The 288,358-nt window shown below is 36.5% G+C and overlaps 1 protein-coding gene across 2 annotated transcripts; it reads left to right on the top strand.

Annotated features, from left to right (window-relative positions):
- Positions 1–73,709: 73,709 nt before the first annotated feature.
- LOC148649710 (glutamate receptor ionotropic, kainate 3) lies at positions 73,710–192,639 on the top strand. 2 transcript variants are annotated; one of them, XM_088602754.1, is made up of 16 exons: positions 73,710–74,079; positions 130,787–130,963; positions 132,178–132,435; positions 132,942–133,123; positions 135,745–135,798; positions 139,295–139,468; positions 141,321–141,464; positions 142,817–142,924; positions 146,885–146,998; positions 155,299–155,502; positions 161,313–161,536; positions 165,660–165,778; positions 177,294–177,511; positions 184,139–184,364; positions 185,086–185,336; positions 186,606–192,639. In XM_088602754.1, the coding sequence occupies exons 1-16, from the start codon at positions 73,965–73,967 to the stop codon at positions 186,798–186,800; spliced, it is 2,763 nt and encodes a 920-aa protein (XP_088458880.1). In that variant the 5' UTR covers positions 73,710–73,964; the 3' UTR covers positions 186,801–192,639. The 2 variants fall into 2 exon arrangements, with proteins under 2 accessions (XP_088458880.1, XP_088458881.1); XM_088602755.1 differs by having other exon boundaries at positions 185,086–185,347.
- Positions 192,640–288,358: the final 95,719 nt, after the last annotated feature.

Here is a 288,358-nt window from a genome sequence, read left to right as displayed (position 1 = left end):
TGTAAAACAACCACAAAAATAATAACTTCTGATTATGTCAGGAATTCATTGGATTGAAAGTTTCACTTATTCTGGTGCTCCAGCTTCTACATCAGGTGGGGCTCACGTTCATGATTGCTGTCTGTTTGACAGCCTTGTACCTACAGCACATATAATTCAAGAATAAAAGTAGAACCATATTTTGTGTCAGCCATACGTCATCCAAAGTTCTTTATTGAGAACTCTTCAAACTGATACTTTCCCCATTTTATTCCTCCTGTACATGATTACATTGTCTACTTGGTCTGCAACCTTTCACAGTGATTTAACAAGACATCAGAAGCCCAAATTATCCTAAATCTAGGTACACAGCTTCCTCCAGCTCTCAGGAATTGATTAATTTCTTTCTAAATCTCACCATCCTCACTTGAATCACCTAGAATTCATCCCTCAAATTTATAGATTTTTGGACACCATGCATTGTCACATTATCTTTCTTTTGCTTTCCTTACCCTAATATTCTCTCCATCTACCCCATTCCCTGACACACAAGAAGGCTCGACAGCCAAAACAAATTATTTTCAAATGTTGTTAACCTCTTTGTTCCTTTATAACCGCAATGACAACAAACCAAACTACAGTATAGGGTATAACTGCCTTTGATAATTTTAAACAGTATGTTGTAGACATACCCTGTACCGTATGTCTCTCACAGAAAAGTACCATAACCCGCACCATATCAGTGTCAGGCACTGTTATTGAAAGTCTGAATGGATACCATGAGGGGAATTAATCTTTGCCATATATTGTACAGTGTTTTTACACGTGTATTTATAGGAGAGTAGAAAAAAAAACATTGTTAGCAAAAGCTGCTTTGCTATGGTGATTCATTGTGCTACTGTTTACTGGCAAATCAAAAACCTGAAGTTATTTCTGCTTGTGATCTGCGTGATGAGATTGTTGTTAATGGGAATGCTAAACAGTTACAGTAGATACACCTAAAGTACATAGCTGGATGGATAAAAAATCTAGTCTGATTTTCTTCCACCTATTTTTTCATCATTCAGCTTAGCTCTGTAGTGCAGGAGAAGTAGGCAAAAAACAGACATGTTTTCTGCTTTGTATGAAACCCTTTATGAAGCATGAATTAATCTGGTAATCTAGAGCACAACATATCAATGTATTCTGACTTTTTAGTTGTATAATAAAGTGACAAATTTTCATGCTGCATATCAGAAAAATAAAAAGAGAAAAAGAATTAATGTTGCTATCTGCTGTTCAAAATGTAACTCTTATGTCAGCACATATTGCTAACTATTACAAACTAAACTGAAGGAGAAAATAAAAAAGAGATAAAGAAAAAGGGTTTTTATAAGCTTGCAAAGAACCCTAATTGGGGTTTTATTCCTAGCTTGTCAGAAGCTGTTAGTACTTACTCTTATGTAGAATCCTTAAACGCTGACATTGGAATAAGATAATCTGAGTTCACTTTGATATATGCTTGCAGGAGGTGTGGAGGAGGGAGGAGGAAGGGGCAGTACCAGGGTTAGCGAGTAAGAAATGACATGCCACCTACCATAGGCCCAGCCAAGTGTAAAAGGGAGGAACTCCTTCAGCAGTGTCAGGTTCTTTTAACTGTATTACAACCTCAATCTAGAGCTCTATGACAGTCACTGTTTAAGATGTTCTTACCTTATGTTGGAACTTGTAAAAAGCATCTGTTCTTTCTTGCTTTTCCTAAATTTGCTACCAGCTTTATAATTAAGTTTAATTAATTTGATATCTATTCCCATAACATCCTCTAAACAGCAACAACAATGATCGGACTGCCAGTTCTATAAGGTAGCTGGGGATTCATGTTCTTACTGAACAGAGGCTGTTCTTCTAAAATTTTAAACCCTAATTTAAGACTTTATTTTATCTTGATTGAAGAGATCAGCTCGGTATAAACATCTTGCCTTGTTGATGCATTGCAGTTTAACCTTTTTTTCCATTCTAACCCATATAGAATCTAAACTGCCTGTACCCTCATGGTTCAATTTTCATTATTCAGAATTCACCACTTCTATGCTGTCTTTCTTTCTGTGCACTACAGTATTGGATTTGATATTCATCAGCATGATGGACAAACAGTCAGGAATTTGATTTAATGTCTCAACCAAAAGATGATTAGGCCTACGACAAACTGTCCCCAGTCAGTATGCTGGGAACTGCTTTGGAAACTGTGAAGTCCAGAGAGACGTATGTCACTAATCCACCTGCACCACTTACAGTTGTGACCTGGTTATCACTGGCACACACCCATCACAGTACAGACAAAACACACTCTCACTTATCCTCTGCCATCTCACAAAGCCTGGCAACAGGGTGGAAGTGCTTACATATACTGCAGGTTATGAAAGAGATTACCATGTAGTACAAACACCCCATGCTCACATCTACCATATTGCAAAATCTATTTTCTAATCTAATCAGTGAATCATTCATTTTTAGACTTTTTAAATTAACCAGAGTTGCAGCATGCATGATGAATATGGAAACAGAACTGCTGAATTTACAGTATGTTATTACCTTTTGACACAAAACAATATTTGAATATTGCCTGAGTATATACTGTATAATGTATTTAATGAGCATATTTTGATCAAAACATGGCACAAAAATGAAGAAGAAATCTTATACTTGTCTTTCAATCACTCTTCTGGATGTAACTGAAAAAATATACTAGTACAGAGTTCTCTGACAAATAATTAACTGTGACCATCCAAAACAATGAAAAAAAAGGCAAGCTCCTTGAACAGGTGGATTAGAAGCTGTTCCTAGGCAACTTCATTGTTGGGTCATCATTCAGTTAAGCTTAATTTTTCAGGTGTCAATGAGGATTGCATGTCATTCAAATGACATTAGGGGGTTGTTTTTCTTGTATTCCTTTCAATAACCTATGAGTACAGTATGTGACCACTCTTAAATGTATGAGTCAGTGAAAACTGACTGTTTAAGACCTAAGAGAATCTGATATGCTGAATGCTAACAATGTTATACTGTAGGTTGTTAGGTTCTGTACTGTACACGCACATATTCATTTAAATTAAATCACATTTCTTTTCTTCTCAGCAAATTTGCTGGCCAATTGCCAGCATCCAGAGTGGCTTATATGGACAGTTGTGTGAAGAATTGCAGTCATTGTTCTCCATATTACAGGACATAGCCCCATTTAAAAACAGCTTGGTGGCATTATTCACTAAATGGCATCTCCAGCTATAAGTCTCCAGGTCTAGTTTTCATTAACCTTTATCAGTGTTTTATGATATCAGGACAGGAGAGGTGGTGATGGCTGTTACACACAATAAGCATTTCAGGGGAGAAAAGAAAAAATTGAATGAAATGGCTATCTAATTGCTATTACTTTTTTAAGATAAAAAATGCCAGGCAACACAAGACAAACTCCATACCTTAAATAGGTTTGAACAGGCATTTTTTTTTCAGTACCACTACTCAAAAGATTTACATCAGTAGTTTTTCTTAGTGAGAGGATCTAAAAATGACTTCTGTTAGTTACCCTACCTGATTCAATCAGCAGTGAAAAAGCTGTGTTTCACCCACATAAGTATTAGTGAAGGCAGAGTGGTGGCCTTGAAACTGAAGAAAATGTAAGGACACATCAGCCTGTAGGACATTAGTCCACAGCAGGGATATTGGTCTTAATCACTGAGTGGGCTCAAGCACATGAACATTTTTATAAGAGCCCTTTCTTTCTAGGTTACTCATCATAGGGTGCAAATATTCCTGCAGCCGATAGGTGATGTAATGTCACATATGATAAGAACCTTTGACTTGGACTGCCATGTTCTGATGCTTGTATCAATAGTCCAGACCCATTATAAATACCAACAATGCTGTTTTTTGTACCTTTAAGCACAAACTACAAGCACAGCCATTGGGCAAACACCATGGGAACTGCATTCATTAGAATCTGATATTTGATCTTAGTCAAACTGAATAACAATATACTCCATTCAAACACTGCGTGTTTAGCAGTAGTTGGTGTTGATCTGGCATAGTCCTACTCTTTCTGTCACAGGTATCCTGGAATTGGAAGGAATAAATATGTCAGCTCAATATGAGAACTTGCCATTTCCAATCTTTCCCTCCCTCTGCTCCAAAAGCACATTTTTATAAGGCTGCGGCACCTAATTTCCCTAATCAATCTCCTCTGGAGAATTGAAAGTTCCAATGACATAGCTTAGCAGAAGGCAATTTTCATCACAATAGGCATTTGTCTTAATTGATTTCTTCCGAAGTAGGTTTTGTGACTGAGAAGTTGGACAGCTTGTTTCCTAATGTGCCTCAAAATTCTCCTTTTACTCATTTTTTTCCTTCAATTTAACCTATTGCTTTGCGATTTGTTGTGGTGCAAAGCAGAGCTGAAGTTAAGAAGATAACTGGGTTCTACACAAAAAGGAACTTGTTTACCAATTTTAACTCAATTTGGAAAAAAGCAGAATGTGTGCATTTCTTATTAATAATTTAGATAAGGGCTAGAGGAGCAATTGTAATTTTTAGCATTATGAAATACAGTGAAAATACAGATACAGCTTGACTTTTTAAAAGCCCTCAGAATCCTATTGCAGAAAGAGTATTCACTGTTATTGATATCAATATTTAGGTTGGACCCACAAGAAAAAAGCAAGAAAATTGTTCTTACATGGTACAAAAAATTCAACTTTTGTATACAAAAATGCAAATTCAGTTGGTTGAGTTCTTCCCAGGCAAGAAAGTGTGAAGAGACTGATGTTTTCCAGATTATTATTTTTATCTGCATATCAGATGCCCTTATCCAATGCATCTTAAAAATACACAATGTTACATAAAGTGAATACAAATAAGTAAGTAAATATTTGTGCTTTGTGAAAAAACTCTGATAGAGGCAAAGTAGGCAGGAGAATTTAAAAGGAAAGCTTTAAGAGAAATTGGAAGACTGAGGAAGAGAATAATCTCTAGTGAAATTTACAGGAAATGGTGATGATGTAACTTTATTGGAGTTAGAGCCCAGGTTATCAGGGCAGGTGGTCTGGAAAGAGGAGCAAAGTATTTGTGAACATTGTGAGTAAAAGAGGAAAAGGGGCAGGTGTCTAAACTAGCTGGGTTCTGAAACTCGAGCCAAAGCCATGAGATTTGTTTTCTGGCCAGTAAACAGTTTAGCTGCTTGGCCTGTATTAGACAGAGCCTTCATGAAGACATTTAGGCTGAGGCTCCCAGAAGAGCTTAATGTATTTGCTTGTGGTGTTTTGAATTTGTTTTGAGTTCCCTGCAATGTAAATAAATTGCACCAGGGTGTTTAAATCTTACATCTGTGTGTTTGGGAGTTTGTTGGCCTGCTTCGTATATGCTTGTATCACAATCACAAGCAAAGGAACAAGGACATTGTCCAAATGTGTGGAGGAAATTTGGTATTTTGTGCTAAAAATACATGACAAGTTCATTTTCATGTCAAATACTGTACTTCTAAACAAGTCTTTTATCAGTCTATTTTAAAGATCCCATTATGACACATACACAGGCACAGGTATGTCACACAACTTAAAGAGACGGGGACAGGATTAGACAGCCAAGAAGGAGTTATCCATGTATCGAAAATTAGAGCTTCTTTAGCCCTCCTGAAATAAAGTGAGGTCTTAATACCTTCAGGTGAATCATTGTGCTCACAAAGTAACTTCAGGACAAGTCCCAGTTCCTGCAAACTCTGATTCTAGATCTGAGAACTCTAGACACTTCAATAACAATCTCTGGTTTTAGTGAGAGGTATACAGTTTGTAAAAGAAACTGCTTAGTATCCATGTCATGATCACAAGTAAAAAAAACAAGGACATTGTCCAAATGTGTGGAGTAAATTTGGTATTTTGTGCTAAAAATACTTGAAAAGTTCATTTTCATGTCAAATACTTCTAAACAAATCTTCTATCGGCAGTTTAAAAATCCCCCACTCTCTCTTTCCCTCACATGGGATCTTTGTTAAATTTGACAATATGCTAGCTTTGATGTTTAAAATCTTCTTCAGGACTTCTGTCTGATGGAGGTTGGTGACAGAAGCATTATCACATAAGCAGAATAAAGATAATGAGTCTGAGCAGGGTTTTTTTTTTATCTTTACATAACGAGAGTCTAATTTTACTTACAGTATATACAGTACAAAATTGGTGATACCAAAGAAGGGGTATACCAAGCAAAGACAAAACTACAAAATATGTTAATAATAACTGCAATGGATTTTCACACAGTGTACATCAACATGTATATGTAACACTTTATACTTTAGTGTTGATTTTCAAGTTTGAATTGAATAAAATACACATTATAGTTGATGGATTTTTTTCCCTCAAAACAGTTTTCTCTCAAGCTAGAAATATCTTTGTGATAATGAAAGAAAATGTAGATTTAATGTGCAAATGAACATTTTTACTTTTATAAGGGACACCAGAAACTGATATTTTCACAAATATTAACTCATTGGAAAAAATGTTTTGGAAATCTGTTTTTTGTGTGCCTGGACTGTGAAGAGTTAACAAATAACAGAAATCTTGTCAAACAACAAACCTGGGTGACATGGAAATATGATGTGGCATAATACAAAGGTGACAGGGAGTGAATAGCACACCTGCCTTCTCCACTTGTGGAAATGGAATACCAATTGTGAATATCTCTATCGGTTTTTAGTCTGTTTATTCAGAAGAAAAAGATACTGTATGGTACAAAGATGCTCTGAGAAACATGGTTGAAATTTATTGCTTTGTCGGAATTTGAAAATGACTACATAGTGCTGTGAGCATAGCACCTGTTTGCGATTTACAGTCAAACTCCGTCAAGCTCACAGAAATTCACCTAAAATTCAGGAGTAAGGGAAAATTGTTTAAGCCTGTTTAAGCAGATATTTTGGTCACTGTTTAAGTACTACTAATATAACAAAGAAGAATTTCCATTCATAAAATAATAATAAAAAGATACAAATTTAAAGCCTGTGTTTGTGTACAGGAGACATATCCTTTGGAAATTATTTTGTTGCAGTAGTGGTACCAAGCAAAGACTTGTTTGATAGATTTGCAAGAACTTTTTTTTTTTTTACAGACAAAAAATATTAATGATGTTAAGGTTTCACTATAAATGGAGGCTGTCACTATAAATGAAAAATCTGCGCGCATGGCTGTATTATGGTGAATGCATGAATAATGGTCGGTGCCACCCAGCTTGCAGTCAACTAAAGTGATTGTATTAATACTATCACTATATAAATCAATGGAGTTGATTCATCATTCAATATTTTTCTTTTTTCTGTTGTTATTGAGTTTTTATTTTGCTGTGCAAAGATTAAATTTGCACATGTATACCACCTGACAGCATTTAGTGTTGAAGTCCTGTCCCATCAACAGTTGGAAGTTACACTTCAATTAAGCAATGCTCAGAGTTGTTTCGGATAGTGTGAGAGTGGCTCTTCTGTCTGTTCCACTGCCTGTCGTTATGGCAACCTGCTCCGCTTGATCAGGCTTCCATTCATCAAGTGCTTCTTGAAGGGCCACTTCATGGTTCAGTGGAATATGGTCTTTTGAAAAATATTCAGATTCAGGACGAAAAAAGTTTCATTTTCTCTTATTTAGTCTCGATCATGTTCAATTGAAGAGAATCAATACAATTGAGATTTAAAATATTGATTGTACCTAAAAATTAAACGGTTATTTGCTTTCTGATGGAAGCAATTATTCTGCATTAACGGTGGTCGAAAGTTGTTTCTTTCCTTTGCATGCAAATGCGTTAGAAATGTGACTCAAAATTGCTTCAACAGCACTGCTCATGTTTTAGAGGCAGGGATGTGGGGGTCCAATTCACCGTAAACACATTAAGATAAATTAGTAGATCTAGCAGGCAAAAGTACAAAAGTATCATAGCCAATATGGGAATACTAGCTAGGGTTACAGTATATTTACGAAAAAATCAATTGAACTTAAAAAAATCAATAAATCTCCCTGAATCTCTTTCTGCAATTGTTTGAGTAAAGACGGCTTAACTTGGCGTTTCAAACAGAGTTGTATGCGTTTCTGATATTTATCATTTGTTTTTCCTGATTCAGAATCCAGTTAAGGCATGAATGGAAATGATAAAAATGCCCCTTCACTCAGAGACTTTTGACTGATTTGAGTGAGTTTGCGTTAACAGGTTTGTTTCTAATTCCTATCGTACACTGGGTGGGGGGGACTTTCAGAAGCTTTGTACTGTAAGTGCAGTAGGATGGTGTGCGTTGCTAAGATGGATACAACGGCCATTTTGTCAAACTCAGTTCAGGAGACGTGCACTGAAATTGATCACCAGGAATGAAAAACCTCATGAATTCATCATCAAAAACAGACACTGTAGCTTTAAAATAAAAAAAAATATATATTTATTTATATTTTTGGAGTGAAGCATGTGAACTTAGAATTGAGAACGGAGTCTTTATAATGCTGAGGCCTTTCATTTTCTTATTGGAGCAATCCCTGTCTTAGCTATTGTCTCTTTGCTTTGTTTTACAGAATGTAGTTGGTTTTAACTTCACCACTAACATTTTTCATAACTTGTGGATAGCCAAAGAACACAAATTACATGAAATTAGAAGTACTTGACCATTTGAGCATAATCACAGTAGGGCATATTTTTGCTCTGAAGAGCTGTTGTAGCATTCGATGAGTGACAAACAGCTGTATAAATACTACTTATTTTTTAAAACCCAATTTCAATATGAGCCAATGATTTGAAAAAGAAAAACAAAGGAACACAATGCTTCAAAGACAAATAAACATGCAGTGGTGTTCTCTTTTTTTGTCGTTCAGCTGATGGAATCATTATTCCCTTTGTACAGTGATAAAAATAGCTTACCTGTGACAATCTGCAAGAGCTCTTACCTTTTTGTCAGACTATGTCTAACACATCCTCTACTTCAAACTTCCAGTTGTGTAAGGAACATGAAAGAGACAGAGTGTCAGGGAGAAGAAACGGTATCATTGGAAAAATTTGAAAAGATCATGTAGTGAAAGGTATTTAGTATATTGTAAACAGACAGGCTTGGAAGTGGAAATAGATTGCCTAACCACCTGTGTGACACCTTGTGATGGATGTCGCAGATAATGTTTCAACTAGCATGACAGAACACCTTGAAAGGTACACGGAACTCTGTCACTACTTTTCAAAACTTAATTTGAAGTCGAGTAACAGACAGGAACACTGCTTTTATATTTTAATAATTTTCGGAAAAGCAGCAGATCTATCTCCATTGCAATTATAACTTAACCGCTTAAGTTAGGAATATTGCCAAAAAAACATTAAAAAGCAGTCATTAATGAACATCCATATCTAAAAATCTCTGCTGTTCATGAGAACCATGTTTTAATATGGCATGTATGGTATTGATTACCCAAGCAGTCAGAATATTTGTTAACCGTCTTTTAACTTTGATAACCTTGAGGAGGTATTTCCTATGACCTTTAATAAACAGGTTCAAATATTTAAAGAGGTTTAAAGGCACCTCCTACCATAATTTGTATTGTATGTGATTGTCTTGTATTTGTCTAGGGACAGTGATAACCAATCAGGAACACTGATTTGTATGCACTTGTCCTCAGTCCATACAGTAGCAATTAATGTTGTTAATGTAGTATCTAATTCAGATTGATGAAGTAAGTGACACTTGATGAAGTTCCTGCTTGCTGTGTGTCCATTCTAGTTCCTGCTGCACATTGTAAGCAGGTTGGGGTGGCTGAACGTACATCCAACTAATTGAACGCCTGGAAGCAATATCAGAAGGCTAAATGCCAACAATGCATTTCCATCATGATATTATTTCAAGAATATCTTTTGAAAAATTGTGATTTTGAAAACAATGATTCAACATCTTTTCTCTGCTTAGATGTAGCCACGTTATCTTAAATGTTCATAGATTAATGATGATACTTCAGCATTTGTAAACAGAAAGCTGATCTGTTTATTTAACCTAGATTTATTTTTTCTAAACGGGAACGGTCGTGTATGACCACACATTGAATGAATATCCAACTTAATCTTCTTACCCACTTATTTATTCTTTTGAGTGATTTTGGAAAACTATGATGAGCCACTTAAGTCTCCTTGTGCTGAAATGAATTGTCTAGTGCATCCATTCCTTCAATTTTCTAATCCACTTACTGTATCTAGTACAGGGGGAGCCAGAGCCTAACCTGGCCAGCAGTGGGCACAAGGAGAGATACACCCTGGATGAGATGCCAGTCCATCCCAGGGAACCCACACAGACACAAACATGCACACTCTCACGCCAGGGCCAGTTGTTTCAGAATCCAATTAACCTACTGTACCAGTCTTTAGACTATGGAAACTGGAGCACCTGGAGGAAACCCATGCTAACCCAGGGAGACCATTCCCACTCCATGCAGACAGCAGCCCAGAAATTGAACCGTTCTAACCAGTGCGCTAACTAGTGCTGCATGTATACACTGTATTCCCATTATTATATTTACATTAAGAAAGCCACCCTTTTCTCCGTCAGTTAAAATATTAAAAACAAAGTAAAAGCTTCGCTACTAACTGTAGAATTCAGTTGCTGTCAAATTTGTGCTTCATAACTGAAGACATCTGCCTAAAACATCCTGGTAAAGTTTAAGGAACCTTACTTGGGCCTCAAGAATGCATCACAGTTGCTAAATCAACCTTAAGATACAGTTCATCAAGTGCAGGAATTCATTTGTTTACTACAGTGTGTATAACCGCTTCAAACATGATTTCTGTTTCTTCAAGGCTACACTTCTGATCCTACAGAGGGGGATAGAATCTTTCATTTTCTGTGGTCACAAAGAGCAAAGCATACCCTTTAAAAGCAGCGTTTATACGCAAGTACATGCTTTTCTAGTTATTTAAATTTCCCAGGTGAATTGAATTGCTCCCACAGGCCAGGATTTATTTCAGTCTTTTTAAAAGTCACAAGCAAATGTTGTGAAATACACAGTTGCCTAGTGCGACATTTCAACTCGAAGCTTAATTTACAGTATTACTCGCATTTTTGAGTTTGATAAAACGGTACCACCTTGCCAAAGACTTATTTTCAGTAAAATTATTTAATTATTAGTTTTGTTTGATACAATTGCTTTTATGAAACATGTGGAGCACTTCCTCTTGTGACACAATAATACAAATAAGCACTCCCTAACCCACAACTGGATATTGCTGAAATAGTTTAAGCTTTTCGTAGTTTCCCAGCTAGAATAAATGTGTAAACTAAAAAGCAGGATATCATATAAGAATTAAACAGCTCTCTTGTTATGACCTGATTGAATTGTCAGTAGACACTGTGCATTAGAGATGATGTACTATACAGTATGCACAGTTAATATCGACACCAGTCACCAGTGTTTTATCATTCTAGAAATCTGTTGACTTAGATAATGAATTAAATACATTACTGCAATACAAACCTGAGGAACATGGGATGTTTTCACAGTGAATGGAACAGCTGCAGTAAAGCTCTTTCAGTTTATGGTCAGGCCACTTTAGCACATTAAACTCACTGAAATTTGAATGAAACAGTAATGCAGAGCTAGTGTGGTTGTTTAGTGAAAGCTAGACACTCAGGGCAAAAGGTTTCAATCACATTTTAGTTCCCCGTGATTGCAAAATGCTGCATTAGACTCACTCTGCTAAAATTAAGTCTTCACACTGCAGCTGAATTCTATGGAAAGGAATAATAGATTGCTTGAGAAAAATGGCCAAGATTAACTCTCATACAGTATGAATTTCTTTTGTGTTCCATCAATAGCATATCTTATGTTAATAGTTGATACTGTAATGATTTTTTTAATTTAATTTAATTGGCATGTCTGTAAGTTAATGACAGAAAAAATGTCATCTTACTGTGGAAAATTGATTTAATGGCTGTCTTGATTAACAGATTTGTATTAAACAAATCTAACCTATCACAAAATGTATTTCCTAATGAAGAGATATATTGACACCTTTCTTAGTGGGTAACTTTAAAAATATGTTACATCAGTAATCAATTCTTCAGTCAATCAGTCTGTTCTGGGAAAATTATTATAACTGTTTCTTTCTGGGTAAAGCTGTTGGAGAAAAAACTGCACAGAAAAACAAGTCTTTTAGTCTTTCTAATTCTGATTTCTTGTCTAAACTGTAAATTTGTCACAGATGCGACACGTGATTGTCAAGCTTTGATTGCTCATTGTTCAAAAATGTCGGAGGATCACTGAGCACATAAAGATTTCATAAAAATCATTTCACAATGCTATATTTATCAATGCTGCCTAACGAACTGAAGTACCTTGATAGACATGGATGTACTGCATGTGTGTCACTGTAAGCTTTTAAGAAACACAGCCAAAACACTTTAATGAATAGATGTTCAATTAAAGCCTTTTTACCAACAGTGCTTTATTTTAGTACATTATTTTGATAACCTATGCATTACTTTTAGAAAGAATTTAAGGATTTTGTTTTTGAAAATAAATGCATTTTTTGTTTTCAGGGCTGTGTGCAGAAAGAGACAATTCAGTCAAATGAAAGACCATGCTCAGAGTTCAGCACTTAAAAGCTGTAATTTTTGACAACAGGAAAAAAATCATCTTCATGAAAGCAATGCAACATGGCATTCCAGACACAAGCTGATAAAGTGATGTATTTTGAGGCTCAAGGTTTTTTATGTAAATTAATGGGACTTGGAAAATTGCCAGGTTATACAAGCATTGATGTGTGACCACATTCATATTTTTTATTCTCCAGAAAGAGTTGTCTTATCATGGGCCAACAAGTCCACAAAACATATTTTCTTGGAAACAGTACATGTATACATAGACACCATATAACATATTTGTTTTATACACGCAGATTATCCCTAGTAATTCTACAGTGGAAAGCAAATACTGTACATCTGAATTGGAGCAGTGACTTTAACTGTTCCTATTGTGGTATGCAATTTTAAATTCATACAGTATAGGATGGAATCTGGGCTTGTATTGTTGTTATTATTTTTATCATTTATCATTTTGGCGCAGGACAGCAACACAGACAGAGGTGTGCTCTTCACCAGGGAGAGTAAAGGAGTGAGAGGAGGAGAGAGGCTAAGGGTAGAGAGACTAGATGTCTTTTTAAACCATCCTCTTTTATCTACTTTTTGCTATTATTTATTCATCTGTTTTTATTCTGTTTTTAATCTGTATGAGTTGATTTAATGCATAGTACTTTTTGATGATTGTCATCTTTGAAATTAGTTATATAAAATTATGTTAGATTGATCGACTGTTAGATTGACAGCTTTTCTTGCTGTGTCTGAATGTACATCTGCAAGATTTTAACAGCACAGTGTTGTGTAATCTTATAGCATGCGAACTGGAGAACATCTGTCAATATCCTCAAGTTCCACCCCATGCCTTGTAGTTAGGATTGAAAGATCTCCACAAAGGTTTGTGGAATAGTGATGAAGTGAAATGCATATCATGGAGTTTTACTTCCACAGTCCAAAGCCCTGCTGGTTGGTTAATTGGCTTCAGCCCCCCAAAAAAATTGGCCCTGGTGTGAGTGCGTGTTTGTCTGTGTGTGCCCTGTGATGGGCTGACATCCCATCCAGCGTGTATCCTGCTTTGTGGGCAGTGCTTCCTGGGATAGGCTGTGGGCCAGAGTGAACCTGGATTGGTTAAAGAAAGTGATGGTGATGATCCATACTGGAATGCAGATATTGTGGGTTTAGGGAATCCAGCAGGGGATAAGGTGACAGAAATAATAACTGTTTACATGTTTAACACAGCCCTGTCATGCTGAGCTGAGCAGCCTTGACACAAAGCTACAGCCAGAGCAAGATGCAATGACAACAGAAAGGAGACAAACATGTCTGCAGGGCAGATATTGCATTCAACATACATGAATCATCAAACAGCATATTTTTGTAATAATCCTGAAATAATATACTTGGAAGTGACTCCTGTGTTAAATGATAAATCATGTACAATATAATATTTAAGGAAAAAATAAGATAACTTGTCGTGATCATTTATTGTTAGGAAGAACATGGTAAACCTCCAAGTGTTCCATTAAAGATACTACTTTGCCATAATGCATTGTAATATCTCTTCCTTGCTAAGTACTCACATGAACCCCTACTAAAAAATGTACCAAATAAATATATTACTTTTTAAAGGTATTTCCTGACAATTTGGTATTTCTATTAGTGAATGAAACTTTCTTTAAACTAGATATTATCATCATCATTAATAACAATACTGTACAGAACTTTTTAATCATATAAATACTACACATCACCTGCAATGGAAAAAATCCTCAGTAGTTAATATTTATCTCACAAACTCTACGTGACTACGCTACAGATTGTGTCGCTTAGTTTAAAAATAAATAACTCATCAGGACTGTTAGGAATAGGATCTATTTCAGCAAAATCACTTTCAACAGTTTGCAATTTAAAGTGATTTCCTCTGTGCCCATTAATACAGATCATTTATTTATGACAGATTAAGTAGGCTGTTTTTTTTAACAGCAACTTTATTTTTCCTTTTTCTCGAAATGGGCAAAAAAGGGATGTTGTTTCTGTAACTCATGCAACTGTACAGGCGTTTTTGAGTGGTTTTGAGAGAGTGGTCAAACATATAAAAGATCTACTGTATTGCAGCCATACTTCTTGAAGATTAACTAAGAAGTTTCAGTCTTAATGGTCTCTGGATTTCAGATCCATTGGAATGTTTCAGAGCTAAGAACATTAACACACATAACATGGGATAGGATCTGGTTTGATGAAATTGAGAAAAGTATGCCTCCTGACACAACAGAACTAGCAATTAGTTTGTTAATGATATGGATGGCCTGGTCTGCCTTACAATGTATTTAGCTATCAATAATGATAACAACTGCGGTCTTTAGCCTGGAGTTACATTTAAAGGGAATGACTGGTTTAATTTCTTTAACATACACTAACATTGATTACCAGTCTAAAAGTCGTTAATTAAGTCACAGGGCGTTTCCAGAGAAATACCATGTAAATGCAAAGATCATTACCAATCAATCAGATCATTAAATCTGTTTAGATTGGGACATTTAATAGACCTAAGAACAGTTCAGTATTCAACTTAAATTCAGGGGCTATCTGAAAGATCAACAAAATTTGTCAACTGCGATTTGAATCTATAAGATACAAGATGAGCTGTACTGTAGGTACAGTAAAAATAATGTAAAGCCTCATCATGTAATTCTTGTTTACTGTTCTTGGTTTATAATCTTAAATATTTCACTCTTTAACATGGAGCAGGTTTCTCAAAGAATCTATAAACATGACTGAGTGATCAGCTTTAAGCAGACTACATCTGAAACAATAAAAATCCAGGACTCGATCTATTTAAACCAAAAATATCTCTGCTTTATTGGTGTGCTACACGTCATAAAGAAAAGAGACTTCACTTTCTACATTGTAACACTGCAGGTCATATTGAAAGCCAACAGACAATTTTGTATTTGGGACATAATAATGTTAAAACTGAATAGTGTCCTTTCACTGTCCTTTAATATGATAAATTAGTCCATCATGATCATGAATAACAATTCTGTTTGAGATTGAAAAACTCTAATGAATCATGACAATCACAATGTTGATGATTCATTTTATCATCTGATTATTGGATTATAAATCCAGATTTTTATCAACCACAGGACTCTTTGTTCTGATGGGGTATTGTCAGTCACTGGATTTAAAATTTCTAATTAAGGGTGGGTTAAGGTTTTGAAAGCAAGCAAGGTTATTTGGCCCTGCACCTCCTTTGGTTTGTTGGCTGTTGTGATATAAGGACCTCGACAAGCAGTTTCAAAATTTGTCAAAGGGTGTCAAAGTTTATCTAATCCAGGTCTTAATATTTCACTAGATATAGTTTATTTGTATTAATAACATCCTATATGTTATGTGTAATAACGTAAAAAATAGACACATACTTATCAATGCACCACAGCTTTTACTTCTAGTAAAAACATTTTCTAGGAAGAAATACGTTTAATGCATGTGTTCCCGAAAGCACTTATATTTTTTCACAAAACTAAGAGTCATCTCTAGTCATCCAGACAAATTAAATCTCATCAACATTTGTGACTAGTGGATTTTCATTTAATCTGGGCCTTGATTTCCTTAGCGAAACGGATATTCTGATGTTAACTTTGTATTGTGGTCAAATTGTGCTAATGCAGTTTTGGTCACATTCAAGGTGCTTAGCATAGTTACCCATTTATGTTTCTCCTTTCAGGAATAAAGTACAAAGCATGCTCCCCCGTGACACTCAACAAGCAGTTTATCGGCAAAGGCACTGCAACACAACCTTTACTACTAAAGTTTATTGGAGGAAGCAAGAGCAAGATAATGAGGGCTTTGGTATTTGCTTCATGTCCTTGTACAGGTGTTAGGGAGATATACATGGCACAAGAATGTCCCCTAGAATTATGGCACAAACCCGCATGCACTTAACATCACCTGGCTGTTTAGATGATAAAAGGATTTAATTGCCGAAATGACAGGAGTGAAATGGTACTCGTCATTCATGATTGAAAATGATTGGGCCACATATTTTCCTAGGTGCTTCAAGCTGGGTTAGCAAGTCTTTTTTTTTTTGCCACTGCTGCGACTAATCCAAAGGTCTATGAAGCTCCAGTGGACAATAAAAGCTGGCCCTAATGAAAAGGAGGAAGTGCTACAGTGCATTAATCACCATCACAAGGGCAGCTTCTGAGAGCATAGCAAATGCGACTTTCACCTCTGGTTGAGTATACTTTCATTCCCTAATAAGGATGTTTTCCCTCCATCTTTTATCAGTGCCCTTTGGCTGACCTGGCCAGGCAATTGCTTTCTTATTAATGTGCTGTATTCATGGGGTGTACATTTTAGAATTTACAGGATGAAGTTTTTACGATATAGAGAGTCATAGAGAATTCAGACCCTTTGCCATCAGAGATTGTCTGACTGAAAACTTTTCAAAAAGCAGCATTCTGTGTTGGGATGTACAGAATGTATACTGTTCACCTGTGTGTTTATTTTAAATTTCTTTATGTTTCATGATCTCACACACACAGATACATATACAGGGAAGTTCAAATGTCAAGACTGTTGCAAATAGAGCATTTCATATGACCTATATCAGTCAAATACTGTACACTAGCACAAGAAAATATACTGCATTGTTACTGCTGACATTTGCTTCACAATCTTGATTTCTGGCTCCTCTTACCTTGATTCAAGTTTACATTACATTTATACTGAAATTTAACTGTAAATAAAATTTACACAAATCCCCTGAGCTACTTTCTAAAATCGATTTCTTACTCCTACATATTAGTCTATTTATATGGGATTTCTAACCCATCTACATTTTTTGCTAGTAATGTACTCTTATGACATTCATACCTACTGTATATTTTTTTTTCTATATGGCTCTCAGGAAGCATCTGTGAAATTTCTGAAATTTCAGAGTGAACAAATCTCCATGAGAAAATCATTTTATTTATTTTTTTTGTTGGTGTGAAATGTGTTTCACAGTTATTGCTCTTAGTCATACAGCATTCTGTTGCATGGTGTTCTTAACTGGAACAGAAGCATATGGTTTGAGGATAGGAAGTTACATTTCCATAATCACCATAGCTGAGTGGGACGAGACATTTTTCCCCTTTATCTTCTGAAATGCCATGAGAGCTGGGCTTGTTAGATCCATCACTATTTTCAGATGTTTGAAAAATAAAATAATCACTAATAATGATCATGCAGTCAAATCTGGTTGGCAGAATCGATAAAGAAAGTAAAAGGTTCCACATGCTTTTGTCCACATCTAGTCTTGCAGGGCACATTTGTCTTTATTCAATCACAATGTTACTCACTTTCAGTCATCAGGAAATCTGCTTCTGCTGGTTTATGCTTAAGCTCAACAGGTACGCCCTTGAGACTCCTCATTCAGTCAATAATAGTGTTAAAATGAACTCTTAGTTTCTTAGTTTGAACATTTTTAGTTCAAAACATGTTGGAGGTTTCTGGATGCTCGGTTAAAATAAAAAAAACACCAAGTATGGGGACCTAATAAATGAAAGCACTGTATTAGTTGCCCATCCTAAAAGAAAGTTTTTGTATAGTGGTGCGGAGCTTTTAAATCTGGTATGAATTTAAATGTAGATTGCATCTTATACTGTCCACTTACCAAATTGTTAGATTTTAATATTTCAATACATACAGTTTGTTTTGGCAACGCTAATCTGCTAGAATATAGCATACAGAATGCTAGAATGCTAGAATACAGAATATAATGGGCTTCAACTGGGTAAAAGCACCCTCTTTGTGACTGGCAGTTGGCTCAAAGTTTTAAGTTCTTTCAAAGGTTATTCTTTTGCCCTTCTGGCACAGATCTGTATTGCGAATTAGATGGGTTTGAAATTAAAACTCTTGCTAAAGGCCAGAGGAGCTCAATAAAATGACTTCTCACTCTCAGATCAATTGTGCTTTTAGTACGATACTGGTAAGCATTGGCAAATTGATGGATTCCCTTTTCTTCAGGCTTTTTAAGGGTCAGCAAGGGGTTTGTGCTTGATGTTAGATTTTTTGAAGGATTAGGAACACTAAAATCAAGCTATTCTTGTAAAAACAAGCTGGACACCATTTCTAAAAAAATGTAACTAAAAATAGAAGATAGACTTCTGTAGATATTCTGTAAAACGTAATGCTAGTTAACATTCATAAAATGCCTGTCTTGAAATGAAACAAAGCCAGCTACACTTGCTTGCATAAAGCCTATAAAAATACTGACCTTTCATGGTAGAGAAAGTAATTGTCCTTGGATGAGTTAGAACCTAGACTAGTGAAAAGACTACATGCTTCATGAACTTTTTATGTCTTTACAGAATCTACTGTAAGTCAATAGAGACCTTTTGAAAGGGTTTGGAGTGCTGGACATGTTCTACGTTGATAGGGATGCACTTAGAAATGGCACATTAAACACGATGGATAACTGCATTATCATGGCCATGTTTGCCAGCCTACATCAACATTAAAACACAGCACTATCTGGCTGAAACTTCATCCTTCTGGACCATGGTAACATGCTAGGTTAGGACTTGTATTATATAGGTGTTGGGTTGCTAATTTATCTGACAGGTCTGATAAATGTAAAAAGGATTACAGAAACAAAGGTGATTTCTAGATTTTAAGAGTTCCCAGTTTCGGGAGATCTAGTTTAAATCTGTAGGACGATCATGAACTCTGATGGAGAATGTCATTATGTTTATAGCATAGAACATATTACTGTATATTCTGTTTTTTTCTTATCATCAGTTGAATGATAGGTGAAACAGGTAAGAAAGCAATGTAAAACCAAATTTGCAAATTTGTAATTCACTTTTCGGTCAAAAATCTATTCCTTTGTATACTTAGAGGAAAGATACCATTAAGTCCCTTGTTTGTAGTTGAGAACAATACATCACCTTTTCTGTCTTCTTTTAATGAAATACTCTATTGTAAAAAATAATCCAAAGAAAACAAAGAAAGATAGAACTACCGTTTATTATATTTATAAAGCAAGATTCATTCTTTATCAGATATTGGATGGAAAATGATAATACCAGACAAAAAAAAAAACATCTTGGAAATCAAATATTTAAATTCCTTATTTAAATGCAAATTAAAAAGAAGCATTTAGAACAAATGTAGAAGTGGTTTATTTTAATTGAAATGGTAATCTCTCATATGAGCATGTAATCCTCTTTATTAACTAGCAGAATAAATATAATGAGGGACTTTAGCAACTAATTAACAATTTAATTTATCCCCAACTTTGTTTGTGGCTGTTTAATTCAAGCTGTCATTGTGCAATTGTCACACAACTGCACACAGAACGTGTCCATCTGCTCATTGTAGTCAGCCTCTGAAAGAAGGTACTTGTGTGCTATGGATTTTACTTCACAGGGCATGTCAAGTGTGGTCTGTGGTGTGCGTAGGTCATCTCCAGCTGTGATTTTCTTGTCTTGTCTTGTCTTCTCTCAAGCATGTCCCAGCTCCATAGATGCCTGCCCATAACAAACGTCACATCCACCGAGACAAAAGATTGGTCAGATGGCTCAGTTGTCTTGGAATAGCTTTGAAGTTCCAAGTTCCATAGGATTAGTTTGTGTCACTGTAACTGGTTCAATTACCAATTGTCCCAAATAACTCTTTTACTGCAAATTCTGCAACAAATTCAGCAACAAATAGGCATTAGTCTTAGTGATCAGAATCATGGCACCACTGTTCTGCCACAGCTCATTCTCATCTCAAATTCTATTTGCCATCTCGCCATACTGAAATGTATTATGAATCCGCAAGACTGAATTTGTTTTCAAACTCCAGAGTACTACGGTATGCACAAAAAAGAGGCTCATATAAAGAATGAGCCCTGTTCCATTTATTTGTCAGTTTCAATCTCTCGTTTCTCCTTTATTGACTAATCAGTAATTGTTCTATGGCCTAAGTTACAGCTAAGTGCCAGCTGGGAATTTTGTAAAATACAGTATATGTAAAAATGCTCCCATGGATGTAAATCTTGAAATCTTAGAAGATCTAAAGGCCATTGCTACCTAGACCTAGAGCGGTTTTCCTGGATTTACAGGGTGTAGAAGCAAATAATGTGTGACCTTTTATGTAAGGAATTAATTAATTTAAGTTTAAAATATACATTATTTTTTGTCTGATTCAGTTTTGAATATAACATTATATCCAGATGGCAATACAAGAAACTCAGATACAGCTACATCAAACCAATACAAGAAGATACAATCAAATACTCTATTTTTTCTAAATTTGACACATGTGATGCACTTTATAAGCACTTTGAAACATGCTCTGTAAGCATGAAAAATGCATTTGCACACTGATCGAATATTCCCCTGTTACAAATGCATTTTGTATGAAAGTCATGTCATTTTCTCATAGTTTTGACTTCCTTAAGCAAAATAATAAATTATTCTTCTTGAGGTTGCTGTATGCTGTGGAGCCTTGAAGAAGGAAGTTACAGTAAGTTGCACTTATGATTTTGGTTTCTAAAGTGTATGGTACTTATCCAAATACTCCTTGCACTTGTCTTCCAATGCACAGTACATGGAGCTCAACTTTTCATCTTGCATTGGCACTTTAAAATTCTTTAACACCGTTTGATATACTCCAAAACTTCCACTTCAATGCTTGCAACATACAATACTGAAGAAATAAGTAGAATCGATGATTCATTAATTCCACAGTTTCCGAGTTGAATGCCTGACAACGTAAGGTCAGGAATTATGTATCTTTTGCCTCTTCGAAATATGAGGTGTATTTGTGATCTACCAGACTGAAAATCTCTAGTGACTGTTTTGTTTGTTGTCCAAGTAAAGATGACTGATTGCATCATGCTAGCACAGGCTGTTAACTGTTGACTGAAACACATGCACTGAGTTTGTTGTACTGCTGTTAATACTACTGTTTGAAACAATGGGGATGGCAAGAATTAAATAATGAAAATGATATCACTGAAATGCTATACTGTATGTTCCTGTTCCAGCCATGAGTCTGCAGCTCCGGCACCTGCACATTTTAGGGGAAAAGATTTTGGAAGTCAGTAGAGTCTAACTAATCAGGCCAGCTTGGGGGAGCATTAAGACAGACATCTTGAGAGGAAATGTGACACCTGGAAATTACACCATGTAATGGAATCAGCCAAGTGGTAAATGTAGCTTTTAAATAGGTTTTGTGTTCTCCATTAACTCATCTGATGCTGATTAGTTCTGACAGTCTAAAAAGTGCCGGTCAGCATGTTCTCTTGTTTCGCACAAAGTTCTCTTTAGTTAGGCAGGGAAGGCCAAATGATAGTCCAGTCAATGTACTAGAAAAATGAAAATGATTTTTTGGATGCCTACCAGTGACTTACATGCGTTATTGAGTGTTTTGATGTTTCTGAAATTTATTATGTGTTGGTCAGCTCTAATATATGGAGATTGTTTTGAAACTCACATTCATTGAGTTATATTTTTTCTGAGAAGATACTGTACATAAAAGGGCTGCTGATTGTTATGGTTTTATTTATTTAAACCTCTTTCTCTTGAAATCTAATTCTCTATTAGTGAAGTAATTTCTCACTTCTCAACCTGATCTGTTGTGTAGAGTTGCCAGTGGAGTACAAGAAGTGTTTACATTTCAGTGGTGGATGAAATTGGTCCACTTTGATGTGTAAAGCACTTTGGAAATGAAAAGTGCTATTCAAAAGGACTTATTATTGGTACCTGTAATTTTTAATCAATGGTTATTAATTGCTAACTGACTGGCAAGACTACATCATTCCACAATCTTGGAGAATGTAAAGTATCATCTTCCAAGTTCAGAGTCTAGTTCTGGGAAATGACAGAAGACAAGGGCTCAAAGAGAGCAGGTGGCATGTTAATATAGAGGGAGATAACAGTTCACTAAAGTAGCCAGGAACCGAACTGTTTCAGCCCTTAAAGTTGAGCATGCATCTACAGCAGGTCGGTGAAAAATAAGCATCAGATGGTTTGAATCTGTACCGCTGTTGTAACAGAAGAAACAAGGTTCTTGATCCCGAGATGAAGTAAAACAGATGAGTTTATTGCATGCAAGGAACAATAAAGCCGAAGTCTTGTTTCTCGCAAGAAACAACAAAACCGAAGTATTGTTCGCCGTATTGTTACAAACTTTTGGGTTATATACAGTTTTCTTCTCCGTTTCTGACGTCACTCGGTCTGATGGTAAAGAGGGGGGTTCATGGTATTTGGCCAGTTTATGATGTTCTGGGCAAATGGTCAGTTTAACATTACACCCAGGGGGGTTCCTAGCTGGCATCTGCACTCCTTATCAGTTAACCCCCTTTCCTGCCATAAACCCCTGCTTGTGACTTGGAAGTCTAAACCCCCTACAGAAAAGATTAAATACAAACCCCCGTCTTCACATCTTTCTTCATTCCCCCCTTATAAAATATGGCATACGTCAGTGTAGCCTATTTTTATACATACAATGTCAGGGCAGATCTTTCCTTTCTTGGCGAACAGGTATGTATTGCCATGACATTGTTCGTTCCACGGTTATGGCAAGATGTGATACATGTTTTTGTGCACGTGATGATTACAATTACACATATAAACAATACTATTCCTACAAATAAACACTGTAAAAAAGTTCCGCCCCAGGCCCCAAACACAGACTTTACCCAAGATCCAATTCCCCAATTTTCAGTATAATAGTCCTGATATTTCTGTCCCTCATTGTAAATGTGTTGGGCCAGATCTGAGATGTGCTCAGAATTATCAGGGATATATGTGCAGCATTCAGTGCCAATTACTGCACAAGTTCCTCCTTGGGCCGCCAGTACATAATCTAAAGCTAGTCGGTTCTGCATGGCCACTGTTCTGAGGGCTACCATCTCATCATTAACAGCCTTCAGACTAGATGAGGTAGAATTTGCTAATTCTTCTAAAGTCGAAGCCATTTGAATTAACTCTCGACTCAGAAAGTTCATGCCGGCTTGTGGAAATATTATACCTAAATAATATTCCCAATCAGCCAATTTTCTTTGTGGTCTGTGGTTAGGTCCGAAGGGGGTGTGGGTTTGAACACGGATATGAGGAACCACATATCCTAAATAACATGAGCCAGACCACTGGGCTGGCAACCATGGGTAGGCTCGTTTTCCACAAATGAAATATGTTCCGTTTGGCGCTCCCCATGCCTCTGAAAATAAGAAACTTATACCGAATTGTGGGGTGTGCCGATCCCATCCTGGAATTTGGAAGGTAGAGGTGGATATATTTGCAGCGATGGTAAGGTTGCAACGACTCCATCCAACCAAGTGCAGACCATTAGTGTGCTGAAAGCATATGTTTCCCTCACGTTCCTTATTTAGAGTCAGGTATGGTGGTGTATGGCTTCTGTTATATTTAGGAGCGTAAGAGCCTGTGAAACTCGTGGGCTCTAAGCCTCGCTCCTGTAGATACTGTAATGTTGTGCAGGTTAAAGTCGTGTTATGGCAACCCCCATAGTTTGTCATATTAAAATCTCCTAAATTATCCCTCCAAATGATCATGCCTATGACTTCCTCGAGACGCCAAGGAATGGCCCCCATAGGAAGTCCTCCCTGTACATATTTGGGTAATGCGGCACACACCCAGCAGGCACTTTGGTTGGTTTTCTTAGCTGTCAGATAGGAGAGGCCTAAAAAGGAATTAATTCCATGTTCTCCTTTGTGGGAGAGATGATCATTAATCCCTGCGGAACATAGTTCTACAGCAACAATTATCATTATTGACAGAAATGTTTTCATTCTGGGTCCGGGGATGAGGCTCGTCGGCAGTGTGACGCGTGGATCCAGCGATCTTTTCCTTCCACTCGAACCGCAGACTCGGTTGTCAACAGGATCTGGTAGGGTCCGTCCCACCTGGGCTGGAGAACCTGTGAAGGAAATTTCCTGATCCACACCCACTCTCCTGGGATGAGGTCGTGCCCTCCTTCAGGTGGTGGTCCCCACGCCTCCAGGACCTGCTCACGGGCTCCTTGGGTGGCCTCTGTCAGCAACTTGCAATACTGTAACAGAGAATCAGTTAGTATACTCAAGCCTACTCTGTCATGTCCTGGAGAGTCACTCAGTCTCATGGGACGCCCCGTGATCACCTCAAACGGGCTCAGCCCCACTATTCGATTTGTCCCAGCCCGGATGCTGCACAGTACGGCGGGCAATGCATCCACCCAGGGGATCCCTCCCAAGTGGTACTTTGTCAATTTAGCTTTCAAAGTCCGGTTCACCCGTTCCACCATGCCGGAGGACTGCGGGTGATGAGGGCAATGCAAGTCCCATTTGATCCCTAGTAGGTCTGCCACCACCTGACACACTTTTCCAGTAAAATGTGTGCCCTGGTCTGAGTCTATGCGACACGGGAGTCCCCATCGGGGAATTACTTCTGTCACGAGATATTTGGCAGTTGTCTGCGCAGTCTCTCGTTTGACAGGGACAGCCTCCACCCATCTAGAAAACTGGTCCACCATCACTAGGAGGCCTGTTTTCCCTTTACAGGGTGGCAGTGAACAATAGTCTATTTGCCAGTGTCTAAAGGGCCCCTCGGGTGCAGGACGTCGAAGATTAGGAGCCCGAACCGGCGGTGCTCCAGAGGCTTTTTGGCACTCTCCACAGCGTTGTACCACATCAGCTGCGAAGGGTGTGAAGCCTGTGCCCACCCAGCTCTGAGCAAAGCGTCGAGTCATTTGGCTAACGCCTGGGTGCCCTGTGGAGTGTATTTGTTGTGCCAGGTAGGGCATTAGTTGCTTGGGACAGGCGGGTCTGCCCGTACGCTGGCACCTCCAGGTCCCATCCTTCTGCAGCCCCACATTGCGTTCCATCCAGGTCCATTTCTCAATCCTTGGAGCCTGGGCCTGGAGCTCGCTGAGCTGTTCCGTCCGGAGTGCCTGTATGTTCACTGTGCAAACTGAAATAATCTGAAGAGGTTTTTCTATAGCCCACTCCTCCCATTGCCCCAGGGCAGCTTGACGTGCTGTCCAGTCTGCTAGCTTATTGCCCCTGGCCTCGGGAGTGTCCTCTCTGCTGTGGCCCTTACATTTGACTACAGCTACCTGCTTTGGGAGTTGGAGAGCCGCAAGCAGCTCAGACACCAGATCTGCATTCTTTACCGGAGTGCCAGCAGAGGTTAAAAAATCCCTATTACTCCATAACCTTCCAAAATCATGGCATACTCCAAATGCGTATCGTGAGTCTGTGTATATTGTGGTGGTCTTGCCTTTTGCTAATTTACAGGCTTCCACCAAAGCTTTCAGTTCAGCTCGCTGTGCTGACGTGGGTACCTCAAATCTTCCCCCACATTGGATATCATGTTCTGTAGTCACAGCCCAACCCGCTTTCCTCTCCCCACTAGAATTTATGAATGAAGTTCCATCAGTGAAAAGGATGAGGTCTTCATTCCTTAGTGGTTGCTCGGCTATTTTGATGCCCTCATCTTCTCCCATTGCCCAAACATCACAGCTGTGTTCTAACATGTAGGCTTCTGATGGGTCAGGTAACAATGTGGCTGGATTAAGAGCTCCTTCACGTTCAATGGTAATATTTGGAGCCTCTAACAAGACCTGCCACTTGCTCCATCGTATCGCATTAACCTGACTGACCCGATTCAGGGACATGAGGGTGTGTACCGCATGTGGGCATCGAACAATCAGTTGTTGATCTAGCACTATGTTATTGACTGCCTGTACTGCTAGACAGACGGCCTGAACGGCTCGTAGACATGGTCCCCAGCCCCTGGCTACCTCGTCCAAGGATCCAGAGTAATACCCTACCGGGCGGTACCTACCCCCATGTTCCTGTGTTAGTACAGCTGTCCAAAATCCATTCTTTTCACTTACGTAGAGGTAGAATGGTTGGTCTGTCTGAGGAAACCCCAATGCAGGAGCCTGTAACAGAGCTTGTTTTAAATCATTAAAAGCATGTTCAGCTTCAGGACTCCAAGCAATAGGATCAAGGGACCTCCCTCCCCCCTTTAATAGGTCTGTAAGTGGTTTGGCCCTTTCAGAAAAAGCATCAACCCAATTTCTATTGAAATTGCACAGACCCAGAAATGATCGGAGCTCTCTCACCGTATTGGGACTAGGGTGTGTTCGGATTGCCTGGGCCCGATCTTCTGTCAATTCCCTTTTTCCCTGACTAATCTTTTGTCCCAAGTAAATTACGGTGTCTAGGCATAACTGTGCTTTGCTATAACTAGCCTTGTGTCCTTTTTTAACCAAATGGTCGAGAATAATTTGGAGGTCCTTCTTGTGGGTTTCCTCGTCAGGAGACGCGATTAAAATATCATCCACATATTGGATAACGACGGAGGACACTTGAGGCAGCTCCCGGAGATGCCTCCGAAGTGCCATGTGATACACGGTGGGGCTGTTATGAAACCCCTGTGGTAACCTGGTCCAAGTATATTGTTCTCCATCTACAACAAAGGCGAACCAACCTTGTACCTCTGGGTGTAGAGGAACAGACCAGAACCCATTAGCCATGTCAATTACTGAAAACACCTGGTGCTCAGGGGTCAGTAGTTGAAAAATAGCAGAGGGGTCTGCTACTAAGGGGGTGAGACGGTTGATGTGTTGATTAGCTTTTGAGTAATCAACTGTGAATCGCCATGCTCCGCTGGCTTTCTTTACGGGCCATATTGGACTGTTGCTTGTACTATGTGTTTTTCGTACAATGCCTTGAGTCAATAGTTTTTGTATTACTGGTCGAACCCCTTCCTCCGCCTCTTTGTTGATTTTATATGGCTTTGTGTATGGCGGGGATTTCCCAGTAAATGTGGCGGGTTCCATATCCAGAAGCCCGCATTCGTCCTTATCCATAGTCCAAATTGGATGCCCTTTTAGTTCGTCTTTTTGGAGGGACCAGATGTTTACCTCCACCCTCTCTTCATGTACGGTTAATGTAACCCCTTGTAGGTATTTCAGAGCATCCCATCCCAACAGATCTGGGGTAGATCCTACCCACATGACAGCATTAAATGTTACCTCCCCATCTCCTAGTCTAATCTTGAGTTCTTGAGTTTCTCTGAGTGTTATTCTATTACCCCCTACACCAGTGGCCTCCAGCTCCTTCCCTGTGAACATGACACCACACCGTTTGGCTGACTGTTCAGATAAACACGATAATTGAGCCCCAGTGTCCCATAAAAGTGACATTTGAATCCCATTAATCGTGCATTGTAATTTGAGCTCTTTTTCACTCAGTTCCTGAGATAGGCGTAGGGAGGCCACTAGGGGGAGTCCTAGTTTAAAAGCTCCCTGATAGCGCGTTTGTCTGCTTCGCTCAGATCCTGTAATTGTGACAACAGGTTTGTTTGCCCCTCTCGATTCGAGGGATTGAAAGGGGGATCTCGGTATCTTCCAAACCTGCCCTCACTGGCTAATCGCTTTTTGCAATTCTTTTGCCAATGTCCGAAATTTTTACAATAATGGCACCGAGTTGTAATTTCGCTTTTTGGATTTAGTCGGGTGTCAGGGCCAGCTCCACCCTTCAGTATGGGGGGTGTCCACCCTGTTTGTATTGCCCGCACCTTAGCATACATATTTCTCTCGATTTGCCGTGCCATTTTAACTATTTCCTCAAATTGTTTAGTCGTATCCTGCCCTATTTCGGGCTCTTTTAACTGAAGGGCTTTGGCTATATCAGGCTTAAGACCGCCCAAATAAATTTGTTTAATTACAGCAGAGGCGTCGCTATTCACATCCTCTTCGTCACTCAGTCCTGAGCATTCCAGCCAGAGTGTGACGAAGCGGTCAGTGAAGTCAGCCACATCCTCGCTTTCTTTTTGCTGACACACAGATATCTTTTTCCAATCTGTCTTTGGTGGATAATTTTGTTTAAGCCATCGCCAAACCCATTCCCATCGCCCTCCCCTGCCGTTATCCTCACACAATTGTTTAAGTTCTCCGACACGCTTTTCCCCTGTCCTTCTGAGGATCATAGCGGCAGTCAGGGGGGAGATACCATAAGTATCTTTTAATTCCTGAAGCGCACTCCAGGTTCGCTGCATCCCTAATTTTGGGTGCGGTACTTCTCTAGCCCACCGGTCAATATCCTCCGGTTTTGGATTTGATCGTATTGGGGGTTCAGGGAAGGTAGGTGCGAGAACTGACCCCCTCGGAGGGGTGCGAGACGGAGTTAGAGTGGCGCTGTCATCAACGGCACCAGCCCCTGCTACATCAAGTCCTTTCCCACTTCGAGTGAGAGTACAGACCTGCGGGCGCCCTCCCTCTAACAGGGGAGACCCTGATCCGTCTTTATCACACTCATACCAAGTGTTATCCCAATCAGACCCCCCTTCTCCATATGGCCACTGAGGGAATTGATCCCAATTATTTTCGTTTCCTGCCTGTTTGTTCCCCTGTGGGAGAGCAGGATATAACTTAGTCGCCGGCTGTAGCACATTAACCAGTGCAGCGTGACCAGGAGTTAATTCCTTTTTTAATTTCTCATTCTCCTGTACTGCCTCTTTTAGTTTTTTTTCTAGTACCTCTTTTGCCGCGAATAAATTATCTTTCCTCTCATTTAACGCTTTTATTTTTTCTGTGAACTCCTTCTCTTTTCTATCCCATTCTGATTTCTCCTTCATGCTAATCTGCCACCTCAGGTGTCGGCCGATCACCAGGGCTGCAGCTAAATCTTTGTTTTTGTTCCAATGTTCGTACGCTTTTTTACAGGCATCTTCGCCCCAAACTCCTTCTGACAGACTCAGCTTCTTCCTATATTTCTCTTCCCTTTCAGTCAATTTACACTTTTCTGATATGTAATCAGATACTTCCACCACTTTCTCAAACACCCAATTAGCACACATGTTTGGTTTCTTTAAGATTTACTTTTGTCGTGTGTGAGGTAACAGCTCATTCAGTAGGGGGATGTTTTCACTTGGAAAAACCTGTGCATTACTGCACTCATTCAGCTAAGGGCGTCTGTTACCTCCAGATCTAAATACCTCTCAGAGACTTTAGAGAGGATTTACACCGCACTGTTCACAGGTAAGAAACGAGACCTCGAAAACCCCCTTTCTTGATCAGTAATTCACCATCCCCAGAACGCCAGCATCGCTGCTTTTGCCCCGGGGTGGACTTACGCACTGAGCTCAATCAGGGCGATTCTCGGGTCTCAACGTCCTTTAAATCCTGCTACTTAATGCTTTGCTCTTTTATTATGAGGTGTGTTTATGTTAGTGTAGTGCGTGTGTATATGTATTTCACAAACAAGGAAAACACCAAAAACATACATACATATATCTCTTCTACTCCTGTTTCCTTTAAAACAAAAAAAAAACCACGCCACGCCAATCTGTGCACGATCAAGGCGTAGCTAATCTCAGGACCCCGGGCGTAATTAAAGCCCACACCAATCCTGGATTATACGTGCATTTAATGCACCACTCAGCTCCAGAACCCCGGGCGCAATTAAGGCCCACACCGATCCCGAGCCACAGAACTCCGGGTGCAATTAAGACCCACACCAGTCCTGACCTTCAGAACTCCGGGTGCAACTAAGACCCACACCAGTCCTGAACTACGTGCATTTAATGCACCACTTGCTCTAGAACCCCGGGCGCAATCAAGGCCCACACCGATTCAGAGCATCAGAACTCCGGGTGCAACTAAGACCCAAACCAGTTCTGACCCTCAGAACTCCGGGTGCAATTAAGACCCACACCAGTCCTGACTTCACGGTAAGGGTCCAAAACCCGTTCAAAACTCCACGCGCAATTAAGGCATACACCAGCTTCGAACGCCTGTACACAATACCGCGGAACCCCTGCCAGACCAAATTCTGGGCTTACAGCAAACAACCCATTACATACACCGGTGCCTTCCCCGGGCCAGAGGAATTCAGAAACTCACGTTTACTCCGTCATCTCGGGCGATTCTCGCAGGGAGCAGAGATTTCCCAATCGGTCAGAGAGAGTCGGGACTTTTAAATAAAAGAGGAGTCCTTACCTCTTAGTTATGTGCGCGCTGACCGTCTCTCCTGCCGATGGGAAGTTCTGCGCCTTCTGGAGCATCCGCCGACTACGCCAAATTTGTTGTAACAGAAGAAACAAGGTTCTTGATCCCGAGATGAAGTAAAACAGATGAGTTTATTGCATGCAAGGAACAATAAAGCCGAAGTCTTGTTTCTCGCAAGAAACAACAAAACCGAAGTATTGTTCGCCGTATTGTTACAAACTTTTGGGTTATATACAGTTTTCTTCTCCGTTTCTGACGTCACTCGGTCTGATGGTAAAGAGGGGGGTTCATGGTATTTGGCCAGTTTATGATGTTCTGGGCAAATGGTCAGTTTAACATTACACCCAGGGGGGTTCCTAGCTGGCATCTGCACTCCTTATCAGTTAACCCCCTTTCCTGCCATAAACCCCTGCTTGTGACTTGGAAGTCTAAACCCCCTACAGAAAAGATTAAATACAAACCCCCGTCTTCACATCTTTCTTCACCGCCAATCAGTATTATTATCAGGGATTGATAACATCCTCAAAGAATGTTTAACTACTGGAACAGCCTTGGGCAATCTCTGAATGGAAGCTCCAAGCTTCCTTTTCACTGATAGAACATCATGGCAGATGAATCCTTCTTTGGGACCTTCAATGTCTTGGGACAACAAGTCTTCTTCACATTACAGGTAATATTATTTGAAGATTATTCTGTTGGCATCTCCCAAGACACCGAAAGTTATTTCTTCTTTTAGCCTGTTCAAGAAGTCTTTTGGGTTGTGGAAGTAACTTTTGAAATTTTGATTATTAAAGACTATGCTTTGTAATTAGCAGAGTGTATTTTGTCAAAAACAAATCAGCAGTAAAATCAAATAATCCAAACATCGATTCTCTTCTTTATGATGTCCCATGTAAAAGAAAAAAATGATGAGAACAAAACATTCATTAATATCTAATCTGAAACAAGAGAATGCATTTCCTGACAGTGGAAACAACTAATTAGAATAGTGTACGTATTAAATAGGAATAGAAGTTAAAACTCAGGAAAGAGTCCTTAAAAATAAAAAAACAAGTAAAAATAAAAATAATACAATAGAGGTCCCAAATTTTGTTTTATAAAGTATGTAGATGCATATGCATGACTTTTCTCAACATGCAGCCATAAACCAATAAAATCTGCACCCTTAGATTTTTACCTTCACCAGATGTTCTGAATAAACACAGTTATTACAAAGATCTGTGTGGGATGTTTTTTTTTCCCTGCAGTTTCTATTCAGTGTGATAAAGAGTGATGTTGTCTTTAATCCAGGTATCAAGCTGTGTTCTCATGCGATACCTGGATCCATATTAATTTGTGAGTGGATTTCTCACAGCTTTTGGCTTTTCTGAAATGTACTGTAGCTAGGGAGCTGGACTGTGAAGCTAGTTTGTAACAATTAAACAACTGTGTTTCTTATAAATCCCATCTCTGCAGGTCTTTCACTGCAAATAAAGAGACAGCTTGTTTGGGTAATGCTGAGACAGCATCTTCTATTTCCTTTTTTGCATTTCAAATGAATAAATGATAAAAGCAAATTTCATCTTTTTTATTGCTTCTAGTGTTAAATGTTTTCAACTGATGCTGTCTGTCTGCTTGTTTATCGGTTTTTCTGCTTTTTTACACCAGTGAATTTTTATAATTTCACCAGGGTATTTAAGCTGTCAATTGGTAATGTTCTGGAAATTGTTAAAATTTGCTAAACTTCTTTAGTCAGGTAAGATATTTTTATGATATGGGTGTGGTTTTGATGTGCATAGTTTGGCATTCAATTCCAAACTGAAGCACCTCCTGTGTGGGATGTGCATGTTCTCTGTACAGTATGTGTTTGTCTCCAGTTTCCTCTCACCTCCAAATTAATTCTGATTAAATTGAGTAGTTGACCATTTAAGAAAGCCTAACTGTCTCTTTATTTATTAAACTATAATGGGCTTCTTCAAATTGCAAGTGAGAAACAAACCACACAACAGAATTTGAAACTCCAATCTCCAAAATAATTTGAGTTTGTGGGTGTCTGGAACAAACTACCCAGCTGTGTTGTCAAAGTGTATGCCATGGTGTCTTTCAAGAAGATGGGCTGGATGAAATTAAAAAAAGATAAGAAAGGATACAAATGAGAAGAAGCCTTTCTTTTATTTAGTTCTTTTGGAGCTATTGATCCATTTAATTAGATCAATTAGATGTTGGCAGCCAAAGATGCAAGATGAGTTGATAAGCTTCCTCTTGTTTGTCACCTTTCTCATGGTCTATTTTTCCCTGGTACTGAAATGGCCAGACATCCTGCCCAGAGCAAAGACAGTTCTATGCTCTCAATCCCAGCGTGCACCCTGTGCTGTCTGAGTTGCCTCAACTCCCAGCAGGCCAAGTGATATTTCTGATAATAACTGGATGATGTTAAACTGTAATTTAGGACAAATGGCACTTTTACATTGCGGTAAAAAATAAACCTAAATTGCAGGCCCTACCTGTTATTGCGTTCCTCATGCTCTGAAATGATCCTGCAGCTATCTTTTCTTAAGTGTTCTTCCAGACTTACTTTAAAGATTAACCAGGACTGCACAGTCTAAACATTTGTTCAGCCTATTTGTCACATCCAAACCACGCTACATGAGCATCACATCACGTCACCATGTGCATAATCATATCACAATAAGCTTACTAGATTTTATTTTTATTTATTTTTTAATTCTCAGATTCAGAGGCAGGAGTTCAAATGGAACCTTTTTACAGTTTGGAGAACACTAATGTACCTTTTCGACATCAGGGTTCAATCTCTGTCTGGTTCCCTTTGTGGAAAGCAGCTGTCTCTATATGCCCTGTGTCTGGAATTGGGTATGTGTTAAAACAGATGTTCATATATTTTTTAACAACTCACCTGTGGAATCAAGGTGAGTCAATTTTTAAAACAATTTTATAAATATAACATACGTCAATGACATTTGAGTCACAGCCTATTAGAGTATGTATGTGTCGTGGACTAGCTCTTGCAGCACTACTTCATTTTGAAGAGGTACATACAGTGAGATGACCTCTGTTGTCATTCCAGTTTATACTTGCTTTTTGCATAACACACTGCCTTTGTTCCCTGTGTTCTCTTTATGACAAACAATGTCAAAGAGTACTTATCATAACTAAGTGATACTTTAAAGCTGCAGAAGCCCACACAGACAGAACATGGCCTCACTGAGTGCACAACCCTACTGCAACCCAATGCTCTAACTGTGGCACATAAATTTCTACTGGGGGCAGACAAGCATTTAATGTCTTTTACTGTTATTGCTTGTTGCTCCGCACATCATGAGCATCCCTATTTTGCGTGAATACATTCTGAGCAATTTGTAAACATGACACAAAGAACATCTTTTATTATCTGTGAATCTTTTAATAATTAAAGTTAATATTCCATTAAAAATATGTGAGTTACATCGTAAGCTTCTGTACAGGTTTTTGTGCAAAAGATCTAGTGAAATACTAATTACTGTAACACCTGGGCCGTACATAATTCAAAGCAAGTGCAGCAAATCTCGGACTAAACACATTTCAACAATCTAAACTATGAAGTCTGATTAAGATACCCTGTTTCTTGTAAACATTTTTTAAAAAATAAGGTTTAACAGACAATTATAAAACAGTATAATACTGGTTCATTTATTAATAATACTGTAAAACATTTTGCTATTTTTTAATGTTTTGCAGTTTGTTTTCATAGTTGATTTCATTCTTATTCTAAAATGCTTCGAGATAGTGTTCAATTTAACAAGGTGCTCTATAAGATAAAACATGACAGACTGAGTTGTTTATAATACTGTAGGTAGGTACTATGATACCCATTGCATTTTTGTTCTAGGAAACTACTTGCTGAAGAATCCATCTGACCAGTTTTCTTATACTGTTATATTTTCTTCATATGCATATCTTGTCATTAAAAATCTGCAATTGTCATTTAATTTGTCTTTCTTTTTAAATATGCTCTATACCCATAATGCAGTTAGGTATCACAAAATTAGCCTTGGGCAATCATTGGATTGCAGCCCCATGCTTATTTTCACTGAAGACTTGACTCTCTTGCACAGACTTATTTACTGCTGGGACAGAATAAAATGGGAACAAATTCCTTTGACACATCTGACTGTAGAGCTCTTTGTCATTTCATTTTAAATTTCCTTGACATTGACGGCACAGTGGCGCAGTGGTTAATGTCGCTGCCTCGCAGCTCTGGAGCCCAGGGGCCCAACTGCTGGGGTGATATTTGCATGGAGTTTGTATGTTCTGCCTGTGGTTTCATGTGTGTTTCAGCCCGGTGCTCCAGTTTCCTCCCACAGTCCAAAGACAGATTAATTGGCTGGTAGTTTAATTGGCTGTTGTAAAAACTGGCCCTGGTGTGATTGTAGGGTGTTTATGTCTGCTTGTGTCCTGCACTGGACTGTATCCTGCTTTGCACCTGTTGCTTGCTAGGTTGGGATCTGGTTACCCTGCAACCCTGTATTGGATAAAGCCATTAAGAAAATGGATGGATGTCCTGTGTGTTTCTATGTGTTCATATCGTCAGTGTTCTTGATTTGGAGGAAGATTTTATTTGCCCATGTGTAATGTTGGTCTCAAATAACTTATCTAGTCACATTCTTTCATGTCGATTTTCCGGGACTAATTCAAGTATCCCTGGGGACTTCCTTTAAGTCAGCCCAATGGACTTCTTCAAGAGCAACACTAAGACACAAATGAAAGGAAGCTAAAGGAAAGTGCATTTAGAACTGAGAACAGAGGGAACTGCTTTCCACATAGAGGTTTGGGAGTCTGGACCAAACTGATACTTTGGTTTTACTCAAGAATGTGCTGGAAGAGGTCCTCAGTTAAAATAAGAGGCCAGCAACCAAACAACGACCTAACGTTATTTCATTGTTGGGAGATTTGAACATACCTGTAAAGTATTAATAAATTGAACTCAGTAAATTGCTGGCGTTCAGGATAAATAAGGTTCTGGTTCAGCAGAGAATTCTGATGTTTTTGAGAGTTCAGATGGAAACAAAAACCTGAAGACTCTGGCATCATGGGTGCTATTATTGGTACACCCTAGCTTGGGTCAAAACAGTTAATTAGAATATGCAGCATTGAACTGTTTGGCCCTGTGCCCAGTTATTACGCTAGTTTCTTAAACGACTAACAGTGGTCTGCGATGTTTGTATTCTTTAAGGAGGAGCATAAACATGAACACTGCATGACTCTGGGGTCATTTCAAGGGAACAGTATTTTTATTACATGCTGAGATACAGCCTTGATTTTATACCTGTATATTATAATCATTATTGCCTGTATTTCTCATTTTTCTTGCCCATTTTAAGAATCCCGAAGAAAATAATTAAAACGAAAAATCTTCTTCTACATCCACTCTCCTCTTTCAGCACTGATCATACTGTTTCTATTTGCTTGTTGACAGCACAGAGCTTCCAGACAGACAAAGACAGCAGCACCAGTTAGTGAAACAGTGTGCTCAGTGTGGGGATGGTCATGCTGCCTCTGAATAAGAGAGCGCTCTCTCACATCCAGCCATCTTGCTGAGAGGCACAATTGGGACCACGAGTCCAGCCGTTCGGTCAGCCAAAACTGGAGCCACTAGAGAAACGTTCCTGAAATAACTCCGAAGTTCATTAGGTGACCCAGCTGTGGATCCTCTTTTCAATAGAAAAGAGAGAATGAGATGGCAACAAACATTCACAGAGAAAATTGTGTGGAAGAGCAGTAACTGCTTTGCTGGACTGCAGCTCTTGCTGGAAACACAGTTTTTCAAGAGTGCCAGTTTGGTGAATGACAGGAGAAATAACAAAAAACAAAGTGTTCGAAGGCTAAACACAGCAGATCTGGAATCCACATCGACAGCTTGTTGGACTCTGCAGGGTATTTCTTGAAATGTGTGACAGATGGAAGAAGCTTTTGTCAAAAATATTTGAGAACCAAATCGAAGAGGCAGCACAGGAAGTTTACCTACAACATAAAAACAAATGTCCCATTTCCTTCAAATTTACTCTGGGTAATAACTCATTCAATCTATCATTGCAAATCAAAACATGTTTTCAAAGATTAAAGCACTGTATTGTAATAAAAAATAATCCTGCTCTGAAAAACAACTGATGCATTTTGACCAGTTAAAAGTCACACTGCAAATATTGTGTTCTGCAAAACTCCATCTTAGATATACTGCTCTCAAACTGTGGCTCTTGAGAGCAGATGGTCTCTTAGAAACCTTCATCCCACTTCTTTGATTTAAAGCAGTACCATTCAGTATTAGAAATTATTTTTTTTCACTTTATTTTGAGAGAAAGGTTTCTTAAAAATTCTGTTTGTAGTTTTTCAGTATTTCCCTCGCTCCAGCAGTCTGCTGCACATTGGATATTGTCCTAATGAGTTGTTTCAGTTAACTTTTTGCTCTAGATTGTTTTGGACTAAACATTGTAGGTTTGTGTGCCCATATCTTTCCCTTTCAAAGCATAGCTAGCAAAGCTTTTTTGTTAGCCATCTTCTTCTTCCAACATTTATTTTGCATGTGTCCTGGCTTAGCATGTCCAGATCTCAGAAGAATCAAGGTGCCTCTGGAAGCAAGCAGTGCACACTGTCTATAAATGATTGATCTTTGCCTATAGTTTTCTGTCTAAGTCCGTCTGTCTGACTGTTTTGCATAATATGTCACAGTGCACATGATTTAATATATTTTGCTACATACAAACCCTTAAGGGGAAAATAAAAGACGGCTGTGAAACTACTGTAGGTGAAATTCAAGTCACATCTCTTTTTTTAGATTTAATAAGAAAACACCCAGTAGCTAATTTGTTTCTCAGACCTAGATTCCATTGACTATTCTACATATTCACTTATGCATAAGCTCTCATAAATAAAATTGTATTACAGTTATCCTTATAAGTTGATTCATTTGTTATTTTTCTATTATTGCTGTTATTGTCCTATCTTATGAAATGCCAGTGCTTGCGAGAGATAATTTATTAATAATGAACTAACTACAGTACACTGCATTGCAGAACTGCAGTTTTTTATCATTTTTATTCATTGTCTTCTGTTTTTTTTATTGATATATGCAATTCATTATTCATTAATTATATGCAATTAAGAATAAAATATTCTTATATTAAATAATAAAGCATTATTGTATAGTGTTTGTATAAAAAAGGGAGGAGCAATACCGAGTTGTATGTAAAACTGTTGTCTGATGTATTAAGCAAAAATCTCAGGCAGCACCATTCCTTTCCCTGCTGTAACATCTATTAAGACATATCTCTGTATGCTGTGTGTATAGATGTTTTTTCTCAGTTTACATTTGTAGGAATTTTTTTGAGCTCCCTGAACCAAAACGGAATCATTAAACAGAAATTCCTGAACAGTATTAATGTGAAGTGGGTGAACAAATAACACAGCCCAGATCTACTTTTATTTTCTTCCTTATTCATGCATCAGATGTAACACTTTGCATTTAGACCCAAAACATTCCAGTTTCATTTACAGTAGTATCATTTACAGTAGTTATTTTGTGGAAAGTCCACAATTTAATTTGAGATTTTTTTCAGTTCCATTCAAATTCGCAATTGTGGAGTGACCAGCGTATTTTTAACAGATGGACATTTTCTCCTATATCTGTCATTGAACTCTTTAACTGTTTCCAAATCACCATTGTTTGTACATTTGCATTCCTAACTTGTTGCCTACTTCCTCAGCTGCTCTGCTGTATAACCAAGGCTCTTACGTTCAACATGTTTCAGTGCAATATTATTTTCCTTTGTATTATCTTAAATAATGGATCTTGTCTCAATCTGTTTTTATTAAATGAACATTCTTTAACCCCGCCCCCCAAGAAAAGACCCTGAATCCTTTAATTTTCTATGAATTGCTGCTAATTTAATATTATTGAGCATCTTTAATTTTTCCTGTCTCTGAGCCTCCTGAGGTGTATGTGTTGTCAGTGATTAGTAGTGTGATGGTGACCGCTGGGGTTTTCAGCTTTAATAACTGTTTAATTGTCAGCTGCTGGAGACCAGAAAAGCAGGTGGTCTCTACACAGACAAAAGCATCTCTGCAGCAACACCACTGCACTGGCAGTGCTACAAAAGACAAACAAGGTTGAGGCTAAAACACTTTTATTACTATTATTACTATAAAAGAAGCATTTCCATTGAAAAAGTGGATATACCAGCGTATACAGTTAGACTTGTAATGGGGTACCCAGCAAAAGTAATGACAATTAGCAAATAACATAGGAAGGAAAAGCTACACCGATAACGCAAAAATAGAAATAAAAGTGTTTCTCTTTAGCCTTTTCTTCATAAATATGAACTGGTTATTGTTTATAACTGTTGTTGTTTCAATTGTTGTTGTTGCATTGTGTCACAAGTGAGTTTTAGGTAAGGCAAGAGAGTGTGAGAGACTGTAGGGGAGGGCAACAGCATCATCCACATGTTTTAGCCTCATAGTGCAAAAAGCACCATGGGTTTTTTTTCCTCTAAATGGGCAATACATCCAAAAAATTGTTATTGTGACAAGATAATGCTTAATAATTTCAGATTATTTCCTTGCTGAAGCTATCTTATCATCACAAGTGAAGAAAGTGTTACACAATGTGTATTTTAATGACTCCTGTTTATCACAGTTCCTGTGTGCACTCATTATCCTGGCAATTCAATTCATTCTTTGGAGTGCAAGAAATGTTCTTATTAGCAAAGACTAACAACACTGTGAAACTTAAATTTTTGGTTAATGCATTGGTGTATTAGAGCTCTTTCTTGGGTGCCTGTGTGGTAGCTGAACTAGCTGACTTCCACAGGAGATATCTGCTATGCCTTTGGTTTTATCAAAGTCACAGACTGTCAGCAGCATGCTTTAGCTCAACGGGCTGTATCAGTTAATTTTTAATAACTTTAATGCTAGTTGCACAGAGGATTTGTTGACAGGTGACAGAAATAAGTCATCAGGGAACATCCATTCTAGAAAACTGACACAGTTTTTCTGCTGGAGTCAAATAAAACAGTTACCACTAACAACTGCACAGCTGATGTATCTGCTAAAGCCCTCATGTAATTAGCATTCAGAAAGAGGGAAATGCAGTTTGGGAATCCATCAAAAGCATATTTCTCATAAATTTTGTCATTACATATACCACTTGTCATTTATATGTCTAAGTGATGTTTTGCAAACAGCACACTGTGTAACATGCTCTGCTGAGGCTTGTTAGAAGTAACAACATACACTCTTCATAGTTACAGTAGCTCTTCATGTCTGTAAATACCTCTGAAAGCCTTTTGTAACTACTCACCGATGCAGAAGAAACTTTTCGAGTGATCTGATTGAGACAATTGTTTCAGAAAACACGTACGAGTTCCTTTTTTTTCATTGATTATCTTTGAATTGATATGCAGTAAGAGTCAATGAAGACATTTATTTTGATATATCCATACATCCATATATTTTGTGGCAGGTGCTAGAGTAAGACATTTAAAGTTTTAGCTGTAACTTCTGACAATGATATATATCTCACAGTATATGAATATTTAATATTTCTATGCATATTCAATTTAACATACTGTATAGATCTCACACTGTAAGCAGATATGTATGTGCCTCTAGTTGCCCTTGATTTTATTGTTATACTGTGATTTCAAAGAAATAATGTAAAGCTGTAAACAGAGAGTTTAAAATCTCAGAAATACAAATTCTGACCCCATGTTATTTTATGCTTCTGAAACATGGCGCATTGTTTAGTGGAAATGACATGGTGTACAATGTAAATGAAAAATTATACATGATATTACATCGTTGGAAAGCAGTCCAAATACTAACTATGGCTCTAAACGTTAAATCTAAACCATAATGGATATAAAAATGATAAGCATACCAAGTATCTAGCCCAAGGGTGTCAATTATCTAGTGCTTCACGCACAGTGCTTGCCTTCTCCGAAAAGAGAACAAATGACATATGCTATTGTTTTCTGCAGGATCTTAACTGGAAATGCAGAGGGAAAGCTTGCACATCTCCTAAAAGCTCTCCTGAAACTACAGCTACTGTACTTTAATGTGTTGCATGTGTAGTCACTTGCTATAATTACAAATGACAGAATTTGTATTTTGGGTATGCACAAGTGTTCCATATCTGTAATTGAAAACAGTAAAATTGCTGGCACCTGTTAAACAACTTAACAACCGTCTCTAAATAAAACATAAATTGATGCCCCTGGTAAAATAATAAGAGCAATGGTACATGTCAGTAGTTACTACTGAATCTTAAAATGCTTCTCTGCATCTAAAATAGAAGAAAATGTATATCCCTCCTCTCTTTTTTATTGTAATGATTATGCTAACAACAATATTTCGCTTCATTTTCTAATTCAAATGTCTTGTTCCTCTTGGTTTTACAAACGTTACTAGAGTGCCGTCTACTTCCACATTTATTTAGAAAGTTACAGGAAGAGCTACTGTATATACTGCATGGTAGGTTTGGAAGTGTAGAAACCACTTTTGCCATTCAACAATCTTTAATTCACATTAATAAATACCTTAGAAAACAAAATCTCAACAACTCGGGGTAAACTATGCATGAGCTCACGTGAAAAGCATTGTAGGGCCGTGCCCGAAATGCTGCCCTAAGCCCTCAGCTCTCTCTTCAAGTCGCACTTCTGCAACTGTGGACTTCTAGTGTGCAAGCATGCAGATAAGAGTTTTTCATTCTCTGCTTGCAGTTTATTGAAATTGAATGTCATTTCTTCCCTCTATCCCTGTACACAAGTAGTGACACATCGAGTTCATTCACGTTGAGCAGCCTTGACTCAAAACGGGTGGGGCAAGTTTAGGAAAACCTGTCCACCATTGGTTGGGAGAGCCGGCTTACCAGCGTGGTGACGTCATCGCCCTTCCCTGTGAATAGCAGGGACCGCAGCCGCCGGGCTGACGGGAGATTTCCCTTTAGCTCAAGTGGCTGGGTCCCTGTTGAGTGACGCCGGAGGCCCGGGTTCGAGTCCCCGACGGTGGGGGGCTGACCTTAGGCGGCAGCGGCGAGGGCGCATACCCACGTGAACCCCCCTAGTGTTACAATATTGTATATATAAAGTCCCAATTATTATTATTATTTGCACCGCACCCTAAGACCTTCCTCCAAGTTTGCACTTCTATGATGTAGGGCTTCAACTGAGGGTAATGGGACACCGTGACGTCACTCGCTGGTTACAGGTCTCAGGGTCAAAATGGCTAAGTGTGTGTTGGAAGATAATTTTTGAAATAATTTTTGCACAAAAGTAGTGACACGTCGTATTCATTCGTGTTGAGCAGGCTCGACTCGAAACGGGCGAAGTAAACTAAGGAAAACTTGTCAATATCACTCTGTTTATTCAGAGCTGTGCACTACTAAATGCACTTCATGTCGTCGGTCCTAGTACAAAAATGACAGTACGAGGATCATAATGCGTTCATTCACGTTCATTCAAAGTAAATGAGATAAGGTAAACTTGGCAATAACTCAAAGCTTTATACTATTAAATATTTTGTGCACAAATACTCCGTAAGTTAAGGAAATGAGATGACAAAATACAAGCATTATGTCAGTACTTCGTACGAAGAATACAGTACATACAGTCTGAATCTAAAGTAGCTTACTGCAGTTTTGTTATTACATAAAATATTATGAGTTTTAAAACTGTAACAAAAAAAAATTTAATTGTACTCATGCTCGAATATTTTATTCCCCATGGCATCTCCTCTCCACTTGGGTAAGTTAGAAAATGAAACGTCACCATTCCGCAAAGAATTGGACGTGATTCCCTTCACCGGAGTCGGTTCGGATGCGGATGTCAGAGAAGGGCGCATTGGGGGCGCTTGTGAGCACCCTTGTGAAACACAAATCTAGAAGTGGGACACCTAAGCCCTTGCAGACTTGAGCGGGATCGTGCATATGAAGTGTGCATATTGGATACGGCCTAGTAGATAATCCGTCACATTTGTCAGCCACGTCTAATTTGGTATTGGTCAAAAAGAATTTTGCTGTTATTGTGGGAAGACTAAAACACATACTCCAAAACAACATTCCAAAGAAATGGCTGATGTTGAAGATAAAACTGTCATCTAATACAGTAAGTAAACTGGGATATTGTGGTTGGCACAATCAAATTAAAAGGTGTGTCTGCAGTTTAAAATGAAAGTGTTGTATTCTGAGATATGTAAAATAGTAACATTCATATAAAGTGCCTCTGGAGAGCATAATAAAATAAAAAGCCAATTTTCTTTGATTTCATGGTCAAAATAAATGAAAGCTAGCAAAAGTTGCAACATTAGATCTGAGTGAAACCAAGTTGTTCTATGTTTTAACGTTTCCAAGAAAATTGTTTAACTTTGTTTCTCAGAATAACTTTGGAACTTATACAGTAATTATAGTCTTATCTTTCAGTATCTGGCAGGTTTCCTAAAAACATTATAAGGTAGTAAGGGTATTCCCTATCCTACCTTCAGAATTTGCTCTAGGCTAGGCCTCAGGAAGACATCTGTCAAGTGGTGCCATTTTTACATAAAATCCTGTCCACCGTGCTTCCTCCTGGAGCCTGTTAGGAAGGCTTCTATCACAGTTTCTAGGATTCTAGGATTGTTCTATGTGCCTTTCTTTTGTTCTTTTCTTGTTTTGCCACGTTGAGCACAGTCCTGTGGGTTTTTTGATACTCATTAGTTTAATTAGCAATAAACACCGATTATTTCAGGCTGGGAGCTGGAACCCACATTTGAGCAATTGTAATATCAATGTAACAAGAAAGAAATATATGATTTCTTTTCTCTCTGAATATTAGTATAAAGTCATAAGACAAAGCTGTCCTTTTGAAAATGCCTAATGTGATTGTATTAGTGATTTAGTTTCATATATGGTGGCTTTGGTCTTTAAATTTTATTATAGACTCAGCACTTTGTGTGCATCAGTAACAAAACAATTATTTTATTTTTGTGTGATAATGTCAGTAATGGTTAAATGTCAATAGATAAGGTTATGTATCTAATAAAAGCTTTTTGGAATGCTAATAAGAGGCAGTTGAAAATATATTTTAGCATAATGAAATTTTATTATTGCATGCTTATTTAGAAAGACAGCGCAATGTGTTTTTAGAATATCTATGTAAAATATTTCACTTCTTAAATTACAGAAATAATTCTTGTCAGTTTTTACTCTAAATCAACGCTCAGCTGCTGTTTATCTTCGCTCCCTAGCTGTGCCGACTGGCATTTTTTGCACTAACTGGAATTTAGAGGAAAGAAATGAATGGAAATGGAATGGTGGCTTTGTCCGGCAGCAGATGTCCATGACACTGTATCAGACTATCTCAGCCCTGCTGTTCAGGACAGTAGGTGCTTCAGTCAGCAAAAGGCTCATTAAGAGCTGAGCCTCACCCACGATAAGTGGGGAGCTCTCAGCATCCACTGACATTAACGTGTAAAAATGAGAGTAAGAATGCAAATTACAGTCAATGTTGTGAAAAGATTAGAATTCGCAGCTTTCCCTAATTAATTTGATGCCTTTGATATTGTATTTATGGCAAAGCAAGGCCCAGCTAAAAAACCAAGGGATACATGGTGTTAATAATTTGTATGTGGATTTTACTTTCTCGTTAATTTAGTTTTATCAACAGAGCGCTAACTGGGAAGGAATAAGGACCTGCACGCCTTCTGGACCCTCCTCGTGGAAGCAGTTAAACTAGTTTGCTGTTTCTTTTTGCTGTGAAAAGTGCATAGTTGCTCATAAGACATCATCTGAGGTGGCAGGCACCATTTATCCCACAAGAGGAGATAAGGGAGAAGCAAATTCACTTCCGAAAATGAACTGCTTTTGGACAACTTACAGACAGGCAGGGAAAAAAAACAGCGGGGAAGCAACTACATATCTCAGTCTCTGTCCCTCTGACAAAGGCACACAGCGACTCCATCGGTGAGATATCTTGGTGCCAGTTCTCTGACAGCATGGTAATTGATTTCGAGAATGTTAAAATGTTCTCTACAGGCAGGCCAGGGCCACAGAGATTAGGGCTAAGGCACAACTGAACCATAGTATTGGATTAGTTGGCTTTAGCACAAACCTTTATCTTTTCCTTTTAAACCAATGGGAAATACAGTATACTCTTTCTTTTCTAATTGGCATTTTATCATTTTAATGCATTATTTACTAACCTTTGCCCTTTATCCTTAGATTACTACAAAAACTCTCCTCCTCATCAACGTGTGAGGCAGTTTTACCTTTTGGTGTTCAGTGAACGGTCACTTGAGAGCTGAAGAAACCACTTAGCTAATGAAAGGAATAGCGTATAACAGGCAAAGGTTATTTATATAATTACAGTACTTTGTGCATTCTGAATGACCACTGAGGAGGACTTGTGTTTACAGACCTTTGATCTGCTATACAAATAGATCAGACCCCAATCCGATAGAGTGGATTAACTCAAAGGCGTAAATCTGTTAAACAAATACCTCAAAGATTACCTTTCAAATCCGGTATGGAACAGTTTAATGAAGAAAAGAATAGAATTTGGATAGCTGTAGAAAATACAGTACTTCAGCCTACCCGTTATTGACACAACAATGATCTATTCTCTCCCTTGTGTGTCCCTTTTCACTAGCATTTCATACTGAAATGTACTGTACAACACAAGGTATGCCAGCTATGCTATATGCAATGCAAATATTTTATATATAAGTGTGCATAAAGTATATTATTTACTGTAAATGAGTATGAACTAATTTATTTTTGTTTAGCAATTGCTGGATAAAGAGCAAGTATTGTAAGTGCACAAAAACTCAATGCTAAAAATAATGCAAAAGAATAAACAGAATTGTGTTATTATTTTCATTGATATAAAAAGAATGTTCTTTTGAAAAGTCTGACCTTTTGAAAAATTAACTTTGCTTTTCAAGCAGCCTACCAACTGTTGTAAAGCAGGAAAATGTGACACTATAATAATTACTTTTTTTTCATGTCTTGTATGGTAGTTACTGTAAACTGCATTTTCTTTGTACTGTATGTTGGAAAGTTCTGGTTCTTTTTTCCAGGTAAATAGAATTTTGGAAAACCTTCTTTTCTTATTCCCAGACAGTTTCACATGCTTCGTGAACAGGGCAAGGAGAATCAAATTTTATGTAGACAAAATTTATTCTGAGAGCTAAGCCTTAAATGTCACCACTTTTAATCATTACTCGTGAACTCCAATAGATACCAGCCAAACATCTAGATCTCAGCATATAATGCAAAGTAAATTTTCCCATTTTTTACAGTTCATTAAAATTAAATGACAGCTTTTTATTTCCACATTTTGAAAGTTCAACAAGAATTTCATTTAAAAATAATTTTCCGTAAAATTTTCTGTTATTTCATTAAACAATTCTAATAATGTACATCTGATTATGAGCCTATCCAACAAATATGACAAATGAGAGGAGGCCATCCAGTCAGTATACTGTAGGTCCATCCATTTCTTGAAAAAAAGTAGGGTATCAGCTTGTTTTCCCACAGCCCTGTAAAAACAGATTTTCTGTTTTTTTAAATACACTTTCTCTTAGGTGGAGAGTATTTATTAATTTTAGTTTTTGCTTCAGTGATGATTCTGAAGAAGGTCCTTGGACTGGATTGAGGATTTTGAATACATAAATGAGGTCCCCTTGTAGTCTTTCATTGTAAAAGACCAAAAAAGCCCCAGTTCTTTCAGCCTGTCAGAGTAGGACCTTCCTTTAAACTAGGAAACATACAGTATCTGGTTCTCCTATTTGAAATGATTCTCCTCTTGGTATGATTCCAGAGCAGCAATTATGGTATCCAATATTTTACACAATATTCTGTTTGATACAGATCTCTGTGTTGCTTCTCTAATGGCTCACCCCAGTTTAAACATTCTTATCTGTATTCACTTTTACATGAAACGTGTATTATTTTAAATGTCTACTGCCTCCAATTTATCAAAAGCCTAGTGTAATGCCAAATATACAATGTTACATGTGCTGTACTGTATGTATAGAGTGACTGTTGGAAGAGTTTTGTTAATGGTCTGTTAGTGGCCTTTTAAGCTTTTAATTTTAATAGCTTTATTTAGGGTAAAATGCAATATAATGTTCATACTATCCTCTACAGCATCTTCCACCTCAAAAAGATGTAGTTTTCATTTTGTATGAGTACTCTCACAAGTGTACCGTATTTGTGCATAAATCCCTGCGAGTGAATCTTAACATGAGTCATAACTTTTTTCAAATTAAATGATGTATCTATGATTTAACATAGATATATATGACTCATTGCTTTGGATTAGAGGATTTATAATTATCTTCCCATGGTTATAGAATGTACATTTATGGCTTCAAGTAAAAATGGAAAAGGATACATTTTATGTGGTCATAAGTAATGTACAGTACTTTCGTTGGTTCTTTTCTTTGCAATGCGACATAAAATTGTGTGCTGTCACCATTATCATTAAATATTATGAATGCCAGACTGACTCACTTAAGAGAGTTTCTGCATAGTTTACTGTATAGCATAAGGACTCTTCAGAGCTGACTAAACAATTGTGGAGAAAATACTGTTGTATTTTAAACTTTATAAGTCTATACAAAAGATAGCCAAATGGGAGCACTAAGGACTGTATGAACCTCCAATGTACAGTAAGTCTGTATTCTCATATATTTTTAGATTTAAAATGTACAGTAATTAGATCTTCATGAAATTTTAGCAGGAGAGCCAGTTCCGAGTAGTGTCACAAATGTGGTCTTGAATATTTTTGATTTGATCTGTCTGACAGTGGATGGCCCCCCTTCATTTTGCTAGGTAAATGTGGGGTTCACTTATTATTTCACATACACTGAGTTTTTTATTATGCATTATTTTGTCATTCATACACTGTTGCGTTTCAAAGAGCATTTAAATGGTAAATATAAATCCTCTTGTTTATTTAAGGAAAGGCTGTTTTTGATTAAGCAAATGTAACATGGTAAGAAATTGTAATTCTAACATTATAATTGGGATTCAAACATTTTTACTCTGCACTGTATTTGATGCAAAGATGCATAGATGCAGTAGTTCAGTTGGGTAGCTGCGTCAGCATGCGCAGGCTGCAAAGAAACAAGTAATAGGTTTATTCCATGCTGAAAAGAGAAAAAAGGAAACACAACGTTTCGGCTGTGGAGCCTTCTTCGGGTGTGAAACCTATTACTTGTTCCTTTGCAGCCTTCGCATGCTGACACAGCTACCCACCTGAACTACTTTTGACATATCATGTCCACTGCAGCTTATACATCCTTTCAGAAATAAACTTTAGGACAGCATGGTACTGTGGCCTTTAGCTCTGCTGCCTCACATCTCTTGCGTCCTGGGGTTGACGCAAGACTAGAGCAACAGAACATCTGTGTAGAAGTACCAGCTTAAGTCTGGGAACAACACAGGGCACAGCTGGCCCCATAGATCAATTTGCAGTAACATTTCACACTTTGGATAATCTATTCTTAAATACAGCTGCTTTTAACTAGGGGGTGGAAGTATATAATACATTAGTAAATATTATAGCAACCAGACAAAGCCATATTTTGTTTGTGACAATATTATAAGGAATCATTATACACCATGATCTGGAGACTTCACATTTTGTTGCATTTTGATATTTTTTAAAATGGGGGTAAAGATACAAAGATGAATTTGGGTGGATTGAAAAAAGTCTAGAATTTGCCTTATTTATTGACATATTTAAACAGTCAACTCCCAGCTGGCTGAACTAAAAGTTTGGTCAGTATGTGTGGGCAGTAGATTGTAATGAAGGAATAAATTGGTAATTAAAAGGACTCAAAAGAGTCTATGGGCACAATGAGTGACACTACTTCCTTCTGCAAGCCAAAACCAGCAGGTTGCATGCCTGGTTAAGCCACCTGTGGCAAAAAAACAGTTCGGCTTTAACTCCTGCTGCTGTGTCTCCGAATGCCAGACCAGTCTAAGTAAAGCAAATAATCCAAAGATACTTGTCTCTCAATGTTCCCAGCTTTGTATACATGGATTAAATGGTTCCAAAGGGAGAAATAGCATGGGGCTTGTCTGTAATAAAGGAAGGCTTTGTAGTTGTATATATTCTTAGGAGAATTACACAAGATGTTGAGTCTCTCTGAGGGGATCTTCCAATGATCATTGCTGTGTGTCTGAATAGGTAAAGCTCTGAGAGTTACAATCAGGCATTTTGTGTTAACTTTGAGTGAAGTTCTGAGGGTTAAGGCCAGACATTGTTGTTAAATGTACTGCCTTGTAGTACTGTCTTTTCTGTGTGGTTTCCTTTTCTTACGGACTTTGGCATAGCCAGCTGGATACCTAAAAGCCTATAAGAGAAGCTGGAGATTATCTCTTATATTATAAGAGCTAACTGCTTGCCCTATGATGAAGGTCCTGCCTGTGTTACTACTCTTTGGAATCCTAGAATACGATAATTTATTAGGTATTTCAGTGTTTTCCAATGGGAGAATGAATTGGGAAGCACAGATCGCCACATGGAGTTGGGAGAGTTTCGTCATATGGGGGTCTCCAGGGTTAATGCACAAATGCAAGTGTTAATGCGATTGTCCCTTAGAACGTGATGCCTCAATGGGAGTGAACTAGGAGGCTTCTGTGGTAAAAGCACGTTGCAGCCCAGAGACAGAGCTAGTTTGACAGCCCCTGTGACAAAGCTACCTCCATGCAGGGTGCACTGAGATCCATACTTTGCAGGATATGCCCAGGGCAAGCCAGGAGCTCAGACAAATCACAGAGTGATCTTAAAAAGAATCACAGAGTGAGCTTAGGGCCTTTTATATTGGATAAGCTTGCATTCAGGCAGGCACTTGTGTATCAGGTATATAAGAACCAGTGCATGGTTTGGGGTTAGAACAGCAAACCTCTGGAGACCTCTTGAAGTTTAATTCAAAGCTGTAAATTGTAAACGTATAGATACATATTTCCTAGAAGATTGCATAATATTACAAAATTATTAGAGAAAAGGTCATATGGCTATGATATAATTGAGAAAATATTAGATGATCTTTTCATTGGAAAATATGCTAATATATAATGGGATAAAAAAGTAAATTTAAAGTAAAGTTATTTGAAATGCAAAATCAAAAAACAGTGTGTTGATGGAGGCAGTGAGTGTTAAATTTTTCAACTGAGAGAATAGTGAGCATACTGTACATAAGTGAAAGAGATACGTATGGAATAGAAAAGCTACCACCCCTTAGAGCAGGAAGAAAACTCATTAATAAGAATAATTGAATATTCTTATATAATTGAATATGATACAATCAATGATACAATAAATATGTGTTAAAACTGATCACTAAATAAATATAGGCATAACCCAATACAGTAGTTGTGTGGTGTCTGTGATAGACACTGAAAGACTAGAGTCAGGTGAGACAAGGTGGATAGTGCTTTTTTTGTGGAAGTCATTAGGGGACAAAAGGAATACCCTTGACTTCACTGGTGATGACGTATCAGAACAGAAAAAAATAATAGCCAACAATTACAGTATGTGGTACCTGGAGGTAGATCACAAAACCTGCCAGAGTCTGGGCTTGATTTGATGCATGGAGGAACATTCAAGTTGATTTCATTGTCCAGGTGCACTGAGCCTGTTCATTGCAGATCACTTCTTGGAATGGGCAGAGGTACAGTATACCTCGCAAAGACCAGAACATGGGCACGCCACTGTGATGCGTTCTCCCTGCAAAACTGCAGGGATCAGTGTTGAACATATGACCTGTATCTCTCAGCAGGGCATGAGCAAACAGTTCTAGACAAAGTAATTGTGTGCCCTCCAAAAGAAGGTCAACTACTGTACATCTCCTATGAGCCCATCTCCTGAGGGTTCTTAGCCAGTGACCCCCTTAAAGAAAAAAACATTTAGCACTTATCTAAGATAAGTGGAATGACATTTCAAAGGTCTTAAATTAGTGCCAGAATTAGCTAACAGCAGACAGATCAGAGGAACAATGACACTTTTAACCAGAGTGAGTGTCTGGAATTGGTTGATGTGTCAGTACTGTATATTGTGTTTAACTTTAGTGTTTTTTGTGTGGTACTGTTAATTTACTATAAATGTGTATAATGAACAGGGTTTAAATGTGTGTTTCACAATTAGTTGTTAAGGCACAACAAATGGCTTATGATTTATGAAACAATGTGTGTACAGCTCATGGCATATCTCACTTTACATCCTCCCTGTCAGCTCTGCTGGTGGCTTATATTACACAATGCAAAACATGTCAATTTTACCTCTGCTGAAGCTGTTTAAATTGATTAAAGGATGATTTATGTTTTTGCATGTAATATTTCTGTAAAAAAGAGATGGAGGTATTCATTTCCACAATAAACACTTATTTGTAATAATACTAATTGAAAACATTATTATCGTTATTGTTAATGTTATTAACACTATTTTTGTAATTCAATCTGTGCTTCTGAAATAGAGAATAATTATGAATGCTATGATGTACAGTAGCATTTAATTTCAGATGGTGGAGTGTTTACGGTAATTTATTTTATTTATTTATTTAGCCCATACTGTAGCTTGCTTAGTTCTGCCTTTGTTGAAATGTATCCTGCTGTCTACTTACAGCACAATGTATTTTGATTTGTTGGTAGGAGGAATTCACATGACCTGAGAATGGTATAATACAGCATTTGCATCTGTTAACCCTAGTACTGTCAAACCCCATCAGCTTCATCATATTGCAAAGTAATTGGAGTGTGTGTGTGGATTAGAATGCCCAGACGGACTCAGGTCACGAAGAGGAGAGTAATTTCTAAGTTATCTAGGATGCACTGAAGGAGATGTTAAAGGTCTGGAGCTCTAGAATTTGTATTCATGTTATCATGTACCAAATGTACAAAATGTAAACTTGTTTGACAAATAACCCTGGCAGTGGATATTAAATAAAATGGACAAATATAAAGGATAACTCCAATTTAAATTACCTGCTCTTCTGATTTCTTGCATTTGTGTTTGCGTAGATAATGACCATGAGCAAGTATAGTATTACACTTTCTTAATGATAATGGTCATTCTGCTTTACTCAATAACCAATAGGGAGCATTCAGTCAAGAGAAAAATCAGTAGAGCTTGGGGAGTCATTGAGAAGTCAGGTGTATAGGAAGTACAAGAAACACCTTGGTGCATGATTTCCATGATGGATCACTAAGAGCTGGCACCCACACACATTCCTAGTGCAAACTGGAACAGCTCTTATCCTTTGGTTGCTGAATCACTGAAACAAAAGGAAAAGATAATGCAACATACTGTAGGTAGGTCCCTGCTGGGGCATTATGCTGAGAAATGTAGCCTGCATGCAACAGCAAGAGAGAAAGAAAAGCACCTGTATTACCCTTTATCTTTATTGTGCAATAATGGGTATAATGTACCATTACACTCAAATGCAGGATAAATCTTTGATTCCATTGTTAACTCCCAGATCCCCAAGGGCCCCTGTTTTTACTTTATCTCTTACCTAGCCCTGCCTGATTTTGATGGTGCTTATCTCAAGCAGGTGCAATGAATCAGCCCCAGGTCAGCACAGCGGGGACTCACAGAAAAGACGAGCAGATGCTGGCTGGCAGCAATCTGCATGTTAAGGCCGAAGGGTTTAGCTGGGTAAAGGAAGGTCTCATTAGGATGGATGCTGTCAGTAATCTCCCTTTCTTTATTAGGACCTTCCTACACTGAACGGTTCATTATAGGCAAGTGCCTTACCATGCATTGATGTATTTCCTCTAACTGATCTCGTCTCAAACATGTCGACTGGTGGCTCTTGAATTAACCCGAGAACTTCTAAGGTCTATGCTGGGTCACAGTATGGCCAGCTTTGATTAAACTCCTCTCTCAAAGGGGTAGTTTACAGATACCAAAAAATGACTAAGCTGCTCAAAAGCGGCAAAAGCTTTGCATAAAAGACTTACTTTACTTTTGCCTTATGCTCCTGCTCACTTTTTCACTGCAGCCATTGAAATTCTAGCAAAAAAAAAGTTGTTTTTACTGGGCAGCAGGCAGGAGGAGTGGTGAGCATTGCTGCCTCACCACCCTGGAGTCCAGGATTCAATTCCTGGGATGCTATCCGCATGGAATACGTTCTGTGCATGTTTGAGTGGGTTTCCTTCCACAGGCCAAACACATACTGGTAGGTTAATTGACTTCTGGGAAAACTGGCCCTGCGAAAAATTTTGTTCGGGCTGTTTCAAACAAAACAGTTGCATTGCGATGTAGAAAATTTGAATTTGAATCTAGCAAAAAAAAAATTTTTAATTTAAAGGTAATTTAATCTCTACAGAAAAGGACCATTTTGCCATTCATTTACTGTATGGTTAGAATTTCCTTGTAAGGCAAGTTTACAGCCCTGATCACTTTAATCTAAAAGTGCTTCTGCACATGCATCATTTATACTGCAAAATGCTGTAAACAGTGGAATATCTGAGGCCCAACTTTCTAGGACACTAATGCATGCACATTTCCTCATGAATCTCATTTTACAAGGCTCACAATCAATAATTAATTGGCATTACATGACAATGTGGTGGAGTCGGCAGAGTTCAGACACACAGCTGAACATGTGGTATCTGTGTCGTTACAAGTAATACAATGGCAACATTTTGTCTAGTGATCCTTACGGTACTGCAGTTACATTTCGTACATTTAACTCTGCCAAATTATCCATTGCTTTAATGTGGTGGGATGCTTGCCATTGAACTGATACTGCCTGCTTATGTTCAATGCTGCTGAAAGAAATGCGTTCATTCCGCTAATTTTTTTGTGCTCATTATTATTTTTTCATCAACTCTTGCTGAATGTTTTCTATCTATATACAGTACAGTATGAGCACACAGCAGAACCATTAGCATCTCACTGATGCCAATTATGATGTGGTAGAGCTGCATTTGACATCAGTATTAGGCATCTTGGCATACATGCCTCCCTTCAGAATTAATTGTCGCTCCATATTTCTGAATTAAGGATGCTCCATATTGTAAAGAGGTAACATATCAAAGCCCAGACCTATTAAGGTTTTGCATTTTACCGTATTAACAGTGCCTTCCAGCATGATGGTGCTTCCCACTGTTTTTCTCTTGGTGTGACAAGTCAGAGAGAAATAGGCCCAAAGTTTGATAGGAAAGTGCAGACTAGCCTGCCAATGTGAAAGGTAATTAGAGATAATCTCAGTTTTTTATAATTCCAATTCTAAGCTTTCTCAACAGCACACCAAGCCTCTCAGTCGAAAATAAAACATTGTGAGTTTGTGATGGACAAGCTTACTGATGTAAAAGAGTTATTCATCAGTAAAGGGTCATTCAATTTGTTTCAAAATAGGCCAATTATCTAGGTTAAATTTAAAAAGCATTATTTTAAATGGCCATGTTAATGCAAAGTCTATGATCTGATGCAGAGTGGAAACTTTGTACTTGTAGGATACAAGTGAGTTGGTGAGTTGGCTTCTTAGAGTTGCAGTCCTACCATTGTCAATGAAGTGAAGTGAAAGAACATCAATATATGCAGAATACTTACCCAGAAATCATAGATCTGTCAATATTTTTGCATTATGATGACTAAAACAGGGCTTGATCCAAGAACCATCTGCAGCTAGAATGAGAAATGAAAGAAAAAGTGAAAATTATTCTGAGGGCTATAACTGACATATCCAGGATTTTAAAGCTTTGAACTACAGCTTCATGAGGCTTGGTTCCAGCAGTAGAGATCAGAAAGGGGAATATTTAGACATAAAAATGAGAGGGAACTGCCAGACTTACATAGGAAAGTATTTTTTTAGATAATCTTATCTTCCAGGAAAGAAATGTCTAATAATTTCCATGCTTTTCACATCAATTGTTTTCAAAATGTGCAAAATGTGTGCTTAGAAAGTAATTTTAGGTGTTAGTGTGCTTTTGGATGCTGCACATACCTGTCAAAGATGAAATATTTATATTTGTTATGAAGAGCCCATGCAGCTGTCTGCCTTCAATACATGGGAAAATGAATTGGTCAGCAGGCATACGAGAGCAGCTCAAATAACAGTGGTTTCCCTTTTCTCCATCTCGCTAGCCAGGTAGGAGAAAGTGTACACAAGATAAAGGAAATTGTCTGGTCAGATTCTGCACTTCAAGTCGTCGGGCCAGTCTAAATAATGATTCCCCTCAGTTCTGAAAACCAAGCTCTTTGAAACCTTCCACATTGATCTGACAGTTTTCAATAGCTTACTATGGAGCTTGGAGAGAGAGCAATGTATGCTTCAGGGGCCTCATCCATTAATGTGAAATTGATATAAATGGCTCTTTTATCGCAGAACCTTTTATTTGTTCTTTTACTCCATATGGTTTATTTGCAGGGCAGCACAGTGGTATGGTAGTTAGCGGAGTTGCCTCATAGCTCGAGGGTCGTGAGTTCAAATCCACACTAGGACACCTTCTTGAGTTGAGTTCTCCCCCTGTTGGTATGGATCTTCTCAGGGTGCCCAGCTGTTCTCCCAGCTTCCTGAGGCAGAACTGCTGAGGTTAATTGCTATCTCTAAGATGTCCATATACTGTATGTTTGGGTCTGTGTGATGAATTGGCATCCTCTTCAGGGCATAATCCTGCCTTGCTCACTGTGCCTCTAGGATAGGTTTGGGTAGCTGCAGACTATACCAGGAATAAACGTGTGTCTGATAATTTAGTAGTGTTTTTTATTAAATTCCAATCAATTGTTTCAATTACAGGAACAGCTGAATAAGAACATCTTCCCTGTTGGCATGATAATGGATCTTTAACCGATACCTATTCTCTTATTTACTGTAAGTCCTTAGAGTGAATTTTAAAGGCCTGGATGCTGATATGCAGGGCTGTACAGAAAGCCTCACAGACAGCTTCAAGCCAGGATATTTAATAATAATACTTAGTGATACATATTTGTGCATGTTGACTGATTTTATACAGAATGACTAGAATGTAGCCTTTATTGTAACACAATTTGATTGATGAATAGAATGTGGAATGAAATAACCCTTACAATTATGGTTAGGCAGAGCCCTGAACTGCTCTACTGTAGTATTGTAATATAAAAATTAACTAATTTTACTTTATTACTGTTAAGGATTTGGTTAGTGTTTATTAGCTCCATTTTACTTTACACATACACCTTTCTTCTTTTGAAATTCGACTGTAGATACTTCATGTGTGAAAACCCCTGTACCACCGCCAAGTGCAATGAAAACTTAGATCACAAAGCTGTCGTTCAATGTTTTTCAATTCCTTTAGATGCACCTATTCTTTTTTTTTTGTCAAATTGCTTTCAGCTTTTGCATTGCCATCTGTAATTACAGTTCTCTCAAAGAGTACTGGATACAAAAGAGGGGAGTCAATAAAAGTGAATTAAATAGATATTTCAATTTTGCAGAAAATGCAGGTCCTTGTTTCAGTGAGACACTGAAAATAACAGCTCGAGCATGAATGAATGTGCAAGAATTCTTTCTGATAACTGGACTGCTGTTCAGACTGACACAGGACAGTAATTAGTGTAGTTTAACTGCTGCAGTTTGAAGGAGAATGATGAGAGTTTTTTAGCACAAGAAAAATGCAAAGCTTAATGATGACTGGAAACAAAAGTTCTCAAACTTTTGACAATGTGAGACTTAATTTAACAGATTCATGTTAATAGTGTTGCATTTTGCTCTGCTTTTGGTAATTAAGGCATACTCTTACACACAGCTTCAATCTAAAAATACTATGAAATGAATTGGATTTTTGAAACCCACTAAAACAGCACATTGAAGTACCATTTGCCCATTTTTACCTGGTGTGACCAGAAATATTACATGATCCCTAAAGAAATATTTGTTGTTACAGTTCTTTTGAAAAATCCTTCTAATAAGATTCTCCCTGATGCTGAGGACCAGCCAACTATAAAAACGTAAAACTGAGAAAATACTAAATTCTGAATCTTCTGGGTTAACAAATGTAACTGTGAGAAATCAAATCTGAAGACCATAAACAAAGTGTCAGAAGCATTTAAAACATTAATTTTGCAAAAAGGTTCTGATGTAAACTGGAACGGGTCTCAGCTGGGTTTAATGATCAGTAACAAATATGCAGGTTGAACAGAAAGGTTTAGTGAGCACAACATGTTCACTAGATTTGAAAGCTGGTGCTGGCTTATGACTGGATTTGAAATGCAGATCTGATTTTGACTCTGATATTCCCTCCCATTGTGCAGAAAACCATATGAGCTCAGGTTCAAAGAACGGTACAAGCTCACACTCCAAAAGATCTGTCTATATATAGAATATTTACGCATTGACTGAGATATTGACTAATGGAGGTAAACACCATTTCGATTCAACAATTGAGGTTCAATCAGTAAAGGCATTTGCTGTTTTTGGATTGATCTGTACAGTCCAGAAAATTCACATTTAAGCCTGGGCTGTGCCATGAACTGGCTGTGAGTGGAACTCCCTTAGTTGCTGAGTGTCACTGGGGTTCATGGGCTTGAGTCAGCTATCCCTGTCTATAGCATTATAATGTGAATTTGTTGCCTCAAGCTTGCAGTGTTTGGGATTAAGAGACGCATCACTCCTCCCAGCAATGTCAACTGTCTTGTAAGGCATAATAGATCTTACAGATGGTGACTAGCTGGGCAACATGCATTTTGGGGGAAAAAAATGCAATATCATTACCCCACTGCTGGTACAAATAACATACTTTACCATGGACAGAACTGATCAATATTGGGTAATTCCAATTTAACAGACTACTCACATTTTCAATTTCTTGTTATGAAGAATTCTGCATGCCATATTTAAGTTACTGTATATTGCACTTTGTGATCTTTATAGCGTTTAAAAACAAATTTTCTGTTATTTTGCATGTGAATGCAAATATGTTTTTATAATCTATATCAGGATTCTTATCTGTATTACACTTCTGATGCATCTAAATGACCATCCATCATCAAAGAAATCCACAGTTCAGGCTAACTATAAAACAAATAGTTAAAAGGCTGTTACCAATAGACTAAAAAGAACAAAAAGGAAAAACGCTTAACATTAAAAGTGCTTTTCTTGTATTTAACTTGCTCATGTAGACCATTTTAAAATTCCATTCTACTTTTGAGTTGCCATCTAAATTATAATTGCAGTATTTTTCACAACACAAGTACATGGAGAACAAACAGAAAAGTTGTCTATCAACAGTAGAACTGTAGAATTCCACATACTGTACAGGACACTTCATGTTTGCCGGGTGAAGAGCTGATGTTCTTTTCAGTGTGGTTGAGTAGATACACTGTATTTATCCTTCATCACCTTAGATTTTGAAATACTTATTAGCTCAATTCATTAACTGATCTTGAAACTCCAAAGCAAGGCCCCTCAAGCTTTGATATCAAGTTGATCGATCAGAAGAATTTCATTAGAAGCATACTGCTGCATTCTAAACCAATTTGAGTTCATATTGTAAAATGGCTTTTCTTTCATTTCTAAAACACATAGAATAATTTCAGCCAAGAACATTCCCATTGTACTGTATGTACAGCTCAGTTTAATGTTTGACACAAAAGCTGAATAACAGCTTCAACACTGTTGAACTTTCTACGTTCATTACTTGAGTGTCACGGATGTCAGAAAGGACGAATCGTGGAGAGGCAGGAGAGCGAACAGACCCTATGCGTAGCGGCGAGACGGGGGTTAGCCCGGGCTCAGCTGTTCAGGGAATGCCGTATAGAAACCTATGCCCTCAGGTAGCGGACGTGGGGCGACCTGGTGCTAGGCGGGTCTCAGGACATCCAAACGTCAATGCTGAGCGAAGGTAAATGAAAGACCCAGAAATATATAGCCCCAGAGAGAGAGAAACACCGGAAGGATAGCAAAGAACCGGAAATGAGAGACAGGACAGAGAAGGACGTGACATCGAGCCTTATTGTTTAGTGTTACATTCTCTGTATCTTTTCATTCATAATGTGCTCATTATTAGTCTTAGGAACAAGTAATAGGTTTATTCCATGCTGAAAAGAGAAGAAAGAAAATACAACGTTTCGACTGTGGAGTCTTCTTTGGGTGCTTCTTCTTCTTCACCCAAAGAAAGCTCCACAGCCGAAACATTGTGGTTTCTTTCTTCTCTTTTCAGCATGGAATAAACCTATTACTTGTTTCTTTGCAGCCTGTGCATGCTGACGCAGCTACCCACCTAAACAATTATTATTCTTATGCTCCACTTTTACAGTTCTCTGTAAATTGTCTTTTTATCTGAATGTTCAACCATCCATCATCTGTTTCTAAACAACCAAAAGCATTTATCACATAAAATTACTGATTTAATATATTCAGTAGTTCAGTTTTATCGTAATGAATGTGATAGAGGGACAAATTAATTAGGTAGTCTCTTCCAAGAGAAAAGGAAAGTCCAGAAGATGAGATACTGTATATACTGTATATATTTGTTTAGAAGAGTATAAGTAGGCAAGATTAGGATCTAAACTAAAAGGATACTTTATGTATTGTATGGAACGATGATAACCTTTCTTAATATATAATGATAAGGATAATATATTGTTTTTATTAGTCATGGTTTGATTCTTTCATGAAGCCTCAAATGGCAAGAGACACTATTGGGTACCTACAGGGAAAGTATTCTTCTGCAACGTTTTTTTCTTTCCATGGGTATTATCAGCGTACCATATTTTGTTGTTGAAGACAGCTGTGAAAACTGCCTGAAGGTACAGAACACTTTACAGAAAAGAAAAACACAAGTAGATTTCAAGATGTTTTTGTTTCAGTGAGCTCAGTGTGGAATTCTGGTCTTCCTTTTTTAACCCTGTGTGGGCAGGTTTCTTTTTATACAATCACAGATTCACCTTATACCTCATGACTTATTAATAATGCATCTTCACTTTTTATTAAGATCAGGCAGTGCTTATTAACTCTGGCACCCCTGGTACCCTTTCACCTGCTTCTGCACCAAGAAAAGGGTTTCCTGAAGTGGAAACCAACATTGTCATGTGAACTACAGTAGTTGATGTTTTTTACCCATTAGTTTGTCTATTGAGAATTATAACATTTCCATTCCTGGTAAAAAATCCCACAACATTTCATGAATGAAATGTCTCATGTCATTCTCATAGAATGTCCCTCTACTTAGATGTATTTTCTTTCTCAACCAATCTATAAAATCTACCTCCTTCAGATCAGATTGGTTGAAATTGCCCTTTCATTTGATTTAATCTAATGTTATTGCTGTGACTTTAATAAGTGAATGGTATATTTCTCCTTTTAATTATCACGCTGGTCAAGTTAATTCATTAACTTTACATGTCTGATAATTTTATATTCTTTGTGAAATTCTTGTTTAATGATGCAGCTCCCTTTCCGTTCTAAAAAGAAAAAGCTTTTGCGAAGAATAGCTTCTTGTGTATTGATATTGCTTTTACATAACTCCTCTTAAGCTGAGCACCTGTGTCAAAAGTTTCAAGTCAACAGGAAAGAATATAATATAATGTTTCTTTTCTCATATAATCTATTTAAGGGTAAACAATTTCATACATGACATATAAAATGGTCTTAGACTACAGTATAATCTTATATCTCATTAATTATAATAAGGAATATACAGTATGTAGATCTAGGGGATTCTGTAGATCTATAGAAAAGGGATCAATTTGACAGGTTGAAAAAGATAAGATAAGATCACTTTATTGGCCATATACAATTTCTTGTATTAGGAATTTGTCTTTTCACAGACCCCAACTTGCTCTCCATGAGACACACAGACAGGGAGAGAAGCTTGGGGTCAGAGCGCACAGTCAGCCATTTATAGGGTGCCTTTGGAGCAGTTGGGGTTAAGGGCCTTGCTCTGGGGCCCAACGGAGTAGGATTTCTCTGCTGGCCACGGGATACGAACCAACAACCTTCCAGCCACAGGCACAGATCCTTGGCCGCAGAGCCACCACGCCGCCCGCAGTGCAAAAAGCAATTTGGCTCCACAATCCATTGGCACACCAGCTCGTAGCTCTCACACAAATATTGTACATATTTGTTCTGACCCAAAAAGGACAACATGCATTAGAAATCCAGATGATCACCTTCAGACCAAATATTTAAAATTACATGTGGCATTTCTCAGAAAGACAGGAGGTCCTTGCTGTTATAGCTAGATGTCATAAACTCTGCAGAAGCCGTAGTGGAATATGTACAGTGATTTTACAACAGGTCTCAAATGTAGCTTTAACACTGCTAATTAAGGCTAAATGCAAAACACTGAAAAGTATTAGATATAGTATTATATTATCTAGTATAAGAGCAAGATTGAACATTGAGATTGCTAGCTAAAACATCCCATAGATGCATTTTCAAGAATCTTTAAATATCACTAATATAATTGTATCTCTGATATAATCAGCTACCTGAATAGACTTCATCTTGTACTTCACTTGTACACATTTTCATGCTCTGAAGGTCAGTTTCCAGTCATTTCTGAAAATGAAAATACATGTCCCTGCAAGAACATTGCTAAACTGCTGGCAGCATAAACTGCATGCTAATATGCAAGTGATTGAAGATGGGCACTACCAGATGTCTAGCCAAAGAGTCCAAAAAGTGCCTTTTTGTGGCTGATATAGAAATAGTATACTGGCTTATATGTCATTTTGTTAATAAATCCATGAATTTCTTGATCATGTGCATTGGAACCAGTTCATCTAAAATATATAAATCTAAGCAAAATAAACCAAAGATCTACAAGTCTAAACATTTGACTTCCCTTATCCATGCTTTGCTTCTGGCATTAAACACAGGAATAATTTATTAGTATACAGTAGTTCAGAATGACTATTAGGTTCAAGTGTATAACAGGTGAATTTGAGGCATTTATATAATTTTTGTCATTATAGTTGATCTCAGTTCTTCCCTTATGCTTTTTTGCCTGAGCTTTGCTGTGCAGCCACGGTAGTTTTGATTGTGCAAGTTCAGTAATCAGCTAAATGTCCCGATGCAGAATGAGTCTGATTGCTGGTCTCATTAATGTGATTGACCAAAAAAATAAAAGGGGGGAAATCAAAGACTTATGAAGCACAACTAAAAGAGAGAAAATAAAGCAACAGAATTCAATCTTATAATGAAGTGGTAATTTAGTAAATGAGACCAGACACCAGGAATGGGATTTTTAGCACATCCGAGGTGTTTTGTCTTGGTTATTCACACGTAAAGCTCAGAAAACTTACTGCTTGCTTGAAAGTTTAAATGTGTGCTGCTCCCAGGATAGCCAGGCATCAGGTGGCAGATGCATCGCTTCTTCTGAAAACAACTGTTATGAGGTATTTCATACATTTCTGCAGCTGGGTTGCAGCAAGATATTTTGAGTAGTGTGAGTTTTCAGAGCCATCAGCATAATCAAAATAATGCGCCTCTTAATGAAGATGAAGAAAAAAAACGCATTTGATACAGGAAACCTCTTTTCACTTTGTAATATTGTCAGACGTGCCAAACCAGGCAGTACAAAGAACTAAGCTCAATCCAAACAGCTGGCTTCTCTCTCTCCCATCAGAACCTGAAAGTATTTATCGATACGCTACAGGGCTTACTAAATCCCTACCCGATGTGTGAGCTGTCTGTCCTGCTCTGTGAAGTCTCATCCATTGTGAACGTGATTTAATACTTTATGTACCTGTGTTTTTTGTTTCAATAATTGCCCACAACATACAGTATCTAACCAGGAAGCCTGTCATAGTCTGAAAATGTTTTGAATAGTTTTTGTGCTATACATCCTGTATTGTTTATTTAATTAAACATAAGCATGCATTTGAGCATTTGTGACCTCCGTTGTACTCATTCTGAATCGTTAATGCAGGAGGGGGCGTACTTTATTCTGACTTTACTGTATATACCACATTTGGTGTTTGCCTCCTTTTCTGTAGCATTCCCACTTGACATTTGTAACAGTGGTACTTCGACTTGCCAGTGTGCTTTTTCCTAAATAGGAATTCCCTTTAGGGAGTCTGCTTATTGAGTTTGTCTAGTTAGAGGGTGTCTGTGAGCGCAAGGGGTCAAGTGTCTGTGTGCTGGAAGATTGCTATAAGCACTGTATAGAAAAACTGACAGCAAACCCAGGCACTGTCTCTACCTACTGAATAGCATTAGCACTCACTTTAAAATAAGAAAAATATTTTTAGAAATTGTGTTGTAGCTAAAGCAGATGAAATGTCTCAAGACACTGCAGCTCAGACACAAAAGGCATGCTGAGTGTGGTGGGCCTAGTTCAGCTCTTTAAGTCATGTTTCATTATAATCGGTTTTACTCAGTGTTCTCCAGAGCTTGCCACTCCTTGTGGGTGTTTCAGAGTTTACCCACTGGCATTCTGGATTGAAAAGAGCAGCACTAAACTGAAATTGATCTTAATGGTTGCAGTTCAGACATGTGTTTGGAGTAACCATTGTGAAAAAATAGCAGGTGCAGGATGCTTGGTGTTTTGCTTGTTTTCTCTTTTTGTTTTTATCAATTTTTCCTAAATTTAAGTAGTGGAAGATAGAGAAATCAATTGAATAGAAATCTTTCAAACAATTCAAAAGATACTTTGTGGTCCATTAGGCTTTTCTCTAATACATTATATATGCAATTAATTTTGCATTGTGTGGTTTTGGCAGTGCGATTCAAATTAATTGTGTCTTAGTCCAAATTACTGGCCTCAGGCCATGTGCTTTGCATTTACTGTACATCATTTTTATTTAATACATAAATATCTCCACTGTATAAACCTAATAAGTCTAATGATGTTCACACAGAAATAAAAATACCAAAACGTATTATTCTTATTGCGTGACACACTTAGGAGAGATTACAGTATAATTAACTAGATGCTACATTAAATTGTTACATGACTTCTTCCTCTTGTCACACAGCTTAGAGAGGTTCAGTGTAAGAAATAAATTTGAAACAGACAGTGAGCTCCAACTGTCTCTGAAGTGAAGACTATAAGCATACAAAATAACAAGTATTTTACAAACTATAAATAATATGTACTGTTGGTGCTTCATTGTTTTGTGAGTAATTCAGCATTTAAGTAAGCACACTACTTATCGAAGAACAAGATTATTGTTTTCAGGCCATCATTTTATCTGTTGCAGTGGTGGTGTAACAAATGCAAAGAGATGGAGCTGGAAGCCAGGATGCAGAGGCAAGTAAGGTGCTTGCACCCCTATGAAAGAATCTATGGAGTTGTAGGTGGGGAGAGGCACTCCTCTGAAGAACCCTACAGAGCTTGAATCAGTTCAGTAAACTACAGTAAGTTGGTTGTTGGAGCCGACTTCTGTGTGATTGAGGGCTCAAGTCCAAAGTTAGAATGTTTTTTATTTCATCTCCAAGTAGGAGATTAGTATATTTTGCATGTAGGACTCTCTCTTAGAAGGAAGACAGCTCTGGAACAACAGCAGAACATCTTTAAAACAATAAGAGATTTCCCGAACACTTATTTGTCACTGAAAAAACAAGCACAGAATATTGTAACTTAGCTGGGTTAAAACAGTTAGATTTACATGCATTAAATATTGCTTTTTCTTACTGATTTGCACATAGAATATTTTCAGTAACTGTATACATCACAGAATATTTATCATGCAATTAAAAAAATACTAAACATCATGGGTGTCTAAAATTACAAGGGTAATTAATATAACTCCACTTTCTGCTGTACAGGATTAGGCTCCTGTAGCTTTAACAGGAATAAGCTCTTGTAAATAACTGAGCGTTAATAAAAGTGGTAGTGTCTCAATAACACTACAAAGCACCCTATTTGAGAAAACATGTCACGTGTTTCATATTTTAAAAAAAAATGAATCTGTGTGACTGCAAAGTCAAAGTCAATCATATCCACCTCTACAGAGATTTAAAACCCAGGGAATTCATGCCTAAGGGAGAATGTGGACTGGATAAATGTATACTATATATCTGTAATTTAGCATTCATTGAATGCTTTGGGTAGGAGTTGGATTATATCTAAAAAATGTTTGAACACTGAAGTGTTAAGCACCAGCATTGCAGGAATTCAGTTTGTGACAATCACGTTTCCAGAGAAGGTAAAAAAAGCCACATGTTCTACATTATAATTAAATGCTAAGACAATATAAACCACTTCAGAGCAGTTGTTTCATTTATTTTAATTCCAGAAACCAGAAAATGCCCACGTTTTGTTTTGTAGCAAAACACGTTGGTACCTGTATTAGAAATAACTAAGAGTGTATTGTTCCTGGAATGCTATAAGCTATTAGTCTCCAATAATAACCATTCATAAACTCAGCTTGACACAAGTATCCCTGCTTCACTCAAGCACCAGCTGAATTCTATGGCTTACTGTATGAAACTGTTAGCCTTCAAAGTTCTTCAGTGTCTTGCTCTACCATCTGACCATCTCTGACCTTGGGTTTCCACATACAGTACATCTCAATTGAATCTTTGGTGCTAAGGTTTTGGACTTGATTCTGCAGAATCTGACAGAGCTGCATTATTGTACCTTACAGAGGTATTTTAGGCATTTAGCACCATCGTTTTTAAAAGATTTAAAACATTGGAAATGTCTCTCTCTTAATTTTACTTGTACTCTATTACGCTTTGTGAATATCTCAACATTATACACTGAACAAAAAAAGATTGGTTATAACTGCATGGAATTAGAATCACAAACAAAATAACAAGAAAATGTCAAAATCCCTTTTGTAGCAGATGCACTAAGGCTTTAATGCAACAACCAAGATGTAGGTAAATGTATTTATTTTTATTTATTTTATTTTATTTATAACTGCTTAAAACATAGACTAACAGCATGTAAACGTAGCAGAAATAGTAAACAGGAAAATTAGATCAAATAAATTTTCAGCATAAAGAATGACACACTATCAAAATAAAATCATTACAAATACATCTCTTTCTATAAATAACCCAGTCCTGGCAGTATTGACATATGGGCCTGAACTGCCTCTGGACAGACCGCTGTGGGATTTTCTGCCATTCTTCCTGAGCTGCTTCTGTCAGTTAACTAGACTCGGCTATCTGCTGTTAATGGCACTGGCAAGATGGTCCACAGACATCAGGAAAAAAAAACAACCAGTGGTGAGGCCTAGAATCCTAGAATCCTAGAACTGAGACTTCTGGATTGGCTTTCGGGAACAAGAAAACAGTTTGCTCCAAGACATTGTCGATGTATTATTGCGTTATAATTTTGCCTTCAATTTGCATCACATGAAGTATCTTCTCCGCTTTTACAGCCCTAACAGTTAGCTTTAACAACACAACGGCCTGTCGCCACACGCAAGTGTGGTAAGATGTGATACAATGTCTTATCACATCTTGTCAAAGGCAAAACTGTATGCATTAGTGAATAAAACACTCCACCAGTCTCTCTGGCACCATTTCAGACGTTCTCTGGCCTACAGGAGAAACAATTTATTCTTTCACTTGTCAATGTTAATCCCAAAAGGTCTCTGAGAATGCAGATCATTTTTACACTGATGGCAAGCTCCAGTCATTTTGCTGATGTGACGGATATGACAGTCGTGGGCCTGTGTTGTAGCACTCTGCCTTCCAGGATGTGTCTTATCCATCACAGAGCAAGTTTTCCTAGTTTTGCTGGACTAGTCTGCTGATTGTTGTAAAAGAACATCTCATTCTCAGGGCAGCGGCTCTCATAAACAGGACCCAGCAAATCATTCTAGCAGGGCATGGTTGTATCTTTACCTGTTCTTATACAAGTTAAAGGTATGTCTTTTTAATGTCTGTTTACACAGCTTCTTAATACATTATGACAATTTTAACTCCAGCACAGTATTTTGTTATTACCAAGGAACGCTAGTTTTGGAATTGTTAATAAGCCTTTCTGCTCAATATTTAAAATGCAAGTAACTATATATGGACCCAACAAGCCTTAAATGTTTCAAAGCTTGCAGATGTTTCAAAGCCTTGAAGTAAGTACTGAAGTACAGTGCATACCACACCTTATTCAAACTACTCTTGTTGCTCACAGTACTTCAACACGTTATTTTGGTGGAGTTTCCTGGTATTATAGCCTTTGAGTATCATCTTACTGTATATCGTCATTAAGTAATACCCACCTATCTTTTCTCAGCCAGAAAGTTATTTAGCTACAAACAGTTATAAAAGGAGTATTTCTAAACCCTGTAACAAGAAGCAGTAAAGGTCAAACGTATAGCATGGAAAGGTCCACCATTTTCTGTAAGAATTACAGTATTTATAAGAAACCTGAACATCACTTTCTGGGCAATCCTCACATATTATATACCAGATGTATGCATGTACAGTATATAGTAATTCCACTTTATCAAACAACCTGGAGTGCCTTGGGGATGATTAGAGTACTTCCTGACTTGTTGAAGGTTTCTGCACTGCCAGAGGCCCACACACCTATTCTCTTGCTCTGCTTGACAGTTTAAGTTTGACTTAATTTCAACAGTTCTGTAACTCACAGAAAAAAGGGTTCTGTAAAAAGAAAGCTGTATTTTTTAAAAAGATTTACTTATATCGAATTAACCAAAAGTCCTAAAATCATCTCAAACCAATATAATATACTGTACAGCAGTTAGAAATTCTTAATCAGTATAATCTCTGAATGAATTAGCCCACAGTACTAGGCTTCTGAGTTTAGAAAAAAAAGTAAAGTTACATAGAAATCATAAAACTAATACAGCACTGTCTAATGATATTAATTCTATCAAATCTGATAAAATTCCCTCTCTTTTACTACTACTAATAATAATGTTTCTTTATTAACCCTATACAATTTCTTGCATTAGGAATTCATCTTTTCGCATACCCCAGCTTTTTTTTTTTTTTTTTCTCCATGGAGACACAGACACAAAGGCAGGGAGAGAAGCTTGGGGTCAGAGCGCAGGGTCTGCCATTGTACAGCGCCCCTAGAGCAGTTGGGGTTAAGGGCCTTGCTCAGGGGCTCAACGGAGTAGGATTCCTCTGCCGGCTGCAGGATATGAACCAGCAACCTTCCAGCCACAGGCACAGATCCTGAGCCACAGAGCCACCACTCCACCCCCAATACTCCAGTATTAACTAGTAATACACCTTTTCCTCTTTTTTTGTGCTCTGATTTGTGTAAATTGTTCTGTTTCTGCATGCATGCCATTTAACTGAACTAGGTGTAATATCTGATGTGTATCTTATTAGTAACACCATTAGCTGATAAGATGCAAACCTTATAAAAATAGTCAATAAGAATTATTACTTTAATCATTGAACATCAACTACAACGTTTTTTGTAAACTGAAGCTAGGCTAATGATACAATTCATGATTTAGCAGGTCCCATTTAGTGCAAGCCCTTAGAAAACAACATTGACTCTGTTGAAATAAAACATACAGTACTGTACAACATACTGTAAGAATATATCAATATTTACTGTATAAGCCAGAGGTGGTCATTCCCAATATTGCAGACCATCTGGGCTGGTCTGCAATAAAACTAAAATTTGGGGTAAATCACTGTGATGTTCTCTCTTAAGCCGTTTGTGCAATTATAAAATGTAAATTGATGAGAGACATGTAGAAGGGAAGACTATCAGTGTCTTGTAACAGGAAAGGCTAATGGGGTAACATGAACTACTTCTTTAACGACATGTCTCCGTAGTGCTGTGCTGCTATGCCCACCTGCACCTTCTGAAGGAGTCAATGCTGAGATTATAAGGGCACATTTCAGCTCAATGTCACAGAGCATGCAGGTGTAAATATATAAATGCTATTCCCTACTGTACATGTGCCTCTTTCTAGTAGAATAAATGACTTGATTTAAATCTTATGAAGTCTTTAGAAACACCATCTTTACAGCACATTAATTTGAACACTTCTGGAGTTTTACAAGCCCTTAAAGAAATGAGACTTTTTTAGTTGTAGAACTCTATTACGAATATACACACATTTTTCTTAGTAAAGAAATAAGACAGTTATATATTGTTTTGTTTAAGTACAGTAGGTTAAATCAACAAGTATATTTTGTTGTAACCTTTAATGAAACTGGCTTTACCATGTAGTATGTACTAGTCTTAAAACGGTTTCCCTAACATTAAACCTCTAAAAGTTCTCCATCAGATGAAAAGTTTTTTCCAAGTGGTTAAAAATATTATTTTTCATACATATATACTGAATTAGGAGGAGAACAAAAGTTCCCTCTGACTACTGTAAAGGGAAGACATGCAATTACAGCATTATCTTCTGTTCTACAGAGCAGCCTTTTATATTTTTCAAAAGAAAAAGAATCAATACAAAAATGTTTCACATGGTTCATTTTTCAGCTCAATACCAACAATGCAATTTTGTTGACAATTATGAACAATCAGTCATCTTGGATGGTACATCTTCTGTCGGCCAATCAAAGACCGCAATCATGCATTATTGCTTACAGGTACCTTTTCAGAATTGATTGGCGTTTTTCTACCCTGCAGTAATCATTCTAAAATAAACTAAATTTGCTGATCAATTTGGTCAACTAAGTGCAACACTTATCAATGTTTCTAGTATTACAATAGGGTTTTGTGTTTTCTGAGCCATTAGCCATGAGTGACTTGCCAGACGATACATTGATCCTTGAGCTAGCTACCTTGTAAATGCACCAGCAATCATATCAGAAAAGACACACACATCTTCCAAATCTCAGTGTATGACTTGCTTGAAAGTGTCGGTATAAATTACTGTTTTATTTATAGTGGTACTTCAGTCAAACAATTCCAGACAGTTAAAGATATACAAGCTTTCCTCTTTACTGCATGAACTTGAAAACAAAAACATCATTGTTTCTACACTGTATTACATAATTTAACCATTAAATTATATAACCTGCATTTTAAATACAAACTTCAAATGGGGAGGGACTTGCAGTCAACTAATGTCTCACAGAGTATAGGGGAGAACAACTGCATTTATACAGTATCCTTTGAATTATCTTTCATCATAATATACTGGACAATAAAGTAAAATATTGAAATTTAGGAAAGTGACTGCAGGAGTTAGTAGTTTTGTACCTTATTGCTTTATTTTCATTTTTGGAACACTTCTGATACATACGGAGAGTTAATGAACTAAAGTATTTGCAGGACGGAATAATTAGTGCTGGTACATTGGTTAGCTATGACTGACATTGTATTCCGTTTAAAATACTTTTATTAGAGGATTAAATAGCAATGAGTATACTGTAGGTCACATTTATCATTTTTATATTTTGGCCACAGCAAAAATACTGTGGTATTTCTGGTGGTTTATGTTGACCTTTTTGCTTATTTTTGAATGAGAAAGTTTATCGAGTCAGAGGTAAAAACCTATTGCCTCACATTCTCATGTCAGTTTAACATGGGTAATATTATGTCAAGTCTATATATCATTAATTAATTATGGGTTTTGGTCCAGTGATTTCAAGCAAAGCTGAAGGTTTTTCAATAGAGGGCACTCAAAAACCAAGAATCCTTGTTTGCCAAACAGTGTATATTTTGTATTTGAGAGAGCTACAGTCAATGAATCTTGATAATGTGAGAGCTGGGCTACATAATTCACCCTGATAGTCCTTATATTGTGCCAGAGCACTATAAATCTGATCTGGGGACATGAATATGCAGCAGGTTCAAATCCATCAATTTAAAAGCCCCCTTTTCTTTCAAGAGGTTTTTCGCTTTTTTCTTACTAACAAATAGAAGTGATTAAGAATGACTGACGTCAGTAAATTTCTAGAAGTGTTACACCAATAATCACACTCTTGTATACATCAGGTATATTCGTGCATTTTTATATGAGAAAATAGCAGAAAGTGATCGTGGGTATTTTGTACCCCTCAGAAAGGTTAGGCCTGCAAATTTGTATGTGTTAATTTAACACAAATTCAGAATTTGTATAATGAAGAAGAAATTTCCAGCAAATCATGGAAGAAATTGCATTAGCACAAGCTGATGCATTTGGAAATTGCTTGCTACTTTGCCAATGATTACTACTTTACCCAAAGCAAGTGGACAACAATGATAGAGAAGGATTGTGGGAATTATATTGGCTTTTGGTTGTCCTTTACAGCTAAAGGATAAATGGTTTTAGATATTGTATTGCCTGTGACAACATTTACAGTAGATTATTTGCTGACTAAAACAGTGCCTTTTGGCATCGTGTTCATGAAGAATGTCCATCTCCTGTTTTACTTTTTAGATCATTGCCAGTCTCAGATGTGTGTGCTAACACTCCAGAAAAAAAGTGACAGGAAACTTATATTGGTAGAAAACAGAAACAATTTTAGGCTATAGTGCACACTGAAAAAGTACTATGTGAACAATATCCATACAAAATAGTCAATGCTGTCTCACTAAAATATAATACCTTGCAGTGTTTCACAGATTAATGGTGAGTAGCAGAGGTTGTACTGCACTAAACAGGAGAGACAGAATAATACGTTAAAAGGCAAATTAAAGACCTGTTGACATGCATAGGGTACAGCCTCTTTACAAGACAGCTGCTAAATGAACGCTGAGAGAGATGATGAAATAGACCAAATTATTTAAATGAGAGAAATAAAGTCTTACTAGTCTAGTCACAGAGAATTGATAAAGCAGTGTACTTATCTTCCTTATTTCTAGCACTTTGTCTGTGTCAATGAGTACATTAAGCCTGCATAACTGCTTATAGCCTATCTGCCTGTCTATTTTTCAATGCTTTATATGGGTCTGTCAACAGGGTATGATTGCAAAACCCAAAAATTATCACTTCAGCCTGAGAAGTCCCTCGCGTAACATCAGCAGTACACAATAATGATATGACATTTCTAAATGTTTTTCTGCTACTCAACACGTGCAATGCTTACAAATCCCTCTTTTCTTGGAAATCAGATACATCATGTTTTGAGTAATTCCCACAAAAGGAAATGACCAGAGACTACAGTATTCGCTGGTGGCAGTCTATCCAAGACAAAAGGTTAAGGAAAGAACTTACTGATGTTACCAAGAATTGTTTTGTAATCTTGTAAAAGGCAAGCGCTACACTTACATGCCATTGAAAGAAAATGTAATTGCATTGTGTGAGTAAAGCTTTGTAAACTCTACTGCAAAATTTGTTTCCTGTTATTTTAAGGCTGGGTGAAGCCAAGCTGAGTTTATTATAAATACTGTAGATGATAAATCTCTCAGCAGTATTTAAAAGGAATATGATTTCAACAAGAAATCAAATAAAACTGAATTTAGAAATGTACTGAAATGGCTATCAATTGTCCCTTGATGAAGGTTCGCATGGTTTATTTAGCGTGAGTTTTTTTTTGTTATACCATGTTTTGCCTTCCCCTAGGTACTATGCTTTTTTAGCATGATTTCAGTTTGCTTTACCACATTTTACACAGCTTTATTTTGGTATACAGTAATACCATAAACATTTATAAGGGGTCTTCAATTATAACTCCAATTTCTCTCCTAAGAAGTCGCAGCATAATAATAATGTTACATTTTTCAGTGAATGTAACTGAGATCAAAATGAATGCATCATTTTTAGCATCAAGAATATTGAAAGTTATAAGAATCAAAGGCCTTTCTGTGTCAATAAGGAAGAGCAAAACTGGTGAGTCTTTGCCTGTGTCACACTTAGCCCCATAGCCTTTTGGACCAGATTACCTTATTCAGTGACTATAGGAGGGTACGGAGATATTGAAGCCCAGGGATGATTGGAGACTGTCTCCTTTGGGTAGGGGTGACTGGGGCACACTAATAAGAATCAACGTCTACCTTTTTTTTTGCAGCTCTTGTCAATATTGTGCCTCATGGCTCAGGAGTCCTAATTCAAAACACTAGCTTCATAAAATAGCCTGGTCTCTTAAGACACACTGCAGGTGCTAGTTTATTAAGGGAAACTAAGTATTTAAAAAACTAAGTATTTCTGTACTAAGTTTAGTACAGAAACAGTGTTGGGTGGTTTTATTATGCACTTACCTGGGATTGTCTTTAATTAATTAATTTCAAGTGATGGACTTATTAGCTGCTGACAAATAAGTGAAAAGGGTACAGATGTTTTTTTTATTATAGCTACTGAATTTGCATTTGGCTCAGTGGGTTTGGAGGTCGAGTGGGATAGTCCTCGAGAAAGAGGTACTGTACAACAGGCAATTCTATGGTGCCTGCAGGTTTGACACACTGTAGGTGAGTTACAATATGTTTCCTCCTCCTATCAATGAGCCTACTATACATCACCACAGAACTTGTAGCCTGTCCAGACAGGAATGGTGTGATGTGAGGGTTTAGTTAAAATACAACTTTTCTTAATTGAATGAACAGCACTTGCAGAATAAAAGGACAATACAATGTGGGAAATACAATACTTACACCTGGAACTCACGCCTAAGCTTAAATATTATATAATTAGAGCCAAATGTAACCAATGACTTCTCTGATGCGTACAGTAACTGTGTACAAAAGCAGTCATGGAAAACTTATATTATATTCCCACTGAAATGCATTGCTTTTCACAACATATTAATTTGATTAATTAGCTTTTGGTATAATACAAGTCACAGATCCATTTCAATAACGTTTTTTCGTTTAGGCACGAAAGTTTAAGCAACCAATTATTGTGGTCTAGAATCTCAATTTAAAAACGTTTGTCATGCTTTCTGCAGAATGATGTACTACCAACATCCAACTGTTGAAAAATACCACGATTCATATTTACCATGCTTCTTGAGGGCTAGTCACACTTTAAAGGTGTAAAGTATTATGTATAAACTTAAAAAATGGAATTATGACCAAATAAACCGTTCAAGAATAGAATGGATCAGTTACACTGCAGCCTAAAACTACTAACACATTCAAGATATGGATAGTTGGTCCTTCTTTTTTGTGTGTGCTTTCAGCTACAGCAACAACAAAGGATGCACTTAAATTGTTCATGAAATATTCAATAAATCGTGATCTTAAGATGTATTACTAAGCTTAATGCCGTCCATTCTACAGTTTCTATCGGGTGATCTGAAAATTATAGTTGCTATGGAGAAATAAAATGTTATTTCAGGAGAAATGCTAAAGGAACAGTCCTCTTCCACTTTCAGCAAGAAATCCGTCCCGGGTATTAAAGATTCCGAAGAGACAGATAGCATCAGTAGTAGGAGGGGATACAGAGACTCCTGCAGGCTAATCCTAACAGCCAGCTTCTGCAGGTGTAACACTGATCCGTCTATGAAGAACTGGGTTTAATCTAGGCAAGCTGTTTTGTGACTTGAGAGTAAACTGGATAATGTGTTACGTTGTACAATGAGCACACATTTATCTTGGACACACAATTTCACATATGACTTCAGCGAATACAGAATAGATCAGCTATTTTGAAGCGTCTTTGGATTTTTTAAAAAAAGTGGATCTCATTACTTCATAATCATGAGAAATATTTGGTTGTCGTCCCGGAGTGTGATTTTGGAATACTGGAAAGCACTTATTTTGTGCCTTTTTTGGATTCAGTATTCTCGAGGGATGCCACATGTCATACGTATAGGTAAGGACAACTTAATATACATGTTTTCACTTGCGTATTTTAGAGGATTTGCAGGACGTTTTGAAATCACACTAAAACTGATACCAAGAAGTCAGAAGACATCCAAATTCTTCAGTGATATTCGAAAAGCAAGTATGAATCTCAGTGCAATTTCTGTCTTTTTGAATGTATGTATACCTGTATATGTAGTCTCCAAAAATAAAACTCTTTCTTTGGGGGTGTGCATGAGGGAATATGGACTGGAAAGATTGCTGGAGGAAACTGGACTATTAAAATGCCAATTAACTTCTAAAGCTACCGGCAAAAAAAGTGCGAGCATTTAACGTAAATTGAGGTTTACCGCAACAGCTAACAAATCCTTTAAGTTTTAAGGGCAAGAACTTGGACCGCAAGCCCAGAGTCATATTCGTGCTGTTTTTTTTTTCATGAGAAGTGTTTTGCTTTTAAGATATCGTCGTGTAGCTTTGAACAGCACTAATGAGCTTGATTCTTGTAAGTTAATAATATTGAACGCTAGCAGGTGTTTCTAGGTATAAACTGAGGAGGTGCGAAAAATAGAGTTGGGCAGAAGGCTATGCAGTTATCGATATTTGTTCGATAAGGACTCCCACATAGTCATCGGTTTCAGAAAACGTTTTATTCTCCTGGTTTTAGTTTAGAATCACATATTTGGTATGCAGCTCATTTTCATCCGTCTTGGAAAAAAAACAGAACAGCCTGGAAAAGCTTATCTTTTGGTCAGTAAGACATTATCACATTTTAAGAGTCAAAGTACAAATGATTCTGCAGATGCTACATTTAACAGGTGATTCGTGGAAGTCTATTTTTGATTTAAAGAAAAGTTCAGGATTCGTGTTCATGGTAACATGTCACCTCCAGTAACTGCCCGTTCCTAAAATGTGACCGTAAATTTGAACTGCAATAGCCTGCTTATGATCTTGTCGAGCTGTTTGGGAATCACGGTGAAAAACGATGAGAAATTTCCCTTTCGGTGACTGGTGATGCGATGAAACATTGTTCGTCTGGAGCAGACAGAAGCTGAATGAAGATCAATACGTTTTTGTCTAGGAGCAAATAGCTTTTGACAAGTGGCTTACTGCCACATGGGACAAGTGCTCAGAATGGAATTAGAAAACATTAACATGAGGAAACGAATCTTAAGATGCGTGACCAGTACTTTTGTTCAACTCTCTGAGCCCTATAGTACCTCCTTTAAAGATACAAGCCGAGCTGGTTTGCGTACTTAAGCAAGTAACAGATTTAGGTAACTTGATAGTAGATATTTAGTCAATTTTACTTCAAAGTTGAAGGAAATTAGGTTTTCTATTATTATCATTATTATTATTCCCCTACCGAGTTTCTTGCACGCACAGTACTAAATATTGAAACTATATTGCTTGTTTCTTCTTAAACACTATGACTTTTTCGTTCATGCAACGTCGTCTTCAGCATTTTTTTAATATTTTGTATGTATTCCTCAGCCCAGAATTAAATTTGCATGTTAAATCTGAGATATCTAACCTGTTTAAACGCAGTTCACTGGAATTTAGCATTATATCAAAGGAAATACAGCCTAATTTTCATTCTTAATACTGTACAGTATATACTTAACAGTTCTTTTTCACAAGGATGGCCAAAGGCTAAGAATTAAAAGTTGTCAAGGTTAAATTTTCTGGATTGTATAAAATCAGTGATCTTTGGATCAGGTGTATTATTGAGTTGTTTTTTTACAATTACCTTAATAGTCTCGAATATTTTATTAAATGAGCTAGTGAAGTGGTATTTGGAGTTATAAAGAAGCACAATACTGTACATTTATTAGATTCCTAAACTGTTACCTACAGAATAGGTCTGAATGTAAAAGCCGTATTTGGCAAAAATTAAACGATTTAAATTGTTTAGCTCACTGCATGCATTTTGGACATTTAAATTAATTTTATATAATGTATTACATCAAGGAAATTATTAATTTAAGCTTATAAACTAGACGATGAAGATGGTAGTGCCAGTGTCATTGTTTTGATTGAAAGGGGGGTAGCAACAATGCCAATTTCTCTTTTATCGTTTTCACCTGTTCACAGTCCCATAGTAGCAAAACTAGTCCCATAAATTACAATTTTGAATCATTGGATTAAGTTCTTGGCGTAACACTTCGGCTTGGTTTTTACACACTTTGTTGAATCTGAAGAGTTCTTACAGGGAGCTGTAAAATAAACGTTAAACGTATGTAATGCCTTTGCGCATTGTTTTAAGATATCGTTTCAATTATGCCGATTTAGAAAAGCTATCATGGTAACATATGTTTATTTGGATTTGTTTTCGTTTGGAGTGGGGGATATGTTTTGTAAGCAGCAACGCCGCATCTCTTTAGGAAAACCATTCTCCACTAGATGGCTCCGGCCGACCCGGAGAGATGCGCTTGCATTTCATCCGAGCAGAAATGAAATTATTTTGTTTACCACAAGACCGAGAGTCATTATTTGTGCATCGTTTCAATTTCAGCATTTTCTTCAAAACGTAAATATTTTCTCAGCTATAAACTAATGGTGTATAACCAAGACAGCCTCTTTCAATTGATTTTAGTAATCAGGGAAATACGTCGTATTGGCAACCGCAAGGTCAGCCAATTACAAGTGATTTAATGTATTTAAATATCCTGGAATATAATATACCCCTTCGCTGTTTGTCCCTGTGTTCCCTTGTCTCTTCAGTACACTACAGTATACTTGCATTTCGTGACAATGGAGATTTCCCCCTCTTATGAATGCAGATGCTCTAAGAATACTTTATGAGATAGTACTTTATCTCATTATGGGATACACCATTTCATCCAGCTGGTGTTTCACGAGGAAGCACGCAGGCACTTTAACAATAACAGATAAAATTGTATGTGATGAACCAGCAGGACGCAGTGAGGTGACTGTTGCTTCAAGGTTTACTGGAGTAGGGTGTAGTCCCTTAACTGGGCAGGGTGGTAGGGTGGAGCTAGGACAAAAACCGATGAAAGCTGCTCATAATTCTACTTTTTCATCCGATTGACAGATTCACTCTGTACAACATGCAGAACATGCCTATATGCTGTATGTAAAAGGCATTCCCTGCCTCTATCACTTATGTGCACAGTATCCTAAAGAAAATGTGAGTGTGACTTATTGTAATTCAGAATGAAAGGATTTAGGGGAGTGGATAGCAGTCTGGGGTAATATAAAAAAACTTTTATGCAAGCTGTGGTGACACTAGTTTAGACCTGTATAATTAAGTATTAGCAATCATGAACAGCAATATGTACAGTACAAATACAGTGGAGTGTCCCTTTGTGAATTGAAGTTACTTGTTAAGATCTTCCATAACGTAAAGGATTTTATGTATGCAGTTGTGTTGAATGTGGTGGCTCAGGCAGAAAGCATAAACTTTGCTCCATTCATTTTTGCTTAATGGACTGTACGGAAACCCCCAAAGCTATATGGGGAATCTGAGGGTTCCATTCAAATGTTTCACAATAATCTTTTAGAAGTAATTGTACATTGTGACCTGCCAGATAAATAGGATACAGATAATACTTAACACTGCGGTTAGTCAAACATTGTATTTTAAACAAATCTTAGCCTATGGAATATGCTATTAAAAAGATAATATAAGATTTGCATTTCACCGTTATTATATTTTAGTTAATTTGTTATTATATTTTTTTAAATCTAATTTGCTTATTAGAATTATTCATCATATTAAGAAAAATATTATTTTGAGCTTCTGCATGGCCTAATATGGTTGAAACTGATTTATAATCTTTAGTCTTTTCTTTCTGAATATAGGAATTCTAGCACAGACAAGGATTTATTGAATAATCAATTACTTTATCTACCTAATACTTTAAAGTGCTTCATCACTGCTGTCTAGTCAGTCTACTTTGTAATTTAATGTAGGTATTTTGTCTTGCTTGCTGTGTTTTGTCAGTGTTAAGCAACAGAGGGATTTTATATTTCATTACATTTCAACCTTACATTGAAAAAAAGCAGCAGTTTAATAACGTGCTGACAAGTACTTACAAAGATTTGCAAATGCCTTATTAAGCAAATTGAAACAGATAATATGTGAAACTAAAAAAAAACCTGTAATTTGTACTTGGCTTTATTCCAAAAGAATATTTAAAAAGTTTTTAATTGTGGAGAGGCTAAATGCTTTTGTGTATTCTTATTAGAAGAAGAGTTGATGCTTTTTCTTCAAAGGAGGACCAACAACAAACACATAATTAATCCTTTATAATGATGTAGGCTTTGCCATTTGTTTTTGTACATTGTCGTCATTTTCCAAAATGATTGGAGTCAGTTTGGACTGCATCTTTTAGCAGTATCATTATTTAACGATTCATTAAAGCATGCTCTTTGCGTTTCAGAATGCTAATCTATTTCCCTTTCAGTGAAAATATAATAATTACAAATCGGTCATTATGACCCTTAATTTTATGCAAAATCAGATCTGCAATGACTTTTTTCACTATGGTGATGAGTGTTTTCAAGGGGGGTGTGGATCACAATGAATCTAGATGGTTATCTATTTCTCTGTAGAAATACAGATTTAATTTTTCATGTAAATGTGATTGCAGCAGCGGCAGTCTTCAAGATGTAGCGCATCAGAATTGAGCCTTGCTGTTGCTCGTTGTTCCTACCATTCAAAGAAAGACTGGAGAGAGCCAGTTAAGAAAGTATCTAGAGTTGCTGTTGTGATGTATTATGCAGGGGCTTTATGTGGTGAAAAGCAATGCACCAATGTTGCGGAAAAAAGGTTCCAAGGGTGTTTTACCGAAATTCAAATGCCAGATTCCTTCTTGCACAGACCTTGGCTCTCAGAGGCACTTTAGACATGCTCCAATTTCATTTGCCTGGCCAGTGTGTTTGATAACCTACAGGACTATTAGCTTGAATATTTATAATGAAAAACAGCAGGTACTGATTATTGCCCCCACATTGTTTTTTTTTCTGTAATCCTTAGAGCATATTCCTATCCCCAGGACAAGCTGTTCTTCACAGGTGAATGTGCCTACAAAAACTTCAGTGTAATGGCCTTTGCACAAAACTGCATATGATACTTGTGATATGTGATATTTAATTTAGTTTCTCCTTTGCTATCAAAAGCATTGGCGCCATGCACCTTTTAAGAGCGGAAAGTTGAAATAGTGCTGCTCGTCAGGTCCAATCAATGGATGATTTTAAAAAAAGGTGTGCAAGGGATCCTTTTGCACTTTGTAAGGTGTGTATTACTGTAAGTTGTTAATGTTACAACATTACAACACAAAATCTTTGTGCTAACGCGGTTTGCTTTCTGACAAAGCACCTACAGTATACTGGCAAAGAGGTTTTAAAATTTTACAGGATTTCCCGGTCTCAAACTTAGTGTTGTTTAAATTGTGCCAATGTCAAACATTAACATGAAATCTACGCCTGTTCTTATTGTCTGTTGTTTTGGAAACATTTCATGGACAGCTGTCACTATGCGACATTTTTATTAGCCCTTTAAAAAGAAGACTAATTTTGCTGACAAACTCCTTGGAGGATGATCACTATTAGATGAACAACAACAAAGGTTTTTGATATATGGCAGCACAGTTTAAAAGCCAGATGTAATTCACTGCTGATTTATTTTCAAGCACGACTGCAGAGTAGGGAACACTGATAAGCTATGTCTCTTTTTACAGTGAAGTGCATTTGTGTCTTACCCACTTAAATAACACAATTTGTTATTAAGAACTATTCACTGTAAAGTAAGTTGTTAGATATCATACCATACCTATCCAAAAATCAAACCCTTGCAACAGAGCAACTTGTATTCTTCTTTTCTCTCTACCCTCAGGGTCCAATTTAACACAGATGGTGTTTTCATATCTCTCCAAAAGTGTGGACATCAGTATGGAAACTGGATTGGAACATATGTTCTCTTATAAAATAAACTGTGGAAATGTTAAATTACAGTTTCCCTATATTCAGTGGTTAACTGACTATGTTTTGTGTCTGGGCTTTTTTCCTGTAGCATAATGGATAGTTTTGTTGTGTCTGTTTAAAAGCGATTTGTCTAATTGAAGGTTATTGATTTACAATCATCCCTTTCTTATTTTTTGGTTTATTACAGAAATATACCTGTATGCAACATACTGTACAAAAGATTTTTGGGTGATATATTCTGTTGTGTTAGGAACCATTGCAAAAACTGTTTTGCTGATTGTATTAACAATACTAATGCAATAACAAATTCAGCATGCATTTGCTGGCTCCATGTTTGATTTTATGTCTCTTTTTAATTTTTTTTTTAGCTTGGGGATTCTATTTGTCTTGAGGCCTAGCATGTCCATATCCAGCCTATCTGAACTGGAATACTTATCGCAGTCAAATGCCTTGTTTCATTCACTTATCATCAAGAGCAAATTCTAGACCATTTCAAATCACCCTTCAGTTTCCATGAGAAAGCCTATAAAAGTACATTATGTTCCAACCGAGATGGTACGAGATTGAATTTCTTAACAAGGCATGCTGCTCTGTTCAAGTTATTCCAAGACTGGGAGTGATGCAGCACAAATGCAGCTCTTTGGAAAGCGAGGTTGAAAAATAGGACTATTCGGTACATGTATTACTGACTCAAAGCAAGTCGGCTTCCAGTTTAGGAATGTCAGTCTTTTCTAAAAAAGCATTTAACTGAATAAAACAGATTATTACAAAAAACCTATGACTACAATAATTAGCATTACTATTGACAGTGATAACAGGGTAGAGATAATCCAGTTATGGTAAGGGATGGCCTGTATGCCTTCTGTTTGTTTCTGTTTGAGCCATACTAACTAATAATGAGCTGATTTAAGTTGTTAAGAGTAATCTTAGAATGTATACCTACTGACTCTTTGGCAGTCCAGGATCAAAATTAGACAGCCCATGGGAAAAGACCATCGTCTTCTGCCTGCAAGTTCTGTGCAGATCACCAGCAGCTTTTCTTAGAAGAGTAACATTCCAGAGTGTTATTATTGCTATGACATGTGGAAACCATTTTAGTTTAAGAAAGATGAAATTGTTAAACTTTGACAGTAGGTTCCCTTTGATCATGATTATAAGCTGACAGCAGAAAGATGACTGGCAGAATGTAGATTTAATTGTGAACAGAGGATCTAGGGACACATGGTAAATTGAAAGGAAGTATTTAATAAGTTGAGCTGCAAACGTATCCCAACTTAACAATGTGTATGAAGTATTCCTAAAACAAAATTTAATTTTTTCAGCAAATCTCTGGCTCAGACATAACTCTGATTGTGGGGGGGGGGGGGGGGGGGTCTTTTCTTTTGATGTGATCAAATGATGTGATAAGAAATTCTTAACAAAGTTTGCAGATTAACTTGTGTTAAATGATGTGCCAACTGTAGAATTCAGCAAAATTTACTTTCTAAGCAAGTACTTCTTGTACACGGATGAACTTTTTTAACCACAAGTTCCACTTTTTCCAGTCACTTTTCTTTTGAGGTGGCAATATGCTACAGTCTGACTGTGCTGATGCAGTTTGGTTTCACGTTTAGAGCCCCACATTGACCAAATAAACTGTTGAGAATTAAGATGTGAGCAGTGGACTGCAGGGATATTAGAAACACATAGTGAACATTGGAATATTAAAGTATACAGATCTTGGATATTATTTAAATGATTTGATATCAAAGATCATTCATGACAAATAATTAAATCACCTCATTAGTGAGAGCTATTTGAGTACAGTCAATGAGATGATTTAACCTGGTGATGTTTTTATGTCAAACATGCTGAAAATCAATAAAGAAAAACACAAAAATGAACCAATAGGTGTCTTCTATGTTGACAACAATATCTCTTTCTATATATACCAAGTTTGTCTATCATTAGTTGTGTTGTGGTTGTGGAGGCTGGACGTAGCCACTTCAGGTGGTCAGCAGTGGTCATCTATAGCAATGACATTATTTTCCATAGACCACCATGATAGACATCAACAAGAGTGGCACAGATGTGAAGACCTATAAAAGAATTGTAGTGCGATGGGACAGCATTCCAGCAGAGCAATGCACATTCTCAAACTACTCATGTTAGCTGCAGGTTTCTTGTGGCATTGCAATGTGACAGCAGCCCTAATTTGGGGTCTGTTGAATTGGTCCATTGGTTTTGGTACTGTTGTTGTCCATAAGAAAGTATTCATCTGGGTCCTATTTGTGTACCAAATTTCACTGTTTTATAGTACACAGGCTTCACAATTGAGTTTGTGAAGCCTGAATAGGACAGCTAAACTAATTAGCGTGTTGTACTGAAGAATGCTGCAACAATAAAGAATGTTTTTCATTATTTATCCTTCTATATTTGATGGTTCAGTATCACTTTTCTGTTGACCAATAAATATATAATATTCTGCATGCCCTCTGCAATTCTAAATTAGAAAAGAAAAAACATATTTACTCAACTGTACTTCCCCATTTGTCTTTATTACAATCCTACTGTAGGTCCTGCACTTTTCGAAATTACAAGACAGCCAGTACAGCAAAGACCAGTCAATTAGATGCAGCAAATGGAGAAGTACAATAAATTCTTGTTTTGGTTTTATGCTGTAACATGAGTCAGTGCCAGAAGTAAAAGTGGATTGACTTGCTTACAGTACTGTATGTGTCTAAACCTAGTAATTACTGTTTTAACATTACCTTTGAAATCAAAACCTTTTTTGGAGCTTTGGAATTCACCAAATACTCTGCATTAGTAAATTTGAAAACAATCCACATGCGTTCATAATCTTCCTGGGAATATTTATTTAACAACTCTTGATTCTTTTGCATTAATGAGCGCAAATCCTTGTGCAACTTTGGAAATGTGGCAATGACAAGTCTTTTTTTCAGACTCTCTGACACATGTTCATGTACGACATGTAAAACAATGCCACTGCTATGTTGCAGATACTTTGAGCTCATCTGTTGCTTGTTCATTCAGCATCTTTAATGCATTTCTGGTTATCTACACAGAAATTACTGTGCTGTTTGGTACACATGTTGACAAGGGATTATTCACAGCTCAGAATAACTACTGTAGGAAATTACTAAAATATAAATTTACAGCAATGTCATTCAAAAATAAATAGGAAATCAAGTTGGTGCTACACCACAGCTTGGTATTATCTAGTGTAATATGACTTTATACCATATTGAATCTGACCTTCATTATTACCACAGACTTCAAATGTCAAGATGCTCTACTGTGATTTGATGAAGATGGGAATAAAAGAGACTGAAGCCCTTTGCTTTTCACCCCCCGTCACATTGTAAAACATCAGAATGTTAACTAATGCAGAATGAGTGCATTCTTTGATTTATCATTTCTTTTAACTACAGAGCCATGAAGCTTTTTTTTCACAAATAAAAAAATATCTTTTGTTAAAAAGGGGATGAATATGTTAGGTTCCATAAAGGCGAATAATAATAATGTTCCAGCCAGGAATCTTTGAAAGACTTCACACTTGAAAATAACTTTTTCCCCTTGGTGTGACTTCACTGCTTGTTTAAGGAAATATATTAGGGTGTTTTTACACTGCTTTTAATAATAACACACAGGATGACACAAAGGTTTGGCATGGACTGCATTAAGAACAGATAATGACAGCATGAATATTAATTTCCCAATGTGCCTACACCAGCTGCTGCTGAGACCCTGACCCTGACAGTTTAACCTGCTGTACAGGCCTCTCCTCTAGAAACAACTTAAAACGTGGCCCTTATGATATGAACATTTAAAGGGTACTCTGTTTTATTTTTAAAATCTGCCCTGAAAGCAGGAACAGTGTCTTGTTTTACACTCGTGTACCTGTTGAAATTGCTCACATGCACAGTCTTGTCAGGCTTCTGTGGCTGGTTGCCATAGCAGTGGTGTAGAGACTGCATGAATGTTTTTTTGGGAGATCACAACAATGTTTTTAAATATAAGGTGCTGTCTGAGTCACACAGTGTTTGCTTGACCTCACAAGAAAGGGAATCTTTTGGTTTATTTTGACTGGCTAGGCCCTGGAGTCATCCCTCCATTTTCTAAACCACTTCATTTGGTATAGGGTCACAGGGGGGAGCTTAAGCCTATCCCAGCGAGCAACACGTGCAAAATGGGATGCACCTTGGATTGAATGCCAGTCCATCGCAGGTCACACACAGACACAAACACACACACTCACACTAAGGCCAATTTTACAAATGCCAATTAACAAACCTACAAGTTTGATAAGATCAGATCACTTTACTGCCCATATACAATTTCTTGCATTAGGGATTTGTCTTTTCACATCCCCCAACTTGCTCTCCATGAGGCACACAGACAGGGAGAGGAAGTTGGGGTCAGAGCACAGGGTCAGCCATTTATACGGCATCCCTGGAGCAGCTGGGGTTAAGGGCCTTGCTCAGGGGCCCAGTGGAGTAGGATTCCTCTGGCAGCAATTTAATTTAAACTGGCAACCTTCCAGCCACAGGCGCAGAACCTTAGCCACAGTGCCACCACTTTGCTCTTTGGGCTGTGTGTGTATGTACTGTATGTCTTTGGACTGTGGGAGGAAACTGGGGAATCCAGAAGAAACCTGTACGAACATGGAAAGAGTGTACAAATTCCACACAGATAGCACCCCAGGACTCCTGCACTGCGAGACAGCAATGCCAACCCCTAAACCCTGGAGCCTCTGTCTCCAAATGTAGACCAACATCGGGGACGGAGAGGAGTGCCAGGTTCTAAGAATAAAGTTTAAAGAACCTTATGGCATGCAAACATGGAGCCTAATTTTCTTTGCTTAAAAGGTGCAGATGCTTGTCGGGACTATAGTTTAATTATGTGCCTGGCCACTGGCCAGTTGAGCAACCTGAGTGGTTGGTCTGTGTGCCAGTTGCTAAATTAATTATAATAAGTTCATCTGTCTAATGAAAGTGCTTTTGGACTGTTTGTGGACTCAGGCTCTTACTGTATGGTATTCATACTATTTCATGGTACTGTTATAGGGTCACATTTAATTTGAATATGGTCTCAGCCGGCAAAACATAGGTTTCATTTGATGCTATAATAACAGTCATATTATTTGTGATTCCAAATGACCAATTATGTGCGTGAACGTTAATAATAATATGTGTAGTTTGGAGCTAGGGTGAGCGGTGAGGTAATAGCTAGAATTTAATTCTATTCTGTCCTCTTGATAGACGGTTCTAAAGGATTATAGAATCATACATACAGTAGGCTATGTTGGCATGTTATGGTGGCTGTATACATTAAGAACACTATTAAATAAAACATTACCCAGCACAGACATGCTTGGTTTACCTTACCTTTCCCTGTCAATATTGGAGAAAGAGCACAGAACAGTTTCAGTGTTTAAACAAAGTGTTTGAGTTAAGATCCACCTGCAGGAAATTGGTAAATTTTACATGGGTTTTTTGATTGATTGCGAAGTTGCTATTTTATTTCCGGTGTAAGTGTAAAGTCCAGGTAAGGAAATTTAATACAAGTTAAACAGTCAGCTGCACAGTGATCAGGAGAGCATGAAAGCGGCACTGAACCAAACAGAAAATAGATTTTGTTACGCCTTTGAGACTGGCAAGTTGAAGTGGATACACTGATATGGCTGGTGCAGGGTAGGAAAATTATCATTCTTCCTTCCCTTATTGAGTGGTGTCAACTGTGAAATTTGTCACTGCCCTCAGATATGTGAAAATACCTGAAAGAAAAAAAGTGAAATCGCAAATTTGTGTGATATTTAATTTGTAAAGATATTTTTGAATTATGCCTTCTGCAACAATCAATTAATGTTGCCTTCTTGTAGTACATATACTAGCTTTTCAGAACTGTACCCCGGTACTCACAGTGGTGCTCAAGAAAAGGATGACACAGCAATCTTAATTGAGAGCTCATTCCTGTTGCTTTTAAAATGTAGCAATTATTTTGGGATCTAAATTAAAAATCATCCAATCATGATTAGTGAGGTATTTTGTTACAGATATGGATAACCAAAGAACTCTTTAGTGGAACAAGTTATTTGCTTCATTTTTTTTTTCAGTTATCTTTACTTTATGCGCTAGGTAGTGTGCATAAAACCTTTGAACCTTAATTGGTAATACCCAGTCTTCTTTCCAAAATAATTTGTTTTAATAGCCAGTTAATTATGGCATACAAAAATGTTTATATAAATATATAGAAAACACTTTCTATATTGTTTGAGCAATAAAAAGAAAATGTAGTTGTGATTTTTAAAGATTTTTGGTACTCAGAAGAACTAGACATTTGGAGAGATAGAAGTTGATGTGGTCTATACATGTTACTGAAACAGTGGTGGTTTTTCAAGGTGTCACTGGAAATTCAACAATCAGTTCTACCATCCAAGTGTAGAGAAAGAATTCACATACATTTCACCTGGGCTGTTCACCTTGTTAACCACTGAAATCACTGTAAGTGGTATATTTAAGGGCCTTGCTAACTAATGTACGTATTTGAAGAGAATAAAGCCATTTAATTTAATCAAATTAAAATGTCTCAAGGCCAATGGTAGGAGTATACAAATTATTTTCTATATCTTAGTATTTATGCTTTTATCAGTTTATTTTTTCACCCCAGCTACAGCCAGAACCTTACTTACAGTATATACTGTACTCCTTTCTTTTATTTTACCTTGGCCTGAGGTGGGAAAGGATTCAATAAAAAAGCTTGCTCAAGCACAGCAAAATTACAAGCGTGCACCTTTACAATAGATTATATAGCATACCGTGGTAAAATACCTACTGAGCTGATTTAAACACTGAGAGTAAAAATCACATTTAAAATCACTTTCAACCACAGATTTGCTTGGAGGTGTTTTCCAGAGCAGCCATTCAAGGAGTTAAAACTCTGAAAAGCTCTCTGAATTCTCTCATTTCTGTTAGAATTATCTTGCTGGAAATTTTGTTATTTTTAAACATTGCATTACATTTTCAGGCACCCTAACACTGACCATGTGTAGCAAAATGATGCCGTGTATTCACAGGCATGACTGTACGAAGCCAAACATATCTTTCTGATCTTTGAACAACATGTTCCATTAAAAGTAAAAGCCCGTGTAGCTGTGTTTTCAGATTTGTGAACTATACTTTAGTTGATCTACACTATAACTTGACTGTATGCAGAAAGGCATAGTTACAGTATATATAAATTTCCATGCTGAATTGCTTCCTTTGAGAAGCATTGAATGTTGGAGCTGCTTGTGAATGGTCTATTTGCTCTTGTTTATTTGATAAGGTAGTGAAAATCCCAGCAAACCATACATTTCACAGACAGCAGGGTAGCGGGCTAAATTGGAAGACCCAGGGCTTTCACCATTATAATACTTTTTCAAATTTTTTACAATAGTTTTTTAAACAAAGTTAAATTAGTTTGTGTTTTTGAAAACAAATTGTAATATGGGTACAGTGTTAATTAATCAATTCATTTCTTGTTTTGGGGAATTGTATGAGTGATGTTTAATGCATAAAGTCCATTTTACACATTGACTGTAGCAGTGCTCATTCTGAGCCTGTTACAAGGTGATGTCATCACCTAGGAAACTGGATAATGTTGAATTTTCTTGTAACGGGGGACTGGCCTTTTGCCTTAGGGGAATTGACTGCTGTTTGAAGGAAATGCTGTGTTGCTCAGGGCTAGGAGGTGCCTAAGAGACAGTAGTCTGTCCCAGAAAGGGACAGGCTACTGTACATGTTGCTGTGAGTAGGATAATTTAAGGGGAGAAAATGTCATCCCTTTTGGTGTCAATCCGCAGGAGAGATTCCTATAGGTCACTCAATGTCATTGACTGAGGGGAAGGAATTTAGAAGGGTAGAGTATAACACAATTTATTCTTAGCAAAGTGATGTAGGACTTTGAACATTTGGATACTTCTTTGATGGGAGACCAACATTTCAGCCTGGCAGAATTCACTGCTGTCTGAGGAGGCAATGAGTGTCCCAGGGCTGGGAAGTGCTGAAGTCCCATGACAAGACTTTTGAAATGTTTAGGTATTTGGGATTTCATTGTTTGTATTCTGATTTTTGTAACTTGTTGTTGGAATTGTTTTAAACATTCTACTATTAACACCATATTGTTAAGAATTTGTATTAACTCAGTTTTGTTCTTGGTATAAACTTTGATCTTTTGGTTGACCTTGTTGTGTATTTCATTATTTAATTCTGTACTGCATCTTTTTTTTTCATTTTAATATTCACACATACCTTTTTTTGCTTCAGACGAAGTTACAGCAATGATTCTTTAATCAATTATACAATCTTACAAGTATGAAATTATTATTTTAATTTTTCTAATATCTCTCCCAGAGAGTAGATTGTAATTTGCAAACAAAGGACATACTGTGTTTGGATTTTTGAGTTAAAAATTAAATAAACTCTTCCAATTAAAGGCTATCCAAGCCATTCTGCTTTGAAGGTTTCTTCTACCAAATCTTACGTTACTTGACATTGTGATGTATTAATATTAATAAAGTGCATTGGGGATAGCAAAGGCAAAGAGTCCATGTACACTATACAGGATTGTGCCTCTTACATAGAACAGAGCAACCAATGTTAAGAACAGAAAGAAGATGAGAAAAAAACTTGCCTGACTTACTGCAAGACTTTTCTCTTTCCAAGTCAAGGAAACAACACTAGACTTGTCAGGGCTCATTTGTTTCCTTGGGATCTCTTCCCTGTGGAAACTACAGTTTTAATCCTACAGCATGTACACAAGTTGGTAATTCTGAAGGAGTGATGGTCAACTTTGCCTTTCCTTCCTGCCACTTTTCAATTGCTGCATTTGTATCTGAGATTGCAGTGGGTCGCACTTCTAATGTAAACGTCCAAATAATCCAGTACTGACAAGGCTTCTGTATTTATCTTGAGTCTTTCTTGTACATTATTAACTTCAATCCTTCACACGGTTCAATGCTTCATTAATACTTACAGCCTTGTATCTGCTTGTAAAGAAATTAATTTTTTTCCGATGGTATTTCCTGAAGGGAGCTGGCAAACCATGCTCCACTCATGAAAGTGACAGTTCCTCTAGAACGCCACCATTGTGCAGAAGCCACCCTCTCTTCCTCAACAGAGCAGATGAGCAGTTACAATTTTGCAGGGTCATTGTGGGATCAGTGTATATTACACATGTACTGTAAATTGCATTTGCTCATCTTCTGTTTTTAGGGAGAGAGCTTTTTTGGGGTGTTCTACATGTTTTACCCTTTGTTTTTGTTTTTACTTTGCTTAATTTTTGTTTTAAGATAAATGAGGTGATCACTGGTCTCTCCTCGGAAATTGTACATCTTCACAACTGATTAGCTGTCAGGCTCTGGAAGAAGGTACTGTATATGTGTGGCTTTGTGAGGTTGCCAAAGGCCATAATTGAAAGGAGTTTCCCAGGGTTTCAAATCACCATAACAGCTCACCACCTGGGTCTGTCAACAAGGTCAAACCCCTGTCCCTTTTTTTCTTGTCACCGCTCTGACAGCAAATCAAATAATGTTACTAAACTAGAACTAGACTGCATATCTAAAAAAATATGATATGTGTAAATCGATTATTAAAAACAGGAACATTTTCATATTTCATTGAGACCCAATTGTCACAATGCAGATAAAGTAGTTTTAATTCATTTTAAATTCAACATTCATTACGCTTATGATAGAGAACTAGTGTGAGAGCTAAATCACTGTTGGAATGATTAGGTTATTCTCCTTTAAATGAGCTTGAAGTACGTTTGTGTCTGAAATTGGGGTGCAAGGATTTACAGTAACAGGATCATGTACTGTACACACCAAAAGATTGTAATACTGGGAACCATTTTTAGGTACAAGGAAAGATGAAACCGGGGAGATTAAACCACACTGGGAATACGTTCAGTCACAGCAGAGAATGAATTTCTGGTTTTAATAAAAAAGTGTCTTTCCAAGGCAGTCATTTTCTGAGTGTTTTTCTGTCCCTTGACTGATGAATGCAGCTTGATTATGAAAAACCACAGGATTGTCAGTGCATTTTAACAGTATTCCTAAATTGGTAGCTGCTGAACATAAAAATAAAAAGGTACATGGATAGGTTTATCTAGTAGAAACCGTGAAGGCTGATATATGTTTTTTTTATAGCTGAATACATTTCAACCTGAAAGCTTCACATTAAATGCAACACTGGTACCTGAGGTATTTTTTTATTCTCATTTGCTGGCATTAAACGTTGATTGAAGCTGACATTAAAATACTACTCTGGGAGAATCACGTGCCGGATCATTGTAGGGTCTGAGGTGTGGGATATGACGTGGATTGCTTTCCCAAATTTGTTATGTTCTAGAGTCTGAAACATTGCTGTGGCATTCTTTCTTCAGTCTGTAATCAAAACCTATTGGAACATCCAAGAACACAGTGTATTAAATGCTTGTGTCACCTGAATAACTTAAAATAAAGAATAATTTCAGATTTTTCAATCTGGCTGTCAGTGACTGAGAGTTGGATGACATGGATGACAGCAGCTCTTTTTCTCTATCAAGAGGGGTAGGGTGGGGGAATGTATGCCCTCTACAGTGGTTGTTCAGAGCAATGACAAAAGTTAAATGCTGTTCAAAATATATTTCTGCTTCTTTTTCAGCCTTACATGAGTATTCTGTGACACTGAACATGCAATAGATTGCCAATTCCGACGTGTTTGTGAGAATGACGTCCTGCCCTTTCATTATTTTCTTATTTCACATGTGCTTTAGAATTAGTGAGAAGCTTTGCTTTGTTCAGCCTGTGTCTTGATCTGTTTCCTGTTGGAGTTCCAGTGGTAGGGCTAAAAAGGAGAGCTGGTGTATTAACCTATAGATCCGTTTGAATTGCATCACTTCCCCATGCTTGGCAAAAGGACAGGGCTTCCATTGTGCAGTTGCATCCATTGACAGAGGGTTGATCTCTGTGCTGAAGTTTTATAGGCACTCGTTCTTAATGATTCCTGGTGGTATAAGAAAACTTTCCTTTACAATTGTTCTGCTTACAAGTGCACAGAAACCAGTTGTGATCCTGCCCTGTTCTGGACTCTTTATGTCATCCAATGCAATTAACTTCATTCAGCTAATTGCCATCTTTGAGCCACTTAAGTTGCAGCACCCTAAGACATACAGTATGACTTATAATTTGACCTCATGTCTGTGCTAGACATCTCACTGTATTCCTGGAGCTAGCCTTCGTACAGTATGCTTCTCATTCCATTTGCAAAACCAGGACAGAGCCATTAGCTGTGGAGTAGCGTGACGCAGTCTAGCATCAGCCAGTAATGAAATGGATTTTTATGTCTGCCTGTCCTTTGTGATACTGTATAACACTAGTAACGTGATGCACATCATTAAAGAACAAAAAAAAAATGTTCTTATTGATTTCGTATATTAGCCATCCTGCACTTGAGATGTGGTTTGGTCCTCAGTGAAATTCCAGCCATGATCACAAAGCAAGGACAATGTTGTGAGTAGCACCAAGACTGAAAGTGCTGGTTGCCAACACCACAAGTGAGCATGTTACCAAAATCATAAAAGGTTCACCTTGGTGCACTTCTGCATTTTTCCTGTAGGGGCCACTCTTACCAAGCATTCCTCCCTTCATAACTTACTGCATTCACTCGATACAGTACAGTACGCATGGCTATCTGTGAGTTTAAGAATATGCTTCCATGTCCAGATAATTTTGTAGTGATAACAACAGCCTGTTATAACAACACACTAAACAGTAAACATTTCTGATGTAGTGTAAGTGACTTCTTTTAAAAGAAATCTGGCACTCAGTTCCACCACCTCTGTTTTTAAATTTACTGATAAAAAGCCCCTTTGGAGAGATTTTAATTGCCTATCTTTACAGATATTTACAGATAAACTGGTGCTTTGTACTACAATTTCTGAAAGGAAAAAAAAAAGTATCTTGACACGATGCACTTTCTTCCTCCTCTTCCTCTTCTGTGCAATTGTGCCTGATGGTGAGCAGTAGCAACTCCTATCTCTGCAGACACACAGCACAGACAAGCATTGCTCAAGGCCTGTTTGCATCTGGTGTGAGTGAGTCATTGAATTTACATTGGAAGACAACAGTGAAAAATGTACTCATTTTTCAACTATGCCTCTTCAGAAAACAGTAGGTTTTGATTAATTCTTTAGCCGTTTTCTTTGTGGTGGTTTCTTCTGTATGTATTTTTGTGAATCACTTTAGTCCCACTCCTTGTATAAACTATTATATTACTGTGTCCTCACTGACAAGAATATCCTAGTATTACAATTTGAAATTGTAGCACTGAATTGTTTTATACATATACTGTAGATATGAATTACCTACTAGGCAGTCATTACAATCTAGGCCTAGTGTGTCTTGTTGATAGTCCGGTGAAGTTGGAACAGCAGAACTCCGTGCAGATGAATTTCCAAGCATTTTCAAAGACCTTCCTTGTAATATATTGTAAGCCATTAGCATAATAATTGGAAGGCATTTGCAGATGAATAGTTTACAGTGTGATGCATTTTGTACAGATCTGGTGAGGGAGGCAAATAAAATATATTCTTTTGTTTGTAAACACCAATACTATGGAAAGAGAAAGTAGAGATTTAAATCTGTTTGTCTTGATATTTAACAGAACAAAGAAGAATATTAGATCCCAAAGTCAATTTAATTCCTTAATCAGTGTTAAGAAACTCAAGAGTTTTTCATAGACATTACAAGCCAATGTCAAGCCCTATATTGAAGAAAAGTATGACATACTGTACAGCAACAGACTAGGTAGGGTTCTTGTTCATTTTAGCCAAGGAACAAAATAAAAGCTAACAAACAAGAAATGTCACCTGCTGTGAGGTTATTGCTGTTCATTGGTACCTGGGCTTATCAGCTGCAGTAACAAAACTTAAATGTAGACTCTAATTAAGGTTTGCAAGGCCTTGAATGTGCACAAATGACTGTTACCCCATAAAACTATGCATTTAAGTGCAATTGATATATACTGGAGGAGATAATAAAATCCTAAGTGCCTACAAAAGCAAGCAGAGCTGAGAGTGCTGCAAGTAAAAAAAAAAGTGAACATTGTAATGATTGTGGAAAAACCCAAGATAAATGTTGTGGCAAGGAGTCAAAAGCTATTAACTGCTTTGAATAAAGCATTCCAGCCTCCTCTTTGGATTTGTAAATATCACCCAAAGCTGAAGACACTGTCAGCCAGTTAAATGTCACTGTCACACTCCCCTGTCTTTGAGTGTTGCTGCTGCAGCCTCACATTATACCGTGAGCAAGAGAGGTGCCAACAGAATTGTTTGGGAGAAATAGAAATTGCCAAGATGACTTTTTGTCAAGAGAATGATGTAATGTTGCTACACATCAAAATAAACCAAAATAAACTAGACACATTTAACCGATCCTTTGAGTGCTGGGAGTACTGTAGGTAAACAATAAAAAATACCAGAGCAACCAGTACAAGAAAAACAACAATAAATCCACTGTTGTGTGTACACATACAGTACTCCATTCAAACCCCATTAATGTCATTACTGTTTTCTCAATAATGTGCTGTCCTGTTTTTGTTCTACTGAATATCGTGCTTTCTTCTGCCTTATCCATTAGAAAATGAAATACCAGACTAAATGCTGCAAAATGCTGAGTGTGTAACATTTTTTTAGCTATCAGTAGAGTCTTACCTACTCTGTGTGTGTTATGGTATTGTGTGACGTACATTCTAAATTGCTTTTATCTAGTAATGTTTAACAATGTACAATATCTGTTGCTTTACAATATAATTGTTCCTATGCCTTTTTGTTACATAATCTATGCAGAACAAAACAGCTTGCAAGAGGGTATGTGATTGGGGAGCAAGAGGTAGTAGCATGTAACCTTTGGCACTTCATAAGTGCATTTGTTTTTGTTGTAAGACCCTGTCAAATGGTAGATTTTGATGAGAAATGTGGAACAACACAAAACTGCAGGGAAGGGGGCACTTTGACAAGGAACGTTGTGATTTAATGTGACCATAGTCAGAGGCACTAGTGATTAAGCTCTGACTACTTTTCGGGTCAAGGAGAAACAAAGTGAAAAGGAGGGGTGATGGGTTGTGCTGTTTCTCTTCAGCTGTTTATTTTTGTATTTTTCATTAAAATCTCAATTTCAGGGGTGAAAAAAACAGTGGATCTCCTATTGCGATTTGTTCCATTTCAGGTTTTATCTGCTGCAGGCTTGTTCGGCTGAAGCCCAAAAAAACCTAAATGGTTTTTATTTTGCACCAGTTTACTTCCACTAGTTAAAGACAATGCAGTTTCACTCAAAATAATCAATCAGGCATAACATATCCTGCCCTGTGGGTAGCTTTACATATAGTACAAGACCCTGCAAATCAAACTACCTGGTGTATAAGAAACATTTAGGCTTCTCTGGCATGTTTCTAGCTCTTTGTCCTTTATGGATCTGCCCTTTGCTTTTCAACTATTTTATTCCTAGGACAGACCCTGGTAGTCTCCCACCTACAGTACACTATTAGAACTTCTTCCTCCGAATGCTATTCTCCCACTCCACCTCATCCAGAATGCCTTGACTTGTGTCTTTCTTGTACTCCTCAGTTGCTCCAGTTCCTTCACCTTTTGCTAAATGCTCCTCTTTGCTACACACTTCCAATCACCTACTGTACCTCTGTCTCAACCACTCTATTCCTGTCTATCTTCTGTCTTTGGTCTCTAATCTCTTCCTACAATCCTGCTTATCCCGTCTGCTCCTGTTCCACAAGACTTTCCACACCTCTCCATTCTTCCATTTCCAGAGCCCCTTCATTCTCCTCTCTCGCTCAGGTTTAATCTGTTCAGATCTGTGATCTCTCAGATCCATGTTTCAGTAACTCGTACCTGATATTGCACTGTTCTAAATTGCATTTAGTGTCTGTAAACATCACATTTAGAGTCTGTTTACACTACTTCTCTATATCCACATGATCTGCATGCTGTTTTAAGTTTTACTCTTTCATTTTGCTTGTATGGCTCTTCCAGCTTGTGCTAGCCTTATTGCCATTTTATCATTTAATTTATTTTGTATTGATATTTAGCATATTGCACCCCAGCATGATGAATCTTTGTCTTGATGCAGTTTTTTTCTGTATTGAAAGTCGTCCTAGATACTGTAACAGTGTGTGCTAAGGAAACACACAAAAATATCACAAATTCTATAGCAGGCTATAAAATGTAATCTGGTCATATTGTTACAGTGTCTGTTTTGTGCAGTGCTACAGCAAATTCTTTAAGTTTACTACAAGATTGGGATTTTTACTTAGTCTGAGTTTTCTGTGGTCCTTGTTTTGTGTACAGTATTTTATGCAAGAAGACTTTTATATTAGAGCTAGAGATTTTGTTAATTTTTGTCTCAAACACATTGTCTCTTGTTTTTTTCACTATTGTATTAATTGTTACCAATTAACAGCTTCTCCCAGCTCTTCAGGTGCTGCTGCTTTACAGATACAGTACATGCAGCATGCAGACACACCAGGACTGTGGTCCCCTGATCTCTATGGTTCACCATTCTCACAACAGTCAATTCTACTGGGTCAGTATGGCTCCCCGCAAAATTACAACAGCTTTAATTGGTATTTTAGAAATGAGCAATAAAGAATATTCTTTATGATGTACTGTAGGCATTGTAGTGGTGACATCTTATAAGGACTAAATTGCAACTCCTGCACTTGAATTTCAGAGAAAAAGGGCACACAGCTCGTCATTACATATTCAGACACACTCCTGAGTGGCACACAGATACATGAGAGTAACAAATGGAGAAAGGAAACTAGACAATGAACTGCTCACCTGGATCTGAAGTATTATTATCTGCTAAGCTCTTAATACATTAAGCATGCCCATTACAATGAGTTCTTACTTCCAAGGATTCATAAATATTTAGCCTGTGTGGACGATAAGTGGGGTCAGTGCAAGGTTTTGATTTGTTTTCTTTTGCACCCAAAGTGCCCTCAGTTGGCAGAAAAACAGGCTTGTCATATTGTAGCATACACTGTATCTGTCTAGCTTATTTGACTGCCCAATGCAAATAGTTACTGTTGCATAATGTATGGGCACTTTCGCTGTTGGCAGATATACCAAAAATAGCTGTGGATTCCTTATGTCTTCTGTTGAATACCAAATTTTCTTTGTTAAAAAAAGCAATTCTGAAGCAGAATTTTGAGTTCCTTCACCAGATTCATCAGATGAAGGTAATTTCTTACTTAACTTTCTTATTTTACTGTAATCATAATATTTTAAAATAAAAAATATATCTTAATTTTATATATAAGCCATGAATCATATTGTGTCTGAAAAGTTTGAGACTTTTTTTCTGTATACAAATTTATATCTCTGCTTTGCTTAACTAGTATTTCAGGCAACATTTAAGAGACTGGAACTATTTAGGTTTAGTGTAACGTTGTCCTTTGCCCAATCTGTACATTTCAATTGTTTCCAATCATCCACTATCAGAAAGCACTAGTTTGGGCTACACCTCATTACAGGAAAGACAGATTGTTTGGTTCACAGAAGCAAAGAGCCCATCTGGGTTCTGCACCAGCAGCCCCACTACACAGCAGGTCAGGTGCAGAGGTGAGAAATTAGTTCACGCATTGAATTAAGAGGAAAACTTTGCAAGAACTTATTGCACAAACCCACCGTGGAATATACTAGGACAGGTGTAATCTGGACCTGAGTGTAAAGTTTCATGCAGAGGATGGTGCCTCCTACAGCACAGCCTATGGTCACTATAATAGATGTGGGAATTTATTTTCCCCAGATGGAACAGTGCCACCTACTGGTGCATCAGCTATACACGCAGCACCAACTTGGCTTTCCTTGACAGCACACACATACAGTACAGTACACAGGAACAATTAGTGACCCAAAAGGGGTCTAGTACTAGTCACATACTGTACAGTACTTGAACCCAGGATCTGTGAACTCCACAGTGCTGCTCACTCAATCTCAGCATGCTTAGATGTATTTCTTTACTGTTCACTGAATTAATTTTACAATAAAGCCACCAAGCTGAACCAACATAAACTCTCCTGAAAATGTTAATTATAAGTAGTTATGGTTAGATTAGTTTTTTTAATATCAATGTTTTAACATTTTAATCACATTTTAATGTTTCATATCTTATTGGTAGGAGAGTCTGTTCTGAGGCCCTTTGTTTAAAGCAATTAATATTGATTTTCGTGATGATAGTTTGTCTCTCTGAACATTTATCAATCTGATGCCATGGTTTCCCTTGTCACTAGTCAAATACCTGCAAATTAAAAAAAAGAAACCAACAAAAACAGAAAGAAATTCTGAGATAAGCAGGGCTGAGATTATGGTGCTGCTTGCATATAGTTTTCATAGCAACGTGTTCACTAAGGCTTGCTCATTGATTTACTGTCCCCTTTAAACGTGAATGATACCTTGCATTACCAAAGTTTATTCTATCATTCTGCCGCAAAAGGTGGATGCAGTATAAATCATCCGTTATGAAAATCAGATTGGTTCTGCCTCAGCAAATGCAAAACCTCATTTAATTCTCTAGCAGAAGGGTTTTTCATAATTTTCTTGTCAAGCATAGCAGACAGTATAATACAGGGGGCAAGTAAAGTCTAAACAAAGGCAGTTTTGAGATGTATCTTTGTAATTGGGCAATTACCAGCATTGCCCAAACTGCGCACAGGCTAACCAGTGTTGTTTCTACAGACGGTGGGGTCAGCATGATGAAATACACAAATAGAGGTGTGCCACGGATTTCTCTTTTCACCACAGGGAGTTTCTGTCCGTGTTAAACACGTCATACCCATGCAAGCTTTCTTTGTCCATAGATACTTTTGGTGGAACATGAAATCGGTTGACTGAGCACAATGGGGCTGCGGCATAGAAAAAAAAGAATCATTCAGTTTAATGGTATGTGGGGAGAAAAGCAATGAATAAATAAGAGGTTATACCGTGAAGGAATTTTAATCAGGTTGAGATGCAATTTGAGTAGAAAAACGGTCAAATGCAAGGAGGCTGCAGAAAATATGAGAGGGTGAAAGCAAGATTCTGTATGGCTCCTGGCCCCTCAGCACCGTCATCCGTGTTTTATACATTTCACGTGTGAGATTGATTTAAAGTAATACTTGCATCTACTTCAAAGGAAATAGAACATGCAGGGGCCTGCTGAATGCTTGTTTTGGCTCAGATTATCACATACACGTTTAACCTAGTGTGATGACCTCATTTAAATGTGGGCTGTTTTCAAACACCTTTTGAGGTGAGCTGTCTTTCGGCAGCACCTCTGTCCATTAATAGCTACTGTAGCAAGGCATCACTCCCCATTAACCCGAACTGAAAAGGATGAGGGAACTTCACAGTACTATTCATGTTTATCTGAAATCTGAGGTTAATATCTCCCTAAGACATTTGCCCTAGTTGTTCCTTTCTTTGCTTCTGAAAGCTAGTCACTAGTAAGCATTGTTTCCCTTTAATCAGGTAGCATACATACTGTACAGAAAACTTTTCAGAAGATGGTGGCCAAAAGTGGTATTTCAAACTATTCTAGAGGTCATGTTCTGTGTAATGGAATACTATTTTATTACTGTAGGTGTTGTGACTTTATGATGTAGCACAAGCCTCAGTTCTACTGGACATCTTTCCGGAAGATTTTCATTTTATTGTTATTTGGTTGTCTTTACTCCCAAAAATAATCATCTTAATACATTAATACATTTGTATTAATGTTAAAGAATGAGCTTTGGATTCAAAGCACATTAAAGAAATTCACAGTTATAGTTCTGCTTATGTTCTATAAATCTTTATAATTTGACAGGACAAATACGCAAAAAATGAATGCATTTAATAAAACAAATTGAATGCATGCAGTTGTAGTTTATTTATATATTATGTATAAAAGGTACTTACACATAATATATGCACAGTCATACTACCTAAATTAATGCATTACTGTTATTGTAATGCTGATTTCAAGCACAGGCTGCTGTTTTTTTTTTTGTAGAGGACTGAGGAAGTTCTCAGGTTTAACTAAGTTTGGTTTGATGACACTTAAATATATTGTTTATTTTTTGTTGACATCACTGCACAGAACCCAGGGTATCTTGTTTTCAACATTCACTGTTTTGAAATATTTTTGCATAGTGTATTTAATATGAGTTGTGTTAGTTGAATTGTCATATGACAATTGGAAGAGACACTGTATTTTCATTTGCTTTTGTAAGCTATGTTTATTCCTGGCAGTTACTTTATGAAGTGTATTTCTTTTTTATAAATATGAAAGACTAAATATCTATCTGACTAGTATATTTTACATCAAGAAGGTAACAGTCCCAAAATGTTGCTCTTTCTGTGTAACCCTGGTAAATAAATGTTTTAAAGTAGAAAACTTTACATTTTAATAATACACTTAAAATCTTAAACTAACATAGCCTCATTCATTATACAGTATAATTATAGTAGTTGGTCATTGTCATTTCATATAATAGAAGACATTTATTATAAAAATGGGTTACAACTTTAGAGCTGTTCATTAAAACGTGTCTTTACTGACTATCTTTGGGGTTAGCTCTGTTTTTTTTTTGGTCAAAAACAGATATTTGATATAGTGTACTTGTACCATTGTTTAATTCAGTGTTGCCATTCTGCATGTCCTGATTTTGTTAATTATTAATTAAGAATAATAATTGCTTACACTTGTATAGCATTTTTCTGGACACTCCACAAAGCGCTTTACAGGTAATGGGGACTCCCCTCCACCACCACCAATGTGCAGCCCCACCTGGATGATGCGATGGCAGCCATAGTGCGCCAGAACGCTCCCCACACACCAGCTGTCAGTGGGGAGGAGATCAGAGTAATGAAGCCAATTTGTAGATGGGGATTATATTAGGAGGCCATGATTGGTAAGGGCCAATGGGAAATTTGGCCAGGACGCTGGGGTAACACCCCTACTCTTTTCGAGAAATGCCCTAGGATTTTTAATGACCACAGAGAGTCAGGACCTCAGTTTTTCGTCTTATCCGAAGGATGGCGCCTTTTTACAGTATAGTGTCCCCGTCACTATACTGGGGCATTAGGACCCACATTGACTGCAGGATGAGCGCCCCCTGCTGGCCCCACTAACACCTCTTCCAGCAGCAACCTTAGGTTTTCTCACACCTGCCTAGCTTCAGTGGGTTGCCAGGTGTGAGTTGCAGTGCGGTATGGGTGCTGGTTATTTATTTTTGACTTATCACATTACAAAAGGTTATTTATTTCTGCAGTTATTACCATTGTTTTGCTTTTCAAGGTGAACTAAAGTTTCTCTACCATCGAACGCCTCAGAAACAAAGAGCTGTCTTGGAGCTTTTGTGCCTGTAGTAAAATTATTATTATGTAATGTACGTGGGATACTGTTATTAGATTTTTATTTTTATTTCAAATTGGAATTGTGTGTAATACACAATATTAAATTGTGCACATGATTCAAAAAGAGAAATAGGCTGAATGACCAATGCTAAGAAGTCCAATAGGATATTTAAAGTATGAATACTTAAAGGAAAAAAACAAACAAAAGGAGCCTAAAGCATTTTGTCAACCTCAGCTATTTCATTTTTTGGAACTCTGCTTTCTTGTGCAGTATATTCTGTAGTTAAGTGACCCTGACAAAAATCCATCTATTCCAATGTGTCTGTGTTTGTTTTATTACTGAGAGAACACAGAGATATGTCTTTAGTGTGTAAGGCAATAGGTGATTAGGTTTGTACTCATTTTAAGTACACTGGTATCACCTGTCTGTCTTCTTTTCATCGCGTTAACCTTCTTCCATTTCAGCATGGCTTTTAACATATCGCGTTATGTACTGTACAAGGTACTGTAATTCAGACATCTTGGTTTGCATGGAATAAGCACAGTTTGCTAACGAATCCAGCTGTTAGCTTTTTACTCAGAAACATACAAGAGAATAGTAAAAGCATGAACAGAACTAAAAACATTGAGATCTGGAAATGCACCCTCTTTAAAGGCTGCCTCCCATTCCCACTACAACCTCTGAAGAGCTGGTGTCAACTGTTATATTGGAAAGCTCAAGTCTTTATTGCGCTCTAATTGTCAAGGACCTGGCTGTAGCAGGGGGTTTGCTTGTACTGTAAGTAAACTAGTCACATACCACTCTGACTTGTGCAACAAATAAACTTTACTGGAAAATAGGGATGGCTCACAGTGCTGTTACACAAACATTGATGAAAGAAATACTTTGGCTGGCCATGAAAATAAAGAAAAACTTACAGTATGCTTGTATTTGCTGAAGTGTTTCACTCATTGGAGCATGTAATGCCACTGTTATTGGATTTCTTTGATGGCAGTACGTTGCTTGAAAATAAAGACTCCAGACTCATTGCATCTTCAAATGAAAGGTACCAGTGGTAACATCTTGATATTTATTGTCTGGTTTTGTTGCAATCTTGGGGTTTCATGTCAGTGCAAAATAGACTGATGTTTATCATTGGTTTCATGAGAGTGTCAATATACTGTATAACCAAATATTGCTGGTTCTGAAAGAAGATAAACTTTTCAGAGCAGCACTTGTGTTGTCTAAAAACCATTAACTTTATACAGTGTTTTAAAGTACTTTACCATTAGCATGTATAACATTTCAAATTTTGAACACCCATCAGTTTTAAAACGTAAAAAAAAAAGGTTCTGACAAATTATATTAAACTTGACTGGTGCATCACATTATAGATTTACTTTTAATGAACAGTTTTAAAACGTTAATGGAAATGCTTGAAGGGATAATCTGAAGTTAAGTATTGCGTCCGTTATAGTGCACATAGATTCCTGAAATGGGTTCTACTAATCTGCCATTTGACTGGTCTTAAATTGGCTTGTGCCATAAATACATAAAAAATGTTCAACCCATTAACTTTGTCTGCTTCCAGTGCACTTCCAGAGTGTGTGCTTAGACTTGCTTGGGTAATATAAAGCACGAAGGCCCGGGCAATTCATTCGATGGTGGACAGAAATGGTCCTAAGTCACTATGGACTTCAATGCCTGCTCACCCTAATTGATTGTCTTCTGTCAGAAGGAGAACCTGCTGACAGATACTTTTAAAACCTGTCTTGGTTCTTTTGTGTAGGACTTGATGTCAGGTGTCTTTGACAGTCTCCAATCAGAAAAGATTAGATTTATTTCTGATAAAAAGCTGCACATAGCATGGACCGGCGGTAGAATTTAAAGCTACACCTCAAAGATTGCACCTAGTGAATGTCAGCCATGCTTTTGTAGATTTATTTGAATTTAATCTCACAAGTGATGCATCCTAATTAGGTTAATTAATTTAAAAAGCAGTAAAGCTTCGCAAAAAGCAGTATGTGTTCTTTCTGTATGTTTTCAACCAAAGTTTTTCAAATTTGAAAAACACAAACAGGCTATGCTTAAGAATGTGATGGTTTTGTTTTGTTTTGTTCAAATAGATTTTAGTGCAACATTCAGTTCTCTTGTAACAGAGTGGGTATTCTAACGAAAATAATAAAAACAAATCCTTGGCCGGTTCTAATTTATATATTACGTTTTGCTCGCTCTTTTATCCCAAAAGAGTCTTTGGAAAGCTTTCTAATTAAAAGGTTCTGCAGCTGGAATTCTGCCTATGCGTGTTGCTATTTTATTTGCTATGTGAATTATTTATTCATAAAGGCTGTAAATGTGGTTAATTTTGCTACCTCATTCGAGAACTTCACTTTAACACTATGCAGTGGTATATAAACCCTCAGTGAATTAAATAGTACCAGTTGCTCCTTGAATCATTTTACACAGCTGCATATACAGCAATTATTTCTATTAAATATTTCATGAGAGGAAAATGTGTTCAGACATTATTGAGAACCTTGCATAAAATGCATACCTTTGCCACTTTTCCTAGTCACATAACTGATACATAAAGAGGTAGAGTTTCTTCCAGTTTAAATATTAAATGTTAATACTAGGTTGATTTAGTTTGCTGCTTGCCCACACTATATATTTTGTTTCATCAACTTGTCAATCGAGAGGATCATCAGAAAAGAAATACAGTCCTTTCAATACATTTGATAAGGTCAAAGCATGATGTACATGTTCTTCTCTAAGTTGTTTAAGACTCACACTGATCTGGGATCTGGCAAGTAAAGGGAGCTCATACCTCACTCAGCAGGGTTAATTATGTCATTGGCAAATTGGCATTTACAATCCCAGACCCACTGGCTTTCTAATTTTTACAGGTCATGCTGTGTGCACTCCTACTGGAAAAAGGAGAAGAAGATCTGTCACAGCTGATTTGTCTCACCAGGTCACAGCGACTCCTATTGAGCTCATACCCACACGGAGCTGGAAAAGAATAATGGTGTTTTTGATGGAATAACAAGACTAGCCTTTCCAAATGGCTGATCGTATATTTTGGGGCCACAACAGAATGTTGCCGTTGAAATTGAGTAATTAATAAATAGATATACCACCCAAACAGGTGATTATTTTTGTATTTGCATGCATTTTCAAGTAGGCTGGGTGAAGCCACTTAGTCTGAGCAACAGCACTGTAAAGATTAGGGTTTAGAGCCTGAGTTTAGTTATGCAAAACATGTGAATTCCATTTCCCTGTAGTTTCTTCCTCAAGCACTTTCAGGGTTTAGCACAAAGCTATTGAATTGAGTTCAGTACCTTGTTTAAGGGACACGTTTTCCATTTAACCTTGGAATTACGTGATTGTTACTGTATCTGCTGCACTTTGGTATTTTATGCAACTGGCACCTGATTCTTCTTCACCCCCACGCCAGTAGTCCTGACAGCTGGAAGTGATATATACAGTACAGTACATCCAAAATGTGAGCATAGGTGCCTTTCTGAAAAGGTTGGTACACATTTGTTAGTCTCCTGAGTTTTGTTTTCCTGACCTAATATGGATGTGCCCTGATGTCTTTTACCTCCAGACCGTCCAGATCTGATCTGGTTTTGTTTTTGTTTGGTCTTCTTTATATCCACTCTTAAACATCCCCACCTCCCCTTCTTCCTGAGGCAAGGTTATCAAAGTACATTGTTTTAAATCCCTGTCCTGTTGTGACTCCCTGGTAGCTTTTCGTTGATTCGCTATGCAATGACTGCAGGTACAGTATATATGCAGCAATTAAAATCACTGGCATGGATTCTAATTATATGTTAGTGCGTCTGCCCTTCTCTCCTCTTGACAGTTGATAGCCTCTCTGTTCCACTGCTGATTTTCTTCCCACAGTTATCAGCACGTTATTTCAAAATGGGTTTCTTCTGTTAAGAGAGAAGACTCTTGCTGGGTAACGTTATGGCTGCAATCCTAAATGACTATCAGAAATGATAGAATTACTCAGAAAAAAACAACTTTTTTAACCTATTTTTGGTTGAGTCAGAGAATTCACTTTGACATACTGTAGCTGCATGGCGTCTGGATTGTCATATTAGCTGAAGCACTGTAGGATAGCAGCATTACAGTTCCAAGTACTGTATTAAGGTTTCAATCGTACACCATTGAAGAAAAAATGCCTGAAGCATTCCCTGTATTGTGCTTCTTACTACATGTAAAACCCTTTTTAGAGTTTGCTGCTATTACCTAATCAAGTTACAGGAGTGGGATATCCATTTGTAAACAGATGTTTGCTTTTATTAATAATTTTCCTTCAGAACTGAAGTTGTCAGATTTGCTAAAAATGTTTATGCGCTTTTGCCCCTTCTTGTAAGAGCCAGGATCTGCTAGCGGAATAGGTAAGAAAAACCAGCGTGTTCACATAAGGTCCCTACTGGTGGAGTGGATTGCCACAAAGACAGAAAGCTTTCTAATGTTAAACCCACTTATCACCCTCTGGTCTTCTGAGAATCCATTTTTCCCAAACACCATAATGCCAGTGGATCATGAGGACATATGTCAGGGAAAAATGAGAATTATTAATTAATTTTTATTTTAACTGTAAGGCACAACACTGTTATCGTGGGATTGTGTGTCACTGCTCTTAACACATGATGCATTCTGGGATTTAAATAATTAGCCCTCAGTAGAATGGAAGGCCAGATGGAGTTAAAGGATGCTGCTGTTCCCTATCAGAACAGTGTTCGTTTCCCTATTTAGCAGAAGAGGGAGCTCGTAACAGTTGTTTTTTTAATTATCAGAGTGATGAGAAGCCACATTTTAACATTCTTCTTATTCTTATTAATTATAAGACTGTGTAAAATTATTTATATGTAAATAAACAAATGCATTCATATAATCCATTGCAATTATGTATTGGTACAGAAACATTTCACAGTGTTCTGCAATATAAATAAAACAGTATAGTTGTTTTAATTGGTTACCCAATTTTTAAATGCCCAGTTTTTCCTAGACTGAATGTGTATTGCAACAGGCAATGCACACTGCATTCTGACAGCGTACCCAGAGCCTGCTTCACAGTATCTGACTCCTTTAGGCAGTTAATGAAAAAGAAACTGGACTTGTTGCAACCCACTGATGCAGAAAACACATTAACTCACCATTGCATAGCAAGGTCTCTGGGAGCAGATATCCATGCTTTAGGGAGATCAATGGAAATTTCTCCTTTAAAGCTGAACCTGCTTACCCTTACCCTGAGCTGTATAAAGATACAATCATCATACCTGATCATACAAGTAACAACTGTATTACCTTTTTTTAGTGTTTAATTAATTTCAGTATGGCATGTCTTCTGAACAGAATTTCACTTCTTCTACAAGTAAAAACAGAAAACAAAACCCTCAAACTACTGAACTACTGTCAGCAGCAAGAGAATTTCCTGGACAGAAACAATTAACAGTAGGAAACAGAGTGCTATGTCCTGTCTGACAAGGCACACAGGGAACTTTATTAGAAAATTAAGGATGTCTTCTATTTTGGAGAGGAGGAAGGTCTGTTTCAATTTAATGGAATTGAGACTGCTGAGAGCAGGAGAGCTTCATGCATTTCGTTTAGTGACATCTACAGCTTCCAGGGTTCAAATTGTGCTGACTTCACTTCACATCATAAAAGCAATCCTTCCTGTTTTCAAGGAAGAAGCAATGCAGGGTGGATTCACTGCAGAAAACCATATCTAAAACTAGCCAATCCCAGTTCCCCTTTATTCTCTAAACATCATGACCTTTGCAGGATACATTGGACATTGAGGAAAGTTTTGTACAAAATCCTTCAAAAACAACACCCTTAAATAAGAAAAAATACAGTGTAAAGTGCTTTATCTTCAGAAGGCTCCATAGCTTTGACAGATGGTGTCTTTCCATTTGCCTAGCTATTTTTGTCACAGCAGGAATATAGAAAAGCCAACTCTCAGCAAGTCTGACCTGCTGTTTTCAGTGGATGTCTACGGTACGGTGCAAAGTTTGTTTTATTCCATTAAAAACAAGTATACTCTAATTACTGTGTTGTTATAATAGCATCCTATGCTACATTTTATTATGTCAGTCCCAAATACACTACTACAGTATATTAGATTAAAATGTCACAGGACAGATTTATTCAGTATGCAGAGTTTCTGAGTGTCTCCATATGGTAAGCCAATATTATTGTGTTTGTTTTGCTGCCACATTTATCCTGAGCACCTCAAAGAGATACAAATGTACCTTTTGTATGTCTTTTTACATACTCAGTGTGGTATCCTTTGCTACAGCAAGCCCAAATTGGTAGATTTCTGTACCTTGCTGTAGGTTACAGTACCAGGAACCCACCTAGGAACTCTTAAACCTGGTTTCCAGCCATGGGTTCACACCTCTAACCCCCATTTCACACTCTAAGTCTGAAAGGAAAGGAATTTTATACCAGTTGTGCTTTAGACATGTTCCACATGGCTGTGAAGTTTGGGAGACTACAGTTGTATTATTTTCTGATTCCAGGTATTTCCATATGGACTGGTTATGGGCTTAATTTCATTCTTGTCAGAACTTAGTAGTGGACATCCAAGCATATTTAAAACACCAGCTTCCATACAGCTTTCTAAATAGTTTTAAAACAAATCTTAAAGAATATCGCTGTAAATGGAATTGTCTATCCATATCCATACATTTTACATAGTACTATTGCTAGGAAAATCTGGTGTCTATTCCATCACGTCTGATGGTTTAGACATTGTTGCCTGGGCAACATCAAAGAATAACAAACGCTAAAGCTCGTCATAATACTTACTGTATTAACACATTTCTAAAGACTGTATACCAAATACTGTAACATTTGTTTATTTTGAATCAGCTGAGGCACAGCTGAAAATGAGCTAGTTTAATGACAACAACACCAGCATCTTCATATTATAAAGTCTTCCTACAAAGAAGATTTATTGATGTGGTTTTATTTATGCTTACAATTTACTTTTATTTATGCTTACAATTTACTTTTTTATTATTAGCCCTCAGATATTAAATGGGCCATTTACGATCGAGGTTGTCATTTGCACTAATTTTCTTTCTTCTTTTTTGTATGCAACCCTTTGTCTTCACAGGGTTTTGTCACAATAGCACATGGTTTAAAAAATAAGCAGGCAGCCCATTACTTGTTAATGTTTCACTTGGACCTCTCTTGTTTTTCATGATATTGAGATTGGCTTGCTACAGTAGCAGCACACGCCATAACTCGCCTTTCTTGGACTGTCACAAATAGCATTTGAAGTGAACTCATTGAACTCAGTTTTTCATTTTGTTTTGAATATCAGGATCGCTGAATTTTTATTTCCACACCTCTCTAACTCTTCCACACATTTGGAATCTCTAGTTGTTAATCAGTTGGGTCACCTTTGTGACCATGAGGACTGTTGTACATGAACAATGAGGGCCATGCCTGCAATGCTGAACCAGTCTCCTTGCATCTCTAATTGCACTCACGCTTTCAGGCATTTGATGACTGATGATGATTTGATGATAAGACCAGATGAGATCCACTCAACCTAGTGGTGTTAAGCCAGTTGTGTGTCTATCTGGGAAATCCCAGTCACCATCCACTAATTACAGGACCTGCCATTTTTCAGGTTCAGGTTCAATACTTTATTATCGTAACAAGTAGTTGTATGGACTTTGGTTCAGTTAGCTCATATAATTAAAGACAGACAATACAAATGTACAAATTAAAGCCAATAACAGAATGCATCAGCCCAACCCAACTTCCCAAAACACGCTAGTAATAAAATAAATAACAGTGAGATAAATAACATTAGGAACTTTAGGTGTGGTTTTGGGTAATTGGACTGATAGCGAGGTCCAGATCTGTGCTTTTATGTGGTCAATGCTGAGTGAACCATCTCAAGAACAGCATGCTTTGCATTTTGTAATTCATGTTTCCTTGGTAATTTAGCCTTTTGAAATAATTACAGTGGTTCTGCACCATCTGTTAATCTGCCTGTCTGACCGAGACAAAAATCACAATGAGAAATAGTTTGTAAACGTCAGACTGTTGAATTAAGATATCCATAGAGGATGTGAAGCCGAGGTTTAATTGGCTGGTTTTGTGTTGCCGTAATCTTGACCCCAAACTATGTTTATGTGTTGGTTTTGCTCTTCTCCAGCAAATGCTGATAGATTTACCAGGTTCTAGTTCTGATTCTGATTTCTAGTTTTCTTAAGAGCTAATAATTTTGCCACCCTCCTCAATGCTTCTGCATATCACCCCAGACTTTTAAAAATGGAAAACGTGCAAAATAGAATATTTACCTGAATTTTTAAAAATGTCAAAATTTTATCACAAAAATGTGAAGAGTCCAGGGGAAGTTTGACCTAACTCTACCTGCTATTTCCATCATTCTGAATTTGAAATGATAAACTAATGTTAATGGGTTACCAAAGGGAGATGATTCATCCTAATAGTCTTCTTCAGGATCAGCAATGACATACAAATCAGAGGTGCTTGTGAGTTTGGACTGTCATGTTTTTATTGTGCATCAATATATAATAATGGAGAGTGAGTATGATCTTCAGGTTTATTCAGGAGAATATATTCCCCACAGTTTAACAAATGCTGAAGGGTTTTCATTAGGAGGTCATTAGATCATCATGTCCTTATTTCCCCAGCTTTAGGCAGGACCTCGGCTTTGGAAAAATGTAACATTTAGTATTACCTTTTTGGCCACAAGAAAAGTGTTAGCAATTAAACTAAAAGAGTTTGTGTAAGAGAGACAGTAAAAGAAGTGACACTGTATTATTAAGGAAACACAACTTTTGATCAGTTACTAATTGCTTTCCACTACTTTGAAGAGTTTTATCTTGTCAGTAGGCTTCTCTTGTTCTGATAGTTCTAGATTATCCCTTCCCAAAAACACTCTCATTTGTTTTTCAAAGTGTCTTTATTTTTGCTGGCTAATTAGTTAGATATGAGTACACGTATTGACTTTCTTGCTTTTTGCAGTTGTGTCAATACGTGCTTATGGATAAATTTGCCCTTTTGATTCTGGTCTGCCCCTTCCCAGAGAGACTCATTTCTGTTATACATTTTTATTTTCTGAAAGGCAAGTTATAGAGTAAACGATTTTTTCAAAACCTTTTGTTTGAAGTAAGAAACACAATTCAATTGATCTCTGCACAGTTTTCCGTTTAATTAACTTCAGCTTCCTTACAATTTTAATATCATCAGCGAATACCTCGTAAAGGAGCGTTTATTAAGCATTGACAAACTGCTGACTTTGGCATCCTTCACCTTCTTATGTTGAAGTCAGCAGAAAATAATCCTCTCCCTCCATCAGTAATGGAGAAGTTTTGTTGAAAAACAGTCTGTTTAAGAGGGTGACATCACTATTGTGCGCAGAGGTGTTATACATACAGTATGAACATAAGAAGAAGGGCTGATTATGATGAATGCAATGAGAAAGTTCTAATTATGGAGATTTGAATTTAACATGCACAGTCTCAATTAATTGGGGGTGCCAATCAAAAAGCAGATTTTCAGATATAAAAAAGCGAGAACTTGATAACAATACAATGGACTGGATCATTTCAAGTATTTTAACTACAGTAGATCGTTGACAATTTATCTATTTGGTGCCAATTAAATTCTTCATTGCTTTCTTTTTAGTTATTGTTGGAAAGAACTGTGGCTCAATTTCTAATAGAGACATTTGTACTGTATGCAACGGTAACAGAAAGATTTGTCCTCTTTTCTGTGTGGAGAACAGATATTTTGGATGTACTTTTTTCAAATTTGACTTGGATAAAGTAAATGTCTATTGACAGTTTTCAGTACTTGTGTGTTGTTTAAATGTATTATTTGAAAGAAAGTACAATAGTCTGATTATTAAAATGTCTAATAGGAAATGTGTAAAAATGTACTCTTATGCTGTTACAAACATTGGTGACCATGAAGAACCTTTTTTTACTCATATTCCTAATATTTATACAGAAATTACTCAAAAAAGAAGTGTTCAGAATGCATCAGGTCATGCATCTACAAAAAATAAAGTTCCATCCTTCACACGCATAGAATTCCTGGAGTAAACAAACATGAGGTTTGCACTGTCTTTTTCCTTTCCATTTGTATTGATTCCTGCAAAAAGCATTACAGTGTATTTTATTCTTTGTGTGATCAGTTTTCATATTCTGAAGCACTAGAAAATCTTGTCAGGATAAATACTGAATAGACAGTATTAACTGGAGCACTGAGCTAAGAGGGTAAAAACATGCAAAGTCTTTAGGAAAAGGTATCCTTGTTTGGAAGTAAACCCAGGGCCTAAAAGATCTGAGGTGGCACTGTGTTAACTGCCATGCCACTGTGCCATCCAAATAAGACCATTTTGCATGTTTCAAAATGTATAAAATCAGGCTCAGTGAGTTTCAAGCATAGCGGCATCTCTATAACCTCATCTCTGACTTTCTTAATGAAGATCTGTTTGTGTAAGTTCATTTCCAAGATTCAGGTTTCATGACATGGCTTCTGTAGATTAGTTTTAGTTTGTCTCTGTGTTTTGTTGAGACTTGCAGGGTTGTCCCTATAGCTGAGGACCTACAGTAAAATGCCAGCTACACTTTCATACCAAATATTAGTAAATAGATGTTTGATAAAAAATAGATCAGGCTTTTTTGAATGCTGGAAGCAGAGAATGCAATAAGAGGGAAAAACACAAAATATGTCTGTTATTGTAGTTCCATTTACCTGCTCTCATACAGTACATGTAGAGAGTACATTTAGATAGAGCTCTGACTAAACTAAACTTTGAATATTTTTTTCATTTCCTACTATCTAAACTACTTATTATTTTGGACTCTAGTGTGAAATGAGGCTCTGTGAATCTTCTACTTGGCAAAAATAATGCAATTATGTGACCCAGTGCAGTCTCGCTGCACAAGATTCTCAACCACATTTAACTCTCACATTAACTTTCTTTTTCCCTGCAGCTGGGCTTAAATGAGAAATGTGAAAAGCTACAGTACATGTGTGCACACACCCACACATTCTGGTAGACAGATAAAGATGACGATGCAGAATGCACAACGCTGGCTTGCTTTGTAAGCTTATTATCAGAGAAAGCAAGCTTTTGTCGCCAGTGTACATTTGCACACCTGCCAAAATATGGCAGTGAAATCTAGAGAGATTATAGAATAGTGTGCATGTGTTGTGTCGGATGAGAGTGTAAGTAGGATGCAGTTGGATAAATAAAGTGTTCATGCAGCCTACTCTACAGTATGTAAAGGTCCACAAATAACAGTAGACAGAAACTCATGAAAGTAGATAGGGTGTAAATCTGGAAGATGGCCACACACACTTGGGCCCAGGAGTATTTATCCAAACCTGTTTTAATAAATAAGTAGTGTCTTTAAGTCTGAGAATTGTTAGCCCTCAGATTTCAGTCCTTCACTTTACCCCTGTGTATTTATCACCTCAGCTTAAATGAATTATGTAAGGCATCTTTGAATTATTTTGTGTTTTTTCTTAGAAATAAGTTAAATGAAATGTGAGCCAAGCCACGGGATTTTATGTGTTCAGTAAGTTGTTTCTATTTAGTTGCAAAATATGTGAAAAGGCTTTGTTTTTCCATGGTTCCTTGGTAATGAATTCTGATGTATAGAACAAGTGGCTCTTTTCATTAATAACCTCTGTCTTAGCCCTGTTTTTTTTCACCTCTTGACCAATGTTCACGCTGCTCCTCTGTCACCTGTTCCAACAAGCACCTTTAAGAGCTGCCACACTGGTGTAATTCTGCCCTCAGTATAGCCAGTTTCATTTAACTGTGTCAGATAGGTGAGGAAAACAATTATGGCTTCAGTCCCTCATGCAAGCGATCAGCCAGCTTTGAAAGAGAAAAAGGATACAAAACAAATTCACAATAAAAGGGGAATTTACTGGTTTGTTGGGTGACTGTGGGGGGGATATAAATCTAAATTTTTATGTTTTACAAGTTTTGTTTACAGACTTTTAGAGAGACATCTTTGAGGTCTTAACCCTGCTATTAATTAACAGTAGGGTGTACGTACAGTATCAGCTTCAGAGTTTGCAGCAGCAGTACATCCAAAAATGTGCTTCTCTGCTTGTTCTAAGAAATCTGCCTTTGCTTTGGTAAATAAAACACATTTTGCTCTCAAATACAACTGAGAGCAAGATTTTATTTTTTGGGAGTTTCTGTTAAATGCATGTAATTTTTGCTTGCATTATTTAAAAGACCCTTTTTTAACGTACTCTAAAATTGCAAACATTTCTGTTTGTTCTGTTAACTTTACATTTTACCAGACAGAAAATAACATATTTGTTTATTATTTACCTCATAATCCTACTTAAGGGTTATTTCTCTGCTTTGGGAAATTGAGTTTTCTACTAGAATAGAATGGTGAAATTCACATAAAATTAATCACCCATTACTATGGATTCATACAATACAGTAGCAATATGTTAGAACTTGAATTTCCTCTGGAGCTATTGTTAATATGACGAATCCTTGGAGACAACATAAATGGATTGTTTTTTGTAAGACTCACTTCATTTACTTTAAAAATAACCTGAAGTTGGCATATATTAAAGGGAAACAGACATGCTATTTTCATATTTTGGAGTTAGAGAGAATTGTCATTGATGAGTGCATTTCAAACCACAATGAAAGTGCTGTAAGATACCTGAGGCAAAACCAGGGTTTTGCAACAACATGGCGACTTACAGTACTTTCACAAAGTTCACAATTCTGTGCCTCGTTTGAAATTTGTAACATTTTTCTATACTGTCAATTAATTAATTTTATTACAGAGATTTAATGACTGGTCTGAGAAATTGGGACTGCAGTTCGACTTGAATTTATTCATTTGGATCCCTTATATTTATTTTCTTATATTTATGTCTCTGACATGCTGTTTTCTTTCAACAGTATCAATTTGAATGCTACTAGCTATGCTGTGTTATCATAAAGTTAATATAAAAGCAACCAATGAAAATGTTTGAAATATAACTTTTGGTTAAAATTTTGTATATATTTTCAGGATTTAGAATCAGAACAACAATAATGGATTTTGGATATACAGTAAACTATTCATTCTATTTATACAGTATGTTTTATGGTAAAATGACTTTAAGCAGAAAACTGCACAGGGATTAATCCTCCAGAGTTTTTACATTATTCCTCCTTTTTAGGTCTCGGGCTAAAAATGCAGTGAGCAGTTTCCTGGGATTGTGCGTTGGTGTGTTCTGTATCAGTGTATCTAAAACTGTAACACTCAGGGCTGCTCCCAAGGCAGGTCATTTAAATAGGATGCATCTCAATAACTGTTGCTGAAGTTACTTGCTTATTTGAAAATGTTATTTTCTTTTTTAATCAAATATAATGAAAATGACATGTACTGAACTAGTGTAATTTGATTATATACAGTGCATATTCATTCCTTTCTTTTAATTAAGTCACGATGCTATTCTTAAACTGCGTTGTATTCAGCTTGATTTATTTGGCATTCAACTCTGAGTGTTGTATTGATATGTACATTACATATAAATACAATATAGTGGTAACAATATACGTTAAAGTAACCAGATGGCAATCTGTTTTCTCAGAAATGTTAAATTCCTCATCACAGAGAACAGTATCAATGATGTAATAATTTCATCATCGGTTTAGCTTTTCTTTCATATAAAAAACACAAAAATCTGTAAGAGTTTAAGATTCACCAGCATCTCAAAAGTATTACTACTCTGCAGAATGCATTTTAGTTTTCACTTTCATTTATTGAAACAGAAACATTTTAAACACTGTTAGCAAAGGAGCAACTCCAGTAATTCCTAGTACTCTAACTTAAAATTTCTCTTTATACATTTATTATGTTAATTGGAAAAACACCATCTCTTCATGAATCCACCTCAGTTCTTTCTCCTCTTTGTGCGAACTTTCATGAGAATGCTTTTTGTGTGCAGGCATTGCTAAAGAAGAGGAAAGTTGACAAACATCTCGGAAAGACTCATCTAAGAGCACAGTTGAGTGAGGCACTGCTTGTGAAACAGAGCAGGGGCTTAGGAACCCAGTATTGGTGTGAACAAACCTTGGCAGTCTGGCAGAAAAATCAGGCATCAACACTGAACTGTCAAAAGCTAGCTGATTCTGTCAGAGATCAGAGGAAAAGAGGGAACAGCAGAATGAACAATTCATGCTGGGCAACGACCATGACCAGTTTCCATAAGAAATGCTGAACAATTGACATGAGAAATCTAGTAACCCTGGAGAGCTACATTTGTAAGGCATTGGACAAGTTTAATGTTGACATACAACATCCCTCTGAAGCCATTTATCTTTTTTTTTCTGATGTGATTTGGAAAACCTTTATTTCATCGGTCTGTGCCATCTCACAAATCCCTCCACTGGCTTCAACACGGCATTTGGAAAAGGGAGCATTAAAGGTTACCACCAAATTGCCAGGAGATAAAAACTAAAGGATAATTCCCTTTGAATTTCGAAACAAGGGTGTTAGTGATTGTTCGTGATTCTGAGCCAATCCTTAGATTTTCCTTCCAGTGTCTGATCCAGTTTAGGATGTATTCCAATAAACAGATCTGTCAGCTCAATAATGCTTAACAGCACACTGAGAATGATTGCTAATAAATTCCTGGCCTTGACAATGGAGACGTATCTGAGAAAGATGGAATCTTATTTTCATGCTTCCAGGTTTCTGGAGAACCACCATATCTATTTGAATTTGTTGTTCTAGTGCTTTTCATGTAAAAATGATTTTGTTGGCATTTGGTGTTAACGGTGTAGCCGAAATCTAATAAGAAGCACAAAGTTCTCTTTTAACACGATACAATGTAGCTATTTTTTCAGATTTTCAGATGAATGACCCTTTTGAAAATTTCCTGCAGTGACTCTGTATTTAAAAAAACAAAACAATTTTAGCTGCAAAATGATAGGCTTCTGGGGTGAATTAATTTATCTATCATTTATAATATTTGCACATGCCTTAGGTAACTGATGGATACTTTAAACAAACTCATTTGTACTTTTGTTGTATTTCAACTGTACTGTACATTATGGTTGCTATTGAAACACTAATATAATGTAATGAATTTAACTGAGCTAGCACAGAATTGTTTTTTTTTTCTTTTTGTAAACAATTCTTTTTTTTGAGAGAATAAGCACAATACAATACACAAATTCATTATGAGAAAAATCTGGATGCCATCTTGCTATTTAAGGCCAAATAGGGTCATGCTGTAAGCTAAACATGCATAGTCATTAGTACAGTATATTTTATTTAAGAATTTGCATGGCCTCAATTATCTGGAAGCAGTGAATGTAAGAAAAGAGAAGGATGTAGCTATTAGTAACATACAGTACTATAAAGAAAGTAATTGAGTCTGGTACTAAAAACATCACATGTGGAGAGGATTTACAGTATTTGAGCATAACTGTTTTTTGCTACGCCAATTTTACAACAGACCAAAGGGTGAGTCCTCTTCCATTGCCCCTTTTTATCATAATTTTGGATATGAATTACTATAAGCCCCTATTATGGTGCTGTGATTTATTGGTCATTAAATTTGCAGGGATATTAAGATGAATATGAGATAAATGGAGACAAATCAACCCATCTTTGCCCAGTCCCAGAATGAATGCCAAAAGCATTTGTCTTATGTTACTGTTTTTATATATTGCTTTTAAAAATCGGAAATGCCATAAAAAATATTTCTTTGTGGAAAGATAGGGCCACATTTTCCTCTTAAGGACAGCCGTGAACCTTTTTTAGCAGTTGTGAAAAGTAATTCATACTTAATGGATTTGTTCTTAAAGTAGTCTAATGGTATTTTTGGTAGTCATCCAAAAGAACCAAAGGGATCCACCACAGAATAACTCAAATTTAAATTTTAAAGATGGTGTATTTTTTCAAGGGCAGAGTTATCAGAAGTATTTTCTTTTATAGTGAATATATGTGTGCTCAGATCTACAGTATAGCCCAAGGGTACTCAGTTCTGGTCCTGAAGGGCAGGAGAGTCAACAGGATTTCTAGGCCTCTTTAAAACACCAGCAGCTGGAGAAGTTAATCTGGTTCAGATAAGCCAATAATGAGCTGGCACAGGTTGTTGAGCCCAGCTGGACTGAAAACCTGAAAGTATACCGATCTTCCAACATCGAGACTGAGAATCCCTGGTATAGAGTGCAGTATATTTCCTTGCCTTTTCCACATTGTTTAATTATGTTGTCTTCCTGCAATTGAACATAATGCTAGTTCGTTATGGAGTGATCAGTGATCAGCAGTGAATTTGAACACATCTGTCAAACCTGTTCACAACAGGTAATCAGTCTGGTGCCTGGGGACTCTAGATCTATTAGCATTCAGGTAGAAGCTCTTAGAAACCGAAGATGCTCAATTACTAAATAGGAATTAAAATTCTATTTGCATTCTCTAAAATGTAAATACCCTTATTCCACAATGATGAGTAGTTCTTAAACAGGCTTTAAAACGACTGCTCACAATCTATAGAAATAAAGGCAGTGTATGATAATGAAACATGGATTTTGATCATGATGCAAAAATCCAGGCTTGTCTGAAAAGGACTATGTTGTAAGCTGTAAGTAAATTGTTTTATAAGCTCCAGCTCAGCGGTGCTTTTGAATGAGATTTCCTGTATTTCTTTCTCTTTGCCACTTCTTATAACATGCCGCATCTAAAGAAAAAAAGAAAAAAAAGAATAGGCTCCATTCCCCTTTCCTTTGTCACAAAAATTCTGAAACATACTGTATCATGCTGTTCTACAGTCCTTTTGAGTTCATTCATGCTATTACATGAATAGCGCATAAATACCAGGTTTAATTTTGGAAGAAATATACCAAAAAATGTGATTAGACTTCAATGAGAAAATAATATGTCTCATAATATGAGGGGTATGTTTTACTTTGGTCACATGCCTTTTAACCAGCCTTGCTTTCCTATTTTTCACCAGTTATGTGTATTGCAAAATGTCCTTCAGTGTTGCATGTGCAATATTTCACAGCCATTCTTATTAGCATCTGAACGTGCTTTGGTGCCTGTGTTTTTATGAAAGTGAAGCTGCAGAGCACTTCAGCATGCATTTCCTTAATTTACTTCTTCTTCAAGTGGCAAATGCCTTTTTTATATATTATGCTGTGAGGTTAAGAGGTTTGACTATATTTTACATTTTTAGATGGCCACAGGGAACAATCTTCTTGATAATGGCCCAAAATCCAGAAAGAAAAAAAAAGTTCTTGGACTTAAAGTCAGGTCCTTGTGATTGATTCTGTTCCAGGGGAAAAGGAGACAGCTCTGTGGCACTGCAGTCAATTTAAATTTTAGTGCCTTCTGTCCTAGAAATTAAGTAGTTAAGTCCCAAATGTTTTGCACCATGACTCTGTCTCATTTATCTGCATTAACATCACATGTGTGGTCCTGTAATAACTGGGGCAATTTTATATTTAGCTGTGTACGCAAGCACCTTGAAACAGGACATGATGGAACCTGAAGTCAATGTCAAGGCAAGTCAGTGTCCCTCTATTATTTAATACACAGTGATTTAACTTTTCACTGATACAAGAGGGTTTAATTGCTTTAGGTCATGGCGTTTTGTACTGATTTTTTAAATTTGTACAGTACCAGTCAGGTTTTATTGATTCATTCAAACACTATGTTTAAACTTTTAGCACATGGTTCACACCTCAAAGAATGTTCACATTGTTCTCACTTGTCTGCAAATACAGTAACACTGCAACCACTTGAAATTTTTGAATCTGTATGTTAAAGCTAGAAGAGAATATATTGAGTCTGTAGATGAAGTTGATTTATGTAGAGAAGATGTACAGTAGCACTAATGTGTATGATCACATGAATACAGTACATGTAAACTGTTTATCTACAGTTAAGTATGTATAATAAGGTGTGACCATTATTGTACATTGTTTTTGCATAATGTCATTCTGATTCATCACATTACTTTTATGCATATGTGATCTTGTTAAAAAGAAATGAGCATTGACTGTTGTCTCTCAGTGTCCAGATATGGATGAAAACAGATGGTTTCAAAGTCCTTTTTTAAATAAATTAAAGTAAATGTATCATTGGACTTTGAAGGTTCAATATTATTTTTTAGAATTGTACCTATAATTTTGATACCTTTATTTGATCTGCTTATATGAAATTAAAAATTTCTTTATTTTGCAGATTATATTTTTTAGGGAAAGGCTCTATTTTCAGTTATTACCGGTCTCTTTCATATTTGAGATGCCCATTTATGATGCCTTAAGGAGAGAAAAAAAACATCCTGCATGAACAGCATTTATTATGCCTACAAGGTTCAACAAAGGATTCTAGTAACAAAAAAAAGATAATGACTCTGTCAAAAATTGTCTGGTTTATAGTCTGCTACATAACAGATTACCTGTGTGGAGTTAATTAAGCAATAAAAAATCAAGAGTGCTTTTAGTGTCTGAACCGTTTACTAACTATCTCGATTTAATAAACAGCTACCATCCAGGTTCTCATATAATTTGAAATTGTATACACTGTGGACTTAGTCCTGATATTAATTGCTTCCGAAAGTATAAAATCAATATCAATTACAATAACAGTAGTCCGGGGGTATGAGTAGTGATCTAACAGGCTAATCCCCTATTTGAAAATCCATTTCCTCTAGGAAATGCTGACCCTCAGGAAATGTCAGTGTTTTCAACAGGTTCTAGAAATGAAGCTTATAGAATTAAAAGCTTCTCTTGAGTCCTGTTTAAAAATGAATAATTGCAATAATGTTCTCAAACTTAAGACAAAGGTATCCTAATGATAATGTAAAGTCGTATCAAATGAAATGTGCCATTCTTTTTTTTACATCATTGTTCTCCTCTCTACCTGGTAAATGTGCTGCAATTTCTCCATGGTTTGAAGCAGTGCCTTTTTGCATCATTTTATCGATGGATAGAAAGATGGTTTAATAAATGCTCAGAAGGAAAAAGCAGGCAGAATGCACTCCACCAAAGCAATTGTTTTTGGTATTGGAATCAGATCCTATTTAGCTTAGCTGTATTTGTTTTCCCCTGATCTCCTTTAAGACACAGTACTTCCTTTTATTTGAGCATCAATGCACTTTTTGGCAGCGTTTTTACATTATGTTAGGAATGAATGCCTGCTTTTATTTGGCACAATTTGAATTACTTTAGATAAATCTTCCATGTCTTTGAATGGTTGTCTATGTATGTGCACAGATGCCATCCTTTGATGTATTTGTTGTTACGAAAACAAATTAGATTCATTTTTCCTCTGATATACACAGTTTGCTTCATCTTCATCCATCTTTACTCACCATTCCTGACAATGAGACACAGTAGTGCTTTTATCTGAACTTTTTGGTAAGCTTTGTCAAATGCAGACAATGATTTAGCCCCTTCTTGTTGCTATTTCTGGTGGCAACTGTGAGCTTGACAGATTCAGAAATCCTGGCATGAAGGGAGAATGGAAAACTATATTCAGAGACTTCAGCTTTTTATAGTAGAAGCAGTTTTGCTGCTATTTTTCTGTTGTACCAGAAATAGTTCTAAAGTACTTTTGAACGAAGTTCAACATTTCTGTCACAACCTCACTGCTAAAATGATCTTCTACTGACAAAGATGGCATTCAGGACATAAAATGGGTTACTTAGAAAGTAACCCATTGTGGTCATCCATCCACAATGATGATATATAATAGATAAATAAACCTCCATTGCTTAGCAGTGAGAGAATTATAACTTTAACTACTAACGTAGTATGTATTACCACCAGATGAGGGTTCAATATATTGTTCTTAATTTTACCCACCTCCTCTTTCTCCTCAAAGAAAATCATACTTTAAAATCAGAGCAATCTGAGCTGGTTTATTCAAATGAACTTTCTGAAGAACAAAAAAAATAGGATTTATACACCCAAGAAAGCTCAGCCAATCTGTATATAACAGCTCAAGAGTATCACCAGGGGAGCTCAGACAGTAACAGGCGCAGTATTGCTGCTGATCTCTAGACACATGTCCCGTGGCAGTGTAACAGTAGAGGGATTTGTGTAGAAATTCTATCCCAGAGGCAGATTCTTACAAAAAGTCCTGTATATTTATTAATAATCTCTCCCATCAAGAAGGCAAAGTCAATACAGGAGGTATTAGAAAATCCCTTCGTGTACTGCCCGTGCCAAAAGGAAAAGTTGAAAGAAGGAGGAGGGGTGTTGAAGATGAAAGGTTTCTAAGTGAGTACAGTAAATTAGCTGTAAGTTGCAGACATGTAACATTTCCCAAATGTGGTTTGTAAATTAATTACATGGCCTGTGTCTTTGGGAAGTGGTGAGCGTGGTGATTAGCAGGAGGGAGTCAGTGAAGCGTTTGGACCACAGCTGTGGGTACTGCGGCGTTTCTTCTCTGAACAGATGTGAGACTCAACTTCAGGGACTTACTGGGGCTTTGTCGACAAGGGCCTGCAATTTTTTTTGTCAGACCCATTGTAGGCCCATGTCTAAACATTTTTAATAGTTGGGGGCCGCATCTCAGAAAGGCTAATTGAAATAAACTGTTAATCACTAGAACGACTACAGAACTGTTGTAGCATATATAAAGACACCTTGCAGACACTGTCCAGGACCAGGGTTGGACACTCTGCAGACACACCGGCCCCCTAGGAATAGGACTGGACGGTCCTGCAAAGATACCGACCCTCCAGGACCAGCTGGACATTCCTGAAAAACATGTAATCTTTTCAGTACATTGTTAAAGTTACTTGATGGAACCACTTTAAGCAGGTACATACAGTATCTTCAAAAGACTAAATGGATATTCTCAGTTACGAATTAAAAATGTTGTTGGTAATAATGAAACCATTATGTAGTATACTGTATGAAAGAATAACAAATGGTAAATACTACATTCTCAACTTTTTAGCTTATTGCTATTATTAATAATATATTGCTTTTATATATCAGGACAATACGTCTTTAGCTCCTAGACAAAACAAATCCAGAAACATAGGTTACTGTATCTTTGACATAAAAGTGATTAAGGCTCCTATAGAAATGTGTGAACCTCTTTCTTATTGTGAACTTGCCCTAGTTTTTTGTTGACTGCAATATCAGGAGCGGGCATAAACTGTCACTCTGTTGCCAGCATTTCTTTGTCCCCTCACAAATGCACAGGCTGCAGGAACACAGCGGTCTTCTACCACTGTCTGTGGATAAAAGGCTTCCAGCCTGGCACCACTCTGGGCTAAGCACTGCTTGGCATGAGCTGTAAATTGGCCCCAGCCCATCTGACGGCGCAGGTGGGTTCATAGGAGTATTGTGTCCTGTGCTGGAGGCTGTGGACCAGCTTTGTGTCAACGTCTATGGAAACTGCTGTGGATATATTGTTTTTAATTTATCTTGCAATGACCTTGGGGAAAAACATAGGAAGTTGCTATTATGATAACTGATAATAGATAAGGTAACCCAACACAGGATGCATTAGACCTAGCTTTCTTCTAAATGCCGATGATTTTCTTGGCTTATTGACATTTAAATGCATTAGTATGAGTTTACTAAAGTAAGATAGCAACGTATCCCACTGTGAAATGCAACTCAGCGTGATAATTAATTCTATTCTGTGTGCACAATGCAATGCTCACAGTAAGTTATTAGGCTTGAGAGATTATTTTTTTTTCTTCAAATTGAACTTAACATTCTTTGGCAGCAGGCATACACTTCCCTTCTCTTGCACAAAAGAAGCAAAATATTTGTCATTCAGAGTTGAAAAGCTCTGTTGCACAGGTATGTGAAAAATGAGTCTCCTGTTAATTAGCGAATTGTATGTTATGTCTTGGAATTTATGAAGTAATGCCAGCACCGTTAGATAATGTTCTGAATGTCTTTAAGAATGATAATGAGATAAATGTATAAAGGTAGGCTAAGCAGTTGAAAGAATGAATTGCAGAAGCAGACTCATTTGAGCATAAAATTAGATTTTACGAATTCCTTGTTACAGTACATGACAGTTGTAGAATGTCATGTGAAACAGTTGTAGGCAATGCACACTTTTAAAAGGGGGTGGTGTTAATACAATATACTGTATTGTACCCAGGATATACTTGATATAAAAGTTGAAGGACAAAACATTATTTGATCATGATTAAGCATTTTGTTATAATGCATTCAAAGAAATTAAGTACAATGCAATAAGGAGTTACAGTAAATGAGCTTAGCATAATTTAAAAGATGCATTACATTTTTGTGGTGTTTCTGCACTTATGATAAATATGTATGAAGCAATGCAGGATGTCCCAGCAAACTGAAATCTTACCGATGTCAAAAAATAAAATTGCGTGAGAAATATCTGAAACCACATTTTGATTTTCATTACTGGAAACAATAGTCTAGCAGATTCTGAAGTTGTGTTTTAGCATTCAGATCAAACAGAAATAATTCAAAATGCTATATTTTCATATTTGGTTTTTCTACCGTACAGCACAAACACAAGATGGTTCCTTCTATAATATCAATATTTCCATGTAAAAATATTAAATTGTTCAGTGTAGAGAAGTACACTAGAGATATACAGTACAGTATATATACTTTAGTAACTAAATTAATGTTTAAGACAATTATATGCTTTTTGGGTTTTGAAGTATTAATATTAACAATGTTAATCTTGTAAGTCTCTTACTGTGGAAGAAAGACATGATCATAACAGATTGACAGAAAGACAGAAGGAAACAAGCACTCTAATGACATGACAAACTGTACTGGCAAAGCTTTAAGTAATATATTGTACAGGCAATTGTCTTAAGAACACAGCTATCAAAATGAGAAATGAATGCACTTATCTGAAGCGGCCTTGCAAAGCATTGTTACAAATTAATATTGTTATATTTGTTGTGGATGTGAAAAATGTACTTATATACATTTGCAAATAACTGAGTAATTCAAATTTGTGCTGATGTGTATGAGGAAATAATGCAACAACGTCCTGTTAAAATACTATACGTATTCTAGTATTCTGTGAAATAGTTTTAATATAGTTCTCCCTAGTAATACTGAATAATTTTAGGGACAACTGCATAATTAGGCTGCATTAAAGATGATGTATCATGCAAATATTACCTTATGTTTTTTTAAATCAACTTGTGATGATTTTGCAACTGTGTCTAATTATTATATTCATATTGTACTGTATATCGTTTCTGTGGTGAGAATACTTTCGTATCTTGAATTAATTGTCAATATAATTTGCAGTGCTTTAAATATTTATTATTTAAATAACATTATTTACATAAATACTTAATTATTTTTTATTGCATATAGTTTGGATTAGATTTGGATCTTAGCAAATGTGTTTGGCAAAATTCACCAGAATACTCCCAGATCAGCTATTCTGCACTAAAAAGCATTGGCACTTAATTCTGCCTGATGTTAAGGACTATTAATCTTAAAGATGAATATGTATATAAAATGGGCATGCCATAATAAAAGACCTTAACTTTTTTTTTCTACCAAAAGAGGTTAATGCACATGTCTTTTATACATAGAAAATGTAATTATACTGTTCTCCTCTATAAAGGTCTAATAAGAACCCATGACAGGTGAAATAGATAGATTAATTAGTCTGAATTGTAAACATACAGTACATTTGCGAAGAAAAAAAATCCTGTTTGTATTTTTGTGTAATTGCTTTGGGCAGGGAAAGGTAATTTCTGCAACTCTAACACATTTGTAGATAAGACCCTAGCAATCATTGGATCATTAATCTACTGTAGTACTGTAGCTTTGAAAAATGAAGATCTCAATGCTTCAGTGTGATGATCTTGGGGTACGGTAAGTCTTGCATATTGTGCAGACTGGATTTGTGTTCGTACTGTATGGATAGCAGGGCTTTAACGTTATTCAAATAAAAATGCACTAATAAAGAGGTATTATCCAGATGAAATTTAAATGTCTCAATTCCGGAATTTGTTTTAAGAATAACAGATACTACGTGTGACCTACTGTACCTATTTTGTTTGTTCTCTGTGTGTGGAATAGCCAAAACAAACTTTTCTTCCAAATTTCAATCAAAGAGGGCTCCCATCTTCAGAAGACTAGCGTCTGTGATCTGATCCTTTTGTGTAGAAAATGCCTGCAACCCACAGGCCCTGGTTCATATTGTAGCTCAACATTGGCTTACTGTATTGAGCCGACTGTTTTGTTAATTAAAAGAAGTGAAGTTGTGTTCCGTCTTTCTTTTGTTGGTTTGCTGACGGGCCCAAGCTGCTTTTTAAACCTGCGGAGGACTTTCTTGATTTTCTTTGGATCAACCACTCACCTTCGCTTTAACACCACTTTTACATGATTGGGTTTTCTCCAAGTGACACTGCCCCTGCACACTGCTCGTGTTCTTCTTGGTTTGATCTAGATATGAGAATGACCTTCAGTTCACTGAAATAGTATGAAAGAAAATATCTCTTTTCGACTTTGGAGAGGATCTTAGGAGGTGTACAATATTCTCCTCCATACAGTACATTGCCCTCTTACCTGGGGAAACAGCCCAGTCCTTTATTTTTATAGACTGGTGGCACACCGGTTGATGTAGGTCCCAGAACATATTAGTGTTTTCAATTGCAGTATGACGCAGTGAAAACTATAAAATAAATGATCATGCTTTCACCGGACGCAAAACCTGGCAAGAGGTGGCTTCCTGGGAATCAGGCTGAGAAACATGAAAATGTGACACAAATTCCCAACTCCTTCATTGTGACATTACAGACAGAAATCTGGAAAGACAAACATCCAGCACTGGAATCTGAATTTATATGCAACATGTTAGAATCTGATATGTTTTTCATACTTTATATCATATATTTATTTTTGAATGTGGCTCCAGCAATGAGCCTGTGCCTTCTGGTTTATGTTCTACAGTAACTGAGCTCTCAATTTCTTAATTGAACTCTTTAGTGGCTTAATTAAAATGTGTCTAATTTTACCCTCTTTTAATTTTATAAAGCTGAATATTTTACTTCTGAAAACATGTTTAACTTACAGGTCCTTCTGTGTAAGAGCTAAAAATAATTTCTGTTCCCTGATTAGGAAAATTATTAGTTGAATTAAGGGTTCAATGAAGTAATTAAAAACTCAGCTGGAATGCAAACTGGACGACATGGGGGCACGGGGAGACTGTGGCTGAAGATTCATGCCATGAGTCATTGGTAATTTTTACAGTAATTTAGATTACACAACAAATATTCATATGACATGTTTAAGCTTGAAAGCCACTGATACACACTTGATATTGAATTATGCATGTAAAAGATCACCCTCTGAAATCACAAGATGGTATTTATAGATATATACATATTTTCAATATTTTTTGATGAAAATATGTATTTTTATTATTAGTTTGTCTATGGAGCGTTCTTCAATGATGTCTCAAATATTGAGTAATATTCCATGAACGAAACACAGGCCAAGCTCGACCATAAATTCAAGACCAGGGCTGTGATACATATCGCAGGTCTGTTCCTCTTTTTACTTCCCATTGGACTATTGTATCCACACTGAGTTTTTAACTGTTTTCCACACAGTTGTAGCATTGCAGAGCGTATATTCCAGAGGTTGTACTCAGATATTTTCCTTTTAAAATGTTCATATTGAGAACCAATTGTTCAGACTTCTATTTCAAAGGCTCAAACAAACCTGAAGTCCTCAAGTGATGTAAATGACCCTCAAATTCAAGGACTTCTTGAAAGAAATATTGACAGCAGACAAGTGAAACTGAATGGGGCCATAATAATTTGTTTCATCACACTACACAACATTTATTATTTTGCATGCTTCTTTGAACTGCAGTAGAGTCTCCTGAAGATGTGAATTCACACATGCATGAGTTAAGCGAGTAAGGAGGAATGTCAAGCTGAGTATAGCATCCACATATCATCAAAAGGACTGCTTCAGAGAAGACTGTGGCTTGAGGAAGGACATGTATTCTTGCTTACTCTTGGCAAGTGAACTGACAGATTGAGGTGGCACAATGGCAAGAACAGATTACCCTCACCTTTGCATGCTTTCAGCATCTCTACTACTGTATGCGCTATTTTTACTGTATTTACTCTGCTTCTTTTATTAATTGTGGAACATAAATTATGTAAATTGTATCAAAGACTTTTTTCCAAACAGAAAATTTGTCCAGGTTTAATTAAAACCAGCTAACAATGGTTTTAGTTTTCCCTGTGATATAGGCCACATTATGATTCAGTCAGAGTCACCTATCAGTGTACACTATTACATTTTTACAGTGTATTCGGACAATTAAATTACTTATGTGGTCTGACCTAAATAATTAAATTAAATCAACAATTTTTTTTCTGAAAGTGAAAAACAATCTCTTTTGTTGGGGTCCACTTTGACCCGGTTGCGAGGGTCAAAACAGCCTACCCTACTCCAGTTCAATTATGACTGGTCAAAGTGTCAAAAAGTGGAGTGTGACAGAGACAGTCGCCTCATCACCTTGCAGCTGTGCCTTCAATGACAGAAATATTTTAGAGGGAATTTTATGGTATTTGGCTTTTGTGTTTCTTGATTCGCCTCACTAAATTGTGTTGACTTTTTTGTGCTCAGGAAGTTTGGCGGCATTGTGGAATATTGTGAACCGTCTTCATTCTGACGGCACTACAATTGTTATTTCTGCAGCTTTGAAGCCCATGCCTTAGAATAATGTCTGTGTGCATGACACACGAATGAGCACTGTAATTGAACCTTGTGTCATACTAAGGAAAACTGCTAAAGCATCAGTCTGATGTCAAAAGGTCAAAACTACAGTACCTGTGTAATTATTTGGTGACCCTTGACTCTTCTGTAAAAAAACAACAACCTTTGACTCCACTGTCCCTTAATTGCTTAGAAAATCTGATTCCAGACTAATCTTTGAACACGAAAATGATAAAAACCTGAACATGTGCTGATACAGTATGTTATTAGTTTAGAGAATGCATCAAGTAGCATAAAGATACTGGATTCCTGTTGATGACCTGTACCCTAACCTTTCACAAGCAGATCTTCTGTAATAAGCTAACTGCAGTGCAACAAAGGGAAAAGGAGTTTGTGATGCTAGATGACACATAATGTACATCAGCTTCTTTTCTACACCATTTACTGTATATCAGTCCTGGTTTAAATGTAAGTATTGCTAATGCTATTAATCGCCTGTTAACCTCCTGTGTAAGATGTAAAAGACAGCATTCTGTATGAATGAGAAGACATCAGCAAAATTATAATAATGACACAGAGGCCCTCATTTTCTGGTAACTTGCAGCAGACACAATAACCCGTACTGTACATTTAATTCACAATGTGAAACATGCCATATTTATAATATGTTTAACCAAGTCTGTGTCAACCCCTTGTGAAAGGGTTAAAAGGAAATACTGCCAACTTACCACTGCATGCTAAATGATAAAAAGCGGCAGTGCTAATTAGTGCATTTCTATTCCCCGCAACAGAATAAAACACCAGAGATTAATTAGCTTTCTTTGTAATGTGCAAAAAGAACAGGAAACATACTTAGCTGAGAAATTGATTGATATCGAAAATAAAACCACAAACCAAAATGAGCTTCAGCTTGCATTTCCTCTTTTATTTAGTCTGTGGATTCGTTTTTCCTTTCTTCCCGAATGGGTAGAACACTTTTCATCTGTAAATGAAAAAAAAAATAATTAAACGTAATTAATTTAAAGTATTAAAGCGCTTTAATATGTGTTTGTATTTTTGATGCCTGTTTAAAAAAGCTGATCCCCCATTGTTTGATTTAAGACAAAAATTCTAAGATATAATAAGCCTTGTAATACACTTACGAGAGGATTTTGAAAAAAGTAATGTAAATTATTCCAGGATCCTGAGAGAAGCAGTTCGTGTTTATTAAATTTGTTCAAGTGCTTCTGAGCTATACACATATTATCCTCTTAACAGTCAAATTAGTATATACTCGAGCAATTACTTAATGTACTATAATGAGATTCCCCATGAAACAGCGGGATTAATTTATTTTAATGTGCTTTCTTCCCTTGAGTTTATGCATTAGGGCCCTAGGATTTCAGGGCCCATAGTTACTGAGTCATAACTAATATATTTTGTTTCTATTTATTTCTGTCAGTAGGTGTTTAATACGTAAAAATTGCAATCACTCCCCAAACTGAATTGTAGAAGAGCCATGAGTGGCTTTCATGACCTTGGAAAGTATTCTGTGCTGAAGTCTGTGATCTAGATGGAAGAGTCACTGGTTCAATGTGCTTTTCTCAGTTGACAGTTATTTCAGATTATTTGTATTATTTTCAATAATTATAATTACCTTTTTATATTTATTTACATATTTTTACATGCCCTTAAAAACATGACCATTTGTTATTGCTCTAATAATTTGATAGACAGGGAAATCATTGCTAAGTTGTTGTAGAATAACCTTCTACAATATAATGCCCGTTAAATGTTGACAACAAGGCTAATAGAGCCTTAGCAAATTTGTTGACTCATAAATGAACAAATGAAGGTGATTATAAATGATTATATACTGTATAACTTAAAAAAGAACACAGTAAAAATAGTAATACATTTAACATTCCATTATTTAATATTCAGGTTATTCATACAATATACTTAATTTTTTCATATTGGTAGTTCCCTCCCCACAAAATTACGAAGAGATCCAGAACATTGTCAAAGATATTTTGGTGCCTGATGGTGTTTGTGAGCTACTAGCACATATAATTAAAGTTTAAAAGGTGCCCAACAGCAGAAAAACAACTTGGTGTCTTGATTCAAGCACAATCGTTAGCTGGAAAGTCAGCCTTGATCACTGTGTGGTCATAGACCAATTCAAACCAATGTGAATGTTCTTACAATAATCACAGTATACAGTACCAGGCCAGGCAGGGACAATCAGTACTATGTTTGGTGGGTTTTTTTCTGTATTTTTCTGTATTTTATCTTCTGATAGCACTCTGAGGTGAGATTGCTCCAAGGAGTATATGTGACGTTACCAGGGGTGTACATTTACATCTTTCCTAGCATTGCTATACAGTCTTAGTACAATTCTTCCTTTTTATTTGTGCAGTGCTGTCCCACAGTTGACCTATTTGTTCCGCGGTCTAGCTTACTACAAATGTAAAACATCTCAGCACTTTTTTCTTTTTAAAATAAGTATAGAGTTTAAGAATTCCGACATTATGACTGAAAAACCCTGTAATGTCTCTTGCTTGGGAGTGAAATGCTGTATATTTATGTTCTGTTAGCCCCATTGCTCCATGCAGTGCTTGGTTAATGTAAACAGATACTTTTCACTCATGATCACCATCATAAGTTAATAACCGAGATCCCATTTGTTCTGAAGTCAGTTAGCAAATGAAAGCACTTAGAAAAGACAATGGAATCTGATTTACACAGAAATCATTGTGAATTTGAAGCAGTCATTCATCAGAGCTAGTTGCACATTGGCAATGTAGTTATTAATGTAATTGTCATGTTTGATTTCAGGCTAACTGCACGAGTCCTAAAATAAGAGGGCTAGATTCAATGAAGAGACAAAATGGGATAGCTAATACCCTATTGTTCTTTTTTCTTCTCTTCTGAAGATGCATAATCCATGAATCTGTGAAAGGTGAAAGACACTTGTTTTCTGGGGAGAACAGTTTCTCCCCAGAAACGTTTCTTGGTAACAGTTAAAAATGACTCTCTGTAGTCCCAAAATATAAAACATTATGACATTTGAAATGGTAATAATTTACTTACAATTGATATATCCTAGTGTTTCTCTTTAAAAAAACATTTAATACACTCACTTAAAATAAGTGTTTGAAGAAAAGTTGACTACATTACTTACTCTACTACTGTATTGAACAGAGTCTAGAAGGAGAATTAAATAGCAGCAGCCCTATCTCAGTTTGCATTCTACATGTAATATGCCCTTATAGTGATGGGGCAGAAAATGGAAAACTTTCATTTGTCCAAAAGATACCTTTAAAAGTTTTTTTTTTTCATCAGAATAAAGATAAAATAAGATGAAAAGGTGGAAGAATGAGATACTGCTGTAATGGTATAGACATCTTTGGTAAATCATGGTCCATTAAGATGTGGAATTTCAAAGCCACTCTTTGTATTTAGAGTGCTTGTTATGAAAAGCATGAGACTGTACATCACTTGCTATTTACTTAGCAAATCCAATGCAGGTTCTAAAGTACACATTGAAGTGTGCTGAACCAGTCTACAGGCCGTACTATACTTATGACAAACCCCTGCTGAGCATTCAAGTCTGCTTTACATATGATTCTACATTTAATGTATTTTGTTTTACAGGAGGGATATTTGAACAAACGGAGGGTTCTCCTGGCCCAGTTGTAAGCGCAGAGGAACAAGCCTTTAAATTTGCTGTTAATAATATTAACAGAAATAGGACATTGTTACCCAATACCACCTTAACATATGACATTCAAAGGATAAATATCTATGATAGTTTTGAAGCCTCAAGAAAAGGTAAGTAGCTGATTGTGTACGTGTGAAGGATGCAATACTGGGAAGTACTGTAGATGGACGGGAATGTCCATTGTCAGGAGATTGTTTAGCTATGGATGTGGTATGGTGTAATTCCAGACATGGGTTTACACAGATTACAGCAATATATGACAAAAGGTGAAGGTGAAAAAATTCCCCAAGATGTACAGTATGAAGTACAGCAAATAATCAAAGAACACACATTATTGTAACTATACAATAATACAAGAAAAATCAATAAAACTAGTATCTGCAATATTTACTTATTTCATTATTTTATATTACATTTTGTCCTTTATGCTGTCTGGGGAAATGTTAGTGTTAACATTTTAAAACAATAATTCACAGATCATTGCATGGTTTACTTTATAACATAACATGTTCCTAATGGACTATGAATGTGCCTGAAAGATGGCTTACAGCAATAATAGGAACAGAGCCATAACTGTTACTTCAAGTCTTAAAAGGAAAGATAGGCTACTTGTTCATTTTCTTCTTATAAACAAACAAGGACAGTTTATTTATTTTGAATTGTGTGTTTATTGAAAGTGATGGTTTTGCTGCCAGCATAAGAATTATTTTTTCTATTCAAGATGCATGTTGCAGTGTTCATTGGCAACTTTCTCTGCATCTTCCTTGGTCTTTACTTGGATTAAATGCAGAATGACTGGTACAGATGAACTCCAATACGTACTAATTTGATGAAAACCTCCTTCCCATCTTAAAACATGTTTTTGCTTTGCACGTGGATACAGATGTGTCCAGAATGAGATTTTCTCTGAAATTATATTTGCTACTGCTGAAGCAAAACAGCTTTTATTAACCGGTTTATGTGAAAAGAAATGTGTTGCAGCAATGATGAAGAGTAAACATGAAAAACCATTTGTGAAACCAGTAATGTTGATGAGTAAGTGAGTAAGTATGCGGGATAACTATCAACAATATACTGTATACTGTCACGAAAACTGGAGAAACCAACACTCAGCTTTTAATGCTAACAAGTGTATTGCTCATATTTTTAACATTTGTTTTAATATTTGCATTTTAGCACTACATACAGCAGCCATTGCTGCTTGTGCATATGTCTTATGCAAGGCAGCAAACAATGGCATGCAGTGTAGTGGACCTGGATTGTTTCCGCCAATGGTGCATGCCAAGAATGTATTAATCTGCACTGATTTTTGTCTTTTTTTTAGCCTGCGATCAGCTGTCTTTAGGCGTAGTTGCAATATTTGGCCCATCACATAGTTCTTCGTCAAATGCTGTTCAGTCCATTTGTAACGCCCTGGAAGTGCCACATATACAAGTAAGATGGAAGCACCACCCAATGGACAACAGGGACACATTCTATGCCAACTTGTACCCTGACTATTCCTCCCTTAGTTATGCCATTCTGGACCTTGTACAGTTTCTGAAGTGGAAGACTGCGACCGTTGTATACGATGATAGCACAGGTAAGGGTCACTGCTGTGTTTGTACAATAATTTTAAACTGTACAATAGCTCACTTGTGAATTTACAGCTTTCAATTCACATTTTCAAATGCACCACCTACTTTGCATTATAAAATGACATACGCAGAAGGAATACAGATATGTTGCAGTAGTAGCTGCATAATGAAAATGACAGCATAAAGCCTTTACTGCCCTGGTACAGTGACTATCAAATCTTATTGCTGAGTTTTCAAGGTTATGAGTAATGTTCATGCTGTATATTAAGAGCTTTATGTGGTTACCATTAGTTACAAGAAAAGGCACTTTTTATACACAGCCTTAAAAACATTAATCTGCAATGTCTTGTAAAGAGATAGGATCTTTAATTAAATTAGAAATTTAATTTTTTCTGGAGTAGAGAAGTTTGAAAAGAAAAAATGCACAATAGTATTTGAATATAGTGAAACCACATGGTGTGATTATGTTGTGCTAAGTTAGCATTAGCTCTCTGACATTTGTTCCCTTAAGGTCTTATTAGACTACAGGAACTGATAATGGCCCCCTCCAGGTACAACATCAGGTTGAAAATCCGGCAGCTGCCTCTAGATACAGATGATACTAGGCCACTGCTTAAAGAGATGAAGAGAGGAAGAGAGTTTCGGATCATCTTTGACTGCAGCCATACTATGGCGGCTCAGATTCTGAAGCAGGTGAGTTTGAATCTTCATGAGGAGTGGAATTGCAGTGATGGCACGACAATTAAATAGTGACACGTTATTATCTTGCTACAAACCTCGCAATGTGGTGATGTGTTTCTTTTTCAAATTACAATAATAAGAACAAGAGCAACAATAATAATATGTACAGTATATGTGTGCAGGGCCTTTGATAGATATAATTATTCATAATAATCCCCTTAGAATTCATGGCCTTTGTGTGTGAGATTCACCATGACTTCTGGATCTCGCTGTGTGCTTGCTCTCAGCACACTGAGCACTCTGGCTGCAGGGGTGGTTGTCATGGTCAAAATGCAGCAGCAATCTGCAGTGCCATCATTAACAACCAAAGAATGTGGGTAACAGCTTAGAATATGTGCTACACATCTTTGCCAAGTAATTCTCTTTGCTGTTCTTTGTGTTAATCATTTTTTGTTTTGAACTTTAAAGGGTTGTTATTTGTATAGTAGAGGAATAATTTCTTCAGCATGTCATTGTTCTGGGGTGTGGCAGAGAGACCACCTGCTCTTCCATTAATTAAATAAATAGCTGACCTGAATGTTCCCCGGAACTCTCTGACTGGCCCGTTGACTGGCATGAAAATAGTCTTTTCTCTTCTTTCTTATTGCACAGGGAATCAGTCAGTCAACCACTCAAGGGAGAAGCCTTACGCTGCATAAGACTGAGCCTGTCTTCCAGTCTCATTCAATTTGGCCTCCACTATGTAGAACCATGAATTCCTTATATGTGCCTTAGTACTGTTCTTTATGCTTAATAGGACGCTGACTTGGATCTGGTAATGGGTGACATAAGCAATGCATAAGTACATGCGTGTCACAGTATTTTGAAAAAGATTATGGCATCCAGTCTTAGAGAAGCCCATTTTTTCAGGTGACCTGCCACTAGAGGCCAGTTCAGACCTTTACTATATGTACATATACATATGTACGTATATTTACAGATGTGTGGTGGCTAGTTAAATAATTAAATGTTCAGTGAAGGCTTTAGGTCACATTCTCTCTCAATGGTCAATTAGCAATGTTTGGTATATTAAAGGCTTTTCACACTGGTAGTGGTGGCTGGGTTGTTCTAGTAGCTGATGGTGAGATCTTGACTGTCCTGACTTTGGTTGGGGCCTGTCACAAACATGTTCCCTTGTGTTATTGAGAATTGGGTATTAGTTCACATCCTACAGAAGCAAACTGAAAGATGGAAATTAGAGAGGAGAATATGATATGTAAGACAAAGAGAATAGGAGCTGTGTAAACTGCTTTCAGCACAAGCCCATTCTGGACATTTTAACATTAAAACAATAATGAAGGACTTCACTAAGATCATGGTGTATGCAATCATTCAGAAGGCTGTGGAGACAGTATCCATCCTCTACCCTATAATTCTTCACCAATTGACAACAGAGGTCTGTACTTTTCCATATGGTTTTTTTCTGAAATTTCTTTGAAATCACTTGAAATTGTGCAAGTCTATGTAACGAGTTACAAGTACATCTTTTGATTCTGAAAGGCTGCCCTTTTCGAATGGCCAATCTCTCAGATTCAGAGCTGTTTTTATGACTGAGATGGTTTATAACTATTTACTTTTAAGTAAACTTTTATTTAGTTACAAATAGCGGATAATTACACAAAACCCAGGCAAAATCCTAAAAAAGAGAAAAGCCCAGGATCAAATTCATAAATGCACATGTAGCTGTCAAAGGATTAAGCAAAATAAAATGTTATTAATATTTTCCATTGGAAAGTCTTATGAGGGAGGGAAGCTGATTTGAAGCTAAATTAACTTAAGATTTAAAAAGACTAATTATTGCCTTGCTCAGATCTCACCCAGGGTCAAAGACAGGTTAATGTAAATGTATGGAAAAAAGTAACTGTGCAGGCAATGGAATGCAGAACCACTCAGAATAATTGTAAACATAAATTCACTATATTGGACTACTTACTGTAGCAAGAGAGGGTGAGTCAAATTCAAATAAAAGCTTGCACTTATTACACAGCTTACTTAGTGATGACTTGATTGTTATTGACATGAAAGTTTTAGCCCAATTTCTAAATTACCACTGGGCTTTAAGTGTTAGTGTGGAGGAGGGGTAAAGTCAAATGTTTTTTTTAATACAGTACATGCCCTCTTTAATAACCTAAATAAACAGTGGATACTGACTCCTCTGGAACGTTAAAATTGGGAAACTACTGTTGGACACACCACCTACAGTATTTACATAAACTTGCATATTCTTTGCAACAGATGGTACAATAAAAATGAAATATCGCTACCATGGGAGCAAAACTATTTGAATGTAGATTGAATAAAACAATAGAGGTTAGAAGATTACTCCAGGCATGGAATAAAAAGACTATATTACAGAACGATGAAAGTCATCACATGGAAAAAAAGTACATTACACAATTGCACAAGCTTTTACAGTCTATTGTATAGTGATTTTTTAAAATATGTATTTTGTTTGTGGTACTAATGAGACAAAACCAGTGATTTGTGTTTTGGAGAAAAAAAAACACAAAAAAGCACCAAAGTCTTTTCTGCTTGCTTATTGATATCTAGTCCCGGAAGTGACCATTTCATTTTTTATCTTTTCCTTCTTTTAGGCACTGGCAATGGGTATGATGACAGAATACTACCACTACATCTTTACAACTCTGGTAATGTATTAATGAAGCTGTTCACTTCTTTACGTAAAACGAGATGCAATTTGCTCTTGTCTTGCATTGATGAATGGACTTTGATTGTAAATAGTTCTGGATCCCATCCATTATATCAATTTCTTATACAAGCCTAATACAATTTCTGATATCTTTCTGTAAATACTTCCATTCTCATTGAACTTAATGAGGTCTTTGATGGCGGAATACAATGGAGCCTGAAATCTTCCCAGTCATTTTAATCAGCTGTCTCATCCAAACAATTTTTTTAAACTAAAAATCTCACCATTCAGTGATGTATAACTATGAACATGCAAATGCATACACCCAAGAGTCCTTGGATTAAATTACATGTTGATTTCACAATTATGGTTCCAGTTCCAAAGTCAACGTCCACATTGTCATGAGGTATAATAAGGAATCACATGCTGTAATCATTTTTGTTTATTCCAGAAGCATGGAGCACCTGGTTGAACACATTTTGTAAAGCAATTGGGAACAGATTTTAAAACAATTTGTTTCCTCAAATTAATGTGTGCTAATAAAAAATGATAGATGAAGCTTTGGCAATCTGGTGATAATAGCAACATTTAAATATGTAGCCAATAGTGGCAGTTGACATTTCATTTTCTTCTCAAACCCCAACCGGAGAATTCTGCTTTCCATGTCAGTGTCATACCAGTGTTCTAAATCCATTTTTAATGCAGCTACCATTATTTAAAATGTCAATTTGGATATGAGAATTGCATTACAAATTCTCAGCACCTCAAAATGTCAGACTTAGTGCCATTCATTATTTTTCCTTTTGACATTAGATCACATACGAACAATATAAACTTTAAAAAAAAGTGCCGGACAGAGAGCTGTTTTAATATGATTCATTTTGAATGCTCAATTCTCAGCCTAGCCCGATAGTTTCATACACAATACTTTAGAGTGTATGTAGCTCTCTCCTTCTTACAGTGCTAGGCCTCCATATATAGGATTCTCAGGCAGCCGACAGTAATTTAATCTAGCTTTAAGTGTCATATATAAAGCTTCAGGCTAGGGCAGCACCTCAGGGCAGGTTTGCTGCTGCATCCTCCCCTCCCCCGAAGTTGTTCTGCTTTTTATTTTGTTAGGCTTCTACTTGCATCCTCCGTATCACATAAATTTATATCATATATTCCTGTCAGCCCGTAGGAGAACAGCAGGAAACACTGGAGCCAAAGAGATTGCATTGAGGCAAAAGGACATCAAGGATAACTAATAACATCTCACACTTGTACTGGAGTAGAAATGCATTATCCTGCAAGTTAACTGCATTACATACTACTGTTGAAGTAAACCTAGAAATCTGTATACACATCTCATGTAATCCCCTTTTATCAGTGCAGCAGATAATGCTTGTATTTATTTGCTTTTTCATTATAGACCTTAAGCATTTATTAAAGTAATCATGTTGAGCAAATTAAAAGGTTTTTTAGAGTTGACAACGCTGAGTGCTATGTAAAATGAAAAGTATGTTGTTTTCTATGTGTGAAACCTACCCCAAATGTTGGTTTAATTTATTAAAACGAAAGATGTCAAAATCATGTTAAAAATAGTATAACCAGAAATGGACAGAGACATACTGTATACTGTAGAACAGTGCTTTACAGTGCATACAGTGAGACAAACAGTCTAACATGAGCAAGGGTCTTTACCATAGTTTCATCAAAGAATGTTCATTAGCAAAAATATGATACACCACTATAATGACCTTTAAAAGATTCCCCTTTGAGTCTTCACCATCAGGTTTTTGTTCTGCATTCCTTTACACGAAATGGCTCTTGTAGAAGTGTTCATCCTTATATTGCTTCTGTGTTAATGGTATTATTTTATCATCTACAAAGAAATTGACCAAGTTATCAGAGCATGAAAAAGTCAACAGCAAAGAGTTGGAGGGTAATTGCTGCCTTGTCTTTTGAAATTACACTGTCATTGCTTTCCCTCTGCACCTACAGGGTTATCTTTCAGAACTTGTAGAACAAATACCAAAGTGACATGCACTTGTTATACTCTTACAAAGGGCATTTGGCATGTTGTATTTTTGCACTAGGTTTCTGCGTAAAGCTGAATCATTGCTGAAAACAGCAAACTTTCATCTCCTTGCCTTACAGTGCATTGAAGTGTTTGAGAATGTTACAGTGTGTATGCTACTGCTTCATTTCTTATGGTACTGCATGTTTCAGAGTATGTTGCAGAGCTGCGCCAGTCATGTTGCACAACACGGATTTCAAAAATTCAAATCCTGTTCCTCATCTCTTCTCCTTTACCATCCTTGGAGAAGTTTACATAGTCATGAAGCTTATAGGTGAACTTACATTTAAAAGGAAACCATTCTACATGTTTCTCCTCACACAACTGTTAGTTGTATTAGCATTTATGCTCTTTTTGAGGAAAGAAAACAGCTTTGCCTTTACTCCACAAGGACAAAACAGCATTTCTTCCCATCTGAGAACAATAGGAAACCATAGGGGGAAAATCTCATTAATTCCAAACCACAGGCATTTTAAACTTTATTTTCCTATTACAGAGAAGGAAAAAAACAGTTTTAATTTCATTTTTAAGTACCAATTTGTTCTTAAGCATTCCTCTTTTTGACAATCGTGCAATTAACCTGGAGGTGATCAGACTTTCTATTACAACTCTTTGCAGGGATTTTTTTGTTCTCCAGCGATTTCATTAAGAAAGCAACTAGGTAGTAAAACCTTATGTGCTGGTGGGTGAAAGGTTCAATTTGTTGTTTCTGCAGGCAAACCTTCTCCATCGTGTGTCTTGTGCTCTTATGCTTCTGCAGCATCAGACCCACGGGGTGCTAATGAATTAGTCTATTATGTTATACTGAATGTTTTTAAAAGGTCCCCAGTCTATTCTGAATGCAGTGTGTGTCAACATTTGGCTAAGAGCACTTCCACGTTTTGCCAAATTGCAAATTGCTGTTAAAAGCAACCATGTATTCATTCATTTTTTAAAATACTAATGCATTCGTTGTTATTATCATCATCCACTGAATCAGAAATTACATACGACAAAGGATTTTCACGTTTGGATGCTGTGGATAAGGGGACGTTCAGCATAACTCTTTTTAACTGTATAGTGAATGTATGTGAAAGAATATTTGCTCATGTCAGATGTCAAGAAGAGCACTTTCTGCATTTGAAACTACATTCTTAAAACCCCTGTTTATCTCTGTGTTTGGGAAGTACAACTCCAACTGTACAATTGTCCAATAGTTCCAAATGTTTCAATTCCATACTTCCAAACTGAGTTAGACCTCAAATAGAAAATGTTGCTCTGTTTTCATAAATAAACAGAGCAACAAGGATGAGATGCCTTATCCCCTATGCTCTTGAGCTTGTAGCTGAGCATTATCCCCTTGGATTTCTTCAGAAGTACAAAAAGACTTGAGGCTTTTCTTGCAGCAACAATGAAATGCAATTCCTGTGTTAAATTAGAGCTTTTCTTTCCAAAGGACCTTTTTGCACTTGATTTAGAGCCGTATCGGTACTGTGGGGTTAATATGACTGGCTTCCGGATTTTGAATACTGACAACCCCCAGGTGGCCTCCATTGTAGAAAAATGGTCAATGGAACGACTTCAAGCTGCCCCAAAGCCAGAATCAGGACTCCTGGATGGAATTATGACGGTATGGCAGTTGTTTCTTTTTGTTATACATTTATTTTTTTACGATACAATGTGTGAAATACAGGGATTCTGATAAGCATGTACCTTGTAATGCATACGGGACACAATGACATATCCACTTAGAACTTCAAAGGCTCTTTGTCTGCCAGTTAATATTGCTGGGAGTCAATCATTTATTTTATTTCATTTATTACCATCAAGCGCATTTGAATATGCGACAGTTGTTTTCCGGGTTTGTGGAGTGCTGAATGGCTTAAATGATTTCTTCATAGGCTGAGTCTGTGATGGAAAAAAAGGCTTCTCTTCTGTGTGGATGAAACTGATGTGTCCCAATCACAGATATTCAGTACACAATTTACAGTATCGTTTGTCTTTTTTAGTGGTTCTTGAAGTGGGCACAGTTTCATTAGCAGTCAGTAGTCATGACTGAACCTTTTCTGATGGAAAACCTAGGACAAGCCTGCTTGCAGGGAAGTAAAGAAAGGCAAGGAAGAAGGGAAATGGACTTTATTAGGGGGATGTAGATAGTTTCTATTTTTATCCAGTATTGCTGCATGGTAGTATTCCTTAATATAGTTCCACTACCTCCCCTCTGTAGTGATGTTTTGCTAATGGAATTAATGATGATCACACAGTACATTACTACCAGCAGATGGGGACTCGGGACTCGGTATGTTTTGAGTTTGAAGTAATAACAAAAGGGATGAGGCTTGTTATTCTTCTAGATCTCACAAAAACCCTGCTTGAAGAATAAAAATAATATACAAGGTCATTTTTCTCCTCTCCCTTCAGTTCAGGCCTGCTATAGCAATTTCATAAGCCTGTGGTTTCCCAGCATGCAGAATTAGTCTTTGCTTTAATCCTGCTACAAAACTGACTGGATAAGAAATGGGATCTATCCAGGTTATTCCAAAGTATGATGTGAAGTATTTACATTTTCCCCTCAACACAATGACAGAGGTGTATAAAAAGGTTAATAAAGGTTTTTTTTTTAATCAATGGTGTTACTGTTTGGACAAATGAGAGATTGAAAGTTTTTTTTTCTCAATTTTGGAAGCTTTTTTATGAGATTTGGGATTATCCTTAAAGACATATTTTTCAGGTACACATCTGAATTTCAAATATCACACTAAATCCATTTTTGACAAATCCAGTCACTTACGTTCCAGCATCTTATGGTTCATTTAAAAATTATTTCATTCACATTAAATAACAGAAACAAATTCAGACAAAGAACCAGCAAATCTTAAGCCTTACTGTGCTTTACCCCTACTGCTTTTTCTTTGCACATTTGAAATACTTGCTGTAATCCCTATGCGTTTCAAGAACTAAAAAAAGAATGTGTGCTTCATTAATTAAAAATAATAAAACTAAATAACCTGTCTTCAACAAGCAAAACAGATTGCAGTTTTTAAAACAATTATAATTAACAGAAACACACAGTGCATCGTCAGGAATTGAGTATGTGTTGAAGAGAATTTTTTCAGAGATATACAGTATACGCAGTGTGCCAACATTTTTACTTAGGTGGTTGAGACAATATACTGTACTTAGGAAGCTGTAATCTCCTGTTATTCGTTTCTAAATACTGTACATTGAATTATGTTTTGCGATTTTATGAACCCATATGCAGTATGCTACAATTTCCTTGATTTAAAAACATGTCCCAATTCCCCAGTTTGCTTCTTTGGTTTGGCGATCTTCCATTAATTTCAACCATTTAAAAATAAAAGTAATCCTTCTCTTTGGAGAAGGAAGCCTCTGCTGTATCTGGCGCCCGTTTTAGAATCAAAAAGGTCCGTCTACCTTCCAGCACCTTCTGTCTCCTGAAATAATGTTCCCCTTTATTCCAGACAGATGCTGCTCTGACATATGATGCAGTTCATATTGTGTCAGTGTCCTATCAGCGAGCCCCTCAGATGACTGTCAACTCTTTACAGTGCCACCGCCACAAACCTTGGAGGTTCGGAGGGCGTTTCATGAATTTCATAAAAGAGGTAACTCAAACATTTCAACCTCCAATAGTAAGACAAAAGAGTTTTCAAGAGTAACATCAAGGGCAGTAACACCACAAGAAGTTCTATTGATGGTTTGAGGTCATTTTTTTGGATGACTAATAGTCCATTGATTTTCAATAATCACTTAGTCTAATAAAGGACGCAGAGGATTGCAACAGTATAAGCATGAGCCGAACCTAGCAGGCCAGTAAGATATACAGTACAGTAATGCTGTTAAAACTTGATTTCCAGTGTTGCAAATGCAGCTCAGAAATGAACACGTTTAACTTCCGTTCTTATTTTATTGCTATTGATGTGCAGCCAGTTTGTTAGAATTCGTGTGGTTCAGCGTATCAGCATTCTTGTTTTCCAAAGGAATGGTGATCTTCCATTTGTCATTCCATTCAATCTGTATTGAGCTGTTGTCACAGTTTACAAATATACTCCAGCCACATTGACTGCAAAGGTGGGGTACTGTAGTATAATCTGAAGTCCCAAAAAATGATTAATGATTAACAGAAATAACCACAGAAATAAGTGATCTGTTAATGTCAATGTAATTATTTTAAAGCAAAGGGCATTTGTCAGCTCCTGGCACCCTCTTTTCCTCTTTTGGTGGGGGGGAACTTACAAAAGAAATGGACAGTTTCAAAAGATTAATCAAATCATTAAAAGTTTTAGGCAGGATGTTAAAGTTAATTCTGGTCTGAACCGGAAGCCCGTGCCAAGATGCCAAGAAAAGAGTACTACAGTATAAGCATCGATGAGAACATACTGCGGGGCATTGCAATAATCAATTTGGGATAAAAGCATGAACTAGTCTTCCGCATCAGGCATTCACAGAGAATCAAACAGACTTTTAGTGATCTAGTCTACCACATATGAAGATTATAACAGTTAAGAAGTGTGGGATGTGATTTAAATCCTCTAGCACATACTGTACAGTAAAAGTAAGCTTTGGAGTTTTGAGATGTTCGCTACATGTCGGAACACAAATGAGCCTTGTTCTGTGAATAGAACAGCACGCAGGATCAAACTCATAAATGCCAGGGGTTTTTTTTTCTCTGCATAGCAAAGTAACAGCCACAATTATTATACCTTGCAACAAATGCTGTGTTCAGCATCGGAGGTTTGTCTGTAATTCAGGACAGAGGGTTACAGTGGGGTTTATAAGAAATCATGAGAGTGTGGCTCCAAAGTAGTAACGATGGCGATGATTGTTAATTAATCACAGTCCAGGGGGAGACAGTATTTGAACTGCTTCAATGTTAAATCTAATTAAAATGAAACGGGGTACTGAGTGATGATTAATGGTGTATGGTAACTGCTGTCTCGTTGTTTTTACTCTGTAGTCCCACTGGGAAGGATTAACGGGGAGGCTGGTGTTTAACAAAACTAGTGGCCTACGGACAGATTTTGATCTTGATATCATCAGTCTGAAGGAGGATGGTCTTGAAAAGGTACGGTTCTCTTCCAATGTACTAAAGGGACTGAGTGGTTTGGTCAAGGGGGAGGAAAAATATTTATATTAATCTTGTGTCTTGTGTCTTCTCAGTGCTACTGCTGTGCAGTTGAATAAATATTCATCATTGGAATTCATTGATAAGATTGCACAGATATACTGTAGTTCTAATGTACCTTTCTGTTGTTCTGTAATCCACATATGAAAATATAATTTACCTCCTAACAAGGAACTAATGGGCTGCTTTAAACAAAACTGTTAGTTATTGGGTCATAAAGTAAATTAGATTAAAGTACTTTAGTGTTAATTGCAGCCTTTGTTAATGATGTTTTCAGGTTATTTCTTTAATGCTTTTGTTGTAATGAGGGCCTTAAGTATGTTTGCATTGTGTCTTTAACTGAGAAGTAAAAGACATGCAAGTCACAATGTAAATTTGTAAAGATCCTGTCTCCTCCTGAAATACAAAAATTGAAACATTAAAAAAACATAAAACTGGGAAAAACATTTTTATGAGAACAGATCAAAGTTCCCTGTGCTTTTCCTCAAGAGAAACTGCACTAGTTTCATACAGAGGAAAGATTTACATGTACACCAATAATTGAGCTGTTTTGGATTTGAACCGTAGTGAGGGAGACCTACTGTAGCTGTGCTGATGTTGACTTTGTCTCACTTTTTTTTGTAAAAAGGCAACACTGTCTTTCTAAATATACAGTAAGTCAATAAAAGTGGCCGATCATATAAAGGACCCAGCAGGTGCTTATGGTTAAAATGCATTCCGTTTCGGACAGTTGTGTTTTGGAGATAAGAAAAATATAATCCAGGAAGACAGTGTGATATGTTACTGTGGTTTTTAAATCAACCTTATTTATAAACAGGATAGATTTTATAAGAATGCCTACTGCACAAACTACAGAACACTGTCTAGGAGCCTAATTCTGTGTGTGATAGAAAAAGGCTGTAACCCTGAACACATACGCAAACTCAAAGTAAGTCTTTTTGCCATTTGAAGAAATCCCTTTAGGCCTAAACTGTCAGATAGATGCTAGCTATTCTTTAAATTGCTGTAGCACAAGAGGGACAGAAGCGAAGCTCCAACCAATAACCATCATTCACAATGAATTATAGCCTTGGGAACAGGCCTCATTGTCACTTTTCTCTTTGTCTCAGTTTTGTAAATAAGCAAATAGGTAAGAGACATGGCAGCCTTCGACAAAATCAGGCTAATACTCATTTAATCAGGCTTCCTCATGTCAGAGAATTAAAGGAATTGTATAGCATCAGTTGACTTTTACAGCAGACACAGATAAGTTGGCAGTCACTTCAGGCTTTTTTAAGACTTGAGAGCTACAGTACAAAGCAGTCCCAGTGAATTGAATATTATCATTAGTTTAATTTGTTATTAAATGGTGATAAATTCGGAATGGAGAAGTTGCTTAATGTCAGTTGTAGCATCATTAAAAAGTTGGAAAGCTCTGTCAAAAGGAGAAAAAAACCCTTTAAAAACGACTTTGGATAATCATGTTTAACCAATTGAACAGGTTAATTGCATGCAATTAATGTGAAATAGAGTAACATGCAGAGTGGAGGCTATTATGGGCTTTTTATAAGACACTGTACTCTCACCCAATGCACAGACAAACATTATGTGCTACAATTTTTAAAATAACTACTATAATAAGGTTCTTTAATTTTTGTATGAGGAGGACATTTCCCATGAGGCATGAAGTTTATACTACATACTGTATATGCAAAGAGGAGCGTAAAGATCATATCATGTCCAGTGTTAAGGACAACATGGTGCCTTAGGTAAATGATTCACCAGCCTTTGCACATAAACCAGAGACTGTGTGGTTATTTTCTGTAGCGCTGGTGTATTATTTCCCCTTGATAACAGTCATATTAAGTGTTCAGTGTGGCACGTGGCACGTAGTCCTACCTGCTCTGCCTTTCAGCAGCTCCCCTGCTGGAATGGTGCACCCACTTGACCTTACATATACTTTGCCTGTAGGTGATGAGGAATAGAATCAGTAGTACATTGAACTGAACTCTCCACATTCACCCTGTCGCTAAAACTATTTATTGTGGGCTCTCAAGGTTTTCCACACATCGGCATTGAGAGCTGGGAGAGATTAAGTGTCGGTTGTGGTCCGTAAGTAGTTGTATGTAGTCTTTCCGAAATATCTGTTCACAGCTAGAATCTTGGAAAACACAGACCCTGTGCAGCCTTGTGGTAGAGTTTACATTTAAAGGATCTTAACCTTAGCTTACCCTTTTTTTGGTGACATTCTGAACTCCTTGTGGGAATGCGTGTTTTCAATAACCCTTGATGCAAAAATCATTACGTTGCCATTCTTAGTCTTTTAGAACCTGGCTATCACTGGCTATCAAGACAGTCTTATGCCACTCCCTGACAGCCTTTCACAATATCTATGGCTTGTCTTTCAGCTAATCTGCCACACTTTAAATGTGTAATTACTGCACTGTGTACAGTATATAATAATGAGGGAGATTATTACAAATGTTTGCTACATGAATATTGAATATCACTTTAGGGAATGATATAGAGATTCAGTACCGATGATATTCTGTTTGGAATTTAGATCTGTACAGGCAGTCACAGCAGTATTCAAAATAATGATTTGTTTGGGAGTATTTCATTGCAGAGAGTATACCTGAGGGGATTCACTTGCAAAAAATTATTTATTTGTTCAGATCTTCCAACTGACCTTAGTGGACTTGCTTGATGCATAATGTAGTGGTTTTGCAATTTGATTCGCTGTTCACAGAACAGTAATGATCCTTTTTAAGCTAATCTTTTTACATATACTGCATTTGCTTTGGATCAAGGTTGTAGAGAGTCTAAAGATGCACTGTTATCTTCTTTAATAGCTGGAGAGTAAACCTACAATTCCAATTTAAACACAGGATTTTTATGCCTATCCTTTATCTACAGAACGTGTTTCTTTCACACAGAATGAGTTGTCTCAGAATGTCTGAGAGTCTTCTCTGATCTTTGGATTTTTCTTTTGTTCCATTTAATTTGTTAATGACCTCGTTTCAGATACAGCATTCCAGCTTTCTGTATTTTTTATCAATATGTGAAAATAGTTTATGAATGGCTTCTGGGATATTATGTGTGGTTAAGATAGTTCTCTGTATATCCCAACATCTCAAAAAGGGTAAAAATGCCATATTATACTTTTGGAAAATGATGTTCCAAAAATAAGAATGACTTGAATATTTAAACATTTGGTATAAAGGAACTCTAAAGAATGCTTCTGTGAATTTTGAAAGGATAAATTACGTTTTAAAGACAATCATATAAAACATTCATATGGATTCATTCTTGGCACATTCAAAGTAACTTAGCCAGTCTGCATCAATAAAAGAATGAGATAAAATGGAGATATTGGAAATAAAATATTATTGACTAACTTTATCATTAATTCCTTTAGCAGTCACCTTTATCCAAAATTACATATAAAATTGGTAAACTAGAAAATTTAAAGTGCAAAGACCAGAATGCAGAATGAAATAAACAAAAGAGAACAGTCAATACAATATTTATACAAAATTCACCAACAAAGTTAAAAGCCTATGGTATAAAGAACTGTAGTCTATATTACATATACCTGTAGTGATAATATATTAGTTTAAATAATTTTAATACAGAACTATCGACATTGTATCATGCAGTGATGTACTGTAAATCATGTTATCTAAAGGTACTATACAGTAGTCTCTAAAAGATTTATCTGTATAGTGTACGTAGATGCTCTGTCATGCATTAATGTTTACAGATGATGTCTTCCCTAATGGTAATATATAAAACCGTCTCAGTCTTACTGAAGTTGATTTAGGTTGTCCTCCAAAAATAATAAAGGAGAGAATGCTGTGAAAGTCAAGGTCAGTGTTGAAAAATACAAAGCAGTAATGATGTGTTTTTGACCTTCTACAGGTTGGCAAGTGGAGTCCCTCAGGTGGCCTGAATATTACTGAGGTCCCCAGACCGAGAGGGGTAAACATCACAGACTCCCTTTCAAACCGCTCGCTAGTGATCACTACAATTCTGGTAGGTCACTCAAATTGTTGGTCAGGAACAACTGATGGGGGGGTACAAGGGGTGGGCAATACAGGGTTAAAACAATATGTTCTCAGCAATACTCTGTAAATTTTCTCCACCCAAAGTGTAGGGAAAATTCATTTTGTGAGTGCTCAAGCTAAAAAAACGAAATTGAAAATTAAAAAAAAGCAAAGTCAGACATCTTTCGAATGAATTCTCATGTCATTTTTTCAACACAGAAACTAATATTAAACTGTGACCTGCTCATGCAATAAAGTTTGAAGATGAACTTTATCACCTCTCTCATAAAATTTAGACTGTTTGTGCTTTGTGGTGCCCAAAAGAGACTGAAATGCCAATTGTAGAATGAAGTAATAACTAAAAGGAGAGCTTAATATCAATACACAAATTTACTAAATTAGAAAAAACTTTTCCTTTATAAGAAATTGAAAGTGTCCTCAATCTCCTGAATATTTAGAGGAATTAAATGGGTCTTTAAGGGTCCTGTCATGTTAACTATCACATGTAGACTTCTGTATTTCTATAAATGTAGATTTTCTGTTTTTCCATACATTTGTTATGGTATTATAGATACATCTGCTCATGTCTTTGTTCTTACTTCTTTCTGTATTGACTTAATAGTGTGCCATTCTTCGTATGCAGCTTTAATAATGCAGAAATCATTTTAAACGCTTCATGATGCCTGGAGTTTGGCAGTACCGATGCTTATCTGGTAATTCTGAAGAAAGAAATGGAAGCAGGCTCCTCCGATAGATATTGACTGTTTTGTCAGCATATTGTAATTTTCCTTTTGTTTGATGTCCAATTCTTACAGTAAACTGAGAAACCAGTTATATATTAAATTATGACCCCTTTAGCCCATGTTTTTATTGAGCAACATTTTGATTACTAAAATGCATTATTAATGTCTTCATGAGGCCACATTAGAGGCAATATAAACAGAATTAGTTTGTACAAGCAATTGGAAATTCTATTGAACAACGTGAACTGCAAGCACTGGCATTTATTGGCATAAGGCAGGTGATCTGTTGTATTTTGCTGTGTGATATAAATATTTATACAGTATAAAGCCATGCAGTCTAAAAACATTGTCACCAAGTAACCTGGAATGCATGAACTGTGTTTGGGGGAGTCATTCTGGTAAGACAGCACTGCGGAAACTAATGAATAGAATTACAGTGTCTTGAAAACCTTGTGTTTCAGATCATTTACGTTGGGTATGATAGTCGATATTACAGTATCTTTAGGGAAGGGCAGGTGTGTCAGAACAGAAAGGCGTATCAACTACGAGAGGCATTCTTTTGGTCAGGTTTTAGGTTGCCCGAAACACAGCTTTATCTTATTCCTTGAGAAAAGACAATTGTGTCAATTACTACAAAAAAAGTAAGAGACATTTGAGTAAAGTAAGACCATCCACTAAAAGGAAGGACATAGTATTTTTTGTTGAATTTTTTGCATGTTGGTTTTTTTTTCTCCTTTGACGCATTTTTGTAACTTGACATGTGGTGAGGTTAATACTGTAATTCCAAACCAACATTTACTAACTGTTGGGCGATATTCATTTTTGTATTTCAAAAATGAAAAACAAATGTCAGTCTAGGCAGTACAATAAAAGTATCCAAGACAATAAAAATGCACACAAATTGAGAGGAGAAAGAAGTAAAACCTTATATGCTTTCACTTTTATATAAATGTACATATCCATTTTCCTGGCCCTGGCTCATACAGTATGTATCTCATATTAAATATTACATTACTGACAATTATTCTGCCCTAGAAATAGAAATTGAAAATGTGTATTTTATTTGGGTTTAAATGAAGTAAGAGTATTTTCTTTATAAGTCCTTTAAAACCAATAAATATGTTTATCTATTCCATTCTTCATCCAAAGAAATCCCAATATTCTATATTTAACTATATCCTTCTATTTTAAAGTATGTCATTTTATGATGTTTGATGGTGATGGTCTGAAATACTGTATATACTGTATACTTGTCAGATGGATAGATAGGTAAATAAAATGATCAAAATGTGAAAATGAATTATCTCTGGCTGTTTCACAATGCTAGAAAGCGGAGCCATTTAAACAGACTTCTAATCGTGCTTTGCCTATACACAATCAAATTTAGCAGTCACGGCTAGCTTACGCCCTTAAACTGTAGGTGTCATTCATCAGTGTTGCATACCTAGTTTTGACCAGTGAAGCTTGCGTATATAGTATGTGTCTTACAAGGAACACCTTTCGGGGTTATGATGTCGTTTAAAAGCTATTAGTCACTATGAATTAGGGAGTGCAAGCATTATCTCAGGCCATTTCAGAGCAGCAGGATGCAGAACCATCTAATTCCGATTTAGAACACTAAAAAAGCCAGTCAGCAGCCACGGTCAACTAATTCACCAGCAGTGGTCTAGATCCCCCCTGATTTCCTCCACCAAAGCCAGTCAGGGCATCCCCACTCCAAGGAAATACAGGGGCATGTCTGGTACAGCTGTCACAGGGATGGCGACAGCACGCTGCCTTCACCGGATCATTTGCCTAAGGGTACATGACTGATCAACAAAAACACTGTAATTAAGTGGAGATAGAAATAGAAGCATGTAATCATCATCAAGGGATGTGCAGAAAGGGTTATAATCAAGCCCTCTTGGGTGCCAGTTTACACTGAAGTAAGAGCTGATGGAATAACTATCATGGCCATGTGTGAAGTATGAAGGCAGTTGGCATGTGAACTTTTATAGGAGTGTGATCACAAACCTGAATTCGTCACTGGTTTTTGTGCGCGAATATTTTACTGCCTTTTCGGGCCTTTATGGGAGGTGTTTATGGATAAAACAGTACTACAGCATGTAATTTAAGATTGTTGTTTTTTTTTACTTTCCACACAGTATGCTAATTTAAGTTGTCTTTCTGTGTATTTTGGGGGCCAGTTTTTTTAGCAGTGTTTCTGGGAGGCCAAGTGAAAAGCACGGGTCTGTCTAGGAGTGCTCTATGTAAAACCTAGAAGTAGTGTTAGATTGATCAAAGTTAACAAACAATTAACATTGATTATAAAGTGAGAGGAGGTTATTGCAAAATGTGTCATTGTGCACTTGTCTGATTTCTAAATGATGGTGATGTTACCAGGGACCAGACCTGGAATGTGTACAATTACTACCTGGACAACATTTAAAGCCTTCAGTTACACTTCTCCTATTTAAAGTGTAGTACTCTGGGGACGATTGCAGCCTTTTGCAGAACCCCAAAATTCAGATCTCTTGAGTAATAACATATAAAAACAACAAGATACTGAAAAAATCATATTGTGGCTTTAATGAGTTTCATTGCATTATATGATATTCTGAGCACATAAATGAGATAAAGCCTGACAGTTTCATGTTTACGAGTATTTCTTTTCCAAAGACAGAATAAGGCATTTCATGTACTGCATGTTAATTGTCTCCAGTTCATTGGCTGTAAGCATTGCCGTACATGTTTTTCTTTTGTTTCTGTTCTCCCATGAAGTCTTAGACTGAAATGCATTTGAATGGAGCTGATCACTCTGATTTTAAACCAGGCCTTAGGGAAGCTGGTCTACTTGGAGGCTGTGAGCAGATGGTAATTTTTTAGAAATTGAGGTTTTCAGATCAAGGTAATTGGACAACCTGTACTAAGTTCTTTGGTAAGGCTAACTTGCTTTCAGTCAATGCCTTGATTTTAGTATTAATGTTTTCATTCCTTTAATATTCTAGAAAATTCCAAAAAATTCTGTGCTGGGAAATTATGCTGTGGTTTGTAACAGATGTACATGCAGTTAAATGGAGCATGAACCAGTTTTAAAGCCAAAATATATAAACATCTATTGATATGTTTAGTTTCGTTTTTTTTCATGTGCTCCTGCAAACAAGCTCATTAGTTTTCCAGGCAAAAGTTTACGTCTTTTGTTTTTAAAGTGGAGTGAAAGACATCCGCAAGGTAAAGAGGCAGTCTGGAATGATTAATGTGCTTCCTGTCAGGGAGAATTCTGGTGTGTAAGAGGCCGTCATTTGCTGAGTCAGTGAGATATTGTTAAGGAAGGACATGGAGAAAAATCAGTCATGTATTCTCTACCAAGGCACACATTTACAAAGTACCCAGCAGTGTCTTTATATTAAAAGAAATAAAAAGTTTCTGAGGGTGGGACAGTGGTTAGCATCACTGCCTTACAGCACTGCTGCCCTGGGTTCGATTTCACACCTTTGATGCTGTCTGAATGGAGTTTGTATATTCTCCTTTTGTTAGTGTGGCTTTCCTCCAGTTTCCTCCCACATACTCCCAGAGACATACTGGGAGGTTAATTGGTGTGTGGGAAAATTGGCCCTGGTGTGAGAATGCATGTGTCTGTGTGTCTGCCCTGCAAAGGTCTAACATCCCACATTGTGTCCATTGCTCAGCAAGGTACAGTAGGCCCTGGCTATTGTGTGACCCTGAATTGGATAACATGGCTCGAAAAGAAAACTGTTAGTAAAAAGAAAAAAAAAGCTGGTTACTGACAGTAAAGTCATCTGCCTTCTCTTTTGTACATGCAAAAACAAACTTATCACATGAATACAACCAAGTATCATTTTAAACATGATTTGTCATTTCTTGTAACTTAATAACTTTATAGAAGGACAAAACATGTGACTTAAAAGCCCCAGGTGAAGAAGTACTGTACTGGTTTTTATCTCCAGTAGATGTACAGTCCCCATACTAAGAAAAGGTTTGAAGCCAAGATTTGGAATAGATTCAAATCTTGTAGATTCAGTCTGTTGGTGATATTCTTTTTTCCCCACTGGCAGATACTTGAGTAATTTCAATATGATACCGGGTACTGTAAGTCTAAAACAATAACAGTGGGTGTGCACAAACTCTTATGTTCCTTCATCTACTGATTAAATCAAGTGTAAAAGAAACAGGAACTGTCAGGAAAAAACACAGAGCAGAAAGGCAATCTTCTGTTTCTTCAGATGAGGGCAACTACAATGAATGTCTCACCTACTGACAATTTTCCCAGTCAATGTTTTTTTACCATGGTGCCCTTCCACATTATAGACAAATGTGCTTTACTTATCAGAATCAGAATCCATTTTATTGTCCTCATACAGAAATTTTTCTTTGGCCTTACCTAGGCAACAATAAAACAGTGTATTTAGTACAGAAAGACTTCAGTAAAAAGTGCATAAGACTCAAGTGTGATCACTATGCATATATACAGGATGCTGTCAATGCAATATACTGAATGGCCTTGTACATTAGATTTAAAAGCGTTATGGCACTCTGAATTAATGACTTCTTAAAAATGTTTTTTGTAACCTTTTGGTACTCTGAAACACTACCTGGATGGTAATTTTTCAAATTGGAAGTGTAGTGGATTTTAGGCATTTTTTACTATCAACACTACTTTCCTGTAAACACTCCTAGTATATACTGTATGTGGTTCAGCTGGTTCTGTTTCTGTCCAATACGTTTGCTGCCTACAGTATGTTTATATTCCATGAGAGCTTGGCTCTACACTTGACACCAAGTGTCCCATACCAAATGGAGATGTTAAAAAAAGCACACACTCTTCCAGGCTCCCGTAGGTCAGCTCTAGGGTGTCTTTGCTTACATCAAAGCTTTCTTTGTTTCTTATACAATAAAGGCATTGCAATATTAACCTTCTGAATATTTCAATAGAATCACTGTCAGCATTACCATAGTATCATGCAAGGGTATGGAGTTACAAAACACAGGACCGGCACAAACAAGCAGTGAAATCAAAATTTCAAACAAAACCATAGTAAAATTACAAATTCCCATGCACATTTGCAATCATATGAGGTCATAAGTCATACTGTAGTTACCCATGGTTATGTTTTGATTAGATGCACTGAGAACATCACAGTGCTCACAAAACTCCTGAAGACAGTGTTGATCAGTGCCAAATGAAATTCCGACAAAGCTTTCAGTGTCTTAAGAAGGTGTGGGGGACCCTTTTCCTTTAATCTCACTAATGCAAGGAAAAGCTCATTATGTTCAAGGAATAATGGTCATGGGGCTCCTTAGAATTCAAATGACTAAATATGAGAAGCAAGCATGGGGTTGAAATTCAACATTTTAATCATATCACCCATGTGCAAGACACTTACTGTATAACACTCAGCAAGGGCGACAAAGGAAAACAAAATGCCCATTCTTCAGTTCAGTGTAGTCCTTGTGTCTTCAATACAGTGCTAAAATGAATGACTTTTTCTTTTGCAATCTGTGGATGACCCTGATCTCGCTACACCAGATTTCATTGAGTTATTCATTTTTACCAAAAGAGCTACTCATTCAAATGTCTTTTCATACTGGTTTCATGATTATCTGAATTAAGACCATCTAAATAGTGTATACAATTTTGAATAGCTCGAATTAAAAGAGAATCACAGCCTTGAGTCCAAATACAGTCAATGCAGATTTTCTGTTTTGCCAAATACTTAGCAGTACAGTTGGGCACTTTTACACAGACTGCAGACCTACACTGAGAACTTCTTGAGTTATTGACCACTTACAGTACCTGATTCCTGAAAGCACACCAGATGAAAATCAAAAATGTACTTTTGGACGTGTATTTGGAAAATGTTTGTATTCCTTTTTTTTTCTGCAAAAACAGTGGCAATGCCGAAGTCGATGCAAGGGGTGGCAGGTGCCAATGAGACTGAATAATTGTGTCCGTCGACTGTTAAATTTAATTGAGATACTAGACGAAGAACATATACTGTACCTACAGTAGATGATCTTACACATTTGGGGTTAGAATCTGTGATTTGTGCCTCCCCTAGAAAGAAAGAACACAGAAAACAATCTCTGCCCCTGCCCCACCATTGAGAAACTGGGCAGATCCTGGCATCTTTGCTGTGCAAAAAGTGAAAGATATTAGAAAAGAAAACCCTAAGAAAATCAAACTTGAACAGTTTCGAGCAGACAGTCCTATAATCTGTAGAATGCTGACAGCCTCTTTGTGTAAACTAAAATGTTTCACGACAGAAGAAATATTATTGCAACTCCTTTCCTTCACCTTATACACGCTTAAGTGCATTCCCATAGCAATATGTGGGCTGTGTAGTTATAAAATTGAGGGCACCTTGACTGAGAAATCGATTAGCAAGCTAAGTGTTTGTGAATTGTATGCCTGACCATTGTAAGTAATAAATGGTGTAATAGTGCATGAATAAGTGGTCTACCTTGTCATAAGGTGTCCCTCAGGATGAAATCCCATCCAAGGAGTATTTGCAGCTGAATCTGACAATGTGAGTTACTGTAAGTATATTTAACAAGAGGACAATGTTTTATTTAATGTCCATGAAAAACATTCTTCAACATTTAAAGAATGTACACACTACCACATTTATTTGAGTCACTTGTTTTGCTATTGTCTCAATAGAAAACGCGACTGTAACATCAGCTGAAGCTCAACTGAATCACTGAGGTGTTCTACCAGTAATGCAGAATCATAGGGGAAGAACAGGGTCATAGTCACCTCAAGGTCCCAAACTCTGATTTTACATTTATAATAAAAGAACACTTATTACTTTTTACATTATTCACCAGAAGAAAAAAAAATTACATGCTTTAACCTTTGCTGCAAATAGTTGATTCCTGATGTACCATTATGCTCATTAATCCATATAAAATGAATTTTATATTCTTAACAACTTTTATTTCCTTCACTTATTGCTTTATACTAATGTTTTTACAAAACTGGGACAGGGGGCTGAGTGTAGCATTGCTTAAATCAAAGAACTGAACTTAAATTTTCATTAAACAAGATACTTTTCATCAAGTGTTCATACTGAAGCTATTTAGTTCTGATTTTCAGGCTAAAGTACACAAACTATAGCAGTGGTAGTTATGATATTATACTGTTTATAAGATCAGTTGACATGATGTATTTGAGAACATACCTAAGCATTTGAATATGCTGAGCAGTGTAAAACACTTTAGAATAACATTGGCAATCTAAATTAGAAAACCCACCTTCTAAAAGAAGCCTTTCCCCAAGCCATCAGTTTAAAAAAATAAAATGTGCTGTGCAAACTAAACTATATCTGCATGAAAGTTTCTATCTGTGTGCTGTGGAAACACACTTGAGGTAAACACATTTTTATTTATTTAATCAGCTGGCATATACATCCTTGGTTTTAGCTGCAGTAAATGCTTACGAGAGTTATCAGGGTAGATCACTTAACTTTAATTGGTTTTGTGTTTAAAACAAATTGAAAAGCTGACCTTACCAGTGGTTTATATTTGATGTTCTGTGTCTTTGCAGGAGGAGCCATATGTCATGTTTAAGAAGTCTGACAAGGCGCTCGCTGGTAATGACCGATTTGAGGGGTTTTGTATTGACCTTCTTAAAGAACTGGCAAACATCCTAGGATTTATGTACGAGATTCGACTGGTGCCTGATGGAAAATATGGATCACAGGATGAGAAGGGACAATGGAATGGGATGGTGAAAGAACTAATGGACCATGTAAGCATTACACTTTATTAATCTGGTGAAATGAGTCATTTCTACATCCTGTGCACTTTTGAAAGTGAGATAATGCGATAAGTACAGTTTGCCGCTTCTACCGCATAATAATCATAGGAACCAATCGAAAGACAGTCTAAAACTGCATTTATCCTCATCTTTGGGCAGTACCCATCAATAAATTTACTGTATTTCTGGCTGTACATAAGTATCACACATCAAATGGGGGAACTTCAGACAGTTCAAGACTGAGGCTCTGTTCTACAGCATTTTTTCCTCACGTGGCTAATGGACACATAAATGAATGCTATGTATTAAACCTCTGGTAATATTTCAAAACTATGTACTGTATGTTTTGTAAAATGCATATCCTTTGCTGCAGCTTTGAGGATGCACATTGATGTTGTTTGCAGCCTTGCCAAGCAGTGTAGGCATTGACAATGCAGAAAGTAACATTGCCTGGTAATCTATATTTGGAAAAAAAGCCATAAAAAGTGTAAAGTACAGCTTCTTCTGTACTAATGTGACTAATGTGGAAGCCATTGCTGTTAAAAAATCAACGTTGTGGAAGCAGATGACTAACTATCGCGATGGTGCTGCTATGCTGGCATTTATAGAATGGCCCTGCAGTATCTCTTTCCAAAACACATCCTTAGGGGACAAAGCAGGTCTTGGAAGAAGGCTGCAATAGCCTAAATGGCATTTAGTGAACGAAGTCATACGATCAATGTCAATGGAGGAGCAGGTAAAGGTGAATTAAGGGGCAGCATTTAATCTTTACAAAGCTTTAGCAAGATTTGGACAGATATAAATAACCTTGAGAAGGAGAGGAGGATTAAGGGACTAAAAATAAGATTTAACTCATTATTTTTCTTGTTAGAAGTTAAATAATCCCATTAAGAGTTTCCTTAGATTCTTAGATTCAGCTGTAAAAAGATGATACTGTGTTTATATGCTCTAATGTTTTGGATATTGCTGGTGCTTGCATATTATTTACTGTATACTTGAGAATTCTGGTTTTGTTTTTCACATGGACAGGGGCTACTCATTGGTATTTTTTTTCCAAATACTGTATATTGAAACCCCTTTAACACAAAATGTCTATAGTCATGATCCTTAAGGGCTGTAGTTCTGCTAGTTTTCTAGGTCTCTGTTAATGATAATCTGTTTTAAAATTGTGGACAAAAGACAAATAAGTCCAATTAAGCTTAACACCAATCAATTTAACATTTAAGATTAATTGGAGTTTTTAAGCTTTTCAAAATTGAGAAAACCTGTTAGGTTGTGCTTTCAGAAATTACGGCTAGGGACTCCTGTTTTACAATCCAATTAGGCATTTTTGTATTTACAATACTGCAAAACATGTTATGTCTGACTTCAGAGGCAAAAGACCTTTATGTCTAGTTCAAAGTGCACGTCAAAGATTGAGAAGTGTAAGATTTTAAAAGGCTGCTTGTCTAATGAGATCATAGTGAAATGTTGTGTTATGTGTTTTTAATTGTACACAAAATGTATTTTTCAAAGAGAGGCATAACTGAGAAAAATCAAAGAGAAAAAAATAGACTTGCTGAAGAATGGTAAAGTGCAATATCACATATGGATTTTTAACATTTTTAAAACTAAAATGAGTCCATTATGATCTTTGCTTTGTGTCAAAATGCTTTACGAGCTGTTGGCATCAGGAGTAGGTCTAAAGACATTAAGTACAGTAGAGTGCAATCAAAATCCTCTGATCTTTGATTATACCTCTTAAGCTTTCATTTTTCTGCCAAGTTTTCCTGTCAGTCACAATCTAGGGTTTACCGCCTTTACAGCAGTGCAAGTAATTTGTAAGTCTCAGTTGATCAAGGCTTCTGAAGAGCGACCAGTAATGTATTTTAACAACTGTGTTTTGCAGTCATCTGTCTTAATTCAAAAAGGCCCTTTCTTTTCTGCATCATGAGTGTCAAGAGCTTCTACAAAAGATCTGTGATTAATGAGAACATGTGCATGTCAAAACTTCGCATAAAGGTCAGCCAAATAAACACCTTTGAGAAGTGTTTTTTTTGGTTTATGTTTTTAAGGAATAAATATGCAATGCACTATAATATAAATTGTATGTGGTGGACTTAAATGCACAAACTGAAAGCCATATTAATGTATATCTTTTCAACAGAGTGGATAAAATATGACACCTTATTTTCCTTCTTCAAGTGCATGTGAATGACTTGAGTTTATAGTTTCACCGAGCTAGACATCAAATCTGACTATTACTATTGCTTTTTTTGTTTCAGTTAGTTCTTGAAGTATTTGCATTTTTATTTCTTTTTCTAGGATCAATTGCCTTGAATAAAATGTGATTCAGTATTCATTAAACTGCTCTTGGCTGAAGCTCCTAACTGTGTGATAATCAAATGTGCAGTTTGGCAATAAATATATTGTTATGCCAAATATTGCTGGTCATCCGTGTGAAAAAAAATGGCGTGGATCAGTTCTTCACTTTTGAGTCTTAAAATTTATACTATTTTGATTCTTTTTTCACGGTTCCCACAACCAGATGACAGTGCCTGAAAGTTTAATTTTTCTAGCCTACACTTCTCATATAATATTGTATGCACATGCACTTATTTTTTTAAGTAACCAGTGGCAAGTTCTTGCTTTACAGTATTGTATATTATTTTACAGTATCTCAGCAGAAGCCTTCTGTTTATGAAGATAAGCTTAACTAATGTCAGTTACCTTGAAAGCAAACTAATGGGCATGACATAAGAAAGGCTGGTCTGATTGCCATAAGAACTTAGATACTGTAGATGGCTCTTTCTAAATGAATGAACTTGCTAGTCTTATCTGTGGCAGGAATGGTATTAAATCTGGCTGACGTCCAGTCATTAGTTTTCTGGCTACTCATTGCTAGTTTTCTGGGAATTTTTAAAAATCCAAACCGATTATAAGGATTAAAAAATTGTTATTGTAAATATTATGATGATTTAGTGTTGCTAAATCACATTGGAAAGAATTAACCTTCAGAATGAAACTGTTAAATCTGGTGTTTTCCTTGTAGTCACAAGTTTCTCGTATTAGTTTGTTTTGTAAATGAGAAAACAAAGGCATATTAATATATATACTGTATATAGTCAGATTTATGTTTTGGTTTATTTTGATTACACCTTTCCATGAACCCTTCATTTTTTATTAACTGTTCATCCTGGTGTAAAAGGCTTGTACGTATTAATAGATGGTGTTTTACCAGCAGCATGTAAAAAACAGGTCTGGTCTGGCTTTGTGTAGCTGAGCTGTCCTAGTCCTTGGTGAATCTAAGCTGATAAAGTGCCACTAAACCAAAGGGCCATATATTAAATCTGTCACATCGGTACTCCATAAATCATCGTTTCATTACTGAATTGCGAAAACTCTTTGCCTGGCTTGTCTGTTTAACTGTATCACAGTTACGTGGGTTATTAAATATAACAAGATTTCTTTGCTGTTCTCTGTATCACAATCCTGGTGCAGGAGAAATACCGTATACTGGAATTGATTTGTGAGAATGTGATCCAACTGAGAATGCGTAAAAATAATCACCAATAATTTTTGGAGGATATGTTTTTTTCTTTTCTTTTCAATCAGAAAGAGGACTTTTATACCTAAATTAGAATTCCTTATGTGAATGAATGTGCTGCATTACTGATTAATTTCAAAAGGGCTTTTTTATCATGTCGCACTGAACACTTTATTTTGCTCTATCATTCACATACAAAGCCCACTACAAAGCTAAAGGGCATTGTGGGAAAGCAATAGGCCTTGTTAAACTTGATTAGTTACAATAGATGGTCCCATTAATCGTACTGCGATGCTGTTATTAATAATAGCTAAGCTATTCATTTGTTACTGTCTTATGGTAATTAATCCTTGTTGCATCTCAGACAAAGGAAGGTTACTGAACAATATTGCTTCATTGTTTCATCATTTAAATGAAGCATTATTTGTGACTCAAATGATATTGTAATAAACCCGGGCTTCATTAATGGCAATACACAGGAAAGCTTGGGTTTATGGTAAGGAATAAGACACAGATACTGTATGTATATATTTCCCTGTAAAATAATAAGGGTATTATGGTGATTACTGCAAATCTGGAGACTTATTATTTCACTTTGAGGCTCAGCAACATTTGAATAATCATGAATGCATTTCAGTAAACTGGTGAAATTAAAAAATATGTCTCCTTTCATTTTAAGGAATTTACCAATTAAAAGTCTGTTTTCTAAAAGACAAAAAGCAAATGAATGAAAGAAGGACAATAAACACAAACAACATCCATTGAAATTGCTCTACAGTAAACAGTATGTGTTGGTGGTTGGAAAACTGTTTTTGAAGAGATGTCTTTTCTTGATAGGTTGCCATAAATGTATTTGACTGACAGTGTGTATACTGTGTAATTTGCACTTTGCAGGTAAGCTAGTGAAACACATGTGAGTTATTTTCAGATGCCAGACATCTGTTTCTCAGATTTAATCATTGATATTTGCCCACTTTGTTGGGAAGAACATAGAATAGAACAATAACTAACATGTACTGTAAAATAAGTCTTATTTACAAATATACAATGCAGTCAATAGACAAATTCTGGCTGAAATACATACATAATACTTAATAAATTAACATTATTTAAAACAAAATCAGGAGAAAGGGGTTGTAGTGCTTAGAAGTTTTTATTTGGTTTTCAAAATAAGCTGTTTTTCTGCCTTGAACAGGTTCTTTTGTGATCAGCACTACCAGTTGTATCTATCAGTCAACTGGTTCAGGCCTGTCAATTGAGGCTGACCATAATAACTGCGCTAAACCACAGCTATTGCCACAGAAGAGCTGCCATTGTTCTATTTTAAAGTGTTAGCAGGGGAGGATTTTTATTTTTACTGTAGAGGCGGTAGAGAAACTAGACATGGCCCTTTGTGAGTTACAATGTGTAAAAAATTAGTTATCCAGGCATTGAAAGCAGCTGGTTTCATTAACCTCATATTCAGCACCAGAGAGAGTTGCGGGGGTGAAGCAATGTAAATGGTGACCTTCTAAATACCCAGTAAGGTGTATAATTGAGAATTACTTTCTCAGTAAGACATCGCATTAGCTGCTTCAAGATGTCTTCTGGGTTTATTTTTTCTATCAGTTGTACTGCAAAGCTGCTTGCTAACTAAAGGTAGTATGAAATACTCCAGAATGTATTAATGATTTGTACTGTATGTATCAATGTGTACTTGCATATTTCTATTATCTACTATTTTTGGTATTGTTGTTTTTTTTTAATCCAAAAGAGCATCTGGTTATCTTCCAGAATTTTCACTGGTAATGGTCAAAATTCTTTATCTATTGCCTATTGTCCATTTGCAATGGAAAAACAGCAAACAGCATCAGCAAAAAGCATTATTTCCATCTTCTCAAACAAAATTGTTTCTTGGTTACCTCCAAATAATATTGAAACTACTGGTGATTAAAGGATGGAAGACGTAGATGACTTCATGAACTGTTATGTGTGGCTCAAAGCCTGTGGTCGACTCATGAGAGCAATGGAGATGATTACATGTCATTGCACCATGAAGCATGAAGAATGGACTGCTTAAAACATATCTATTTAATGTTATTGTCATTTATTTCCAAAACCAGTTCTCACCCATATTTATTTCATGCCTTTTCTAAAACAGAGAAGCAAGATCTGATGTTTCTTGACACTTTATTGTATTAGCCATTGCTTACCCTACGATATATCTGTGATGAAGAAAACATATTTTATTAACGGAATACTGTTAGACTGAATGTACTTCTTCTTTCTCTTTCAGAAAGCTGACCTTGCAGTTGCTCCGCTGACTATTTCTTATGTACGAGAGAAAGTAATTGACTTTTCCAAGCCCTTCATGACTTTGGGAATAAGCATTTTGTACCGGAAACCCAACGGAACCAACAATGGTGTTTTCTCCTTTCTGAATCCCCTCTCTCCAGATATCTGGATGTATATCCTTTTAGCGTATCTGGGAGTCAGCTGTGTTCTCTTTGTAATAGCCAGGTAACTCCTGAATGAGTCAAAATGCATTGCTTTGTATCACTTTAGATTTATTTTCAGGGCTAGTTTCAGATCCAGAATCCATAAACAATGTTAGCAGCCCTGTTACTGCATTTAAAAAAAATCGTTTATTTATATGCTGGCCAATGAATAATTTTTTCTCTATAAGAATACAATATACTGTACATATAGTACTGTAAGTTTGATGAATGACACACCATTCTACAGTATACAACTTACACTAAAGGAGATTAAAAGTGAGTTCTATATTTGTATGCAGAGTTCATGAATTAATATCTCACAGCAGCACATGGGTCCTGAATTGGTTCATTCAAGAAACATGCTTTACTAATTTCTGAGGAATTTTTAAACGATATAATTATTAGTTTGGAAAATTTCCACAAGAGCCCTCCTGTTTCATGTCTTCGAAAGACACATTTATGAAGTATGTTTGCATCAAAATGATTGAATGAGTTTGTCAGGTTTCTTATTTTTCTCCCTTGGCATTGTTGATATCGCATCTGATCCTTGTCTTTGTCAATAGCGCACATGTGAAGTGCTGCTCTTCCAAGTTTAGAGGAAAGAGGCACTTTGCACTTGACATTTTGTATGAGAGCCGATGCAGCTGTACTCATTAAACGCCATTGTATCTTGAAACCTTTTGCTTTTCAATTGGCGTATAAAAACAAAAAAAATCAAAAATTACTCAAATTGCAATAAACATTGTGAGAAACAAGACCAAAAATGGTTAAGTGTTGCTCTATTCATGCCATTTGAATCAAGAGGAAGCTGAAAGTGTGGAGCAGGTGCACACTGAAGTCCCTTAAAGAAAGGTCAGCATAGCTCACAGTATAGAATAATACACAAACATTAACTCAAAGCCTTCTCTTCCGATCCACAGCTTGCACATTGCTGTCAAACCAATTATGAGGTGTAATGTCACCCGTTGAAGAGTAGAACCTATTTTGCATGAATAATTAGGCACACGAATGATGAAATGTGGACCATCAGAACCATCTGACAGATTTTGCATCTTAAGTCCTGCAGTGGTTACAGAAGAGCCTGCATTGATTGGACCACTGTGGCTGCTCTCACTGACAAAGCTCTCTTTGCACTCTCAGTCAGTCTCTGCCAACTCTCCATCACAGTCATCATCTCAGTCAAACGTTCCATCACTTGACACACAGTCAACTAAAGATGTAGTTCAGACTCTGAGGCTTGGCCTATAGTCTGATTGAGAGTCTTTACCATTAGAGCAACTTGGGGACCCTATTGTATTCTTGAGTCTTAGGACAAAAATACTTTAGACCTACCTGGAGCAAAATGCAGATTGTCATACTTAGCTTTTTTGTTACCAACTATGCAGTTATTCATCAGAGTTCTGCCATATTTTCAACAAATCGCAAACCAAGCGATTTTAAAATTGTATCAAGCACTAGCATGACTTTGTTTTGAATATTGTGTACAATCATTGTTCACAATATCAAAAAAGTATATTGCTGTTCTACTGGAATATCCTACTCTGGTAGGCGGACAGAACTAAATCTCTCTTAATAATCTTGACTGTAGAAGACTATCAGGGGATCTGATTTAAGTATTATTCTTAAGCATATTGACAAAGTCATCATATTGGACTCATCAGTGAAACATGAACCAGAGAGCACAAATGAAAAGAAGTAGTCTGCTCAGTTTGTGCTTGTTGTATCACAGACATACAGCATAGATTCTCCTATTTACTTATTTTAACATGACATTTTATCAGTAGGCTAGTGTTAAGTGTTTTTAAACACATTGTTTTCTAGAAAACAAAAGTAAGATACTATAAAGTTATATGGCATTCATACAGTATGTGTACGTTTATTCACAAAATCTTTTTTTCAGAGGTGAATGACCTTTACATCTGTGATTTTTGTGTTAATAAGGATTGAACAACAAACATGGCTCAATGCTTCAGTTCAATGTTTCCACTTTTGATTTTCTGTTTCATTGAACACACCAGAAAAGCTGTGTGCCGATATAAAAATGTCTTATTTTGAAATACAAGGCCTTAGTATTATGCACTAGAGACATAGTTTAAGCCATCATTGTAGGTCAATGCCATGTTAAACCTTGCCGAGAATACTCAAAGGACCATAAAAAGAAGATAAATCATAGCTTACCAAGCTTTTAATATAAATATATTTATATATATATATCCCATATACCATTACAGTTTATAGTGTTTTATCTACCAACTAAAATCCAAAGATCACTTTAAGGCTGTAACTGAAAAACCACCAAGGTTCTTGCTTCAGTAAACTACTCAGAAATCTGGAAAATATAAATTTGAAATTTAGCTGATAAAAAAGCAATCGAATACAGATTAAAATTTAAGACTCCAATTCCATGGCTGTATGGATAAGCACTACTGCTCCAGCAGCTGTGTAATAACAGAGTTGTGCTGTTATCTTCCAGGAAACCAAAGTACTGGCCAGGTTTCAATTTTAGAGGTGCTGCATCAAGTACCTTTGCTGTAACCTACTCCAGTGATACAGAAATATCACATATTATTTATCTGGTATTTTTTTACATATACATACATGTACAACATTTTACTTTCTTCTGGGTTTGGGGGTATTATCTCACCAGTTTATCAAATAATATTTTTGTTAGACCCCAAAGAAGTGTAGAAAACATGTTGGAAAAGAATATGATGATGAAGACATACGCACACACGTGTAAAAATATTACAAAAAGAACTTCCCAGAGGGGCTAGTACTCTCTTTCCTTTTCTGTTTTCCAACAGTTCAGCTAAAACAGAAGAATTAAAAGACATTCAGAGATGTATTGCTGAATTTTGAAAAAAATAATACATTTTCCATAGTCGAACAGTAGGAAATACTGTTCAGAAATCACAGTAATCAAAGATAAGTTATCCTGACACAACTTTGAATTGATAGCTTGAAGCAGTTTTTTAGAAGTCTTTGTTTAATTTTATTTGCTTTTAAAATAGGCTGCTTTTGCGTCAGTCTTTAAGGACAACAAAGGATTTATTCTTCATTTTACATCACTACAGGATGTCTGACATTTTTTTCCGAGGAATTGACACCCAGATAAGATACATCTCAATTTGTTGTTGATCTTCCTTTGGCAGGCAAACCAGCAGCACAGATCAAAATCGTCTGATCCCTGTGAGGGAATTATTCAAATCAAATTCAGAAATAGATGCAAACAACCTAATTTTTCATGTTTTATCTCTTTTTATTTATCTTGTGGTGTGATCAACTGATTTGTCACTGCAACAGAGTGATTTTATTTACTGTGCACTTTACAAAAGAAAGGGGCACGGAGGAACAAAGTGGTGGCCTATTGTATTTCATAAACTTGTTTTGGTTAGTCTCATATGCATATGAGAGAATCAAATTAAAGCATAAATATTTTATAACGATATATGTAATACAACTTTCATGTTTTATTTTCTCAAATGAATGGCATTCTAATTATGGTGGGATCTTTATTTTAAAGTGGTATTTTTACTTCAAAAGATGGCATTTGCAGTTGATCTGATACAGGAAAATGCAGAACATGTCTTCATAAGACTTTGGAGATACATCTCATTTAGCTTTAGCTTTCTGCCTTAACCCTTAGAAGGGTTTCTGCCTTAAGAAGGTGTCTTACAAAAAAGAACATTTTCTATTTGTCTTGTTTGAAACATCCGAATAATGAAACTATTGTTTGCTTTACAGCTCTGGCTCATTAGCTGTGTATTCAGACTAGTTTAGCTAGGAATTTGCATTTTCACAATTTTAACTAGCTATGTTTTTCTGGACATATTTCCATGTGAACAAAGCATAGGCTGTTGAATTAACTGATTAATCTGCTCACAAATAAGAACAGCAGAAAAGCTGGAATATAGGATTATATAGCCGAGCAAGCTCTGTACCACTGTTAGCAGCTTACCAGCCTCCTGTTTCATTATCTTTCTCCAGCAATGCAGCAACACAACCAACATGTCAGAAATGTCTATCATGTAACTAAAAATTACTTTGTGACATTTCAGGGTTGTTTTTCTTAAACTGTTACAACATTGATCTTTCAGTGAATCCACATGATATTAAACACTGACTTTTTCTGTGATGCTTCACAGGTTCAGTCCTTATGAATGGTATGACGCCCATCCTTGCAACCCGGGTTCTGATATCGTAGAGAACAACTTCACACTGTTGAACAGTTTTTGGTTTGGTGTTGGATCGCTGATGCAGCAAGGTAGGGCTGTCTCTTCCATGCTTTTCAACATACACTCACTCGACTGTGTTTTTTTATTTGACAGCACTACTGTACGTTTTTTGTAAGGTGTTGTGCTTGTCAGGAGCAAGTGGAGCTTAGACACATATTACAAAGAATAACGTTGTCACCCTCTACCATACAAAACAAGCACAGCAAAGAGGAAATATGTCACAGAACTGTCAGAATCTGACAGCAGGTGCAAAATGCAAGCATTTGTCTCCCAAAAATCACAACAAATGTGTCTATTGAGAACTCTTTTTTTTTCCTTTTGAACACAATAAGGTGAGTCATGGATCTCACCAGTCTGGGTTCTACAGTTAGTCCTACAGTGTTCTGTACATTCATGCATGAAATTGTGATTTTACTGAAAACAAATGTCAGGTTGTCCTGGAATTGTAATCTAAACTTATTCCAAGCTCCTAGGATGCTATCTCCATATTATCATCCATATTTTACCTTTTATATCATTCTTTTCTAGTGCAGACGTTCTTGCCTAATCAATTTCTATATATTTTATATATTTTTCAGTATATTTTTTATCAAATGTTGATACGAGCAGTTGGTGTAATATTGAGGTATTTAATCTTTTATATAATAGTAATGTTTGTGTAAAGTGTGCAATGTTCGGTGCAATCTTCATTTTTAAGACCATTACCCATATCCATCTGTGGCAGTTCGACTGTACAGTATACTTGTTGTGCTAATTTCTAATTCCTTAATTTTAAGCAGACAGACTTTCTGACACTTTCATGCTTCTGTTACCTTGATTATTAGGTATTAGTTACCAGTAGGACTTGTGTTCAAAATACGTAGGTGACTTGTGGTTTTGCTTCTCCTTTACTAAAATACATACAATAGCATGTCCTGTGTTTTATAAATTGGGTCCCCAGCTTATGAGAGAGAGATCTTTACAAGACATTGAGGCACTCTTGTCATCTTCGCCTCCTTGAAGGCTGGCACATGCAAATGACTTTTGAAAAGATGCTGCACATAAAATCTGTAGATACTGAAATGTTTAACCTCATGTACTGTAACAAGGCAGTGCATGAGACTGCATGTCAGATTCCTGCCTGTAGGATAGTAAATATAGAGCACAATTCATTAACCACAATAGCAGGATGGATCTTCTATCTGGGAGGTATTTTCCTCTCATAAGAACAAGAATGTTTGATTCAAAGGACAAAAAAATCATCATTGCACATGAGTTATATTGAAGGAGACAATAAACAGGCCCTGGGATATAATTGTTTACTAAATCTGTACTGCCTGAAACAGACTAGTTGATGTTATGAAGACTTGAAATCCTGATTCAGTGACCTCAGAAATCTTGCATGGCAGGGTGTCTGTTGCTGTCAGGTTTCACTGTGTTTTGGGTGCATCCATATTACCATAATAATACAATGATTATGAAGTCTTTAACAATTAATCAAGTTTCCTAATACGAGAGTCATGTCACATAAACAAATTTTCAAGTACAGTACTTCATTTCAAGCATGTCTGCAACAGACTGTCATATCACTACTTAAAAAAATAATAAATAATAAATAAATAAAATAGCATAGTGTACCTCTGACAGCTACATATTACAAAAAGGATACTCCTTCTCCTTAATTGATATGGAATAAATAAAACATTATTGTATTATAACACTCTCAGTTCACATCTTACTGATACCTAAGGTAATACAACATGTGCATCTAGCTCCTCCCTCAGACATTTGAGCTTCAGTCTGAGAAAACAATTTGTACTGTATAGCAGCCTTGGTAGTCTGTCAGTTTTACAGAACTTTCATTCACTTACAGTATCCTTTGTTTTAACATACTGTAAGTAGATCTGAAGATTGTGCTTAATAGGTCTATAAATACCAAATTAATAGTCAGTTTTGGGAAGATTTTACATTATACTATAATGTTAATATTGTATGATTTTTTACATTTTTAAAATTCTTTTAGATTATTCAGGGTGAGAATTTAATTGAAAAAGTCATCTCTAAGGAAATTGATCCTGTTTGTACAAAAAGCAATTATTGTTGTTTCTGAACATTTCAGTTACAGTATTTCTGTTGTCATGTTGAGTCTTGATATGTTTACTTGTTTTAGCGTTGAAAATCAGAACAGTTACAAACAAGAGCAAGCCATTAGACCCATCCAGCTCATTTGATAGTTAGTAGCTAATTGATAAAAGGATCTCATCCAGCTGTTTCTTGAATGAAGCCAGATTATCTGATTCAACAACATGACATTTTGCAAACAATTTTGTCTGCAAGATATATGAGCTGTGGAAGAACAGAGGAACATCTGTTTTAACGAAAACTAAATTAAATTCACCTTGTGAGTAGGTTGTAAAACAAAAATTATATTAAGAGTGATCTATCAATCTATTACTGATGTACTGTACAGTAAATTGTGAAAAGGGGCTTAATGACTTGAGTGTCTTAAAAATGTTAATTATTTTTCTAATTTGCTTTTATTCTACTGATCTACAGTAACATTGTCAATAATATATTTGGTAAAAAACTATTATTTACAATGTTTTAAGCCATGTTACTGTACAGTATATCAAGTAAATGTATTCATATTGAATTTAGTAAAGCAAGGTAAACAGCTTAATGTACTGTATGCAACTCATAATGGAAATGGGAACAGGTGTTGATTTTTAAGGGCAGCTGAAGAGAATGGTAGGAAAACCATTTTTTAAAACTATTTGCATCATCTCAATAATACTGCGCGTTCATATTGGTAAGGCCTGTTGAAGGCTTTTGTTCGGATTACTACCAGAACCAAGTGGAACAAACCAATCTATTTCTGTGTGAAGCTTTGCTTGTTTGAAAATCGATTAAAAATCTTATTAGTTCTACATTGCTTCTTGCACAGATCACCAAGTCTTGGGACAGGCATTGAAATATTGCTTTTATCTGGGCTGTCTTAACAAAGGGATTGGTATAAGGGGTGGTTTTTGTTGAACTGTTCAAAACAAAAACTGCAGTCTTTGATATTAGTTTTGCAAGGATAAATGACATAAGCAAACGCTGTGTTTTCACATATTCACATGGAAATGGATTTGTTTTCAGTTTCTACACACTCTTTAATATTCCACTTTTAATAATTGGGTTGATCTAGATGAAATTGTGTCTGTGATTGCTTCATTTCTGTTAAAACTAGCCAGGCTTACTTCTAGGCCCGTGTTTTTTCTTTTCATTGCTATGTGAATGGATAAGAAAAAAAATCTAGCAAAATAACTTACCAAGTGACACAAGTGCTTTAAAACCTGAGAAGAGCTGACACATTTAAATATCAAATTACCACATTTCCAGAAAGAGTCAGGTCTCTTGTGAGCTAGGAACAGGGTCTGTGGCACTAATGTGTTGACATGAGGGAGCAATTAAATGGCATTTGTGTAAATAGGTTGATAAAGCAGGAGAGCAGGGAAGTTGTGGCAGATAATGTTCAGCGAACACTGTTACAGCAGCTCTGCATTTTGATGTGATGGAATGTTAAGCTTGCATTAGAGTGTTAAGTGTCACCCGCTAAAAATTAAACATGATTGAAAGTTCGTTGTGGATGACCTGTTTTAAGAGCATTACAGAATTTTTGGCAAAGCCCACAGAATGGAAAGCCTTCTTTAGAAGAAGCAGAATCATCAAATGCAACCAAGGTGAACATAATTAATATTTTAAAGCTGTGCATAGCAGGTTTCATTCTCATTTGTGCATTCCTAAAGTCGTGTTCTGCGAGCAATGTACCATATGCTCATGGCTATGCAATTAAACGAGGTTTAAATCAAATGCACATGGGTTGAATTATCCCAGACACTACAGTACATATCTCAATCTTGAGAATTGTTCTTACAGTACGCTTGAATTCAAGGTCTCTTTTCACACAATTTTCTGTTAATTTAGCCATCATTTGCTTTCAACATTTTAATTAGTTATAGGTCCTTGCAACTTTGAAACGGAAAGATTTTTAGTACTTTAGCCACCTGGAATTATGAAGCTGTGCTTCTTTGAAAGGTTTTTTAAGCAGATTTATTTAAAAAATCTTTTTATTGTGAAAAGATCTCTGTCTAGCCTGGCAGCTGATTTGAGAACATCATATAACATGCAGGGTAGGAATAGACCAAGGATTAAAATATAATTGAACAATGTTACATTTTATTTCAGTGCTTTGTAGTTCAAAATTCATTACAAAATGAGCCAAATAAAAAAGCAGCAGAATGCCTTTTTTTTAAACTGCTGAAAATCCAACATTACAAAAGCAGAGAATGATTTACAGCTGCAGCTGTTCTTCAAGGGTTGAGATCTTCTGTTCAACTGAAGTAACATAATTTCCCCTTTAGTTAGAGCCAGCATGCTCCATATTTGTATCGAGCATTAAAACAAATATGTAAAAATGTTCATACCTTAGAGTCATATCCATATGAATATAGTTATACCATATAGCTATACTGTTTTTTGTATGGAGATTTTTTAAGATCTTGTTAATTGTGGTGTACAGTATACCAGTTTAGATTACATCGCACTGGTTAAAAACGTGCAGGTGTTTACCATGGATATCTCTCAGAATTGGGTGAAAACATTTCTAATATAGCCTTAGGATTAGGAACTACTGTTCCTATACTACCTATACTACCTACAGTATACCCTGTGCAGGGGCAGTATTAGTATCTGTATCTGTATAGTAGTGCCATCTATAGGCTTTAGGTACATAATGCAGAAAACTCTGAAAGTCGTAATGGACATCAGGCCTTTTACAGGATTCTGCCTCCAAAAATGAACATCTCTTTTCTAGGCCATGCCGTTTTTTTTATGTGATATGCGCTGATGTACCTCCCAGTCTAGTACACATCAGCTAAATCTCCCTAAATCTGGTGTTGATCCTCAGTCGTTTTCATTGTTCCCATATAGCTGCAGTACCCTGTGAGAAAAGGCATTGGGATTCTGGGGTTTATTCCATCTTTTCCTCCATGCTTGTACACAATACTCCTAATTTTTCTGCACTATGCTTTGCCAAATGCTGTTTGACTGCACAGAACTTTTTGACATGCTTCCCTAAGCTTGAAACTGCTTTATTTTAGCATGCTTCCTTAAGCTTGAAAATACCTGTCGCTGGTTATAAATGTGGTTAGTTTTTTCACTATGTTTTAACAAGCTTTCCAATTTGCCCCTGCCTTTTCCACACTCTCTAATGCTTTGTAATTCTAAGCGATGTGCTTATCCCTTTGTTTACGGTACTGATGCTGTACAGGGCTTCTAACTCTCTCTTTCACAGCTACAGCGGAAGGTACCTACTGTACATGTAGGTAGATTTTGCTTATTTTTAAAACCATGATAATAGGATCACATTAAAACACTTGTTTAATGTTGTATTTAAAGGAGTTGTAAGAATGTTCCCAATCCCTAAGCTTGGGTATTTTTCTCTGTCTTGGTGCTCTGCTAAACTCATTCTTTAAAGTGCAACATTATTCTCTGTTGTTCGTATTTGCATAAAATTACATAATAGGTTTTGATGGAATTTTCTTCAGGGTTTTTATTTTCTGTGATAAGCTAAAGATATGCATTAGATGGAAGAAAGTTGCTGCAAAAGCTTACTATATACGACCCATAAACTTCACTGTGAATTAATGTGAAAAAAATATATTCTTCTAGATCCTGGACTGGAGGTTCATCCATAAATTAATATAGATTAGTGCAAAATATTGTGCTAAATTAAAAGACATAAATGTATTTTGTTTAAAAAACACAATTTATATATACGACGAAAGACGAATTTAATAAAATATTGAATGTATGCCTTTAGGTACAGTAATATGTAAAGCATTCTATGAAAAAAAAATCATTTTAAAACAGGAAAAAATACATAAAGTTCAATTAAATTATTACTCTTTAAAACTGGGTATATAAAGTATAACCAAGAAAAACAGCAAATATAAAAATTTTCAGCAGTTGTGAAAGGATTGCATAGGATTGCAAGGATTGTAAATGAATTGCATAAATAAGACAAAAGAAATCAAATTAAATGAATATCTGAGATACTGTACTCCAGTCTTCTTTGGACTAAAAAAGATAGGCAGTTTGGCATATTGTATGTGTCAAATGCTGAATTTAAAATCGTGTACTGTAGCATTTTCATTTTCGTAACATTAGGTACAGTAGATATATTGATATAAGATATATTTATATGTAATAGATATTCAATTATATATTATACATTTCTATATAATATAATGCATAATGAAATGACCTAAATCAGCTGAGTCAGCACAGAGTTTGAAAAATGGCCCACTTCCAGTTTTGTATAGAAAGTCACATTTTCTGACATTCATTTGCTGATTTTAATGACATGCACAAAGTAACACCAGGTGGGAAAGACCACAGTTTGGTTGGTAGGGCTGGCTTCCCTTTTGCTACATTGCTAAACAGTGTAGTCATTTAACAGTAAGGATGTACTGGACATGACTGTACTTATTCACTTTACAATTACACTTAAAAATGCAGAATCACACACGAATAGTGTATGATATGCAAGTTCACATTACCTAATTGAATAATTCACGTGTGATTGATTAATTGGTTGATCTTGCCAAGAGAGTTAATAGTCTCGCTCCTGCACTGAATATCATAAATTACTCATTAAGCAACAGAGCACAATAATGAAACATTACATGGAAACATTACTTTAATTTTCCTGTCCTTTTCCCTCGCTTTTCTAGTTACATGTCATACTATTGCCTTTAATCTGATCAACAGCCTGAGTGAATGCCTATTTCTCACCTTTAGCTTAATCCCAGTTATTGGCCTGTGGGCATTGACTCACTAGACTCCAGTATATACTGTACAATATACTGTATAGGAGCGCTTTCACAAATTCTTCCCTAACATAAATCTTCTTTCCCCCACTCCGGCGACCTCCAGTTCATTTCCCCTAAACCATTCGGAAGTAGTAATTTGTTTTCTCTTATTCATATTCAACATTTTATCTGACTAGACTAACATTTACTTTTTAAGAGCTGCTTTTAGAAAAGGAGGAGCAAATTCAGCTTTCAAGCAAAAATGCCTGAAACATCTGAATTGTGCTTGTATGTTTAAAAAAATGGAAGTTAGCACAAAAAGGTTCAGGAAGTGATTCATGCAAATACAAACAATTGGCTTCTAAATGGAAGAAGAGAACACAGGCCAGTGACAAGGAGAGAGCCATGGGAGGTAGGAACAGAGTAAACCTGCTGCCATGCTGTTTTACACTGATAGCTGGAACTTAGCCCAAACGAAACCATTGGTGTGATTTTCATTATAAATATCTGTTGCGAGCCATTAAATTGATGACGTCTCAGATAGAGGGGAACAAACTGGTTCTCTTGATTTGTCCCTTGTTCTTTTTCAGCATGATCACACTGTATGTCTGACATTGTTAGTACTCTTACTCACAGTCTTTATTTTGTTAACTGTATTTTAACTACTCTTTAACTGCTCTGTTCCTTAACAGCAGGTGTCTGTCTCTTGATGGTTAAAGGCCAATTCAGATGGGTGAGGCAGTAGTAATTAGGACTGTGGACTCTGGCCTTCAGGGTCATGGGTTGGGGTTTTGTACCCTTGTGCAAAGTACTTTACAGAGATTTCTCCACTAAACCCCATGCTGTATAAATGGGTATGTTCCAGGTTGTGGCTGTGAATGGAAATGTATTTTCAAATGGCATACTAATGCACATATGGTTACATAAAGAATACAAAAAAAGCAACTACTAACAGTTGTGCAGCGGATTTTTCCCTTCCTCTAGACATATATATTTTTAATCTTCTTAGTCCTTATCTTGTGTTATAATCTTTTAACATTGTAATCGTTATAAAAAGTTAAAATAACAGTCTTGAAATACAGTATTTCTTCTGTTGTCAGATAATGGCAAACCCTTTGAAAAATTAGCTTTGACCTCAAAATTTATTTGAAGTCTCTGTCCACTACTGCTGCATTGGGTTATAATTAAAATATTTATGGCTTTCAGAGTAGCCCAGGAGCTGATATACTGTATGGTTTCAAAACCATGCTGCCTCTTCTGGCTTAAATTCATTACCGTATTGAAATTTGAGCTTTTTTGGCAAGAGCAAGACTATTTTAAAGAGTGTGGTGTAGATCATTTTTATGAGCAATTATAAGCTCACAGAACAAGCACTTTAAGCACAAAACACCTCTCTTACGCTAAACTGATGGTGTTTGGACTTAACATTATCATGCCTTTGCATGTCTTATAATAGTTTGCTGCAGCAGAAATGTTCCTTTAACCATCTAGTCTTGTATTTCTAAAAGACGTTACTTTTTCAAGATTTATTTTGCTTCCATGAGTGCACCATTTATTGTATTACATTATGCTGAGAGGTCTAAATACCTTAATTCACCTTTTTGTTCATGATGTAGATTCAAGGTTAAACATTCTTCTCACAAATGCATTTGGGTTCTATAATGCACTGTAAATAATGTACTATAATTTACTTTTCATTACTCTGGTAAGAATGATGTTAGTGGCTCAGCGCATCTATAGATATCTTTAAATCACCATTTCCTTGGTGTGTTTGTTTTTAAAGCACCATGGAGAAATGCTGGATCAAATTTAAAATTATGTGTAAAATCTTAAAATTAGTTTTAAATTCTGTGAATATCATATTCTGCAGCAAATTACATGTGTGTACTGTATGTTTATAAAATGTTCACTTCAATAGGGAGGTTATTCTTTGAGCTGTGAGGGCAGGAGCTCTGTGAAATAAGTAGTCATTTAGAGCTGTTGTTTAGTCTTTTGGAAAGACATAAGATGGAGTGTCAATATTGTCATGTTAGGTTGTAAAAAGGTTATTCTTGAATGTGTGTGCAGCACAGTATTACAGTATATATTGTACATATTATCAACAGATATTTTGTCATTCTAGAGCTCTGGGATATGTGAGGGGGAAGGAATGTGACGATAACCTGCCTTTAGAGAACACGTTTTTGCTCATGAGACTAAAAATTGCTCCTGTGTTGCAATATAATTCCGCTTCTCCAGTTGGCAACAGCTGTATTCATTTCCAATCTCTTCTGCTACTACTGAGGCACCTGCACATGGAGCCTTTGTGTTATGTGTTTTAACATTGTATCTGTGCATTCATGGAAAATAAGACAACAATTAAAGTCAAAGGAAGATACAGACATGATTGGACCATTGCTTTATCTAGCAGGCTGGTTTAAAGTGCGCTGCTATCCTGCAGAGTAGATACAGAAGTAAGAAAAAGTTGAAAGGCAAGAATGTAAGTAAGAAACAAAAGGAAAAGAGTGAAGCCAAAGTTAAATTGAGAATTACAGTACTTCAAAGCATCTGTATGTTTCTGTAAAAGGATGAGGTTGGTTAGCTGTATTGATAAATGTTAGTAAGGAGGTTTAAAATACTTTAATTCTATTTTAATTCTAGTTTTGTTTGGAAGCATAAGTGGTTGTTATTAAGCCAACGTAGTATTGATTGTAAGTCATTGTTACTGTATATTTGGAGAGAAATTAATTTGTAGTGCAGATAGAGTTATAAATGTGTTTTGTATAATGCAGTACAGTATGTAAACAGAGGATGGTCAGGTTATAAATGGAGAGAGGGGGCCTAACATAGATCCTGAGGGACACCATAAGGTTCTCTGAATGCACAATTGAGGACACAAATGGAAACTACAGTACGTGGAAGTGTAAAAATGCCTGGTTGAGATTCTTGAGTCAGTTACCTATTAACTACCAAACCGGCTTGTTGGGCTGAGTGGCCACTCAACTTGAACCTTTCTTACGTTCTTCTTATATGTCTGAGAATTTAAAAAAATACATTATATATCTGATATGGCATAAAGTTAAATTTGGGTGAAAAGTCAAATTGGGTTGCTTATTCCTCAGCTGACTAAATTATGTATCTAGTAAAAGCATTAGCAACATACTAAGGTTCAGGGATCCAGACACATTGACATAATTTCAGTCACTTCTGAAGAGTAATTACTTCTCACTGATTTTTATTTCTGGACATCTGTGTAGTGAAGCAGAGAGTGGGTGGTGGATTAATGCATGGTACAGTGGACTGCTAGATAAAAATAACAGTTTGATTTTGGTAAGAAACTTTAGTGTTAAAATGTGGCCTGGTGTTCAAGGAAAGAATAGAATAACACATTCTCTCTGCCACCCTCTAGATCATGGAAGCAGATGTGTCAGCTAACGTGCATCACAGATAGTACTTCTTTTTTAAAATGTCTTTGTTTTCACTTTTACCCAATTCAAATAAATAATTGTCAATCAATATACTGTAGGTTGTACAGTTTTCTGAAAGGGTGTTGGTGAACTGCAAACTTTTTCACTCTTCAAAGAAGACCCAGCCCAGCTTCTCACTGTGGTAAACTGTTACATTCACAATAATGGTTTACAAAAATGCTGTGGTGTCTGAAAAGAATGTGCACCAGGATCCTCTTAACTGGTAGGACTAAGCACCAGTAACCGTTAGAGAGGAGGAACTACTCACATTACCCTCCTGACCTGTGTGGAACCTTAGAGCCGTGGCTGAGACCAAACCAGGCCTGGTGGGATGAAGCCACCCTCCCACCAGAATGCGATCTATAACCTACTGGTCTATCCTGTTTCCCCTTGGTCCAAATCTTAATGGGATTCCTTCAGCTTGAACTGGCAGCTGAATTTGATCCATTCATTAGAAAGCTCCATCCTCCTTTCCTAGCTGAGCACTGGTCCTTGCAGAATGAGCTCACTGGATGTAGTTGAACCTTTTAAACTGTTTAATTAAAACTGGTTTCAAAGCCTAGGTTTTAGGGTATCTAACCCTTAGTCGACCCACTTTGGATCCTAATCTGAAACTTGGATTGGTCTTGCCATGACACTAGATTAGTCTGATCTCACCCCAAGACTAAACAATTCACCCTGTGTGTTCTACCTACAGTATTTATAGAGAACTCTAATTGAAATATACAAATTCCTACTTATTTCCTCCCCAGAGCATCCCTAAGCCATTCTTTAGTGGCTTAGACAAACACGCTGAGATTCAGCTGCTCCATTTTACACTTGTCAATGAAACAATGATTCTGTTTTTAATATTTTATGCATCAAGATTCCAAGCTCAGCATGGGTTTTTCATATTCTGTAAGGCTGGGTATGCTGTGTAGCAAACAGCACCGACTGAGAACAGCTGTAGATTTTAAGAACATAAGAAATGTTATGAGCAAAGGGAGGGCATTTCACACATAAAGCCTTTTTGTTTGCTAATAGCTAAGTTTTCTAAGTTAAGTCATCCACCCACTTCTTGAATGATACCAGGGTATCGGTTTTGACAACACTGCTGAGTAGCTTAGACTAGACTCCTACAACCCTTTAAAGAAATGCCTGTTCTTATTCAATTGCACCTTCCTTTATTTTCCATAATGAGTGTTTATATTTTTTAAAGCAATTAAGATGGTGACCGGAACTGCAGGACTAACAGATTTTTTTCTTGTTCTTATTGTCCTCAGGCTCTGAGCTGATGCCAAAGGCCCTCTCTACAAGAATTATTGGTGGGATCTGGTGGTTTTTCACTCTTATCATTATATCATCCTATACTGCCAACCTAGCAGCTTTCCTCACAGTGGAGCGAATGGAATCCCCTGTTGAGACAGCAGATGATCTGGCCAAACAAACTAAGATTGAGTATGGTGTAGTGAAAGATGGAGCCACCATGACTTTCTTTAAGGTGAGCAGATCATAAACAACCCGTTGAAAACCTACAAACTTTGTTGTTTGTTTTTGTATCAGCTTTCATTTTTTATTTTCTTTAATTAATGTATTTTAAATAAAGCTTAACTGAATGAAACCACCTTTTAAACAAAACCAAAAAGCGTTCAGGTTTCATCATGAAGTCAATACATTTAGTTTGATTTGACCCTGTTGATTAATTTCCTTAGAATAAATTGCCTCTGTTCTAATCAAAGAAATTTGGGGAATATAATGGATCTTAAATCAGGCATGATATTAAACTTCAGCTGCAGTCAGCTTTCAAAACTTCACATTTTCTATACTATGTGTGAAAATCAATATTATTCCACAAAGGACTTTTTTTCAGTTAGATCTTTATCCCCAATACAAAAGCATATTCTCTGGCTCTTCCATTTCACCAGGTCTTTTGAAGTGCTCCTCCATAATGATTTTCTGTTCAAAAAGTTTCAGCTTGGCTGCAGGGTTTTTATTTTGAGACAGATGATTCTCCTGATTGTGCTGCTGTGCAGAATAACAGATGAGTGTGATTTTCGTCTTGATTTTGTTGTCCTTAGTTCTGCTGTTGTCTTTTTTTCCAGTTCCTCAGAATCCATTAATGGACAAATAGTTTAAACATACAGGAACCAGTTGGGATAAAATAATAGAAAGTAAAATAGACGCCAACAAAATGTTTCTCTGCTAACTTCTAGTTGCTGTTTGAGATGATGAAGTGCCAGTGAGATGAGCTAATGGGAGGTGGCTGGTATCATTCAGCATCACTATTGATTTTTGCAGTCTTAGCCAAAGAGGTTTATTGCTGTTTTCACACTCTCTAGCAGGAATAGGAACATTGACCAGTATTAAGCCATATATTTACAATTCATGATCTATAATCGTCAGTTTGAGCAGGCACAGCACATTAGCACAGTCACACTCTGTGTGGTTCCAAATGACTACAGTGGCCCAGATTGGTACTGCAGCTGTAAATGCTTCCTCAGAGAGATGGCTCAGCCTGTCTTTTAACTACCTTTTTTCTTCTACCCAGGTGTTAAACAGCAGTTGTGTAGAAATTCACAGCTTTTATGGAGCCATTTTGCTGTGATCCACGACATGTAGGGTCTGTGAGGATGAGACTCTAGCTTATCTTTGATCTGAACTGGTGGCTGTATGCTAAGATGTTTCGAGACAGGGCGCTGCCCTTGGCTACTCATAAACAAAAATCTCAGTAAAGGGCTGCTTTGCATGACCTAGCAGATCCATCAATGTGTTACTGAGGTTGTTAACGCTACTACTGTTTCTTAGAACTGAGCCAAGAGAAGAGACTTCTCTAGGCTGCCTGATAGTGCTGTAGGCAAAGCCCATGCTTAGATCACCAGGGACGATAAAGGTCTAAAGAGCAATGGCAAAGTAATATCCTGTATAATATGGAAATCATCTGCTGTTAGCTCGTTTCATTGATTTGTGAGTGGTAAGAGTATGTCGAATATGACTATCTAATAAAATGTTTAAAAATATAAAAAATGAAGTATTGTTCCTCTAAATTGTGCATCTATTATTTCGTTTAATTATTCATTATTCATTATTTATTTGTGATGCTTTAATTTCAGTTGATGAAGTTTGTAACGTCATCAATATTGTGTTATTTTCTTTTTTCCATCATTTCAATTTTACAAAGCCATAGAAATGTTGGTAAATGGATTTTCTATATACAGTATGTTTTCTTTTCTTTCACCTTAGATTTGGAGATGCATTTGGTTTTAACAGGATTCTGCATATTTGTTTGTCTCTTAACAGTCAAGTAATTGAACCAAACTTAGAATCAAATATGACTGATACAATGTTTAAACCTCTGGTGCTCAGTTTGTATCTATTGTTAGTAGGCTCCATTCTGACTGTACTGTAGGTGTTTGTCTGAGTTTTATGTACAGTATTAATCCCTAACTCACGTTCGCACCTGCCTTTTTAAACTGAACCTATTAAACGATCAAAGACAGAAAAGTGGCATCACCAGCTCACATCCCAAATCACAGGAGGCAGTTAAATATGCTTCTAAAAATATTTGGACTATTTCTGTTTTAATTGATGCTTTTCAAAGCCTAAGAACATGGCGCATGGCCTCTTTTTGAAAGATTCTTGAAGTAAAAATAATTTTAAACTTTATTTAGATTTTCTCTGTTTTCTGCGGTACTGATCATTTTGATTCTTCTGTTTTGTCAAAATAAAAGATCTTCACTGATGCTTTGCAGAGTGTACACTGAATGCTGTAAATTGTGAATGTGTTTCAGGGGTGTGGTATTTTTTTCTAGGAAAAAAGAAATAAATCTGGACAAGCAACCTGCAAAATGCCAAGGCAGCTTCACACTTTGATTGAATATAGTATTCTAGCAAAAGGATGAACTATGAATATAAATACTTTCTCTGTACTGTGAACAATTTGCTTCCCATGCATTCCTTAGGCTCTTCAAAAGGCAAAGGAAGGGCTGACATTCTGACTTCCCATTTGATGTAAACATGCCCGGGACATGTCATACAAACAGAAAAATAATTAGTGAAGCAAATATTATTATGCCATTAAATCTACTTCATTTAAAAAGAGACAGGTGTCACTAATTATCTCATCAGCTCTGCCTATCTTGAGAGCTGTCAGTTCCTCACTGTCATTATCTGAAACAAGAAGACTGATGCAGCTGCTGCAAATCAACAGGCTAACAAAATGTCTTGGTGAGCATCTTGATATGAGCAGGAAGAAATTATGCAAAGGAGTTTACCGAATGAACCGAGTGAGGGCTTGACATAGGACTGCTGCCTCTGCACTGATTAACCTATCACTTTGAGACATGAGAGGTTTCACGAGCAGTCTACAACTTCAAATGATTTAATATATAAATAGAAGACTAATACTTTGCATACTGAATTATTGCAATGCTATCATGAGGAAGCAAGAACATTAAATTTCCTTATATGAATGATAAACATCATTCTTTTAGCCTTTAGCTTTTGATTACAAGTATTGTATTCAGTGTTATGAACACCCTGTCTCCTTCTGTTAAAAATGCCAATCTGTCATTTTCTGTCCCACAAATAGGCCATGCTGATCACCTGTTCACATTGGCAGTTGAACACACCACATTTTTGTATTCTGAATTTACGATAAGCAATTATCTTCGTTGCATGACCACCAGATTTGGGGTCACTGCTTAAGACTCAGCTCCCCTGTAACAATTCCTGTACCTGCATGGGTTTAATGAAGACCTGTAGGCATCAGCCTCTCATATACCCATCTGTTCATCTTTTGAAATGCTGCCTTATAGGAGGGTTAGCCCTCTAGAAAGACAAGACAAGCTGACATTCTTGCAAGAGGGCCCAAAGGTACCCATTAAATGCCAGGAGTTGTTATTCCACTAAAAGTACAGAAAGCCAATTCCCACTGAACCCCAATAGCACTCTAGATCTAAACTGCCTCTCCTTGTCTGTGGCCTATCTGGTGTTCTATTGCTTCACACAGTTATAGTCAGCTAGTGACTCAGGCTTAATGCTCCAAGTAAGCTCCTTGACTAGCTGAGCTAGGTGGGAGACTATCACAATTCACATTTTTGTAATGACATAATGTGTACACTAATTTCTTTCTTTATTAAGACAACTGGAAAATGTTGTTATTCCTTAAAGTTGACCTGTACATTGGGCCCAGTTAATTGCCTGACTTTTACATACAGTATGTATCTTCGTTCCTTTTATTAATACAAGTCAGTGTGAGATCATTATTTTTTATTCACTCCTCCTAAAATCCTTTAACCAAATTAAAGAGAGATCCTTTATGTCCTTTATACCTTTATGTTAAATATCTCTATTGAACTGATATAGCAAATTACATTAACCTACTGTATGTTCGACATAAACAGTACACTAATATACTGTATCTGTGTAACCTGACATTTTCAATTGCTTCACAAATGCCCCATGTTTTTTAAGGTTTCCATCATTTTGTAGAAGGGTTATTTGAAGAGGTTTTTATTTTGAAAGCAATAAAACATCTTCAGCTCACCATTGTAACCCACAGGTGAGGAAAGAAAAGTGATGAGTCACAGCTGCAGTTGACTCAGGTCAGTAAAGAAAGGTGATGTGTCACAGATGGGGTTTGCACAGATCCACTTTAATCCTATTGAAAGCCATCTGTAGTGGAAAAATGGATCAAGCCCTTGAAAAGCACATTTTTTCACCAAGAGGCATCCTAAGTAGTGCTCTGTTTTTTAGGGTTGGGAATAGGAATGGAAACAAAAGTTCTCTTAAGTGTTCCTAAATGTCTAAACAAGATGTCTTGAGTGTCAGTGTGAGATCATTGTTTTTTGTTCACTCCTCCTAAAATCCTTTAACCAAATTAAAGGGAGATCATTTAAATATGTCTATTGAATTGATATAGCAAATTACATCGACCAATCTGAAATTCACATTTGGCTATGTTTGTAGCCACAAAATATCTTTGTGGACTGAAGTGAGCATTTGCTGTACTGTGTATGAGGAAAAATATCAATTTCTGCAAGATGGGTTGCACATAAAATTTATTTACAGCAAGAAAGGCAAAAGCACAAGTGCAATGTTCATGAGAATATGCTTTTCGTCTTATATCAAAACCTGTTGTCCTGACCCTTGTTGAAGGAGGGATTAGGGAGTCCAAATACTCCAGTTTAAAGTACACTGTATTTTTAAAGGTAACTCTTGATGTCCTACAAATTCTTAATTTTTAATGTGTCATCAATGTGAGCTCCATCTGCCCTCCCTTTGGCGCTCCAGCTCTCCTGTCCGTGCTGTGGAGCCCCGCAGTGTGAACAAGTGCAGGAAGGCCATTAATAGTCTTCATCTCTCCAAGGATGAGTGCTGCTCTGGTGAGCACAGTTAATAAGAATTAGCAGCTCCAAGGGCCTGTGGAATGGCTCGACCTTCAAAGGTACTCGCTTTGAGTGCACGTCAATTGCAATGGTCCAGACTCTGCCAGTGCAGTACTGGGCTGTGCCATTACTGGACTGTGATTGGGATTCCTGAAGCTGTGGCTCACAATTGGACAAGGGCCTCCAAGATAGAGTAGCCACCAGTCGCCCACAGTACTCTTGGTTGCAGATGCAATGGTGACTCCTGTGGCCTGTCCCCTGCAAGCCTACAGTGAGAGATGTGGCACTCTCCTAAAATGTGCAAAGTGTCCTCTACAGTATGCTTGCAGCATGTCCAACAATGAATGGCTGCGACATTAGGTGAACTAGAGGACTGTGTCCACATGTTCTCTTTCTCTCAGTCAGTACTGTATTTTTAGTTTTTGCTTAACTGTTGTCCTAATCCGAGGAAACGTACAGTGTTTGCCAAGTTTTACAGTACATCAAGTGTAAGTGTTGGGGCTGTAGCTTTAAAGGCAAGTCATAATAATTCCAGATCTCTGAAGGTAGCAGAAACAGAAATTACATACACTCCCAAGGCAAGGAGCATTAACATTCTGGAGCTTGAGTTTGAATTTTTCGTGAGTCACATACAACACACACTCCATACAATTGTTTTTTTGCTTGAAAATTGTTCTCTCTGTTCTCCATGGTATAATGTATTGTTACTTTGTGCAGTGACCCAGTAAACTGCTGTGAAAACCACAGCCCAGATTATTTACTGTTTATATCAAAATCCAAAAAGGCGATTTTATTTTATTGCTTGGAATATTTACTCAGGGTCCAGGGCACAAGCATCTTTTTTCCACTTTCTATTCTATCATGTGAGATTCCAGAAAACAAAATTAGTAGCAAAGGGGGGGGGGGGGTCTTCTCCCCAAGGTCAGTGACAGACTGTCAAAATTAACCGCTTGTAGTGCAAAATTATGTATTTTATTTGCATAGTTGAGCCAGTGTTTTTTGATGGGAAATTGCACATTTCATACCTCTAGTGGTTTGTGTTAAACAGATGGTTTCTCTTGGACTAAGTAGATTGTTTTTTTTCTGCCTACACAAGTCACTGGATGTACAGTAGTAGGTTCAAGGTGAAATTGATCTATTTACTTGATCGTTTTCAAAATGATGTACAGTAGTCAAAAGTAAGAAGCTGTTTAGTAAAAATGGGTAATCGCAGGTGCACGTTTGTGGTGCTGTTTGCAGACTTGTGATTTCACGATTCCAGGGGGTGTGATATTAAACGTTAGAAATGGTTTCCCCCATGAAAATTAATTTCCAGAGTGAGTTTATTATGAAAGCCAAAGAGAGCAAACAGGTTTGGCTGTTCTTTCTTTACAAGAAATATTTCTCTTGTCATTGCATATGAAGAGAGAATGTGGAATAAGTTATGTCAAATTGTAGACATTGGCACAGGGGCATCATTCCACATGTCTGCATCTCAGAAAACGATGGAAAAAAGGTTCTTTCAAACAAAAATAGCTTGTATCCTTTTAAAAAAAATATGAGTGCCACTAAAAGAAATCAAGTGCAATTTCAAAGACGTCATTGAAAATGGTTCTTGTGATTTACACCTTTGTGGATTTCATTCAGAGGAGCAATTTGGAATGATTATTTTGGTTTATTTGCATTGTCTTTTTGTTTTTGTGCGAAACAGCTTCTGCATTGGTGAATGGGCACAAAAAATACTCATGCTGTCTCTGTTTCAGAAATCAAAAATTTCCACGTTTGAAAAGATGTGGGCATTTATGAGCAGCAAGCAAAACACAGCTCTTGTCAAAAATAATGAGGAAGGTATTCAGAGAGTACTGAAAGCAGATTACGCTTTGTTAATGGAATCAACGACTATTGAATATGTCACTCAAAGGAACTGCAATCTGACCCAAATCGGAGGCTTGATAGATACCAAGGGCTATGGAATTGGTACTCCCATGGGTAAGGATTATTATCATTCCTTCATTATGAATCTAACTACAGTATATAACTGGTGCACCATATGACCTATATCACCATGTAGTACAAAATGTTACATACATTACCCATTCAATAAAATTCAGTTTCTTGTCAGTTTCTGTCATTTTTAGTTGGAAAGAGTAAATGCATACTTATTATTTATTATTTCATTCTTGAGTTATATTTAATCGAGAGGTTTGCAATGTATTACTACAGATGCAGACATTCTGAAGCTATTTGAGCTCCATGCAAATACTGTACATCTTCTTTATGATTTGGATTCGTACAAGTCAAAAGCCAACAGAGAAGATATACAGGTCTTATGACAGCACAATGCTTCAACTTTTGTCCCATTGTGGTAGGAATACTTTTCTGGATGAGCCACATAGGATCACTTTAGAAGGTATCTAAACAAAAAAACAAGATGGCTTGATTAATTTACAGTAATTGTTCGGAATAGGCTATTCTCCATACGCATCCTCCTGTACATCTCCCACGATGCAGCGGAAACACATTGGATGAAAATACTGTATCTATTACTCTCAGACACTTTTTTGCACACGAGTGAAATGAAGTGTGATTTGTAGTTTTAACATTGCTTTCCCAGAGATGCACTGTAACTGTTTCAAAGGGATAAGAAAACTTTGTTTTGTATTTTATGCCTATCTGTTAAAACATCCATGTGGGTTTCACTTTATTGTAGGTTCTCCATACAGGGACAAAATTTCCATTGCGATTCTGCATCTGCTAGAAGATGGCAAGTTGCATGTGCTGAAGGAAAAGTGGTGGAGAGGCAATGGCTGCCCTGATGATGACACAAAGGAAATCAGAGCCCTTGGCATACAAAACATTGGAGGGATCTTTATCGTGCTTGCAGCAGGACTGGTACTCTCCGTGTTCGTGGCAATCGGGGAGTTTATTTACAAGCTGAGGAAAACTGCCGAACGTGAGCAGGTAAGCACCAGGTAATAAACTTCCTACAGGTCTGTGAGTTTTTTTCAAAAGTTCTTCAAACTAGATGCATGTGTGTGCATCCTGATTGGATCAGAGACTAGTACAGGAAAATGAATGTGCAAGAAAAGTTGGATCTGTGCAAGAAAAATTGGTTTGTCATCTTCCCTTCTGAATAGTTTCCATTTTTGTGACTCTTAAATAAAAATGAAAGGTAACTGGTATCTCAAAGCCTATATACTGTAGCACAATGCTGTAGATTATTCAGATATTCTGCTGTGTGCCTAACAGATAGCAGTCATTAGCCATGTTGGCAATTGCTTCTCATGCTGCTGCTTAGCATGCGGCTCAGTGAATATCCTTTCAGATCTTGAAATAATCCCATACATTGCATTACAGGAGCGGAAAACTTCACCTGTGAAGCACACAAAGAAGGGTGCTTTGAATAACATTTTGGTCTGCCTCAATGTGTCATTTTCAATTTTGCTTTATGGCCTTTCTTTAGTCGTTTGTAACCTGAACTTTATTTTCTGTGCATTGTGTCTGAGATACAGCCATCATGCATTATTATAAACCTCCACTCTTCTGCAAGTGAGTGATCTCAGAGTATCTCGAACATCCCCTTGCCCACTGGCATTCAGGGTTCTGGGTTTAGAATTTCTGAGTGTGACGATGGCAGCAGTAAAATGGCTTTAAAAAGAAGGTAAATATGTGGAGAACTGCTTATATTTGCCTCGAAGGTCTGTTGTGGCTTTTGAGTCTTATACATGAAAACCTGGCTCTGGAACAAATAATTCATAGTTATTCTACCTCCATATAGTGCGTTTACTTCAATCCTCATCTAAATGTGCAGAGCTTATCCCACATACTGTATTACTTGATTACAGTATCCAATCTTTGTCTCAGTAAATTGACATAATTAAGAATTGGAGCATAAAATGTAGGATTTATCCTTTATTAGTCATAGATGATGTCAAAATACCATAGCAGCCGGTTATGGTTTGAGTTATAGTTTCAAGGTACCAGTTAAGAAGTTTGATTTTCATTAAACAAATAAGTTCATGGCGAGTGCTGCAAATCTACATGAACTGAACATGCAAGAACAAACAATAGTGGCCTTTCAGATTGCTCAAGGAAAAATGTCTTAGTGCATTTCCCTATTGTGACTGACAGCTGAAAATCAAAACTCAGTGTAGGAAAAACAATCTTTTTTAAGATAAAATAAATACAATTAACTACATGTTATTCCCCACCCCCCTTCTTGCCTTTCAGAGATCCTTTTGCAGCGCCATGGCCAATGAAATCAGACTGTCTTTTACCTGTGAGCGCCGTGTAAAACACAAACCTCAGCCCCCAGTCATGGTGAAGACGGATGCTGTAATCAACATGCACACGTTCAATGACAGAAGGCTACCGGGAAAAGACAACATGACTTGTAACACTGGAATGACGCCTGTATTCCCATAACATGACTCTGAATCAAGATCAATACTTAGGACTGTGCGTGGTGGAAAAAAAACAAACTGGGGCTGTTTCAGAGACAAAGCAATTGACCAGAACCAATTAGTTTTCAGTTATTCGCAGTGGTACTGTATTACATAAAAAGTGACAACAGTAGCAACAAGAAACGACAACAACAGTGCAGTTCAGAGAGCAGTGAGAAGGGAGGAAACCGCAGTTTCTGAAACACAATTCAGCCAACTTGTCAGTGTCCAAACAATCTGTTTCCAAGTCTGATGTTTACGTGCAAAAATACAAACACATTAAGTGGGAAATGAAGAAACACCACAGAGGAAAAAAAGACCCCAAACTAAGGAAAATGTGGAATTTATATTAAAAAAGCTTCTTTAAGCATGGCAATAAAAGAACTACAGACAGAAGGTCAAAAGGTATGAAAGTGTGGAACCAGAGAAGTCACACATAGCACATTTAATATTTCAGTGAGAGCTGCAGAAATTCTTTGACACTCAAAGTTGACCTGTTACCTCAATGCTGTGAAGACTTCCTGTTCAGGAATACCTGACTTGACCAGTTTTAGTCTGAAAAAGAGGAAGAAATTCTGGAGGTTATAGACAAGTGGAAATAATGCGCGGCGGGACCATGACAAACAGACTTCTTTCACACAGATGCATTTGACCGCAATCTGCAGTCTGAGTAAATTCTGGAGTTTATGTTTTTTTGACAAAATGAATGCACAAATCAGACAGGGTTGACATCATTCAAGCCAGTGCTGTGTGCTGAGGTTCATCTGTTGGAAGTAACTTTTTTTCCCAGCCCTAAACAGAACTACAAATAATGTTTTCTTACTTTGTCTTATTTTTTTATAATTATGGGAAGAAATAAAGATAAAAAATCAACATGCAGTTCAATTGCTCAATTAAATCATTTCCTATCAGATGTTTCATACGTATTAGTAAATTGCAGTACAAGGTGACTCAACAATTACCAAAGATCTGTCTGCAAAATAGAAGTAGTCTTCAAAGGTCAATTCATGTTCTATTCTTTATAGGTGCAAAAACATTTGGAATTTGACCTGCATTCTTGGAGCGTTCTAATCATGACTTATACTGGTTGTCAAAACTGATTAGAATTCTGGCTTCATAGCCAATGAATTTTAATCACATGTGGTTTTCTTTTTAAGTAGTCTGCAGTGGAATTTTAACATATTTGATTCTTAAAAGGGCCTCATTCTAAATTCATAAAAGGGTTAATGTTATTAATAAAATAGTAGCTGTGGTTTATATTCTACTGGGGAACATTTAAATACTGCATTTGACTTTTTTACATTATTCATATTCTTCTAGTTACTTAAGTAATGATATTTTAGTCCATAGTGTGATCTTTCCAGTCAACACTGCTAAGAATTTTTGTAGTGTAGTAATGTTCTGTCAGGTCATTCACTTCTTAAAGTACCAACTGAGCTGCCTCTAAAAGCACAAAAGGTACATCTCTGATGTGTGTCATGTTTTGTTCAAACAACAGTGATTTGTTTCAAAAGGTTAACAAGACAAGCAGTAGCTGGGTAAATCAGTATCAAGTTTTATCAAGTTGCCATCATGTCTCAAGTCTCATGTTCATGCTTTATACTTCAAGAACAAAAGTCGTATTCAACAGAATGTTTAACTGAATGTACAGTATGTGTTAGTCTGTCAGGGACTCTACTGTATTTTGATCATTGGGTGATTTCATTTTTGTTCCACAACAGCTATAATTTCAGTCCTTAAAGGGCAAACATGATTAAAGGTTCATAGCTCCCATACCCTCCTTTTCACCTTACTAATTACTTGTATCATTGAAGAGATTTGACCTTGTATTGGATTTTAATATATTGCCTCAGTGGCTGATACTGAACATGTGGCCCTGATATACAAGCATTCCGTGTGGAATCCGGTTAGTATTTTTGACTATTAATTTTCAAATTCTGTTATCAGGTTGAAAGTCATTTCTTCTTGCAAACCATGGACTAGGAGTATTAACTGGTATCCGTTCTTCAGGAGATGTTTTTCAAGTATTTGAGCAGAAAAGAAAACTATACAGTACAGACACAGATCTATTGTTAAGAGTATTAATTTGACAACTGGTATAACTCATGATACAATACTTTTTAAGAAATCTTCAAGCAGCTCAGATATTCAGTCCTCTCAAAAATGTGTGTGTAATATTAGAATATAGAGCATTGGAAGTTAAAAAAATCAATATAAACATTTGTGTTTTTTGTCCACTAACAATCCATTAATTTGACATAGTATCATTCAACAGTGTAGGCTGTATCTATTTGTGATTTACTATTGTTTTTAAGCTTTAATTGGAAGTCCAGTGAATACTTTTATTGAGGACATTTTTTAAGATGCTTGTCTCACGTTGTGTTTCCACAATATTTTACATTCATTACCTCAGTAAGGAATGGATTTATGGAACTACCTGCCACTTTTTCTCTTTGTACTGATCTATAGCTTTTTAAACTTATTAAAGATGTCTCCTGTTTTTTAACGTGTTTTTTATTTTGTTTTTAATCAAGTTAGTATCCAAGTTACTTTGGATCTTCCTTAAATGCAGTTTTAATTTCAGTGTATTCTTTATTTATGTTTTCATATCAACCATCCAATTTTTACATTTTGTAAAGCATTTTAGCCCTCTGTCAAAAGTGCAACTTAAAAAAAGCAAACACATAACATATGTTCATGAAACTAAATTCTATATGTCATAATTTCAAATTGCACATGATATTTTTGACTTTCCACATATTTCTGAAAACCAGATTCATTATTGTTTTGGATCATAACTCTGGTCACATCATGATAACCTAGATATAACAAGTTTACATCAACTGTCAATGGTCAAAGCTGAGATCTTTATTCACCCAGCATAATGAAATTATATATAAATAAAATTAGATATAATTATCCTATGAAGACACCCTGCAACTATCAGAACTGTATTTTTTCACATGCAGTTTAGCTTGTTTTTATATATTTTTATTTGCCTTTTGTAATAATTGTAATAGTTGGTAATACTTCATATATAACATTCTAATTATATATTAGTGTGGAACATTTATTTTAATGTCTACAGATTATTTACATTAAACCATGTAACATTGAAAAGACTAGACAATCTTACCCATTTAGTACCTGGCCACCTTAAGGAAACCTCGCAGAATGGAAAGTTACTTACAGTACAGTAGCTGTATACTCATGGCGTGCATTCAGTTTTTGTCAGTTTGGAATGATCCCTCTTCAAAGCACCTTTCCTTAACCACACACTGTCAGCCAACAATGCATTTCACAGTAAGGTCAAGATAACTTACAGACTGACCAGTACCTGACAAAGTAATAGGATTTCCAAAACAGTGGTACGCAACTGGCAAGGCATGTTGCTTCTCCAATCAGTGACACCTCTCCCATAAGGCATTGTGGAGCTTCACATGTGTCAAAAGAAGGTGTTTGTCAACTATCCAGAGCATTAGCCTTTGCTGTGAGCCAAGAGATTAAAGGCAATTTGCCAATTCCCCAAAAAATGGTAGGTTCTAAAATGAAGAAGTCACACAAACTGTTTGAAAAAACAATGTGCACTTTTACATTAGTGTACAGTAGCTGAAACAGGTAAGTGTTATTGACCAATAATAGCAAGGCACTTGGAAGCCATGGTGTTACAACTTAGAGTAACACCACTTTTACTTAACTGTAAACTCATCTTTTTAAATACAGTACATTTTACTTACCTCTCTTTATTTTCTTTGTGTCTCTTGTTCTGCTGCCTATGTCATACAGTATGTGCAGTTCTTTTGTTTCCCTTTTGATTTAGCAACAAAAAAAATGTGGCAAAAAGATAATACCTTGCTCATTTGTGTCAATTGATTATGTAAAATCACAAAATACCCCTTGATTTGCATTCTTTGAAATTCAACCCCATGTTGTAAATAAGGACTGAGAAAAAGATGTTGAGCTCTGTGTATTGAACGATTCCTGTACTGTTTTGTAGAATTCCCAAAACAGCATTGTACATGTATCTCATTTTAGATCCCACTAAAGTACTTCAACCAATGACAAGTTTTCTGTAATCAAAAATTTAATAACCATGGAATGGATGGAAAGTTGCCTTGAAACTGGTAAATGTGGGTATGCCAAGTATGACAGAGACTGGGGAGAAATTTTTAGCATATTTTTCTGAGATGCTAAAAGTTCGAGAATAAAGCTGTCTTTTTAGTAGGGAGCCTCTAAAGGCAGCATACCTCTATGAGGTTTGGGTTTAAGACAGCTTCAAAAATTATTTTTCATATTCTGTATAATTACTGTACATGTACTGTACTTTATATTCATGCGTCTGAATGTCAGTCCGGGTTCAGAAGAATCCTATTGTATAAATGTTCTAAAAGGTTCATGTAATTAAAAAGCCCTCGTATAAAAAACATTGATATTTTGTTATATAATACTTCTTTTTTTTCCCACTGGTTAAACATAATTTCTGTAATTACAAGTGTTATTAGCATTGACCCTTATTATTGTGTTACCTGGGTACAGTTAAGACTTAAAAGAACAACTCTCTTTTTGTAAATGCAAATATATCACGTACAATAATCTCTAAATAGGTATTCATACATTGAGCTTGTTAAGTTGACACTTGCTAAGAAAGATTTCTGAAAGAAAGCATTGAATTCAGTTGCTATAATGCATGAACCTTCTTTCCCCCCTAATATTTCCCATCTGCATATCCTTTAAATAGATTAAGTAGGTTGTTATCAAGTCTTGGAATCATTAAAAATGCACAAAATGCTGTCTCAAAAACATATATTACATATATTAATACACAAACGTATATATTATATCTATTCAGTATATGTAATATTTTAAGAAAATAAAATATAAGGGTACTGGTAAAAGGATAGAGAGCTGTTTGAAAGGTCAATATTTGCTCTCTGGTTATGATTTCTTTGTTATTGTGTTTTATCTTTAAAAAATTGATTATTTATTTAAATCACTTGATGACAACTTACTCCTTCACCTGTTTCTTTAAATATATACCTAATGTTTTCTCCTTATGTACATTTCTTGACAAAACAAAAAGAGGTGAAATGGATTCTGAAACGTTTTACCTCTTGGGCAAAAGCAGTAATGCCAAATTTTAACTTTAGCAACTTCTGTGTTTGCGTAACCAACAAAACATTTTTTTGGTTTCAACTTTCCTTAATGAAGTGTTTGTTTTAGATCCCCTCCAGGACCACAAAAAAATGTTGCTGACTAAAGATAAAAACCTGTTTTAATTTAGAAAACTTGATATATGAAAATACAATAAAAGTTAGAACAAAATAAATTACCCCTGGTTTAAAAAACAAAAGCTTTTCCCCCCCTGTGTTTTAAAATGAAAATTTACATTTACAGAGCCTAAATATTTATTTTAGCAAATCGTATAAAATATTTGGTTAATAAATATTATATCTGAATTCTTCAGTTGAAATAATTTATTTCTAGCAGCTAAAATCCTCAAATTTTTCATGTTTCATTGTTTGCAATCATTTTTTAGCATTATTAATTCATCTTGCAAACAAGATAAATATATTTGTGCCAATCAGGGTTTTCTTTGTGGACATGCAGAATTTCTATAAATATAGTTTTTGTAATGTTTTGTAACAATTTTGTTTTCCTAGTAACTGTACGTGTTACTTGCTGACCACTCTTAGACTAATTGAAGTTCAAGTTGGAAAAAATGAATTATTTTCTTTTTAACACACTGTGAGGAATTCAATTGTACAGTTTGCTGTATGGGTAATATGGTTTTAAAGTTTTAAATAAAAAACTTTTTTTAATAACTGTTTCCAGAATTTGATTTTTTTAAGCGAGAGTGACATGGCTATTATTTATAATGTTTATGGTGAAAAATCACGTCTTTAAATAATCCGCATCTTTGTAAACGTCTTACTTCTGTGAATGTTTTTGTTTTGTTCAAGTTAACCTGCATGTATTTCATGGTGAAAAGTTCCTGGTAGCACTTTATAATTAGTCATGTCAGAACCGCTTATCAGTTCACAATCAAAGATTTTGAGAAGTCTTGTTAACCCCTTACAAGACTTAATACAGTACTTCAGGTGGGTAGCTGCGTCAGCATGTGTAGGCTGCAAAGGAACAAGTAATAGGTTTATTCCATGCTGAAAAAAAGAAGAAAGAGAACACAACGTTTCGGCCGTGGAGCCTTCTTCAGGTGTCAATACGGCCGAAACGTTGTGTTCTCTTTCTTCTTTTTTTCAGCATGGAATAAACCTATTACTTGTTCCTTTAATACAGTACTGTATGTTGTATAGTTCACCATTAAATCATCTGTTTCTAAGGACAAATCGTGAAATAAATTAAGCAATGTATACATTATCCATCCATTTTCTAATCACCTCCTCCAATTCAGGGTCGCAAGGGAGCCAGAGCCTATCCCAGCAATCAATGGGCGCAAGGTGGGGTACACCCTGGACAGTACGCCAGTCCATTGCAGGCACACCCAGACACACACTCACACCAGGGCCAGCTTCTGCAGAAGCCAATTCGCCTACCAGTGTGTTATTTATTTTTTTTGTACTGTGGGAGGATACCAGAGCACCCGGAAGAAACCCACACAAACAAAGGGAGGACATACAAACTCCACACAAGTAGCACCTGAGGTCCAACCTTGAACCCAGGGCCTCAGCGTTGTGAGGCAGAAGTGCTCACCAGTGCACACCATACCACCAATGTAGAGATCATTTCAAAACAAAAGCATTTCACCCATACTCAACAAACCATTATTAATAATGATTAACGCTGCCGACTGTTTATGGAGACCCAGAACACCTGCGATAGCATGTTCCCCGTGGGCCACAATGGAGATCCCCTGCAATTCAACACATAAAGTATCATCAGGCTCTAAGTATCATTCACTTGCATGTTAACAAATTTGAAATTACAGTGTGTGTAGGTACTCTGCTTTTTGTGTCCACGAATGCATTTAAAGCTAATCGATAATGTGAAGCCTGAACTACAGTATATAAAAAAATACAGTATACATATTATTTATAGTAATAGTTTTATTTATGTGAGTATATTTATGTGTAGAGTAATTACATGAATGAATAGCATTTTTGTCATAATGTGCTCAAGTCATATTTACAGTATAAGACTTTCCAAACTTCAATGAATTAAACTACTTGGTGTAAAGTGTTATTCCAAACAATATGAATTAATTAAACAATGAAATGGTGATCTAGAGGAAATACAGTATCTGGATCATGTTTGACTCACAAAATTTCTTCTACACATAGTTCTTACAGCATACAGTAGTAAGACTTTTTTTTTAATCTATAGCAAATAGTGTGTAAAATGCTTTGTTCTTGGTTTTAATTGCAATACTGGTACTGGACTAAGCACCTAAAATGTGTAGTATAAGTTAAAGAAACCAAATCTTACTTGCAATAAAGTGGAGATAAAAAAAAGTAAGAATCTGAGGTATGTAGCCCCCAAAAGATAAAAATTTTAAATGGAAAAATAGATCAATAGTAGAAACAGATAAAAACAATATTCTGAAATCAGCCTTTTCTTCTGTTCTCTTGAGACTCTCAGTGCATGAAAGTGCATAAGGAAAAGTATATAGCTACAGGCACATATGTAAGAGGCCTGCAGTTTCTAGACCCCTTTCATGAACTTCACAGCTGCACTCATGAGTGAAGATGGGGCTTGTGACCTGCATAAATAAAATTGAATACCATATTTTACCTATACAGGATTGGAAATCAGTTGAAATAAGGCAGCTGATTGGCTCTTAGTGTTTTCATTTCTAAAAGTGACACACATTACTTAGTCATTTTTCATGCTTCCTGTTACAAGAAAGAGTATTGATTCTTTTGGGTTTTTTACTATGTATTTATTTGCATAATATGTATACAAATGAACTGCACTGATGTAAACGCATTTGAATTGGACAAATGTTTTGCTATTACATCCCCCTTATTTGCTAATTCATCTCAACAATGTTTATGTTTAAAAGCACTGCAATTTAATGTTAGATTTTTAATTTTATGTTCTAGTCAGAAAACAAACTTTATTCACATTATATATCATGGAAAATTGATATCTTAAATTCTGTCTTACTTCTATGATTTGTATGGTAGTTATACACAGCATATTTACACCAAATGAATGTCTGCCTATCTGTATGCAGAATTTATCAGAACCAATGTTAGCCTGCGGCATTAACTCCACACCCTTTTAGAATGTGAGAAAATCACTATTTTGTAATGCAGAAATAATATTCAACCTCCTCAACCAAAATGTCTGTAGAGCTGTCTCCAGAAGGTGTTTGTTGTCATCCACTGCAATGAATCAATTCGCCCAAGGTGCCTGTCTTTGAAGTGAGATTCCTCCTCAATACAAGAACATACTTATATTGAGGTAAGTGCATTTCACAGATACTTCAAAGAGGCTTGTGTAGCAAAATGCAAAAGAACATTGCATATATTTTTAAACCTCTTTTTGCAAGGTACCCTTAAAGAAGAGATAATATTTTGAGATGTGATACTGTAGTTCCACATAAGATGGATCCAGTTCATGCACTTAACAGATCCCATTTCTAGGCCCGTAGTCTGATCACTAGCTGATTTCAGTTTAGTTGCATTGGTTGATGTACACATAAAGCATTTGAATAACATTTCTGTAAACTGTTTAAAAGTCAGAAAGCTAGGATTATTATGAAGAACACACAATGATTTCTGAAGAGAACTTTATTTAATTTTTTTGTCTGAATGTAGAGAAAAATGTATCCTCACAACCTAAGTGTTACTGTCTGTGCTGGAAATATAACAACTTTCCACAAGTATTTGCTGTAGTTTATATCTTCGTTAAAAAAAGGAAACCTACAACCAATATCAGTGAATAATGTAGAAATAATAAAGACAAATCGAAATTATATTTTTAGTTTATTTTTTAGGGAGTATTCAATATGGATTTATTAAAGATAAATCACGCTTAATAAATTTGTTAGATTTTTTGAACAAGCAACAACAGTAATGGACTTACACAATGCATGTGTGGAAGATGGTGTATTTAGATTTTTAGGCTTGAGGTTACAGGTGGTAGTCATTTAGGGAAATATGTATGTCTGGATTAAGAAATGTATTTGTTAAACAGAAGTTTAGAAGGGGGTCAAATTGTAATCTGGCATGTCAGCTCTCCTGTGTGCTGAGCACTCCTGTGTGTCTTCATTAGAACCCTTCCCTTCACCCTTGACTACTTTTCCTCCAAATGCACATAAGTGATCTAGATTCTGGTATAGTATAGTTAGTAAACTTGTTGAGATTGCAGACGATATCAGAACAGGAAAAATAACAAACACTATGCAAGCCACAACAGAATTAAAAGAAAAGAATGGAAGATTTAAAATTCAAGAAAAAGTAGAGATGTGTAATGAAGACAAGTGTGCAATATTACATGCGGGTAACAAAAACATAAACTACAGTATATACATAAAATTGAAAAGGCTGAGTTGCAGGAGGCGATCTATGAAAAAATATTTATTTTAATCAGCATGGAAATAAAAGGTGTAGTATTATTTGAAGGTGTAGTATTTGAATCAAGGGACGTTAATATAAACTTGTACAATGCACTAGTTAGACCTCTTTTTAAAAAATCGCACAATTTTGTTAACCATGTTAAAAAAAAGATATGGTTGCTTTGGAATCAGTCCATAGAAAGTTTTTCAGGAACAACAGTGAAGCACAAGTGGAATTTAACTTTCTGATACTGAAGGTCCCACTTCAAGCTGAGTGCCTCACAATGAATTGGCACAAGAAAGGGATTTCAAAGTGCACTTTCATTGGGTTGCCCTTAGTCTTAGTATTCAACAACTGAAAATGTGTGATAACATAATGGGGTTCTGTGAATTTAAATATGACATTTCACATTAAAACTATTAATTAATCCGAGTCATGCTCAATAAATTAATCCCTGGTGTATTGCAGCTTTGTCTGATGGTTATTAAACTCTCTTTTGCCTGTATCTTTATTATTTAACAATTTTAGGAGTGAATCTCCTAATCATAATCCAAACTAAATCACAGCAGACCATTTCTATAATTTTGGTTCCTCTGCGGAGAAGGCTGTGCCTTTCACTATTAATAGCAAATTGTCAACATGAATCATTACAAGACTAGTTGAGACAATGGTGGAGAAATATTAACCTTGCCACTCAGAAGATCATATCACTTTGACTAAACGCGGCACCCCAAAGCTGTCAGTCAGGCTGCTTGCATGAATAATGAATCTAAAGGCAGAGTTTTCTCGTAATATGAAGATTTATTATCTTTCATTATCAATTAATCCCTAAGGATTATCTTGAAGCTAGAATAAGGTAACACAAGTATTTAAAAATGTGATAGACTGTATTTCTTAATTTATAGGGCCTTGAAGGCATGATAGCACATTAACAGAGATAACAATCAGGGAGAATCTGGGTCATAGCTTTTTACAGTTTGGGGGCAGAACATTCTGCATTTTAACAATCTTTTTTAGTTATGCTGGAGCAAGAATTGCAATGAAAACTAATCCCCTTATAAGACATGAACATTTCTTGCTGAACATATTCCTCAAATTATACACCCTCTATACAAAGGAACATCCTGTACAATATGAAAATTAGATTACTCTGTTAAGGTTTCAACCTAAAACATAAGATCGAACCTCAATGTATGAATACGTAATCTTCAAAGTAGCAGAACTAGAAATACATCTGGCCTCAGATTACGTTCTTAAATCGCCGAATTACACCTGTGCCCGTGCATTTAATGTATTTTCGCATTTATTGTAGCTCCACTTTCCCTTTGACTGTTTTCTTGGGAAAATGAGTTTGCTTATTCTCCTTCTTCCAAAACCATTGTTGAAAACTTCCTTTAAAGTTTTACTTCATTGCTGCAGTTTGTTAGTGTTTTTTTCTTGTCCTATCAAATATCCATTGGTTTACAAATTCTGTAATATCTGCTTTTCTTTGTTGTTGTTTTTTTACAGTTTTTGTCTTTTGTCTTCACCCTTCAGTGTGCAAAAATAGCTGTTTTTTAATTATATCCTAATGTGTGCCTGGAATGCCCCAGAAATCTTATTGTATACTGTCACAAAGATGCCTTCCCTTTTTGAAGTTAAATTGTACTGGGTAATTGTAAGGCTAGACATGTAAATCCCTTGCATTTCTTATTTATTTTTGTGAAGTTTTCTGGTGTTTTTTCTTTTCTGGCAGACTGAAGAAACATTTGTCACACCACAGTGGTTGAAGGTCTGCCAAAGCAGTGGGTTCATTCATCTTGCTAACCAGAGCAGAGTATAGCATCTTGCATTGCATATGAGTGTGGCTTTTGTGTCAGTGGTCAAGCTCTGCTCTTAAACACCTTGATTTTGCAATCCAAGGCAGTTGTTATGCCTGAAAATCACAGCCACAAGAGCAATGCATCATTCCTGTTTTCTGGAGAACTGGAATTACTAAAATGGCAGTTTCACAACTCTATAGATTGAGAGGGCAGGACCTTATTTGAAAAATGCAAAGGGATTTTTTTATTTTTACATAGCTACAAACAGTGCTGTTTGGTATTAGTTGCATTTAACCAAAAAGTGGTGAGGATCCACAACTTTGTAAAAAGTAAAAGATTCATTTTATTCCATTGTTGATAGGAACTGTCTGAAATTTCCTCACTAGCTCATGTTTGCTTGTGAAGCTTCATGTTCAATAGTAAAGTCAATGGATTATTCGTATACACTATCACCCTGTGAGAAACTCTTTGTTTGATGACAGATTTGATGAGTTGTGTATCCATGATTGAATGTTTCATGTCACAAATTCACATATTCTCTGCTGTTATAACAGTAAAGAACATTGCTTCTTAATAACACCAAGACATGATGTGAAACCTTGGAATTAAGATTGTTAGACATAAGGAAAAGCAACACTTATCCTCTGAAGGACAATTCTTTAGGAAATACATATTATATTGCCAGGGGAAGAAAGCAACCAGCTTTTCATTGTAGTCTATCTTTTTCTGTTTTTTTTATTAAACATGAATTTGTTGCTAAAGTGCTGTGTAAGGTGTTGGTTTTGGTCTCATCCATGCTAGAAGTCACAAGGTCACATTCTGTAACGTTTAGTTATTTTGGGAAGAGCAATAGCCTATGGCCTTTGAACTGCCAAACATGTGGTTACACTCAGAAACCGTTTAAAATTGTACAAGAAAGAGCTGTAATGTTTTATCAGTACTATAATATGAACCTTGAAACGGAAGTTAAAAATGTGAGGTCTCCCAAAATTCAGCAAAGCAATACTGATTTGAGTTTTTTTTTTTATTTAACCCTGCAAGGAACCGAAGTTGGAACAAACTTTTTATCATGTTTTTGGAACTAAAAGACAATACAACACATGAAATAAGATGGAGGGTGAGAAAAGGGGGCTGAATAATGAAAATATAAAGTTAATACAAAAGCATCTGACTTCACTGTTACAGTATTTACACTAGAAAAATATTATATCCATAACTTTTTCCATAAGTACAATTTTTACACCACCATCAATGTGCAGCACCTACCTGAATGATACAACATGCTGTACAACATCAGCCATAGTGCGCCGGTATGCTCATCACACACCAGATATCAGTAGGGAGGAGAGCAGAGTGATGAAGCCAGTTCAGAGAGGGGGGGTTTTATGAGGCTACGAATGAAAAATGTCTGAGGGAAATCTCACCAGGACACCAGGGTTATATTGTACCTCTACTATTTCCAACAAATACTCTGGGATTTTTAATGACACAGAATGTCAGGACCTACAGTAGGTTTTATGTCTCATCTGAAGGACCCCACCTTTCTAACAGCACAATGTCTCCATCACTATACTGGGGCATTAGGACTCACACAGACCACAGGGAGAGGGAGATCGGAGATCTCCCATCCTGGTACTGGCCATGCTCACACCTGCTGAGCTCACACTACTGGCCTTTGGTAGACCTTCATATAACTTTGTGTTCTTTTTCACACAGCTGGGATGTTTCTCTTTGGCTTACGTTGATGGCCGAGTCCTGGACAGAAGTAGAGGATCAATTACACAGCAGGCAGTTCAATCCAGGAGAGAAGGAGATGGAGTGAAATAACTTCCACGGTAAGATGCACCTCAGTGAGTTACTGTACTCCCACTGGAGAAATCTTTACATAAAAAAGTAAATGACCAATAAAACCAGCATGGCGCTCTTAGCTGCTAAGTACCTAACATCAAAAATACTTCATAGCCACAACAGTCTAAGATATGTGATGTGCATTATATATCAGCAAGTTAATGTTCTAGTGTATGACATTTATATCATCACAGCCCTAACACGAAGGGGAAGGATTGGTATTCTAATCTAAAACTGTCATGAGAGTATGGGAATAAAACCAAACTAGCACTGCAATTCAATAGCTGCAAATAATGTGTCAGTGAGGGATTGCAGATTTACTACCAATACTCCAAACTGTGAAATGTATTGTAACAGTGTTTAAAAAAACTGAACCACTGACATTCAGCAAGGATGTAAAATTAGTCTGATTATGGAATCAATTAAACATGACTGATATAATTCAAATGCCTACTGCTCAGATTCTGATATTTTAATATCCAGAAATTACACCCAGGTTAGTGTCTTCTGAAAAACACAGTAGCCCAGCTTTCAAATAACATTTGCAAGCTGAGTTTTGTGCAGAGAATGTAGTTGTGTTTATCCCCTTTGAAAATATTTTTCCACCTCTTATTGCAATTTAAAAAATGGGCCAAAAATGAACAACAGAAGGAAAGGGTAGGAAAATAGCAGTTTATCATAGAGATGTTCAAGAAAAGATTAGTCAGTTCAGAGTAAACAGAAAAGGATAGGAAGGTAATGATTGCTTTCTCAAATAAGGGTGGCAAGCTGGGTTTATTGATGGAACTTTAATTACTGTTCACTTTAGTCATCAAGAAATGGTTCCTTGGAGGGACTTTAATTTTTTTACTTTCTAATGAGTCAAGCTGAACATGTTTCACTTTCGTATTGACAGAAACCATATGGTTGTATGTATAAATTAATCTGTACATCGTTTCCTCCAGCTTCTTTTCCTTTTTCAAAGGGCAATTAATGCTGTTCTAGGGCTTTTCAGAAAATTAGAAAACTGACATTGAAAATGCATCAGTAGCTCAGGCGTCAGATGCCAGTTAGGAACTTTAATATTGATTGATGGCCCTCCCACAGTACAAATGCCACAAAGAGAGATTGTAAAATCAGAGGTGGAATAACTTGACATTTTAAAAATAAATATCATTCATTAGAGAAAAAATGGATTTAACATATTAATGCAAACAAATAAGTATTGAAAGTACATCAAGTAAAACTAAACCATAAGATTTGTAGTACTATGCTCTAGATTTAAGGTCTGATACAGCTTACATTGACAAAAATTAAGTGGGCTGAGGAAAGTGCAGCATTGTGATTGTATTTTTAATGGAGGTTAGTAATATCTTAATTAATAGATGTGTAGAACTTTATAGAAGTCGATAGATGAGTGCAACTTCTTGATGTTTTTAACAACTGTTTAGCATTATGGTGAGCACTTACAAAGTCAAATTCCTCAAACAAATATCTGTTAAGGTATTTTGGATAACACTACTTAACAGTTTCTGAAGTGCCTTTTAAAGATGTACTGTATTTTTAAAAAGATATGCAAATTCAGGCTGGGCTTTGTTTGATTCCTGACTACAGTGCCTTCAGTGTGAAGTCTGCACATGGGTTTTCTTCTGGGCTCCATTTTCCTCTCAGCTACTATAAACAAGCTTGAACTGGTGTCTGTACATTGCCAGTGTCTTCCCTGTAGGAAGCGTGGATCCTATCTAACTTGTACACTGTGCTTCTTGATTAGGTTCAATGTTGATATTACTTTTACCGGGAATAAGCATCTTTCTGATGATTGGTATTGAGAGTGGCTCACAGAGACAGTGCTTTACTGGTTCTGTGCAAAGGTCTTTCTTGAAGACCAGATGGCATGTACTGTAATTAGAATTATATATATATTATTTTTCCTAAAGCATCACTTCTAAAACCCAGAGTACATCAAATCAACATTACTTTTAAAGAAAATGAAACTAAACCAGATGGCATTTGAAATAAGGTGGATCTTTTATTTTATATTTTTTATAGCAGCTCTTAATGTAAAAATGTTGATAACATTGCTCTAGATAAGATTGGGTGCTAAATAAATAGTGATTATACAAACGGAAAATGGATTTTTCTTAATATTGACAGGCAACGTTTCATAACAAAATACTATAAAATTGTTCTTTTCCGCCTGTTAAGTTGATTGTTATAGTAAGTCTACATTTTGTTTTAATTTAGAAAAAACAACGTTCCCAAAAGGATATTATTTTCTTGGTCTTTAATTTCATGTTAATGCTGTATTGGGTTATGGAGGCAAGAGACAGGCCATGGGTACAGTATATTAATTCATTTTCATCCAACAACATTTTTACAAATGTAACAATCTTATGTCTTGTACATCTTATGTCTTAGTCTCTACCTTTTCATGATTGTTTTTATGTCCTTGCTGTGCCTCTGCCACACATCATAGTTTTTCACATTCCAAACCCTGCCCACATAGTACATGTTGATTATAACAAGTACAGTATATCCTTAAAAACACACTTGTGTGTATTTTAATACTTGCAAAAGTCCAAGACTCAGAAACCTGGGAGAAACCGGGCACAGCCTCAGGTTTATGAAGCTGCTTGAATGTGAGCTGACTCACACATATGCATGAAATGTTTCAGCATGAACAGTGCAATCAGACACCTGGAGCATTGATTACCATGGTAGATTTGATCACAGGCTTAATGACACTGCTCACCATTTCACGCATATGGTGATGGACAATCAACCACAGGCAAAATGAACACAGCTGCTAGTTCAGTGCATAGGGCCAATTTAACATGTTCTACTTGCTGTACCATTTGAGCTTGGAGTTCGTATCACGCTTGTTAGACAAGACAGTGTTTTTGTCATTACCTTCGTGCTGAGAATTCTGTTCCTATTTTTAACTTGATAGTTCTTGGGCATTGCAGAAATGCAAGTCTGTTTAAATCTATTCAGTATGCATCTCAGGATCATGAAACTTTTTTGCTACTTACCCAACATACAGTAAGTAACTGTATAAAATAGTTTTTCCCTACCATGAATATCATGAATGCAACTGGATTTACTGCATCACTGTGGCATATTGGATCTTGAAATTTTTATTTTATGAATATCTTGAAAAAACATCTTATGTTATAGGCTGCAAGAATATATCGGATAAAGCAAGTTTCTTTCAGTTACTGTGTACCTGCAGTAGGACCACTCTTTGACAAGGAACTCTGTTTTTCTATGGGAAGCTTCATAAGCAGGCCATTTGCACTTCTGTAACAGCAACCTGAGATTTTGCACATTTATGCAAAATGCACCAAATACTGTAGCTCATTTGGTAAATACTTATTTACAATTTACATTGTTAACTTTTAAAATAGCAAGGCTTGATTATTTAAGCACTATTGTTTCTTTGAATAACAAAATTAACAAAACTCTCAATTTTCAGCATTTTGCATTTGAGTTAAATTAATATGACCAAAATTATTTGAGTAAAAATCTGACAAATTCAAAAAAGATATGATATTTTAACCAATGCACGAACAGTAAAAGATAAGACCCTTCTCCACTTGTGTACTGAAGCATGCCCCATTTCTATTGGAATGATTGAAGGCCAGTTTTGTCTGTGTGGGAAGTTGCTTGGGAACACATCCTGGAAGGAAGGGAGTCCTCACACTGGCTAACCATGCTCATATCGGCCTGACACACCAGTAGCAGTTTTCAAACTGTGGTGGTCACAGCAACAGCAAAAGCATGGAAGAAAAAACCTATACACCTGCAGAATGCCTGTAGCCCACTATCTGCATGCATGTGATCTGTCTGTATGCAAGAGGCCATTCAGGTGTCATTTATTGGTGCAGATTAAGTGCAACCTTACCGCACAGACATACTTCAAGTATTTGAACCCATGGTTCCTGCAAGCCAATCCAAAATAGCTGGTTTTCCAGTAGGACAATGTATGACCAGACAGAACTACATTTAAGATAGTTCAGGTGGGCAGCAGCATCAGCATGTGTAGGCTACAAAGGATCAAGTAATAGGTTTATTCCATGCTGAAAATACACACAGCATTTCGGCCATGGAGCCTTCTTCAGGTGTGAGAAAGACAAGGCAGTAGGCAAAGGTAATGTAGCCGGAGAACAAAAGCTGGGAGAGAGGAGGGGCGAGAGGCGGGAGCAGGGGACAGACAGAGTGGCCATTCAGATAGTGTGAAGTCAGGATTGGTGAAGAGAGGTGTGAAATGAAACCTACAATAAATAGAGAGAAGTTAGAAGAAAATGAGTCTGTCGTTGAGAGAAGGGGAAAGGTGTGAGCCTAGATGCAGGATAAGTGTAGTTTCTGTAGTCTTTCTGGTGTTGGAGTCAGGAAAACCATCTTTGAGAACACAGATGCAGAGATTAATGTGACCATGGAATCAACCTATCACTTGTTCCTTTACATTTATGTTGGCCAGACTTGATGTTAATGAACAATCACAACTGGCCTGTCAGCTGGCTTCAGTTGCAGAGGAAGAAAGCCACAGCCACCCTCAGCAGTCTTTAAAGAGGTTGATCAGGATTGTGTCAGTGAGGTCATACTCATGAGTACGTTTGCAATGTTTTCCTTTTAACATTGCCATGCATTATATTAAAAGTGTATCATTCATTTTTCACATGTTCATTTTCCGTTGTGTCATCTATGTTTTGAAAATAAATCAGATTTTACTCTTGGAGGATATGCATGATTTCTTTTACAGCTGAATCAATTCTTTTCCATGCTACTCACTCGTTGCATCCACCATAGTTTACATACTGTAGTAATAGAATCTTTAAAACAAAACTCATAAAGGTGGCTTAGATTTGGATTTGTAATAGCAATGGTGTGTGGCCCATAACCCGTTTATTTGCCAATACAAATTATTAAAAAGTTTAGAAACATGTTGCTGTTAAGAATTTTAAGATGTTATCCATTTTTTTTTTAAATTATGTCTTAACAAAGTGATGTTAAATGTATAGAAGAAAGCTAAATAAAGTTGAATTACAAATATCAAAAGGCAGGTATCACGTTTGTTGTAATCCAATACTGTATTTCTTACGAACCAAAAATAAAACATGGTCTTTAAGCTTAAAAATAAGAAAGCTTTCCCCACTGTTTTAAAGAGAGTTTTATCATTTGCAAAAAGACCAATTTAATTTCCAAGCCTTTTGCAAACTTGAATAAAGAGGTATGAGAAATGGACTTATTAACAGCAGCATTTGAAAACATTTCAAAAATTTGAAACTAACTTCTAGTCATTCCACTTGCTGAATGCTATTCTTCTTGCTTTTGATCTTGTTTAATTGAGGTTACTTTTCTTACCTGTTTCACTTGCAAAACGCTCAAGAGCACATTTTCAAAGTGATGAGATGTTACCCTTGCATCTCTAGACTCCATTCCCTCCCTGCAACTGCGTGCCGGTAACAGTTTTCATCTCCCGGAATTATTTTTTACAGTATGAAAAATCCTGGGCCTTTTGATCTCATTTTTCCTATTTATTTTATTTTGTCAAAAAATAAGTGCTGTCATTAGGACGTACTGAGCTCAACAGATTGCAGCACCATATTGCTTATTTTAAGGGACGATTTTGTGAGATTTTTGTCTGTTTACCTTAATATAAACAGTATATAAAAGAGATTGCTGGCATGCCACTAAATCGGGATTGAATTTCTCACAATTGAATTCAAAATTGTAAATTGGTTTAGGATTTAGAAAGACTTTATCTTTGTTTTGTTTTTTACAATGAGAGGGTAGTTTGAATTCTGGATAAAAGAACCGTTTGGCATGTGGTTTGTATGAGGTGAGAAGGCCAATTTGAATTGAAGCACAGACGGCATTCAAGCTTGTAGTGTCACTACTTCGATCTGTTCACATCAGCCCTTCTAAGGGAGCAATATTGTTAATGACATACAGACTATGTATGGAAATGACTTGGCCCAACTTCTTCGCTGCCTCAAGGGAAGAGAGTTTTACACAATCAGTTTGTAACGTGAATCATTCATTAATATTGCATAAGGAAGTGACAGTTGGTGGGCTTTGGCGCTCTGTGCAGTGTCTTCAGGGAACATGAAAAGCTCAGCTGTTGATGCAAGGATGAGATTTTGTACAATGTGGTCCATTGATATTAACACCTTTAAAAGAAGGAAGGAGCTGGTGCTGTCATTTTGCTTTCTTTGGCAAAGATGTTGCACTGTTCACAAGGGGTCTGTTATTGTACACATGACTTTAATGTAGACAAATGCAGCGTTAGCATCTATACAGTTAAGAGCCTAGAATTGAAATAAAGGGATGCTACAGTATGTGGTACAATGAGCAAATAGGACTTCATTTAGAATATCGTTTAATTGGGAATCAGTGCACCAAACGGCAAACAAGTATATTCCCCAGCTCAAAGGGATGTCCTACTTTGACAAGCAAAAATAAGTACTTTTGTACTGAATACAGAGGAATGTGCGTTGAGTTGATTCAATTATTCAAAATCCTTAAGACATCGAATTAATAGATAATACTGAAGAGAGTTAAAAATGGAATAGAATGTACAGTAACTAGCACTAAGGCAGACCTTAAAAATATTGAAATTAAGGCCAGGTTTAATTAACTCCTTTTGACTTTATGGACTTTTTCAAAACAGTGACACCCAAATTGGAGAACATAAATTGAAATTGATATGGAATTTAATGCTGAAAGCAAGAACAGCTTCCTTATATAAAGAGTTGAGGGAGTTTGCAAGGTCACAATGTAGAAGCTAATACCAGTTGAATACAGCAATAATGTAATGAGATGCTTGGATCAATTATCATCTACCAAGCAATTGAGCTAAATGGAACATAATACTTTTGCTCATTTGTGAATTCATTTCTGAATTATTGCAGTGCTTATCCTTCTTATATATTTTTTAATGTTAGGTTAAATTAGAAATTTACCACTTGTAAATACTGTCAAGTTGTCAAAGGAAACCTAGACAGATTTTGCGAGAAGTAATGTTTATCTTACACAACTGGGCACATTTCATTATGGGCTCCTTTCAGAACTGATGGAGGCTACAGTAATTGAAAAACATTTATTCTTTTAAGGCCATTAACACCTCTTTGCATGTTTATCAGTGGGCTAACACTGTCCCTTTAATCTTGGAAATCTTCTACAGGGCTATTACATTAAATGTTTTTTTGAAAAATCCCATTAATTATTTGCATCTTCCTTTCAAGAATATAAAATGCTTTACATTTTGAAGGAACCCATAGGAAACGTAAATACTGTATACTATATATGTTTTTTTCAATAAGTGGTGTTGAAGATCCAGGATGTATTGTTTTTTTATATAAAATTGCTTATATATTTTCTGCATTCAAAGAATGTTGTTTCAGTTATTCAAGTAAAATCCCAATCCCAATTCAAACATCATCTCATGACTGTTGTTAATAAAATCATATGGACTAGTACATTAGAAAAACACAGTGATGCCTTTCCATTCTTTGAAGACTTTAATTAGTCTTGATAATATAGTGTTCAACACATACTTCTGAGATTTAATGCTAATCTTTTATTATGACATTATAATGTTCATAGAAGCAAACAATTGTTAAATTATTTTGAAGAAAAAAGTGATTTGTTTTCTTGATTTAATCCAAGCCACTGCCCAGAACATTTATCACTCCAAACCTCTTAGACTGACATAATTAACATAATCATATTAATTTTGATCCTATTTGTACTAGACTTATGAGTTTATTCATCATACTCAAAAAGCTATTACATTTGTGGTCATATATGGTGACATTCATGGAAGATAATACATAATTATACAGATAGCTTATTTTTGCAGGATTAGTAATTATATTAGTTTTCTGTCATTTTACTATAGTTTCAGGTAATGTAATGTGCATGAAAGCATAGCTGGCATATATCAAAGAATTGCTAAGCAACTTGACAAGATCATTGTGATTAACTTTAGAGATTTTTCATTGGGAATATTGAGTAAAGTGTTTAGATCTGTCCTTTTAAAAAAGTTCTTGTTTGCTTTGAATTCTTTTCTACAAATAACATTCTAAACGTATGTGATGTCTGTGCTCTTTCTGAGGGGAGAATGTTTTAGTTTATACACCATTCATTAATATTTTTATCAACTACAGTATGTAACATTTAAGCTTTTATTACTATTCCATTTGGGAAAGTAGGATATTTCTATGAATAAGATGTACTCGTTTTTGGTGTGTAAAACGTGGAGGTTTTCAGTTCTCCTTTTCTTTAAGTTATTTTACTGGCAAGATAAGGTTCTTTTGCTTGAAGTTCTTTAGTTTTTGTTTTCTGCAAAAATACCCTCTGGTATTGTATTGTGAACATATTCATGAAAAAAACTTTAAAAATCCAGATCTGCATTTAAAAAATGCAGAAGCCAGATGCTTTATACCCCAGTTAACTGCTTTATTTTAATTAGCATTGAAGTTGAATTAAAATGTATGAGAAGTCGCAGCTTGTTTATTTCTCATGCTGCGGTGGGATTTTAACAGTTATCATTTCCTTCATAAACAACTATTGGAATCATAGCATTGAGTGTCACGGCAGACAGGACAGGACCACTCTTGTGACATTTTAGACAAAATACTGTTAAGGAAATCACATAAAGTAAATAGCTCTACTTCTGAACAATAAATTACACTCAGATCATATACTGAACCATATACCTAATTCTAACTGGAGGGCCATTCAAGAAAAGTTACTTGAGTAATCTATAATTATTTATAAAATGCATAAATGGTTGACTTATCCATTTCCTAAACTGGACGAGCTGAAGCATTATATTTTCAATTGTAGGAAACTTTTTTCAATTGTTTTGAAAATAAACCTGCCTGCACTACATTGGGAGGATACTAACCTATTTGCTGCATTGGGTTAATTAAGCAGGGGAAGTAAAGGACATATTATTATATGATTAACAGGGACCTCTATAAAATGAGTCTGAGGCTATCAAAACACACCCTCCACAACCAGGTTTCTTTAAAGACTGGCAAGCACAATGTTCTTGCAAGTGTTGGGCTTGTCCACTTAGCCACTATAGCTGACTGTATATTACAAAAACGTTGCAAACAGTGCTTTGGAAAATGCACTTTTTGCATTTTGACAAATGAAATTTGTCTCTTTTTCTGTATTGTATTCCTTATTTGACATTCCTAAATACTTCGTATTGATGGTGCTCTCTATGAAATGCCAGGTTTAAAGCACAGTTTGGAAGAAGTCTAAAGTGGCACGACAGCAGTGGTGCGCACTGGTACATATGGAAAGTCCTTCAAAGTGTGCCGGTCTGCCTCAGGCAGAATTCTAACGAGGTCATCAATAACCTGCAACAGCTGCTCAAAGAGGGAATCATCTGTTGACGCAGAGAAGGCCATTAACTTCAGCAAGCACAAACTTTGAAAACGATTTAGATCACGCATACTTGTGTGCTCACTCTGAGTGCAGAAACACATTGTTGAGGTGTCCAAAAAAACACTGGGAAGCCTAAAGGTTTGTGTAGTCTGTATAGTTGTAGTTACGTCAATTCAGTATTTGTGGAATGTATAGATAAAATGTATTCACATCATCACATTCATCATAATGAAAATTCATTAAGGAGATATATAAAAGGGCAAACAACATATATACTACAAAGCATAACATATAAAAGTTGTGATGTGGTATAGGGTTCTGTATTGTCAATACAATTTTTCTGTGACAGTGGTACAATGCATTATAGTTGTAATTCAGTAATGATATTGGCCTGTAATTGTCTTTACTGGAGGTGTAATTGACAAATGATATTCATCTATAATGTACTGTTCTGGTGCTGTAATTCCTTAATGATAGTGGTCTGTGCTGAATTATAGTTGCAATATAGCAAAAGCAGAGATCTGTAATACCATGCATTGTCATTGTAATTCAGTAATCATCGTGACCTCCTGCACAGTGCTGTGCATTTTGTTATAATTCAGTACCAAAAGAAGCCTGTACTTTGGATATGTGATGGAGCAAACTCATACTTCTTACAATGGAAAGAGCAAACTAGTGTATAAAAGAATCATTTCTTCAATATAATGGTGCCCTGCTTTTTCTTTTTTTCTTACATATAACTTGAATCATCTTCAGTAACCCTTCTGATTAGTAATGTATGAGAAGATTCATGTATGCTGAGGTTAATGGAGGTCTGAGACCTAGATGTGCACATATTTTTTCTCAAATAAAACTTCTTAAATGCCTCTTGGGAGGCATAATTAGTTTCAGCTCTAGCCTTCACATTTGCAGAATTTCCTCCCTACCACCTCTAAAAAAAAATTCTTTTCATTGGCATAGTAAATAATATTTCCTGAAACTAGTGAAGAGGGTTGAGCTGAAATGAAGTGTAGGAACAACCTTTGAGTATCTTTCCTCTGAGATTTGAAATGTCACGAAGTGACAGAGTTTCTTTGCATAAACAGGATATTAATTTTAAATTCCAAAAATGAATGTATTTGGAGGCAGAACCTCCAGTGTTTTCATGTTTTGGTTAACTGAAAAACTGACATAGATACATTATGCAAGACATAAGCTTTACACTATTACCTCACTGGACATTTTGTCAGACTACATAAACTACAATATTGGCACAATAAAGCTTCTTTGTAAAGTCTATATAGGCAACGAGGCTCTTTAACTGATCTCCATAGTTTATACAAATAAAAAATATGAAAAGGAACTTATTTTTTCACTTAGAACAATCAAATGTCTAAAAGCTCAGAACAAATTTCTCATTGTTTTACAGACATTCTTCCATGGCTGTACAGTATTTTACTTCTGAGTATTTCAGTTCTCCACAACGTGGGGCTGATATCACCACAAACCATAATGTCTTAAGACATCCTCTTTCATGGGCAGTGCGAGCATCCTTCTATGCTTTGTCCTTAATCACGTTTTTGTAACATATTCTTTAGATACATATTAATAGAGTTGAGTTTAAGTAATGGAAATCAGAATGTGCTTTTAAAAAGTATTATACTGCGACAGAAAGTACTTGGCACTACATTTTAATGTACATTAGTACCTAATGAAGAAGCAAAACGTTCCATTTATTTTTCCTTTTTTACTTTGGCCTGTTGTGTATAGAAATGTAAATGAATGTTTCATAATGAAAGTAGCAACCATTTCTTAAGCTGTCCATGGAAATGACTAAGGGAGGACACTGGCTCGCAAAATATGCTTTAAATCTTGATTTTAAAGCCAAAATTGCTCAAATATTATAGACCTCACTCCAATGCTGTCAGTAATTGCTTCAAACTTTATAAATGACTTCTATTTTTTTGCCTTTTATATATACAGCAGGTTCATCTTGACATTTTAGTCATGAATTGGTTGCACCTTATTCCAGCACTATTTTAAAAGGCTGGGGATTCAATTTATCATTCCCCTAACAAAAGTAGCTGCAGACATTAAAACCTGCAATGACTTTAATGACCGTAATGTTACCACTTTTCTGAATTCAAGCGTGTACTAGTATGGTAGAGTAAACAAAATGCGGAAGACTGACCTCACACTGCGAACTGACCATTCCCATTCTCTTTTTGTGAAGAAGTTCCATCTTTGATATGCTTATCTCTTGCTTATTCTTTTTCATACTGTAAATCTAAACATACACCCAAAATTAACAATTTGGCAAACCTGCTACAGTATATAAACTGCTATAGAGTAGACCTTTTTTATATGTTTTTATTTAAATCAAGACCTACTGTATGTGTATTTACAGTAATTTTACAAGCAATTTAAATGTTTCTACTGTTCTGTGCAGTGTATATAAATACAGTATATCCGCTAAAACAAGTTTCTGATGGGGAAAAAAAACTAAAAGCTAAAAGGGGATGAGTTCTGAAAGCATACCTCTGATGCAATTTTAAGGCACCATTAAAGTAAATCTACAGCAGAGATTGTAATATTCTCTTTCAGCTCATTTTCAAGCAGATTGATTCACAAAACCAATGGTATTGGAATTCTTTTAAAAAATAATCAGAAAACATGTAAGGTAAATGTATTAGTGATTTAGGATTCCTTGGTGTGAACAGTGTACCTGTTTTTCTCCTAATCAAATATGTTAAGAAATATTTATCTTATTTTGACATTCAGGTAAAAACAGCTTGTAGTCCCAGTGACTTACTTACTGTAGTTCTTACTAACATAAAGTACTTTCTGAAGAAAACAGCACACAATTAAACAGCCTCAGCTTTTACTTCTCTGCTTGCTGTTCTCAATTTTCCTCTCCAAATGACAGGCCTTTTGTGTATTTGGCAGATTATAGTTTGTACTTGGAAACAACAGTACCAATACACAGGTGCAATTTTTCTTGCCAGTACCCACTAGTTCAGTAGCTCGCAGAGCTTGTCAGGAAGTTGGCTTGTGGAAATAGCCACATCATGAGTAATTTTTCATTTTTTCCCCTCTTTTTTTTTTGTCGTCAAGACTCTCAAGAGTTCGAACATTTATTTATGGAAGTGCTATTTTTATTATACCCCTTTGCATTCTAATGTAGGCCAGTGAGTAGTTCAGTATTTTTTCTGTCTCATAAATAAGGATTAAAATGTTTTGTTAAGCAGCAATTACAGACGCAAAGCGTGAGCTGATTTCTGATTGAGACAATCTCTCTCTTTCTATGCCAAGATGGCATACATAGCAATGGGCGGCTGGAGACGATAGATTGTTATGCATTGAGGCCAGGCTCGGTAAACTACAGTATCTATTCCAGCCCCCATTTTTTTTTTATCAGAAGCCAGCAAAATCTTTGGAGACAGATTTCAAATGTGAGATCAAAGATACAACCCGGGTCTGGTTTCACTGCTGCCATGTATCAAACAAACAAATCATCTCTAATTTCAGATGTCTTCTTCATCTGTTCCTGAAATTGGTTTATTATTTTTCAACTTCATAATAACTGTAGACTGATATCTTTCATTGCAACAAAAAGGATATAATCAAGGTAAAAAAAACTACACCATTCAAAAGCTGTGTGCTTTTTGAATGTGCAGCTTGTCAACCCCTAGGATGCAACACTAAAATGAAATTTCACATATTTATCTAAATAGTTGTGTCAGTGTACATACAATTGATGAGTTATCCTTTTTCTCTTTCGTGCAATGGGTTCTCATATCGTCCCTCCAGATCCATTACACGTTTTTGACCATAAATCTATCTATCCTTTCCTGAGACATGAAATGAATCATGCTGATTACAAGTTTATTTACTTACTGAGATCTATTTAGCCTTTTCTCGTTTTGCTGTAAAAAACATGTTATCCTCATTAATTGAATTAGTTTTGTAAACTACCTGCATTTGCACTAATTAATTTCCTTGATGAAAACTGGGACTCTAATTACCAATGTCCTTTGTTAAATTTGTCGTCTGACAGCAACACAAAACAAAGTCTCATTCTGCAAAGACAGAAATTGGCAATGTTTTAAATTACTTGATATATTGTCTTACTGTATGTACCAGGTACATTAGTGTATCTACAGTATATGAAAGCCATATACAGTACATTAAGACCATCTTATTCACGTCCTCTACAATAAGGACTTTTTCTTTTGACCCACCGATACCATTTCATTTACTGTAGATGTGCAGTGAATTCCTTGAAGAGTCAGCCAAGTTGTTGATCGTTTTCTTTATGAATTGGTCCTCAGCATGATGGAACTTGACAGTTTCTTCATTGAGCACTTGACACTTGACAGTTTCTTCTCATTGACATTCTTTTACTTTCTCTTTGTTCTTTTGTTACCTTTTCCCCTGTTTCTAATATTATACAGTTTTTGAATCATCAATACTTTTAGTATAATGTAGAGTGAGAGATCGTATTTTAATAAAACCAGTCACACAAACTCTTAGTTTTTTATACACCTGTGATACTAAAATTTTAAAATCATTTAAAATAATCATTTAAAAATCCCTATAATTGGATAATAAAACTAATATATAAGCCAGCCTCTGCTATGCATGTGTCAAACTGTTGAATTTGTTTCTGATCCTATTGGCAGTATCCTGTTAAAGCTTTAATATTAAACATCAAATGGTTATTATAAATCTATAGTGGTGCCAGTCACTCACATTCAGTGAAGGCACCTGTTTTGTTAAGGACACAGAAATGTCATCAATCATTGCCAGAAAATACTTTTTCAGGTCAAACCATAACAATTTCACAGCACCATATGGTTCCTAAATCTTTTTCCCTCAAAGCGACATTAATTTTGCACCAATTAAATTTCCCACTGGACTATATTTTTTACAACAGCAATTGCTGATCACACAAAAAACGTGCTCAAAAAACCTTCACAAAAGAGGTAATTAGATTGAAAACCACTGAATAGGTGCTTGTCTGTGTGTGTACAAGCCATGTGATGGACTGGCATCCAATGCAAGGTGTAGTCCAGGCTTGTTCCCTATGTCACATGGCTTGAGGGGTCTGGGATATTAGATGGGTAGCTAAGTGGATAGGCTCCATGATGTACTTTTTTGGATCACAACATGAAATTACAGCCATGAAATTTGAGATGACCGCCGTTGTACATGTACGCTAACTAATGTATATAAATTGATAGTGCTCTTTGCACTTAGGGAATACTGATTCTCGCCTCGGTGTTTTCATTTTGTGTTATTACTGAGGCTAAGACAGAATAATAATCGGAGGTGCCATCATATAATAATAACAAAATTTAATTTAAGTTGCAAAGCAAAGATAGATTAACACAGGCTCTCTCTTTCTGGAAAATAGCCTGAAAAATAAAAAAGTGATACATTACTTGACCTCTGCTGTCCTTTTTATAATTTCACCAATACTTAACATCATATCAGAACTATTTACAGCAGCTGTTAAATAAGGCAATATTTCAGCATTGATTTTGTGCCTTTTCGCCCACTGCACATAGAGTTTGATAACTCAAGCATTATTGATTTTTCTATAAGCAAAAAATAGTCTGTGAGAGAGCGTAAACAAAAATGTGGCAGCACTGACAACCTGGTGATGTCTTTGGAAAAGTTTTTTTTTCTATTTTCTCAGTGTTTGAACTTCAGTGTCTGACTGTGTGGAATCTTGTTGTAATTTTCAGTATGTTCAGCAGAAGACAAATGCAAATCTGATTTCTGACTTGGTTTATAGGTTGTAATAAGAAAGCTCATGAACCATAATTATAAGTGTGGATATATATGGTAACAATATAATATGGTCTGTCATCAATTTCGTACAAAAAAGAAGTCCAGTTTTGGTGTCTTAAATGTGTTCTGTCACCTGCATTTAATGTTTTATGCTTTTCTGGTATCATGCTCTCATGTAAAGTCATTTTTGCTGAAGAAATCACTGATAATAAAGAACTGTCACTCTGTAGGTGTTGTTCACTGAATGTCTCCACTATGTCATTTTACAAATGTGTTTATGCAAACTGATAAAGAAACAATCAATGTCTCCTGTTTACTTGTACAGTAGGTCTTTCACTCCTAGAAAAAAGTTTGATTTCAGTCCTGGAGAAATTATACCTTAAAGTGTCCCGTGATTAAGAGGCTGAGAGGTACCTCATCTCAGAGACTTTCAACAACGTGTTCTGGCACAACAGGATTCGTCAGAGATGCCCAGCCCTGGAGACCTGTCTGGAGAGGTGATGTGTCTCATTTATAATTCCTTTGAACTTATTTGTTAAAGATAAGCAACCAGCCAGGTATGAATCCCGACTCGCCACTTCCCCTGTGCTACAAGGACTGATCTCATACCAAGAACTCCGTTGTCTGCGTTGCCTGTTCCAGTCCATGTATATCGCGTTTTGTCCTGATCTCGCCAGCCAGTCCAGCATGTTTGGTCAGTTCTCTTCTCGCCCAAGCATCTCTTCTGTCAACCTCTGTCTGCACAACTCTGTTCGGCATCGTCATCGCCCCTCGTCTGCATGAGACTTGGTCATCTCCATCGGGCCGTCGTTTATCTCCATGGCCTGCTGACCCTCCCACCCCCGGCTCTGTGCCTGGTGGGTGGGTTCTTTTCCCCCCCAGCCGGCCGCGAGCTTTTCAACACCAAGCTTCAGCATGACAAAAAACAGCGAGAGGTGGCGGTGACTTGGAAGATTTGTCAAGAGAAGGAAGGCAGCTGACCTGTTCTTTAGACAACAAGGGCTTAGAAACAAGTCAGCTATGCACTGGTGATAGGAGTGCTGGACCAGAAGGGAAGGTGACCTGTGCAGAAGCGCGCAGCAAAGGCTGAATGGAGAGGTAACCTAATGTACAATTTATGAAAGAGCCAAACCTTTTTTTATATACTGTATATATTATATAAAAGATTAACTTTTCCCATTTTGTACACTGTTGTAAGATGAAAAGGATTTTTCATACAGAAGGCATATTTACTATATAAAAAATGTCCCTGGATGCCATGGAGGAATTTATTAGATTAATATAATTAAGCACCAATCCTTTAACCCAGAAGGCAGAATGATCTCATGATGGAGCTAGCAAGACAGAAAGTGACATGTGAACCCATGGTTTTGAGAGTGTTTCACAAAACACAGTGTTCTGCTGGAGGTTACAGAGGACACGCAGCAGTAGGCATTGCTGAGTGAAAATTAATTTGTGTCCTTTTAAAATAAACAATGCAGTGTGAGACATAACAGAATAACCCAGGTGCTATTTTTTAAACAGAGTTGAACCACGGGCCTCAGGGTTTCTCCTGGTTACTTTCAGACACATATATAAAGCAGATTGTAAGTCTGATGTTATTTTGTTTGAGCAGGGCTGAGGAAGTTTCAGACAAAAGGAGAAACCTTACTAAATTCAAATGCAGATAACAATCTGTTTCCACAGGTCTGGTAGACTGACAGAAAGTAATGGATTTCATGCTGGCTGTGATTAAAAGTCTGTACTAAACTCAGGGTAATTCAGGGATATCTGTTTGCATTTCACTGATAGGCTCTGATGTTAATCATTAAGCTGAAGACTGTTTATTGCTTGAACCCTTAATGCTGAAGTGCAAATAAGTAAGTTTGGTCCTAACTGGGTTTTACAGATAAGAAAGGCATCTTCTTTTGAAGTACTTTTTATTTGCACCTTTTCTTTCTCACAGCACTGAAGTTCCTTCTTGTACTCTTTCCTATTTGCACTTCAGAAAGTCTTTTACAGCACACAGACATCACTTTTTTTACTCTTATTGTGTTTAGTAATGAACATCCCCAGGTTGAAAGTTCTTTTTCAACAGTCTGTGGATGATAAACAGCTAAATGATGACCATGCTTGGGAGGCTTTGTAAATGAATATTTCTGTAGCTCCTTTTCACAAGATGGAAGTGAAGAATGAGTCTGATAAAAATTGCTCAAAATGTCAGGATACCCTGGTAATATAAGTCTCTGCACTTGTATAGTATAAAGAACCAATTCTGTATTGTAAGGATAAGTGAATTAAAATGAAAGATTTCTTCCAAATATCAAAAGATCAATGACAACCTGGCAGTCATCTACATACTGTGGATTAATAATTAATAATAATAATAATTGCTAACACATATATAGCGCTTTTCTGGACACTCCACTCAAAGCGCTTTACAGGTAATGGGGACTCCCCTCCACAACCCACAATGTGCAGCATCCACCTGGATGATGCAACGGCAGCCATAGTGCACCAGAACGCTCACCACACATCAAGATTAATAAGGATAATGGTGGTATTAGAAAGTTTTCTCAGACTGATGAAATTAAGCAATCTGAAAGTGCCAAAAACAAGAGGAATAATAATATTGTATTGTAGGTAAGTATATATACAGTATATAAGACTTAGGGAACAGTGTGCCAACTTCTGTTTTCACAGGTAGAAGATATTTCTGTGCATTTGTTTTAAATATTTGGTAGCCTCTCTTTAAATGTGATGACTTCCACACAGTAATAAAAATACTAGTTTCTGATCCCACCATGTTTGTGTTCTGTTAAGACTGGTTAAGGTTTCAAAAGTTTTCTTGAAGTTCTAATTTCTCTTCCACATTTGTAGTAGTGTCTATGCTTTATGCCCATAATTTTGTTTGCATAAAATCTTTTCATTTTTTAAAAATAATGAAGGTTCATCTAATTTTTTATACTACAGGCTGATCTATAAAGAAAGAAAATGTACTGTATCTTGTTCTTTTGACAATAGTGTGATTGCTGTTAAGCGATGAGATCATCTCTGTGATATAAAACACTATCCGTAACTTTAACAAGTTCACACTTGAACTACCTGTGGGAATGTGACCTTGTCAGTTTATTCCAGAGTAACTGGTCTTCAGAGACCCCTTTTTATAGGAACAAGTTGCTCCTTCTCTACCATATGCCCCCATCCCCTGGGAGAAAGAGTATTCAGTGTGGCAGCATGCTTTTTAACTTCTGCATGTGGTTTAGAAGCTGACTTCTGATGGCTGTATATCATGGTAAGCAGGTACTATAAAGAACCAAGGCCACATTTGCATAATGAAAATACCTTTTTCAATAAAGGTACCCATTTACAGGCAGCATGTAATCAACATAAAGATCCTAAAGCCCATGGGACAATACGAGATCTTAACTTATTCACCTTAAAAAACAACTTCTCATCTTAAGTTGGCCATTTTACTTAATTCCTGTAAAACTACATAAATGTGATAAATGCAAGGTCAAAACTCATGAATACTTCAATCTGATGTGAGAACATAAACTTTCATTCATAATGATTCCATTGCATAACATAACAGGAGAACACTACTGTACTTATTATTAATTCCAGCTTTCTCATCTTGGTTTTCCAAGGGGTAAGTCTATTGTAAATCACTCCATTAACCTCAAAGCTCAAGAGGAAACAGGTAGATGAATGCTGGAGCAGAAATGTACTGCTCTCTACAGCAGTTATTAAGATGATTAATGAAACAGTGGACTGTAAATCTGATAGGCATGTTCAAAGATTAGAAAAAAGAAAGGAATGCAGCAATGAAGAATTTAGTAATTTTTAAAAATCTATTACTTATTTAAATTTTTCAATGCAATGCTTATTTTTATTTGATCCACTTACTCAGCCCTTGTTATTTTCCATGTTAAACCTAGAGAGCTGAGCTAAATGCTTGTATGTGATGTTTTTTTACAAGACTTCAATGGTTGGATTCTACAACATTTTTTTGTGATGGTTCCATTAGCCCCTGCTCAATGCCTAAGAGCATTCTGGGGATGAACAAAATATTTAACTGCACACAACTGCTGTGTATATATAAATCAACTTTAAAAGATAAAAGCTGCAAATTTAAATTGGATGTTCTTAATGATTCAGAGCTCATTGCTAATTTTCTCTTGGAACATTATTAGACAAATTGGATGAAAAACAATTTCGAAGGTATAACTCTAAATTAGTATTTCAAAGAAGGAGAAAAAATAGCGAGTATAATGTCAGAGCCAAATTAATTTATATTAAGAACTCTTCTGATCATGTAAGCACTATCTGAAGGTGTATCTCCTTTAATCAGACAGCCAGAATTATATCGAAATAACTAGGAATGCATGTTGTGAATATACCAAGACTATAATGGATCTCTGCTTTTTAATATTGTGTAGGGATGCAGTCCATAATTCATAAGGAACCAGCAGTACCAATTTTAGAAACATAGCCCATTAGTGTGTAGCATAGAGAAACAAACAGTTAGCTCCCTTTCAAGAGAAATGCAGTCATTATCTCTTTGGAAAGTGGCCCTGTCACTGGCCCTCCACTGGGTACATATATCAAAGTTCTGCAGTCGAATCCTCCATCATCACCCAGCCCTGTCCTTCATTTCCTAAAAGACAGGGTTGTGTCTGGGTGCCAGCAGAGTCTCCATCTGCTGTGCTCAATATCTATGTGAAGGACAGCGCCTTTCAAAGCACTGGACCAGCTCTGTCTCTCCTGTAGAGGCTGAAGGTGAGGTATGGCTCTTTTTAATCACCAGCTGGCTAGAAAGATCATGACTGTTACCAAGCTGGCCTATGAACACAATCACCATCACCCCCACTGGTGACCAGCAGTCTCACTTTGTTATGGCCCTGACTATCCCCTGGGTTCTCTTTACTGGGGGTTCAGCAGAGAACTACAGTATATCACCCAGGGCTATATCACCTGGCAATTCACAACTGGCAACCTACTGAACCTAACCAGGTATGAGTGTAGTCAATACCTGCATGAGAGACCTCTTGGGAAAGCTACAGCTGCTGCTGGAAGAGTTGTTAGTGGAACGGGTAGGAAGCACTCAACCTGCCATCTGTGTGGGTCCTAATACCCAGTATGAAGCCTCTCACAAATGAACAAGGCTCAATGGCTGAAATGTAGTTTTTGTCCGATTTTTCAGAGTGTAATTAACCTTTACTTACAGGGGATATACAGTAGGTGAGCTCTTTTACAGTGTGGGTGTCTTTTGATATTCATGGACAGTTCTAGAACATATGCACTGTAAATAAGCAGGACCTATTAATCTTTTGCACCGAGGACAGAATGTTTTATGCTGCACAATCCACTGTGTATCAATGACCTTTAAAACAAAATCTACAGTAAGTGTTTTGCTGCTTTCATTCCATTTGTTTTAATTAAAATATATATTAAACTCCAAGTATGGAATCATATGAATATTTTCCTGTAGTTGCCTTTATTTTAATGTTACTTTAATTACTGAAGTTATATATTACCTTATTAATATGCAGTATGGTGTCCCTTCACTTCCTGGCAGTATTTCGTAGTATTCAGTATATTACAGTTGGCATTGTATAACCCAATGCCTGAAAAATCACACTTCTAAATCCCAAAGACAAATTGCATTTTCTTTAAATGGTATATTTAGTAGCAACTTCACTTTATATTTTTCGGTGCATTCCAAAAATGCGCTAGAGTATTGATCTTCATCCATCTGAGCGTCACCCAGATAAATTCCTGCATGATTTGGTAATACTGCAAAAAGCACTACAGAATTATGTTAGCTCAAAGAGATAATGCTTTTCTTTAAGGGGGTAAAGAATTTGTAGACGCCTCAATGATAAAGGTATAGTAAATTGTCTGTGTGTAAGGTCACCCTTGTATTGCATTTCAGTGTTCATAGAGTTTTTTTAGCACTGCTCTGCTGTGCAGCTGCCCCCATCTTTATTGATTGTGTTTGATGAAGGGTGCCTACCTGAATGTAAAATGCTTAAACACCTACAGGCACACTCTCTCTGCTCCTGCTGTCTTATCTCTCCCTTGTTTGCTATTACACTATTGTGGCCAAGATAAGGCGATTAACAAATTTGTGAAACGCATCGGTTTGAATTCCCATGGTGCATCAGCAACAGCAAATTAATAGTTTTCAGGCACGCAAACTAAGGGGAGACACTGGTGCATCGATAGTCATTTACACATTCAGTATGGCTACCCAGACGCAGCAGTCACAAGATACCCACAGTTACTTACAATTAACAGTGCCTATCTCCATCATCTCCATTTCTAATTTGATTGACCTTTATCCCTCTGGAGTTCACAGCGCAGTTCATTATCTCTTTCATAAAGAGCACCATATGGTTTATATGGGTTACATTCCGTGTTGGCGGACTCCGAATTAAACATCGATTCTACAACAGGCAACCCCAAAACAGTTGAGATAAATAGTTAAATTTGAAAACCGGTGTTGTAAGAGAAAGTTTGATAACCATGAAAGTTTCCAAACTGAGATGCAGTATTTTGCCGCATTCAATTTTCTCTGCTCTGGTAGGTTCTTAAATTGCCTAACAGGTCTTATTATTTTAAAGATGATCTGTTATAATGAAGTGCATTTCAATACACTAGCAAAGAGAGCCACAATGCAGTCCCTGAGGCATTTACATGTTATTTATGACTATCAGAAAATGCAGATAATAGTGTGAATAAGCAGCATTACTTGATGTGAATTGTATAAAAATGGCATATTATTGCATATGGTCAGACAATGAATTGATAGAGCTGTTATTGCACTGTGGGAGTGTAAAAAATGATGATGCTGTTAGAGTCTGATTTTATAGTTATTAGACAAGTTAATGTTATTGCTTTTTAATGTGATTCTATTGGAAACAATTTTATCCTTTGTAAGATAAATCTGCAATGTCCCAACAACATTTAATTGGGGATTTTATTGTGGAGAGAGAATGAACACATTTGCTGTTCCTTCTAAATATAATTTGCAGTGAAGGGTCTGGTTGCTTGTTGAGCTTGAAATTTTTAAGATTGTTTGAGTCTACAGAAGAAAAGAGTAACCTTTGCATGTTGAACCTCACACATAAAGGAAACTTTCACCAAAACTAAAACAAAAAAAGTTTAATTTACAATCCACATCTGGGGAAAGAAAGTGATGTCGTTTTCAAAAGATCCTTATAAAATAAGATTTTTAAAGATGACATTAGCCAAACAGAGTGTGCACTGACAATTTATCTCTATGCAGATTGTTTTTACTTAGAAGTACAACTCATTTTGAAGCACAACATTTCCAGTAAGGTTTTTATTATTAAGGTTTTCAACTATATCAGACAGATATCACAAGTAGGGGAATACGTTTGTTCCTGAAACAAAGAAGTAATTGCTAAATCCACAAGCGCATGGCGATTCTACATGTGTACTGAAGTATGTAGATTTGTTGTTCCAATGAAACTGATATTAAGATGAAAGGGTAGGATAGGACATACAACAATTGTAATAGCATTTGAAGGATTTGTGCTTACACACTTGACTGAGAAAAAAAGGAGTGAGGGTGTGCAATCTGGCTGAAATAATGAACTGAAAACAAATGGGTCAGTCCCTAAAAGAATCCCCACAAGTACAGTGTCCCAAGGCACAGCAAGACAGAACACACTGTGTCTTCTTGCTTAGATAGAACTAAAAGTACAAGGTCCTGGCCTAGGGACGAGTGTGGTCCTGTTCCAACCAATACATCTTGTCTGTGGTATGACAGGTGCAGAGTTGCATTTTTTTGTAATACAAATCTTTGCGGGCGAAAGAAGTCTCAAAAAGGATAAATCTTTTCACATATAAAAGCCGTTAATTTTGTTAATATAGATTTTATTGCACATATGCTCATGCTTTTTGTCTGTTACATCGTGTGTCTCTGAACTTCAGACTGGTCCATCAGATGGTGTGTGGGAGAATGGCTGAGGAGAGAAAATTGTGTTTCAATCTGTCTATCTATGCTTCCATCTTTTCTGCAAGGTCTGGACATAAAGGAGAATTTTGCATTTTAATGGATATAAATAAAGCAGTAAGTTCTCCTCAAAGTTATATTCAGTCCAGCCTTGCTGCTGCAGTACGTTTTAATAAAGAAATTATTCACATAGATGCAAGTCTTAATACACTTAAAGATTTTTAAATTACTTATGCTTAATTTTATATATTTTCTTGGCTTATGTGCAAACTAAACATCTTCTCCCTAATACAAAGGCCAAATTATGGCATTTTGAATGCATTTTGTCACTGGGATAATAAAATGTATGTATATTTATTACATTTCTAAAAATATGGGCACCTGTGACTTTTTTCTCAGTACTCCTTGCCGTCTTTATGTCCTGAAACCACTCTGATTACCATTTCTAATATCACATCTCATCTAACCTTGTAATGATATTCTTCTGTCCTGCCTGACATCTCTCAGAAGCAGTGTGACCATTTTTAGACAGATAATTTTCTTGGCAGTAAGCTGTTGATGAGGTTGGTCAGGGATGAAGACTTCTATTAACTCAAGTGTTGTACAAGCAGGGACTTACAGAACCATAAAACAGGTTCTTGTCAGGTCCCCAGGTGAGCTGTAGCATGAAGAGCATTCACCTACTTAAAGAATGTGGTTCCGAATTTTTTAAAGATGTTTCGCCGCTAGGAAAAGAAATTAGTTCCAGAGAGGAAATGACAAATAACTTTGAAATCTTTACTTGTCATTAGGTTTAAACTTAAACCAATTCATAAGCATCATCTTCTTAAATTGAGTCATTTCAAGATTAATCTAAAATGACCATGAATTAGCTGTCATCAGGGTAAGCAAGGATGGTTTCTTGGAGGGCATATTAGTCTCTGCAGCAAATGGTGTGTAGTACAATGAAAACCAATTCAGATTTTTTTAGCACTCTTTGAATGATCATATGGACTCTTGGGGAAGACAGTGGCTTAAATGGTACAGTAGTTGAACAGAAGCCTCTGAGCTTGATTTTGTTTCGCCGTGTGCAAAATGTGGATACATATTTTCATCTCCACAGTAAATTAATTTGAGGGAATTACCAACAGGAAACTAAGATCTTCATTTTGCCCAACAATGCTCTAGTATGGATATCTTTTTTCATAACTGGAATGTTATCAGCTGCTTTGCACAGCACACATGTTGAAGGACATGCTATTTCAGTTCTGGACTGTGTCTGTGTCTGGGGGGTTTCATTCCACCTGAGCTCATAAGTACAGTAATTGTCATTCAGGGAGGAGGGGACAGCAAAGGGTGTCAGCTCCCACCAAACAATTAGGGGGGTTTCTGAAACAAATCAAAGATAGAAACATAACATCGTGGCAAGTGTACCCCAATTTCCAAAGTTTAGCACTCACCTCATGCCTTTTTGTAAGTGCAGAAAGAGCTAATTACAGCAGGCAAATGGATTAAGGACCCACAAAGAAATCTTTTAGCACAGGGAGCTCTGTCTTGGCAAATTATTCAGCCTAGGGTCTCTTCCAAACGCCAAGAAACAATTTAGTGCAGGTTGGACGTACTCCAATGTGATCTTTGCCCTACACAACTGTTTTACTTAATGACACCCCTAACCATTTAATTCTAATTGTTATTATGTCATTAGTTGCTGAGTATTACTGAATTTGTTGAAAAACCAGCTTACCCACCTGATCTCCCACATCATTTTCTGATAATTAATTAGTGGCGAAGACCCTTTCAACTGATGTCTGCCTGGAATTTCCTCCCCTTAAACATTTTGTTATATCTCTGCAGCAGATCATAGCAGGAGCCTGGTTCAGGTCTTAAAGTGAAGCTAACCCCCTTGGCTTTGAGTGTGAACAGTCAAATTTCTTATATTTCTTAATGTGTCCACTCAGAAGACAAACATATGAGCAGGCGGAAATGTTGTTTTGGTCTTCAGAAGTCAGAATTTTCAATTCTAGGCCTGTGAGGTAACTGGAAAAACTTGTTCTAGGTGACTACCAGCTTGGATAAAAATCTGGGACAAATTGATCAATTAGAAAAAAATTTACATAATGTTTTGTGAAGACTGGACCTGGAATGAAATTTCTCGCATACACAAAATTCTTTTTGAAGCTTGAATGTATTGCTATGTATTTTGGTTAAAAAAGGATGTCTTTAACATGTTTACTGCCCAAGAGTCAAAACTCTTTCAAGCCAGTACTAGTCTCGCTTTTGAGCTTGAACATATTGAATTTCTTTACTTGTTGTGGTAGAGGTCAAATTAAACATATGCTTTAAAAAGGTCCCTGTTGATAAATGCTACAACACACACTGGTATGCAGTTTCTGCTATAATATCTTTTCACTTCTGACTGGGTTACGGTCAGTCGCAGTTAGTTTTGTACTGATTTGGAATATGGCTCTTTTAAAATGGAAGTTTTACTAACACATGACTTTTTGAAGCAAGATAAATATTAAAACATATATCAAGCATTAAAAATTAACCCCTCTGTGAATCATTTCTCCTTGTCAGACAGTGACCTACTTAGCTCTTGTTTCATTTGGTGTGTTTATCACTGTTTTACCCTTTCTAGTCCTTATTGATCACTCTCTTCTTGAGAGTTGCCTTTGAGACAACTTTCTTCTGGGTCTATATTTTCTTCCAGCTCTGCATTTCTGGTGAACTCCTCTCTGTTTTGTTTTAATTTATTCTGTTTCAGCATTTTATATCTTTTCGCAGAGTTTTACATACTGTAGAAAACCAGAGATGAAATAAAAGTAAGGTTTTTTTGTACCCTCATAGAGCACAACCCCTCGCTTAGTATTGATATTACTTGCCTTGTGTGTATTATTTGCATCAACACTTTTTTTTACGATGTCTATCTTTTGTCATTCTCAACCTCAATGGTAACAATGCCATTCTACATGGTAACACATCCAGATGTATTCAATTTAGGGATGTACCAATTGATTCTGTGCTTGCCTTTGCCAAGATTCATCTGTAAATTCAATGTGTCCAGTCAGTTGCTGTCAGTCTCTTCACTCATGTTACAATGGTGTAACATGTTCTTGTTTATATTCTAATAGGTTCTTTTTCTTCTTGTAATTGTAAGCAAGCTGCTTTGGTTCGTCTATACTTCCTGATATCATTTTTGTGATAAAACTTCAAGGCTAAAACTTAATGTGTTAAGACAGGTAGCACACACTAACTTAAACATTCCATTGAAAGTGCAAATGTCTTTGTCTTCTCAAAGCTCTCTTTTATTTAATGTTTTATTATTTTTGGACTTCTGGTATTCTGTTAGTAGGTACCCATTGTTCCACATGCACAAATTGTTAACCTTTCAAAGCTAGATGCAGTTTTTTCCTTCAGTTAACATATTAGAACTTAACACTTGACACTATCGAAATTCAAGCAGTCATGAAAATTTGTTGGGTAAACAGGAATAAATATTTGTGATGGCTGGAACTGGAATTGTCATGTCTTTTTTTAAATGAATGCCTTAACATTTCTGCACTCATTCTCTTCATTTGGTAAATGCCACTTAAAAAAAAACATTTTCTCATGACCTTTCTGTAGCAGTTGCGTTTTTGATGTTTATCTAGCTACAGTATATCCCCAGCTTGCCATAAGGGACTAGCATTGAAGATTTTTCTCTTTAGTGCCTTAGAAAACCATGGCCTTAGCCTTACGAAGCTTGTTAAATGTCGCCAAAAGAGTTTCTCATTTCCGCCAACAAATTAAACAAACATCGGTCCCTGCAGGACAGCTGACAGCTGCCATTCAGGTTCATGACAAAATAATTTTTCTTTTTTTTGTCTGGAAAATCTGTGGAGTTTCCTTGCGGTTTTGAGACTGATTCAGTAATGATCACCAACACTTAAAATGAAGAGGAGGCTTATCCTTAAATTAATATTTTATAAATGTACTTGGAGGAAGGGCTTGGAAAGGGATCAAGATGAAGCACTGAATGTGCTTTCCCTGACTTTTTTTCATTTAGAGAAGGTCAGTTGTTTCACGTTGTGTCAAAAGCAAGTGATCTTGGGAAAAAAAAAACACTTTCTGTACTTACCAGCATATCTGACTTACTGTAAGTGTTTTATTTTTAAACTTGGCAATGACATATTTTTTTTTGCAATAAGGATTAATTGTCCTGCCTGTCACCCAGATCACTTTCCCAATACAGTTGTACCAGGTATTTTTTTACATCCACTTAAGAATGTTTTGGGGGAACAACAATCCCCATTTACAGTATCACTGTACATGCTTACTGTGTCTTAATTCTCAGATTTCCTTATTTGCTTTAGACATGTCCTAGAATGAATGACTACCCAAACACCTTTAGAGATGTTAAACCAAAATCCATACAATATGAAAAGAAAAGTGATCTGTGAAGTACAGGGCATGGCAGTGTTGTGTGAATGTCTGCAAATTGCACAGCTGAGCTCAAAGTTGTCCTTAAACTATAATAGAAATAATGACTTATAACAGTTTATTTTTATCTATAGTTTCCTGATATCCAGGTATGACACAATAAGTAAGTAAGGTAAGTAAGGTACTTTTACTTCTCTGTTGGAGAGATGAAAACGAAGAACAAAAGAAACATATATACAGTACTAAACAATGGAATTCTCAAATTTCCATTATGAAAGGTTTGTATCATTTTTTTGCATTACGTGAATAATGTGAATGTTTCATGTACTATAGATACATGCTTTATGAATAAGAGAATAAGAGAATAAGAGAAATGAATGTTTCTCTTAAGCTCTATGAAAGACCTTCTAAAGAAAACTAGAAAATATCTGCCGATTACTTTCACAGTGAGAAAAAGGTAAAGTATTCTGCCCTTTTAAAAATGCCAAAATATGTCACTCCATTCGTCGAAATTGAATTTTAATGACTAGAAAGAAATGCATTTAAGAAACATATGTGGATATATTCCATTTACATATCAATCATACTGCATAACCAGTAATGATGACATTATTAAAACATTTCCATTTTCAAGCTGTGAAAATGTCCATCAGGGTTGTATACAGTTGCACACGATTCCAACAGCAAAACCATTTGCTGTACAAAAAAAAGGAAATCATAGTGGAATTGCTTAATGGGAACCTATTATACAATGGTTAGTTAGGGAATAGAATCTATTTGCATTGTCTCATACGAATACATAGATTGCATAATTAAAATGGTCTATTCTTGCATATTAACCCTGGACATGTTTGACCTTTTATACTTTCCAGATTTTTTTCAGTCTTCCTTCTGCCTGTGTCTCAATAATGGAACTTAAGCTTGTATTAACTTAATTGATGCTTATGGGAGACAGTCTGGTATCACTTTCCCCCAGGTATAAATTAATCTAAATTATAGCACCAGACATTAATCATAATGCTAATGAATGGGCTGTAATGGCTAAAATTCAGAACCAATTAAATATATGTACAGACACACACAGAGCCTTATTTGCATGAGCCATTTAAGGCTTTTACTAATGAGTACAGACAAGGCTGTTGAATTTTAAGTATTATTTTGCAGTTTAAAATTTAGAATTTAATTCAGTTGAATATTTTTAATTGTTTCTCTAATAATATGGTTTTGGGAAGGGAAATCCTCACACATTTATCAATCTTTAAGAATAAATTATATTCTGTATACTCTTATATTCGCTTGAAGCCAAAGGCCATGCACTACAATTTTATTGGTCCCATGAGACAAGTGTTATTTTTGATAGTCTAATGTACAGTACAGTAGTTTTCTCTACATGGAGCTGAAAGCAGAGCATAGTTACTCACAACAACTTCCATCTCTACACAAGCAGTGAATATTTACAGTACAAACAGGGTGAATGATATTTAAATATTTTCAATTAAATATTCAGAAAATCATCTTTTAGGAGTACAAATGTTTTAGTTCCAGGTTACACAAAGATATACAGTATAGTACTAGGATGTACTTTTTTCTTAAAATAGGGTAACACACAGTCAAGTGTCACCAGTGATGTCCTCCAGTATATTGTCACAATGTGACCCATTATCACAAAACACAATTTCAACATGGAGCCACTAAGTTCTTCATCAAAATCTTGAGATCCTGGAATAAAAATCTGCAATTGGCTTTACAACATAGGATTTAAATTTGAACACAATTTAATATGAGGCTGCAAAAGCAGTTGAAAGCTTATCTGGTTTATTTTTGTCTAATTAGATAATTTAGTATTCACTTTCTGTTTAAATATTTTCATTTTGAGCTTTCAATTTGATTTTATAATGGAATTCAGCTTTTCTATAAATGCAGCTTGACTAATTACTGACATTACATTTTTTCATGCTTCTTTATGATTCCTTGCCATAACAAACAGCTGGTATCTCCAATGTCCATCATCCTTGGACTGACGAAAGCCCACAGCTCAAATAAATCATGTATCTCTTAGTCTGTAAAAGCATTATCAAATAATATACAGAGCTTATTCAATTGCACTATTTATAATTTATAGAAATGAGTACATTCAATTAGGTATGAGTGATACAATATAAATTCTAAATGTTTACAAAACAATTCCATCTGAAGTAAATGTAAATGAAAAAGCTTTATTAGATCATAAATAAGATTTAATGGCTCTCTTGCAGAGGTTTGGTCTGTTTTTATACATCATACAATAAAAATAGTCTTCTTCACTAATTACAGCCATAAATCACAACATGAGCAGTATGTAGGTAGAATAAGGGACTGCTTAGCACTGCATTATTTTTTCCTGACATGTTACACACAGACAAGAACAGGAATAAAGTAATTGGAGATGCTTTTACAATTTTGCTAATATGGTTATTTCAATAAGATGCATGTTTCAGCTATCCATCCATTTTCAGTGCCCACTTTATCTTTATAGGATCATGTTGAGCTGGAGACTAAGCAAACGGGCATAAGGCAGAGCTACAGCCTGGAATGGACACCAGAAACAGAAATAAAACAAATCAAAATGTAAAAAAAACTAAAGTCTGACTCTTCTTTCAAGCTCTAATTGCACTTTAAAACTAACCGGGCCAGCAAAGCTGTTCAACTGTTCCACAGTAAACATTATAAGTGTCATGGATGTCGGAAGGAACGGACCATGGAGAGGCAGAAGAGCGGAAAAAGACCCTATGCGTAGAGGCGGAATAGGGGATTAGCCGGGCTCAGTAGTTCAGGAGTCGAATAGAAACCAATGCCCTCAGGCAGCGGACGTGGGGCGACCTGGATGCTAGGCGGGTCTCAGGACATCTGAACGTCAATGCTGAGCGAGGAGCAGAGCAGAAGCATGAAGTAAATAGGCTACACAACAAGACACACCAGAAGGACATGAATAATCACAGGGAACTAGGAACAGGAGAGAAGTAGAGCACCCTCTAGGTGTACTGGGTGTGACAATAAGTGTCTCACTGAGGTCTTCTCATAAACCTTATTTTACAGTTTACAGAAGATCTTCCCTCTGTCTTCAGATGGCAGATACTGTATGTAATGACACTGGAAGCCTCAACCTCCTGGTTTTTAAATCATCACCTGAAAAGCTGCCTTCTTCCGGTTGGTTATTTGAAAAGGGTCAATAGGTCATTCCACACAGCCTTCTGGGGAATGTAGTTCAGACATGACCTGCCATCTTGTCTGAACCTGCCATCCTATAAATGTCAAAAATTGTATTTGTGTAGTATACTTTACTGTACCACTATATATGAACTAATTGTAGGGTTTCTTAACTGAACCTTAAGATGCTAGTTTAAATTAATCATTATGGGATAAAGACGTTTTTGATATATTTTAGCTCTTAAAAATGCAGCTGTGAAGTTGCATGTTAGATGTAATTGTGATGTTGAAATCTACGGCTGTTGAAGACGTGAACGATGAAAAAGGCATAATTAAATCACAAGGTCAGTTAAAGGACAAATTAAGAAACTTGCAACTCAGCTGGAATGACCATAATATAACGGGGATCTGATGATCAGCCTGGGAAGGCTTATAATATACTATTTCTAATATATCCATCCATTTATAAATGAAAAAAATAATGAAAGATGTGAATATGCACTAAAGTGTTTTGTGAAGCTATTTTTATTTTTACAGAAATAAGCAAATGTCCAGACTTGTTTAGTAACTCTTGTAATGAAACCGTCAGCATAGGATTTAACATCTATTGGGACTGAATTGGAATTTTTATTGAAAATATACAGTATATAGGTTGTGGTGGTGAAGGGAACAATTTAAAATCATTTTTATACACTTTCTCTCTTTCTTTTTATTGCCAAAGAAAGAGGAAAGATATTAATGTACACTTTATCTCGTCTAGCTTGGATTTGGCCTCTGAAAATATCAGTCTTTCCAGCATCTCTGATGGAAAGAAATGAGTATCCAGATAGCTAAATGAAATAAACAACAGATGCACAGTGCCACACAAATCTCCATAAAGGTGTCTGCTAGAATGCAATAAACGATTCTGCCTATACAAAGGTGTGGGAGCTCATTAAAAAAAATACAGATCCAGCCACATCTGTTGTGTCAGGAGCATAACCATAACCTTGCCATCTGGATGGCTCAAGAGAAGGAATTCCATACATTTTAGTGGCAGATTATGGAAACAAACAAAAAGTACCATTTAATTTCATGGTTGGGTCTGTAAGCCATATGGTTTTCAAAAACTATGCAGTAACAATGCTGGTATGTGGTCATATACCCATATACTGCACAAAGGGTAATTTTGGGGTGTTTTAGCAGCCCATTTTTCTGTTTCAATCAAATCTCTGCAAGTTCTTGTTTCCCTGCCATTTTTGTATGTTCCAGTACATACTGTTTATAGTTCCTCCATACAGTAAAATCCCTGTTGCAAACTAGAGAGGAGGTGGCCGAGTGGTTAAGAGACGCTGGATTACTAATCCATTGTGCTCTACAAGAGTGGGTTTGATCCCATCCTCATCACATTTAGGGTGGAGCAGTGTCTCTGTGGCTAAGGATCTGTGCCTGTGGCTGGAAGGTTGATGGTTCAAATCCTGCAGTTGGTAGAGGGATCCTACTCTGTTGGGTTCCTGAGCAAGGCTCTTAACCCCAGATGTTCCAGGGGTGCTGTACAATGGCTGACCCTGTGCTCTGACCCCAAGCCACTCTCCCTGTCTGTGTGTCTCATTGAGAGCAAACTGGGGTATGTGAAAAGACAAATTCCTAATGCAAGAAATTGTATATGGCCAATAACGTGATCTCACCTTAAAGGTTTCACCGTATGTGTTCTGTAAAGTCACATAATGATGTCTGGCAACTGACCCTTCAGTGAGGTTCCACTTTTGTAAGTAACATTCTGCTTACAAGTAATGTAAGTAACATTTCTTTTTCTAATTCTTTCAATGAGTTTGCATTCATTCTCTGGCCAAAATTAAACCTGTGGACATAGACTTAAGCCTGTGGACATCTGTGCAATATTCTGTGTTGAGCATTTGAGAAAAATGCCTTCTCACCCTGGAAAACATGTAAAAATCTGGAGGAGTAGGACAATGTTTTCAATTGTTTTTATACAACAATTTCTGTTAACTTGCATCTAAAGACATCAGAGATGTCTCTTATAGTTAATGAGAATTAAATACAGCATGAAGAATCGGTAAGACACAATGATTTTCTTTCTGATGCATTTGCTTTCCAGTTTAATAGTTTTACTTTTCTTACCTTTCTTCCTATACAATGTTTTTCAGTTAAAAAGTATAATAATTATAGATTTATGGTGTCTTACATTTTAGATTGTTTAAAATCTATATTTCTGTCATGGGATTTAGTATTTGCTGTTCATATTATAATAATATGTGTGTGGAAGTGTCAACAACTCTCATTCACAAATTCTGTTTTAAAATCATTTAAATTATTTTCAATAAAAGGGTGTCTAAGTGATCAAATATTCTAAAAAAAGAAATGCAACAGTTCCAGTTTCTCCTGTTCCTACTGTAGGTGTTCTGTAATATATTCTAGATAACTTGACAAAGTTTGTTTCTGAAGCAATGTTTGAGCAATTAAGTCTACTTTAGCATCTGTGAAGTCTCCATTAAACATTCAGCAAACAACCTGACCTTGAAACTAATGAACCAGGGGTCAGCAGTCTGACAGGCAAATGTAACTGTTAATATTCTCTGAGTGTTGATTATGAAGAAAGAGAGAACGCAAACAACACTGTGATTAAAACATGTCAAAATCTCCTTGCCCTTTAAACCTTGTTATTTCAAAGCTAGTTAATAAAATATGCTGCCAGACAAAATAAGCTATTAAATCTGAGCCACACCCCTTGGTTTTGTTAACAAGATCATTTAATTGAGCAGAAACAATTTTGATGTCTGTAGGTGACTGCATGAAGCCTTTCTTGAATAGTAAGAGTGCCGTTGTAATCATGGGCTGTCAACCTTCAATACTGATGTATCACTCTGGTAATAATTTATTACATTATACCCTCCCACACAGAGAAGCACTGTACAGTGCATAATTATATATTTCAAACTGTGGCCTATTGTTTTTTTGTGTTGTGTTCAATGTATACAACCCATGAATTTCATAATAAGCAACTGGTTAGAAAAAGTTAGAAAAATGTATTTTTAAATTATGCTCATTGAAGTGGATTTTGGTGCAGAAAGTATTGCATCCTAATACAGATACCTACTGTACTTTAAGTTCCTATTCTGTGCCTTGCCAGCATATGTTGTTAGATTATCATTAGCTTCAATTTTGATTATACACATTATGGGACTCTAAGGTGTTTCAATTGTCAACACAGTTACTTTACCACCTAGAAACTGGTATCAGATTTGACAAGATATTTATTTCGACTCCCTGACATGGCAGGTCCACTAATAATTAAGCTTTACTTAGTCTTGGCTAATCATTTTGTTAAATAGGATTGGCAGTTTGCTTCATTAATTTAGATTTGCCAGTTCTGTATCACCAAGGCTCAGTGCTATAACCATTGCCTACTACTGCCTCTACTTTACTACCAGCATATGTTAAGATCTTATTTAAACTCTTAACACTCCCTGCTGAACCACCCCACACTTTTCACTGCGACCCTCACAGTTCAGTTAGCACTCAATGATGGACTGTAGGCTTCCCTTACTGACAATGCTGCAAGTTCCCTTGCAACAGGAACTTCACAGACTCTGATTACCAGCACGTATTAGACTAAAGATGACAGTTACCTTGTGACGAAATTGCATATTGCTTTTGGCCCCCGTGAGTGGCCCGTTTTTAATTAAATCGACACCAGTCTGTTTCATTTAAACTACATTTTTGAGGGAAATTTGGCCCTGATGTGAGTGTGCATGATTGTGTCCAGTGTGTGTCCAGTGATGGACGGTCTTGCATCAGTTGCTTGCCGGAATAGGGTCTTGCTCCTCTGCAACTCTGTCTTGAATAAAGTGGTTAGAAAATGGATGGATGGATTTTCTATATTTTATGACTAAGAATCATAAATAATAGGTGATTTAAAAAAAAGATTTTTGAGAGTAAAATGAAGTCAAACAAAGGCTTCAAGAGATGGTTGCTCTTCAGAATCTCTTTTATACAGTACAGTTCTGTATATTAAATTTTACAATTGGCATACTACAGTATGTTGAACCACACTCTTGTAGCATTTATCTTATTTTAACTCCAAACAAATTATTCTTTTTGTGAGACATATACTGTATGTAACTGCTCCAGGTGGATCTTGAAGTCAGCAAAACAAAATTCTAAAATTAAATTTGTCTGAGGGCTGTCCCATTATGGTAAACTTTGTTTACAGAATTAGTTACAAAAAGAGCTTGCCTCTTGTTGGAATTGCCCTTTTCATGCTGAATAGAAGAGTTGACATTTTTGTTGCAAGAGCTGGACTTCTGTTATTGCTTACTCAGCATTTTAGAAAACGTGATTTTCCTGGTAGTATCGCATTTGCCTAAAAGAGCTTAGAGAAAACATTGCTGACAGAGAATGGAGGGGAGTCTCAATTGCTGCAATCATAAGTGAAAAACAAATAGAGATTTGTGGAATCTATTGAGTCCAAGGCTAGAATAGTTTTTATTCCAATTAAAGCAGATCAAGTACTTTACTAATAGCAGATATAATGGATATTTCATATTGCTGTTGTCTTTTTTTCTTGCTTGTGGAATGATGTTCCTGTACATTTTCTCAAAACAAACCTTCATCCTTTTCTGTGTTCTATATGTTGTTGAAAGTGTACATGTACAATTTACATTACCACACTGCAACATTCATCTAAACAATCTTAACGTGAGCTTTTCTTTAATTTGTTATTATCTTAAAATTAGATGCTGGCAGGCTATTTACACTGGCAATCAGTTTTGATTTTTACTGCTGTTGTGTTCATTCCAATTTATCTAGACTTAGTTTTTTTCGAAGCACTCATTATTCAAAGAATGTTTCCCAATGTTCCAAATTAAGTGAAAACACTACATTTAACTGATAGCTCTAGTGCTTTCCTTTTAGTCTTCAGATCTAATACTCTTCAAAATCTGTGAAAAGATGTACAGACATCTTCAGGATCAACAAAAACAATACTTGTTTTAATGTGGCTGTAGTGGTATATTTACAGTACATGATCTTGACGCACTTCTGTTGTTTTTTAAAAATATTTTATATTAACAAATGCAAAGTAGACTTTCCTTTAGAATTTTCCCTCTTCTGCTCTCAGAATTGTGGTTTGTTTTTTAAACCCCAAAGCACACAAATGTCATTTGCAAAGTAATCATTAGGCCTAGCAGTAGGAAGTGTTTCATATAACTGCAATTTCTCAGCTGCCTATTGAGAGCAGAGCAGCTTCAGGTCATTATGAACATTTAGGGCTCTACCCTGGCATAAAGCCATTGTTAAAAGTGGCAGGCTTCACATGGTAGCCTTTGGAAAGAAACGGAATAACCTAAATGGACCATGTATGAGAGAGAGTGAATTATTTGTGCTTCCAGCAGATAAATGCTACAAAAAACTAAATGCCTTATTTTTGTTGACTTAAAAAGAGGTATGTCCCGCTAGGCACACATATCCTGGGATGATCCGGTTTAAGTCAAGGAGGAACAGCTTTAAAGGGTTTGCAGATTGTAAACTGTGAGTATCAGGATTGTGTATTAAATAAATGTTGTAGGAATATAAAATAAATAAAGCTGGACTCAACAGTCTAGAGTATGTTTGTAAAGGACTGGGTCCATGTGGATGTTACTAATAAATGTGTGAATCTGCCCAGTTTTGTTTTGCGTAATCTATATTTGCTTATACTGTACATATATTTTCAGAGGTATACAGTAAAATACCAAATGGTCCAGTATGGAACAATGCATGACAATTCTCAACCTGCAAGCTTATTCTGATGGATTCAGAACACTGACTTTAGCTTCCACATATATTTTAAGGTTATTTGTTAAAATGAGCCTCCAATGCAATGCGATGAGTTGACAGTAAGGCTGAACAAACCTCTCTTGTTCTGCAACAAGTCCAGCAGACACAGCTTTGAATGGAGGCTGACATAATGATAGAGAGCTCCCTGATGCAACCTTTTCTGTTGCAGATGATACTGTAGCTCCAGCAAAAGTCTTTGGGGATATTATTTTCAATTTCATCAGAAACTTAGTCTTTTATATTTATGAGGTACCAAAAAAAGAAATCTATTGAAGGGCTGAAATGGAGCTCAAGCTTTCTTTCTGTTGTCCAACATTCCGTGAAAACACAGCCTGGCTTTGTGGAGTGTGGACGTATTCACAGAGCACAGCTCTCAATAGAGTACTATCAATTTGCCAAAGTAGCCCAAGAGATTAACATTTGAACTGCAACACATGAAGGGTTCCCTACAAATGAATGGCTCTCCTGTCAGCTCATTAAGGGAACCATTCAAAGGTGCCAAAACAAATCACCCAGCCTTTAAAGAAAAAAGAATTACCTCTGCAATTCTGTAATTTGTTGTAAATATCTTACAAGTCTCAGACATGGAATAAAAGTGATTTGGTTAGTTTTTTCCCCCTGTTTCGTTCTTTCCTCTCCACATCAGTGTCCTGACTAGTGCAGGCATTATGTCACCCAAAGGATCTCTTTCCTTAATGAAGGAAAACTAAAGACATTAGCACCAGCTGTGGAGTTGGTTTGAAATACACAGATCGGCTAAAACCTTATTTTGCTTACGGCAGACATGGAAGTGCATGGGAGCATGCTGAAATGCATTTAAAACTGAAAATAGCAGGCGCTTCATTATGCAAATGACCATGGGTGTCCGGAACAAGTTATATGGAAATGTCATTCAGGCCGATATCTTGGCTTCTTTCAAATAATGGTTGTATTGATCAACAAACTATTAATTACCAAACAAGCCCTTCAGGTCAACTAAACTCTTCTCGTTTGGAAACCTTATTATGAGTTGATAAAAATCTATGGTTAATTGCTATGGTACAACTAAAAATGTTGCTGCTGTATATTAACAGAATGGGAAGCCTAAACATTAAAACAGTACAGTACTGTACACTGGGAGAATTTGGTAGCTTAACTACATTATTAGTTCATTGCTTTAATTAGCATGCTACTACCAACTTGTGCAATTCACTGGATTTCTGTGGCCCGCTTAGAACTTCAGGAAAAACTGTTCTGAAAATCTGATTCTTTTTGTCCTTTGAAACTGCATTTTGTTACTTTAGACTTAGACTTTTGCTTTGAAACCTTAAAGGGTGGTGCAAGATTCTGTTCATTAATTAAATCTGTTAATTGTCTTTGGTCTTGTCTTCCTGGGTTATGCTAGCCTCAGCATAACATGCCTAGATACATGATCCAAGCCCAGGATGCTTGGATTTTTTCATCAAAGGCTTTTAATTAAGCACGAGAAAACGTTCCCTATTAAGAATACCTGATGCTTCTTTCCCTCCATCCAACTTTCATGAGCATGAGTTCCAAGCAACTTCATCCAAAAATGATCTCGCAGTCATACATTCTAAATTCCACACTGCTGTACTTTCTGTCTGTAATTTTAATGCCACAAGTTCTGTCTGCCTCAAGAAGATGTATTGGTTAAGTAAATGGAAGTCTCTCAGTTGTCTCTGTGTGTGTACTGTCATATGGACTAGTGTCCTGTCCAAAATGTAGTTCTTCCTTGAGCTGTCCTGTGCTTCCAGAATAAGCCCTAGATTCTTGTGACCCTAACCAGGAATACTGCTGCCCATTTTTTCTTAGGCTGCAGTAGTGTGGAGCTGTGTTTAGGGATTTAGCCTTGTAATTGGAAGGTGGGGTCTCAAATCCCATGCGAGAACTCACACCCCTGAATTGTTCAAGTAAAATGCCCAGCTGCAAAAACAAGTGCAACAGTAAGTAGCTCTGGATAAAGTAATAAATGACTGTAATACATAGAATAAGCAGTTTGCAGACTGATTAATTAATTAATGGAAAAACTAAAGAGGAGATCCTCAGATGCAAGGTAAGTGGTGTGTCTGACCACCTTGTTTCGACTGAGATCGTGTCATTCCTCTCAGTTCAGGCCACAATCCCTTCTGTGTACTGCAACCAGGCAGGTGCACAATTATAACACTAGATATTCAACATCTGTCTTGCAAAAAGCATTAATAAGCACAATAGTAAAAGATTTAGTGTGGCACAGCTGTTGTTTGGTAGTGGAAAAATGACTTGTGGGACACTGTCACATGAGGGCTTGATCGACAATATAGCTTTATTTTTATGTTAAACACAGATGACCTTCAAAGCTGTTCATTATTATTGTTAAATCCAAAGATAAGGATATAGTTAGTGCTCAGTTCTATTGAACAGAACCTTCAAGAAAAATCGTGAAATAAAATTTTAATTGAGTAGTTACATGTAGGATTTTACTACATGTGATATACAGTACGACAAAATAAGTATAAAAAAGAAAAAAGCAACAGTATACTGTACATTTAGAATTCCTGGGGGGCATATAAAATGAATAGGAATGGTAATGAGTTAGCCTAGGGATTTTATTGAACTGAGGTTGGTAGAGTAATATAATTAATCTGACTCTATGTAAATACATTATTAAAACTGAGTGTAAAAATGTCACATTAAACAAACTGAGGCTGAAGTGCGTAGCCACAAAATCTCCAACTCGGAGACAAACTCATATCAATTTCTTTACTCTGTTAGTCACTGTTCAAATAATGTTACAGTATATAGCCTAAAGTGTTCAGTATTTTTTCCTTTCTTGGCTTTGTGTTACAGGTGTACTGTTTATATCAAAAATGGGATCCAATGTTGCACCAAATCCCTCATTTTAGAAACTGTCTCGTCATATAACCACAGGCTAAGCATTACCATTCCGCACTTCTTTCCCATTTAGAGTATTTAGTGTTAATAAGAGCTTTGTTGAAGTATTATAATGCTAATTTAAAAGACTTCTTAAGTCAGCCCTCTGAGATTTACCGCTTTGAGCTATGATGCACTTAAGGAAAAGAATTGTTTAATCTATTGTTAGACTTAGGAAACAAAATCAAAAGCAATGTCTTACATTTTATATGTACATACTGTATGGACAGACAGTACCCAGGAGTCTCTATAAGGTTGTATGCCAGGGTTGCAGTTTTGCAAGTTCATTGCCTTGCTTAGACTCCCTGTGCTTAGAATGGTTAGTAATATAATTCATACTTCATTGTAAATCTCACCTAGAAAAAGGTAATGGTCAGTGTATGGTACAGTACATGTATTCTGCCTTTACTGTCTTAATATTGTGTGTGTTTTGACTGATCAACTAGAATCTGTAGCTTTTAAGGTTTTTATTCTATTAGACTGGAACCTTTGGCCATATGTATAACATTGCAAATAAATGTGGCCATGCTAAAAAAGACTTCTACTGTATATAATGGCACATTACATTCCACATGGCGTTTGAGTGCAAATAGGTGCTACTTCTTGAAACCAATGAGCTGGTTTTAACAGTATAACATACTGCCTAGGCACCCCGCACCAGAAAAGTTATCAAAAAGTTCTTTCTAGTTGGTGTGCTTTTTATTTTTACACAAATTAAACAAATACCACAAGGGTTGTTGGGTTTCCTAAAGCGTGTTTTATGGAAATCCCCTGTGTATATTTTTTGTCAAGGTATTTTTGCATGTTTCACCAGTAATGTATTGTATAGTCTAACCTTTAAATTTCCTTCTAGTCCTGTCCTTCCTTAACAAATGTAAGCATGCCATCATGGAGAAAACTGTTCCATCATCCTTGAAACTAGCATGGAGGTATTGATAATGCTTCATAATAATTACCTACTCATGATAAGTTCATTGTGATTAATGGTATTAAAATGGAAAAATGTAACATACCTTCATAATCCTTCATCATGAGCTGAATAGGGGATCATTTTACTTTGCGTAGAATTGCAATTAAATTACAGAGGTTTAAGAAATAAGAATCTCAGAATATTCATGGCACATTTTCTGAAGAGCATCAGCAGTGTGCTCGACTTATTGTATGAGTTGGCTGTCTACCCTTGAGTAAATCTCAAATACTGAATGTTTACTTGAAAGAACGTCCTTCAGCTAGTACTGATTATACTTTAGAAGCTGTTGGATTTCTCTCGCTCGTACCAGAGATAATATGGGATGAGGGGTATCTACTGTAAAATCATGCTTCTGAAGTCTGGCAAATAACGTGGGCACAGTTTTCATCTTTTAGACTGCCTAGAATTTTTGCAACAAGTTCCAAGTTATTAAGTGTTTACTTAACACAGTGAGCAGATGAAATGCTTACCAGTAAAAAAAAAATATTTTGAACATACTGCTGTTTGTACCTTACTGCTGTAAAGTGATATTGTCACTGAAAGAAGATGCTGTCTAATAGTTTTGTTTACCCCAATCCTGGATGGAATTAATTAGACATAATTAAGCAGCTACTTGATCAGAAAAGCTTTCAGGATTATGTGAAGTCAGATTAAAGAGAAACATGAGAAACAAACTGAAGAGATTATCAAGTGCTGCCAGGCAGCAGCCTGCTTTTGGAGTCAAGCCCTCTGATAACTATCTCGTTAGTGGTTTATTTGTCAAGTACTGTTAATGCTTAAAACAACCCAGCTTAATCCTGGAATCAGGAAGGCTGAAGTACAGAGATCACATATTGACAGAATGTGTCACAGGAAGTGCAACAAAGATTGAAAACAAATATACATTACACATTCTAAAGCAGGGGTGGGGAACGTCCGGCCCCTGAAATCATTTGGTCTGGCCCTGCCAAGGCAACCGCAGGCGTAGAGCCTGGCGATAATTCGATAATGATAATTATCGCGATATAATTTTCCTCTATATAATTTTAACAAAAGTTCGATAAATGTTCATGCTTTACGCGTGAAAATCTGCCTTTAAACTTGAAAGAAATAATGATTTGACATTTATCGTGATAATTATCGATATCAACTGATATGACATTTTTTATCGTGATAATGTTTTTGGCCATATCCCCCAGCCCTACGCAGGCGGGACTTGAAATTCAATACATCTAGGAGCTTTTTTCATAGCAACATAAATTTATATTAAGTGAATCATAATGATAACGTTAATTTTGAGGGACAAGCAAGGAACGTCCATTACGGGATAGACAGGACACATACGAGTACATGACGGGACAGACACGCATGCTTCTCGCCGTCTGCCCGCGGCCCGTCTTCCTGTATTGCGGTGACTCAGAGGACAGTCAGTGCCAGGCAGGCTGGGAGTGTACACGTTGCGAAAGTGTTAACACGCTGTGTTTTACGAACTGCGGGATGAAGTCAAGCAGTTCATGGAGGTGAAGGGAAAATCTGTCACCAAAGAGAGGCAGTTCCAGACATCACATTAGGGGTGAGTTAATTAAATGTTTGACCAAATATGGCAGGCTAATTTTTAAATTGATAATTTTGTATGGCCCGCGAATGATGTTATATATATCCAAATGGCCCTTGGCAGAAAAAAGGTTCCCCACCCCTGTTCTAAAGAATCTGAAGTGGCTTTCTATGTGATGATTTACTACACTAAGTAATTAAGTACCATAGACCAGTGTTAGAGGGTGTTTGAGCTACCCTATTATACAGATTCAGAAAGTAATTCAATATTTAAATCTTGTGGTTTATCTTCATGTTACTCTGGGATTTATTACTAAGAGCAACTAAATCCCTTTAAGCAAACACTGGTAAAAGGCAGAATGTATTGCTAATAACGCATGTAATCTTTTATACATTTCTAAATGGGAGATAGATTGTTGAGCTTGTCAAGTGTGTGTGATCTTTTTTACAATTAAGTATTTACTATACAGAGCAGTATTTGTAAATATTTCATTAGCTGTCAAATACTGTAGGCATTTCTATTGTTATCTTTTTTCCACTTCATATACTAGGGAAAATAATAGAATCTTATCTTTTTTAAAGATTTTTTCACTTCCACCCCCCTACACAGACATTTCTCTTCTTTTAAGAAACAAAATGAGAACACAGGGAGAGCAGAATTATAGCTTGTCCCTTACAACAGAAAAATCAAAAACCATTTAACAAAATGTACAGTACTTGAATATTTTAATTAATTGTAGAATAATTTCCTTTATCAACACTTGCTTACCTTTCACAGTCAAAATCTGTTGCACTATTTAAACTGACAATTACTCTTCATCCCTCTGTGCAAGAATCTCAATGTAAGGAACTGCAACACCATATTTATTGTGTTATTGTGGTGAACAATATGGTCACAATGACCACTGGGTTGTTGTCAATGATTAAACACATTTGAATAAACACAAGTGGAAGCGAGACAATGTAAAAAGCCACTTACAGACTTTAGAGTTAAACAAAACAACACAGCTACTTTCTTTCAATGCATGTGAACTGTTATTATAATAAAAAACTTAATTTATCAATGCTACAGCCAGGACAAGTATCTTCTAATCTTATTCTTCTATTCACAGCTGTTTTTTAAGGATAAGCATTCTTGGAAACAGCTTCCATATTGTTAAATATTCAATCAGAGAAAATGCATGCACTATTAAAAAACAATCAGTCTTGACATTATTAATGTTTGCAAGTGAAGCACCATAATGAGTTCCCTCTGGGACCCCAGACAAGGCCAGTGTGAGAGTATGTGGATGTTTTTGCATACAACTGCCATGTCACACATTTCGGTGAGTAGAGTACCCTCACAATCTGTGTGTGTTGACAAGTTTACTAAAAATAAGGGATTAAATGATCTGTCAGAATGAAGAAATAGTATGGAATAAAAAAAGGCAGGTGGTGCCATTCCCTCTAACCCAAGTCAGGAAAATGTGTTAGCACATTGTTTAGGCTGATTTGCAAATGTTCTGTGTACTAAATAATAGAACATAGCTATTTGCTGCACTACAGTACCTCACCTTTAGTATAAATTTAAAGGTTAGTATAAATTCAGAATGCCTTACTTGACAACAGCAGTTAGAAAGGACTGCAATTATATTCATTGTACTAAAGGAAGGTGCTATAGAATGAGTCAGCTATACCTAGCTACTTTTGAGGGTCTACACAATCCCTTAGACTACATCTGAATAATAACAGCAGTGTGTAGTAGCTATATTAGCAATATGTGCCAGACATCTGCAACAGAACACTTCTGTGTCTATAGCACTAGTCATGAAGCCCATATTTCTCACCTCGGGAGGCATTTGTTTATTTTCATTTTGAAATAAGTGGCTTACCTACTTTCTTATCCTGTATGATACACAGCAGTATAAAGAAGGATACTCTGGGTTTTTCAGTAATGGAGTCTACGTCAACTCTTTGATTTCTTCTTTTCATATGCTTTTTTTTCTGACATCAAATAAGAAAGTTGTTGCAATTATCATTTTCAATGAAAATGATATGCATGTGCAGCGTTGATAATGTAGTTAATTAAAACATCAAAAGCTCAATTAATGTCTTAGCTGCTCCCTTTTCATCCTGTTCCAAACAAATGTTCAAAACTTATTGTTACAAATCTACACTGTCAGACATGAATCAAAACATGCCAAGTTGTTGAAAGGACCTTTATGCTGGAACTTTAAAATAATGCTTTGATCAGGCAGTTGAAGAGTTCAGTGGGCATTCAAAAGGAAGTATAATGCTGTATAAATTAGCATCTGAAAATTATCATTTTATTTGGAAAACTGAGGCCATGCTCTTTTGTTTCTTGGGAACCAGGTTTCATAAAGACAGGGGAAAAGTCACAGTTCCAAGTGTCACAGTTAAATAAACACTAAATACATGAGACTGTCCCCATTCTCCATATCACAGGCACATTCTGGAACACTAAACCAGTGTAGATATTTCACACTGTCTGGAATCTACTGAAACTACTTTATGAAATCTGTCTTTAGTTATTAAATAATCTCGATGAAGATATCTGAAGACAGACGTTCTTGAGAAACCTTGAGGAAACCTTCATGCAGCAAAGAATTATCAGACGACTTGTGTGTCGTCATGTATAATGTGTTATACATGTATTTATTCTTCACAGCTATTGTGTTGTATGTATTATATTTATTAACAATTCCCATTTTTGGTCGATGGAATTCAAAATTCACAGGGTGTCTAAGATTTCTGCCCAATCAGAGAAACATACAAATTGAAAAATGCATCATGGATTGTCTCCTTGACATTTTTCATGGATCAGTTGACTGAAATCAGAGTAAGCAAAATGTTTCTTCTACTTTGAAAATATAGAAAACATCCCACCTCAGGTCATGCATACACCAAATTTCCATTTTAGCATTGAATTCATTCAATGTATTCTTTCTGACAAACTGCATAGTACCACAGACGTGCACGTCACCTTAAATTAAATTAGCAATTACTTCTTGTAAATCCGATGTTGTCTCTGTGAAGCGTATTGCCTCTCATTGTAAATGCTTATTAATGCTTTTATGCTCTTCTATTTACAGTTGATTTTCAGTTGAGACACATTTTGTTTCATATGATGGTGAACAGGACATGCTTTATTAAAACTTGCACATGGTAGCTTGGTGATGACATTGAGCACAGATTTGTAGTGTCGGCTTTTCAACATGGTGTGTTTTAAGGACAAGAATTCTATGATGAATGTACTGTAATATGTCAACCTTTTTCACAGTCATCTCTTATCATAATCCCTTTCTTTGTTGTGACCACACAATTTGTGTGTATGCAAATAATAAAAAGGGAAAGCTTTTTGTTTCTCAGTAGGGGGGATTCCTGTGGACTTTACTTCTAATTTGGTTCTGCTAGTGGTATGATTGTTGTTTTGTTCCACATATGCTGCAGATAACTCAGCCAAATCGCAATGAGTCATCACTCACTCTTCAGAAGTCATAATCTTATCGCGTGACAAAACCAGTGAGCCGTTTTGTTGACATTAAAGTGAAATGGATTGAAAAAAAAAACATATGGCAGTCTTCAAGTGGGTTACATCAGAAAATCAAGGCCCTGAGTATTATACAGTTATATACAGTACTGTACTTGTGTAAAGGTTAATGAATAAATCTTGGTGCTTGTTGCTGAAAGTGTTTGTTTTTGTCCTTCTCTTTCAGTGGTTTAAGAGGTGAGTAATTTGTACATAAATCATAAAGGACAAACAGCAAAGTAAGGTTAATAAGTAATTAAAAGAAGCTGTGGACTTCAGCAGTCATTTATATAGTCATGTATCATTTCGATGACTACTGAATCTTACAAGCGTGTCACATTCCTGTAAAGCTGTAATCTGAACCACAGATAGCTTCCTCTGACAACTTCCATAGATCCAGTTAGCCTCTTAACTCTGAAGCCAGGAATGTCCCTAATGTGTTTGTTTAAAACACCTCCTTTGTAATAACTGTATTTTCATTAAGTCGACAGCCATTTCGTTCTTGCAAATGTAATGTAGACATTTTTTTTGATTCAGCTGGGTCTCGAGGAACAACAATAAAAAGTGCATACATTACATTTTTAGAGTTGCAGAGTCAGTGTTTTTACAACACATAACAAGTTACATTTCAGAAATTAATGAATGTGAATTATTTGGTTTTTTTTTTCATTTTCATCATCAGGACTGCTGCTGACAGTATTTGAATTTCAAACAAAGAGAAGACAACTCCTCAGTTTTGCCTTTTTTGTGTCTAGCAGAACATACACTTACTGCTGTGATTTTTTTTAACTACAGAACATCAAAGTGCAGCATGCATCTGTGGGATATTTTAGTTATGAAGTTTATTAACTGCTATAAATACTAATTCATTTCAGTTTATTCCCAACCCACCCTCCCAAAGCAATCTTTGGGCCTTTTCTGTTGATACTGCACTTTTCCAGCAAAAAAAAAATGCATTTGTTAAACCATATCTGCAGATTCTTATTTATTTCACCATCGGTAACAAGGTATTAAGAGAATAAAAACCTTTCTTTGGAAAACCACACACATGGGATATAGCTGGATCTACACCGCAACATAAAATGCAAGTCATTTTAGCAGTTCATTTAAGTTACAGTATCTGTAACTCTTACAGAGAATTATCATTGACACTCTTTGCAGGGTGCCTTGGCTATGTATTGTTTTCAGCTTCAGAATTGTCAGAATGAAGAGTTTAGACTAAATTCCTGCTGCAAAATCAGATGATGATCGCTATCACCGCACAATTCCTAATGAATACTGAGTGGATTGCCAAGCATTTTAAATCTATTCATTTCCTTATCAAGTATGCCATCAAAAACATTGTGCTGTCAAGCATCTAAGAATATAAGAAGGGCTTTAAACAAAAGGAGTTCATCTGCCCTATCTATATCATCGGATTGCTGTCTATCTATCGTCCAGCTCTTACCAAGTTTTTTTTAAAATGCTTCTACACAATAGTTCAGCTTTGTGTTTATGGAGAACTATGAGGCTAAGATAAGTGCTTCTATTCTTTTTCTTTATCCAGACTTCTGCCACCTGACAGGTCTGTACTGTGTTTCAGATATTACAGCTTGTAAACTACTCAGCTTAAGAATACAGCACTGACTGAACAAGCCAGCAGAACTTGTTTTTAGAGTTGAAAAGGAACTTATTCATTTTTAATGTGTTAAATGTTCAAATTTTGCTCCTATTTTTTTCCTATTATTTTCCGATTTTCTATCTATAGTTCCTGCTTTATTAAAAAAAATAACAAGAGTAAACCAATTTTTTAGTGGCTTGTTTTTATTTACAGCTGAACAAATATCTTCAGTTTCTGTGTAGCAAGTATCAAAATATTTTTCGGTGCAATATACTGTCAATATTTTTCCATTCTATAGCTGTCATTTTTTGTTTTGTTTGTTTGTTTTATTATTGTTTGTCAATATAAACAGGCAGGCTGATTAAGGAAATCAGGACCTACTTTAAGTCACATACTGTAAACATATACAGTACCATATCACTCTCCAGCAACCAGAAGATTGGCACACCATTCTCGTTAGCCTTTAATACTAGAAGGTCCTGTCTTGGTAAGGTGAACGACAAGGGGAATAGTCCTCCAAAATGCAGTGCTTGCAATTTTGTGTTATGATTTTCATTTTCTGTAGCTGTCATTGCTACAACAGATCCTGGAATTCAATTTGGGCTTTGTCAGTTTTGTAAATGGCATTCTTTAAGAGTAAATATACTAAATTCTAAACAGGATATTGAAATTCCACAGCCAAAGAGCAGATTAGAAAGGCTTAAATCTGTTTTGCTGTACATGTGCAGTATACAGTAAATCTTTTTCCATTCTATACATGTCATATTAAGTTAAGTTGATACTACAATGAAAATGTGCTTCTTGAGGTTTTTGAAAGCTTTGCTAACAGTTAAATGTTGAAGACCCAACTGTACGGTAGCCAGAAGGTTTCCCAAAAAACCTTACCATAGCCCACTGCAGACATTAAACCTCTTCAAAATTGACTTGCTACTGTTCTGTATATTGTATCATACGTGAGGTGCTGTAGCTCATCGTGTGGTAAACTTCAACTGAGTGTGACCTTAAAATCATAAGAAATACATTTAAAGAAGAGGACTTGATGCCACTGCTGACGAGTCCTACGCAGCGTCTGTTTGGCCCAAGCCAGTCGGGGTGTGACATCTAGGAGGTGTGAGCAGAGGGCCTCTTGTCGCCTTGCTCCAAGGCCAGCAGCATGGAGCCTCACTGTCCTGTCACTGATGAGGGCATTGCATTTAAGTTTCAGCAGCAGTACTGGTGGCGGATCTGAAACGATCTCTCAGATGGACCAGTCTGATGTGTCGGTCCTGCTCTGGTGTGGTCACTCGAGGGCGACCGGATCTTAGACGGTCATCTGTCCTGCCGGTCTGCTGAAACCTTCTCTGCAGTCGGGACACAGTGAAGCGGATTACTCCATAGTGTCTGGCAACCTGCAGCAATGCAATGTCCCTCTCCCTTGCTTCTGGTGACATTCGAGCCATTACGGAATGCACAGAAAACCAACTGTGTGTGGCTTTTTTCTTGCAGTGACCTAAGCTTTGAATTAAGGCCTTTTTAAAAGTGACCTGATCAGGCATTGTTCCACCTGGACCTCGTTGGGTAAAAATGCACCTGACAAACTTTTGTGTGATTGGCAAGTCGCAATGCCTCCCTGCACAAGATGTATTGCTGGTCAGAGGGCTTTTGGATAACTTCTTGTGAAAGTACATAAGCTATAACTATAGTATTATCATTCCAGAAATGTTTTGTTTCTTTTTTCCATCTGTATATATAATTTATCAGATGGATTCATTTTGTACTATGGTTTTATTGTATTGCCACAGCTTTCACCATATGTAAAACTTGTTAGTGAATTATTAGGAATCAGTAACAAATGACTAATTAATTCAACACAGATACTTCAGAGGGAGGAAATGTAAGATAAAATCAGAAGTGAAGGGAGCTGGGATTAAGCAGCTGATATTATTGGTTTCTAATTTACACACATTCAAAGGTAATTACATTCGATTTTGAAGAGCAGTGTTTGTTTCGATAAATGATGTTCTCAAAATTCTTTTTTACAAAGTCAGAAGAAATTAATATTTTTTTAAGTAGCTAGAGCTTTACAGACCTTCAATGTAATCAAAAAATGGGATTCTTGACATCTAAGGTGATTAAGTGATTAAGTTAAAATGGATGCCATACCTTCTGTTTGAAAATACCTTCTTTAGCTTGCATTAATAAGTATCTGACATTTATTGGACTAATTTTATTTAATTTCTAATTTCATTTCTCAATGACTCAGAAATGAGTCAATCTGGAGAAGGATAAGAAAAGTTTAAGATGTGACTCTTACCGATTTGTTTTGGCTGTAGGCAGAATTGCAGTGCTTTTCCAAATGTTATACCACACTGCCCAGCACTGGTGCCAGCAGCAAAAACATTTCTTTAACAGTTTTCGAGCTGAGACTGTTACAAGAGATTATTTTAGAGATCCTAAAGCAGGGGTTCTGGTGGGCCAGTGTGATTCTTCATTCCACCTCAGCTCTAAACGAGTTAAACAAGAATTTTACCATTCAATCTCTCCAAGTTTTTCAGCCGTTGCTTTAAAAAGACTTTGAAAACCTGCAGACACACCAGACATCCAGAACCAGGATTTGCATAGTCTACAGTACAGATTCCAGATGAAGGCAGTGTGATCACCAGGGGGCACCGACTTTGGTTTGTGGGCTATGGGCATGCACAACTCTCACTTCCCAGACAGTGGATATTTCTCTGACAACCAATGATCAGGTCCCCTGCCAAAGCACAGTTTTGCACTATGTTTCACAGGAAGGTGACTTTATGTTACCAGATCAGTCCCACAAACTATGTTACACCTCCACTGACTAGCCCTCAAAGGTATAGGATAGTCTTCTTATATGAAACATGTTTTTGAGTATTTTATTCAGCATTTAAGATGGGGAATTTCAGTTTTAATTTCTGTATAGATTGTAATGCACCATGAATAAAAAAAAAAAAAACTTTAACATACCAAAAAAGTAAATGCATTAAACAATAAAAAAACTGATTCATGTTCCCTTTTTGGAAAAAAAAAGTATTTAATGACTTGTTCCTCATCTCCTATTTGTTTTGCAGGTCCTTCTTACACATTCAATTTCTGATCTCATCCTTGGCATATGTCTCTTGTGCTGTATAATAGTTATCTGTAGTCCAAACAGCAAAAGTGCATCTTGAGATTTCTAAATTTCCACTTGCTGAGCTCTGGTACATGTACCTGGCTATAATTCTGATCTGGAGATGAGGTAAGGTTTATTACAGGTACAACAAATCAGTTACAGGGGGGTGACCACTGTAGGCTTCTAAAGCAAATACATTAAGAAACAACACATACTTGCATTTATTTATATGTGAACAGCAGTAAGTTGAATATTTTGTAAAATGAATCTGAAGCTTTTACCAAACAGCCAGTCCATATTGCTCATTTTCAGGCTGCTGCAGCTGTTTCTGAAAATTTAGCTGCTGTGGATTTTCCATAGTGTTGATTATTATTGGTTAGCATCACAGACCTGCACATTTAGTGGATTGCATCTAGAACCTGTAAAAATTAGTAATGCGAAAGGACTCTTTGGTGGTGAGGAAATATGTGTGTAAGTCTTAACAAGGCATTCAGCACCATGGACAGAGCACAGCAAAACGCAGATTGCAATATGCCATATCCTGCTGCCGCAGTTGGCCGAAATCAACCTGATGGTAGAAAATGTAAGGTTAACAGCAATATAAGCACCAGAAAAGAATGCAATCTCTGAACACAAGGAGCTTAGTCATTTTGTTTTTACTTTGCTAGCTGAGTAGGAACAAATTGCTGCTCATTAAAATGGAATATGGTGATCCTAGAAGAGAAAACACTTGCTGAAACTACAGCTACCAATGTGCAGATCAATATCTTCTACATCATGCTGGAGAAGTAACGTGATTAACAAAGTTACACCTTCTTTCTGTAGTCGTAAAAAAATTTCACGCAATCAATGAGTTACAGTTAACTCACAAATTCAGCAGAATATTCAATTTGCCTCATTTACAAAATTTCCTTCATTTATTGCATGACCCTGTACAGTACGTGAACTTTTCCATATTATGAAGGATGGCGGTGCATCATTAGATCTGTAGATCTGATCTAAATTGAAACTTTGAGTCCTTCTGCGTGCTTATTGAGTACCCCACATATTTTTGGGGCACATTTGTACATGATTAATAGACACACATACTGTAGATTAGCAAATTCTTCCTCGTGTTCCTTAAAGATGAGAAATATTTTAAACCCAGGATTGAACTACAGTATTTTGCCAAAGATGTATTCCCCTGTGCCTTTCTTAGATATTATTTTATATTCAATTCACTTTTTAATGCTGTTTCATCTATTTGTACCAAGTATGATGCACACAACCTTTTGACACTGAACTGTCCAATTTAATTTTGTTGAAGATTTTTTAATTCATTTCTTGTACTTAGTGTAAAGGAGAAATGTTTTACTTTATAGCTTGTTTCCAACAAGGCAATAAATAATGTGGCTGAATCCTGCTGAACACATCCTTAGCGGGAGTTAAGTACAACTCTGGGACTAGATTGAAAGCAGTTTGATAGTCATGATAGCATTTTAAGGCATCATGGTCCTCAAACAAATGATCAGATATTTCCAAGAACAATAACCCCTCCTACACCTTCTGCCCCCAAATCCCACTGTTTGGCATAATCACTCTTGGTATTCCAGAAAACCGTCAGTCTTTGGATACTGTGTCTTCTCTGTCAGTGGTCAGGCTTAGTTGGAAGTTTTAGTTGAAAAGAGTCCTCCTACACGAATGAGTCTGACAATGCCACCATGCATGTCAGCATGTAAAGGATAAATTAAAGGAAATATTTCAAAATAATCCTATTAGCACAAAAAGCAGATTCAAACCTCTAACACACATCTTTGAAGGTGTGTCTTATGGCAAATCTTCAATTGCCATTCCAAATACGCATATTTTTTCATAAGATCTTACAACATTAAAGAACTGATGGTATAAGTAATTACATTATTTTTACTCAAAGGATTACATTCGAAATATGAAATGTTGTTTTAAGCTGTTTTATGTAAACTTTTAATCTGGAACACAAAATTGATGCTAAATTTGCATTTCTAACTAAAACTTTTGCATTTCTAACAAAGCTTAGGATAATTTTATGTTGTAATCTTATGGGTGGGAACCTTAAGTAAATTAAAAGGGTTTTCCAGTTTTCATTTTTTTTAAAAGAAACTAATTCTCTCCAGTGTTTGTAACAGGGCTATATGAAATAAAAGGCAGAAAAGGTCAGCTTCCAGTCAAATCACAAAAAAAAGAAATCCTAGAAAAAATACCAACTTTCAAGTTTCTGCTAAAACAGAAATTAGCTTTGTGGAATGTAAAAATATTCTTACTGCTTGCAATATTATTTAAATGGGGATGATTTTTAAATACGTAAATATCAACTGGATTTTGTGCATTCAGGTGTAGCAAAAAAATGTTATTTGAGTTCACACTGGTAATCTGAATGAATTATAAAACTAATATTTCCAATCTGTGTTGGTTTCTCTAACAATGGCAGATTGGGTATGCTCTGGTATCAGTACAGCAATGACAGAAAAGTACTGCTTGACTAGATGTAACAGTAATTGACTTGTCTGTAGCCCTTTGCTGTAGCAAACTGACCTCTTAAGTGTATCTGATCATCAGAGATCATTACTGTTGAGAAAACTGTCACTTGCTAAGAACTCCATTGTCATCGCCTTCAGCTACTGTTGGACTGGAACTGAATTTTGACTAGTCAGATTTAGCAAAATGAAAATGACATAGGAAAATATTTAAAACTCACATTTTCCTTCGTGTGAAGTAAACAGCAAAAGTAAACATGTTCATTTCCTTCTTCGGTTGAATTTCTCTCAAAACAAAAACACCTTGTCTGGAAGCAATATTTTTAACCAAAAGACAAACATCATGTGTACAAGGCACACTGATGTATAATGACAAAACATAAGCAATATAACATTAAATACATTCTGTTTTGTAACTGACAATGCAATCTCACTATGCTTTCATTGGGAAGACATTTAAATTGCTCTAGTAGTTTCGGGAATGCACATTTATTTTTTAGTTTCATTATTTCGTTTTCATTTGGTTAATTTCTGCATGTCAAATTGCTGCCCACCAAATTCAGAAAAAAATTATGTTTGTCTTCAGTTTTGGATGTCAAATATGCTAAATAGCTTTCTTTGCTACTGTATGTAAAATTCTCGAAGATGAACTGCCTCAATTGAAGAATTTCCATTAGCAGGTTAAGTGTCGACAATCCTAAACCATATCATGGAAAGCTACTCACATCACCCTGTAAATTGCTGTCCTGGGTATTTTTAGAAGGAGGCAATAAACAGATTTCGTTGACAGTTTTCAACCCAAGATGGCTATCTGTACAGCAGGTGGAAAGTTCCCTTCACACAAGCATAATACACATCACCACTCTCTTGACTTAAGAGTCTAAAAAGGTAGATTAATTCACCCATAACTTGCACTATTGTGCTTTAGATATGACCATGTACCTCAGTACCAGCAGCTGTGTATGTGGGCTGTATAGCCATGTAGCTTTTTACATTTTAGGCCACTTAATTTGTCCTTTTGTCATATTATGAAAACGTTTTGATTTTTTTAATGACATTGTTCTTCTTGTTTTGTTATTTTTGTGTCAAGAACATTTTTCTGCACTTTAATTAATTTATTTTTTGCACATCCTAAACTCCTGTAACATTCCTTTGTCTCATTTCACTGCTTCTAATAATGCCCTTCAGTGAAAACTAGAACTGATCTGAGAGGGCTAGGAACACAATAATAAATGCACCTCACTGTGGTTCTAGTAAGAGACATGTGACAAATGCTACATGAAAAAGTTTCTTATTCAGTATTAGCTGAAAAGACTTTCACTGTATGAAACCTGTAGAAAACAAAAGAAATATACATAATTCTACTATAATTGCTGCAGTGTTTTACAGTACTGTATTCTGAGGGGCATTACATCAAATGGTTTTCATTCCAATATACATTTGTTGTGTTTTTATCTCTCATTATATATAGGAGCTTCTTTTGACCTTGCAAGAAAGACACATTTTTCTTTGAACAGCTAATGGTGTTTATACCTGAAATTGATGAGGTATAGAACAGGTATCCACACTTCAGTGAGTAATTAACAGATGATGTGTTTAAAGCTTTGGCTTTATCTGGATGAGTTGCTTTGGGGGCTATGGCTATGTCCTCCAGAGAAACAATTTAATACGGGTTGATAAATGGAAAACAGCATGTAGAACAGGTGGACCATTGACTTCCCTTATCCAGATGTGTCCAGCTGCAAGGTGAAGGATGGAGAAAACAGGGAATTAGCCAGAAGACAAATGACTTACAAAATCACATGGTTATTTATACCAAAATCTGGGCTTGTATGGCCAATTGATATGCAGCATCTACTTTTAGTTCTGTAAAGTTTAATTTTTTTAGAAAATATAATAGAAAAATATCAGCACTCCTTGTCGTCCATCGTTTCTTTTGCGTTAGCCTGAAAACGATATTTTGGGACCTTAGTTTTACAGCGTGCTTTGTGCCCCTTCTTTGTTATGCATTTTGGTTCACCTGTTTCATTGTTCTACAAAGTATTCACTGTGTATTCAGTGTAAATAACTTCTTAGGCTTATTCAAATATGCTAAGTTATGAAATAATTAATCCTTCATATCTTTTTTTACATTGATCATCAAGGTAGGTGAATTCTGAAAACACACTGTTTATAGTTTACTGTTTACTGTTTATAATTTATATTGTACAGTCAAAGACAGGTGTTTGATGAGTTTTAGAGTTGAATTTAAGGCAGAAAGCAAGATTGTGACAGGGATTTAGGCTGGGTTTGGAGTATGTGAATACCCTGAATATATCAAGGTACACAGTATCTGAATATTGACTATAGAGGTGCTGTTACATCCTATAAATATCACATTCCTTTGTGCGCAATATGATCAATTTGCTGTGAGACCAGGTACTTATGTGCCTGCTGTGAAATACACCTACTGAAACAGAGATACTGTATACAGTTAAGATTGAGAAAGCCTTGTCTATTGTTTGGAGCAATATTATTGCTGTAGAAAAGCAAGAGACAGAATACTGATCATTCATTAATTTGCACATGCTGATACTCCACTAAGACTGGACAGTACAAACATGACTGACAGTGAACCCTCACACCCTTTTCATTTTTTTGTCATCCACAGCAAGCCAGAAAGTGTTTTTTCTCAAGTGTTTCCCTCCATGTTTGCAGAGTTCTGAACTCAAGGGTATTCCTGTCACATCAGCTTTAGGGAAAAAAAGGAAAAGAGTTCATGTTATTTCCCAGGCCATTTACAATGGAACATTTTAATGAGTTTCAAATTCCTCATCTTGCAGTGCAAATCTGCAATTTTGCGTATCAATACTTATTTGCAGTCAATGTTTGTCTAAGAAGAAAAGGGGGAGGGGTCTGTGTGTGTGTGAGGGGGGTGTTTGATTGGATTCACATTTTCCCACGACTTTTAATGCTGGAATAAATAAAGCAAAATAAATATACACAAACAATTTTAGAAATTCTATTAATACAAGCAAGGAAGCTGCTATCTAATCTACACATCAGCATAACAAGGTGCTTAGTCAATAAGAGTTCAAATAAATGAACTCAGTGTATATTTCCATAAGGACTATTTTCATCAGAATATGCTATCATATTCCATTTCTGTTTAATGAATCATGCGAATTATAGTAATATTACAAATGGCTTTCTTTGCAGGCTATTAGTTTGTTTCTTTAGGGGTCTAATAGAAGACATGCTTCATTTAGGTCTTAGTATGTCCCCGAGCACTACTGAGTAAATTGCATTATTTTAAACAGCTGCCATTTTAAACGATCTTATCGGAAGTATTCTAAAGTAATACAGCAATGGAGACTATTATAGTGGACAAACCTGCTGGCTTCATTGTCATTGTCATTCTCAACACAATGTGCTTTTCTTACCTATTCCTGTCTTCCATGACGTTTTAAAATTAAAATAAACAATTATGCTTTCAGGAGGGGTACCCTTCATGTGATAGACAAACCACCTATGGAACAGCCATAAGTAAAGAAAATCTGCAGCTGAATATGTGTCCTTAATGCAATCACAATTGTGTTGCTGTTTGAGAAGAAAAGAAAATTAAGTTCTAATGTGCTGTGCATGGTTCTGTATATGGTTATACTGTGTATTTCTGATTTCATGGGCTGTGAAACCTAGAGACACCTACTGTATATTCAGCACTTATTATATAATATATAGAAACAGCTGGAGAAGCAGAGTGTGTGATTGGGGAGAGGAAGATGAGGAGTGGGGAGAGAGAATTTAGTCTAATGATACATTTATATAGTTTTATTTATAGGCTCCTTTGGTGTAAAAAGAGGATAAAAATGCTGCTCTGAAAACCTAGCTAATTTACATTCCGTACCAATTCCTGTGCACAAAGTAGGTTTAGAATCTACCTTGAGGCCAAAAAACAAGGCATCTCTAATTAGACCAGCAAGGGCTCATTCAACGATTAAGCAACAGCAATGTTACACATTTAAATCACAGCAAAAAAACAGTCTGTGTATAAAACTGATTTCTAAAACTGTATGTAGTTTGTTTTAAAAATGTTCCCATTTTTTTTCTTCTTGAAATGTTTTCTTTATCATGAATTCACTGTTACATGTATTTTCCTTACTGGTTTTATTATTGTATAACAAATGTAGACAATAGGTAAGCAATATAAAATTAACACAAGACAGACATTTCAATTTGGACATGGAATAACTGCATTAAAAATCTCTGTTATTATAGATTAGGATTAAAAAATACATATTGCAGGATGTATTTTAATTTTTAGATATAGTTGCACATTATAAAGGTAGCAGTATTTCCATACTGATTGAATTTCAAAGTTATTCACATCTCAGAAAATAAAGATCATCAGGTTCTGTACATGAACTATCCAAATAATACTGACAATTGGGTCTAATTTGTACAAAAGGGGAAAAACATAAATCACCTATGTCCACTGAATGACAGACATTAAATTATCAATTAAAATCAGTCACAAAGGCTGTATGGTTGCTAAAACTGCATGACATCCTGTGATTCTGAAGCAATTTTATCCATGAAATAACAGCACAAAAGCAGCCAACAAAACCATCTACAAAGCCAAATAGGAACCTGGTACTTGCCATCTTCCGGGGGGATAAAATGAGGTGTATTGTACTGTACAACAAAGGTGTGTGTTATTGGCTTTAGTGGTCTTAGAAGCCTTGTGTCAGTGTCAATGCTACAACAGAGACACCTATAATGAGGGAGGACTGTAGTTGTATGGAAATGAAACTCTGAATTTTATAAGATCTGTCTTTGGAAGCAGTGGGTGAGGGGGAGGAATGTTCTGAGAATGTAGATTAGTTCATATGACTTCAGAAGCAGAGACACATTAATGGTCAGCCGAGTACTGTTTTATTATTCTTATTGAAGGCAATGGTTTCTATACTGTGAGTGAACCTGAACTTATTAATAATGCTAAATGGTCCACAGAGGCAAAAGGTTGGAACCCTTTTACAGATTGTTAGGAGTGACAGTTACCCCCCTCCTCCCTGCAAACTCTTAATGTAGCACTCTGCCTTTGATCGGGGATTTGCTAAGGAAATCTGGCTCATATCAAGTGTGCTCCCTCGTTAGCAACGATGCACGCTTTCTTAAAATGTCCTCGCTGCAGCTAATGTAGCAATTAAAGAAAGGAAAATCAGAAACAACTACGAACGGAAAGTGAAAACCCTAAACGCATGCATTCATCTCTCAGACAATGTGTGTGGCATCAGGAAACTCTTCCTGGTGATCTTTTTCACCATTTTTCATTAGATTATGTGTTAATATTGATCCCAGTCTAAAGCTGCATCCTGGTATATCTTAAGAAACCCAGGCTGCAGGAGAAAACAATTGCAAGAAAAGAGCTATTGAGATACATAGGAGTGGGTCAATTATACCATATGGGATCCTGCTGCCAGACAGAAGACACGTTCATTGTCAGCTACTTCTTTGAGGTCTGTGCAGCACAAATGCTTTGCATGCCTACAGCAATATAATTACATTTTCTCCTTCGCCTATCAAATTGTCACCTCTTTGCCCCCTTTTCATTGTAGATGATCAATGCTGAATTTCTTTCTTTGGAATTCCAGTAAAATATGATACCATTAGAGACTCATAAATATTCAGCTCACATATTTTCAGCAAGAGAACGCCTGACAATTTTACCTATCTTTGAAAACGCCCTTTTACTCTACTACTGCAGGAGGGGGGGGGGCTTACGGGAAGACATTAGAGAATTTATTTTCCTTTTGTTGTACCTTTTGTGCTTGGCGTCATGCTATTTGCATTTCAAAACTGCAGAGCTTGTAACAATTCAGGAGACATTTTGAAGTTGTAGATTGCTCTTTTTCAGTCTTGTGCTATATAACCATTTTGAAAGTTGATTTTTTTTGCCACCACTTTCACACAAGAATTTTAATTATATGGGAAATTCTTCTGAGCCCTTTTATGGCCATTTTTTTTTAAATTCTCACCTTGTAATCATTTTACTTAAAAATGTGAAAAACACATACTTGAGAAAAGTCCTTAAGAATGTTTAAATGCGAAAAGTGCAATCCCACAGTACCTCATACCTTTTAAAAAGATAGACAATTGAAAATTGTTATTTGATACCATTATGAATGGCAAGCATGTTGCTTACATGCATTACTTAATAAACACATTTCAATAGATTAGAACAATATCTTAAAATGAGAAGATGAATCTGAAATCTGAGTATTATGAACATTTGATGTATATCTCACTTTACAGCCATTTGGTTTGAAGACCTGTTTCGTGTAGCTGTACACTGTCATACACCCACTTCTACACCCAACTATATTAAGTAGAAATATGGATAAATGTTGGAGACAGATAGAGGCTGAGAAATCGAGCATTGTACTACATGTACTGTAAGAACAGCTAAGGAAGACAGAAAGTAACACTGCTTTTTTAATTAATTTGAATAGCATAGGAAACTGAACTTTCTGGTGGAATTATATTGAAATTTTATCTTTTTTAAACGCATGAATGGCTAATACAGAGAGTTGCATTTGTAGAAGGTGTTTACAGACCAGTGGAAACTGTTTCAGACTCCAGAAAATCAACATGAACAGGATGTTTAAGGTCTATTTTGAGCATTTGGGGGACAGAAAATGAAAGCGTTTGTATTTCTTTTTAATTAGGCTGATATGCACAGATAACACCTTTCTCAGTAAAATCTGTAGTGATGTAGCAAAGAATGAGACTGTAATCATACTATGTCCATCTACTTGAGAATTCATACTTAGTGCACAGATTTTGTCCACTCACTGAAGACAGTGACATTCTGTCAGGCATATTAAGAAAGTGTTACAACATTTACAGTGCAGCATTAATTCCTGGACACCCTGCCACTGGTGGTTCCATAAGTGGAAATCATGTTACACCACTGTCACATTTTAACACAGCCTCATTTTTAATTAACCCAAGTGACTTCAGCAATTACAGAGCACAGTGAGACATCTGGTAATATGCATCTGCAGTACATATATATATATATTACATTTGTTATCTTTGTAGGCGGAAATTTGCAGATGGTGGAAAATATGAAAAATATTAAGTGACGTAATTTATTCCCCCTGTAATAGTAACTTCATTTAAAGTTTAAATGCACCTCATTTTCATTGGAAAGATGCAATGCTTTTCGGTGAATTTATTATTATTAACGATGACCCTATCAAGCTGGAATTTTTGTATTGAGTCTTTCATTTTTTATAGACATTTGAACAATGAAACTTGTTGAAGTCCTGCATTATAGTAATGCTGACAGCAGCTACAGAAGGATGGCAGGGCTGGCCCTACTGTAGCTTTCTGGGGGCCCTAGTATCATCATTATGAGCTCCCATTTATAACAATTTACTGTTTGGAGCAATAAAATGAATTACATAACTAGAAAACTTATTAACCAGCTTTGATGAACACATAAGTTACAAACAAGATCAAGAAGCACAAATTTTACAAGGATAATGTGTATTTTAATAAGGAGAGTGATAAATAGGAATGTTAATAACAATAAATAATGATAAACAAGATCACTGCTACTTCAACATTGTAGCAATCATAACTTAACATGTTACTGCATTCAAGCCTTCACCGAAATGAACTGTAGAAATAAGAAATAAGTGCACGCAATAACAAGGGAGGTGAGATCAGTAAATCGGAGCAGATGGGAAAATATTATTAAAAAAACGGGTACATACCTGACTTCAGGTATGTTTTAATCAATTTGAGCTCTGAAGAATTCCTCTGTGCTACTGCCGCTGTCGCCGGGAGAGTGCAAAACCTCCATTTAATAAAATACAGGAGATCTCGCAAGGAAAACAATGCACTTTGATGGCGGTTACGTACAAGACCTGGACTGTATATTTGCTTTCACACTTTTGTTTGGCCGGGCAGCGCCGATTTCTAGCCAGGCGGCATTTATTTAGCCACACAGACTGTGCGCAATGGCGGAAAACACAAGTCTTTTAACTTTTAGTAAAACACCTCCGGCAGTCTGCGTGTCTGGCATGACAATGTGGTTTATCTCGTTCGCTGATTACGTGGATCTGACCAAGACTCGCAACCAAATGAAATACAAATGCATCTTTACGATGACTTCATTTGGCTACCTCTGTTTTGAGATCGCATATGCCGCTCTTCCGTTCTGCGCTTCAGAAACATTACGCTATCGACTATGATTGGTGATTTTCTGACCGCGTTTCCATTAAAATAATCAACAGCAGCAGTAGAAAGAGCCGCTATAAGGAATTCTTCGCTGAAATTGCAGATTAAAAATATTTTGGTGCTACAGTACGTTGAGGGGCCCCCAGGCCCCGCCTAAACAGTCGACTAGTTCGCCTATACCAGGGGCCGGCACTGAAGGACGGAGTGTGTTCATATTTAAATTATCCTTTAAATCTGTTATGCAAGAGTTTGCTTTTATTGAGATGTTCGCAGAGTCATCCCAGTCTTCATTTTCTCTCCAACATATGTTTCACAAGAAATCAAATCTTAGCCTGTTTTGTAAAAGACTGAGTACACCTTTTTAGGGTTTTCAGATGGGAAGTAAAGGCTTTGTTTTGATCAGAGGCTCATGTACAGAAATTTGAAATAAGCTCCTGAGAAAAAAAAGTGTATTTTCTCATGCTTGATTAGAGACGTTTAAAAGTGTAATGCTCCAGGGTTTTAAACTAGGATCTTTTCGTTCTCATGGTAGTTTTGGAAATCAACAGAACATCCTGTTAAAAGTTAAATATCTTGCTATGAGCAATACAGGCACACTTATCTTCTGCTATTATAGGTGTTAAGTAAATGGAGGGATTAAATTAATTACTATATCCTGAAGTGCTTTGATATTTTATGCACGTTTTTTAAAGATAATTCAAGTTTGTGCTTCTGGGTTTCTATAACTCCCAATATACTGTAGTGAACAAACGTTTATTCTTAAAGTTTGTTCTGAAAGCGATAATGATCTGCACAAGCCATAAAACTATTAACAATGTCACATACATACCATCTGTAAAATAATTTTATATACACTGACTTGTATTTTTTCCTTTTAAAAAGAGAGGTAACAATAGTGACTGTTAAACCCTTTTTGAAAAATGGCCCTTAAGCTTCAACAAAACCACCAAGTACTGTACATACTGTACAATAAGCTTCTGTCTTGGTACAGTATGTCTTCATGTTCCACCCTGATCATATACATTTTGTGTTATTTTTTTACAACTAAGCACAGACCTCACGTCACTGTTGTGCACGTGCTGTATGATGGGCCTTTTGATGTTCAAAGGGTGAAAGCAAATTCAGGAATTTGTAAATTTGAACTGAACTGTATATTTAAACCTTTTGACGTTTCAGCATTACCAGTGGGGGAGCAATGCTATAAATGAACTGATTGAGAATTTTAATGTCACCCTGACTAGAATTCTTATATAGAAATAAAAAAACACATAAAACATAACTTTTTTTAACAATGTCTCAAAGTTGCATTGACTAATCATTATATCTAAATAAAAACTACCTTACTCAAGGTTTACACTGTAAGCCATCAGATAAAATCCTCTTATTCCAGGGCCTATGCAATAATAAAATTGTCAGATTCATGCCCTTGTTTGGGAATGTATCCATGCCCAGAATTTTGAATGGGGAAACGATTGCAGCCTGATTACTTTAATAATACATGAGAAATATAATGAACATATTCAAAGCCTGACAAGTGTATCAAGTGTAGTTTTGATTAGAGGTGCACTGTTTGTCGTTTGTATAATGAACAGACACTGCAAAAAACTGGAACAATTAACCTTTTGTTGGTGTTGAAATTGTTTCTTTTTTAAAGTTCTTTTCAAAATCAATGAATTATGATAGGTATCAATTTCTGGTTGAAATCTAACCATTAGCTCTGAAGACTTAGGCTATAATTATCTTCATTTCTTTTACTGTTCATATGAGTCACAGGCTAACACTCTACCCTCATAAGCTGCAAAGAAGCTGTTGAATACGTCTGTATTCTGTTGTAACTAGGTACCACATTTAGACGTGTTAAATAACAGGCTGACGTTTACTGTTGTAGAGAGACTAGCTAGCTCGGCCTTTTCAGACCTTAATTGAAACCTCTGCTGTGATATGCTGTGTTTAAATATTCAGCATTTATTTAAATGTAGGTTTTATTCCCTTCTAAACTCTTCACATTAATAACACCAGGTAAATGATATTGTACGAAACTAACACCATGATTATAGACGGGAGATACTTGAGAAATCAAGATAAACTAAAACTACACAACTACAACAAGAGTACACTAGCCTGCTGAAGCTTGGCTTTGTCAGTGAGTTGCCAATCTAGCCTCTCATGTTGTCAGGTACTGTATCTCCAAAATACATACTGTAAGGCAACGTGAATATACTATCTGAAATTGAACAGTATGAGGTATGTCTGTCATATACTGAGCGTTTGCTCACTGATGAAAGATAATAGTTCGCATTTGATTAAAAAAGAATCCTAAAATTAAAGCTTAGTGGATACATACTGTAAAATATCTGAGCATGCACCACCTTAGATGATAAAATAGATGACTCCTACTTTGTGTTGTTAAAATAAATCAAGGTACAAAAAAAGCAATAGTTTTTGTTCCATTATGATAAAGGGGGCTGTCTGACACAGATAAGGTAGTCTTTGCCCTGTGAGACCATGTGCCGTGCAGTTCTAATCAGCCTTACTGATCATCCCCTGACCAGAAATCCTCATTGGTTTCGGATCACCACGCTGGTGACTTGACCAACAGGGGGTGGGTGGAGAACAACTTGAACAGGTGCAAGACACCTGAAAACAATACTAGCAAAGTGTAACGACAGAGAAAAAGGCAATAAAACTAAAGAAAACTTGCCATTTTAATTCCACACACATTTTGGAACAGAAGGACAACATAGCAGGGTCAAATAGAACAGTTATATATTTTATTGCATACACAGTAAAAAAAAAGGTGTGTCAGTGTGATGGACTGTCCAGGTTGTATCCTGTCTTGGGCCCCTTGCTTGTTTGCTCCAGCTCACCCATGACCCTGTATTGGATAAGACGGTTAGAAAATGGATGGATTTATATTATTTGGAAATGTCCGCACTGTAATATGAGTACTGCTGGCATCTCTCAGAACTGACATTCCAGCAAAGTGTGCTCTTCAAGTTAATGACACCCTGAAACTTATATAAATGATGTACTTCCATGGCGTATGCCAATGAAACAGTGTCATCCAAAAGTGTTGAGCAAAACTAACTGACAGTAAAGCAATTTGTGTACACATGAAATAAATATAAACTACAAGTGCCTTATAAAATGTACCTTATTGTAAGGTAATCTCATGTACATATTTCGTGTTCAATTCCATGATTAAAAGTAAACATTAAGAATTGGTACATTTGTTATAAGTTAGCTCATCCCACTGAGGTACAGTAATAACTGCATGAACTTTGTGACTAGCTGAGCTTACCAAAGCCACTTTCAGTTTCTGCCCATTACTGGGACATTTTCCATTTCTTTCTCCTTTCGATTGCATTGGTAGTATGTTCAAAGCCTTTGTCATGCAAAGGAACATCTGCAGTTTCTTTCTCTTCCCCACACCTTGACCTTTCCTTCATTTTGGTTATGGTTTACTGTGGTCTCTCCAATTTTCCCAAAACACTCCCGGCACATCTTTGTACTTGCGTGCAGCTTCTGAAAGTACAGTGAAGGTAATGTTATGGCCTTTGCATGCGTTTTACTTCCTCCGCCAACTGCAGGTGTGTCAGCCTGGTAACGTGCTCGGGCACTGTTTCCATCTTGAATATCAGACTACCCAACCTCAGGAAATCCCTTATTCACAAATAATTCTGCTCAGTGTAACTTTTAAAATGCGTGCAGCTTCTCCACCATCTCACATCTCTGTCGTCTTGCATCCCTCACACACTAACATCTCTTCACCCAGCTAGTTGTTCAGCTGGGAATTTTTCACATTAGTGTAAATACCCCATTTCAAAGTTAAGGTGTATTCAAATCATTTTGTGTTTTTTTTATCATTTGAGCCAATTTAATTACGTTTTCAGTCACATTTTGTTACAATTCACATTATTGTATTTATAACTTTTAAGAGCAATTGGCAAGTTATGTCAATGAGTGCCATTGATGAGTATAATACAGTACATACTGCGGGAACTTAACCCTCTACTCCCCCATATACTCAGGTATTTACCAACAGAGGTTTTGCCAACTATGGAATTTTTCAGATAATGTTACACCTATGGTTGGTGAGGGAAGGCTGCACATGTATAATGAGCTCACTGTAAATAGTCCCCTAGAGGCAAAACACAAGAATGACTCATTCATCTTATTTTTAGTAATAATGCATATGCTTAAAACATTATATGAATATATTTTGTAGCTGGATCGAAAATTATGTATTGACCCATAACATGTATTTATAACATACATACATATAACATACTCAAGCGCTTTGAGAAGCCACCTTTAAAGGCTCTATATAAAATAAAGTTTATTATACTTACATAACTTAGAATCCACCAACAGCTCTCTTTCCATCATCGGCTCAATATACTGTAGCTAATGTGACCCATGAAATATATATTTTAAGATCAAGTAGTTATTCTAAATTATGATAATGTGATCAGTAACTGGTTCCCATATATTGAATATACAGTATATAATATACAACAGTGTTTAAGCATTTGTATTAATAAAATGTTGGTCTCACTCCTGCTTCAAGAATCTCGAAATGTTTTGACATAATATGTTGTCATGCTGCATTATCTCTAATCATGCTGCAGCCAATTGAATGTGACTAGTGGCTTAATGATAAAGGAACTGCATATAAACGTGAAAGGTATGATTTAGGAGACAATGTTTAAGGGTTTGATACTTGGATTTCATTTGGCAACATTTCTCAAATTAGTACTTCGGGTGATATATGCAGGACAGCAGTGGCTAAGTTGAAAGCGTAAAAGAGATGAAAGAAATATTTGTCTTCATCATCCTTGGGAATATTAACATTTATTGTCTTAAAGCCTGTTTCCCGGTCCCTATGAAAAAAGACTATTTACACACAAACACGAAGTCTGGTAGACTAGAAAGACATGAGAGAAGAGAGCCTGTGGTTTGTGTTTCCCGATAGAAATGCAATGTAACAAATCTGAGCGAAATCCTTGCTCTTCCTTTGCCTGCTGCTCCACCTAGCTTTGAGAAAATTAAAATACATCTTAGCAGCAATCAAGCCTTTTGCAGAAGGGAAGCCTCTGGATTGAAATTCACACTACATGACTTTAATAGAACGAGATATGCAGCCCCTGCATATCCTATTTTTTTTTCCGGCTCGCTCTGTGTGGTAGTAATTTGTGCCAGCAATATGAACTCTGAAATAACCTGCCAGTCAAATTGCATCAGGCAATATGCTCACTTTTATCCTGCCTTTCGGAGCAGAAAGCCTTCATCAGGCTTTGGCACCATTTTCTGTCTCAGAGCTTCCAATGAGGGAAAACTAGCAAAGAGCAAAATAAAAATCGAATAAGCCTAGTTTTACTTTTGTCGGTGCATTGTATGTAAACGCTTGTCTAAACAATGCACAGAGCTAAGCTGCATTGGACAACAAGCGCTAAGTGATGTTGGTCGCCTTACCGCTTTAAAGATTTTTAAAGCAAGCAGGGGGCCAAAAAAAATCCTTCTGCTTCTGATCCCCACTGCATATTTTTTATACACTGCATTTCCCCTGGCATCTCATTAGGATTCATTGTTTGCAGCATAATATAATGTGTAGTGGCACCAAGTGGAGCTCCCTGTGCAAAAAGATTTAGTCTGCAGAAGATGCACGTCAAAACGTTTTTCTATGGGAATGTTTTCTTTATTACTAAAAATTGGAGACTGATGTATTGAACTCTTGCTACATGGTTTTCCGTTAACCATAAGTTTCTTTTTATAGCATTTTTTAAATGAGAGCCAGGCAGTAATTTGGTTGGAGTGCAGACCTTGTTACCAGGAGGCTCCTGGTTCGAGCCTTCAAGTTGTCTTTTTACTGTGGAAATTACGTCCTCATCTTCTGTCCTTCAGACAAAATGTAAAGCTAGGGCTCCGTTTTAGGTGGCTCTACAGCAGGTTTTATTGATGTATAGTTTATGTCCTTGTCTCTGGAAATCAGCTTCATTACTTCAGAATGTTGGTCCATATATTTGTAGTGAGCTCATATATAAAACAACAGAAAGGTGCAATTCCGTTAAATTATTTCAAGTTGGTAGCTGCGTCAGCATGCGTAGGCTGCAAAGGAACAAGTACAGGACATGTTTACTCCATGCTGAAAAGAGAAGAAGAGAAACAACGTTTCGGCTGTGGAGCTTTCTTTGAAAGCCTCACTCCTGAAGAAGGCTCCACAACCAAAACGTTGTTTCTTTTCTTCTCTTTTCAGCATGGAATAAACATGTCCTGTACTTGTTCATTTGTAGCCAATGCATGCTAATGCAGCTGCCAGACTTCACAGGTCACTTGGTTGTCGGAGCCCCAGTGAAGCAGGATGGCATTCTTCCAGAATAGACTATATTAAAGTTATAATTCACTTTTCTCATAAGGTCTGTGGTCAGTAAACTCTAGTAATCCCCTCCTTACTAAATGGTAATGTTTAAGTAACGCATCCTAAGGGGTAAACATAGTCTTTTTCAAAATGTGCACTATCCCCTTAATCTTGAAGGAACCGTTTCTGAATTAAACTTAAAATTATTAATGTAGATGTATGTGCTTTATTAGAATAAAAGCACAAAGCAACATTTTTATGCTATTGAGAATGAAGCCAGACAAAACTTGTTAGCCAAAACAGTACTTCTTTAAGGTTAGGTTTCTTACATAAAAAATAACAGATAATGAGAATTTTATCTGTTTTCTCTCATGGTGTTGCACCTCACAGTGGTTTTAGGATTTATGGAAACCTGAAGTGGCTCTTGAAATTAGGAGAAACATTTTGTAATAACCGGTTTTTATAAGACAATGAAAGTGTCATCACATGCCCTTGACTGGATGGACAATGATTTGAAAATCTAGTGTTGCAGTTGCTTTAAATAGCAGGGAAATTAATTGAAACATCGCTGTGAAGACATCCTGAAATCCAGCATAGCTCTTATATAGGCTTATAGATATTTCTTTTCTTTACTTGGAAAACTTTAAGCTTTCTTTAAGTATATATGGCAGGAGTTTTCCTTTGGGTTCACAAAAAATAACAGAATTGAAGTATATACTGTTGATTACATGCTATAAGGGCTGAAAAATGGTTTTCTGAACACACTGTCAGGTATAGTTTGATGCTGAAGTACCCTGCTGTGGTTAAATGAAATCTTTATTTTAAAAAAACAACAAAATAAAATAATGTTCCATTAATTAAATAGATTTCCACAATATTCAGCAGTGGCCTTGACATCTCATTAACTTGAAGCTGCCAAACAATTCAGCAAATGAGCAAAATAATAAGTGTAGGGTTTCTGTTAATTGCAGCCTACTGTGAGATGCACATCAGGAACATGTAGTGTATTACATTCACAATGCAGCAACTGCTATATCTTTGTTACTGATTTTTGAAGTATTCTCAAGAAAAGCCATTTTGAAAACAACAGCATAATCCCTAATGGAATATTGTAAAGAAAAGAAGAATATACCACCCCACACACAAACACTAAACTATCTATTTGTTATGAGCAATTTGCTGATATAATTAAGAAAATTGAAGAGCTTCTTTTAAGCACCCTATTTTCTTTAATATATACGTTTTAGTGACAATGATGGCTAAATACTGCCAGACCTATAATACTTATATATTTCAAATTTGATCAACTTCATGTGCCTTTGAATGTATTGGGGTATTGTATAAAGTAGTGAAATATGCAATCCTCACTAGTCAATCAAGCAATTATCAGCATTTAGAAGAATTTTCAATAAAATTGAAAAGGGCAAACTCTGGCAGATGAAAACTATTGTTGACAAGTGCAAAATATATATTCAGGTTGCAAAACCATAAACTATAGACACAATATGGAAAGCAAAGAGCTTAAAGATGCCACTTATGAAAAAGACTTAGGTGTTTATGTTGACATATTTTTTTAGATAATGCAGAGAAGCAATAAATAGGCAAACTATTTTAGGATGTATAGTCAAAAATGTAGACTTTAAATTAAGAGATGTGAAGTTAGAAGTATGCAATGTACTTGGTCAGAATGGTGCAAGAAACAGCTTCTCTGGAATCAGTCCAGACAACAGCAACCTCATACTGTACATTCCTGGGCTTAAAGCAAAGTCACACACTGACAGGCTAAAAGAGCTGAATCCTTTTAGTCCTGAACAGGGAAGATAACAGGGGAGCCTGATCCAAATATTCAAAGTCCTTAAAGGCTCTGACAAAAAAAACCCAGTGAAACACAAACCAGAGGACAGAGGGGGAAGCTACAGTATGAGGAAGGACATTTAAAAACCTTTAAAAAGGAGGCACTTCTGTACACAAAGGGTTGTAGGAATACGGAACAAGCCACTCAGTCTTGTTGTCAAAACCAATACCCTGGCTTTTCTAGAAACAGTTGGATTAGATTGTTGGATCAATTCACTACAACTAAATGAGCTACATGGGAAGAAGGGGAATACAGTACTAAGTACTATCAGCTGACAGTATACTTTAGTACAATACAGTACAATGCTGATGCCCAAATGTCTAGTCAATGCCAGATGGTGACCCCTAACCTCACTAGCTGTTCCCTCTGTAGGTGATGCTGCAGTGCAGTGAGATTAACCAGCCTCATGCAATTCTCCTTTCATTACCTAGGAGAGCATATGAAATTCAACAAGAAGTTTTGATAAATGTCTTTAAATGATCAAATGGACTATACATTTTTTAAGCTTGATATGCATATGAGTAAATATTTCAAAATGTCCTTTTGCATTCAAATAACCTTTAATAAAGTTAATGGTTGGTTCATCTGTGACAACAAATTCATTTGTACAGGACAAATTAAATTGTAAAATGTGAGAGAGCAGCACTCATGAATGATGAATTAATATTACCCGTTTTCCTCTTCCTTCTAATGTTTGTACAATAGTGGAGGCAATGGAAAGACACATTTTTAAAATTAGGCAAAGATTTTCATACCTTTTTTCTTTTTGATGTAACAATATTTTCCTGATCTTTTAGTTAGCTGTTGGGACAATGGCTTGATTAGGCTACTTACAGAATCCAGAGTTCAGAAGAGGGGACTCAGGGAAAAGATGTCTTTGGTTAATCCTTCTACAGGTAAAATGTACATACATTTTACCCAAATCGCAATCCAAATTACTGCATATATGGTAGAATTTAGAGGATGAAGAGATACCCTTATATGTGTTCATGCCAGCAGTGCCCTTAATTATCCCCAAGGAGGGCTGTTCTTGAATTTCACATGCAACCACAAAATCTGGAAGACATGATTTGGAACAAGCAAGCCCCATTGTATCCCAGCATTCTGTCAGACACAGCTTACTGCTGCAATGTTGAAATGTAAAGAGAAGTTCATCTGGTCAGGATCAGTTTGAAGTGCAGTATCTAACCTATGACCTGAAGCTCTGCAGATTGAATGTGGGTTGTTAAGTACCACGCACCAGCTGATGCTGGAAATCCCTATGGCAGTTATAGTGTTGTGCAAGTCATGTCCAGATTGATGTGGGCAATAGTGGGCCACAGGTGATAGAGGGGGATCACTGACAAACTGGCTGGCAGTGACAGTCATGCCTGGCATGTTGCCTACAGGAGGGGAGGGTGTTCTTATCCCGATGCAACTTCAGTTAGAAACTGAAATGTTTCCTTTCTGCTTGCTGCTGTGAGAAGGAGAAACTGAATAAGGCTATCTCAAAGTACACTATGTATCAGCATAAATCAGGAAGTACAGTGGTGTGAATGTCAAAATAACGTACAGTATACTGTATGTCACAGATTTTGGAAGGGACGAACCGTGGAGAGGCAGGAGAGCGGAAAAAGACCCATATGCATAGGGGCGGAACAGGGAAAAGGCCCGGGCTCAGCAGTTCAGGAGTCGTATAGAAACCAATGCCCTCAGGCAGCGGACATGGGGCGACCTGGATGCTAGGCGGGTCTCAGGACAGCTGAACGTCAATGCTGAGCGAAGGTGAATGAGTGACCTGGAAATATATAGCCCCAGAGAGAGAGACACTGGAAGGACAGCAAAGCACAGGAAACTAGGGACAGGACAGAGTAGGAGCGCCCTCCGGCTGCAGAGGACGTGACAGTATATTTTTGTTAGGGTACTGTAGATATGGATGAAAATAACTAAAGATTTAGCTCTGACTGTCCTGACTGTCTATCATTTGCAGTATCGGGTTATCTGTCATTTACAGTACCTGTCAATCTATATGCACACAATAATGGAAACAGAGATGTTTGCTTGACACCATTAACATCATTAATGTTATTTTAAAATATGTACCACCTTTCACAGCTTTTCTGTTGAATTATGATTCTGTTCCAAGCATAATGTTTTGACAGTGTTAATTTCTAACAGTGAGTGTGCAATGGCAGCACTGTCAACCACACAACAGCCTAATCAGATGTGATTTTAGCAGTCCTCTTTGCTATATAGTTGCCAGTAGCAACAAGCTAATTTGGACTGAAGAGCAGTACTTCATGTAGTCTCTCAAATTTTACTATGGGTGTGCTAAAACCGTGAGAGCATGTCAGAGAAAGCTGTGAGATTCGTTGACTTGAAGTGTCTTGATACTCCACAGTAGAAAGAGAAGCTGTGTGTCATGAGTGATTTCCAAGGCCTAGCTTTTGTCAACGCTGTACTGAGGTGCCCGTCTGCTATATCTGATGCAATATAAGGTCGATGTGTTTCCCTCAGTATCAAATTTTTCTGGAAGTCTGAAAATGTTAGTATGATTAGTAATGGCTATATTGAACAAGAAAGGTCAGGACTATAAATGTTTGGGAAAATATATACAAATACTGACAAGACATATTCATGCATAGACTCAGAGGAGGATATCCTCTTTATCTAACGAACATTTACAGTACAGCATCTCCATCTGCAATGTTCTCAGTTCTCTGACATTCATTTCCTGGAAGGAATCAATATTTTACTGCTTTTACAGTTAGCACTTAGAAGCAGGGAAATGTTAGAGTGAAGATAAAGGCAAAACTTCAGCAATCCAATGTATTGTGTATTGCCCCAAGCAAGAATAGAAATTATTATGGATCAGTTGGTGCATCTGTTAAAAAGGAAAAAAAGAAGATGTGCATGTATTGGCACAAGAGTACTGTATGTTATTGAATATTACAATAAACAAAATTACTAAACCAGTTAGAAGATAAGCATTCCATAACAAGCGTGTATGTTTTCAAACTTCACATCTCACCCCATAACATCACACAGGGTGTAATTGCAAGTCACATAGACAGTGGTCTGTGTAGCTACCATTAGCATTGATGACTGTGTGGGATCTGTAACTCATATAGGCCGTCACATTTACTGAATATGTACCAGCAGGTGAATATGGAGGTGCATGACCCTTACTCATCCACCCTGTGTCAGATTTATTACATTTAGACATTCTAAATGTCGCATGGTTGATGTTATGATTCACTTTGTTAACACTGTGCGTGAGGTGGAGAATTTCCTCTTAAGGATTTATAGTTCCTTGTCGCATTTAACATGGAAACATTGCAGCACCTGTTCCAGTGAATAAACTGGGTTTAAACTTGCAATTACAGTTTTCATTCAGTCTGAAAGTTTTCCTTTTGGTTGCAGTGCTTACAATGTGTATTTGCCATGCAGTTTCTTCATTGGTGCAGTGTGCAAGAACTTAAGAAAGAGTTATAAATGACAGGTAGCTATTTGGCCCACCCAACACATTTGGCTGCTAGAAGCTAGCTGAGCATAGCATGTCATCATGCGGTATCAGCTTTGACAGACTCCCACAGTCCTCCTGTTCTCAGTTTTCTATGTGTCCTTTGGTTTCTGCTAAAACGGATGATATATTTGTATGCATCATAGTAGGCCATCACCTAATGTCCTGTATACTAATGGAAACTGCAGCGTAAGGGAAATTAATATGTTCCATAACAGTTGCTGATACATTTTAAACAACTGTAATAATGGTGATTATAATTATTTTATGGACTGTATTTTAGGGTATCAACAGTGTTTACGCTAATCCAGAAATTGATTTTAGTTCATTTCCTTAGGCTGCCTTCATCCTTTGTGTACTTCCTCTCAAGTTTGCATTGATCATGAAAATCCTGTAGCCTAGAGATAAACCAACCCCATTTTATTTTAGAGCCATCTTCATGTTGGCTGTTTATGTGACCAGAGTATTGATACAGGAGCTGATGTAAAATCAATAAAGACCCATCATGCTCCAGATGAAATTAATGAAAAGGAATCTGCATAAGATTGTAACCAAATAGTTGCAGCCAGCATGGTTTTATTAAAATTGTAGAATTGTGATAAACGTATGCTAATGTCTGCCAGGAAATCTAAATTTAAACAATCTACTTTAATTGGGCAAGTGAATGAAAGGGCATGAGAGGAGACCATTTATACTAAACTTCAAGTAATATTATTTATATCCTTACATTTTGAAATGGAGACTTAAAAATACTCAAATTATACATTTCTCCTTCCTGTTTTTTCTCTGTCACCCAGAAAACAAAGAGCAGTGCCTGATCATTAAAATTTACTTATTTAAAGAAAATGCTTGAGCTAGTAAATCTATTCACAGCTTCAGTCACTCTTGAACATGTCAAACATGCATGAACACAGAACATTTTAGTGAGTACAGAACAACAGCTTTCTTTTCCTTTAGCCTTAAAACCTATTGCATGTACTACTGCAGCAAATGTTTTGATACATAACCCAATAACGAAACAAATCAAAGTTCTAAAATTGAAGACAGTAGAATTAGTACAGTACATGCTACAGTATAGTGCCACACAGTTAAAGGAGTTGGGTATTTGAGCACCAGGTGTCAAGGGCTGTATAGAAGTAAAATTCCATTTATGTTATGTTCTTTTTAACATAAGCGCTGGACAATTACCACACACACATGAGTAATGAGTGGGTCCAGTCAAACCTGTGATTGAGAGGGTGGGGCCAAAAAACAGGGTGTGATGGAAAAGTGCATCATTACACCTGGTCCCATCAACGGTATGTACTGACAACCGATTGAAGCTCAGCAGGTGTGAGCCTGGTCAGTTCCTTGGATGGGAGGCCTCCTGGGAAAAACTGAAGTTGCTGCTGGAAGAGGTGCTAGTGGGGCCAGTAGGGCGCTCACCCTGCAGTCTGTGTGGGTCCTAATGCCCCAGTATAGTGACGGGGACACTACTGTAAAAAGCCGCCGTCCTTCGGATGAGACGTAAAACCGAGGTCCTGACTCTCTGTGGTCATTAAAAATCCCAGGGTGTTTCTCGAAAAGAATAGAGGTGTTACCCCGCTGTCCTGACCACATTTCCCATTGTCCTTTACCAATCACGGCCTCCTAATATTCCAGATCTATGAACCAGCTTCATCATTCTGTTCTCCTCCCCACTGAGAGCTAGTGTGTGGGGAGCGTACTGGTGCACTTTGCTGCCGTTGCATCATCCAAGTGGGGCTACACATTGGTGGAGGGGAGTCCCTATTACCTGTAAAGTGCTTTGAGCGGAGTGTCCAAAAAAGCACTATACAAATAAGGAATTATTATTACTGTATCTATGTACAACTATTTCCTGAAGGAGCCCTGGGCAGTTGGTCCTGCTCTCACAAAGCATTAGAGGAATGCTCCCATCTCCCGAAGGAAGAGTCAGCATTCTTTGTTAAGAAGGCTAAAAAACACCCCACTCAAGACAGAACTGGGACTCTTTGGAAGAAGGAAGGTCTGTAGGACAGATCACAGCACTGGACCCAGGAGGGGACACTAACTCCAGGGACTCTACAGGGAACAGCTGAGGAAGGCTCCGGCATTATCTTGCTGCCCCCTACCTTGAGTCCAATGTCAGAACTGAACTGCATTTTGGTACATTTCTTGGGTAACTGGGGTCCTGTGGGGTGCTTGTGGCTGATCTAGAATGTGTGTCTTTAAGAGTTGTGTTTCTATAATGTGCTCTGGGTGTGCAGTGAACAGTGCTGAATGTTGTAAATTACTAGAAAATAAAAAGGGCACTTTAGCCATACTAATGTCTGCTGCTAGCCTGTGCGTGCACTGATGGTGATTCTGGGAGATGCATACAGCCTATTGACAGAGGGTTCAAGCACCCTTTATAATTGCTAGGTGGCATAGTCATGCACAAATCAATAATAATTCTTGTTTGAGGGATCACCATACCGTGACAATAAGAATACATATTCTCCAAACCATGAAACCATGATGACATGAGGAACTCAAGCCTTTGCTTTAAGATTTGGAAACGGTGTACAGTACTCTTAATTCAAGCCCTGAACCGTTTGAATGAACATCTCTATAGGGTGGATAGAGTGATTATTTTCTACAGGCCTCTTGTTGTGAGAAGATGTTTGCTTTAAATAAAGACAAACAGGGAGTTTGGCTGACTAAGGAAAAAGAAAAGGGACCATGCATTTTGTTGTACAATACGTTTGCAGGTTGGGATCAACTTCAGTCATGAAATCTGCTGTAATACTTTACATTCTGGGAATATTATTTTTTGGCATTGGTCTCGAAACACATGTTGAAGGGTTTGCTTCCAGACAATCATGATAATGTATGATTGCAATAAAAGTAGTGGAGTATTGTTACAAGTTTAAAGAAACCATCTGAGCACACAGACAGAAATAGGTTTCGTAGGTGGGCAAATGCATAGGATTTCAGAAACATATATTCAAACACCTGGTAATAGATAAGGTTTCCAGATATTTCAGAAAGTCTGTTTCTCAGCGCCACTTATTTTTGCCAAACAGTTTTTTTTCCACCACAAGACATGTCTCTGTAAGTGACAGTAACAATGTAGTTTCTCATAATATCAAAAGGACAGGCCGCTAAGCACAGGACAGGAAGTATGTGTGACTTTTGCAGTACTGCTGTAATTTCAATAGGATGAAGGCAGGGATGACATGGTGAAAATGGTTTCATGAATCATGGAGCATTGAAGCTTTTCAAGTTATTTGTCTTGCACTATGTTAAGATTCAAATTGGACCAGCCCATCGTCATCCAGATACCTATCCCTGGGAAGGAGAGGGCAGATTTTAACAAAGGAGGGCAGCTGCTGTCACCTTTGAAGAGGGCAGGAATCCTCAATTTATGGATGCAAATACTAGTAGAGCTATGGAATGTGTACAATACTGTAAAATAACATGCTTTTTATCAGCTGCAGGTAGTGCATAGCATACATTTATCTTAGAACAAGGGCACATTAATTCTATTCAGAAAGGAGCAATGTACTGTATAGTCCTGTTGTGGGGAAACTTTAATTAAAATTGTCTTTAAACACTTTTTATTGTTTAAATACCTTTTTGGAAAAGAGACTTACAGTACAAAGCCTTTATATTTCAGGCCAGTAGAAACATGGATACATGAGAGGTTAATTTCTTTGAATAAGAATATGTTTCCCTTTTGGAACTGCCTGTTTTGAATGAGGTCTTCTTCCGGTTCAAGCCTCCATACCAGCACAGTTGGGAAAAGAAACCATTTGAATTTCTTTTTTTACTTGTTTTTGTTTTACATAATTTAACTGTTTGAAACTGAGATTCTCAGGAAAAACAGCCATTCATATTCATTTGAATATTCTTGGATAATGGAGAACACGTCTTTTTTTCCATTCACTCTTTTAACATTAAAACCTCTTTGAGCTACAGAGTGGCCACGATGCATTATTTCAAAAATGTATGAAATGTAAAATAAGGAAATATTAAATAAGGACTGGTAAAATAAAGGAAAAAAATCTCGCACAGAGTATGAAAATTAATGAAGGCAATGCCTTAAACATGGCTATGAATGCTTAACTGATGCTCATGTTAAAAGCTTTAACCCTATTTTGTAAAAACAGAATAAAACTTCTTATCACTATCAATGTACCTTTGCAGAATAAATAGAAAATTCCCAATCTAATTAGGCCACACCTGCTGCTTCAAGGAAACGATGCCGAAATCCTATATTTTCGCCTGTGAGTGTTGAATTGTGATAAGACCCTAAATCCACGCTGCATGTCTTATCTGAAGCAAGCAATACTGCATTGAGATTCAATAATCTGTTGGGTGCAAAAGTGATAGTTTGGGCTTCCATGGACTCTTTAAAGTGATTTGACAATATGGCGCACTTTCTACAAGTCACAAAAGTGATAGATGGCTTTTATCTTTTTTTTTTATATATGAGGTGCAGTTTAAAGTTAGAGGTTTTGGGAATGATCAGCTTCATTTTTTAGCTTTGTGGTTATTTAAAAACCAGTGCGGCACAAGACCTCAGTTTTCCACAGTCCCCAAAGAAAGTAAACAAGTGCAGAGCCCTAGCAAAAGTACAGGTACCCTACTTAAAGTAAGTGTATGTGACTAACTGAAGCATCATAAAAAGCTTTTCTAGCAATTGTAACATTAACATTTGCCATTAAAATGTTTAAGTATTTTCCTTGAGGTACTGAATTTGAATAATTTTAAGAATCTATCATACAGTAAATGGCTACCCACTGCTTACAGCCTTGATGAAGTTTTGATAGGACCTTTCTTTTAAAGCCAAAATGTAATAGAACTGAACCAGGGATAAAATGATTTTGAATTTTCACCTTCTTGAAATGCCAGTCTTACCATTATTAAGCTTTCTTTTTGTGTACAGTACAGTAGGACAAATTGAAGTTGATAACTATAACATTCCATGTCCCCACAAAAGACAACAAAAGTAGGAAAGCTGTCTGTAATAACAGGAGTCAATATTCTCAATGTCAGTGTGTATCTTGCATGAAGCTAAGTGAGGAATTTCTAAACATTTTAGATGAAAATGACATTTGGGGAATCAAGCTGGAGTCTGATAGCCAGCTAGGACATAGCCTAGTCTATAAAAACAGGAGGAAAAAAGAAGCACTGCACTTTTTGAAATGTTAAGATTACAGATCACAATGTGAGAAGCTATGAAGTGTGAGTGAAGGCAGGAAATTGAACTGCACTGCAACCACACTATTCTATCAGATAAAAAAACATTTATATAATCGAGTTTTAACTCAGACATGTATTATTCATCTTACAGTAGGTTTCTGGGGTTAGTTTTTTTGCTTTGTTCAAATTGTTGTAAATTTGAATACCTGGCTAGAATGCTTTTCTGTTAGTGTTTGCAGTATTTTGCAAATGAATGTAAAACATGGTTCTTCAAAAGCAGTCAACCTTTTCGCATAAAATCTGTTATTCTGTGTTATGAATTAGTTTAGTATGAATTTATGCTGAACTGCTGTAATCCAAGACAAAATTTAATGTAGGTCAAACCATACAAAAAGGATTATTGATATTTGCTGGAATCTTCACTGGTCGTTGAAATGCAACATGCAAATTATAAAACACAGGTAATTGGAAACTCCACTGGCCATTTTCTTCCACTCTGCTTGAAGAAGGCTTTCACCTGGTGTGGAATTATAAAAGTAGAAGCTTTGACAATAGGAAAATGGGAAACAAAATGGAATTGCAGAGACATGACATGTCTATTTCCAAAAGGAAAATAATATCTGATCATGCTTTGATTCGACAGACATTCAGAAAAGAAATGCAATGGATTTTAGGAAAATATGCAAACTCTTTTCCTCTTGCAGTGTAAAAAGTTATAATACTACTGGCTAGTTAAGATCCAGGAAAAATAGACCCAGCTTCAAACCAAAACCACAGAGCTGCACCATCTAAAAAAACATTCAGAAGCATCCTTAGATTAATGTAAGAAGCCTTTTTTATAAGGTGCAAATTCTCTGCTCTCTCGCTTGAAGGCTGAGGCAGTGGTGTTGAGCTAAATAAGTTTAGCAGAGTAAAAAGACGACATTGTGTGCTCCATATTCAGGCAACTCACAGGGAGTTTATCCCATATCCTTCGATTTATTCTCCAAATACTGTGGTTGCCAGCGGTGGTCCCTTCAGAGCTGCAAAATAATAACCTTAGCTGGGCAATGTACTGTGTCTGATCTGCAGGCACATAGAACTTCAGTGATCCCAGCAGCATACCATCACAAAATACAGACTAATGTGCTCTTTGTTTGCTTTTGTCTTTTCACTCATTGGGTGCCACTGCAGACTTTCAGCCCCTCAGTTTATCTTATCTTGTATATCAAGTGTCTGCTGCACTTGAAGATCAAATGATTTTAGTTTCGGGAAAGGTGGATGGTACTGAAAGACAGAAAACATAACATTTTCTGCCACCTACAGTAGCGCCCTTCTCATCTCCCTAGCGGTTTTCATAGACTTTGCACAACAAGGGATGAAGAAATCTTTACCTTCTCTGTGAACTTGTTGGCCGACTGCAGTCGCTTTTTCAAACGATTCTGTCTTTGTTTGCTTAACTACTTTTGTTCTTGATTTCCTGGAGGATGTAGTCCTGACAAAATGGTCAGCAACTGGGTTAATACAAATGAGTTTTAAAGTTCATGCTGTTAGCTACTGTCACCAATCTCTTAACATGGTGCTCTATGGTTTAATGAAAACAAAGGCTCCAATCAAAGTCACAGCAGTACACGGATTACTTTTTAAAGGGTGTCTTAAGGGGAAAGCAACAAACAGAGAACTGGCAATTTGAATGTACAGCTATTTAGATTTGGTTAGTATGCTACTTTAAAAGATTTTTATAATAGTACAAAACTCCTTTAGAAGTGCATTCATATTAGAAGCAGGAAAGTATTACAATGTCTATTGTTTCATCTGTCTGTGCATTTATGTCTTCCTGAGGTGTATAACCCTAATTAAGCTTAAAATATAAATCCTGCTTGATCAGAGATATGGCTTAAAGGGTATCAATCGTAAATGTGCAGAATCTGATAAAATAATCATTCAACTTCCATCTTAAAGGCATTTGTGTTGATTAAACTTAAATAAAAACATTGACATCTTGCTCTTCAAACAATCCAAAAGAACCCTGCCTGTGCAGGCATTAAAGAGGCATCAATCTGAAAACCTGTTAGCAGAGTCCATTTTCTTTATTATGCAATTTACAAAAGATTAAAGGAGTAAATGTTAGAGATTTAATTGTCATGTAATTATGTTAGTACACACTGTCATTCAGGGTTGCTCTTTCATCCGAGTGCTAACTAATCCAGCAAAACAAGATGCTGGGAAAAAAATAAAAACTCCATTAAATAAACTCCATGCAGTGACCGTCATGCAAGACCTATTTCTGAACTACACATTTGTTGTTACGCATTATATACCATCTTCCAGGGTTGCTCTTTACTTACATATTTCATAGTCTTAAAAAGTTCAGATTTCCTTACTACATTTTCCCCTTTTTACAAACTGCAGAAACTTTAAAACAATTTTGCATTATTTAAAACGGCTGATGCAGATATTGTCTAAAATTTATGCTAATAAATCCTTGCACTTGTTGTAGTATAGAACTTAGCACTTTTTTACAAAGCCCTCCTTTACATACGAGAAGAGGATCTACTTCCTCTACACTGAAGTGCAGGACCCACCTGGGAGATGCATGAAAACTCTTGTGTACAGTACAGTATGTAGCAGCAGCCTTACTGCTGCAGAATGCAGAATCATGACACAACAAAAGCACACATGAACCAGTTACATCATTCCAAAATAGTTCTACTCCTCTTTAGTCAGCACCTATTCTGTTTACTTTCTTTCCCTTGTTTTTACTTGATTTATGTCAAAAGCTATATGTACAGTATATAGAACTAGTGGTGCTGGAATAAATAAGAATAGATTAAGACTAAATAATAATAAGAAGACTTATAATAGTGGTACTGACATGTCCAACTGAATTGTAGATCAAATTGCAATCATGTATAAGTGACCAATTAGCTCAAAGTATATGTCATCAATTTACCTTCAAATTGTCCCACATTTCATGCTATAAGAAATCCGCCAATCAGCCATCTGAACTCACTCTTCAGGACTATAAAGTAAGCCAAAGCACAGTATATCAGCCCTCAACATTCCAAAAGGGAGGGACTTATCTTGTTTAATACAAGTGTTCAAAGAAAATCAGCCTTAAGATTCCAAAGGGGAAGGATTTCTTTACTTAGTGAGGGAATGAATCACTGAAAGAATCACATGAATAAAAGAATCTGCTCGTTATCTTCATTTCCCCCCCAACTGTAAACTCTTCTATTCTACCACAATTCTGAGCTATCACTTTCTTACTGATAACACATTTTATATGTATTTAGTTGGCCCAGTGGATTCAGATTTTGATTTAATATGATTTATAATCTTTCAAAACATACTGCACCATCAGCTCCCCAGAGGATTCTAAAATTATCATTACACACCTTTGTTATAGAATCTTTGGGAAAACCCATGTGAAGGGATTATACAGTAGATATTCTGGAATGTGATTACTGTGTACTCATCTATATGTACTGTACACATACATCTATCTATGCTACCCACACTGTGCACTGGATGTATGTGTAAGCACATTACATGTCTATATTAATTTTTCCTTCTGGTTGGCTCCCTCTGTCTGCACGTGGCTTGCTGGTCAGTGGAACAGCCGATCCAAGAAATACAATGTGTTTTCAGATTGATATGTTCTAATAAGGCTTGCTTGCCTGGAAACCCCACACACGGAATAGCTGTTCTGAATTGTTTGAATTTGTATGGTAATAATCTGGGAGCTATTTTGCTGAGGATATGCTGTGTCACCTCTTTTCTGAACAATAAACAGGAAAAGCACTTGCATGTTTCATGGAAATAATAAGAAATGACTTGCTGCAGGATTTTCAAATAATAGAATAGTGCATTTAACATGTTCCATTTAATTTGATCAACATCGTGCAAGCAGGAGAGTGCTTCAGAGTGCTTCAGCTCCTCATTTAATGTAGGTTTGCATTTTAATATGGAACAAGTGATAGGGAGTTCTATATTGTTGTTTTAACTACATTCTTTAATGCTTCTGATGTGTATGCCATTATTAGTAATGGCATACTATTTTTAAAATATCACCTTAAGAGTGTCTGGGCTTTTGTGAATAAAGCTCACAAGCCACTTTCACCATTATGGGCAGAGAAGGAAAAGAAAAACTAAAGAGTTGTACATTAATCTTGTATTTCTTATAATGTTTTTTCTGGAGACTAGTGATGCCTAATTCATATTAAGTTCAAAATATTTACTGTAGAAAAGAACTATATTGAACCTGCATTTTCACGGTTGATAACTACGTGAATTTAAGCCCATCAGGTCAATACATTGGATGGATTAAGAGCTGCGCGATTTACAGATTTAAAATAATCTTCTTGGGTGAATGCAATGTGTGTAGTGCTGCTGGCAGGCTGACGTCCCTGTTGCTCCAAACTGTAGGTCTTGGCCTGGGAGATAAGGTAGGGGGGGCTCTGTACTGCTGTGGCTTTCAAACGTAAAGCTTGCAAGAAATGGATTTTGTTAATGGCATAGTAAAAATATAATATCTATAATAGTTCTCAAGTTTTCTACATTCCATTCTGTTAATTCAAAAGATGTATATTTAATAATGCTTGAGAAACTAATTAAGAAAACATCATTTTCTGTGTCTGGGAATCATAATTTACATTTTAATTTAAAAACATGTTATTAACAGTGTATGCATTTCATGTATCCATGTTTCTGGACTGTCTCCAACTCATTCACCTCTGTTCAAAGCCTACACAATTACCTCTGTGTTTTTTGTACTTTTTTGGTGAGGTAATTAATAGCTTCACAGCTGTACTTTCTGAATATTTCAAATGAATCGATGAGCATCCAAATGTTGATAACTACACTTCTAGAAAAGCAGCCAAACATGTTTCTTCATTAAGATACAATCTTTCCAAGATTTGAACTTCATGCAACAATTGATATGACCTGCTTCAAAATGTAATTAATTTTGCATAATTGTGAAAGAACTGTTAAAATTAGTACAGGAGAGCAAATACTATATGAAACTTACACTGTGGGGACAGTCAAGAGCGAGTTCTTGCAACATAGATTAATTAAAACCTAGATGCATACAAAAAGAGAATAAGTAGTCAACCAAGAATCAACACCAATAAAACAGATATTTAAGTAAGACAATAATGTACACAGGAAAAGTGTTACATTTAAAATATTATATTTATCCATCCATTATCCTCACCATGTCTACCTCAGAAGGGTCACAGCAATCTGGAGCCATTCCTGGAAGCAAAGGAGCAAATCAGAACTGACCAGCATATCCCGAAAGATGGGAAGAAATTAGAACACTCAGGTGACATGGAGACAACATGGAAACTCACTTCAGTCCAGGGCCGAACCCAGGCCGAACCCAGGACCCAGGCAACACTATCCACCTTGCTACTCTATTATATTCAGAAAAACAATGTGATCACTGCAACATATGAACAGTGCTGTTAGTGGTTTAGTTATTTCTTCCAAAATGCATCTAGGAAAATGTAGATTATAGATTGTCTGATCTCTCTCTATAGTTTGTACAGAACTGTGATTATCTGACTCTTTCAAAAATCACGGGTGTTTATTTGTTGTCTTCTTGTAGTGGGAGCTGCTACTCAAGGACTTTAGCTCAAATAAAAGTTTTGAAACAACAGGACAGTGATTATTTTTACGTGCAGGTATTTTTAAAGAAGAAAACAGAAAACACCTTGTAAAACATCAGAACTACATGGCACTAGATTGAAAAGGCAAAGCTGACAAGTGACAAAATAAATCCCTTTTATGTACAAAATCAATTTGCGGTTAAATGTGGCTGTAGGGGTATTCGCATTGATTGGGTAGTCGAGTGTTAGACCATTAAATGTAACTTGTGACAGAATATCAAAGTAATCTATATTCCGTTTCTGACAAACTGAAACCACAAATCATTCTTAAAAATACATTTTCTTGTGACACAATTCCTCTGTCTTTTACACACAGTACACCACATACTCCATGTAAACTAGGTTGTATAATTTTCAGTGAGTAATTTCTGGTGTCATTGCTCTTAATTTCATTATTGAAGCTTTTTATATATTGTTTTTCGTGGCCTTACCAATGTGGAGTAGCCAATTCTTTATCAACTCAACGTATCCCTATACTTGCAGACAAGAGAGGAAAACATCTGATTGTCTTTCACACTGTCAGCCTCCATAAAATGCACAGTATCAGGGGGAGCATAGATGCAGCTCTCACTCACTAAGCGGCTAGCTTACAGGTATCTTGCATGGCCCAGGGGTTGCCACTGTGAATGTAACTGATCACCGTGATGTAAGATACAACAGCTATACTGACATCACTCCCCAAACCTCCCAAGAACATACACTGGCACGTTCTCTACATGTTGGGCAGTTCATAACGGCAGGTGCCCTGCAGTTCCTGAATCACATCACAGGTCTGACCACAGAGGTTAAACAGTGACCTTGAAGCCTTAAAGCTGCACAGAGGAGGCTATTTTGTTCAAACAAAATAAAAAATAATAATAACCCCCCCCCCCCCAACTGTCTTTTGCTATAACAAGGAAAAAGGATGCCCATCTTACCATGAGTGTGTCTTCTCAGACAAATCAGGATGAAGGTCACATGTGGTTAAGCCTGGATCTCAGTGTGTCTGGTGTTCAGTCACATTATTTTTAATGCTTACATGGGTGATGAATCCCATCTGCTTCTGACCAATATTATAATGTCCATTTCTAAAGGGAAATTGCCTACAATGATCTGAGAAATAAAGAAATGGCTCATTATTTTGAGAAATTGAGATGTCCCACATTCAAGGACCATTAGTATGATTAAAGGCACCTATTATATATGTAGTGTATCTTTAGAATAATAAAAGAAACAGAATGTACCTCTGGGAATTGAAGTAGTTCATAACTGCCTCTGAGAAAACAGTGCTTATCACAGGTGGTAATAGTACAGTAGAAATATGGAGCTTTGATCTCACATAGCAATTTTGGGTTTATGCAATATATTCAGCATAATGGTAACAGGAGGTGGGGTAAAATTATTATGTTAAACTTGAACATGATGCTGTAAAGAAGGCATCTTGGCTTTAAAATGTTCTTTTTGTAATTGAATCCTAAGTTTAGGCTTTTGGGTTTTTACATTTTTTCCTGTTCCAGTTGTTAGACTGGATCATCTTTAACCGAAAGCTCTATATAAAGTGGGTTTAAACAACAAAGAATTTGGATCTCCTCCAAAGTGGTAATCATTTGGAGATTAATCAACATGAGACCCAAATACACAAAATATTGTGTTGCTCTGTTAAGTCAGCCATCATTAAAAACAATGAAAATAAGTTCAGATTTATTCATGATTGGCTCTCAATATCTTGTTTAGTTTTCTGGTTCAGTGTGCTTTGCTTGTGGCTTAAATTCCACAGATTCTTTTACATGCAGTGATTGGGAAACTAATAGACTGGCCATGTGAAAATAAGGAACATACATTGTTTTTATAATTTATATCCCGTATGGCATAATTTAGGATACATAAATTACGTCACACAAAATGCTTCTTTGCTGATTTGAGCCCATCTTTGCATTGTAGTTGTATCATTGCTATTGTTTGGTTTGTTTCACCTGGCAGCTCTTGTCATTCCCAAGAATGAGGATACCCTACAGACTGTAACTGGGCATTAAGAAAGACCTCATTCCACCTGAGCAGCAGAACACGCTCTTGTGCCACCCCATGTGGTAGGTGATTAAAATTATGTACAAAGAAATGTACTGTTTCAAATACAATATTAAATATTTGTCCATAGTGCAAATAAATCGCCCTGCATATAGCCTACTGCAAGTAAATCTATAAATTAAAAAACAAAACTCACTCAACAAATTGATTTTTTATTGAATTTCTCTTAAAGATTACAGCAAATGTATGCCTGTCGCCATACGTCCTTTTCTTGGTAAAGATAACAGTAGGTATTAAATTTATAGACCCTTTTTAGACTGCTGTACTATAGGGTAACAATAAAATAGTTCACGGTGATTTATGTGTATGTCACAGCATATGCCTGAGATCAATTTGAAACAAGTTTCAAAAGAAAGGTAGTAAATACAATCATATCTACACTTCTAATAAAATTTATATGTCTTGCTACAGCAAAAATAAATGTTTACTGTTAAGAACGCACCATCAATAACTTCCACAAACTCAGTCATCCATTTTTTTGTTTGGCATTGTATTTTTTTTACCTGAAAGAACTATGGTTTGATTTACTTTTTTTTGTGAAGAAACACAATAGTGAACAGGAAATATGAAAGCTAATGTGACTGGCCCGAAGATCTGACAAATATACATTTCTTCTCTCTCTAGTTTCAGATCTTCTCAGTAGTGGTTGAAAGTCAATATCACTGAGACTTTTTTCCACCACAAATCAATAGCACAATCCCGCTGTCAGTTCTGTTGCTTCCCCACACTCTCCAAACTTGGTTATCAGAACAAGCGGTCACTTCATGCATTTATCTGTCTAAACGAAGTATAAATATCTCAGAGACAACAGTATCACTGATAACAATATGATTTGGGGAGGAATAAAATACAGTTAAATAATAAAAATAACCTTCTGCTCTTTTTAGGTGGTGGAACTAATACAGTATGTAAGTGTTTGTGAATATCATACATTTAGGGCCACTGAAGAGAAGAAAATGGTTAATAAAGAGAATGTTTTCAAGTTTTTAATAGTAAGTTTGCTTTGTGAAAGCATCAATCAATTCTTGTTTTCTCACCACAGAACAGACTACCAGGCAGGTGGAATTAGTGTATCAGGCAGAATACAGTACATTAAAAGCAGTGGCAAGCAACAGGCGCAAGGCTGGACATACAGTATTTTGGATGGGGCTGCCAATCCATCTCAGGGCACACACAGCCACACAAAAACTCACACCAGGGCCAGTTTTCCCAGAAGGCAATTAACCTGCCAAGTAGGGCTTTGGGAGGAAACCAGAGCACCACAAGGAAACCCACATGAACAGAGGTAGAACATACACATTCCACACAGAGAGCACCCCAGGAATTGAACCCAGGGCCCCCGCACTGTTAAGCAGCAATGCTATTCACTGCACTACTTGTCTAGAATTCATATAGTTTAATATAAATGTTTATTTCAAAGCTCAATTTTTTCCCCAAGAATCCCCATGATTTGCAAAGCTGGAAAATGGAGGTAATAATAATATAATAAAATTATTTTCACTCCAAGTACATTTCTAATTCTTCCCTTACAACATTCCCTTAAGATCATGCAAAGTTGAACTATAGTTTAACTTAGGAACAAGTAAAAGTTTATCCCATGCTGAAAGGAGTAGAAAAGAAACATTTCAGCTGTGGAGCCTTCTTCGGGTGTCAAGTATCTACTTGAACTATAGTTCACCTTATCCATCAACCTTTTAAAACTGCTCCCTGTAGCATTAATTGGATGATTTAAATATTTATTGGTCAGAGGGAAAAAAAATGCAAAAAATTAATTGCAATTGGAAAGTGATTTTTTTTTCTAGTGTAATGTTGTTTCTCTTTTATTTCATATATTCCATACAGGTTTAGTTGTGGATAAAGTCTGATCACAGTTTCCACCCAATCATTCAGCTACTGGCAAAGTAAAATGATTCAATATATCCAATAAGCTTTTCACTTTCTTTTCATTTCTTTCATTTTATGTAGGCTGTGTGCTTGTATCCAGGTCAGTCAACCCTATTTCGCACAACTCTGGTTCAATCTGCACTTCGGATTTACAGAGATCTCAGCATCTGGTGTAGGTTGTGCTAAAGAACATTCACAAGAAAAGCTGTGCTAAAAGATCAAGCAAAAACACAATTGTGACTAAATAAGGTTTACTCTTTACCATAATCAGGTAAACTGTGCTTCAAATATTGCATAATAAAATGTTCTACAGTAGCTAGTTTTCGCACTCTTAATTAGATATCTGTAACATTTTATTTAGAACTTATGCTTGAATTTTTCTAGCCTCAATTTTTAAAACTAATTCTTCTGTAGGTTACTGTTACAAGGACAAATTCTATCTAGAAAACACAGAAAGGAGTGTTATTCTCGCAAGCAATACCACACCAGAAAAAAGATGTCAATTAAGGCATTCATTATTACTTAATAATTTTATCATCACCAGAGATCCAACTGAATTGTTGAACACTCTGCCTCTTTGAAAGACACAGAGGCATTGAAGACATTCCTAGACCGTGGTCAAAGTGGTCACTATTTTTAGTTATGGTTTTCAGTTTAAATAAATGTCTTTGAACTTGGCCTGGAGCCATAGAATGCTGCTGTCTTTATATTGTCTCAGTGAATAAAAGTACCACAAGAGACAATACTGAAATGGTCCAAAAACCTTGTAGCCTGAAAAAAGGCCAGTCCAATCTGTTCTGCAGCAGGTGCTGGTGAGAAATCTACTCTGCATTTTTTTTAAATAAACTTGCTAGCTTATGAAACTTGCTTATTTATAAATAAAGCCTATTTTATTTAAGTCTGGTATCTGGAAAAACAATAGTCATGTACCTAAATGTATAACGGAACTTCCTAGTCCTATTAAATATCAATAGTTCAGGTCCAAA

Source organism: Lepisosteus platostomus, chromosome 13 (genome assembly GCF_059453375.1).
Source record: "Lepisosteus platostomus isolate fLepPlt1 chromosome 13, fLepPlt1.hap1, whole genome shotgun sequence".
Classification (NCBI taxonomy): domain Eukaryota; kingdom Metazoa; phylum Chordata; class Actinopteri; order Semionotiformes; family Lepisosteidae; genus Lepisosteus; species Lepisosteus platostomus.
The sequence above is the reverse complement of the archived record's forward strand: the minus strand, read 5'-3'. Positions and strand labels throughout refer to the sequence as shown.

Excerpts from the sequence above, each read along its gene's own strand:
- LOC148649710 (XM_088602754.1), top strand. The coding sequence starts at position 73,965 with ATGAGAAATATTTGGTTGTCGTCCCGGAGTGTGATTTTGGAATACTGG. Across the intron at positions 74,080-130,786 it reads GCCACATGTCATACGTATAG|GAGGGATATTTGAACAAACG; the intron begins GTAAGGACAACT and ends TTTGTTTTACAG. Across the intron at positions 146,999-155,298 it reads TAGTGATCACTACAATTCTG|GAGGAGCCATATGTCATGTT; the intron begins GTAGGTCACTCA and ends GTGTCTTTGCAG.